The 219,303-nt window shown below is 39.2% G+C and overlaps 15 protein-coding genes across 20 annotated transcripts; 8 read left to right on the forward strand and 7 right to left on the reverse strand.

The window, feature by feature from the left end:
• Positions 1 to 487: 487 nt before the first annotated feature.
• On the reverse strand, positions 488 to 10,407 carry toe1 (target of EGR1, exonuclease). The gene is made up of 8 exons (XM_041802287.1): positions 10,062 to 10,407; positions 7,281 to 7,321; positions 7,011 to 7,107; positions 6,434 to 6,592; positions 4,829 to 4,942; positions 2,477 to 2,625; positions 2,154 to 2,316; positions 488 to 1,493 (listed from the first exon to the last, which is right to left on the reverse strand). Exons 1-8 carry the CDS (start codon positions 10,176 to 10,178, stop codon positions 774 to 776), a joined length of 1,560 nt encoding a protein of 519 aa, XP_041658221.1. The 5' UTR covers positions 10,179 to 10,407; the 3' UTR covers positions 488 to 773.
• A 284-nt stretch (positions 10,408 to 10,691) lies between these two features.
• Positions 10,692 to 21,907, forward strand: si:ch73-382f3.1 (uncharacterized protein LOC100151273 homolog). 2 transcript variants are annotated; one of them, XM_041804035.1, is made up of 4 exons: positions 10,692 to 11,082; positions 13,940 to 14,099; positions 15,360 to 15,523; positions 15,833 to 21,907. In XM_041804035.1, the coding sequence occupies exons 1-4, from the start codon at positions 10,933 to 10,935 to the stop codon at positions 16,214 to 16,216; spliced, it is 858 nt and encodes a 285-aa protein (XP_041659969.1). In that variant the 5' UTR covers positions 10,692 to 10,932; the 3' UTR covers positions 16,217 to 21,907. The 2 variants fall into 2 exon arrangements, with proteins under 2 accessions (XP_041659969.1, XP_041659970.1); XM_041804036.1 differs by having other exon boundaries at positions 15,363 to 15,523.
• Positions 21,908 to 23,273: 1,366 nt separating this feature from the next.
• On the forward strand, positions 23,274 to 47,921 carry ap1g2 (adaptor related protein complex 1 subunit gamma 2). The gene is made up of 22 exons (XM_041803938.1): positions 23,274 to 23,397; positions 24,568 to 24,772; positions 25,009 to 25,133; positions 26,584 to 26,725; positions 27,114 to 27,210; positions 27,321 to 27,397; positions 27,508 to 27,603; positions 28,630 to 28,710; positions 28,922 to 29,020; positions 29,126 to 29,181; positions 30,610 to 30,723; positions 32,076 to 32,216; positions 32,621 to 32,675; positions 35,461 to 35,583; positions 38,059 to 38,148; positions 39,661 to 39,788; positions 40,952 to 41,056; positions 41,179 to 41,326; positions 41,842 to 41,995; positions 42,168 to 42,319; positions 44,117 to 44,215; positions 44,797 to 47,921. Exons 2-22 carry the CDS (start codon positions 24,572 to 24,574, stop codon positions 44,902 to 44,904), a joined length of 2,391 nt encoding a protein of 796 aa, XP_041659872.1. The 5' UTR covers positions 23,274 to 23,397; positions 24,568 to 24,571; the 3' UTR covers positions 44,905 to 47,921.
• Positions 47,922 to 48,443: 522 nt separating this feature from the next.
• On the reverse strand, positions 48,444 to 53,008 carry nedd8l (NEDD8 ubiquitin like modifier, like). The gene is made up of 4 exons (XM_041802417.1): positions 52,843 to 53,008; positions 49,113 to 49,160; positions 48,945 to 49,027; positions 48,444 to 48,862 (listed from the first exon to the last, which is right to left on the reverse strand). The coding sequence occupies exons 1-4, from the start codon at positions 52,858 to 52,860 to the stop codon at positions 48,736 to 48,738; spliced, it is 276 nt and encodes a 91-aa protein (XP_041658351.1). The 5' UTR covers positions 52,861 to 53,008; the 3' UTR covers positions 48,444 to 48,735.
• Positions 53,009 to 54,909: 1,901 nt separating this feature from the next.
• zp3f.2 (zona pellucida glycoprotein 3f, tandem duplicate 2) lies at positions 54,910 to 61,353 on the forward strand. Its single transcript, XM_041802534.1, has 10 exons — positions 54,910 to 55,066; positions 55,145 to 55,329; positions 55,518 to 55,621; positions 55,864 to 55,955; positions 57,668 to 57,848; positions 58,982 to 59,087; positions 59,156 to 59,244; positions 60,652 to 60,743; positions 61,023 to 61,103; positions 61,204 to 61,353. The coding sequence occupies exons 1-10, from the start codon at positions 55,000 to 55,002 to the stop codon at positions 61,221 to 61,223; spliced, it is 1,017 nt and encodes a 338-aa protein (XP_041658468.1). The 5' UTR covers positions 54,910 to 54,999; the 3' UTR covers positions 61,224 to 61,353.
• A 1,496-nt stretch (positions 61,354 to 62,849) lies between these two features.
• On the forward strand, positions 62,850 to 65,506 carry LOC121519709 (zona pellucida sperm-binding protein 3-like). The gene is made up of 10 exons (XM_041802535.1): positions 62,850 to 63,009; positions 63,127 to 63,293; positions 63,366 to 63,469; positions 64,103 to 64,191; positions 64,275 to 64,455; positions 64,528 to 64,633; positions 64,742 to 64,827; positions 64,970 to 65,061; positions 65,148 to 65,221; positions 65,381 to 65,506. The coding sequence occupies exons 1-9, from the start codon at positions 62,943 to 62,945 to the stop codon at positions 65,210 to 65,212; spliced, it is 957 nt and encodes a 318-aa protein (XP_041658469.1). The 5' UTR covers positions 62,850 to 62,942; the 3' UTR covers positions 65,213 to 65,221; positions 65,381 to 65,506.
• Positions 65,507 to 66,975: 1,469 nt separating this feature from the next.
• Positions 66,976 to 76,677, forward strand: LOC121520149 (RING finger protein 212B-like). 3 transcript variants are annotated; one of them, XM_041803466.1, is made up of 13 exons: positions 66,976 to 67,077; positions 69,967 to 70,088; positions 70,217 to 70,269; positions 70,341 to 70,415; positions 70,681 to 70,787; positions 70,881 to 70,971; positions 71,070 to 71,104; positions 71,210 to 71,250; positions 72,180 to 72,204; positions 73,625 to 73,691; positions 76,167 to 76,224; positions 76,332 to 76,359; positions 76,458 to 76,677. In XM_041803466.1, exons 2-13 carry the CDS (start codon positions 69,989 to 69,991, stop codon positions 76,510 to 76,512), a joined length of 735 nt encoding a protein of 244 aa, XP_041659400.1. In that variant the 5' UTR covers positions 66,976 to 67,077; positions 69,967 to 69,988; the 3' UTR covers positions 76,513 to 76,677. The 3 variants fall into 3 exon arrangements, with proteins under 3 accessions (XP_041659400.1, XP_041659401.1, XP_041659402.1); XM_041803467.1 differs by having other exon boundaries at positions 71,076 to 71,104; XM_041803468.1 differs by lacking the exons at positions 76,167 to 76,224; positions 76,332 to 76,359; positions 76,458 to 76,677 and having other exon boundaries at positions 73,625 to 76,142.
• A 195-nt stretch (positions 76,678 to 76,872) lies between these two features.
• Positions 76,873 to 81,658, reverse strand: homeza (homeobox and leucine zipper encoding a). Its single transcript, XM_041803465.1, has 3 exons — positions 81,240 to 81,658; positions 80,429 to 80,516; positions 76,873 to 80,068 (listed from the first exon to the last, which is right to left on the reverse strand). Exon 3 carries the CDS (start codon positions 80,039 to 80,041, stop codon positions 78,053 to 78,055), a length of 1,989 nt encoding a protein of 662 aa, XP_041659399.1. The 5' UTR covers positions 80,042 to 80,068; positions 80,429 to 80,516; positions 81,240 to 81,658; the 3' UTR covers positions 76,873 to 78,052.
• Positions 81,659 to 83,246: 1,588 nt separating this feature from the next.
• On the reverse strand, positions 83,247 to 90,969 carry dhrs1 (dehydrogenase/reductase (SDR family) member 1). The gene is made up of 9 exons (XM_041802370.1): positions 90,786 to 90,969; positions 89,849 to 89,997; positions 88,839 to 88,982; positions 87,681 to 87,760; positions 87,261 to 87,393; positions 87,013 to 87,156; positions 86,854 to 86,923; positions 83,981 to 84,061; positions 83,247 to 83,884 (listed from the first exon to the last, which is right to left on the reverse strand). The coding sequence occupies exons 2-9, from the start codon at positions 89,990 to 89,992 to the stop codon at positions 83,748 to 83,750; spliced, it is 933 nt and encodes a 310-aa protein (XP_041658304.1). The 5' UTR covers positions 89,993 to 89,997; positions 90,786 to 90,969; the 3' UTR covers positions 83,247 to 83,747.
• A 2,810-nt stretch (positions 90,970 to 93,779) lies between these two features.
• Positions 93,780 to 97,601, reverse strand: c13h14orf119 (chromosome 13 C14orf119 homolog). Its single transcript, XM_041802464.1, has 2 exons — positions 96,871 to 97,601; positions 93,780 to 95,334 (listed from the first exon to the last, which is right to left on the reverse strand). Exons 1-2 carry the CDS (start codon positions 97,288 to 97,290, stop codon positions 95,161 to 95,163), a joined length of 594 nt encoding a protein of 197 aa, XP_041658398.1. The 5' UTR covers positions 97,291 to 97,601; the 3' UTR covers positions 93,780 to 95,160.
• Positions 97,602 to 102,006: 4,405 nt separating this feature from the next.
• On the forward strand, positions 102,007 to 106,772 carry LOC121519689. 3 transcript variants are annotated; one of them, XM_041802510.1, is made up of 6 exons: positions 102,007 to 102,451; positions 103,030 to 103,244; positions 103,725 to 103,862; positions 103,972 to 104,109; positions 104,194 to 104,361; positions 105,960 to 106,772. In XM_041802510.1, the coding sequence occupies exons 1-6, from the start codon at positions 102,121 to 102,123 to the stop codon at positions 106,635 to 106,637; spliced, it is 1,668 nt and encodes a 555-aa protein (XP_041658444.1). In that variant the 5' UTR covers positions 102,007 to 102,120; the 3' UTR covers positions 106,638 to 106,772. The 3 variants fall into 3 exon arrangements, with proteins under 3 accessions (XP_041658444.1, XP_041658445.1, XP_041658446.1); XM_041802511.1 differs by having other exon boundaries at positions 102,007 to 102,175; XM_041802512.1 differs by lacking the exon at positions 102,007 to 102,451 and adding an exon at positions 102,876 to 102,935.
• A 5,328-nt stretch (positions 106,773 to 112,100) lies between these two features.
• Positions 112,101 to 135,029, forward strand: acin1a (apoptotic chromatin condensation inducer 1a). The gene is made up of 19 exons (XM_041803972.1): positions 112,101 to 112,249; positions 114,373 to 114,438; positions 114,607 to 114,718; positions 114,803 to 114,861; positions 115,914 to 117,322; positions 117,659 to 119,126; positions 120,760 to 120,906; positions 121,130 to 121,215; positions 125,978 to 126,035; positions 128,036 to 128,075; positions 129,653 to 129,795; positions 129,933 to 130,076; positions 130,175 to 130,370; positions 131,111 to 131,256; positions 131,483 to 131,590; positions 131,700 to 131,807; positions 131,901 to 132,189; positions 132,558 to 132,658; positions 133,683 to 135,029. Exons 1-19 carry the CDS (start codon positions 112,112 to 112,114, stop codon positions 134,061 to 134,063), a joined length of 5,199 nt encoding a protein of 1,732 aa, XP_041659906.1. The 5' UTR covers positions 112,101 to 112,111; the 3' UTR covers positions 134,064 to 135,029.
• Positions 135,030 to 146,055: 11,026 nt separating this feature from the next.
• mmp14b (matrix metallopeptidase 14b (membrane-inserted)) lies at positions 146,056 to 167,221 on the reverse strand. Its single transcript, XM_041803967.1, has 10 exons — positions 166,672 to 167,221; positions 154,286 to 154,434; positions 154,043 to 154,165; positions 152,362 to 152,669; positions 151,858 to 152,019; positions 151,585 to 151,745; positions 150,721 to 150,859; positions 150,414 to 150,564; positions 147,552 to 147,667; positions 146,056 to 147,448 (listed from the first exon to the last, which is right to left on the reverse strand). Exons 1-10 carry the CDS (start codon positions 166,768 to 166,770, stop codon positions 146,976 to 146,978), a joined length of 1,881 nt encoding a protein of 626 aa, XP_041659901.1. The 5' UTR covers positions 166,771 to 167,221; the 3' UTR covers positions 146,056 to 146,975.
• A 3,374-nt stretch (positions 167,222 to 170,595) lies between these two features.
• sall2 (spalt-like transcription factor 2) lies at positions 170,596 to 184,215 on the reverse strand. The gene is made up of 4 exons (XM_041803964.1): positions 184,011 to 184,215; positions 182,280 to 182,426; positions 172,966 to 176,819; positions 170,596 to 171,765 (listed from the first exon to the last, which is right to left on the reverse strand). The coding sequence occupies exons 2-4, from the start codon at positions 182,353 to 182,355 to the stop codon at positions 171,454 to 171,456; spliced, it is 4,242 nt and encodes a 1,413-aa protein (XP_041659898.1). The 5' UTR covers positions 182,356 to 182,426; positions 184,011 to 184,215; the 3' UTR covers positions 170,596 to 171,453.
• A 16,765-nt stretch (positions 184,216 to 200,980) lies between these two features.
• trim110 (tripartite motif containing 110) lies at positions 200,981 to 214,698 on the forward strand. Its single transcript, XM_041803618.1, has 7 exons — positions 200,981 to 201,469; positions 201,552 to 201,647; positions 204,209 to 204,442; positions 210,294 to 210,316; positions 210,562 to 210,707; positions 212,928 to 213,199; positions 214,429 to 214,698. The coding sequence occupies exons 1-7, from the start codon at positions 200,981 to 200,983 to the stop codon at positions 214,696 to 214,698; spliced, it is 1,530 nt and encodes a 509-aa protein (XP_041659552.1).
• The last annotated feature ends 4,605 nt before the right edge of the window (positions 214,699 to 219,303 follow it).

Genomic DNA, 219,303 nt, shown 5'->3' on the forward strand with positions numbered 1-219,303 from the left:
AAAGCAAAAAAGCCAAGTAAATAAAAACAAGTGCTTCTGCAATGCAATTTATTTGTTTTTATAGTTACTTTTGCCATTTTGTCTTTTTTGGCAGTTAAATCAATGAATAAGAATAGCATAAACTGATCAAAATAGATAGCATTAATGTGCTGTTTTATCTCCTTGTTGCACCTTGAAATCAAATTGACTATTTTTTTCTGGATTTTCTTCTTAATTTCTTAAAATGTCAACAAAAATCGAATCAGTCACCTAAATGTTTGGATATTTTACACACATATAAAACAAAGCCAGCAGCTCTGGGAGATTGTAAAGAAATGCTCCTCAGTGCCATTAGCACCATCAGAAAGGAGGAAATAACATAGGATGTATGAATCTGTGATTATGAAATGTTTCACTAATTTTATAGTGGAAACACAAATAACTGATTTCCAAACTGAATCTCGATGGTTGCTGGGCAGAAATGCAATTATCACAAAGACTAGTTAGGTTGAGGTAAGGCCATATGTTTTAACATTTTAATTATTAACCAAGATAAAAGACAAAAAAATGTTTAGTCAAAATAGTTCACCAGACATTACAGCAGCTTAGTATCAGAAAAACCAGGAAATCATCTTATTTCTAATAATCTTCTGGGAACATGAATGTCTTAAAACTATTTCAAAATTCTGTTTGTTGAAATAAACTTTACTAAACAAGGAGCTCTTGTCATAAAAAAATAAAACATGAACCGCCATATGATAAAAGTAAAATCTGCTGTTTGTGCAGAGTCCCCTCTAAGCTTTGTGTCCCCACACCATTTCCATCTTCTGCACATGAGCCTTAGATGATTTAGAGAAGGTGCTTTTGACCACATTGAGAGGAGCTGCCTTTCCACTCAGGTAGACCTTATTGACACAGGAGGGAAGCCACGCCTGCTCCTTCACCTGCTGCTTCTCCTCCACAGATCCCAGTCCACCCTTCCTGAACTGAATACATGAATAGGCGAAGATGTAGCCGGTCATGAAGGCATCGAACCCTGCACGGTGCGTTCCTGTGTCCGTCTTCTTATTATGAACTGATGGAGGCGCACTCAACTTTTCTTTCTCTTCATTTTCTGTTTTGGTTTCTTCTCCGTCGTTCTCATTTGTGTCATCATTAGTGGCTGTTGTTGCACACACTCCATTCCCCTCACCTTCTATTTTCATGTTTTCTCCTTCATTCTGTTCACAGTCTCCATCATCGTCCACTAGAGGCACACTGTCTATGCATTGTTCCTCTTCTTTCTGATCATCTGCTGTTTCTGCAGGTTCCACCTCCATGTGAGGAATTTTGTTTTCAGGGGCACCATCAAAAATAGAAGACGAATCCAGAGTGCTTCCTCGACCTTTCTTCTTCTCTCTATGTCTCTTCCTCTTTTTCCTCTTTTCCCCTGAGCTCTTCTCATCCTGGAGGATGATCTGGTCAGTGTCGTGGGATAATGGACACTCTGAGCCATTTGGGCACCAACCAAACGCCTGTTTGAAAAGAAAATAATGTTAATGAAGATTTCACATAGCATTACTAATGGCTGGTGATTTGACATGTCAGTTCTCTGTTATGGGTTTAATTTACAAGTTCCATCATGATATTATACATGGATTATTGAACAAAAAAGGATATCAGCCAATGGAGCAAAGTCTGTTTTTACAATTTCAGTTAATTTAAGTTATATTTAAGTTACTTTAAGTCAGGGCCTGAACAGAGGAGTTGACAGTTTCATGACCCAGTTGGTTTTAGTTTTATCAGAATAATAATTTCTCTAAAAAGTGTTCCATAGGGGCAGATAATTTATCAGTGCAGGTATATATTGGACATCCCTAGTTTTTTCTATCTCACTTAAAGGTCACATGTTAATATGTGCCCCTGGCCTGTCCACAGTCCCCTCAAGAACCCCCCCAGCTCATTAACATTTAAAGCCACAGGCACAGAAACAGCTCTTTCTGAGGAAGGCTTAAACAAAGGGTATTTGGACATGCAAAAATCCAACAGTGGAGGGTTTTTTCAGAAACAAACTTCACAGGCATGTTTTGGGGACCTCTCAGACCAATATAAACTTGTCTTAAAAGGGTAAAAAATGTGACCTTTAAACTTCTAGAGATTCCTCTGGGTTACAAATAAAAGAGGTTGAAACTCACAGAGAAGCGCTCGCAGATGTTAGCCTGTCCCTCAAAAGGAGCTACAGCGGGGCACGGCCTGAAGTCCACGTAGCTGGACATTTTACCCCCGTACTGACAGAACTCTACATGAACATTAGGCCCGGCACCTCCAGAGGTCACATTGCGACTGTTGTCCAGCTTACTGCAAGAGATGATATGAGGGGAATATTATGACTCACTTACACTCTGATAAATCCAAAACACTGGAGCAGTGCTCAGAGGTGTCCTGGCACAGAAATTAATGAGCACATCACTAGTAAATTTTTCAGCTCTGCTCTTTAAATCTATAATAAAACACTGACCATTTCTTGTAGGCGTACTCCAAATACGAGGCAGTTAGTCGGAGCTCAAACTCGGTGACATATTTAGTGTCATAGATGCCAGCAGGAAACATCTCTGATAGGTCAGCTGTGAAGGTAGCCAAGTGCTCAGGAAGATGAGCATAAAAACTCTGGGAGAAAGACACAAAGACAAAAGCATTTTGATTGATTGAAGATACAGAATGCTGTTAGAAAGGTATGAGGGAGTATTTAAATGAAAAACAACATAAAGATGGCATTCACTCCAATCAAACTACACACATAAAACTGCTGCGACTTCTAGGCATTTTCAGATCAAAAAAGTGTGTTTTTAACTTTCAGGACTCAACAAACAAGACGTTTTTAATTAAATTCACCTCAAGGTGACGAAACAGAAAAACAGAGCTGGCCTGAAGCATTTAAAATTCAGGAAACTTTGATGTCTGTTCTAACAGTGACAATTGCTGATTTTCCCCATTAGCTTTAATGAATTAAAATGCTTTCAGGAATTTTCAAAAGGGGAAAAATAAATCAGTATAGAGTAAATTTACTCCAATCTTTTGTAGTTCATGTTATCTCCGTTTTTATGTCATCATGTAATGACAAGGTGTTTGTGGAGGGAGACTTTGGGAGACAAGCTGATCAGCTTTAAAGACTAATGTACTGTGTCGTGGGGAGGACATGACATGACAGGCCAGTGTTTTTTTCATCATATTACGGAAGCCTTCATTCTTAATGCTAAGACGGCGCAGGTCCTTATAAATAAAACTAAGTATTGACTGTGTGATTATGGTTGCACAAGTGATCCTGAGGATGTAGAAAATCCTCCTCAGAACACCGGAAAGGGAACACCAGGACATGACAACCTGTTTAGAGTCAGTCTTTATGATGGCATCCTCCATGTTTGCCAGGCTTCTGCCAGGCACCTGAGGACAGAGCTGGCAGTGGATGAAAGGATGGTGGGACTAACGCAAAATCTGGCATTACACAATATATGAAGGACAAGCCAACTAAATGGGGGATCAAAATTTTTGTATTGATCGATTCGAGCAGTGGCTGGTTCAGCATTTACACTGGCAAGACTGTAACTGCAAGTGGGCATGGGCTGTCTTATGACGCAGTCATGAACCTTATTCAGCCATCCTGTTTTGGCACTGGGTACCATATTTACATGGACAATTTTTACAACAGTCCCAAACTGTTCAGGGAGCTGGCCAGCATGGTGTTTGGAGCATGTGGCACCTATAGGGAGAGCAGAATAGGTGTCTGTGTGCTCCACCATCCGTCCTGCATTTTCAGGTGAGACAGTAAAGAGAAGGGTGAAGGATGGAGATGGATGCTGGGCTGGGAGAGGAACACCTTGTCCCAAACCAATCAAGGCCTACAACAAGAATGTGGGTAGGGTTGACCTGTCAGACCAGCTCATTCAACTCTACTCCACCCACAGAAAAACAGCTTGCTGGTACAGGACCGTGTGGACATTGTGACAACAAATACCTTCATCTTGCACCGTGAGATGACCAGTGCCAAGCAGGCGCAGCCCATGGCACTCAAAGACTTCACGGTGGAGCTGGTGTGTCAGCAGACTGGAGACAGACTGAAGTGTAAACGTCGCCTCCAAGTGGAGAAAAAGACGAGTGACACCCTAGAAGTGCCAGGCTGCGATGTGCCCCTCTGTCTTGTGATAGACAGGACCTGTTTTTTTTTGGAGTGGCATAAATAATTTGTGTGGCATCTTATTGTGACACCTGATGGTTCTGTAAATAGCAGTTAAGTTTTGTAAGGAATGCCTGAGACATTGCCCACATTTTGGTCTAAGGAGTGTTATATAACTTTGTTGCTTGCTAAATTTGTAAACAAGTTTTTTTTGTAATTTGCAATTTTTATATGCATTCTAAGTTATAAAAATGCTTAATTAAACATTTTATTGGTTTGCACAGTAAAAAAAAACAAACTTTTTCCTGCTCTAGTTTTATGTTTTGTGTGATTTTAAGTCCAATGTGATGATATAGTATGTCAAAATGCAACTGTAAAGTCACATGTGAGGTTGTGCTAAAAACAAAGACACTAAACAAGGCAAGACAAACAGTTTTTAAGGTGTAATATAAATGTATAATCAAAGGTAGTCAAAAACATTCAACTGGATCCTTGACCCCAGAGTGTTAGAGGAAATTTGTTGTGGCAGAGGTTTCACTGGCTTATTTTGGGCTGGCTAGATCAGCTGTTGAGTTTTGGGCTGGTTTTATCCCACAAACCTTGCAACCTGGCAGGAAATGCTTGAGAAAAGCCCTACAAAATAATTTTTAAGAAGTTAAAGATTGAAACTGAGCAGTAAACATTAGAGCTTGCCATTACCTGGTAAAGAAAGGCTATGTCAATGAGACCGTTGTGGAGCACCAGAGGTTTCCTGGCTCGCAGCAGTTCAGTGAACAAGGCTCTGATGTGGACGCCCTTGTCATCTGATCCGGCCTAAAAAAGAAGACAGAGAGAGTAAAGACGGCTAGAGTTCAAATACCCTCATAAGTGAAAGCCAAAAGTTCTTGCAGTTTCCTGTTCAGTGTTTCCTACATATAGATGATACTAAGGTGGGCCACCCAAATATATTGAAAGCCACCCAAGTATATTTGCTGACCATTTATAAAGATCCATCTAAAATTACCATCCATGCATGAGAGAGGTTTTCATTCATACATAGATGCTCTATTTAAGGAGTGATGTTTCATATTAAAATTTCAGCTTCTTACATTGTCATTTTAACATAAAAAGTGGGGAACCATTATCCTGCGTAATGTATAATCCTTATGGCTTTATAATCTAATTGCAATTTTTTTCCCAATATTGTGATTGGGATTTAATATGCGATTACTATTAGATTACTCAACTTATGCATTTTTCAACAAATTTAAGCAATAAATCGATTCATATTATAACCTACATTCAGTCAGGAACACTCATCATACATTTTACCATTTCATTGGAAAAGTGATATAGCCTACAGTTTTATTTAGCAGAGAAGGCTCTGCTCTAAAGATGCTCCCTGGGTTAGTCAAGCAGCATGCTTTGACTCTCCAGGGAGCACATGGCTGAAACCCCCATATGGATGGACACATAAATAACAGTGTGTACTGAAAAAAATGAAACTATTTCAGAAGCAATTATTCCATAGTAGCATGAATCGGAATATGAGGATGCAAAAAGCTTTAAGCTATAAAGGAGGTGGCTGGGGTGGGGGAGGTAAAGCTTGTAAAGCTGCTGCAAAAAATAAAATTTAGTAAACTACTATTTTGACATATTTCAAGTTTAAGAAATATTGCAACTTTTTGGCCATATTACAATTTAATCTAATTTGTGATTAATTGCCCAGCCCTAGAAGGTTGCATACGCATGCATTTCCCCCAGACTTCTGCACAATGTAATAGATAAGGTAATCCAAAGCTGCTGGAAGAGAAGCAACAGAGGTCCAGTCAAATTCACAGCTGAAAATACTGAAAATTTTCAAGTAGTATTATGATCTCATGAAAATGCAAAAGATATTATTTATGTGTCTTACGAACAAAAATAGAGCAGAGGAGATAACAGCAGAGGAGACACTGTCCAAATTGCATACTAGACAATGCATAAGTGTTAGATTGCAATTTCTCATCATTAAAATAAAAATGAACTAAATAATAAAAACAAAATAAATGGAGTTCATGGGTATAGTAAATATATATAGTAAATATGCAGCAGTGTAGGAATGATTGTCTTCTTTTTTAACTTACATCACTTTTTACAGTATGAAGTCAAGGTGGCTTATGCTACAAACCATCTTGTACGGATGACTCAGAATTACAAAAGTTGAGTAAAGCTATGGTACAAAGGAGGTAACAGAGCAAAGCAGCACTGACTTAAAAGTACCACACAGAAAAGGTTGGATAAGTACACACAGCACAACACAAAGCAGCATGGGAGAATCAGTACCTTATTGTTGCCTTTGCAGTAAGGGATTCCATGTGCGTACTGCTTGTTGAAGTCAAATCCGTGCTGCACCAGGAACTGCACCGACTGAGGCTCTATGATGTACTCCTCTGAACACAGCAGGGTGAGATTATACACCTGGACCAGGTATGTGTCAGCAGCCTTGTGAGAAGATACAGACATAACAATTGTGATATCAAGCAGAGAAAAATCATGGTCCTTCACATGTAGGCAGCACAACAAACAACGGAGGATATCACACTTCCTTATGTAGCAGTGTCTGACTTAACTTCATTAGCAGCTTATTGTACATCTAATATAGTTTATTTTCATATTATCTTTTTCACAATAGCTCTGTCATAGAAGTCACTGTGACAAAAAAAACCACACTGTTACAACAATTAATACGTTTTATGAATCTGAAAACAGTTGGAAATATTTGAGGTAATGGTAGTACCCAAATCAAACTAAACAAGTTAGGACTGGTCATTCTAAACTAATGTATATATTTCAGAGCAAAATTTCCACATACTGTACTTTAAAAGCTGGACAAAGTTAACGAGGGCAAATTAAGTTGTACCTTGTTTTCCAGTTTCTTGTAGCAGCTGATTCCCAGAGAAAGGATGGAGCGAGAGCGAGCAGCGTGACAGATCGCTTTATATCGGTCCTCTATAGATCTGAAACATGGCAGGTTGAAATAAGCAAACTGCAAACACAAATATGCAGTAAGTGATGACATGACAGTGACTTAAAAACATGCATATTTTGCCTGACAACCCATTAATAGTGTATGAGGTGTGTGGTGTAGAGTGAGTGTGTTATGCAGACTATCATTGATGTTTTTACTCACTGAGCCAGCAGCGATTTTCTGTTTCCAAGACCACTCAGCTCCTAAAACGAGACAGAGATCAAATTCTGTTTTTAAAATTTAATTTGTGAATTATGTGACAGAACAAAAAGCAAAATGAAAGGTTATTCAAAGAAGCAAAAGAGACAATAATACAGAATGAACAGTAACAAAAAAGCAGTTAAGATGAAAAAGCAAGTTGAGGGTTGAAAAAAGGTTACATGTGTTTAAAAGTATTGTCAAAGACAGCAATGCAGAGTTAATTTTGGCAGCTAGTTTGAATTTAGTCTTTAGATTAGAATACCTTTTAGTTTTACTCATATCAGAATCATTTTTCATTTAGGAAAGTTTTTGTCTCGTTTAAGTCGACAAAAACTCTAAAACATTTGGTAGAAAGATTATAAAGTCCTTATGTTTTAGTATTTAATCTTAATCAAAACAACTATTTTCTTCAGACTAATTTTATTAGCCAAATTGTAAAATTAATTCAAAAGTAAAACAATCATATTAATGTATTATCATACTTTAAATACTGCCCTCTACCCAGTTTCTCATGTTTTACCCATTAGAGCTACAGTGGAGAAATAGCATGGATTTTGACTGCCAACAGACCAGCAATCAAACTTTAGTCTCCGTGATGAAAACTAAACTTAAACTAAACACAACTTTTAGCTAGTCTTCCTCTTTGAAAAAGCTTGTCGATTTATGTGTTCGTCATAGTGTAACCAAACATTTTACCATTTCATGAAAAACATCAGCTCATTTTGAATTTGATGGCAGCAATACATTTCAAAAAAGTAGGGACAGGGCCATGTTTACCATTGAGTTGCATCCCCTCCTCTTTAAACATAGTGGAAGTCAGGAGACCAGTTACTGGACCCTAAGCAGAGGAATGTTGTACCGTTCTTGCCTGATGTAGCACTCGAGCTTCTCAACGTTCCTTGGACTTTTTTTTTCCAGATGTTCCATTTTATAATGTACAAAATATTGTTAAAAGTTCTGGACTGGCAGGCTAGTTCAGCGCCTGGACTCTTCTACTGTGAAGCCATGCTGTTGTGATGGATGTGGTTTAGTACTGTCTTGCTGAAATATGCAAGACATTTCCTGAAAGAGGCATTGTCTAGATGAGAGTATCTGCTGCTCTAAAACCTCTATCTTCTTTTCAGCATTGATAGAGCCTTTCCAGATGTGAAAGCTGCTCACGCCACGGGCACTGATGCAAGCCAATACCACCCGAGATGCAGGCTTTTGAACTGTGAGCAGATAACAAGCTGGACAGTCTCTCTCCTCTTTAGTCCACCAAACAAAGCATCCATTGTTTTCAAAGAGAGAAAAAAATTTCACATTAAATTAAGGCTAATCTGACCACAGAACAGTTTTCCATCTACCCTCGGTCCATTATAAATGAGCTTGGCCCAGACAAGAAGGAGGCGTTTCTGGATTGTGTTCACATATGGCCTCTTCAGGATACAGCTTTAACTTGCATTTGGCAAACTGTGTTGACAGGCAATGATTTCTGGAAGTGTTCCTGAGCCCATGCAGGGATTTCCAGCACAGAATCATGCCTCTTTTACATGCAGTAATCACAAACATTCAAAATTGACCTATGGCCTTGTCCTTTGGTTACAAAGATATCTCCAGATTCTCTGAATCTTTTGATGATATTGTTAGAATTTTGCGCTGCTCTCTTATTGGCAGAAGGACAAAGAGAGCATTAGTTCGGCTTAAATGGTCATTGACCCAAAGTTTATTAAGGATTACATATAAAGTTTACAAAATGTCACAAATATTACCCATCTGTGTGTCCCAGTGAGCTCTCAGATCAGAGAGCTCCTGACCCTCGGTAAGTGTGTCTTTTTATCTTCAGGGGAGGATTCTCCCACACTTCCTAGTGAGGAGGAGTCCTGTGAATTACGACACTTCCCTGTAACAAAGAGTGGTCTCACTAGCTTTAACCTTAGCTGTTATCATCACTGTAGACAAAAGGAGCCACTCACTCTAATCTTAGCAAAGAAAAAGATTAACTATATCTAAAAGTACAATGTGTCATCTTGAAATATCTCACAATATTATGAACTTTAGACGGTGGGATATTCAAAGTCATTTTTCAGATATGGGTCCACAATTTTTAGATGCAGAGGTGAACCTCTGCCCATCTTGACTTCTGAAAGACTTTGCCTCTCTAGAATGCTCCTTTTATACTCATGTTACTGACCTGTTGGGATTAACCAAATTAGTGCAAAATGCTCCCCAAGCTAGTACCTACTACTTTTCATGCCTTTAGTTGCCGTGTCCCTAATTTTTTAGGTGTTGCTTCCATCAAATTAAAATAAGTTCGTTTTTTTCATGAAATACTAAACTTTCTCTGTTTTATCACCTGGTATGTTGTCTATTTATGAGATTTGCAACTAATTACATCGTTTTATTTACATTTTACACAGGAATTGTGGTTGTATTTATTCAGATGAACCAGCTTGTAGTTGGCAAGATATAAAGCATCTTAAAACGCAGGGGAAAAAGCGTCAGTGTTCGTTGATATGGATAAAAAATGCAAGTTTGTCATGAACTCGGATGGTCCATTCTGCAGCTCTTGAAGTGTATAAATGTGCAAGCAGAAAGGCAGCAATGCCAACTTTCTTTTGTAGGGCAGTATTACGAGATCTTCAATAGACACGATTAAGTTGGGGCTGAAGCCCAGTATTTTAGAAGTAAATGTGCCCATAAACTGGGTGGTTTGGGTCCATTAAGGAAACCAGACATCAAGAAACAAACAACTTCACTTACCGTGTCCAGTGCAACGAATGATGCCGTTTTGATAGCTATTACCATAGCAGGCCAAAGCTCTTTGAGGTTATCATTCTGGACATCAATCACTGGAACAACCAGTGCAGAAGATGCCATGATTACTCTCAATTATAACGAAAGGAAAGCTAACCGCTGGAGAGAAGTTTTCAGCAGTTATGGAGGGCTTCTTGTGGCTAATTAAGCTATAGGAAAAAAAGGCCAGGACTTTTCAAAACGCCAGCCCATTTGTTTATCTCGGTTGATTTGTCTATTCTATCAGAAGTAAAATTTTACTAGCCTTAAATACATTACACAGCATGCACCTCTACACCGTAAACACTTCAACGTGCTCGAATGGGTCCTCTGGTAAAACCCGTTAGTAGTTTAAGCGTTGCCTGAGCGCAAATACAAACTCGATGGCGACTAAAAGAAGGTTAAAAATATACCAGATATATGAGCCACAACTGTTCCCCTGAAAATGACACAGATGTAATTTACTTCTCATCATCTTTGAAGTTTGCTTTCAAGTAATTGTTTTTTTAAATCCGGCTTATTTCTAGACACATATAAACAATACGTCATTTTACTTAACCGTTAGGATGAAGTCCGCCATTTTGGCTCAAACAAAGTCAGAAACATTTTATCTCTGTGAAGTATTTAATATTTTATCAGTAACTGGGAAGTGAAAGTTGGCAGAATATCATTTGTGTTTCCACGACGTGTTGTCTCTCCTAGCTGTGACTTTTTCAGATTTTAATTCCTCCTCATTAGTTTGCTAAAAGTGGTGATAGATATTTCCAGCCGAGCCTCAGTCAGCCAGGCTATCTTGACGTCTTCTAAATTTAGCTCTGCTGTGTTTTTAAAAGCCATAATGGGTGGCTGCTCTGCTCCAAACTGCTCCAATTCAACCAGCATAGGTAAACAGCTTTTTAGATTCCCTAAAGACCCCATCAGGAAGAAGAAATGGTTGGTGAACTGTAAGCGTGACTTTGAACCAACTCCTCACTCCAGGCTCTGTCAGGTAAGTTTACACAGGTACTGATATTTTAACACTGGTGATTTTGATGTGGATAGTTCACAACTCAGAGATAGAGTATGTATCTCAAGGAAAATAAAGACAAAGTTGAAAATGAAGGGAATGTTTTCAGTGTCAGCGTAAATGAGTGTTTTTATTATTATTTTACTGGTAAACATCTCGTAGGTTACGTTTAATAAGCACTTAATAACTCACCTGAAGTTTGATGTCTTGCGTGCTTGTTAGTAATGCATACACTCAATGCAGCCTATGATAATTATCATGGTACTATTTCATGATACATAGTTTCTTTTTTAAACCTTACTAAAGGTTTTACATTGTGTAAACTGAAAGATAATCTCCAGTTTTGACTTGATTTTACACGCTTTGAGTATTACAAAGTTAAATTTACATCTGTGCAGCAGTGATTTGTGCCATGGCTCAACAAAAAGGCCAGCTCCAAAGAGGGGTAGTAATTTCTTCTTCATCTGCAGTGCAGTCCTTGTTCCCGGCATTAGAGATAAAACAATTTTTAAAGTACAGTACGTAAAATCAAAACCACAAAAAAAATGAAGAGACCAGTGCTGCTCAGCTGTACAATCACTATTTCTTACTTCTTGTTTTGAAGGGGACATATTTTACCTTTTAAGACAAGTTTATATCGGTTTAAGAGGTCCCTCAAACATGCCTGTGATGTTTGTTTATGAAAAACACTCCAATATTGGATTTTTATATGTCTAAAAACCTCTCTGTTTCAGCCCTGCTCAGAAAGAGCTGTTTCTGAGTCTGTGGCTTTAAATGTTAAAGAGCTGTCTGACTCCACCCCTGATCACACCCCTCTCAGGAAATGGATGTGGCACTCCTGATGTCACAATGTTGCAAAAGGTTTTATCCAAAGTTAAGGACCTGACTAGGATTTAAACCAACAATCTCCCAGACAAGTCAGCAGGGTAACCCACTGAGCTATCCAGCATCTCAGCTGGCAGCTGAGATGAAGATCAGGAGACGAGGGCAAAACTTTCTTCCAAGTGGGGAGGGCCGGGGGGGCGGGGCTAACTCCCCACATGAGGTCATGAGGGGAAAATCTGAGAACTTGTTTCAGCACACATTTTCTGAAAGGTTGAGAAAGAGAGGGGGAAGGGACTGGATTTTTCTGGTACTTGAGGGGATTTTAGACTGGCCAAGGGCACATATTTTTGTTAGAAAAGCCTGAAAAAGTATCTTTTGCATTCAGTGTCCCCTTTAAACAAGAAACTTTAAAAAAAAACATTACTATACAGTTTATTTACTAGACAGTAAATAAGTGATGCATAATTTGGTAATGTATGAAATACACTGGAAAATATTGTGATTTTCAATTACAATATAATACATAATTGGTATCATGAGTCTACTTGCTTCCTTAGCAAACCTGAGATTTTTAAAGTAATGCTTTCTAAAGTTAGTATTTTCCACAAAAGTTTTGCTTTTTTGGAAAATAAAGGTAGTTATTTAAAGTGCAGTAGAGGCACTGCTTTACTATGTGCCTTTTCCAAGAGTATTTTTGTAAACCTTTAATAGTACTACTTCTTTGTTACCACAATAAATGCAGCCTTTCATGTGATCATGTAATTGCACAGCCTTGCAATATTATTGCAATAAGATTTATTGTGCATCACTATAGGAAACAAACTTTTTGCTTTCATTGATGAAATGATTAATCTTATAAGGGAGAAAAGCAGTTTTTAGAGCCCTTACTGGCTCCTACTTCAAGCTAATTACAAAGCATTCCTTATTGTTTGCAGCAAGCAATTTTAACAGCTTTTCTCCGTCCTTATAAGAAATCTATTTAACCAACATATAGGAGTATATAGTAAATATATATTTTATGGAGTTCAAAAGCAAAACAAGAAGTAAACAGAGGTCGGTACGCTAAGCAGTGGGCCTGGTTCCTACTCAACCTGAATGCCTCATTGGTCCGCTGAGTCGGAGGGGTGCAGCGTTACAGGATTGGGCTTGGGTGATTAAAATCACATTTTATGGCAGATTATAGCTAGATCAATCACAAGTGAGTAGAACGGCAGCAGTCTTAACACGTCTCCACGGCATACAAGTTTTGTCACTACGGCTCTGTCATGACATTCAACTAAACATACACGTCCTGTTACAGTTATAAATAAGAATTTCTCTGGCTTTGAAAATTGCTGGAAATATTTGAGGTAATGTAAGAACCCAACTAAAAACAACGTGTATAACACAGAAATAGTAAAAATTTTCACCAATAAGGGAAAATTCTCAACGTTGTGTCGCTGGGGCTTCTGTTTAAGAAAATGCTGGGACTCCAAAACTAAATCTAAGGTTTTTAATTAGAAGCGGCGTGCGCATCTTTTTAACACCAGTGCATTTTGTGACCCCTTTATCTCGTTCACTTGTTTGGATGAGCATGGTTTTTAAATCCTCTATGTTATTAATATGTTTCATTGAAAATAGCTGACTGACATGAGACAGCATGTCTACCAATGTGTAGCTGTGAAGCTCAAGGCACAACAGACTTTTGCAATATAGGCAGGCTGATTTTTTTTCCCAGTCTGTTTTCTGCTAACCTCACATCTGCACTCCCACTTTGACACAAGATACATCCTGCCATGTATCTTTCCTTCGTAACGTCTTTGCAGCTCTCTTTTTCAGTGATTGACATTGCACAGGAGAGCCTACAGAAGGATAACAAGGACATTACATTTATTTTTTCTTTTTAAATTAAATTGTACATATTTGTGTCTATTTTAACTTTATCTTAAGATATCATGATCCCTTATCTCTTGTGTTTGAGTGACTGATTAGTTGAATAGATTGTCAGTATTTTCCTTCCTTGTTTTTTGATCAGGATCATTTTGAGCAGAACCAGTTTGAGGAGGTAGCGAGGTCTCCAGCTGGAGGGAGGAAGCTGAAGCCAAATGCCATCCCCACTCTGTTCAGCAGTGCAGATCCTCCTTATCCTGCAGCCAGTACTCAATACATCCTTCTGCCCATGAAACCTGAACCAGGTACCTGTATGCACTAGGGATGAGGGCGATTAAGCTGCTAGATGGTTGAAGTTAGATCCCTTGTAGACAGCGCCAGAATTACTTGTTGGTTAAAGTAATACTTCATATCATTTTTTTTATTATTTCAGGATCACAATCCTGCTCAAGTGCTGTCTAAACTGTAACACAGCTGCCAAACGCTAATTGCCCCTATAGCTGTGCTTAAAGGGGACATATTTTAACCCTTAAATCCCTTAAAGACAAGTTTATATTGGTCTCAGAGGTTCCCAAAACATGCCTGTGAAGTTTGTTGCTGAAAAAACACTCCTGTATTGGATTTCTGCATGTGTAAAACCCCTCTGTTTCAGCCCTGCTCAGAATGAGCTGTTTCTGTGCCTGTGGTTTTAAGTGTTAATGAGCTATCTGGCTCCACCCCTGACTACACCCCTCTTAGGAAATGGATGTGGCTTAATGGATGTAGCTCTCCTGAAGAATTAACTCTAGTGTTTAACCAAATAAAAATCATGTTATTATACAATGGCTGCTTTATTCCATCAAATATATGGACAACATTTTTCTGGTATTTTCCAGATAAAACCAGCTATTTTAATCAGACATCACAGGGACTATTTTTAGATCTTTAAAACATAACCCATTTTATAGGGCATAAAGGGCCTGTCACCTTGATGTTATTTAACCGTATGGTTAATTTGATGAAATCTAAGGTCTTACTTTTCCTTTAAGTTAAATGGGAGAAGAGTGGAGTGGAGCTTAGCTTATATTCATCACTAACTGAAAGCTTGTTGTTGCTACTATAATAGCCCAGCTTTATCTAATGGCTTGATTAACGTAGCGTTACATCTCCAAACATTTCTATACATATTTTATCAGCTGAGGACAATCAGCTGATCACAGTGGAGATCTTCAGGGTGTAGTTATTCAAAATTGGGCAATTTTCCACTGAAATAAAAGCAGTTAAGTGCTTATTCCCCACTGATTTCTGTCAGCAGAGCAAACTCTCTGCCACTCAGTGGCTGGTACTGCAGAGACTTGTGCTGCTTGTGATGTTACTTGTATGCCCTCTACAATGCCTTTGGTCTTTCCTTTAACAGAGCTGCTACGTACAGCAGTGTCCTTTGTCCTTCCTCAGCATATTTTATGTCATACATGGCATGTTTGTTCAAATGATGAACTGTTTTGTGCAAGCCTGATTGTATGGACACTGGCTATAAATCAGGATGTGTACTTATGTGGCTGCTTGAAAACACTCTGTGTCTGTAGTAGAAAAGGAGCTGAATTTTGGGGATCATGGCTACGCTAGACGCACTCCTCTGCCTGGCATGGAGGATGAGGAGGCAGAGGAGCATCAGCCCTGCACACGCTGTCAGCTCCTGAAGAAACAACTGGAGCAGGAAATGCAGCACACTGCAAGACTACAGAGAGAGGTAGGATTGTTGTTTTTGTCTTTATAAAGCAAATACTTACTTCTTTCTTTATTTTGCATATTTTTGTTGCCATTTTTTTCTTTTTAAGAGGCACATATAAAATAACATTTTTGTGTCTATGTAGCTGAAACCCTGCACATCAGATCAATGTTAACTTAAATTCCCCAGTAATTTAACTTGTGGCTTTACTAGTCTCTTACTTTTAGTGACTTGGCATGGGCAGCTACCTTCTAATATAATTTATATCTCATTGTAGCCAAAGCAGGGATGTTCACTCCCTAAACATATGTCTTCTTTAATGACTGTCAGGCAGAGGAGATGAAGAAGCGTCTCTATCGTCTTGACCGCATCGAGAAAGGTCTTCAGAACTTTCTGTATGAGGACCAGATTCGAGCTTTGTCCCTCAGCAAACGCTCCCGCCGTGCTGTCTGGTCACCAGAAACCATCCTGAAGGCCCGAAAGATCCGCTGTGCTGTCGGCACTAAAGGCTACGAGTACTTGAGGGAGCTTGGGTACCCTTTGCCCTCCTACAGGACTCTGTGTAACCGTCTGGAGACAAAGATCATGGTGACAACTGACATGAGCTGTGAGGAGCTGGCAGAGCTCAGCCTCGGGCTCATGGCCACCTGTGACAGCCCAACTGGAGGAGTCGGGGACAATGATGAGGAGGAGCTGATCGGAGTATTGTCCTGATTTTAGAAGTTTTTTATAAAGGGAAGACTGGAAAAGATATTGTGGTAAACCTTTTTGGGTGTGGCTCACAATGGCCCAGAAGTTTCTCCCACGTCTTTAAAGACGAAAGCTTCAGTAAAATTGTGTGCTTTTTCTTGGCAGAAACTGTACGTTTAGATGTATGAATTGTCACATGCTTGTGCTCTACAGCTGCTGAGATTTGCACAGTTGCATCTTAAAAAATTTGAATATCATGAAAAGGTTAATCTTTTTTTACTGTGATTGAATTCGTCTTTACAAAGCAAAATATTTCCTGACTTTTTTTAAATGTTGAGCTTTCAGGTCACAGAAATCTAAAATCTACTATCCCAATATATCACAAAACATCAGTCCAAAAAAAGAGGTTTATAATCCGAAACGCTGGCCTTCAGGAAAATTATGCCCATTTATGCATTCAGTAATTGGTTGGAGCTCCTTTAACACAAATTACTGCAGCACGGCTGGGGTTTTATGAAGCCCAGGTTGCTCTGATAGCAGCCTTCAGCTCGGCTGTATTGTTTAGTCTGTTGTCGCTCATCTTCCTCTTGACATTTCCTCATAGATTCCCTATGGGGTTCAGGTCAGACCAGTTAGCTGGCCAATCAAACACAGTAATACCATTGTCAGTAAAATAGTTTCTGCTAGTTTTGGCTTCACTGTAGGCAGGTGCCAAGTCCTGCTGGAAAAGCAAATCAATACCTCCATAAAGCTTCTCAGCAGATGGAAACATGAAGTGCTCTAAAATCTCCTGGTAGATGGCTGACAGTGTTGACTCCAGACTTGATAAATCACAATGGACCAACCACAGCAGAAGACATGGCACCCCAAACCATCACTGACTGTGGACACTTCACACTGGATCCCAAGCACATTGGATTCTGTGCCTCTCAGATTTTCCTTTAGACTCAGGGACCTTGATTTCCAAATGAAAATCAAATTGTCTGAAAACAGGACTTTGGACCACTGAGCAATGGTCTAGTTCTTTTTCTCCTTAGCCCAGATGAAAAGCTTATGCAATCTGAGGTTCAGGAGTGGCTTGACACTAGGAATACAACACTTTTAGCCCTTTTCCTGGACCTGTCTGTGTGTGGTGGCTCTTCTACTGTAATGGAGTCCTGTCTGAAGTACCCAGCAAAACCCTGGACAGGCTCCAGTATGTCCAAAACTCTACTGTGAGAGTTCACACCCACACTAGACCCTGGCAACACATCACTCCGACCCTCATCCACCTTCACTGGCTCCCGATCAAGTCCTGCATCAGCTACAAAGTCCTCCTCCTCACATACAAATCTCTCCATGCCCTGGCTCCTCAGTACCTTTCTGATCTCTTCCATCCATACACACCATCCCATAACCTTCGGTCTTCAGACACTGGCCTACTTTCCATACCCAAAACCAAAATCCAAACCTTTGGAGACAGAGCCTTCAGCGCTGCAGCCCCTACCCTCTGGAACACTCCTCCTGCAGACATCCGTTGCGCTCCATCTCTGGACATTAGTCTTGACTAAACCAGCCCTTATACTCATCCTACCCCTCACTTAGTTTGTCCATGTCTTATGTGTTCTTGTAAAGCATCCATGGGTTTCTTGAAAGGCGCTATATAAATTCCAGATACTATTATTATTATTATTATTAATTCACTGACTGCAGCCTCATTCCACTCTCTGTGAAGCTCCCCTACGTTCTTGAATCTGCTTTGTTTGACAATCCTCTGAAGGCCAAGGTCATACCTGTTGCTTGTTTACCTTTTCTTATCACACTTTCCCTTCCAGTCAACTTTCCATGAATATGCTTTGATACAGCCTCTGAAGACAGCCTGCTCTTTCAGCAGTGACCTTCTGTGGCTTACCCTCCATGTGAAGGGTGTCCTCTGGACAATAGTCAAGTCAGCAGTCTTCCCCATGATTGTGGTTGTTTGTACTGAACGAAAGAGGGAAGGAAGACTCAAGAAACCTTTGCAAATTGGACATTTCCACAATATTCTAATATTTTGAGATAGTGGATTTTTGATTTTCATGAGCTGTAAGCCATAATAATCAAGATTGGAAAAAAAAGTCTAGAAATGTTTTGCTTTGCACCTAGAATCGATGGAATTTTAACTTTTTGAAGTAAATCATGTGGGGGGAAATGAACGTTAATGTTTTTCAAATTTTTTGAGATGCACCTGTAGTTTGGATGTGGTGTTTCCACCGTGATATACTTGTATGCTGCCTTATGAGGGGAGATGAATGATGTAGTCAGATTTAAAGGGACTGGGGTTGTTCTGAAAGTGTAGAAATATTTGTAAAAGGCCTGTTGAATTGGCAGCCTGTTTAATGTCCAGTGTCTCTAACCAGTGAGGTTAGAGGTGCAGTGAAACTTTTTAAGAGTTCTGAGTAGAGTCAGCACAGATGAAATTTTCTCAGATTATATGATACACTGTTAAGAGGGAGAAATACAACTCGTAAAAAATACAGTGGCTGATACAGAGCCCCCTTTTAGGGTATGTTGGGATTTTTTGCCAATATTTGATAAAATGGCTCAACAGACCAAAAAAATAGAAAATGCTTGAGTTGAGGATGACATGCACTAAAAGGTGACAGGACCGGTGCTTATACAACATGTTCCTTGGGTACATTATGGGTGTCTGGTTTCACTGACTGTGTCAGGTTAGATTACATGAAGCAGGTTACCAAATCATCGAGTAGATTCAAGGTTTCAGTTTCATAAAAGGGGCAGGGTTGTCTTCACTACAATCGTAAAAGAAACTGCCGTCAACACGTTGATACAACAAATTTGTCAAAAATATAGTCATTAACATGCAGAGGTTCAAAAACATAAGCTACTGCAGATAAAATCAGCACAGCTACAGTCCCAACATATGTGACTGATAAGTCCACTTTCCCCCTTTAATTACCTTGCTGCTGTAATATTTTTCTTGTATGGCAGTTCTAGAAATAATATATCAGCTGCATCCCCAGTGGTCTCAAAGAAAACTTATGAAACCAATATAAATGTAATGCGAAGCAAGAAATATGCTTTACTTTTCATCTGATGAACTCAATTCAGTCTCTTTAGAATGATAATATAAGATGATTACGGGTAATACTAAGTGTTTTGTCAGTCTCTCTCCCTTCTTTCCTCTCAATCAGTTCTCAGTGTTCAGGAGAGCTGATTGGTCAGTAGGTGGTGTCTTACAGGATGATCTGTAACTGCTGTTTCCTACTGGGTGCGTAGCGGCCTCATAACGGCTGTGTCACAGCTTGATTTTCATTTTGGCATTCAATGTCAGAGCTGTCAGACTGCCTGATTGAGCAGCACATCTCACACACAGAATAGGCTCTTCTCTTTTTGTAGCAAGCTCTGCACTTCTCTCAGCCAAAGTAGACAGAAATGATGAATAAGAGAGTTATATTTACTTTGCTTTGGTAGATGTGAATGTTCACTAGGGCTGAACAATTTGCAAAAATAATCTAATTGCAATTTTTTCCCTTAGTGCTGTGATTTGATATGTGATTATTATTAGGTACTTGTCTATTTTTCAACAAATTCAAGCAATAAATCATTCTATATTACAACCTACATTTAGTTAAGCAGCATGCTTTGACTTTCCATGTAGTCCATAGCTACACCACCGTATGGAAAATGCATTTATGACAATGTATTGAAAACAATGAAATTATTCAAAAGCAATTAATTCATAGTAGCAGAATCTAAATGGGAGGGAGCAACAAGCTTCATGCTATAAAGGAGGAGGCTGGGGTGGAGGAGGTGAAGCTTTTCCAGCAGCAGTATAATGCAAGCAGGGATAAGTGAGCAGTACGTCATCTTTAAATGGACTGCTGTGCTGAGAGATAGAGCTGTGATTGGCTGTGGGAGCTGGCTATCAGCCAATCACAGCTAGGGGTATGACTTAGGTGAACTAACGCTAAGCTTCATCAATGTAAGATAGAATTAACTAGGGCAGAACAACTACAAAAATATGTATTTGCTATTATTTTTGCTCATATTGCAAATTTGATATCAATTGCTAAATGTGCATGAAATCTCTGCTGCAAAAAAAATGAATGTATTACACTGGTATTTTGACAAATTTCGAGTTAAAGCAATATTGCAATGTCTGCATTTTGTAAACTGCAGCATGCCACATTGCGATTTAATCTCATTTGTGATTCATTACCCTGCCTGAATGTCCACATTAGTAGAATAAGTGGCAGGCAAGATAAACTCAGTTTGGCTACAGCTCCAGTTTGTGCTTTTACTTTGGAGAAAATCAATCTTGTTTGCACAGAGGGCTTTTATTCTAAAATGTCTTGGTTTGGTTATGCTAAACAGTGAATCGAGTCACTTTAGGGAGATTTACTGAAAGTAAACTTGTAAAGAAAGTCAGAGCTGTGACGGCAGGAAGACACAGCCAACACAGCACACTGCCTTGTATCAAAGGCTTGATGTTTTGAGTCCAGTAATGTGCCGTAGCTATCACTCAGTAAACACACAACCCAGTCTGAAACAGCCGTTATCCCAAACATACCCCTGTAAGAGGTGAACCCCATTCAAAGTATTTAGAACCCAAAGTTAAAGCTGAAGTTACCTCGCTAAGTCCTGCTTCATAGTGCAGGCCCTATAGGAGCTGACCTTGCATCCAGTGAGATGTAATGTACTACTAAACGACTGAAAATCAACTTTTCCTGTATAAAATGTGCATGGACTTTGCACCAGTATGAATATGTCACTATATCTAGAAGTCTGCCTACTCAATAAAATAACTGAATCTAAAGGATTTGTCATACTATGGGACAGATTCTACTGTAGATCAGTGTTGACTCAACAGGATGATCTATATGTGCTGCAGACTGTGATGTGAATATTGTGGACAGTAACACCAGTACACACTATTAAACAAACTCCATGACACCATTTCACTAGCATTTTTTTATGTTTATATGCTCTTTATGTTAATTCTTCACATCAGTGCTACAAATATCTGAGGGAATAGAAGCCACACTCAGAGTGGTCTTTGGCTGACTCAGTTTAAGCATTTGCTCAAGGGGGCACCACAAGAGCCCTGAACATTTTCAATGACATTTTAATTGTGAAACTACCACCACACTTTCAACACCCTGCTCTTACTAAGCAGGGATTGAAGCAGAGGTTTGGGTGCATCTCTGAAGATGGCAGGTTGCTTGTAGCCTCTGCAGGTCATCCTATGTTCAGGATGACCTACAATCCCACTTAATAACTACATTTGTTGTTTTTTTTACTCAGGTTATCTTTGTCTTACAATAAATTTTGTTTATGATCTGAAACATTTTGGTTGACAAATTTGCAGAAAAATAAGAAATCAGGAAGAGGGCAAATACTTCTTCACCACACTGAATGTTTTAAGGTGATTTTCAGTTTTCACTGAACATAATGCATGTTAAGATTTCACTCAGGATAAAATAAACTACAAACTCAAATAGCCAGTCTTCTTTAACTTTATTTAGATAAAATGTCTGATCTGTGCCAAAAATCTCTAGTCAGTGGTCTCTGTAGAACACTATTTATTTATTTATTTATTCAAAATCACATCTAAGTTAATTACGGTAAATTCTTGTTGCTTTTCTTGATGTTTTTCCTCCTACCCACTTACCTCTATTCCTCATTGTGCAGTAAAGTATTGTTCAGGAAGTACTGCAGTACTATCGGCATTGTGCTGCCTGCTGCACCTCTTCATCAATGTTTCATCCACCTGCTGGAACACCTGACGTAGGAGGGGCGGAGTCCACGCTCACTGAGTGATCACTTTACGGAAGTCACGGGCAGCTTTGACAAGCCTCGGTGGGTTAAGATGTCATGCTTCCGTGAATGACTCAAGAAACCGGTTATTTACGCCTTCAAAATAAGAGCCTGAAAAAAAAAAAAACGCAAAGCTGGTTAAATTAAAACATCGAGATGTATTGATAAAGCAATATCTTCCACTTCATGCAGCACAGATCATGCACAGGTTCTAAGTATGATGAGCAGTTACGGACACAACTCAGCTAAAGTGTAAAATCCGCCTTAGCTAACCCTGTCCTTAATGACGATGTACAAAAATGGTTAAAATTTCTATTTGAAAAAATTCAAGTCCTTGAATCAAGATTATTTTTTGTCATTACATTGCATTAAAACATACAGTAGTTTCATTGTAAATTTAAAAACTGTCTCAAAAAGCACCATATCAAATCTGTGGCTGGTTTGACATTCAGGTAAAAGTGGGGACTTGTCCCGGGGCTTCATGTTCCAGGGGGCTTTAAGATATAATTATTATAAAGTAGGTACACATGAAAAAACTATGTATAGGTCTAAAAATACAAAAAAAAAAAAAAAAAGCAAAAACTGAATAAAATAGTATTAAAATAGGTTTTAGTTGACTGATCATGTTATTAGGAGGGCCATAACCCAAACAGTGAAGTTTTCAAGTTTCTGTCTCCTCTGCCTCCCTTTTGTATTTTTGTTTTTTGTGGATAAACTTTTGACCTATTGCTCCTGAGTCAGTCTTTTGTTTTTTGGATCCTAGTTAACCAAAAACTTGAGACCAAAATGTCTTCATATAACGCTTTTAATGTTTAGGCAGACCCCTTAATGATATACTAAAACAAATAATAAGTGGATTACTATACTGTAAAGCAGCATGCAAATGTGTATTTTGTGACAGAAGAACAGATAATATAGCATAAGAAATAACAATGGGATGAGTTTAAGTTATGTTGCTCTTATAAACCAGTGCCCATTAAGATGCCAAATTTGGGTCTGTCCTGTCATTCTCTCTTTTTTCTATGATTCTTTCCTCTATATTATATTCTCTTAATTTGCTTTAAATTAACCTCTAATTTTGGTGTTTATTCTGTTTATTTTCTTTCATTTAGTCTTTATTCGCTGTTTTTATCTTGGGCTTTTAATACAATAAAAAAACGTATATTTTTTTGATGTTGAGTTTTGCAATAGCTGTGCACTTTACATGCAGAGATTCCCGTTTTTCGAATGAGTTTTATTTTGAAAGTCTTAACCGGCCGTTGTGTGGTTATTTCCGTGTACTCGACGGTTACATGGGTTCACAGTATTTGGGTTTCCAGCCAACTGTCTGCTGCCGAGTGTTGGTGGGGGCTCGGCTGAACCGGTTCACATTTTAAAACCTTGGGGGCTGTCTGAACGGCGTAGAGGTATGTTAATGTTTTATAGTTTAAACCGTTTACATAGACAGGTTTGGATGCTAACTCGGCTAGCTTTTTAGCTCCACAGTCTCACAGAGCAGGCTTGACAGCATCTGCAAGGTTAGCTCTGCTCTGCTTGGACAGTTTGCTAGCCCCCGACTCATTTCACCAACCTTTAACATCGACTGGAGGAGTGTTGAACTAATTTATCTGTTAACTTGTGAACAGAAATGTATTATTTCAAAGTTATTTAGTGTTACAGACGCTAATATTTGACAGTAACTTTCTATTAGAGCTGCCTAAGGAGTTAAAACGCAGCAGCAGTCTGTCAGTAGAAACAGAGGTCAGTTAACAAGACTTGTGTGACATTTTAAGTTTTTGAGTATTTTATTTAAATATATAAACAGCGAATGTTTTCTTATACTACAGAACATGTCTTATACATGTTTTATATTGTAGTATCAGCTGTGCCTGTACATATGGGGGCGTTATAAATACAGGAAGTTAAATAGAGCATAGTAGGGTTGTGTAGTTTTGTAGATATTTGATATCCTGTTATCTTACAAAATCAACAGTATCGAAATATACTGAAGCTTTAAAAAAGACTTCTTTGTTATATTTCAACCCACTGCTGCTGCAAGGAAAAGAAAGAGAGCACTGTCCTTAGAGAACAAAATGCACTGACATTTTGGTGCTGAGATGTTGGCAGACAGATTTTTGATTTTTATGATTCTTGCAGAAATCAAATTATGTTGACACCTGATTTAACATAACAGCAACAAAGATGTAAGTCTAAGGCACCAAATGTTAGGTTATTTCTTCTTTATTACAGAAGAGTTTCAGGCAAATTCCTCCACACTATCTAATATTTTGTTTGAGTGTATCATTTAAAAGTCATAGTATTAATAAGGTGACATAGTATTGCATTTTTTGACAACCTCACACAGTGAACAGAACTCCACATGCAGTTTTTGTAATATACTGACCAGTAATTACCCAATATTAAGGACTTTTATGCTTGTTGCATTGGCATCGAAACCAATTTCTATTCATTGTTTGCAACTTTTGTCATTTCTGGAAATCCTTGATCACCAGTCTTCTCACTGAAATGCTTTCTTCTCTTTTACTCTTTATTTCAACACCACATCCATACACATCTATCCACCCACCCACACACAGAGCCATGTCTCCATCAGTCCCCCTCCAGGAGATGATACGGGCCATTAGGTCTGCCAGGACGCAGTGCGAGGAGCGCGGCGTCATCCAGAGGGAGTGTGCCGCCATCCGGGCTCAGTTCAGACAATCGGACAACGGTAGTCGATCACACAACCTGGCCAAGCTGCTCTACGTGCACATGCTGGGCTACCCCGCTCACTTTGGTCAGGTGAGGGGATTTCACTAATGCCTGTCATGGGTTTGCTTGTATTAAGAGTTCACTGTCGTTGCAACACTGTGAGCTGTGGTTGATTCCCTCAAGCAAAGTCTCCAGCATGGCTAACCCACGTCTGAAAAAACTGGGCCACTGAATCCCACTTGAAGCTGCAAAGAGGGAGAAATTTCCCTCTTGGCATTGGTAGTGTTAGTGTTTCCAGTATAAGGAGTTGCTTTTCTTCCTGTTAGATGGAGTGTGTTCGGATGATAGCCAGCCCTCGCTACAGTGAGAAGCGTGTGGGGTACCTGGGAGCCATGATGCTGCTGGATGAGAAGCAGGATGCCAGTTTGCTCATCACCAACTCCATCAAGAAGTAAAGGCTGTCATTTTGACTTGAGATCTATGGCTTTTATTCTCTTTGATGAAGCATTTATATGATAGAAAGAAAGATGAACAAAGGAGATAATAGACCATCTATTTTGATCTTTTCTTAAACTTTTCCTCATAGTTCTGAAATATAAGAATCTAACCCCACTTATTTAATAAAACAGATAATGAATGGCCTATAATGCATTATTAAAGAGTTGTAATGAACAATAAAGAACTTTCCAGTCACTGATTTATATAACTGAATGAGAAGTGATAACTTCCACTTGATAATGATATTCTCTAAGTTTTTCATTTTTTTTTAAACCATGACCCTTTTAAATACTACATTTAAAAAGATAGATTCTGTCATTTTAATCATTGATAATATCAAAATGCCTAAAAAGAGCTACAGATCGTCAGTCACATTTTTATTGTCAGCTTTGCTGTTTTAAGAGTTTGCCTGCACTTTTTTCTCATTAAAACCAAGAACTTACCAAAGTGACACCATCCAGTTGGTTAGTCAGTTAGTTGGGTGATGAAATCTTCAGCCATAGGACTCTCAACAGGTTTTAACATTATCCTTAAAGGTGCAGTGTGTAATATTTAGCCTATTAGCATTTAGCAAAACGAGCTTGGTTAAAATGAAACATAACATTTCTAAGCAGATTGATCTCAATTAGTGTTGTCATCTGATAACAGATTTTTTAAATTTATGTTTTAAATTTACTCAGAATAAGCCTTTTATTCATACATACATAACTTCACTAAATTTCAAGCAGAGCTGAAGGATAAGTTATTATCTAACTGAGTGTATTTATTATTAGTGTAACAGTTCACAAAGTTAAACTAATGATTTTGAACATTTGAAATATATGTAACTCTGCTTAGAATGAGGTATTAGTCCGTAAGATCATACTGGAAATGTAAACCATTAATATTGTTTATTCCAGTAGTAAATGTTCAATCCTAACAGTAGAAACTTACATAATGTGTGTTTAAGTTGAGAAATTGTATGATGATTTGATCAGTTAAATCAGTGTATATTTTTTCCTCTAAAATAATGACTAAAAATGTTCGTCTGCTACCATTTTTTCCTCAAGAAAGACTAGACTAGGAGTAGCTTAAAACATCTTTGGTGATAAAAATAAACTATACAGGTTTAAAATGACTGAAATATGACTAGAACTAAAAGTAATTTAAGTTTAAGACTAGATTGAAAACAGCTGCCAAAACTAGTTTACACATTTGTGACAATGTCATAGTTAAAAGATAAGTGTGATAACGGACAAAAGTACACTGTCAGAAAAGAGTTTCCACAAAAGAGAAAAATTGGGAGAATCATTAGAAAGTCAAAGAAGTTCACAGAATTATTGTATCTGTCAGATGATTTAAAAATCATAACATTTTTTGCTGTGTTACAGACTGATAAACCCCATTATTTGTGTGTTTTCCAGTGACCTCTCTCACAGTAATCAGTACGTGCAGTCTCTGGCTCTGTGCACACTGGCCTGCATGGGTTCAGCTGAGATGTGCAGAGATCTGGCGCCAGAGATCGACCGTCTGCTCCGAGCCTCCAACTCCTACATCAAAAAGAAGGTGAGAGGGGGGTACAGGGTTATTGTTTTTCTCTTTCTCAGAGCAGCTGTTCAGTCAAATTTAGACCACTTTCTCTGCAGTGACTATTGATTTTTTCTAAACTGTTTACAATTACAAGGTTATTTATATAATTACCCGTGTGAGATACATGTACTGCATTAGTCTTGTTTGTCTTCCAAAAGAAGAGGAATTTTGTACACATGGTTTTATATGCACTGTAGCACAAAATTTTAGGGTTGAGTTTTGCCTTTTAATCTGATGTGATATTACTCATAGTCTGTGTTTTCTGTAAAGCCAGCTGTAAACAGATTTAATTCCTAGTCCTTACAGGAAACTTTAAACATATTAAAGTGCAGTGTTGATGTGTTTATGTTGTTTGTTCCTCCAGGCTGCTCTCTGTGCGGTTCATATTGTGAGGAAAGTCAACGAGCTCGGGGAGCTCTTCGCCCCAGCAGCTCGATCCCTCCTCTCAGAGAAAAACCACGGTCTGATCCCCCTCTTTGACACACCTAACTTTGCTACATGTTGTTAACTTGACACACCAATACCCATATATCCCATGATCCCTCATGGATTTGTCTGTGTTTACTGGTAGGTGTGTTACATGGTGCTGTGGTGCTCATCACTGAGCTGTGTGAGAGGAATCCAGAGACTCTGGAGCGCTTCAGAAAGGTATGGGAGTTACAAACATAAACACTTCTCTACATCTGATAAGTCCTAAAGCTCTAAACTCTCTTTCTTAATCCTTTTGTTGCAAACATGTTGTACTTTGTGTGTCTCAGACAGTACCAGATCTGGTTCAGATCATGAAGGGTTTGGTCATCTCGGGTTATTCTCCAGAGCATGACGTTGCAGGAATCAGTGATCCCTTCCTACAGGTCAGTCTGGACTCTACTACAGCCAAACCCACCCTCATGCTCCATCGTATCCATGTGTTATAGATTAATAAAAGTTACAAGAAAGTAAAACAAAACTTTAAGGGTTTTTGTGTAAGAACCGTCTTGTGCCAATATGAAGTAGATGCAGCTATCTGGGGACAACATAAAAAGACAGTTTTTGAGATATTTTTATCATATTTTCAGCTGTTTATCTTATGAAAAGAAAAGGTAAAGACTGGTGTTGACTCAGGAAAATGTAGCTCAAACTCAAAGTGTCAAATACAACTTTCTATTTTCATCTTTTTCCACATTTAATGCATTGAGTTTTTTAAATCACGTTGTAGCGGGGCAGCAGATAGATGCTACTCACCTTAGCATTCTCCTGCTCCCACAGAGATGGTAGACCACTTAAGAAATTGCAGGTAGCTCATATTTTAATTAATTAATTAATACATTTGAGCTCAAAGTATCAATATTTTTTGGTGCTTTAACAGCAAGACGTGTGACTTCCTCTCAAAGCTACAATATGTAGAATTACAATGACTTTAATTTAAAATTACTATTCCCTTTTTATATTTATCTTTTAGTTGAGTTGAGCCACAGTGGCCTGTGGCTCATTTAAAGTATCATAACCAAGATTTGAGCCATAAAATACATCTGAAATGTGCCCCCCTTGAGTTGGGTATCCCTTCACATCTGAATAAAAGCGGTTGCTAAAAGACAGATAACAAGGACTACAGCGTTTGTCAGGAAGATTATATATAATCACGATGATCTTGTTTTCATGATCGTGGGAAGAAGAAATCGTGACTCAATTTATTGCCCAAGATATGTATTAAGATATTTCCCTGATTTAGTTTCAGTTGGCAGAGATTGATATCCCCTTTTAAGTGTGCCTTTTTTGGTGTCTTTCGCTCTCGCCATCATTGATAAATTTATACTCTCGTATTTCCTCTTTTGTGGCTGATTTATTGCATACAAATAACTTCCTGTCTTGTGTTCTCTCTCTGCGGCCTCGACCTTCAGGTTCGCATCTTGAGGTTGCTGAGGATTCTGGGCCGCAACAATGAACCAGCCAGTGATGCCATGAATGACCTACTAGCTCAGGTACAAGACTCAATTTCACAAAGCTAACAAAAAAAACTTGAAATAAAGCTTTTGTTAATTGTAGTTTACTTTGCAAAACAACTGACTGTCATCTAATTGACATAGCCCCTTTATTTCTTTCTTCAAAATGTATTTCAGGTCTGTGTTACCTTACAGATAAATGGATGGATGTTATTTTACAGTTTTGTATTAACATGTTTGACTTCTACAGGTGGCAACTAATACAGACAGCACAAAGACTGTTGGTAATGCTGTGCTGTACGAGACAGTTCTCACTGTGTTAGACATCAAGTCAGAGAGCGGCCTCAGGGTGAGTCCTTGGCAACACTTCCTGAAAAGGTTTTCATTCATTCAAAAATTACAACAAGTTACCACTGAATAGCTCACGGTTATTTTTTCTAAACTTGTGCCACAGGTTTTGGCTGTGAACATTCTGGGAAGATTTCTCCTGAACAATGACAGAAACATTCGGTGAGGTTTTGTTTTCATTCATTTTTTTCCTCTTTGGATTCCTGTTTACAGTGTAGGACAGTGTAGGAGTATTAGCAAACTGCTCTTAAACCACCAATGAAGAAGAGGAGGAAGAAGAAACGTGGGCTTTTTTCACTTTTTCCCCCCATATGTTGATCTTTTGACACTTTAATTTCTTTAAAATTTGTTAAAACCCTCTGACAGATATTAGGGGTGACCAGTAGCACTGATTTATGAAAAAAAAATAAGGAAAATTTGAGATATGAGGTTTTGGCCTGATGGCAGTGGTATAATACGAAACACTAGGTATGATACAAAAGATAAAAGAATGAATGCTTTTTTCTGCACTTTAGTCCTAACTCAAGGAAAAAGAAGGAAAATGTCAAGAGAATGTCGGGCATTGTGGCTTTTAGTTCTTCGAGGAATGATGATGATATATGATTGATATAATGAGTTAGATGAGACATTAGAAACCATGGAAGAGATACAATATGATAATTCAGGTACACCATTAATACATAAGATGTGCGATACATTCAGTACTATATGGAAATTTGTATATGATGATGTAAGATAAAATTAATTTGGAAATATGTCTTCAGTGTTGCAAATTTAGCTTCCTCCACTGTTCATCCAATAAGTCAAGAGAACAAAAAAACATTCATCTTCAAACAAACAAAATACTGCATGTTTCACAGGATCTGCACTGAAGTACAACAAAATAAAGAAAGGAAATAAATAAGAACACCATCACAATATTCAATTCACATTCACAAACTCTCCTTCCTTTACTTCTCTCCTATCTTCCCCTTTATCCTCTCTTATCTCTCTGGGTCATTTTACTGTTTCCATTCCACACGGCCAAATGGCAAACTCAGTGCAGCCACAGAGAGAAACCTCCCTGAGCTCACCAACTCTCCTGGAGCCTCAGCAGCAGCAGCTCTGTGTCAGCCTGAGGGGCTGATCTCTTCATTTTTGGCTCTGTCATTTTTTTGGATCAGGCAGTTTGGAGTTCCTTCAGGGTTTTGTTATGTTACTTGTTTTTGAGTTTGCCTCCATGGTGGCTGTGTGGTCAGGCAGGCCTGTCTGGTTCTACATGCAGCGCTCTGAACCTCTCTGCAGCTGAGCAACAGTAATAGGACTGGTTTATTCCTCTGAGTACTGTGCAGCTGGATAACATCTCCCCCTGTAATCTTATAAATACTTCATGAGTTCATGAGACATTTCAAGTGGAAGGATTAATTATTTACCATGCATAGTTCACAAAGTTAAGTTGTACTTTAGTGTCTGTATGTCTAAACTGGGATTTGAAGGTTAATAATCTTTTTAGACTAAGAGAGTAAAGGTTTTTTTTTTTTTATCAAGATGCAGGATAAAGATGTAAAAAAATGTTATCTTCGTTTTTGTGTGTTCTCTATGCACATTTAGGTACATTGCCATGATCTCTCTTCAGAAGATTGTTGGGACAGACCACAATGCAGTGCAGCGCCACAGGGGGACTATCGTGGACTGCCTGAAGGACCAGGATGCATCCGTCAAACGGTAAATTTCACGTTGTCATTGCTCTTTAGAGACAGCTGGATTTTAACAGATGTTTGTTTGGTGGGTTTGTTAGGCACATGTTTACAACTGCTTGCTTGCACTATAGTAACTCACTGTATATTGGTACTGATCAGTCCTTGCTTCGTCATCTGCAGCTGGTCCAAAATGCAGCTGCACGTCTTCAGGGAAGAGTGATGTGATCATATCACAAGAATTTTAGCGTCCCTCCATTAGCTTTTTGTCAGCTTCAGGATCCAGTTTAAGATTCTTTTACTGGTTATTAAAACATTGCACAGGATAGCCCCATAATACTTGTCGGAGTTGTTGCACCGTTATACTCCAGTCAGAGCACTGTAGTTAGCATATCAAATGCCTTTTAGATGATCTGATTTTTCACTTGAACTAGATGCAGCAGGAACAGAACTTTAAATTATGTTTTAATCCATATTTCACTTGTCTTAGTCCTGGATGATCAAGACAAGCGGGCTGTGACTGTCTCTCTCCAGGCAGAAACTGTTTAATCCCTCGTGTCTTTTAGCATTTTAAGGCTAAAGTTCAGGAAAGTATCTGTTGATAGACATGTTCATTTCCCTCCTATTCTGTCATCATTGAAGACTTTTATTTTGAAGAGCAACATCAGGATATTGAGTGTTTTCTCGGGAGAGAGACTTAACTTCACATTTATCAGAAAATGAGTTATAAGGAATACCTGAAGAGTTCAATACAGGATGAGGAAATGAAACTGAGACATTTTAGCTCTAATCTGTCAAACAAAAAAAAAAGCAATTTTTAAATTTGAGAGGATTTATTTCTTGTGAGTGGGTTTGGCTTCAGATCATTCAACCAACATGCCCACACCATCCTGCATCACTGCCTCATGTTTTTTGACCGAAATTTGACCTGGTGGTTCATAACATAAAGCCCTGTCATACAACAAAAATGAAATACTGATTTTTTTAATCACTTTACAGGGACTTTAATGATCAACATCTGTTGCACAGTCCTACACAAAGCTTCAGGTTTAATCTCAGTAAAACATGCTTACTCCCATAATTAAAAATGTTAAGTGCATTATCAGTCAGGTCATGCTGACCATGAGAGCATCAGAAAGAGTTGGAACATTTTAGGAACAATCATAGCCTTTTAATGTCTGTAATGCAACATCTCATATCAGCAGTAATTTTGTTTGATCAGGTACTCAAACAAGTTTAAGCAGAGTGGTTTCTGATCATAAACATCTTTGGTCAAATGAAGAATTTTAATGGGTGCAGTAGGACTGAACATGGATTTCACCCACTATATTGAATCTATATGGAATAACCAACAATAATCCTATCTGTTAAACCCTTCAGTCGTGCGTTGGATCTCTCCTTGGCGTTGGTGTCAGCCTCCAACATCCGCTCCATGATGAAGGAGCTGCTACTCTTCCTCTCCTCCTGTCCTCCTGAGCTCCGCTCTCAGGCTGCCAGCGGTATATTCAATGCTGCAGAGAGGTGAGGGACCCACTTCACTTCTTTATCTATGCATGCACACACACACACACACACACACTTATGTGCATGTGAGGAGTTTAATGTGCTCCGTTGTCTCCAGCTGTGATAATATAATGTGAGCATTAATGTGATGCAGCTGTTTAAGTGTTATGGCTGTTACAAATGGAGTCTGTGCTTAAGTTTACTGTGTCTACATGTTTCACTCTGTTTGTCTCCACTCTCAGTGACACCCCCGTCTCTTTTAGACATGATGAATAGCACTCTCTGTTTCTATTTTATATCACTCTGGCTCTTAATGCTTTCTGCTTTAGTGGGATGTACATGTAGGGGGGATACAGATGTACCAGTGAGTGTGTGAGACTCCCACTTCAACACCACTGAGTGTGTGTCTCTGTCTCTGTCAGGTATGCTCCCTCCCAGCGCTGGCACATTGACACCATCCTGCATGTCCTCACCACGGTAAATACAGACTGAGCTGCTCACTCTGCTGCACTCTGCTTTAGACCCTGTTTACATCTGGTGCTTACATGAATCCTGGTGATTCACTCAGCTGTTAACAACCTTGAAATGCACCTTTACATGGGTTTTGAATCAAAAGTTATCAAATTTAGAAAGCTTTTCTACAGATGATATATTTAAGAGAACCCAAGTATGTTAAAAGTATGTTCTGTGTTTTGATAAAACCTGGGAATCAATTACATTTAAGCTTATCCATACTCTTATTGAGTCTCACAGAGGTCTGTGATGTGAATTTTATCTCATCACTGGTGCAAAAACAAACATAAGGTCTTGCAGGAACCATTAGGCCAAAGCACATCAGCATTGTGCATCAAATTAAATCAAAATGTGGTACCATCAAATGTCCCCTTGAAGAAACAAAGACTCCGGCTGCTCTGGGAGTCGCATCTAATCAAAACACTGGCTTCAGTTGCTACATCTGCTCAGATCAGCTCTCACAAGTGCTCCAAAACTTTGTTGCAAGTCCTGTTAGTTAAAAACTGGTGAAATAACCAGAATAAAACCTCATTAGCAGATATACCAAGCGGATTGCCAGGTATTATGATGCGTCAAGGTCACTTTAGTAAAAATGACAATGAGCCAAATTTAAGTGAAGCTCAGTTCAGACCAAAGATTTTCGACAGGACAAGATCATTGTAGAAATTTACTGCCAATAGTTGCATCTGTCTGAACCGAGCCATTGCAACTCATATCTATTTCATTAGATAAGATTATGCTGTGAATTTTGAAAATGATCACGTCTTTTTTTCTTTAACTTTTCCCATGGAAACGTCAGCCTGTAAGCACTCCTGTTCCCTCTATCAGCTGTGCACATAAACAGGATATATGGCGCTTTATGAGATAGTGCATGGGAAATTCAAGGCTGTAGGAGCATTATTTTTCCGTGGATAATTAATTATTCTCAGCAGATATCTTATTTATGACAAGACCGAGCTAGAAAAGTATTTTTGCGTTTGTATTTGCGGTGAAATTTAGCTGTCATGCTGCAATGTTGATGACAGTGAGTTAGTGATGAGCAGGAATCTAACAGCCTGATATTATGCATTACCAAGTTGATAAAGATGCAGGAGAAACAAACAGTTAATGTGCAATTCTGCCCCCTTGAAGAGGCAGATTTATTGTTCAGTAACTTCAGAAATAGACTTCTTTAAATTGAGTGTCTGTCATTACTAGGGAAATGATGCATTGTATCCTTTAGTCATAGCAGTTTAAACTGAAAGGTGTTTAGACTGTTTTAGGCCCGTCACAAGCAGTTGAGAGTTTCAGGGCGCCTCATTGCACATCTTTGATCTGAACTGAACTGAGCTTGAGACACCCTCTCTCTAGAAATTTACTCACCAAACGTATGGATGGGGTTGCGCGGTGGGGTAAGGGGTTTATTGGGATTGAGACTTTGTGTAGTACATGTAAGGGCTGTTTAAAGCAGTTTATCACATTCTTCAACTACAAAATGAACATCTGCTCTGAATGTTTTATTCTGAAGTGGATGTTTGGTGGTGCTAGCACTGCTTACTATATTTGACATTGTGTACACAGTGTTAAATATAGTTGCAGAATGTGGCTAACGTGAGCATCCCTGGCACCACCGGCATCCACATGCCTTTTCTGAATTCAGTTATGTACAGCTTACAGGTGGTCATATGCACTGTATGATACCATCTGTCTACTGTACTGATTTATTAGCAGGCAGAAGAGCAAGGAGAGCAGGCCCTACAACTGGAGCTACAGCCTCAGCTAGTGGTCGAAGGTTGTGTTACAGCTTGGACACAACATTTTACAGGCATTTTGGGCATATACATATAAACATTTTGTTAAAAGGGGTAAGAAATTACTAAATCTGGTGCTGACAGACATAGAAACTAGCGTTAAACAGACTGATTTGCTTTATTGAAAATGTTTATTTTTCCATCAACTGCATCTATATTAACTGTGATAAACAGCCACTGAGTTTTAATTCATACCTGGATTCAGAACTCATCCTTCTATATTTTATATCCCTCTATAACATGGTTCCATATTGAATAAATATATATGTCACAAATTTTCATGATCACCCACTCCAGTGCTTAGGGTTTTAACATGCTTTAAATTACATGAAAACATTACAGTTTTATAGCAAATAGTGAAAAATTTTGAATTTAGCCAAAAAATGATGCATAATTTCAATTTAAGTGTAATCAGTACCAGACAGTATATTCTGGAACAAGGCTTTCAGTTATTTTGGTAAATCTGATTTTAACCAGGAAGAGGTCTTAAATTTAAGAAAACACTCAGACTAAGACATGTCTTTATCTAATATATGTTTTCTACCCAATCTTGTATGATTGTAATCATCTTCCTTTACAACTGTGGCATAAATATTCTCCATAATTCAGTTTTGAATTTTCTGATGGAGGACCTACAGACCTGTCTCTTATTTTATCTGATTCACTGTGATTTAATCAACTTAAGCCTTTCATTTTGCACATGGTTGCATCTTTTCTCCTCATTTGTGCTCTGGTAAGGAAGGAGTTAAGAGAGCAGCAGTGGAAATGTCTTGTTAATTAAACTGAATCCATATCTGTAAATGGCCTTTATAATGAGAATGAACTGTGATGGAAATGTGAGCTCACCATGCCTGGGAGGATGTAGGATGACCCAAATACTGCAGTCAGCAGTGTAATCTAATGGAGTTAAGTGATTGTTTTTGTGATCTAATGTGTGACTGTGGTCTCTGCTCTGTCAGGCAGGGGGCGACGTGAGGGACGAGACAGTCCCAAACTTGATCCAGCTCATCACCAACGCCTCAGAGCTGCACTGTTACACCGTCCATAAACTGTACAGAGCTCTACTGACTGACATCTCCCAGGTGAGAGCATGTCTCTGCATTTCCTGTTCCCCACCAGGTACTTAATAAATGTTAGTCATCCCTCTACCTCTGGCATAATTTATGCTGGACCTTCATTGGCCAATAAATACATCAGAGTGATTAAACTTTGCATTTACATCCCCAATTTCAAAAAGTCGGGGCCCTATGTACAACATAAATAAAAAAAGAATGCAATGATTTGAAAATCTCAAAATCTGTATTTGATTAACAGTGGAGCAACAAACGTATCAGATGTTGAAACAGAGACATTTTACCATTTCAGTAAAAATGTTGGCTCATTTTGAATTTGATCGCAGTACAGTATATAATATCATCCAAAGGTTGTGGAGTAGCCTCAACAAAGTCCAAGTTTAAATCCATTGAGATGCTGTTGCATGACCTTAAACAGGCCATTCATGCTTGAAAATGTGGCTGAATTAAAATAATTCTACAGAAGAGTGGGAAAAAATTCCTCCACAGCGATGTGAAAGACTCATTGCTAGTTATCACAAACTCTTGATTGCAGTTGTTGCCGTCAAGGGGGGCACAACCAGTTATTGAGTTTAGGGAATAATTACATAGAACCAGGTAGGTTAGAATTACTTTATCCCTTAAAAAAATTAAAAAATAATCATTTTAAAACTGCATTTTGATTTTACTTAGGTTAGCTTTGTCTAATATTAGAATTAGTTTGATGATCTGAAACATTTTAGAGTGAAAAATATGCAATAAAAAGAAACTAGTAAGAGGGCTAATACTTTTCACAGCACAGATGTCAGCTATCCAACAGCAAAAAGATAATCTTTAGGTTTTCTACAATCACGTGATCCCAAATGTCTGTTAAGGGTCAGAAAGTTGGGACAGCCATTAGGAATGAATGGTAACAGAGGATAGTTAGCACTTTACAGTTCTAAATGGACCTGTACGCTGCAATCATCAGAAAGTTTCTACATACGCTGAAGATAATCCGACAGGTTACAAAAAAGTGATTTTTACTACAGTTTAACTGATTTACATGGTGTTGAGGCATTTAATATCACAATCTACTCAGTCCTGCAGGCCTCTGTCTGCCAGATGAAGGGAGACAAGAGTCTAGGGGAGTCTTGTGCTGAGCTAAGAGGCTAGCTGAGCCCTTTAACAAAAAAAACATCTACCTTTTGTAACAAAAATTCTTAAAACAGTGGTATACTATCAACTGAACAAACCTTGTGGGGCAAGTGATCGAGTGATGACATGCAATTCAAGGACAAGCCTGTTCTATGAAATGGCTCTTTGGTGTGAGCCACAGTCGCTTGCTCCTGTTTAAGTGCCAGTTTTCTTTCCTCCATCCTTTGTTGTTTATTTAATCCACATTTAAAAAGCCAAACTGATACCAAATAAATTTACTATTTGGGAACCAAACAACCAGCTCTACTGAGAGCTGAGCCATGTGATCTAGATCTCTGAAAAGAGACAGATTTCACAACAAGTGAGACTTCGCGGACATAAGCTGAGGAAATACAGGTAAGATCAGCATTAAACGAGCTAAACTTTGACAAAACTGCAGTGAACCTCACCAGTCCACTATGTGGAAACAGACCATACATGAGTGTTGCGTGGCACCACTCGTCCAGGCTTAAGATAGAGGCTTTTTTAATATATACCTTCTGCCATTTCTCTGTAAGTTTTTAAACATTTTTTTCTCCTGAATTTTCTACTATTCTGGGGAACAAAAGTAGCTTAAAAATTAAGAATGTTTTTATTTTCACACTTAGAATGCTTGGAATAGTCATAAACAGTTCAGAACATTGCCTTTTTGGTAGCATTTCTCACTTTTTGCATCCCAAGGGGAATCTCTGCTGCTGCGTGACGTCATCTGCAAAGGACCTATATAAAGCTCCACTGTTACAGCTTTGCACAAACAAATAATAGACCACCTCTTTATTTATCTCAGTTATTATAATGATGAAGTTTTAAAAATTGTTGGACAGAAATCCTGTTTATTCATGTTTTTAATGTCAAACCAGAGAGAAAAATCCTGTTACTTCAGCTTAAGATCATTTTATAATCACAAAAACATGTAATCACAGACAGAGAGAGAGATTTTCAGTCATCCATTTTTGTCTAAATCTGACACACTCTGTTTTTGTGTCAGACAGAGCTGCTGTGGTTCTGTTGCAGTGGGAATTGCAAGGCTTTCTGTTTAAAACGGGCTGATGTAACCAGGTTTATTTTTGGAACCACATCGGATGAGCAGCAGACGTGCACTCATCTGCAGAGTGCAGCACTTTTCCCATCATCCACCACTTTAACCTCAAGTAAATTGTGGGAAACCTTTTCTTTCAGGCTGAATAAAAGAACATGAAGTACTGTCCATATAGTGCTCTTTTACTGTATGATTACTTATGTACAGCTCTTTCTACTCTTCTATTTTAATCTGTTCTATATGATTGCTTTGTGTACATTGTTGTGAGAGTGTAATATCTGTCTGTGCAGCAATCCCTGGTGCAGGTGGCGTGTTGGTGTATAGGAGAGTACGGAGACCTGCTGCTAAGAGGAGAGTGTCAGGAGACTGAACCCGTTCAGGTACACTAACCAAATGCTTTTTATTCTCTCAATTTTTAAAATCAGATCTGTGCCAAAACAGGAAGTCAGTTACCTTTAATTAAAGACTGTACAAGAATACAAAATGAAAAAAATTAGTTTTAAATGCAAAAAGTAGAATTTCAAATTGTGACAAAAAGGTGCAATTAATCACAATTAACTACATAAGTTTGAAGATTTATCACAGTATGTCATACATATGTCATGTCAAAAGTCCATTATTGTCCAAAGAGTCACAAGACGATTTTACTCAAAGTTTTAATCCTCTGCGACAAAGTCTGCAAATTTCTTTCCTTTTCTTTGCAGAAACGTCTCCTTTTAGTCAAAGAGAAAGTTATTTTCTATTGCATGAGTTGTCTGTTTATTTAGTTCACTGAGTTCTGAACGTCCATGTTTATACCACATCCTAAAAAGTGGACAGTATTTTACACAGATACCACTCTTTTTATTTACCTCTCCCTGAATGAACCAAATGGACTTTTATACCATGATGGATTGCATAACCTATTTATCAGAGATTAAATGTATTCACCAAGAATATTAACATTTTTGGACATGTCCAAAAAAAGCACAGGAGTGATTGGTGTCCAAATGTCGTCACTGTTTCCACCTCTGCTGACTGACATGGCTGATTTTGAATATGAGGTGCCAAAAAAAAAATTCCAGCTAAATTTTTCCTGTTTGTTATAATACCTGTTGTATTTTTCACCTGCTCAGATTTAATAAAAGAAAATTAATGAGGGGCGTCAAACTGAGAAATATCTATTTGGTGATACAGCATCTCTAGTGATCCATTGCTAAAGCACAGCAAACAGAACTACTTAGAATTTAATCATCTTCTCAGAAATCTGGGATCTGTGCCTTAAACATACAGTTAATCTAATGGATCATCAGCTAGTGGAGCTTTTCCACCATGACTTTTGGCCATGCAAGGCTATGTCAAGCCTTATCCTGAGTGGTCCTTCTCTGGAGCAGGGCCAAAGTGCGGCAACCCTACCTCCAAGCATGCTGCAGTGATGTCGCATCGGTGTGTCACCATTTGCAGGTGTGTTTAAGTCGCAACTGCTTTGAATTACCTCAGGACAACAGCATGGGCATGATTTGAGTGGAAAGCTAAACCAAAGAGTGCTTCTTCTTCTGGCAGAACAAAACAATGTTTACTAAAGCACTGCTATTTAACGTCACTGAGTCAAAATGTCAGCTCTAGATGCGGCCTCAAAGGGGTAGCGTGGTTTTGGTGGAAAAGCAAATCCCCGGTCATGTCAGGCTGTTGGGCTGAGTCAAACCAAGTAGAGTCAAGCCGCTTATTGTAATGGGAAAGCCTCACAAGTAAATAACAGAAGCTAAAATTGACTTTAAATATAAGGTGTTGAAAAAAGAACAAATTCTTTCCATTTCTTCAAGCAATTGGTTGAATATTGTGTGCCCCACATTCAGTAAAATTACATTTTGATGGTAGCTTTTGGATTCTGAATCATTACACTTTTTCATCAGGTCACTGAAGATGATGTCTTGGACGCCTTGGAAACCGTCCTGCAGTCCCACATGTCGTCCCCGACAACCAGAGGCTTCGCTCTTACGGCCACCATGAAACTGAGCACACGCATCACTGATAATGTGGAGTAAGACACATTTCACACTCAGAGCAAACACAGATTTATGCAGTCAATAGAGAAAAGAGAGAGCAGCGGTGGTGAATTCTAATTCCCAGATCAGTTTGAATAGATGATGGGGGATATTTGATATAAACTACTTAAAAAAAAAAGTCTGTTCCCTTTATTCATTTACAACTGAAGACAATGACAAAAATGCACAAATATATAGGCAGTGTTTCAGTATATAACAGTGCACACATATTTGTGCATTTAGACAGCAGGCATGAGTTTGCTTGCAATTCTTGATTTTTAAAAACAATAAATGACCAAATATTAGGTGCCTTGGACTTCTTTTTTTGTTGTCATTGTATCAAATTGGGTGTCAGTACTGTTTGTTTTTTACTAATTTTATATTTAAAGTTCTGCTGTTATGACAGTCCTAAATTTGACATTCATTCATCTTAATTTGTCTTGTAACTCAAAGGGGACAGAGGCATGCCTTGCAGTATTTTTTATGGATCAGCACAGCACAATTTGAGAGCATGCATGCTATTTATATGGAGCTTTTTTTAATCAGGGATAATCTTAAGTCATTGTTTTCCAAAATGTCTCCCTGCTCAAGAAAAAACCTGCTCGTGACTTGGGCTGTTTATCATCCCTGGAATAAAATATTCATGTTATACCAGCAAGCACAAGTCCTCTGTGCATGATGTCCCCGTGGCTTTAGCCTAACACTAACCCTAACCCAACATTTACAGCCTGACTCTATGAGAGCCTGCACACCTTCTCTCAAAGTCTAGCCTAGCTTGTCCCATTAACTGTATACATGGGCTTCAGCCTGATTTTAATCTACTTACTTTTAGTAAGTTTTCTTTCATAATAAAGTTTAGAATTCTATTCAGTTGTTTCAATGACAGGAGTCTGTTCATATAAGACCTCAATGAGCACAACCCAGAAGCATGTCTCACAGACAAGCTACTCTGCTTATGAGAAACAGAGTAGGGAGGGATAAGAGTGGATGCAAGGAGAACTGAAAGCTTGGAGCCTTTTGGAGAGCATCACTCTGTTAACAGATGGCGACAGCCTTGGTTTATATAATGATATATAATATAATATTATATATGTATATATATACAATATCATTTTTCTCTAACTGCTGTGTTTGCTCCTCGCCTCCACCCTCCCACCAGCCGGATCAGAAGCATCGTCAGCATCTACGGCAGCTGTATAGACGTGGAGCTCCAGCAGAGGGCAGTTGAATACAATGCTCTGTTCAAGAAATATGACCACATGAGGTATGAATCTAATAAGTAAGAGTAGAGCCCTGTATTAAACCGTGTAGTATACTCTGTTGGCTCCATAACAATCAAAGCTGTGTTTACAGCATTTACATCAGAGATGTGTCCTCTGTCTGCAGGGCAGCCGTGCTAGAGAGGATGCCTGTGATTGAGAAAAACTCTCCTGGTCACACTAACGGAGAGTCAGCGGGGGAGAACGTCAAGGAAACTCAATTAGCTAAATTCAAACAGGGAGAAACACTGCTGCCTCCTCAACCTGCAAACCAGGTATATCATATTTATTCTCCAAGCTGTGGAGTCTTCAGAAAACCCGGTTCCACTGGGGAAATGTGTTGGATGTTGAGTTCACATTTTGTGCTTTTGTAATAATTTTACAATGAAGACAATCTAACTGGTTTAGCAACATTTTTTCTCTGGTGAAATAATAGTTATCTATAAATCTATAAATATTATTTATAAATACGATCCGTTCAAAAGCAGTGAGTCTTTAAACTGGAAGCACTCAGTAAATTTACATGTATGGTAGTATAGCTGGACTACTGTCCTTGTCCCAGTATGCATAAAGCAGGAGAATGTATTTTTGACAGGATTTGTTGGCATCTTCACCATTTAAGAAAGTAGATAACCTGTTGTATGTAAAGCGATGAAAACATGGAAAAAATGTGCATTTTGTTCAACTCTGCAAATACTTTCTGGCACCAGTGAGATGAACTCTTTTGTATTTCCTTCATGTCGATGTTCAAACAGGCTATTTCTGTCTTTGTGTTCGTCCTCTTCCCCAGGTGTGTGATCTGTTAGACCTGCTCGGAAGCTCTGAGGAAACTCTACAGCCTAGCCCAGCAGTGAGTGGTCCAGTACCCGGCCTTCCTGCTAATACTGCTGGAGGAGACCTACTGGATCTGCTGGGGGGGTTAGAGCCTGCACCAGTCGCACCAGGTCTGACCCACAGACACACAAAATATTAAAAAGGTTAAAGGGAGTGAAAGAAATCAGTGACTGAGAATGATCTGGACATGAAACTAGGGAAAGCAAATCTAAAGGGACTGATACTGTGCTAACCACTCTAACAGTGTCTGGTGTTGACCTAGGTTTTTTCTTCTCTCCACAGCTCCCACAGTGTCAGTGTACGATAAAGACGGTGTGACTCTGACACTCAGTTGTGAGAAACAGTCAGATTCTGGCCTGACAGTCACACTAACAGCCTCCAACTCCACAGACTCAGACATTAGCAGCTTCACCCTGCAGGCTGCCGTACCCAAGGTTTGTCTCACTATAACATGTCCGTCCTGTTTAACTGGCATTATTAATAGCAGGTGATGATTTCTGGCTGCCAAGGTGTGTTACAAATTCTGAGGCCTACTATGTTATGTACACTACCGCTCAAAATTTTAGGATCACTTAGAATTTTTCTCTTTTTCCATGGAAAAACTTGTGAAATTAGTCTGAATAGGAAATACAGCAAATGAACTGGACATGCTGACATTACCAGAGTTAGAAATAAGGATTTTAATGGAAATGATGCATGAGTTTTTCAAACTTTGCCTTCATATAAAAAAACACCCTTCGAAGCAATTACAGCTGTGCAGACCATAGGCATTCTAACTGTCAATTTTTCCATGTAATCTGATGAGATTTCCCCCCATGCTTCTTGGAGAATCTCCCACAAGATGGGTTGGCTTGATGGAGCCTTCCTTTGTACTGTACGGTTAAGCTGCTCCCACAACAGCTCAGTAGGGTTCAGATCCAAAGACTGTGCTGGCCACCCCATTAGGAGGAAATTGGCCACAAGCAAGTGCTGTCCACAGGGTATGGCAAGGCATTGCAAAATCTTGTGATAGCTTTCCTTCCCCAACGTCCCTCCTACTTTTTACAAATCTCCTATTCCTCCAACTCCAAAGCCCCCCAGACCATCATCACACCACCATGCCTCCACCTCGCTTGACTGATGGTTTTGAGCACTGTTCTTGCATCTTTTCATTTGTTCTGCGTCTCACAAATGCTCTTCTGTTTGATCCAAAGACCTCAAACTTGGACTCATCTGTGTACAACACCTTCTTCCAGTATTCCAGTGTCCAGTCTTTTCGCCCCCTTATTAGTAAAATGTTTTTTTAGCTGTGCAACAAGATTAACTTAGATTAGCAGCCATACTAAGAGACTGATGCAGAGGACTGACAGTTGCTGATAAATGTTTGTGAACTGCATGAAAATGTTTTTCTTTGGATAACAAACAAATTTGCCAATGATCTGAAACTTTTGAGCAGTAGTGTATAGTTTTTAGACTTTCATTTTTCACCCACTGGTATCTTGTACACTAGAGATAGTTCAGTTCTTAAGATAATATTGAACTGTTTGGTAGATCATCCACAGTTCAGTACACGCTGGTAAATTTTGCTATGTCACCACACCGACATAACCCCCACCAGGCCAAATGAAAGGCATGAATTACAGTATGGAATTTCTGCAGTATGTGCACCAGCTTTATTTCAGCAGAGCATGAACATCTTTGAATACTGCTGTCCAGATCAATGTCTATATATCCATTTCTCTCTGAAATAAAAGATGTATTTAGTTAGTTAGTTATTATAGTTAGTTTGGCTTGGGCTTTGGCATGATTGTCAGTAGCAAATAGCAGGAGAACTACTTCAGTAAAGCTTAACCCGTGTAACTGTACTTTTACCTAAGTACAATAGCCTTGCACTCTTTTAACTCTGCACATACATTTAATACTGATTGTTCTCCTTAGTCCATCGCTGCTGTGGTGAATTTCACCTAAAATGCTTAAGAATTGAAATCAAACAAAATACACAGCCTGAGCCATTAGAACATTACCGAATGAAAAATCATGACCACAAGAACTGAGTTGCATACTGAACCGTGGTATTGCTGCATCTCTGCTACTGTTTTTCTGTCTTTTTGAATCTGATAGCTCAGCTTTGTTTGCAGGGTTGTCGACACTGTCATGTGCACACGGCCTGCACAAGGCTCATTTCATGGAGCTGTACAATATGCAAATGTCGTTCCGCTAAACACTTACAGTTTCCATTTGCTGTCCTACAGAGTGTCCAGTTACACATGAAGGCCCCGAGTGGAGACTCTCTTCCTGCTCGAGGTGCAGCTAAAGTGACACAGATGGTCATGCTGAACAACCCTAACAAGGTGGGTTTAATTTAGGACTTTTTCCATCATGATAAGGTCACTGTTGTGGGCAGGAACCTTGTACCCTTGGTAAAACTCACAGTGTTTTCTCTTATTCCTCATGAAATGTTTTCTTTTTGAAAAGGAACACACAAAAACAATTTCTGCATTAAAAACAGCCTAAATGTCTGGCTTTCACCTCAAACATGAACTTTAACACCAGTGTCACTATTGTCAGCCATGCTTTGCTGTGTTAGCTGCTGCTATGGAAAAGAGACGAGGAAATGTTTGGGAGCACAAATACATTAAGCTATCAAATCGGTGCATTTTCCAGCGGGCATACTGGTACCAGATTGTGAATTGGAGGCATCCCCATACTGGTGTTGGTGTTAGAAAGCTAATCACACCTTTCTCTTGAACTTTATCAGCACAGATGAAAATTACCTGTTTGAATCAAAGGTTGAGTTTGATATAATAACAGCAGAATTAATTTTTTAACCTTAACTCCCACAATTCATACAAGCCTGTGGAGGTATTTTGTAAGAACGTCTTTGTAACCCTTAATTGAACTCATCCTCACTTCATGAATCTTCCTCCATCAGGTGAGCCTGAAGATGAGGATCCGCATATCTTACACCAGACAGGGCTCAGCCTTTCAGGACACGGTTCAGATTGACTCCTTCCCCGGACTAGGTGCTGCGGGACACTGACAGCAGCCTGTCAGTCTAACCGGACTATGATGGCGGTCAGTGGATGAGTCAGCAGACACCATCAAGTCTTTGTTTGGCTCTGACACACCAACACTACAGTCCACGCTGCTGTTTCTTTCTCAAATTCACGATTTTATTCTCGTTTCTCGACTGGAGAACACTCGTCTTTCAACGGAAATCATCACAGCCTCACGCAGTTTGCTCCTCTTGATTCCAGGTGTTGATGGGAGCAATGATGGCGTTGTTTTAAACATGGCAAAGCTTGAAGAAATGCTGGTCTAAGATGTAAAATGTGATACATATCTGGTATTTTTGCAATGAAATCTGTCAGGAGAAAGTTTTACACCCAGGGATTTTTAACAGCTGCTTTTTTAACTTTTCACTCCATTCATATTTACCATCAGGGTTCCTGACACTCAGATTGAGCCACTAGATCATTTTTTTCCTTATATTTTTTACATCCAGTGAAACAGTCTCTTTAATGAAATACAGTTAGATCTGTATTTGGACAGTAACACTTTTTTTTTTATCATTTTGCATCTTTTTACTTTACTACTTGCTTCTAAACTATCAACATGTGACTGAACTGTAGACTTTCAGCTTTGATTTAAGGGGTTTTATCCAAGTAAAAGCATTTAAAAAGCCATTTTATTCAAAGCTTTGTTATTAGGAGCTTGAAAATATTCTGAGTTTGCTCCCTAGAGATCCTTTTCCAACCTTTACTGTAGCTGCTTCCACTTTCTGCATGTTTATGAGTCTTTCTGCCCTCAGTTTTGTCTTCAGGAACTGAAAATCATGCTCTCTTGGGTTAAGCCATTGCAGAATAGACCATGTCTTTGCCTTCAGAAGCTCTTGGGTTGCTGTTTCAGTATGTTTTGAGTCATAATCGATCTTCACTACAAAGCACGGGTAATTAACTGGTGGGTCGGTACCCAGAAGTGGAGCTGTTTCCAGTGGTCACGGCCTGGTGCCTGGAAAAAGAATTATGGGAAAGTATTAAGGCATTTGTTTTACTCTGATTTGCTGGAGAAGGGAGAGATTCTTGTCGTTTTCTAAAGATCTTGACTTTTTCATCCTGTTATCGAAGGGGGCTTTCACACCTGTGTTGTTTGATCTGGACTTTCAGATTTCTCAGTCCAGTCTGGATAAATGATAGGTATGAAACCAGTGTCTTGACATAAGGAGGGAAGCAACCACGCCTGGTCATGAAACGGCTCCTTAGATTGTTTTCCAAATACTTCTGAGCCTTTTTTAATGGAGGCACTTTAAATGAAATGGTTGTAATTCCTTAATTTTAAAAGCCATATTTTTGTGAAACCCCTTCAATGAAAGCTGAAAATCATCATTTCAGACACATATTGTTTCATTTCAAATCCATTGTGGCAGTAAAAAGGAGCAAACTCAAGGAAAATGGTGTCTCTGTCCTAATACTTACAGAACTAACCTATTTTTCCTTCATTATGTCACTTAAATATTTTGCTAAACACTCACAAATGAGCTGCTACTCCTTTTTTTAGTTTTATCGTCGTTATTTTAAGGGAAAACACTACCACTGCAGCATGTAGGATTTCAACTTTAAGTTAAAATCTCAGATACTTTGATATTTTGTAATAGTTTCCTTAAGTCACAGATCAATGCTATCAATAGATATAAAAACTGTGTTTGATAAAGCAGGTATGCAGAAGAAGCATTGGCCCTTCTTAAATTGCAAAGAAACTACTTCATACAGTCAGATTTGCACAAAACATTGTCAAAAAGCTGCTGATGTTTTTGTGTAATTTAGACCAGTGGTTCTCAGTTGGTGGGCCAGGACCCAAAAGTGGGACACGAACTGGTTTCAGAAAAAAAAGGCAAAAAGGCAAAATATCTCTGATATTGAAGTGCTAGGCAAACATCTATCCATATGCTTCATTTTGCAGGAAAATTAGTAAATTTTGACTGTTTTCTTGAGATTTTCACTTATTTATCCTGTTATCTTGGATGGAAATATTTTGAAGTAAGTTAGTTTTTATATGATAATTTGTAAATGTCTTGTCACCTTTCAAAAATCAACCATAATGTGTTATAATGGTAAAACATAGTGAAATAAAATGTTTGCATGCATGTCCTTCTAAAGTTCCGTCCAAGGTCCAAATTTCAGCATTTTTTGTTTAATTAATTTAATAAAAATCTGAATTTTGGGGCCCTACTTCACATTACAGTAGGTAGTGGGTCCCATGACTGGACCAGTTGAGAACCACTGATTTAGACAGTGTGTTGGAGTTCAAAAAACAAAAAGAAATTGCACAGTTTCAGGTGATTAACACCTCCATTTTGTTTCAGTTATAGAAAAAAAATGCATCAGTTTAGTTTTAGTTCTACTCTAGTAATATCAAAGTTTAAATTCCAGTATCAGGACAACCCTCCAATCTTGTGTGTTGCATTCACTTGTCTTCAGTCGTCCCTGTTTTTCATTCCTCATTCAGCTGAACCTCCTTAGTAATTCCCCTGTGCCTTTCATCCTTTGAAGATTTGCGGGTTTATGGAAAAAATGCAATTCTATATAGTTTTCAAGGCAGAGAAATGGTTTTAAATGTAAGTGATGTTGTTTTAAAGTGTTTCTATCACTCCCATTGATCAGGTTCACCTTGCCTGCTGTTTACAGAGGCTTCTGACTTATTTTATTTTATGAAGACTGTATAAAATAAGAGAAATGGACATGGTGGTGTCTGAAGTTGTATATTTTACCTGATAAGCACAATAAGAAGAGATCTCTTATACAACCCTTTGTTGTAGAAGGATGATAAAATGAGCTGTAAAAAGTGTCAGCTTTATTGTTGATTCATCTCTTAACCATGGAGCTCTTTAAAAAAAAAACTCTGGATAATGTTAGCAATGGTGCTCCATATGGACTCAGTGTAAGTTCAGACTGTTTCAGATCACTACATGAACTAAAAAGTCAAGAATATTATGTCAGGTGTCTTTAAATCTGCAGTTTCATGTCATTTTCTAATAAAAATCAGTTTTCAGGATCCTCAGCTCTGACTGATATTGTCTGTTCTTATAACACTGACTGCATCTTAATATGAAAAACTCTTATCTTCTTTTGATTTATTGGATGAAGCCAAAATATCCCTACAACAGGTGCTGACTTGATGCAATGGTGGCATGATCTGGAGCCAAGACAGAAACAGAACCTTTTTGAAAACGCCTTCCAGAGTAAAGATTTTCAGAAATTCCTCTTACAACGTTTGTATATGGATGGGAAAATGAAGATTTGGGCTTCTAACGTCAAACTGCACAAGTTTCTCTCCAGTTTGATGTCATTAGTGAGCAATGTTATCTATTTCACTTCAACGGTAATGTCAGACATTAAACTATGAACTGGGATGCCTGACTGGACTGCTGAAGTCACTGCTGCTCAGGGGTGGAAAGTAACTAATCAAATTTACTCATGTTCTAAATATTTCGGCTTCACTCCCAGATAGCCGTTGCTCCGTCCAGCTTAATATGCCATTTTTAATTTGTGAGTGTATGTATATCAAAGGACAACGCTTCAGTCAACTTCAGCATTTATTCACAAGCAAAAAAGACCACAGTGTTCTCAAAGTGTCTTCTGTTCTTCAAGGTGCCTGTATCAACTGCTCAAACTCAGAAAGCCAATGTGGGATTACAAAAAAAACATCTATTAAGGAATTAGAACGTCCTCTTATCTTTGTTGTTGGTAGATTTGTGGGGTTTTTTACGCCGGTCCCGGAGCGTGGGGATGTCAGATCTCTGTGCTGTAACATGGTTAGACTGTGACAGACACCTAAAGCATTGGCACTCAGCTGGCCCCTCCACAACGGCAAATCAGGACGAAGAGGAGGAGAGGAGTGTGAAGGGCCGATAGAGCGAAAAGCCACCTCTTAGCGCCAACACAAGATGGAGCACCGAGCCACCCTGGATCTTGTAGTCTGCGGCTGTCTTCTCATCGTTCCTGAGGGGGAAAAGAAACCAGGAGTGAGTATGAGATGAATGAGGAGAAATAAACTCATACTGCAGAGAAAATTCTTACTTACATCTGTTTACCACTGTAGATGAGTCTCTGTTGTTGTGGAGGGATCCCTTCCTTCTCTTCCACCCTTTCTTTAATTCGTTCCACCTTCAGTTTTAAACAACATTAAAGCTTTTATGTGGCTTCTTCAGAGTCAATCTTTCTGTATCTCTGCGTGAAAATTATCACTCACCTTATCTGTGGGCTCAATGTCGATCTCGATTTCTTTTCCAGTGAGAGTCTGAAACAAAATGTCATCACCATCACATTAATGAAGTATTCAGTGACACAGAAAATAAAACACTTACTTAGGCTGAAGAGTTCACAATTTTGGTTCAATGAACATGCAAGGCATTAGAGGGCATCTGAAGATCTCCCACAGGAAATTTTGGGCATTCATCCAGTACTAATTACCCTAAAATCTGAGGACTATCTAAGCAATAATTCAGACCCAAAGGCCTATATTAGCATGAATAAACATAAGAAGTATATGCTAGACAGCAACAAAAGGATAAAACAAATCATTTAGCATGTATACCTAATAAAGTGATGAGTGAGTGCATTAGGAGTGGGCAGTATCCATTTTTAATACCGTTAAACCTCCCCAAAATTTACCAGTGGCGACGGTGGCATATGATTTTACAGACAGGGTGTTAAAAACCACATAATACAAGAAGAAGGTCAGACCAAGCACAGCGAGCGGGGCACCGCCACTAAAGACGTTTCATTCAATCATTTTGCAAAATGCTTCGAGTACAACACAAAAAAGGAACAATGAGGATGAACCGGAAGGGATTTATAGTTGCAGCAAGGGCTGAGGATTGCCACTGACTGCCTGAATCGATTCAATTCCAATTCACAAGGTGCCAATTCAACATCGATTCATGTAGGGATATTCTAGTTACAAAATGTATCTTGCTTTAACAGTTAGGAGATTCCCAGAGAACTTAAGTTGGGAATAGCATAACGAATTTTCCAACCAGGCACTTTATTAAAAATGTCAGGGTTTTCATTAAAAATGACCCTAAACTAGTGGTATTTAAATTACTGTTTTACCTCCATGTGGCTCGTCCTGCCTCTGTCTTTCAAAAAATGCAGTCTCATATCCTCTTTTAAGTCTGGGGGTTCCTTCTGTAGAGCAGAGCTGTCAGGCTCCACCTTGTTTGTTTTAACAGAGATGAGTCACTTCCTGCAAAGTTAAATTGAAACTCTTGTTCTTGGATAAATGAAAAATAAAAATTAGGAAATTTGATAAATAATCTTTACCTAGTTTGAGTAAGTTCATGATGTATAATTACACTGCAGCTTATGTTTACAGTGTGGTAGTTACAGTCACAAAAATAGATTCTCACTACACATTTTCAGATATAGTGCATGCAGTGTGGTGCTCTAATGATTATCTGCCCCTACACCATACACCTCTGTCTGTCTGTGACCTGTGCGCTACAGACAGACACCTATGCTCTTTTGTTAAAAGACAGAAACCACAGCGCTACACCGGCAGAGTTTTACATGTGATGAAGAGATATCCAGCTTGATAGATATCCAAAATAAGATGATTGGGCATAAGATTCAAACCTTGAATCTGAGTCTAAAGGCTTTTAGAGGCGAGTGCAGCTCGAGTTTCAAGCTTCATGAGTGACGCAAGTCTGAGATTGGTAGCATATCAAAAGATTGATCTTTGGATTGTATCAATCAGTATTGTAATTTTCTAATAAAAGACTTGATCGGAATCGGGAAATCGTTTTCTTTTTCTGTTTTTACAGAGTCCTAGTTGCAGCATTGTTTTCACACCCCCCAGATTAACTGGTTACATCAGGACAGAGGATTACATGAAATTGCGTCTCTTTTTTCCTGTCTCTCTGCTTGTACCTAAGTGCTCTCTTTTCCTTCCTTGTTAAGATATGACAAATAATAATCCACAACTACTATCAGACAGGATCTATGAATGTAAAGTAATGTAAAATGCTTTTAAACAGATGAAGATAAGCGGTAATTCATTTTCCCATTGTGCACAATGGCATACTCTGTCTAGACCTCAGTCCACTGGACAGAAAGTTTACAAAAAGTTGCAGACTACTTAAGAAGTTTCAGGGTGGACCAACAGACCTACATGAGCTGATATCTTATTCTTTATCCATCAGCATTCCTACACTTTAAAGTGTGTTTTACAGACTGGAATTTGTTAAATTGTTTGACTGCAGTTTTAGGTATTAAATAAATTTAAATATCAATATAGGATAAAATTTATTTGTAAATATCAGAATACTGGATATGGCAAAAATCTGATATGTGCATCCTTACTGACATTATTAGCAGGAGTTCTGCTAACCCAGTTATAGCATCTTCACACAGAGTCAGTGCTGCTAGAAACAGACACACTTACCAGGGTCCCTACACACTTTAAAAAATACATTTAAAACATTTTAGGACCTTTTTGAGACCCGAACTGAGAACATGATATCACCTTTTGTGCAGCAGTGCTAACAATCAAAATGGAAAGTATGTGTTTTCTTTGCACACCAGACAGGACTGAGTTTTCAGATCTAATGCACTGTTTTGAAACATCAAATGGTATAGGGCAAAGATATTTTTTGGTTATAAATACCAAAATCTGAGGATGTCTGACACATTTATGCCTCTACTCTACCAATATACCACAGAGGCTAGTGATCATAACATGTTTTGAGGTGTGCTAACCTGGTACAAAAGGGTTTCGTAATCAAAAGGAAATATTGTACTAGGGAGGACCCATCAAAATAAGAGGGGGCTGTTCATATTTTTAGAGGCAACTTGAGGGGCCTAAAAAAACTAAAACATGGGCGAACATGAATCCAAAAGAATGGTTAAAATCAAAAATTGTTGGCCAGAAAACAATGATTTTATAAAGACATAACAAAGGAAAAGTGCCATTTAAAAAAAATGTAAGACCTCACACAACTAAAAAAAAAAATACTTTTTAGGACTTCTTATGGCTTTAAATTTCAAAATACCAATTAAAGACTTTTTCGAAATCTACAGGAACCCTGCAATTACAGCATTTATTACAAATATGTGCCCATTACACAGCAGTTTCCATGACAGTAATAACAACAATACCATGGTTATTATTAAATACCCTGGGATAAAGTTTAACTGTGTGACAGCCTGTTCCTTTAGTGCATGTCACACTGTTTTCCTGTCAGTCTGCATCGATGTTAATACAGTATTAAAAAAATTCCTTGTGAAACAATTAAAAAGCTATAACAGTGAAGGACAATTCAGACCAACAAGACTAAAACTGCAACATCTTTTTTGTTTACAAGAACTAAAGAAGAATAACTATATTGTAAGTATATAGCCATATATAAGCTGACTCCAATCTCAACCTTGTAAACAATCTAAAATCGTGATAAATTTATATCATGGTATCAGTATCGTATCATGAGTTCAGTGTTCCTAAAAATCCTGAACATGACATGACTCCAGCCCTAATTCACTTCAGAATAACTAATTTTTCAAGCTCTAATAATAACTAAGATTGTGGTCATAAAGGGACAGTTGTTGTATTTGATGTATCCTATATGATCACACTCCCTTATAGGCAGCATTTACTGAAGTATTGTTATTGATTATCCTGCTGTGGTGATTGTGTTGAAGCTATCAGGCTATCACATAACACTGCTCCTCCATACTGCCGACACAAATAGCAACATGCTATTAGCCCGCCGGCAGCTCTGCTTAATATTGAGCCAAAAACCCAGAAATCAGACACGTTTCAGCTACAGAATAAATACCCCATAGATTTATTAGGATAAAATGAGTCACTGCCGCCCGGCCCAGAAATAAATCAGCGAACCGGTCAGTGGTGTTAGCATGCTTGCTAACATTAGCAACTAGGAGGAGGCGGGGAAGTAAAGTCTCAAATAAAACTGTGGTCTTACCTTTACTTTGATCAGCATGTTGAACTGGTGTGAAATAAGATTCTTTACTGGACTTTGAATGGGCCAAAACACTTTTTAAAGCAGCGAATTACAGCCTGCCAGTCTGGATGACTTGGATTTACTTCCTGTGTGCACTGCTAAACGCTCCGGACTAACGAGACGGCGCGACACTACACGGAAATGAGGTTCCGGTCTGGTAAGTAACAACAGCTTTACTCAAATATTTTAATCTGGAATAAAGTCCACAAATGTCCTGTTACCTGAGGGTAAATCTCCGAAAATTACAGACGATTATACGAAAGTGTAAGAGAGAAGACAAAACCATATCAAGTGTGGAGTAGTCTGCCATTTAAGTTTTGTTTTAAATGACGCAGTTGTATGTTAATATTTAAATGCTAGCTGTTTAAGACGAGGCTTAGGTTTTGATCTTTAGTCTCACTTAAAAAGATTTTTTTTTTTTACTTAAATCAGTCTAGTGCATACACTTTACACGTGACTAAAATTGTTGTTAAACGGGAATCTGGTGGTTTCATAAGGTAAGCATGTTCTGCAAGTACGTCAATAATATGAATCTGTAAAGTAAATGGGAAATGGATTTGAGCTAATATGAAGCTCTTCTAGTCATCTCACTACTCAAAGTGCCGTAGGCCTCTCCTACCCATCAACATCTTTTCACGCCACAGTCATACACTGATTGCAGAGGTTGCTGTGGAGAGTCCACTACTAGCTTATCCCATTTCCCTGCAGCTATACCCATTTACACGCCACTGACGAAGCAGTGGGGCCAAACTTTGGCTTTCTTGTGGCATCGACTTGTGACTGCAGAGGCTGGGGATCAAACCCACAACCTTCCAATTGCAGGACGACCAACTCCACTGAGGCACAGTCTGGATTGATGAATTAGCTTCCAGAGAAATGTAGTTGCGCAAAAACACAATAGTAGAGTGAAATCTCACTGTTAAGAGTTGATTTTATCTCCAAAAGTGTAATTTAAATTCTTTTATGAGTGAAACGGTCTTTGGTGTTGGAGTCTGTGTTGAGCCACCAGTGTTCACATCGTTCAAATCTAAAGAGTCATTTTATCAAAGCTCAACTCAGTGTAATTTTAAGTCTGTGAGCATGTGTGGGCAGAGTTTCCCATCATGCCCTTGGGCATAGTGTTTAGCTTTGTTTGGATGTTGCCTGTTGTACAGTGATCCCTGCTGGGGTTCCAATGCTCATTTTTTTCTGGTTTATTGTTGTATTTGATATAAGCCACCTTTGCACCATGCGTGAAGTTATCTCCTGAGTTAGCATGTGACTTTAGGTGCTAAGAAAGGACTCATAGTGGGTGTTCTTCATCAATATGCATTGCCTTACTATGATGTTGACTCTGGTCTGTTCTTCCAAGAGAAAGAAAGGGCGGAGTCAGACAGCTCAGTTTCATTCAAAGCCACAGACACAGAAACAGCTCGTTCTGAGCAGGGCTGAAAGGGATTTTTAGACATGCAAAAATCCAATACTGGAGTGTTTTTTCAGCAACACACTTCACAGGCATGTTGTGGGAACCTCTGAGACCAATATAAACTTGTCTTAAAAAGGTAAAATAAGTGACCTTTAAATGTAAAAAAACTTCTGATGCCCAATACCTAAAAGTGCTGGAGCTTAAAGATACTGTATCTATTCCATATGGCAGGTACTTATGAGCCGTTAGAGTCCATCCAAATTGGCAGACCCTGCACTCTGTCTTAAGTGCACAAATGCATTGGTGAGGTTTTGTTGCCAGTGTGTTTGTGCATTTTATACAGCATGCAGGAAATTGTGATTAGCAGGACTTCTATTTTTGTTTCCTAGTTATTATAGTAATAATTTCATTTTAGTACAATATCAAAGTCTAAAATTTTGGTTTCAATGGTAAAGCCCACAAAATTTAGAAAATGGATGCACAAGTTAACAATTCTACCTCAAACAGAACCTGACTAAATTGTCTTGTTGTGTTTCTGCTTTGCACTTTGATGCGGTCATAATAAACACCATAAAACACTGAAAACGGAAAGAGAGGTGTGATAAGAGAGGGGCTCCTGCTGTCCTGCTCTCACACACATGTTGATCATTCAGCTAATTTGGCAGGAAGTCTACAAATTGTGTCAGTAGCAGTGTGGTCTGGATTCTTCAGTCATGGTGACTCATTTCTATCTAGGTGTGATATTCGTGGCTGTCTTTGCAACAACAGTTGCCAATGCAGGTAGAAGTTTAAACCTCATGTTTGTCTTTGTAAGCGTCTGATTTACAGAAACGGAGATCATAATGAGTTTGTTTGCAGATATCAGTGTAATCTGTGCAAAAGACTCTGTGAGAATCACATGGAGGATCAGTGCGGAGCTGGTGCCACATGCAGCTCGTCTCTTCCTGGGAAGCTGTATGGCATCTCGCTTCAGAGTTCTTCCCACTGGAGAGGGGGAAGCTCAATTTAACTACAAGCTTAATGACTGCAAATTTAAAAAACGGGTAATCTTATTCCTTTAGTTTACTAAGACAGCTGTCAGTTTCTTCTTGTGTACTTGTATCTTTTTATATATATATATATATATATATATATATATATATATATATATATATATATATATATATATATATATATATATATATATATATATATATATATATATTTATTTATTTATTTATTTATTTAACAGATGAAAGGGAAGCGTCTGCTCTTTCAAAATGAACTGACTTACAGGCCGCAACCCAAGTCCAAAGGTGCAGCATTTGTCTATCCAGTGGAATGTGCTTATCCAAGGTACCTTTAGTTCTGTATTTAGCTTTGACTGTGCAAAGAATGCATTTCTATAGCTGCTTTTATTTTTTAATTTCACTCCTGGGTTATTGGTGCACAGTGTTCCTCTCTGTATTTTTTTTGCTGCTTTAAACACAGAAAATTTCCCCATGTGGGATCAGTCAAGCTGCATCATATCTTTAGTGGATTTTTTTGGACAGTTGAAGCTGAAACTATATCTGAGAAACATTATTTTCATATCCCAGGCCTGAGGGCTGGGTCCCGCCTTTCCTGAATCCTGGATCAGGAGTTTCTGAAGGTCGAGGCGGGCTGGTTTTCCACATGGCACTCCTCAACGGTGAGTTCTTACCAAAGATGGTTTGAGTAATATAGAGGCTCCAGAGAAGACAAGCTAAAAGTAGTCCTAGTGAGTAAAGAAATTATTTTGAAGCCTCTTGTTGTGATAACAAAGCTGGAGAACTACAGTACATGGTCAAATCTGAAATATGAATACGAAAAACATGCATGCTTCTTTTGGTCCAATATCTATTCTTCTGCCTCAAAAATTGAATTTTAATTGTTTTGCATCCCATTTTACCAAACAGTTGCCCATTAATCAGTTGTCAGCAAGTGATTGGCCACTCTGAAATCCCCAACACTGACTGGCAATTAGTCTTGTCAGCCATTAATGGAAAGCTATGATGTAGGTTTTACTTTCTTTAAGTATTTTCAGTTCCTTTATATTTCTTAACCTACATTTTTACTGACTTTAATGGGTTCTTGGCCGATTCTGTCATGCAGCAGTGAGGAAGCGGTCATTTCTGCATAGGCCAGAAATTGAACAGTCTTTATTCTTGAGCTACTTTTGTGTCCAGAAAGTATTTAAATATTCAGGCAAAATTTTAAGTTTTAAAAACTCACAGTAAAACAGAAGCAGGCAGGAATTAAAAGACTGCCTCTAAATCCTGGATGAATGGTGTCACACACCGCTCATGTATGGTCAGTCTTCACAAAGCGGTCCAGTTTGGGTCAGTACTGTTTTTCATGGTTTAGCTCAAACTCTCATCTTAGTTGTGTTTCCTCAGCTGATGTCTGTCTAGTCTCACTCGTTGTGATGAGAAATCTCTTTTCAGAGATCCAGATAATTTGGTTCAGCTCAGTAGAGATGGTTGTTTGGCTCCCAAATGGCTCTTCCTTCGGTATCGGCTTGTCTCTTTAAATGTGGATTAAATATCAACAAAGGATGGAGGGCAGGAAACTGGCACTCACATGGGAGCAGGCTACTGTGGCTCACATTAAAAAGCAGTTTTGTAGCATTGTCTGGTGGGTGAACAGTACATCCTATTCAGTCACTTACCCACAAGGTTTATTTTGATAGTACGTCATTGATTCAATTAAAAGCATGCTTGTGACAAAACAAGGATTTTTTTTGTTAAAGGGCTCAGCTAGCCTCTTGGCTCAGTACAAGACTTATCAGGACTTGTCTCCTGTCATCTAGCCAGATGAAACTAGACACAAGGAGGTCTGCAGGACTGAGTAATTTGTTATATTGCTTAAACTGTGGGCAAAAATCACTTTTTTCTGCATTTCCCAACAGCTGTCCCCCGCTTCCTGACCTTCAGACATTCAGGATCACGTGATTATAAAAAACCTAAACAAAATACATCAAAGTGACCCAGTCATCCTTAGTGTTCATAATGTGACTCTGGTCTGTAGGGTTCTACCTCACTTATTATTCATTTAATATGAAGACACTTTAGGGCTTTTTGAGGGGGCTTTGTTCTCCGATGGGGCAAGAGCTCCTCCCCTGGGACTTTATTTTTTGGATGGATTATTTTGATGCCATATTTTTCCCCACTGGGCCCTTCTGTACATTGAAAATCTTATAATTGAAATGGGAAAAAAAGTTAGATGTATTACCACATATTTGTTGCACACCTGCATTGACTATCTCGAGGCCCCAGGCCTCCTCTAAAACCACCTAAGGTTCTCACACTACCGAACATATTATGATGGATAAAAGATAAGGAAGGATAACACATTATAAGCCTTTTTCACTTTTCTCAACAGAGCAGTTAACGGGCATGGCGAAGTCTAACGTCATCCCGCTTGGTTCCTTTATACCGATATGGGCAGCTGTGGAGCAAAAGTCCCATCAACCCTTGCTGCTGCTCATGGAGGAATGCGTGGCCACGACAACACCAGCGCTGCAGCCTGGCAGTCAAGTTTACCCCATTATCACCAACAAGGGGTAGGCTGAAGAGTATCTTCAATGTTTATGTGATGTGATTTTTGTAAATGCCTTTTTAAAATGTTATTTACAGCTTATCGTTCCAGTCCTGCCTCTGTTTTCCTGTTCTCACCATTCTGTATTGCTTTATTTTCTTTTTACAAGGCTATCAGAATAATTGCATTCATCTTGATTAATTAAGGTCCACAAAAAGCGCACTAATTTTTTCATCATAATTGAAGAAATGGTTTATAGTCCCTGTTAATACTTTGGTTGAGTCCCTGCGGGATCTCCCTGCAGCCACAGTAACCTAAAAGAAGTGGATCACTGCTCCTTAATCTCATTTCACTTTGAAATATCAGCTCACTGGACAAGTCATCTACACTGAGCTGTCAAACATTTACATTTTTACGAGTTTCTTTTCAAATCCATAACAAATTCCTTTTTTATGCTTGATTTAATGTTAAAACCTTCACTCTACCTTTAAAGCAGGACTGTATTCAAACAGGAAGTCAATAACCCTCAGTTTTAGATTGTAGGAAATTTCAAATTGACAGTTTTGGCAGCAGAATAATCGCATTTTGAAATGCAATATTAAAAGGATGAAATTAATCACAGGTCATTAGAGAAAATCTGATTATTGTGTTTAGAAAAATTAGTCTTCTGCCCTCCTTCTCTTTTATCATTCATATTTTTCTTTTATTTCCTGTCATCTCTTTGTATTATAATTTTTCTAAATTTTAGATTGCTCTTTATATTAATTACTCTTGATGGCTTTCATGACCTGCCAAGTTTATCCTCTTTTCCTTTTTAATGTTATTCTAAAGGATCCTTCACATTTGTGCTATCTGGCCTTTCTTTGAGTTTTCTAGATCCATAGTTCTTGAGTAAAGGGTCATGATAAGTGGGGTGTGGAGCCTTTTTCAGTTGGTTTGGGATGCATGCTTGGCAATAAAGGCAGTAATAGTGGGGTGGTAGATGGCTGGTTGCCATCCATAAGTTTAATTTTGTGCTGGCCAGTTGAACCACTGCTCTAATCTCTGCTTGGCCTGGTTTCCTATTGTCCTGACATCATGCCTTTCCATTAGAGCATTTTAAGAACATCAGTTCTTAAAGATGCTGTAGAACATAGATGTGTATGCTTTTTTCTTCAGGTGTCTGACAGAAAGCACAAGGGGGAACTCTATGTTCCTCCCTCGGTACCACTCGTCAGCCATGGTCCTCTATCTGCAGTCCTTTAAAGTTGGACCTGGAGAGGAGGTGAGAGCAGAAACAGTCTGTGATATTCAAGATGTTTTGTTACACGTTATGACTGTTGTGCTCCTCAGGTGTACATTCACTGTAAACTGGTAGCATGGGATCCTCAGGCTTTTGATGAAACTAAAAAGGCCTGCCAATATGACAAGCAAAACATGATGTGAGTATAAAACAAGTTCACTGACAATGATGTACTGCTGTGTTGCTGCCATGCATGTCATAGTCTAGTCCAGTCTTGCCCAAACTTCAGGCTGTGGCAGCCCAGTTTAAGACCTGAAAATCTGCTTGGGCCCACCAAACAAATCCTTGTACAGCTATAACAAGATCCAGATATTTACCCTTTTGTTGTATTTTTGTTCCATAAAAAGGGAATTTCAATTCAAATGCTTTCTGATACGTTAACATTACTTGGCAAGTTTTTTGGAGGTCAAAGTACAACTAATGAGCCACTTCAATTTATTTTGTTTAAAGCAGGCCTTTGCAAAGTCACTTGAATTTTCTTGCTGAATAAAAGTCTCTGTAAATGTACTTTGTCAAAGAATTTTTCATATCTTCTGAGAAATTAATGCTACTTGGGAAGGGATTGTGGGGCCATAGTGTCACATGTTAATCCAGCACCAGTTAAACTGTGACACCAATTGTACACGTCACACGAGATAAATGCAGAAGATGGCAGAAGAAAATAACACAGTTGGATGTTTTTACTCATGTGACTGAAAATGACATGTAGTCAAGTGTTAGACACCAGTGGGCCCATCTACAGAACCTCTGGGGCCCACTGGTGTCAGCCATTTACAAAACTAAAAATCAAAGAAATTCAGAAACCCATAAACATGTTTTAAAATGATCATAGAAATACTTGATTACATGCTGTTATAACTCACATCATCTCTTTAGCACTTACTTTGTGTGATGTATAATATTGGTGTCATGGTTTAACTGGTGTTGGATTAACATATGGCACTCTGGCTGTTCCCAAGTTGCATTAATGTCTCAGAAGACATGAGTTAATTCTTTAAGTTTAACAGTGTCATGAATTAATCCAACACCATCTAAACCATGACACTATCTTTATAAATCACACAGTATAGTAGATGCTAAAAAGATGACATGAGTTAAAATTTCTGGCTTTTTTTAAGACTAAAACTAACATGTAATCAAGTATTTTTTGATAATGTAAAACATAATTTTTTGGGAATTTTTACATTTCTATGACTTTTAGTTTTGTAATTGACCTCTCGTGGCCCAACTACTGTGCCTCTGGTGCCCACCAGTGGGCCTCGACCCACACTTTGGGAAGCACTGGTCTAGTCTTTCAAATGTTTTACCTGTATGAAGACTGACTGCAAATGTAAGTTAGCTTTAAGCTATCTCTGGCACAATGCATCAAATGCTGGCATTTATTTTAAATATTGCACATGGTCCCTTTACAAGTGCAATTACATTTCTACATAAGTTAGACAAGCTTATCTCATCACTCATATTTATTAAGCTAATTCTGCTCTGTCTCGTCGGCTTGATGGAGAAACCGTTTTATTTTGGCATAATTTCCTGCATGTTTCCTCAGATGGGAACTCCTGGACGACCCCTCTCAGAGCTCCATCTGTAGCTGCTGTGATTCCACCTGCAGACCTCGTCACAAAAGAGGACTTTATTCAGGTACCATTTTCTCACAAATATGAATCCTTGGAGGCAGAGGCTTGGCAAATTTTTGTTAAATTCAGTGAGGACCTGGAGCTAAAAGTTGGTCTACATCAGACATGTAAAAGATAAGACAAGACAAGAAGATATGTCATATTTAACCCTCCTCTTCACCTGTATAGCCCATTTCTACCTACAATATGTGTGAAGTAAATGTGATAGACCCACAAAAAAACGTAAAAAAAAAAACTGTTAAAACATTTCCCACCTCTCTAAATGTCTGCTTCCCTCTCCTAGCCTCCAATGGCTTTAGTTACAACTCCGTGTTGGGACCCCTGATCATTATGGATCCGTCTGACTCCAAGGCCAACACATCAGGTCTGTCCCAGCAGATGAAATAAAGAGTAATGATGAGACATGATTTTTATATTTATAAGTCATTATATTCAATGTCAAACTAAAGTTCCCTCTTTAACAGGAGTGTCCAGTCTGAGCTGACAGAGGCTCGTATGAAAGGAGGACTCAGGAGAAGACGACCTTGGCATCATGACCTCTACATCAAAATGTTGTGATGTCCCTATGATCTAATAAAACCTGATTAGACAGAAAATCTGTCTAATTCCCTGAATTGTTTTTGTTTTGTCTTGTTGCTGCTATTTCCCCTGATCATTTCACAAACCATGTTTCATTATACAGCTTTTTCTCTACTTTACAAGTTCTGAAGGAAGAAAATCAAACTCAGCCTTGGCAGTAAAATACAAAGATGAGACTTGTGCGCCACTTGAAAGGTTTTGTCTAATCTGTAACCAGGAAAGTGAAATGTACTGTTTATTCTGTTTTTGGACAAAAATCAAAGTGCTCTACATAGTCATGATGTAAGGCATACACACATGAATAGAAGGGAACTTAGATGTGATTCCAGATATAGTGCAGTAAAAGTAGAATCTCATGACTGTCTTGATGGTGTTTTTAACTGATTTTTGAAAGCTTCTACAGATGGAGACGGACTGTAGTGATTCTTTGAGTGGGAGAATTTGTTCCTCAATGAAAAATGCTGCCAATAGAAGAATCCTGATACAGGAGACGGTTTAGTACTCTGGCTTTAGCGTTCTGCACTGTTGGAGGCAACTGAGACAATACAAGAAAAAAAAGGATTAGAGAGCAGAACTGTTGCCTGGTCTCTAATATTTTGCAGTTCCTAAAACCCTGGTTTCTCATTCTCATTTATTGCTTACATGACACTTTTGGGTCATTTCAAAGAGTCTCAACTCAATTTTTTTGTTTTAGAGTCAGCAAGCCAGTCTGAAATCATTATGACTTTTAATCTCAAATTTTTGACTTTTTATCTCATCAAGACTATCTTGTATTTTTGGCTTTTAATCTCCAAAATTTGACTTTTTGTCATAATTTCAATTTTGACTTCTCATTATTTTGACCATCTCATAATTTCAACTTTTATCTAATAATTATGACTTTTATCGATTACAATTCTTTACCTCATTAATTTGACTTTTTATCACTTAATTTTATCTAATTTCATCTTTTATGTAATAATTATGATTTTTTTTATTTCATAAATATGGCTTTTTATCATAATTTGATTTTCTATCTCAATATTGATTCTTTATCTCATAATTTGACATTTTATATCATAATTTGACTTTTTATCTTGTAATTCTGAATAAGGATTCTTTTTTTAATGGACACACATTCACATTTTTCTTGAAGTGGCAGAAATAAGCTGCCATATTTTACCCTTCCCGTGCCTGTTGTAATCACGCTGGAGCATCCTGATTCCCTGGAGTTCGTTTTCAGTGCTCCATATCTGACTAGAGAGTTAGGAAAGTTCCCACCCAGCCCTGATCTCTGGCCTCCACACTGACCAGAGATGAGCTCAGACAGTCTCATTCTCATTTAGAATATGATACTTAAAAACGCTTGATGGATCCTGAGTCAGTATGACCACAAAGTTAATGGATCTGCTGCACTGACAGGTGTTTTCTCAGCTCTTGTGTTGATGAACTTTATGAACTACCAATCAGGTTTGGGGAGGCCACAAGGGTAGCCAATAAGATTTCAGGAGTGGCGCTGGCCATTACTGGCCACCACTGGCCACCCCCCAAAATCGCTGGCTGCACCTGAAAAAGGTTTTCTTGATTGACTTCAGCCTGTTAGAAGGAACAAAGCCAACTACGGTGGCAGAAACACTGCTCAGTCATGATGGCTTCCTTATGCCACAGTGTTCTGCTGCTGATGCTGGCAGCTGCTATGTCAGTATATGCAGGTAGTACTGCAGCTAAAGTCAAGTTTTTCAGTTAGCTCATAGAAAACTAAGGTAAAAACCTGAAACGGGAATGTGCAAAACTAAACACATGAAATATTGTTTTTGGTCCCAATACAGACATGAGCCTGGACTGTAGGCCTGATTTTGTGACTGTGGTGTGGACAGAGAGCAGATCTCAGGTTGATCCATCCCTCTTTCGTCTGGGGAACTGTTTCCCCACCAGCCTCTCTGCCAGGGAGGCCGTTTTCAGCGTGGACTTCAACGATTGTAACTTCAGGAGACTGGTGAGCATCGACTCTTACCTGCAAACTCTTACTGAACTACACTTCCTACAGCTGTGTGTTTCTCTGCTGTAGGTTACTGGGGATAAGCTGATTTACTCCAATGATCTGACCTACATTTCATCTCCTGATTCGCACGTTGTTCCCTTCAATCACCCGGTCGTCTGTATGTATGAGAGGTAGGTGCTTAATCCAACAGTAGCCTATGTTGTTGACATATAAAGCCAGTGCAGAAGTGCAAAAAACTTGGAACAGCCAGTGTCATTCTGAGGCTGACCCCATTAACCCTGCAAGTCCCATTAAAATTGATATTAAGATGCCCATTTTTACAGCAGAGATGTGACAACACAGTAAAAACTGTATGGGAGCATATGCTGGCTCAGCACTTCACCGTGTCAACCTTGTCGCTGTACTGCTCTATGCCCAGTCTCTCCAGGTATCCTCCCAGCTGCCCCCTCCACGATGCATGTGGTCACTCTGTCTGGACTGGTCCTGGGTGCCCAGTAAGCAGTGAGCTGAATCGTTCCAAGAAAGCGGAAAGCGTTCCAAGTCCACATCAAAGCGCAGCTGGCATTCCTGTATTAGGCAGTTGACCTTTTCCATCCTTGCTCACCTGAGCACGTCAGCATTAGATGCACATTCTTGCCAATAATACCCAAAGATACGCCAAAGAGAAGTTGTCACAAAGGCATCTCTGGCCATCAGGCCTCACAAGAGTACAGCAAGACCAGAAGGACCAGGGACCAAAAGACTGACTTTCATCCACACTGTCTAGGTGTTTGTCTTTAATTGTGTTGCTTTATTTCGTGCAGGCCCAGTGACTGGTACCCTCTGATCTATGACCCAGAGTTTAGCACATATGGGGAAGGAGATCTGGTCTTCCACATTGAACTCATGAATGGTGGGTGTAACGCTTAACTTCAATTCACTTGCATTGGTGTGCAACCGAAACTTGGGAATTTTCCGTTGTATTTTCTTCTCCAGGTAACTTTTCAAGTGCTGCTGAATCCACTAGCTTCCCTCTAGGATCGCTTATCCCCATCAAGGCCAGTGTGTCGCAGAAAACCCATCAGCCTCTGCTGCTGCTTCTGGAGGAATGTGTTGCTTCAACAACACCAGAGCTGCAGTCTGACAGCAGCATTTACCCAATCATCACTAATAAGGGGTATGTTTGTAAGTAGTGACTGATTTTATTATCTGTATGGGAAGCAAAACTAAGATGTGTTCTTTAAAACAGATGTTTGGTGGACAGTAAGATATCCAGATCCAAATTTGAACCAAGGCAAAAATCTTCAGAGATCCACCTATCCCTTCAAGCCTTCAGATTCGCTCTTGAAAAGGAGGTAAACATGCATTTTGACAGTTACTTTTTAAACAGTCAGCGTTATTCATCGGAATATTACGAACAATAGAAACTAATATTCAAATTTTCTCCTATCTTCACCCAACAGGTGTTTATCCACTGCCAACTCTTAGCTTGGGATCCCACTCTTCTGGACAACTCTAAAAAAGCCTGCCACTATGACAAGGATTATGGGTAAAATGTCTTGCATGGTGTCCAGCAAGGCTAGCCAGATATGTTGCACTAACAAAAAGCACTCTGTACCAAATATTCAGTGTTGCATGTTGAATTGCATCACAAGATCTAATACCGCCTCCTAAAATTTCCTTGAACTCAGTTGGGGGCTGCTGGATAATCCTGCAAATAACAATCTTTGTGATTGCTGCGAATCCAGCTGCAACTCAAGGAGGACAAGGAGTATAATATCAGGTATTTTTGCTACTCCTTGCTGGTCTAAATTTGTCTGAGTGGGCTATATCATGCTGAAACTGCATATTTAAACTAAAATTAAACAGGGAAACATGGAGTAGGACGAAGAGCAGTTCTTGGGCCACTTACCATCACTGATGTGAAGTCCTGAAGTATCAAGGTAAAGTTGCAATGCACTCATTTAACGGTAAAAGTGTCTGTTTATATCTGGATTTATCCTCATGGTCAAACAAAAAAATTAAACAAGAGATGCTCTTGTACAGAGTGTTTTGTTTATACTTTTATCCTCTTTAATTTTAACTTTGTTTTACTCCAACAGGAATGGATCCACCCTGAGGACTGGTTAATATGAACTGTTTTTTTATTCTTGATTGAGCTTCTCAAAGCTTCATTCCTGTCTGCTTGTGCATTTTGGATTGTATATAAAGATTCTCCAAACACCAAACTCCCTTTAATGCTTTTGAAAATGGGTTGTGTTCAGGTAAAGTTCAAATGCAGTAATATAAACCTTACTAGGAACCAAGGTTTAATGGTTTGGGATTTTTCATTAGTTTTTATTTAGTTTTCACTTTCTGTGTGTAATTTCAGTTGAGTTTTTACTGCTGGTTTGTTAGTTTTAGTTTTTATTAGTTTCAATGTTCAAGTTTTTCTTTGATACATGTCAGAGCTGAGCGAGCATCATACATTTAAAAAACATTCAGACAGGCTGCTCTTCACTTATCACTCGATTTATTCAAAGATTATGTGTGAATACAACTCCAGACATAAAACTACCACTGTTTTAAGTCTTAACCAATCAAATCAGGCCATTTTACACACCCTAGGGTGGATGTAGGTGCCAGTCAGTATGGCTGTGTCAAAGACTAAAACTAAGGATATTTTGTCACTATTTTTAGTTAGTTTTATAAGTGCACTTTAAGTTAGTTTTTCAGTTTTTGGCAAAGCTTAGTTTTTTTTTTTTAGCTGTAGTTAACCAAAATGATTTTCAAATTTTAGTTTAGAAGTCTAGCAACTTCAAAAATATGTGTTTTGACTGGCACATATGAGGGTCAATATCAAATCAATATTTCTTTCACAAAGATACTAGACCATACTAGTAAGTTATGATTATAATTCTTCAATGTATTATTGTATTCTATTGTATGGGTAGCAATTCTGCCTGTAAGCTGTGGAAAGCAGGGATCCCAGGTTTAGCAGGGTACACAGAACACACTAGCATGATTTGGTACCAGATTCAGGCAAGAGAATAAATGTTCAGACTTACAGACTAGAATGTAAGGAGTTATAAGGATTAAAACTATAAAGGGTGGAAATGACTAAAATCTGACCAAAACTAAACAGCATTTAATCCAAATACTAAAATTAAAAATAGCTTTCAAAAATTACACTGCTACAAGGACCTTTTTCCAAAAAAAAAGTTTTTCAGATTTAAATAGTTTAGAAATGAAAAGAGCTTGCCATAATTGATCATAAGAATTTTAATGTATTAGTGAACTCATTAAAATCATTTTATTCTCATTATTTATGAGTAAGGTTTGCTTTGCCATTGTCACTTTCTGTACTTTCTCTCTCCTTCAGCTCATTTAACCCTTTATCTGCTCTGCTCGCCTCAACCTCAGACAAATATAAGCTGCTGTTTGTCTAAAAGAAACAAGTCAAGATCTGAATGTATTTTGACAGATTTACACACAGTTGTGAAACATCACGGATTTTGAATGTCCCATGAAAACTAAATCCCATTTTAGTCTAGTTTTAGTCATCTTGACAAAAGCTAAAGTTGATTTTAGTCATCAAAGATATATTTTTGGCTAGTCTTCGGCAATTGTTCTACGAGGCTAACGGTACACTGGAGCAGTCCGCACCGCTGCCTGCAGGTCACCTGACTGACCGGAACGGGAACGCGCGAGGGTGCAGTGAACATCAGAAGCTGCGCGCGGAGCTCGCTGGCCGTTTAAGCCAACAGAAATAACGAGCGTCAGGACTAAACGTCGACTGGTGCCACTGAGGGGAACGAGGGTAAGTTACTGTTAACGACTAAAATATATAAAAAAAATAGGGTAGAAAATTCTTTTCAGACAAAATATGAACTTTTCAGGTTGCTTGTCGCCCTCTGTTCTTCAGCGTTTGGCTTAACAGCAAATAAATTTAACAGTCTTAAGCTAGCTAGCAAGCAAACAGCAATGTTTATTGTGTTAGCGTTGTGTAAATATACCTTGATTGGCTTCTATTATGATACATTTTATTTTTAAATGGCTGTGGCCTGTGTCCTAATGTTGTGTGTGTTCATGCTCAGAGTTGGCACTGAACTTAAACCTCAGATTTATGTAATGTTTCTCAATAAAAAAAGCAAAAACAAAAAGGTTAAAAATGTGGTAAACAATTGAGCTACTGAAATATTCACAATTTAGGTGCGCACAACTCTTAGAATTCGATTTTTGTCACGAAAAAAAAAAAAAGAAAAATTAAGGAAGTTAGATAATGATTTGAAAAAATCTTGAATCAATAAAATGAGAAAGTAAGTTGTAATTGTGAGGAAAAAAGTAGAAATTATTTGATTATAAAGTCAATTATGAGATAAGAAGTCAAGATTGTGAAATTAAAAAGTCATAAATCAAGATTTTGGGATAAGTGGAAAGAAGATAATGGTCATAACTATGACCGTAAGATAAGTACTTATGAGATGAAATACAAAATGAGATAAAAAGTCAACTGTAAGATAAGTCATAATTATGAGATGAAAGTATGAGAAAAAGTCAGAATTGTTAGATATGAGTTGGATATTATAAGATAAAGTCATGATTATGACATTTAACAATGATAAGATAGTCAAGAATATGAGATAAAAAGTGATAAATGAGATAAAGTCATTGTGACATAAAGATTCAGAATTATGAGATATATCATTATTATGAAATGGAGTCAAAATTTTGAGATATAAAAATCGATATTTTGGCAAAACTCAAGATTATGAGATAAGTTTTAATTTCGAGATGAAAGCCAAAATTATGCTTTAAAAGGCAAAATTAGCAGATAAGAAATCTACATGAGATCAAATACCAGTAATATGAGACAGAAACTAAAATGATGAGATATTAATTCATAATTCTGAGATAAAAAGTAGAAATTGTGATAAGAAGTTGAAATTACAATATAATGATATTTTATTATTTGCATAAGACAAAATTATGTTTTGTCCCATTCACTTATTGGGGGTCCATCATCAAATCATGGTCCATTAGTTAAGTTAAGCTGTGACATCCATATTTCATATTTAACCTGAAAAAAAATCACCAATCTTATAAAGGAAAAAATATATAATTTTTAAAAATAATTTGTGTAGTAAATAGCCTTCTTAAAAATGTAGATCCCTTTTGTCAAAAAAAAAAAATTAAAATGGGTTAAAAATTGCTAAGATGGTTAAATAATGGCATAAAGTGATGGAAAATTTGGTTAAACTTGTTATAAAAGTCACAGAAATGGGTTAGTAGTGGCAAAAAGAGATAAAAATGGCAAAAAGTGGATTAAGTGGCAAAAATGGACATACATAGTGGTAAAAAATGAGTTAAACAGTGGCTGACATGGCTTTAACCCCTTAAAGTCTGTTGTATCATACCTCTGATACCTCTATCTAATCAATATGATCATAAATTACTAAAAAAAACCCTTCTGAATACAATCTGATAAATGATAAAAATACCTTTAAGTGGATTATCAGTTAACAAAAACACCTAATGTATCAAATGAGATACAAAATATGTTAAATTTTATGGAAATCTAGATTTTCTGGATTTCAGTAGAAAGAGTAATAAACTTTTCAGTTCCAAAAAAATGGAATTTTCTGGCTATAATTTGTGTTTTCAGGCTTTAAGGGGTTAAACTGGCAAAAATGTGTGGACATTTGTTGAAAATGGATGAAGAATTGATATAAACTAGCAAGAAAGGGTTAACTGAGAAAGAAAAAACAGAGAGATACTGGCAAAAATGGGCCCAACAAATAGTGAAATTTGGTTAAAATAGGAAAAATTGGGAATAAAAGGGGGTTAATAGTGGCAATAATGGCTCAACAGAGGCAACCTTTAGCTTACGTGGCAAGACTTGTTTTAAAAGTGGCAAAAACAAGCAGGAATAAGTGGTGTTAAATTGTGAAAAATATGTAAAAATTTGGGGCTTAAAATTTGGCAAAGTTGGTGTAATGTGGCAAAAGTGTCATTTGAAAATTAAGCTTTGAATTTTTGGGGGGCATCTGGAGACCCCCTCTCAGTGTCTCATGACCCCCATGGGGGTCTCGACCCCAAGGTTGAGCACCACTGGCCTAAAGGACTAAGTGATGCCCATATCTGTGACAGACAGATTGTTTATCTTGTCAGCCTCTGTGTTTATTCTTAAGGTTCTGCCATGGCATGTTGTTTAGATGGATGGTGAAATAGAAATGGATATGTAAAACAGTCTGGCTCATCATTTTACATGGAACCACCCCACAATCATGATGTTTAATTAACAGACTTGAATTTAATTTGATACCCTAAGCTCCATAAAAAGGGATCTTTTTAGTCCTCTTCAGAGCCACCTGTGTGTCAGTGGGTTGTTATAGTACCGACTGTAGTGCTCCAAAAAGGCAGATGAGCTTTCTTAACTGTTTAAAATACACTTTTGCATAAATAATGCTCTTGTGAAACAAAGAAATTCTGTTTCAATGGCTGATTTTCTCTATTTTTCTATATTTATTTGTTAGTTATGGTAGCATCAAATGTTGTATGCCTTGCTTTATATTTCTTCGCTGAGCTGGGGTTGATGATAGGACCAACAGGTCATTTCTAAAGGCAGCTTGGTCTTCCTTTAAATAAGAAAAATGTGTGCATGTTGCATATTAACATCTGTATTTTGATATTTTGTGATTGCTTGCAGGAAAATAAGCTGAGAGCAAGAAATGGACTGGTTCCACTGCAATCAGTGCTTCACCAAGAAGGGGTCAAAGTTTGCCGTGTCCAGCTGTGGTCACATCTTCTGTGAGGCATGCATCAAAGCCAGTAAGACAAAAATACACCACCTGCTCCATACAACCCGTTAATTTTCTTTTGATTAAAACAATGTTTTTTTTCAATCTCAAAATAAGCAGTCTCAGCCAAATTATGCTGCTCTTGTCTTTTTCCCACAGAGCAGTGCAGTGTGTGTGGAGCAGGCTGCAGTTATTTACCCATCACAGATAAGGTTGTTGAAGCTACTGCTCAATGTGAACGACCGCGCCACCTTATTATAAACTCACAAATATTATATTTCAGATGAAGGAACAGGAAAAGATGTTTTTCATGGACCCCATGAAGCTCATCCAGTCACGGTTCGAGAACGTTCTGAAGGTCTGTCCCTCTGTGCTGCGCTCCCTGTAGCTTTTTTTAAATTGCTGCAGTAGCATGGTAAATGTCATAGCGGTCAGTCACTTTATGAGTCATTCAACAAGAGGCAGCTTGAGTCAGCAACATTAGGCAACACTGGAAGCATCCTTAAGACTGATATAAAAACTATTAGGGTGAAAGTAGAAGAATGAAGAGAGTTGTAATACAGACACTTACATTGTTTTCAAGTATTCCAAAGAATTTTTGATGAGGTCTTTTTGTTCTCCAGATTTCAAAATTTCAGCAATCTCAGATGGAGCGAGTCATGATGTACTTCAAGCGCAAGGGTGTTGAACTGGAAAGACATCTGAAGGAGATCACAGAGCAGAGTTACAGGTGATTTCAGTACGATTTGTTGTTTAACTGTGGCTGTAAAAATAAACCATCCACAGAGTGTAACCCTACTTTTTCTACATCTGTTATCACAAGGTTGAAAAAAGAGAATGCTGAATTAAAAAAGCAGCTTTCAGAGCTGAGAGGAGAGGTTGCTGAATTGAAAAAGCCGCTCTCTCAGAGGAGGGTAAATGTTTTTTTAAAAAATACCAAATAAATAACAATCTTTATACCCTAAATAGTTCAGGTTGTGTATTTATTACACTGTATCATACTTTCTGTAAGTCACAGGTTTCTCCAGGACAGTTTAAAATGGAGGGGTAAATATGATTTATATTTTAAGACTATTTTTAACTACAACTCTCCAGTAGTTTCTTTAAAGTCTCTTTTACACAATTGAGTGATAACCTGACTCTCTTTTTTAGTTCTCAAAGGATGTCGCTCCCTGTAGCGGTCACCTCTCCAGGTAAATCCTGTGATTTAAGTAGAATTACAGTGCTGTGAAAAAGTATTTGCCCCTTTCTCATTTCTGAGTTTTTTGCATATTTATCATGCTTAAATGTTACAAATCATCAAACCAATTTTAGACAACCAAAGTAAATACAAAATGCAGTTTCTAAATGATGATTATTTATTAAGGGGAAAAAATCCAAACCTATCTGGCCCTATGTGGAAAAAGTAATTGCCCCCTGAACCTAATAACTGGTTGTTCCACCCTTGGCAGCAATAACTGAAATCAAGCGTTTGCGATAACTGGTGATGAGTCTTTCACATCACTGTGAAGGAATTTTGGCCCACTCTTCTTTACTGAATTGTTTTTACTCAGCCATATTGGAGGGTTTTTGAGCATGAATTGCCCGTTTAAGGTCACACCACAGCATCTCAATTGGATTTAAGTCCGGGCTTTGACTTGGCCAATACAAAACCTTAATTTTTTTTTTTTTTTTTTTTTTTTTTGAGCCACTCAGAGGTGGACTTGCTGGTATGTTTCAGGTCGTTGTCCTGCTGCATAACCCAGGGGGGCTTGAGCTTTAGGGCATGAACTGATGGCCGGACGTTCTCCTTCAGGATTTTCTGGTAGACAGCAGAATTCATTGTTCCATCAGTTACAACAAGTGGTCCAGGTCCAAGGGGGGCAATTACTTTTTCACATAGGGCCAGGTAGGTTTGGATTTTTTTTTTCCTTAATGAATAAAATCATCTTTTAGAAACTGTATTTTGTGGGTTGGGTTGTCTTTGTGAGATATTAAAATTAGTTTGATGATCTGAAATATTTAAGCATGATAAATATGTAAAACCATGAACAGTTCAGCTGTTCATGTATGCTTAATAGACTTATTGTATATATGATTTAACTCAGTGAATTTTTATGTTTTTTTTTTTTTTTTTGACTAGTTACCCCTCGCTCAAGATCTGTGAGGTATGTATTATGGAAATCATCCTACTTTGACTAATTCAAGGATAGATCCTGATGCGTTTGTCAAAACACATTAACTGTAAATTTATAGTTGCATTGTGTGGTGCAGTGCAGAAATAAAAACACTCACTCATGCTCAGGCTTATAGCTCCATTAGGCAGTTTAACTGGACTACTGTCCCAGGGTATATGCAAGGTAGTCACAGTTCAATTTGTACCTCAGTTTCAAGGTCATGGTTCAATACTGGTTCAGTTCATCTGGAAAAAGCAGCATAAATTGTGAGATTTATTATGCTGGGTTTATTTTTGACAGAAATGTAGCTAAAAGTTTGTTCCTTCTAGTGTTTTGTAGATCAACCTGTGATTGTAGTTACAGCCCACAGTGTGTTAAACATGTTCCAAAAAAAGGAGACCAAAACAAACAAAAATAGATGCAAATTTCAAAGCAACACAAAAATGAAAAACAAAAACTCATATCTACTGGTATAAATGATGTAATAAATAAAACAGAAAAAAACGAAAATTGACTTCTTTAAACATATGATGAGCCTTTTTTTCTACATCTCTGTGCATTTGCACAAATGCCTTCTTTTCTCTCTCTTGCCAAGTAAATTTGAATTACTGTCTGTTGGTTCATTGGCAGAAACACATTGTTATGCAGCTGTCTGATACGATGATCAGACATCTTTAGCTACTGTAATCATTTTAAAAACCTTCAAAACAGCTTGATGGGTGTGCAACAATAGTTCACAAACTCTGAAAATAAGTTTTATAAGCAGCTTTTAGACTACTTTAGCACCCAAAATAGTCAACATGCGTTGATTAACTTTATCTGCCTTACCCACATAGAGGTGATTTAAAGCATTTGAACTCATCATTGCCATAGATTTCATTATAAGCAGTGCATGTTACAGTTTCACTTCATGGATGGCCATAGTGTGATGCAATCATGTGATGCACAAATTCCAGCATATAACTACTGACTCAATTTTTCCACAGCTTCTTTATTTAACAAATTAGGCCTTCATTACTGAACACCTTCAAACACAAGCAGTGGAGCTACTGCTGAAAACAGTTTAAAATTTTAAGGCATAATACACACATGCACATCATACAGCAGGTTATTTTATGAATTAAAGGAGTGCTATGGCTGTTTTTAAATACCCCTGGATGTGGTATCACCATATCACCACCCAATCCTACACTAAATTCTTTTTAAAGGAATACCTATATGAAGAATCTCTTGTAGGGTTTAGACAGTATTAATTCCAAAGAGCATTTCAACTGTTCTGACAGCACATATTAGCCCAAAACCTTCTAAAGACACACTTCTGGTAAGGTTGTTGTCATTTTTCTGTGTTGTCACTTGATAGCAGAAATAAGAAAATATTTTGGAGTCAAACATGTGGTCTCATTTGTCTTAGTCACCTAGGGTCAGCAGAGATGCAGGGGTGGGCCAGAGATCGAGGTCCCAGCATGTCTTCCTTCACAGTAAGTCTTCATGCCTTTAGACCCGCTGTTCATTAATGTTATCAATGTCAAAAACAACTGAACATTAAAAAATGAACAACTACTCCTGAAATAGTTGACATTTTACAGACCTCAGCTGGCAATTATAGTTTGTTTGACAACGCGAACTCTTAGAACTTTAGGTCAACCTAAGAGCTTACACTGCAGCTTTACAGGAGGTATAACACCACTGTCTGTATCAACAGCCATATTTCAAAGATTGGATGTACATTATAGTTCTATCTGGGGCTGTCATGATAGAAAATCTTTTAAATATTATACAAAAATCAGTGTCAGTACCCATTTTGATATCATGACAACAAAACCAGACTGCATCCAAAATCAGTTAGTTTTATGTTTTAAATGTTAAAGAATTGCAAGTAACTTCAATCACACTGACTATATTCACAATTACACTGTCAGCAAAACATTAGTAATGTATTTGTGCAATTAATGCCATTGGTTTGGAATGCCCTTGCAATATTTGATGGACTCTTTCCTCTCCCAGGTATATGTCTTATGAAAACCTGAATTATTTTCACAAATTTGCATTTTTTTAATTATACATCAATACAATTATGGAGATTGTATCACTTAAACACCAAGTACAGGAAAGTATCAAGACCTATATAAACAGAGTTTACTTAACAGGAAACCTCCATAAAAACACAAACCTAACATTTAATTTATGGAGAGTTACAGCATGTTTGAAGGAACTGATAAATCTGTCTCTGCAGTGACTAAAGTGCATCAAAACATCAACTAATTTGGTAACACTGGATGAAAGATCAATTTTAAACAGCATACATCCTCCTGAAAACTTACTGCTGTTGCTGAATTTTTTAATGGATATTGCTTTTGTGCACAGCATCTCTCGTAGCCTGTGTGTCCAGAAAATAGGTTTATTGTGGAGGTGTCACAATGGCAGAATTTTAACTTTTATATGATTCTAGTAAATATCAAACAATATCAATGTGTTTTCAAACACAGCAACAGAAGTCTTACAAACCCAACGCTGGGTGGTTTCTGTTTTTCTTAGTTACCAAAAGTTACTGGCAAACTCCAATACACTGTCTATACTGCACAACAAGAGGCGACATTTCTGTAGATTTTTGAGGGACTTTTGTGTGTCTCTGTCTTATGGTAGTTTATAAAGAGTTTTTCTGTGATTCTTTTGATCAGTAAAATTGCAAAGATTGTAGTGTTTTAAAATGTATTAATTGAAAAATATTGAAAAGTGTAAAGTATGGCTTAAGAATAGCTTTTTACACCAAACTCTATTTATGAGCGTAATCCATTATCTGTCTTGTATATAAATACTAAAAACCAGTTTTTCTTTAATTCAATCAATGAAATTCACCAAAAGTAAACTTTGTTTCCCCTTTCCAAGAGGTTATGCTGATGCGGCTATATGAGGCAAACAATACCATTGAAAGATTATTGATTACTTTTAGTATTTGTCATTAGGGCTGGGCAGTTAATTGCAAAGTGGATTAAATTGCAATATGGCCTGCTGCAATTTACAAATCGCAAAAGTTGCAATATTTCTATAACTTGAAATGTGTCAAAATACCAGTTTGATATTTTTTCCAGCAGATTTTATACACATAATGCAAAAATCACACTTTTTTAAAATAAAAATTCCTGCTTTACTAATATGTGTTTTTGTTTTTAAAATGAGATTGACAAAAAAATGATTATCCTCTTCAATTTAGCAATTGATATCAAATTTGTAATATGAGCCAAAATAATTGCAGATATGTTTTACATTTTTTTCCCTTAGTATATTATATCTAATATTATGTACATTAAAATTTAGAATGATTTATTGCTTGTATTTATTGAAAAATATGTAAGATGAGGAACCTTAAAATTATCGCATATTAAATCGCAATCGCGATATTGGGGAAAAAAATCACGATCACATTATGTTTGCATATCGTTCAGCCCTATTTGTCATCTTTGCCACTGGATCAGTGTCAGACGGAAGTTAGACTCAATTGGGCTAAAAGTGCATTTAGTAATTTCTCAGGAAACGACTCAGAGTGAGTAATATGACTGGTTATTACAGTGAACAGTGAATTTTCCTTTTGGTATAATAGCTGTGAAGTTAAAGAGAAAATCTAGATTTTCATTTGTCAAAAACTTTGATTTTCCAAACATATGATTTATCAGTAAAAGCAATTTATCACCCAGCACAACTAAAAGCATTTGGGTGACCTTTATTTCACCTCAACTACTAAATGTCTCTAAAACCTCTTGGAGGAGCTACTAAGTTGAGCTGAGGTTCAAATATTCTTGTCAAACTACAAGAATCAATTTTAGTGCGTTAGAGACAAATACACATTCACTGAGCAGGTTCATATAACATTTAAACAGTATTTAAAACAGAAATTTCTGTTGATTTGTACTTTTTCTTTGCATAATTTCTTTTAAAACTTGAACTCTTTTTTTCAGACTCCTGGATCAACTACCTCCATTTCCAGCCACAGTTCTCTCCATGAACATGTACACAGTAAGTGTGGGTCTAGCTTTAATTTGATGAAATTGAGACACTGTGCTTATGGCTTTTAAAAGGATGTGTCTCTAAAAACAGTCCTTTCACCCCTCTGCTTTAAAAAGGAACACCTACATCCTACAATGCTTCGAGGTAAGAAATGCTTGAAAGGAAAACTTTTTACAAAACATTTAATCATATCAAACGTTTCTGGTGTACTGGTTTAGTAAATCTTTCGTTCCCATCCTCAGAAGTCAGCACCAGCCTCCTGATGTTTTCCAGTTCCAGTTTATGAGTGGATTATAAAGTCAGGCATCCATGATGCATTTAAAGGTTGTGTAAGGGGTAGTTAACTGAATATGTTCATCACAGCTGTCCCATTTCTGTTAGGATAGATTTTAAAAATAAAATACTGATGCATTTAGCTTTTCTTACCACCTTGTTCCTCCAGCTAAGGCATTTACCTGGGACTCTAGTTTATGGATTTACTCATTGTTTTGCATGATTCCTAACAATGCAGCAGTTCAATTAAACAAACTTTATGCACATACACTGAACAGAAAGCTGAATTTTGCTTAAGCATGGTCTTAATATTGATCATAGTTAAAAGAAGAAAAAAACATGGCTTGCACACTTAATTATAAATGCAAATCTTTTTACTGGTTTCCAGTGACACAATTGTGCAAATGAGAACAGGACAAATATATTAAAAACACCTGCTGAGGAAGACACTGAAATGAACTCTGTGACTCCATTCCAACTCCACTACACCCCCTGTAGGTCTACAAAGAAGTACTACAAAGAAGTTTTCCTGAACTCATAACCTTAACATGTATCGTCTGTGTTACACTTCATAATACGAGTGATGGATGATAATTCTTTGGATTTAAATCCTTATTTGTGGAGAACACAGACCCCAGAATTTATCTAAAGTATCTACATCATAATTCAACCAACTCACATCCTACACTCAGAAACAAGAGGTGTAGCCTAAAATACTGACTGAATTATCAAGTGGATGTCCAATTGTGCATTTCTAACAGATGTATATCTATGCATTTGCAGATTTCCCTCTACTGTGGGACTGTTTAAAGATGCACAGAAAGGCAAATGACAAGCAACATATAGTTTTTTCAAAAATTAAACGGTGTCTGAAAAAGAAACATAAATGTGGTTTTGTAATTTCACAGTATTGGGTGGGCTATACTGTTTTTAAAATGGTATAAGTCTCAGTTTAAGGGATTAAGAATGACACCGTTAAGTCAAAAAATTTGACCTTTGTGAAAGAAATGGATTTAATGGAAATGGCATCAAGCTTTTAAACCAAGTGCAATATGTCAATTTAAAGTGTACATGTCCAGTGTGCTTTTGATGATGAGGAATTGTTTGTTTAGGAATGATTACACACAGTGATCAGTCAACAAAATTATCAACACAGACATTTTCTGGAGGAGTTAGACATGATATCTGCTATAGTGAGGTACCAAAGGTACAACCAGTTTAAATTATACTGCTACAATAGCATAATAAAATATCTGTAGCTGTAATATCTAAACAGAAGTAATGCGCTCAAACATGTAGCAAACCAGTGTAAAGATACTGTCCTTTTACAGCAACACAGGCAGCACAATTATAATTGAAGTCCAAATATATTAGGATAAGCAGGAAATGCAGCATACATAAAAAACACCAAGCTCACTTTGGGCTTGGACTGGGAAGACTGGATGTTACAAACCTGCTTTAATTAAAGCAATTTAAACCCAACTAATACCTATGCTTGTTGGTGCAAGGATGTGAGGACAACTCCATCAATTTTAATAAAAGTACCCAAGTCTTTTCCAGTGTGTCAATCAGTCACATCTACTTGTTCAGTCTCTTCAACATCCTGAGCAGCAAACCAGTCGCGCACCTGCTGGTAGCTCATTCTTGATTTCTTGCATAGAGCATCAAGGTCTTTTTCCTGAAGTGGTCCCGTTGAAAGGTAATATGTTAATAATGGCTGGATATCAGGAGAATCAGCACATGTTCCGTTTCCTTGAGATTTTCGTTTGCGACTACTTCCTGATGTCCCACGGCCACCTCCATTAGTCAAACCAGTGCCACTTTGCTGGGCTGCCAGGTCAGCCAAGAACTGGTCACGGACATCTTTCACCCAGCGCAGCTGGCCATTTTTAACCGCATAACGTGTGTCACCAAACCACTGAATAACGTCAGCACGGGGTAAACCTGTGAGCTTTACAAGCTCAGTGTAATCTTCACTCTTGGGCCACTGGCAGCGTAGGAAGTACTGCTTTAAAAGATCCAACTGCTCCTTAGTTTTTCTTGGTCGCCCAGCAGCAGTGAGGGCAGGGGACGTGGATGCTGATGAAGAAGTCCCTGTGATGCGAACAGGCGTTTGTGAGGGACTAGCTTTGGCTGAGTGGATTGACTTTTTAGATGTGCTCTTTGAAAGAGGTTTACTGGGTGATGTAGACAGTGGTGGGCTACCAGAGGGGGAGGAGCAGGGAGAGGAGTTCGATATCAGCAGTGGTTCCTGGGGAACATCTGGCTCAATCTTGCACGTCTTGGTCAGTTGTAAGGGCTGTTCCTCACTTTGTTCTTGACCATTACTGTCCACATCACTAGAAAGCTCCTCCATAACAACATAGTTGTCTGACTCAAGAACTCTTTCTCCAAATGCTTCAAGGCTGTTTGACAAAAAAGTCTGAAAGAAATGTGAATTTCGTATCCCATTGCCACGGGCTCCGTCATGTCCCTTCACACCATTCAGTGGACGAGTCTTTTGAGAAATAAGAGAAAGAGGTTCACTTTGTTGATCTTGTTTATCCCCAACTGTTGTCTGTTGTGAGTAACCTTGGGCTGCCGCCAGGCTCCCTCGGCCAACCCTAAGCTGATACCGGCTGTCACTGAACCATTTACGAATGTCGTTGCGGCTCAGCCCAGTTTCTTCCTGCAAACGTCTAAGCTCTGTCTCGGCTGGCCAGTTCTCTCTAAGAAAGCTTTTTCGAAGGGCAGCAAGCTGAACTTTAGTCTTCTTATAGCGCCCATGGCGGTTTTGATGTGACGGTGACAATGAAAGGTCAAGGGAGACATCAGCAGCTGTACTTGCTGGGCTGTCTGCTGGTGGGTGGTAGAAATAAGAATCCCCAGGAGGAGGGAGGGTAGAACTGAAACATGGGACAGTGGATTTGGCTGGTTTATAGGAATCTGGTGACTCACACTTTGGTTTCTTTTTTTGAGGAGTGAAGCTGGGAGGAACAACCTCCACTTCGTCACTTTCATCATCCTCTATTACCACTTCTTCACAACCATTGCTGCTACTCTTCGATGTGGTTTCCTCATTGGCCTCAGTAGAGTCATCATGAAGCTCAGGCACTGCCAGCTTTCGCCGCGTCTCCTCTATCTCCTCCGACGACCAGCTGATACCATATTTAATCCTCTGCACCATAAACCACACCTTCACTTTGTCCAGTGGCAAGGCACATACCCGGGCCAGGGTGCTTGTCTCACGGGATGATGGATATGGAAATAAGTTAAAGGCATGGACTAGCTCTGGGATTGTGTCAAGTTCACGGGTTTGATCTGACTGCGTCCAAACCAATTTCAGTCCCTCAGACACAAGAGGCAGGCACACAACATTGTTGTGGTTAGTGGTGAAACTGGGCACACCACTTGTGTTGCTTTCATTTGAGCTGGCAGAGTGGTGCGAATCCTTGGGGGAGCGTTTAGCTTCAAGCTTTTCTTCACATTCTGCCTTGGCTGCTTTTGCTTCAAACGGCTTCTTCGTGCTCATAAGAAGTCCATTTCTGCCATTGTGCTCACTGTAGGTTGCCATCTGGGATATCAAAAGAAGCAGTCTCAACTGGAAAAGGATCACATATGCCAATGTTAGTATCAAGGTTTTTACTTATTATGACACTGTTTGCACTTCACATGTAAAAGGCAATTCTGAGCCAAGACATCATCAAGAGTAGACTGATGTTTTAACAACTTTTTGTAAAGTCAATGATCTGACAGCTGTTTCCCTTCCCCCTCTACTTTGCACTCCTAGTTCTGAACTCCCCCTGAAACTAGTCGTAGCCCGTACCCTGTCCAGACTGGGTTCCCCTCCCCCAAAGAGTGGGGTCTGACTTTTGTTTTGTATGAGTGTAGGGGGGTCGCAAAGGGTGGGAGCGTGGGGAATGGGGCTCTACGAGAAATCCATCATGGTCTACTTTCTCACCCTTTTCCAGCCGGGCTTTGTTCCTCTCTCGAGTTATCGGTCCCGAAAGATAAGTAACCTCTTCACAAGGACAGATACCACGACAAACCTGTGGACAGAGGAAATTGGTTCCATCAGCCATAGCCAAGTCAAAGTCCATCCAATGTACACACATTAAACAGCAGCAAACACAGATAGTTAAATATAAAAAGTTAATACAACTGTGAAATTTCTGAAGCAACAGGTGCTAAACAAGTTGAAATATCACAACTGAAATGTAAGTTTACTGGTAAGAAAGCCAAATACAGGGGACTTTTATTCATATTTTATCATTTACATGTATTTTGTTGGCATTCCTGATCATTACAAGAGTTTGAAACAACAAACTGAACAGTCTTTTACAAGCATCTGTCCCCAAGTGATTTAGTAGGAAGAGACATTTGTGATATCTGGAGAAGTACTGCGTATTTAGTACGATTACGCCATGGCAGAAGATTTAGGTCGCTTTAGCCACGAAGGGAATGGTCAAGTGTACCAAAAACATTGGCAAACAATCATGAAATCATCGTATTAGTCATACGTGACACATCTCAACCCCCGGGTATGAGGTCACACGGTGGCCTCGTTAGTTTTTGGTGTTTAACTTTCACACATTGAGGCAGTTTCAACGTGTTATCTTTGTTTTAGTGGAATTGAAAGCTGTAGAAGTTGTGCCAGGGGTAGTAGCACTCCAGCGACTACCCCTTTATGGCGTACTAAGTAAAACGCTTCACACTGCACAGGCGCACTTCAACGACAGACACGCTTCACTGGAACATAAAAATAAACTTACCGAAAATCCGCCAAACAACGCTTTCTTCCTGAGATCCGCTTCAGCGCAACGAAAGCGAAAGAAACCCAGAATCCCTCCTCAACCACTTCGCTTTTAATGGCCGAAGTTTAGAGGAAGAGAAGGGAAACAATACCGTCTGTCTGCCTGTTTGACCCTTGTCTTATTTATCAAGCACCTCGACGGATTACTGTCGGGACACAAAGATGCGAGGCGACCAAGTTTGTCGCCTTTCGTAGGAGTTAGATCCCCGAATAAGTCCCGTCGAAGAGGGTACAGATATCTCAATCCGTGTGGTTTATGTCTGAAGAGTCGTCGTTACTTCGTCCCCCTCCGTCCATCAGTCGTTGCTTTTGTTCTTTTAACTGAGAAGTGTTTTCCCCTGTCCGGCCAGATCGAGGCGAGGCGGAGCTGAGGACCAGGAAGCCCACAAGGCCCAACTCTCCCACAGTGACGGCGGGGTGGGTGTGCCAGTCTGGAAGAGCTGGCCATGGATTGGAGGGAGGAGGCGCCTGTATAATAAATCCGTGGCAGTAGGCTAAACATTTTCACGTCAACCACCCACTGGTCACCCCCAGATCAGACAAACTAACATGTGATATAATGGTCAGTTAAAACCACCATCCTCTCATTTTGATATGGAATTCATAACTCTTAACATCCTTTCTCATATCAATGATGGTAAATGATTAATAATTACATCACAAAATCTCGTTAATAGTCCCCCAAATCCCTCTGAAAGCATTTGAACCAACTATACAAAGCTCCTAGAGCCTAATCTTCACTGATATTTGTCTGTATTTATCCAGTTAAACAGACAAGTCACTTTTTTGGCAGCATAAAGAAGTCTTTTAAAACAGTGGTTCTCAACTGGTGGGTTGAGTCCCAAAAGTGGGTCATGGAGCTTCTTTAAATAGGTCGTGAATGTGCAGGGGGGAGACTGGCACAAGCCTAAGCTGTACTGGGCCCTAGGCGGATATTTGCATCCATATATTTCACTTTAGTCTGTTTCTTAATGGTCATGAGTAAATTTTCTCAAGATCTTGATTTATTTATCTAATTTTCTTGAGATTATAAGGCTGGATTTAACATCATAACATGTTAATTCCCCCCCCCCATGTCAAAGAGAAAACAGATTCCCACAATGTAATTGTAGGAGCGCTTTAATTTGGATGGATCAGCCGCTATAGTAATGTCAATTAAACAAAAATATATGGCATAAAATAGGAAATAGGTGACTGCTTAAATATTTACCCCCTTCCAGTCAGATTAAAGTAGATGCGTCATTGGCTACAATCACAGTGCTGAGTCTGTGTGGATAGGTCTCGATCAGGCTTGCACATCTGGACACAAAGGTTAAACTCTGTTCTTCTTTGCAAAACTGCTCAAGCTCTGTTGGGTTGCATGGGAATTAGATGTGAGCAGCTCTTTTCAAATACAGCCACTATGTGAAATTGCCCAGTTTTTTGGCTTATGGACAAATAGAGAATGATTAACTACAAGCCATATGCTCTTGATTTGGCATTGCACAAAAGGAAAGGCCATGGCCGCTCCTTACTTGTGTTATTTTCATGGACAGGATCTCAAGGCACAGTCAGGGAGGAGGGTTTGAGGGTCAGGGATCTCAGAATCTCACCTCTGCTATTTGCAGATGATGTGGTTCTGTTGGCTTCCTTAGCTCAGGACTTCCAGCAGGCATTGGGGCAGTTTGCTCCCTCCAGTTGGGGAGTGAGTCTTTGCCCCAAGCTTTTGATTTAGTAGTCAGTCTATGTTCCAGCCCTTGCCTATGGTCATGAACTTTGGGTAAAGACCAAAAAAATGAGATTGTGGAGACCAGCGGGTGAAATGAGATTCCTCAGGAATGAGGGTGAGGAGCTTGGACATCCAGAGGGATCTCGAAGTGGAGTTGCTGCTTCTTTTTTGGATTTTTATCTGCCTGCAAGAGTTTCCATATACATTTTTATCAGTTTGGGCATGCTATGGCTCTGAATAAAAAAATAAGAGACAAAGTTGAACAACGTAATAGTTTTTTATTTAAACTGAAATGATGACTTAGGTTGGGTAATACATACAATACAAACAAAACCTCATTTGAAATTAAGCAGTAGTGTTGTGAGTATATTTCCTTTTACAGAGATGTTACAAATACATGCAAATATGTGCAAAAATATGTAAAAAAGTATGAGTTTCTGAAATCTTTCATTGACTTCATGTTAAGCTAATATGTGCCATGTAGTGATATTAAATTCCATTTCACATTATGCGGCTTCACCAACCGTTAACATTTATAAAGTTGTATACAGAAAATATAGTTGAGAGTCCTTCATATAAACTTTTCTCCCTAAAACTTCATCAAGTACTTCATATAGTACTTAAGTAAGAAAGACATTTATTAAAAGTTAGTTACACAAGCTCCCTCAAAAACTGTAGCCAGTCTGTTACTGCCATGCGGTAGTCATCCATGCACTTGAAGCACAGAAACTGCCTCTGCAGCACTGAAACAGGAAATGTTTAGAAGCGGCTATGAACCATTGAAAGTATGAAGCGTGGGACGCGTATGAAAGAAGGGACAACAACTGACAGCCAGGAGAAATAAGGGGCCTGGGACAGGATGCTTTTTACAGAAGTGTAATCAGCAACACTCCGCCCTGGGAATAAAAAGATGAAACAAATGTCAGAACTACTGCATTAAGCCTCATGTTTTAAAAGTCTATTAAAGACTTTTTATTATAATGCAAACTTACCATCAATATCTCGCAGTCCATAGCGCCTTGCCAGGTCACAGGTCATGAGTACTTTCCCAGTCAGTGACATCAGGTTTTTATCTATTAATATAAAAAAACATGGTATGATTTGCATAAAATCAAACACTGATTTCATGTACAGATCAAACGTGTACTCAGAATAACTTCTCTGTCTCATTTAACATTCTGATTTTGATGTGAATAATCTCACTCTCTAAAGTTCAATGCCAACGTTTGTGACAAATTTCACTGTTAAACCAGAAAAATTAACTTTGTAGTGACTCGAGTGATGTCACTCGCTAGAAAATGCAGGTGTTGATATTAGGCTACCAAAGCTTTTAATCAAAAATTACAACCCAAATTCTAAAGAAGTTGGGACGCTGTGTAAAATGTGGATAAAAACAGAATACAGAGATTTGTGATCATACTTCATTCACAATAGAATATAAACAGCATATCAGATGTTGAAACTGAGACATTTTACCACTTCATGAAAAATATGACCTCATTTTGAATTAGATGGCAGCAACAGAACTCAAAAAAGTAGGGGCAAGGTTTTGTTTATCATTGTGTAGCATCCCCTCTTCTTTTAACAACAGTCTGTCAATATCTGGGAGGTGAGAAGACTGGTTGCTGGAGTTTTGGGAGAGGAATGTTGTCCCAGTCTTGTTTGATGTAGGAATCTTGTTGTCAACAGTCCATTGATGTTTTTTTTTTCATTTTATGATGCTCCAAATGTATCTATTGGTGAACAGTCAGCCATACTGTTGTGTTGGATGTGGTTTAGCATTGTCTTGCTGAAATATGCAAAGCCTTCACAAGTATAGATGTCTGGATGGAGCATATGTTGCTCTGAAACCTCTATATACCTTTCAGCATTGATAGCTTCTTTCCAGATGTGTAAGCTGCTCCTGCCATAGGCACTAATGCAACCTTATACCATCAGAGATGCAGGTTTTAGAACTGAGTGCTGATAACAACCTGGATTGTTTCTCTCCTCATTAGTTGTCCATGGTTTCTAAAAAGAAATTCAAATTTTGATTCGCCTGACCACAGAACAGTTTTCCATTTTGCCTCAGTTTGGTAGCATTTCTGGATTGTGTTCACATGTGGCTTCTTCTTCTTTGCATGATGAAGCTTATCTTGCATTTGTGGATGGCACAGTGAACTGTGTTAACAGAAAACGTTCCTGGAAATGTTCCTGAGCCCATGTGGTGATATCCAGAACAGAAGATTATCTGAATCTTTTAATGATATTATGTATTGTAGATGGTTGGATTTTGAAAGTCTTTGCAATTTTACATTGAAGAATATTTTTCAAAAATTGTCCCACAGTTTTTTTGTAGATTGGTCAACCTCTGCCCATTGTTACTTCTGAGAGATGCTGCCTCTCTAAAATGCTCATTTTATACTCAGTCATATTATGTAACCTGTTGTCAATAAACCTAATTAGTTCATCCCTACTTTTTTTAGATGTGTTGCTACTTAAAAATTCAAAATGAGCTAATATTTTTCATGAAATGGTAAAATGTCTCAGCTTCAACATCTGATATGTTTTAGTGTGAATGAAGTATGAATTTATGAGATTTTCAAATCATTGCATTGTTTCATTTACATTTTACAAAGTGCCCCAACTTTTTTTTGGAAACGGGGTTTTACGTTGCAGGTGTCGAAGGAGCAAGAAAAGTAACTGAAAAAAAAAGCATAACAGTTAGCTTACTGAACACAAATGACTGTCAAATAAAGTGAGCCACCTTGAAGGTGCTCACAAACAGAAAAACTTGAAGAATGAAAGAGGCAGCAGTCATGCATACAGGCAGTGATTTTGAAGCATATAAAAGCCTTGATGCATATGAAGCTGTCCTTGTGAATACCTTCTTTGTTTAGTCTTTCATTTAAATGTCAAAAATGCTCATCAGATTTTTATGTAGTTGAAAACTAAACAAGGCATTTAAGAGTTCCCCTTCTATTATCAACATCTCATTTGGTTGAAAGTTTCATGTCAACTGTCAAACTGCACTTGGTTTTAAAATCAAAAAGTGTTTTGAGGATTGAAACTTCATAGGAAGAAGATCAATGCAGCCATATGATATCACGATTGTACCTTTAGAGAGCAATCCTTGAAACCTTGTTACATTTAAACCCAAGGAAGAAATTACAAAGTAAAAAGATAATGGGATTTAAGTCAGGGCTTTGCACAGGCCAGTCAATTGTGTTCACTTTGGTCTTCTTGCAGCAGTTCTTCACCAGGAGCTGCACATTTTAGGTCGTTGTTGGAGGACAAAGCGACAACCCAGATCCAGTTTTGGTGCTGGCTGCTTGAGGTTTTCTTTAAGAATCTTCACATATCCGTCTTTCTTCATGATTCCTTCCACCTTTCAGAGATTCCCAGTTCCAGACGCACTGAAGCATTCCCATATAGTATTCCCACCACCATGTTTCACTGTGGGGACATTGTTCTTTGGGTGACTCGCCTCTCCCTTCTTTCTCCAAACACAGCAACGTCTCTATGGCTGAAGAGCTCTAGTTTGGTCTCTTCCGACCAAAGGGCATGCTTCTTTCTCCAGATTGTCTTTAGCATACATCAGTCTGACTTGAAGGTGTCTCTTCTGCAGAAGTTAAGTTTTTCTTGGTCTCCAACCTATCAGTCTGTTCCTGTGCAGGGCTCTAGTGATGGTCTTCTTCCAGACTACAGTTCCTGACTTGGCTAAGTCATTCACTAGTGTCTAGTGTAATTTCGCCCTCATCTGTACCGCCATTTATGTATATCACTTGCAGTGCTAGATAAATTCAGCGTTTGCATTTCCCACCTGTAGTTTGATGTCAGAGGAAATGGCAGTTGTGTAAATGTGTTGAATATAGTAATGTCTTACCTTTCGCCAGGTTGACGATGCACTTCCCACTCATTTCTGTGGTTTCTCCATTGACAAACACATCTTTAAACTAAGGAAAAGGAAACCTAAGCAATTAGTTAAAGAAAAACACAGAAGCAGCTACAGCAGTTAATGAATGTTTGTTAGGTAGGCGCCTACCTTAGGATTTATCCCCTGTGGTGCTTCTTTCTCAATTACCAACTCTGACACCAACTCTGTCTGTACCGCTCCCGGCCACAGGCTGACAGAAACCACTCCCCGACTTCTCAGCTCATGAGCCATGTCTGCTGCCAGCCTGTCACACTGGAAACAAACCACGAAACAAAACAGGTTTTTTATCACACTGATCTAAAAACACAGAACATCTATCTAGGTTAAACATGATCAAATAAATGTAGTGAACTTACAGCTGCTTTGCCAACACCATATGCCACATTGAAGAGATACCGAAGCCCCCCAAATGAGGAAATGGTGACTATCAAACCCTGACCTTGGGCAACCATCAGTCGGGATGCATACACTGAGAAGACGTAGTGTCCCCTGTCAGATAAATGAAACTGCATGTTAGTCATCCTTTTCTGTTTGGTTTTAAACAATCAATACAAGTGAATCCAGCATGACTTACAGTTAACATTGTCATCATTGTGGTATTTATTTATGTGTTTTCAAAACATTTCCACAGAAGCACAAAATTCTTGACTCACAGCTAAAATATGCTGAGTAACAGCATGTAACAAGAAATGTGTTACCAGACATCAGAAATGATTCAGCTGTTTGTTGACAATGACTCAGGAGACATATCAGACATGACGTAGCACAAAGCATACCTGAGGCCTGTGTTGTTGATCCAATCCCAAATGTTAGGGTCGGTTTCCCAGAACTTTTTCCCCATGCTGTCAAAGATGGCCTGGAATAGCAAGTCATGATAAGAGTTAGAAGAGGTGCAAAAGAGGCAGAGTGCACTAGAAAGGCAGAGTCAAGATGGTTGGATTTCTATGTTTTCACTTGTGGACTTTGCAGGAACCTCAACAAATTGTACAAACCCTTAAAGTCTAACTTAAGAGGCCCCAAGTGGACAGTTTGCAGACTTTGAAAGGGGTGTGGACTTAGGGCCTGTGTCCATTAACTACTTTTTTGCACTGGCAGTACTCAACCTCAATCTCAGAGTGCGTCTCATTGGTGGTTAGTGTTGCTTGGTAAGGAAAGTTGGCTTCATTATTTGACTTTATTGTCTGTAGGGCTGAACGTTTTGGGAAAATAATCTTATTGTGATTTTTCTCCCCAATATTGTGATTTGAAATGCAATTATTTCTAAAGTTCCTCATCTTATGTATTTTTTAACAAACACATGCAATTAATCATTCTATATTATAACCAAGACAATATTAGATCAAACAAGGGCTTAGTAGTTTTAACCTAATTTTATATCTAATTGTGATGATTTTGACTTGTATTGTAAATCGGACATGAATTCTTGTATTGAAGGGGGGATAAATTTGATGTCATTTTCATATTCAGTAAGAAAAACCTACAAAAATGAAGAAAGGATTTTTTTGTAGACTATTCTTTAAAAATGGCACTTGAATGATTGCATGGCATGGTTGAACTGCAAAGTTTGCTTCCTCTCTTGGAGAGACATGACAAGACTTGACTTTTTAAATTTCATTGATCTGCATTATGATGTTATTTTAGCAATGTCAATGCACATTTTACAGTCTACTGTGAAACTAAGACTAAATCAGATGAATCACTTCAGACAAAATAAAATTAACAGCCTTTACACTGTAAAATTAAATGCCACACAGAAAAATAAATCTTGCCTTTGAGTCATGTAACACTAAGCTCTGGCTTCACTAGAGCTAAAGAAAAAAAATCCCTGAGATATAAAGTGTCTATCAGACCGTGATAAACAATGAGTGCCAATGGGCTTTGGGACTGCTTTGCTTTATACCTTTAACTGTTTCATGACAGTGCAGCACACCTACCTGTACCCCAGCGTAGGCATTGTTGACCAAGATGTCTAGTCGGCCATTCTGTTCTTCTTTGATCCGCTCAAACAGATTTTCAATGTCTTTATCTTTTGTAGAGTCACAGATAACTGGCACACAGTTTCCACCCCTCTCTGTAACCTGTTTAGAGAACAAACAGAGCTGTGAACCATGACAACAAATACTAGCTGAAACTCTTACAGGACAAGAATACATCATTTTCAAGTCATGCACCAGTTAAACACTAAGGAGAGAGAGGGAGGGATTTTGTATTTTCATGAATTACAACTTTAAGCATCAACACTGGTAAATTTACATTAGATACAGGGCTGCACAATACTCGCAAAAATGATTTCAAAGATACAGAGAATCCAATCAAAAATGAAAATAAGCAAAAATTTAAGCATGTGTATTTGCTAAAACTCAGTTTTTATGTCTGTCTGCTGTTTCTTTTGTTTTACACAATACTTTTCTTATCTATCATACCACTCATAGCCAAAACCAGCATTACTATTTAGTGGGAAATCATGCTCATGTTACAATAACATTGCCATTAGGGGTGCACAATACTATTGGCATTATATTGGTTTTGGCAGACATTAGCTTAACAAGTCTGTAGATAAGAAAAAAAAACATTTCTTCCAATATTTACACCCAATATTTTGACTGAAAAATCTGTCTGGATCAGCTGTAAATATTGTATGAACAAATAAGTTTATGTAGATTTCGGCTGAACCAACAGACCCCTGTCAGCTGAAGTCTTTTTCTTTATTCAGCAACATTTTTTACACCTTAAAGTGTGTTTTCAGGACTGAAATATGTTACTTTCTTCATCCTCAAACTTATAATTTTTTGTAAATTTGTGTGTTTTCAGGAGTAGGGTTAAGGTCTGAAGTACAATTAAATATCAGTATTATATCGGCATTCAGACATCAGCAAATTGTGCAGCCCCAATTAGATAACGATTTGATATCACCCTGACTCGGCACAAAAGCTCAAAAAGTCACCTCTGCAGCCGTCTTTTTCAGGGTGCTCTCCTGTCGTCCTGTGATGTAGACTGTGGCTCCTGCCTCAGACAGCTGGAGAGCTATTCCCTTGCCAATACCTCTGGAGGCACCTGTTACTACACACACCCAACCAGACAAGGCCATGTTCTCTGGGGAGAAAAAAAACACCTGCAATAAGCAGTGCTATCAGATATACCACATGTATCATTAAACAGATGTGGGTTACGATGACCAAAGGTGAACAGCGTAAGGAAATAATTATTTTCCAGCATGGTTGCATAGCAGGAAAAAGACTGTCTCCACCTACTGTCCATGGTTCAGTTGAAACTAGAGAAGCTGACTTATCTTGCACAATAATTTCGATGTATCGTTGACTTTAGATATTGATTACGTCATAAGGACAGTATCAGCGTGTGATTATTGTCCTAAATCAAGGCTGTACACTTATATTATTTTCAAAGCAAGCTAAAGTGAAAGAAGAGAAAAGAGAAATACAACACAAAACTATTACAAAAAAAATCGATAGACAGCTGTTTAGTCTCTAGGGTTCTTATGTAACTAGTTTCTTTTATTTATTTAATAAATTTTCTTATTCTACTGGCTAGTCTATCTCGTCATTTTTGGTCTATGAACTAAAAATTTTTATGGCTTAATCTATAAAAACATGTGATACTTTCTCCCTGAAACAGTAGTCTTGCTGATGTTATAAACTTCTCGTTAAAAATTAGTTTGGCATGACGGCAAGAAGATTTCATAACGAGAAAGATTCAGAGTAAGCCAAAAGTCTGTCCAGAGAGATGGCGATTCGTTTTAAGATTCCAATAAAATATAATGTAAGTAAAGCATGTGTATTTTGAAATAATTAACACAACAGATATGCTTAAATTATATATTAAAAAGTACACACTTGGTTCATTTGCATAAAAAACATCGTCACCTTATTCTTCAGAAAGCGCTGGATCCTGTTTGCCGAGTCCCGATTCTAGTTTGCTAAACCCTGACGAGGAAGAGTCCCAGCAGAAATGTCACGGCTGGTGTGTGCAGCAGTTATTATATCTGACAGCCGTGGATCGAGCTCCAACAATGTGAACTATGTTACAGTTACACGGCTATCAAATCAACCTTTCAATCGTATTCTCGCGAGAACATGATAAATCACACAGAGAGCGTGGTTTCCAAGAGACGCTGAGGGTTCACTGCGGCTAACTTCGTCTTTCGCTTGTATTCCTTTAGGAAAGCCTGGAAAAACACCGTAGTTATTTATTTTAAAGTTTGTACCCACACATCTTTAATTTAGGCTTATAAATGCTGCCACTGCCGTTTTCTGCGCACAAAATATTTTTAAAAGGTGAAATATTGGTGTTACGTTTCAATAATACGCCCTAATGAGCTTACTTACAAGTAGCATCCCCATCCAAACGCAACTGGTGGTTTTGCGTTTTGTTGTACACAGATTACAAAAAGGGATATCTGTAGGTGTAAATTATAATGAATACTCCAGATACAGTGAACTATCTTTACTGGGACTGTTGAAGGCGATCTTTGGTTTAGACGCATGATGGCGCCATAGTCCACCAAAATATGAAAGTGGCGCTCATGAAGTAGATGATGATTCAAGAAATGGTTAGTTAAAATAATTCAAGTAAGATCAACGCTGTTATTAAATAAATATAAATGCTGTTATTCATCTTTCTAGTTGTGAAGGAATTTAAGATGTATGAAACAGGAATGCTTACTCTTCTTCTCTTTGATGAAACTTAAATGAGTCTTTTTTCCCCCTACCCCATTGTACTAACCACAGTTCTAATGAAGTTGAGTTAAATATGAACAAAAAAGTGATTTGCAAATCTATTTGCACCCCATATCCAATTGAATACAGTATAAAGCATAGATATTAAATGTTCAGAATGGTAGGCTTCTTTATTTTTTAAAAAATCCATACACATTCTGGATTTGACCCCTGTATCACGTTCCATAAATGTTGGGACGGGACAAGAAAAGACTGGAAAAGTTGTGGAATGTTACAAAACAAACAAAAAAACAAACAAAAAAACACTGAGAACATCCAAAGGTAAGTAGATTGGTTTCTAATGATAGTACCATGACTAAATATAAAAAAACTCATGAAAGACTCAGCTGTTTACAATCAACAATGGTGCAAGGTTCTCCAATTTGTGAAAGACTATATGGGCGAATAAATAGGGAGGCTCAATATTAATAGCATGATATCAGTTAAAAAAAAAAAAAAAAAGTAGATTATTGGTTTTGGCTGGCAGGAACATTCATGCTAATATTTACAATCAATATTTTTGCTATAAAAATCTGTAAATATTGCAAAACAAATAAGTAAGTGAAGTTTTAGGCTGCATCAACAGACCTACATCAGCTGGGGTCTTATTTGTTATTCATCATTCCTTACACTTTAAAGTCTATTTTAAGAACTTAATTGTTATCATTAGTTCAACCTCAAACCTTGATTTGTGTGTTTTAAGGACTGAAGTTTTAGGTCTGAACTATGTTTAAATAACGGTATCTGCTAAAACTACTTTGTGAATATCAGCATATTGGATATGGTGCATCCCTAAAAAAGTCTAATAGTTTATGAACAATGTTCCTCAAGAATTTTGTCATGAGCAATTCATAATATCAACATAAGGTTCAGAGAATCTGGAGTATTCTCTGCCCAAAGAATGCCAAAAGCGAATGGCTGTGACCTTCAGTCCTTCAGGGTCACTGCAGTGGCAGGCATTCTGTGATGGATGTGGACCCAGGAACACTCGGGAAAACTCTTAACGTCACTACATCTACAGTTCTAAGTTGAGAATCCCGTACAAAGTGAAAGCCATACACCAACATCCAGAGGCGCCCTTAAATTATGCAGGCCAGAGTTCATCTGAGATGGACTGACCTGAAAGGGGAAAGTGTGCTGTGGTCTGATGAGTCCAAATAAAAGTCTTTTGAGCTAAAAAGGAATAGAAGTGTCCAGGTTGTAATCAGTGCAAAGTTAGAGTGTTTGGGCAGAAGAAACAACAATACAGAGTTACAGTGTCTGTGAAGTCAGACGGTGTGACGCAGTATCACAAGATAGCAAGGGTTACGTAAACAATCAGTGAGCTTGTTGTTTAAGGCGCCTCCAGCTGTCAGCATTTCTTAAGAAAGAGATAAGGTGTACTCCTTACACCAAAGAACTTCTTACTGACTGAGAACTTAGTTATTTGATGAGAAAGCGCCTGATTAAACAAAAGTAGCCAGTCTGCACCGACCACATCTAGGGATAGCCACCGACCAGGGCTCTGGGCTTGACTGGCTTCTTTGATGTTACTAGGAGGTTTTCTTACCACCATGGGTGAATTTTCTAAAAAAAATAATCAGATGGTTACTGGAATAAACTTGGACAAACTGGGTCAATTCAGAGCAGTGGATTGGTTTCCTGTTTCTCTTGCACTACCTCACACACTGGGTGGAATACAGCGAGAGAAAGATCTCATCTTAAGATGCTGGAGGCAGATCTCTTATGTATTCATTTGGGAGTCAAAAGTTTACAGACAAGAGCTATCCATTCTTATGTTTTTGTGAGGAGGGTGTTGAACTTAAGGGCTCAGTAGTGTTACTTACTCCTAGATGACCTGACTGGGTTGTAAAGAGAAAAGTGCACATGTTTTTTGTAAGTGTGAAATCTTTGCCATGTATTACTCTAAAAATCTTTTGGTTATAGAGTAATTCTCTTAAATGCCTCTGAATGTTACAAACATTACAAAAAACAAAAATGTAAAATTGTTTTAAGTGCTAGAACAATAATTTTATCCTCTTCTCCAAGTAATGTCAGTGATTTTAATTAATAAGGAAAATAATTTAAACACCCAAAAGGAAAAACATGTTAAATCTGTCCCAGTAGCACAGCTTTATTCATAATAAAAATTATTAAGCAAAAAATGATTTAACTTTATTTAAAAAGTGGAATAGTGAAAGACATAGCCATTGAGAGGCCAGTGAAGAAAACAGAATAAAAACAGCTTATATGAGCACACGCCTCCGTTCTCACAACAAAATTATTAAACTCCAACATTTCCCTTAGACCATTTTCACACGACAACTATTTTTCAACTGACACAGTCGGGTCAGGGGCTGAGATGCTGCAACATGAAGTCAATGCAAAACTACAAACAATGCATTTTTTGTGTGTGTCCACTTGCTTTAGATGCCCTATTAAAACCTATATAAAAAGGCCATCTTTGGGGCACAGATGGCTTTGCGGTTAGGTCGCACCCCATGTATAAGGGCAGCCAGGGTTCAAGTTCAGCCAGTGGCTCCTTTCCCACATGTCTCTCCCCCACTCTCTCATCCCCATTTCCAACTCTATCTACAGTCCTCCTGAATAAAGGCATAAAAAGCCCAAAAATGTATCTTAAAAAAAATCTAATGACCATCTTCACAGCAGAAATAAACATGATTAAAGCCAGGGGGAAAGTAAAATGGTCAGTTTTTCTTTTGTAAACACTCTGCAGGATGATTTTTTTTTTATTAACTGATCTTATTTGGTAGTAATAAGACTAAGACTTAGTATGACTATGGCAGTGCTGATCTGACTGACAGATGGGCACCTTGTAGATGCTTGCCAGGCGACTTAAGGCATTAACGCCACCTCTTTGACTGCAGAAAGAATTTGTAACATGCTGACGGTCGTAATTAAGCTTCCAAACTCTGCCTCAGTATCTAAACTACTGCAGTTTTCAAACAAACAAATCGTTCTTATATCCCCACATTTAGAGTAATCACCAACTGAGAAACAATAAAGAGTTAAAATCCGATGGGACGCTCAGTATAACAAAAGGAACTTTAAACTCATTGTCCACATTAATATACAGACATATGCTTTAGTAACAGCCTGACTGTTTGATTTGACAGGAAGGGAATTACATCTGATAGCCTCTGAGCTAGCTCAGAGGTGGTTGAATGCCAACATTTTCTCTTGTCTATAGTAGTTAATATGTTTTGAAATGTATTGACTTTACTTGAAATACAGCCCATACCCCAGCTGACTTACAGTACATTGGTTTTTCAGTCACTGATCTGTAAGCAGTAGAAGACTTGAAACCTGGCACACAGTAGTTGGTCATCAGAGAAGCAATGGACCGTCCAACTTTGACTGTATCGTCAGGAACATGGCTGCCATGTGAATATGGTCCATCAGTAACACAAACATTTCTCTGGAGAGAACTATCTCAAACTTAACACACCTTATCCACAACTTATATCCTCTTCAACACATTTTGTTTTATTTTCTTGAATTTCTACCATGGGGTAAACTATGCTCAGTCTCTCCCTGCTGTTCCAGCTACACATCTGTAAAAATGGGCGACAAAAACTGGGTCCCATTCCTCCAGCATGTGCAGAAAATGGTTCCTCTCCTCCTCTCCCCAAGACTCGAACCACTGGGTCCACAGGCGCAGCTGGCATTCAAAGATGTTTGGTAGTCTGTCTTTAACCTTGTCAGGGTAGAAAGAGAGAAAGCCAGTTAAACATAGGGAGAAAAAAACGACATAAATCACAGAAACTTTTTCCTTTTTTAAAATAAATAAGAATCTACTGTCTAACCAAATAATGGGTAAGAAAATATTTTTTATATCAGTATAGTTTATGTAGGGTTAAAATAAGATTATACAATTATACTGACTTTATCTGGCCAATGTTAAGTGCAATGTTTAATAGTCTGTATTTAAAAAGCTAACATTAATACAACTACTGGCCACAAGAAATCTATTTAAATGTTCAGTCTAAGTGGGGATTTAACATGTTTTTTTTTTTAGTTTAATTGATATAGAACCATATATAACATTAGGAAAGTTTAAATCATATTTATACCTGTTTGATACCACGGCAATACAGCACCCTTTACTGGGTAATTCATTGTCTTTAATATGAAAATTTGCCAGCAAACTCCTGTCTAAACCTTGTCTACACTGCACAAATGCATTGGCAACATTTAGAAAAGTGAGTCAAAATGGCAAGACACGGTCATATGCCGGTTTGACACATCAACTTAGGTCCTGTACTGCTCTGGTCTCCTGATGACCATCACCTAGGCCTCTGCCAGGCCCATGCACCATTTCTCATGGTACCTTCCCAGCTGACCCCTCCATGATGCACACGGCCAGCCCTGAGGGTGGTCTAGTCCACCGGGGCCTGGGCATCCAGTCTAAGTGAGCTGGGTCAGGCGTGTGCGCCAGGGGCCTTCAGAAGTGCAGCTGCTGCTCTGGTATCCAGCAGACTATCCCTAGCTATCCCTGTGTTTTTCCAACAATATCCCAAAAATGCAGCAAGAGAAGGCATCACAAAAGAATCTAGCCAGCACCTCTGGCCATCAGTCAACTTTAGTCCACATGTTCAGATGCCACGAGTGCCACAATGCCTTAGTCAGTGAACCCATTGCCCCATGCACACCCATTCTACACTCTTTTCAAAACGTTGCAAAAATATCCGTGCAATTTAGATAGTACTCTCTCTCTCTATTGATTGAATATATGACTGAAGATCTTGTATACCTTTTACAAACATGAAACATAGTTTTTCTATTTGAAACATACAATATATTTAAGCAATTATACTATGAGGCTAACAATATGACAGTTAATCATTCTGATAACCATTTATTTGCATATCTACATTTATCAAAAGCCCTATTCACATTTGCACAAAATCAGGTAAATTCCCTGAATTGACCTGGGTGAGCTGCATGTGTGAATGCAAACTGCATGGTTTTTCATCCTGACTTTATCTTGAAATTTCCCTGCTGGCCCATCTCCTCCACCGCCCCACTGACTGGCAGAATACCAGCATGTCCTGTTGTAAAAGATAAGTGTGTACAGGACATTTTCCAGGTAGGTTATCCTGACATTTTCCTGAAATGTTCAGGGTTGCATGAACCAGCAGTGCTGTGCATTGTCATTCAGCTAAAAAAAAAAAAAAAAAAAAAAAAAGGCTATAATTTTTGGTCTGTGTTGCCCAGCACCAGGAAGACTTACCTGAAGAGTACTGAGAGAATCTAGGAGGGTACAGACTTTCCCCGGCACAGCTTTCCCCAGAAGATCCTGCAGGAATCGCTCCCTCTGGGTGGCGGTCCAGCCCTTGAACCAGCTCAGGACGCACCTCTGCTCCTGGAGGCTTACATAGGAGATTGGCACCGGTTCTCCCATATGACCTGTACTAGGTGAAGAGCAAGACAGTTTCTCAAGGCTTGGAGGGCTGACTACTCCCTGTGGAGCCGAAGGGAAGTCCTCCGGGCTGGGGGTGCCGTGGAAGCCGGTCCAGTGTTGTGTAGCCATGGAGGGTGATACCTCCGTCGGACCTCTGAACCCGGAGTTATGGTTGAGTCTGAAGCCGTCAGTGGGCTGCGGTGGTTGCTGCGGAATTGAGGCTTGGTCGACATGACTGAACCACGACATGGTTTGGAAAGATTGGTGTCTTTCGGTCCAGTAATCCAGTTATCCGTCTGCTTTGAGTTAATCAGCAATACCAGCTGCCGACAGAGACTCTTCCAGTCTTTGGTAGCGTTAACATGAAGCTAAGCTATCGGTAACACCAACGTTCGAGTCAGAATTTAAAACTACGTTTTCAGATAGGTGTTTTAGCATAAAAGGATATTAATTCCCAGCCTTTTCCGAAGTATGTCACCTTAATTTTAGCATATTTGAAAAGCTAGGTTGAACGGGGCAAACGTTAATCTTTCCATCAACCTATACAGGAAGAGACTATGATGTTGCGAACGCGGACGAGTCGGCTTTAAGAACTGACTCCTTTTATTGACGGGATCCGGTGTTTCGGTTAAAACAGCGACCATGGTAACTGGTACCTGTTAGATGTTGAAAACTGGACAGACCTTGTTCATGTCTCTTGAATCAGTTAGGAAACACGTAGCACGGTGGAGCAAAATGCAGGTTAAATTTTAACCCTATTATTGAAAAAATTCATGAAATTTTAATTCATGAGCATGAATTCACTAAATTTTGGTTGTTTCCTTGAGTCCATTGCTTGTTTGTCTTGTTATCTTGGACAAACAACCAAAATGGACTTGTTATCTAGACAAAATGGGTTAAAATAAAAAAGTATGCATGGCCTCCTATAGGGCTCTTAAAATAAAGCATGTTTTAGACTTGTCTATTTTGCATTGTCTCTTTCTTCTGTCATATTTTCTCACAGCTAAGGCTCAACATTTTAAATCAAACATTTTAGTAGTTTAAAATGTCAGCAAAGTCGGCTCAGAACTAGAACCACTGACTCTGAGGACTCCTGGGCCACCTTGTGGTTATCAAAGGTTACAACACGTATCAAAACACATTTTTCTCAATCTCTAAAGTCTGAAAAACCTCTGCCTTGTATGTTGATTGCTGTTATTTCACACTGGGCATGGTCAAGGTATGGACAAAAGAAAGCTAAGATGTTCAGGCCTCTTTGTAATCTATGAAGGGTTAAAAAGTCTAATTAATGTTAATACTAACTACTAAAGTTAGAATTGTCTTGCACAAGTCCTGATAATACTCAGTGACCACACTGTTGAATTAGCAAAGATGCAGAAGCTAATGACAGCATAAACCCTGGGGCCATATTGAGACAAAAGCACTAAGTATAGTGACCAAAACTGGGGGACTTTTGACAAGAAGTACAAGGAATTTCAGTCACTGAAGGCTACTGAGACATTTCGTGCTGTAAACACTCAGACAGCCCGTGCAAGAGCAGGTTTTTGGCACCACCAGTCATCAAAAGCGAGTACCAGGCAAGGCTGAAGGTGAGGATGATCTGCTGTCATGCAATCCTGCAACAACCGCATGGACGCAAACTCATAGTTCCCACTAAATTCGAGACAAGAGCATAAAAATCATTTAGTATTGGCAATAAATTTATCACTGAAACTCAATAACTGATTGCCTGGGAAAAACTTATGTTTAAATGCACATGCAGACTTAAGTATCAAAAATACAAAGATGTTAAAATAAAATGCTTAAAAACGAAACAAATGTTTGAAAATATTCTCAAAATTATGTTTTTTATTAGGGTGGGGGTCCATGGAATAAATTATTTTCTCTTGGGGGCGGCTCACTTTACCACACTTTGAAAAACCCCTACTCTACGACATTTAAAACCTCGTTCACCTCCCCCTTTCAGGACCTGCCTATATTTCCTGGTTTTTGTCAGAGGGGTAGAGCTTCACTGTTAGCACATACAGGGCGATCCAGTCAGAGATGTGGGCTCCCTTTAACAGGCTGTGGAAAGCAATGATGGCCGCAGCAAAGGATCACAGAGGAGCCAGCTGGAGATACAAAGATGGGAAAAGGAAACAACAAACAGTGATGTTTGGCTGAGAGAGAAAGCAGAATAACGTTTAGAATAACACAAAAATAAGTTTTTGTGTAGCGTATGTAATAATGGACTGGCTTTGGGAGGGAGGGTAGATGTGAAAACAAGCAGAGACTTCTCTCCGTGATCTCTCTGTTTGTCTCCACTTCCAACATGATTTTTCTGCAGCAAATTCAGACCAGTCTCCCTTGCAGCTTACAAATCAATCCTTGCTGGTGATTCAGGGTCTACGGAAGAGTATTAGGGCCACTGAGACGAAATTTTTTTATTCACCTGTGAGAAAAAAGTCAGAATTCTGAGATTAAAGTCAGAATTCTGAGATTAAAGTCAGAATTCTGAGATTAAAGTCAGAATTCTGAGAAAAAAAGTCAGAATTCTGAGATTAAAGTCAGAATACTCTTCCGTAAAGGGTCAAACCTGGGCGGATCTAAAAAATTATCCGCCTTTAATTTTACGCTGCTTTCTGCCGGGCACCCGACATATCGACGAACGGTGGACGTAATCCACGAAAGACCGAACATTTTGGCAGTTAAATGGCATAAAATTGCTCAAAAAAGGCTCCGCAGTTTGAAAACTTGCACGCAAAAACACCTGTTGCGTTTCCTGCTGAGGCCTTTTATAGTATTTCAACATCCTAGCGCAACTACGTTATAAGGAATAGAACGTGATGTCACACGGCCCCACCCTTAGTAACATAAACAAAGATGGCGGCTATAGTTTCAATACGGTTTCCGTGATATCGGCGTTACACTTGAATACATCTCAATGGTACAGTTCGCTGATGTTATAATCGATGAGCCTCAGCAATGGCAACACTCAGCGCTATAAAAATGTAAAGACACTCGAACCCCTCACAAACAGAGCCCACTATCAGCTTGAATTTCCGAGTAGAAAACCGTAAATACTAATTAGGCATACTGAGGGAGTAGGTCTGTATGAATGAAGCGGTAAAAATAAGGCTTATTCGCCCATTTTCTGGTCTTCACATCGTTATGGTTGGAAATGAAGAATCTGAGATGAGTAAAACAACAAAGAAGTCTCAACAAACCGAGTGTTTCATGCCATCACTTCGCGGCCTTTTAAAGACGTAAGTTGACGCACCGTTGCTAGGCAACGAGCATGGCGTCTCTACGCAGGCTTCTAAAGTTAAATCCTTGAGTTGAACTCGTATGTAAAACTACTTTTTCATACCTGTTTAAACGCTGTTGTTGACATCTGATAAACCAGTTTTATCTGCCAATGTGAGGCTCTTACTTGTACTCTTACATGTCTTCCTCCTGTACGTTTCTTATTGTTATTCTACATTTCATATCTTTCTTGCTCAGTTACCTCCCCTAAGGAGGTTATGTGATCGGCATATTTGTTAGTTTGTTTGCTAGCGACATAACTCAAAAAGTTATGGACGGATTTTGATGAAATTTTCGGGAAATGTCAGAAATGGCATACAGAAGAACCGATTAGATTTTGGGAGTGATCCGGATTACCGTCTGGATCCAGGATTTTTTTAAAGGATTTTGTACTATTGGGAGATAGGGCTAATGGCGGAGGTCAGCGCTCTCCGAGTGCTTTTCTAGTTTAAATTGTAACGCAGGAAAAAATAGATAATAGGACGATAGACAATAGACAAATAGAGAATAGGACAAATACTGTCAGATGTTACAGAATTTATCATGTTTTGTTTTGAATATTATTTAGTGTGTACTTTCTAACCAAAGGTGAAAAGATCCCCATATTAATTCATTAAAACAAATTAATGAACGTGAGTATGAAAGAAAAATGTAAACATGCTGGACTTAGCAATACTGCTCATTTACATCTTTACCTCACTATCTTAAGAGACATTATTTTAGAGCTATAGAAGAAGGAGGTTTGAGGTATTGCATTTCACTGTTTTGAAAGCCTCTTTTAAAATTAAATGGATTGAAGTTTTTTTTTTAGGAGAACCCTTTTATCCCTTGGAATGCTTTCTAGTATATTAAAAAATAATATTGATTTTTTTTTTTTTAAATCCCAATAAATCTGCTAGAAATATTGGGATTTTTCCCAAACCCATTTTGACCTGGACATTAGAATATGAACACGATTTCAGTCCTCATAATTCACTTTTAGGACACAGTAATCTTGTGGAAGGAAACATCTTTGCAGTTAAGCACATTTTTAGAGGAGATATTGATGTTAGAAAAAAAAAGCTATGCAGTAATCGACTTCTTAGGAATCCTCTGGATTTTATTACATCCTCCGCAGCAAAATTTATTTGGACTTCCAACATGGGATATCTACAGCAGAAAAAGGCATGCTGCTCTTTCACTCAATATCGGTTTAGCTTTTACAACAAATAACAGTCAGTGGCACACAGTAAGAGGAAGCCCACATTTCATCCCAAAACAGCTGTCGCTTTTTACTTTAGGTTAAGTCGCACCTTATATTAAAATACCTGTTTGGAGATCCATATTCTCTTGTTGTTTTTGCAAATTAGAATTTCCCCTGGGGATCAGTAAAGTATTATCTTATCTTAATTAAGCTTCTTAGACTCAGTGCTTTGAGTTAACTTCAAAAGACTTTTTTCATTTCCTTGAGTAGATTTATATACCAGTACTTTTAATTCTATTTGAGTACATGTTAACCGAAGTAACTGTACTTGTACTTGTACGTGAGTAGAGTAATCTGGTACTTCTCCCACCTCTCATTATATAATATGAAGTCTATCAAACCTCGTTGATGCAAATAAAGTTTCTTTAAAAAAAAAAAAAAGACGGAGTACTTCCGTTCTCATTGTATTTTTACTTCCGGTTGCAACCATACCGATGGACGCTAGGCGCTGTGTAAGCCTGCACCTATCTTGTCTTTGTACAGAACTTTTTGTGAAACCAGCCCTAAGTTGTTTTTTATTTGAATCAAGTTTTCTAAAACGTTTATTAATTATGTCAAGTATTAATTGTTCGGTGAGAGGATGTCACAACAACTGGAGGAAAAGACGTGAGTTTCTGGAGCAGGAATGTTTCGAACACCGACCCCAACTTAGGTGGCAGTGCTGCGGAGCCCCGTATGATCTTCACTCGCCCCCAAAAGATGAAGAGGATCGGAGAATGTGGCTGAAGGCCCTCAATCTGAAGAACCCACCAAAAGTCCCGTTTGTGTGTTCTTTTCATTTTGTTGATAAAAAACCTACCAGGGAGCACCCTTACCCAGAGAAGTGGCTAGGTTATGATGCTCCTCTGAAGACTCCAAGGCAGAAGTTTGCCAGACATTTAAGTAAGGCTACAGTCTATCAAACTGCTCTGATAACAAACTTTTTATATATCCCATTTGTACACATTTTTTGTGATTTTAAGAATAATGATCGTCTGAAGCAGAGTGTAAACTCTGCTGAAAATACATGTAGAGTTTAGGCCTGAAATAGTAGCATATTAAAGAATAAAACCACTAAGAGTTAATGCACACCAATTATACACATATTGGAAACATCATACATACTTGTCTGAAAGGCCAGCACAAGCCAATATGTGTATATTTGTTTAAAAAAATGTTTTTTTGGCTACATGGCATATTATCCAGATACTACTATTTTGTTTTTCCTTAATATAAGATGTCATAAGTTTTGTTGAGTCGAGCCAAATGATCCGGTTCACTGAAAAGAGCCTGAACTTCCCATCACTTGCATGCTGCTGTGTTGTGAGGGCTAAACAGTTTGCGCAAATGTTACGCAGATTGTTGTCTTACTAAAATGGCAATGAAGGTGCATAGCATATCACAGACACATGTTAAGCAATGAATGGGCGTCAGACTTTTTATACTGACACAACTTTTTCTCTGTTTGATATCTGATGAAGAGGAAGACCCATCAGCTTTGACGCCCGTTGGAGGAAGGCATTGCTCGACGCTGTTATCAGGAGTAGAGGCACGGAAAATGGCGGATTACGAAGATGTTAGAGCAGACGGAAACCCTCTCCTTTCCATTCGTATTACCGAGGTTAGAAGTGTCAGAGAGGAAATGGGGCTGCAAAAGACCGGGGAGAAGATTCCTCTCGTTCAAACGCCTGAGGAGGTGAGTTCTTAGGGGAAGTAACTAACTGTGATTCTGGCTGATGTCCGTTCGTTACTACCGAGCAATATTAGGTGATTTACAATCACCTCTACTCTGACAACGCGTTTCTTAGCCTCACATTTGCTAATCAATGTCTCAAGGGTGCACCAATCTAACTTTTAGTGTCGGACATCATAAACTAGTACGTTTATTTGAACGTTTCCGAAGTCGAATCAATTGCTCCTGATTTTCTAAGGCTCAAATAATCTAACATTTACGGTAATAGCTGTAAATCATGGAAGCCCATTTCCGCCACTTAAAAAGAAAAATGTGGAAGTTAGGCAACTAAGAAAAAAAAAATCCTATATCATAATCATGAGACAAAAAGTCAAAATTATGAGATATACCCAGCTATTGGAGTTGGTATAGGGGCTTAAAAAGTTGCATTGGTGCACTCCCTTATAATAAATGGTTAATATAGAGTGTGTGTATTATTTTCAGGAGGATGATGACGTTTTGGAGGTGCCATTGACGCAACCAGCTCATCTCATTCAACCTACATATGAGGCTAAACCATCAGAAGACGCTGGTGTGATGCTGCTGAAGACTCCTGTAGTCTGGTCACCTCATACAGTTAAGGTTGGTTTTACTGTGTAAACTTCACTCTCACTTATTCCTAAACATGGGATTGTAGCCTGATGGATTATTTAAGTTATTATCAATATGATTTCATTTTTTTCTTCCTCAGGCAGCTGTAAGCAGATTATCAGCAGTGCAGCCTGCACAGTCAAAGACTAGCCCGCCTGTGCCTTCGGAAACAACACAAGAAAACAATTCTGACACACTGCCAAAAGCTACAGTAACATGGTCTCCTGTTGCCGTGAAGGTTCGACATCTTGTTAGATATTAATGTAGCTCTAAGTAATGTCTGGCAGCATTGACACTCCTCTTCACTGTCTCACCCGGACAGGCTGCTGTGAATAGAATATCAGAGAAGCACCAGACTCAGCCCACCCAGCCTGCACTGCCCAGTCCACTTGCAGCAGATAAACTTCCAGCAGATGATGCTCTAAAGTCAACAATGCCGACTGAACAAAGCAGTGAAGAACTGCGAGAAGAGAGGAGAAGAGAGATAAAGGTAATTATATCAGTCACTCAAAGATCTTGTGTTTTTCTAGACAGAAGGCCATCAAATGCCTGCGAATGCATTTTTTAAAGTCATGGAGTGTGTGCCAATGATCAAGTAAAGCTGTGTATATAGCTTAAGCAAGCTGTTTGTCTTGTGACACCACTTCAATGTTTCAGATAAATAAAAACAAGCTGTGGAATGCTCATCTTGCACTGTTTATGCACACTATCAGGCTGTCTATGTGTGCAGAGTTTTCACGTTATCCTTTACCCCTTTCTACACATTATTTCTGAGTTCTGCAACAGTATAAGAAGTTTTATGAGGGATTACTTGTTACTGTGTTACTGTCTTTCTTACAGTCATCGTTAGCAAAAGTAAATTTTGACTGAGTCACAAAATGTACTTTTGCTATCTGTTCCCAAAGTCTGTTTTAAGATAGGTGAATGGAGTTTCAGGTATGCTGCTCCTGCAGCCTGGAATCTGCTACAGGAGACCTTATGTCTTGTCGATCTTGCAAAGCTTTAAGCTGAAACCCATGTTCCTACTCTGAGAAAGAATAAACAATTTCAGAGAAGGAAGTGGTAGCTAAGGGTGTGGTTTAATTTCACTTTGAGTCGTTAAACAATTGCATAAAGAGACTAGCTCAGATGAAGCTCAATTGACCAACTGGCTCCACTAGTGATGCAGTGTTCATTTTGGCAGCTATTTTTAATTTTGGTCTTAGTCTTTAGATGAAATGTCTTTAAGTTTTACCCTCATTATAGTCATTTTGAACCCTTTATAGCTTTGCTCTAGTTTTAGTCAACAAGAACTTAAAAGATTTTAGTCTAGTTTTAGTCCATAAAAGACCTCACATTTTAGTCTACTTTTAGTCCAAGCATTTATTCTCTTGCCTGAATCTGGTATCAAGTCATGGTGTGTTCTATGCACTCTGCCAAACCTGGGATCCCTGCTTTCTACATCTGAGAGGCAGAATAACTACAGCTGCATTGTTTCTTGATGGATTTACCCACTGTTGAGAAATATCAACTACATTACATTTTAGTCTAGTTTTCATCATCAACTTGACGAAAATCATCAAATTCTTCTAAACTAAGAGAAGATTTGGCACATTTTTCATAGGCGCAACCCACATTCTCAGCTCTGCTGCTCATCCCACACATGCATGATCCTTACAAATGTGGCATCATTTAAAAGGGTAATAAGCAGGCTTTCCAACAGTATAAGATTTATTACCAAGAAGCATTGTTACAACAAAGAAATAATGTACCAAACACAAATTGCCTTACTTTTTGTTTTATGTTGAGTTTAAATCAACTTTTAAAGGGAGCCACTTAGCCCATCTCTGAACTGTTTGTTTTAATGACTTCATAATGAACAATTTCTCACCCTTCACTTCAGAAATGGCAGCCTTGTTGACCTAAATACCCAAAAAATAAATCCAGTTATCCACATAGCTAAATGTTCACAAACGGCAATTAAAAGTTGTAGCTGATTTAATCCTGACACCATAACTTTCTTGAGGGATTGTTTTATCCAAAGCTGAAGTCAAACTTGTTTATTGTTCATTAAGATGTGTTAATGCCAACATTTCCATTGTTTTAAAGATTATACAGAATGGACGTTACCGTAAGAGCAGAGTACTCAGCGGCCCGTGGAGACAAGTTGGTGGTCTCCTTTTACGAGGAAGGTTTCAACGTCTCCCCAAAGCGTTGATGCAAGTTCCTGGATTTAGGGACCACATTGTAGCCGAAGTGCTCAAAGAACTGGACAAAGAATGTGAGACTCTCACCAGTGCAGCATTCAACTCAGCACTTCGAGAGAACGACCCCGCAGCTCTGAAAGACTTCAGCTGGGACAGGGTGATCAGAGAGTGGAAGACAACAGCACCCACTTTTCTCAAGTTCCTCCGACGTGCAAGCAAAGTCTATGAAAACCAGTCGCTAACACCTAAAGACAAGTCATTACCTATGGCCATGGGCGGAGCATTATTATTAAGAGCACGGTCTCCCTGCATGTGTGCTCCGCAATACATCAACTCTATGATCCTAAGACAGGGAGGGACAAAAAAGAGGTGTGTTTCACGGTTAAACAGACTTGGCCTCTGTATGTCTAACCGCAGGAGCCTGTTGAGACTGAAAGATGCTAAAAAATCCCAGGCTCCCACGAAGCAAAAACCTGAAGAGACAGATACTGAAATGCCTGCTATCAGTGAAGAAAACAGATATTCAAACAAAGAAGAAGAGGACAGCGATGTTCCTGAGATAACATACATTGTGTCTTAATGCATAACAAGACTAAACATTTAGTTTGAGAGCAGAAACACCTTAGACAGCATGTAGCTACAGTGCATCAGACATGCTAGATAATGATGTGACATGATTCAGCTTCACACGATTTAAATAAAAATGCTGACAAGAGATGTTGTTATTGACATTATTAATACAATAATGTTCAGAAAATGAATGCCACTGTTTTTTTGTTGGTACATATCTTAACTGTGGTACCTTGCTGCTACAATAGCTATTGATAGCATCAACCAAGCTGTGCCCTTTTCCCATGAAATGAAAGAAATATCCACAAGTGCTGGCTGTAATGGTAGAAACTAAGAACAAGTCACTGCTGAACAACTGCCATTAAAAATCTACTGATAGATACAGCACAGATTTACCTACATTTTTGTATGTAGCAATTTTGAAATCTAGCAAAGCAGATGGATTGGCCAGATCCATCTTGCTATGCTCCAATCTGAAACGACTGTGCCAGCTCTAAAAACAGACCTGACCCAAGAGAAAGAGGTGGAAGCTACAGGCAGGTTTTAGTAGCACTTGAAGCCGATAGCAATGGCTGCCACTGGTGTCGTGTTTAGCTCTGATGGATCTATAGTATCAGAGCAAATTGATCAGAATTGGACCACCTTTCTTTATTAAAATGAGCAAAGAGCCACACTGAAAGCTTCTCTTGGCAGAGAAGATTGTTTGGCGCTTTCTCCTCCGGCCTTGGCATAAGTTTACACACATCCAGTGTCAGGTTGAAGCTGTAGAAAGCGATTTATTTTTAGTGTCATATGTCCTCAAAAACAACAGAACCCGTCAGGGTCTTGTTATCGAAGCCATCTAACAGAATAACACACTTCTGCAACGCCTCCGCGCTGCACTCTCTCTTAAGGAAAACCAGCAAGGGATGATGCTCCAGCCAATGAGGAGGCTAGTACTCGCAGCTAATCAAGGCTCAGGTCAGAGGGAGCGTTCCTATCGGCTGCTGTAGTAGGTGAGCTTGTGCCTCTCAGCTCAGTGAGAAGTTGATGCAATTGCGGAGTTACCGGTGGTGTTCGGTCCTCTGTAGAATTTGTTCATGCTGAGACAAAGTGTTTTCTTACCTGTGATTCGGCCATTGATTTCAGTGGAAAAGCAGAGCAAAATCACTCCACGAGAGCTTTGCCACTGTCAGTATTGGATTCAGCGGACATGCATAGGAGGAGGTATGAGAGAAGAGGGATGGACTTAGTGCAAATTTTCACTCTGCCTAGAGCAGTTAACATTTCAATAAAGGGCAAGTGTGATGTTTGCAGTGGAAATATATTTAGGGAATAAACAATGACGTCTCTGGATTAACCTGCTTAAGCAAGAATAGCGGGCTGTTGCTATAATCCTCAAAGAGCACATACTGTAGGTCGGGGTCCATCAACTAAATTTCTACAAGAGTCAGCTTTTTCCTGTACAGGCACTGTCAGGGCAGAACTTTCAAATAAACTAAAGAAATCTTGAAAATAGTCTAAGTGACATATTTTTGTTTAAATATTTTTTTTTCCAATGTCAGTAATTTTTAGGCTGTAACAGTGAGATCAGTCCTATTATAGCAGCCAGCCACATGGGGGGTGTTTGAGATATTTTAGCTGAATATTTGTGACTGACGTACCTTGACCATCACTGGGTTTGACGGTACGTTCTGTGTAGTGATGTGTGAAAATCCCAAGCAGGAAAACTGTACTCTGAAAATGCCAAAAGTCGAAAGTTGACATACAAAAAGTCTGTTTCTTTTATGATGAATGGAAGGGTAAATGCGTGTTTAATGCAACATATTTGCTAATAATGGCTGATGGTAGATTTCTGAAAAATGGATGAAACAGTCATTCATGATGAAGCTGTTACAATCTCATTTGTTTTTGGAGTTGTTTTAATAGCTCCAGTTTATATAAAAAAAATACCCCCCCCCCCCCCCCCCCAAAATACCACATTTTGTTTTCCTCTGCACATGTGCTGAATTTGATGATGTTCTGGGGACTGGATGTGACCCCCGGACCACCAGTTGATGATTAAGAAAAAGGTAGTAGAAGAATTTCTTTTTCTGTGAATAAAATCTTACTTTGCTTTGTTCATCTTTTCACTGGCTTTAAATGTCTAAGATAAGATTTGGACAACAATGAAACAGTATTGTGACTGTCTTCTGCAGTGTTTTTTTTTTTTCACCACCTACTGCTCGACTTCTTAAAACTTGCGTAACAGTAAAAATCTGTTTACATTTGGTGATACATTTGAACTAAAACCCCACCATTGTGCTGAATGTTTAAAAAATGCATGAAGGAATTTTTGTCAGAGTTGGCACACTTGCCTTGAGGGTAAACTGACTACATTTTGGTTAAGAGTCATGTCTTTATGCATCACTTTGACCCTGATACATGTTACTGGCATTGAAATTCAATGTTTGTGCCAAACATGCACCTACAACAAATCTACCGGTCATCACTTCAAACCACCAAGGCCTTCCTCTTTACCCACCACTGCACTTTCACTGATAAGAATGTATTGCAGAGTCATATAGTTCTCGTTTTTATTAATTTAACCATCTCTACTCTGCACTGTTGCCACATGTTCTTGTTATCTCAAGACAAGTTCATTATGATGTCTGAAAAAAAAACATGAAAACATTAAGCTTTGATATAAAAGGAAAATCCAAAAAATAGTTTGAATAACTTCATAAATTGTGGGAGCGTTCTGATCCTAAAATGAGTGTAAAACTAAGATAAGGTTTTAGGACAAAGAAGCTAAATCAGCTCTCCTCACATATTTACAGGCAGATTTGAAAGAATCTGTTTAAACAGAGTTAGTTAGCCATTATAAACATTCACATTATTCACAGTTGAAGCTGCACCTTCAACATGTCCTCACATAATGACAACAAGAATAGACTAAGATAAATCAAAGATGCTAAAAAAAGATGAAAAGAAATCCAAAACGAGCCTGCAGCTTTGAAACATGACAGCGATGGGCTACATGATCCTGTTGCTGAAGAGGAGAAAAAACTATGATGAAGCATGAAAAAATAGGACACAAGCCATGGCAGGCTTCCTTTCACTGTGGTGTGAATTTCAGAGATCAAATCTCTAAAGAGTCCTTCAACACAAAGACAACCAAGGACCATGAGGACTCTATGCTGATGGCAGGTTTTGTTTTCACATATTCAGTCAGAGGGAACCTTTCTGGATCCATCAGTTGGATGCATTCATGCACTTCTCAGCTAGAGGATTGGGTCCCCAAGGTGAGTCAGATGCTTTTGTGCTCCATTCCCCTAGTTAAACAGTAATTAGTCAAAAAATAAAATGTGTAGCCTACATACAGAATATACACAGATTTAATTACTAATTTAACATAGCTGTTTACACAGCTATGTTCCATACCTTCACACAACTTACATATAGAAATGATTGCTCAAATAGCATAAAAAATACAATGTGGAAGATAATTTTTGTTTAGTTAAGGTATAGGCTGATGACCACAAAATAAAGGGAAAATATTTGTTTTTGTATTTAGTGAAAGTATCTATCTTTTATTTACAGATGTATCATTTAATATCACCTAATCATTGTTATATTTCTACACATTTTGGTGAGGCTACACAGTCTTTCTTTTGGTACATTTGTCAAATTGGCTTATTCAGTCTTTTCAACTCTGTTCAAACCCCAACTTTGTTTTCTTAAACACAGTACATATAAAAGTGTTCAGCCCTTTTATTGATTTTATAAATTAATGATGGTCAGTATAATGCAGCTTTTTTTAAAGTCAAAGTGAAAACAGATTTTTACAAAGTAATGCTGATTAAATAAGAACATGCAATGTGTAAGTGACCCCTTATCTACCCCCTTCAAGTCAGGATTGGATTGAGGTCCAGGGCCACTCCAGAACAATCACCTTGTTGTCTTTAAATCATTTCTGTGTAGCTTTCGTTGTATACGTCGTGTCATTGTCTTGCTGGAAAATAAATTGTCCAAGCCGACTGAATACGATTGTCCTCCAGGATTCAGCTATGTTTTGACAAATGTATTTTACCCTCTTCCTTTACAAGCCTCCAGGGTCAGCTGCTGAGAAGCATCCCCACAGCATGATGCTACCACTACTGTGCTTCACAGTGGTCTTGCATCTTGTCTGATGGTCAGAAAGCACCATTTTGGTCTCATCAGACCAAAGAACTGTCTCCCACTTCACCATGGAGTCTCCCACATGCCTTTTAGTGAACTCTAGTCGAGATTGTTCGACAACAGTGACTTTCTCTTTGCCACTCTCCCATAAAGCTTTGACTGGTGATGAAGTCAGGCAACAGTTGTTGTATGCAGAGTCTCTCCCATCTCAGCAGCTGAAGCTTGTACCTTTGTCGAAGAAGTCATGGGTGTCTTGGTGGCCTCTCTCTCTGGTCTCCTCAAACTGGGATGAGAGCTGGGGAGATGCATGCGGGAAAGTGCCACAGTGGATTCGAACCTGTGCTGCCCGCATAAATGTGCCGCACCTAAAACCACTAGGCAACCTGCTCCCCGTTGCTGTAAAAATTAACTGGGTGACTTGGTTCTAATGCTGCGCTCCATGTACCTTGGACGTCAGAGTTGGGGATGACAAAGCAGCCAAGCTGAATGCATTCTAGTTGCTACAGGCTGGTATCTTGAGGTACTAAAGTTGCTCTGAGTTGGAATTCTGAGTTCTGGTCACATTTGTGATGATCTATCCGACTGGCAACCCAGGTACAGAGTTAGATGGAATGCATTAAGTGGCTATGTCAGAAGGCACCAGTTTAGCCGATAGAAAAAAAATCAGCTGCAGTAGCCTAGTTTTAACCTGTAGATGGCAGTAACTGCAAATTTCTTTGACACAGTGTAAGATTTAAAACTTTGTGCTCCTAACTTACTCATCAAACAACAGGAGAAAATTTCAGTCATTGTTTTCAGCTAAAAATGGGTCTTAGGATTTAGTTCAACTTTAACATGGCCGCTCATTAAACTTTGTACCAGTTTCTTTCAGCCCAACAAGCCTGCTGGGTTGAATGAAGCTATATGTGGCAAATTAAATTAACATGAAGTCCAAGCTAATCAGTCTTAACATAAATATCATTAAATCCTTACCACCTTTAAAGTAACGCATTTTAGTTTGGTATAAATAAGGGAGGAAAAGGCAAAAGTTGCCTCTTTATGTAAAAAAAAAAAATACAGGAAGAGTGAATGTGGCCGAAAACTTTGTTCTCTCGGGCGTCAAGTTTGCGCAGAATTTGCGCAGAACAAATTAAAAATATTTAAACCGTAAAACCGACGTAATATGTTTAAGGCTAATACATGTTATGCTGATGTTTATTGCAAACTGTTTAATTTATTTAAAGTGTAATACAAGAAACGCTTTGTTTTCTGTTATTTGAAGAGGGGGAAGTCGTCGTCGATGACGCTGGCTGGAGGAAGGCGTTGCTCGTCGCTCTCGCTGGGAACTGACTAGAGGAACGGAAAATGGCGGATCTCGAAGACGTTACCCTGGACGGGAGACCGCTCCAGTCCCTTCGAGTTGCGGACTTAAAGGCTGCCCTTGAGGAAAGAGGACTGTCAAAAAGCGGGCAGAAGAATGCTCTTATTAAAAGGCTCAAAGGGGTGAGTTCTGCTTTGCACTACCGGAGTTCGGTTTCTGTGAGCTAACGTTAACGGTTAGACGGGCTGATGCTCTCTCGAGGGCCGACAACTGAGTATCGTTACTGCCGAGCAGCGTAGTGGAGTTATCGAGGTTACCGAGCACTCATCAACTTAAAATGCGTTTCGTTGCAAAACTGTGTGTCTGAGCAGTGTTTTCGACGTGCAGAAATGCATAATTTGCTGCTACGCCGGGACTTTAATAAACTTAGTGGCTATTCTCAAAGTGAGTGTCGGCTGATGTTGTCCTGTTAGCTCGTTAGCTCCTCGGGCTAACGCGGTGACTTGAGCGGTGGCCTGGGCTGCTACTGTGTTTGTTACGGTGAGCGGTGTGCACTGTTTGTGTGCGCGAGTTTAGCCGGGAACTTAAATGTTACGACGGTTATTTTAAATTCACACGCACAGGACCATTCCTGCATTACATTTATTTTAAAGACAGGAGATTAAGATGGCAAACGTGATAAATAACCATGCTTTATAAGTCAACAAGGATCAAAACAAACACGGGCACAGTGTTGCCTAAAGTAGTACTTTGTGCAAGTTTGTGTGGACTGAGTTAGGGTCATTATCATCACATTTTATCTGGTAATACATCAAATCATAACGCCAGAAATAAAGCTCCTCAAAACGGCATGTAAAGGGTATCTGTCATGTCATGCACTTGTTGATAGCCATAGCTTAGGGAGGTTATAGATGCACTGTAATGCCACCTGAGGCTCCTTTTGCATTTTAGCTTTTCTACAACTGCACCATAAGTGTGCTATTAGAAACACAGTTAAGTAACCTCCCAAGCTTGTATAAAGTTTGCAACATTTGTCATCACACTGCTCATCCCTGATGCTGTGAACAAAATGTCCTACTTTGTTTTCCAAATTAATACTCCTCATTAGTGAAAGGGAACGCATGATATTTAGTTTATACAATCAAGACAGGACTGCTCAAGAGTTCTATTTGTGCTCATTCTGCACAGTTCAGGATATACTGAGCAGTTTCTGTTACCAAGCACTTAAAGAAGATAAGGCAGTTAACTCATCACAGTACATCTAAATGGTCCACAAAAATATTTGCATAATACCCTGTTTTTTATTTGTCTGAAGCGATCATCAGTTACAGATTTATCAGAGCAGGTGCCACTCAAGCCACAATAGTCATTAAAAATGAAGCAGCTTTGGTTGCATTCAGTGAGCGTTCAAAAAATGAAGGCTATATTTCGTAGCAGTTTTCTAAAACCTAATGGATAGTCAGTGTTCTGGGACGCAGGGGATCATTGTTCAACCTCCTGAAGGTGTCTTGGGTCTAACTGAATGAAATACCAGTAAAAGGATATTCCAACTTGACAACCCCGACAAAAAATTGACTTCTTGCCATCCGCTGATCAGCAAAGTTAACTTGTGGAGACGAAGAGTAAGGATTAAACTCTATTCAGGGACGTCCTCACTGAGCACTTATACTTTCTGTAAAGCAAAGGTTTATTGTGTTTTCTTAGAAATGTACAGCTGGGAAGTCTGGATAACTTCCCTTTTCTCCAAATTGCTCCATGCTCCATTGCTCCAACTGTTTACATTTGTATGAGTGTTTATTATCTGTAGATATGGCATAATGTGTTACCCCTTTGTCACATATCATATGTCATATATCAGGCACAGTCATTTTGCTTTTTGATGCCACTTAACATGCTACATTTGTGTCACCATTTGTTGTATGACTTATTGCATGTTAATGCTCAAGTTGGGAATTATGGTACCATTAAACAAAATTCAAAGTGCAGTGTGTTATGTTGATATATGCAACACTATTCAATTCTCTTGAAAGAGTCGCTCTAGCCTGTATGTTTAATGTAAGGCACTATTACCGAACCTGACAATGTTGGCTGTGGCTGTGATGCTGAATGTTACTTTCTCATTCATATAAATGACATAAAGTTACACAAAGATACGGCATAGTAGCATTGGAAAACGTGAAAAAATATGAATTTACTGTCACCTTGTTAATTGTTTTCTAAATTACCAATAGCAGCTTTGCCATCTCTGAAAGAATCCCTGCCTGTTTTTACCTTGAGTGATCACGCTCTCCTGTTTCAATAACAGGCTCTCATGCTGGAGAACCTGCAGAGGACCTCCACCGCTCACATTGGGCTGCAGCCAAATTCACAGGTAAGTGTCTCAAAGAAGCTGAAATTTAAATACCTAAATCTTTTTGTATTTCTTAACCACTTTATTATAGATATAAGAACCGTTGCACAACTCACAAAAATCTCTTTAAGTGTTTGTGGATGGCCTTGAAGGCTTCATTTCTATTTTAAATGGGTTTTCTGTATTTAGATTGGTGAGGAAATGAGCCAGAACAGCTTCATCAAGCAGTATCTGGCTAAACAACAGGAGCTCCTGAGGCAGCGTCTGGAGAGAGAGGCTCGTGAAGCGTATGAAACAAATGGTAAGAATTAAAGAAAGTGAGTTCTTTACATCTTCCAATAATTTTCGATGCTTTGGGAATTTATTCACTTCTCTTTTAAAACAGACCAAGACGAGGACCACACAGAAGTCAACAACAGTATGATGTGCCCATCTCAAGCCCAGGTCTTACATCATTCCTTTTCTTACCTTTTGTAACCATTTACATGTTTTGCCTCTTTGCTGATTGTTCTTTGTGTGAGCAGAGTTTATGTTTGGTATTTACCTGGAGGATTGAAGATAGCTTAGAAACACAAACATGAAGCAGCAGCTGTGAGCCTAACTTCAGCTGCAATAAGACCCATCGACTAGAGCAGTGGTTTTCAAACCCTTTTCCCCCAAGGCACACCATATTCATTTTTATACAAGATAGCCTCTTTGAAACATGTTACAGTAATTTAAGTTGCAGTAATATCATATGATTGTAGAAATTCTCACTGTAAACCAAGTCCCGCTTGCCTTGCCACTCCATTTGAGAGCCTCTTGACAAGGGGATGGCACCGAACTGCCCACAGTAGATTTCTCACTCTTCTACTACAAATAAACCATACGGTTGGAATTTGTAGATTTAATTGAACAGCAGCTGCAGTTGAGTTCACCAGCTTATGAGAAACTGGATGGCAAAACTCCAGTTTTATTTGAAATGTTGAGTTTTAATGTGTTGTCTACTGCTGGTTAGCTACATTGGTTTGTTGGTGTTTTCTCTGGAGGTAGGTCTGGGCAATATGGCCTTAAAATTCATATAGCAATCTATTTTTGCTATAGCGTGGTACACTACATATAGATATATCCCAATATTTAGAAATCTCCTCTAAGTAGTTGTATAATATTTAATTCAGCCCTATGAAACATGAAATGACACCAGTATGATGATTAAAAAAAAGACCAATCTATTTGATTTTTTTTAACATTTGTATGCAGAAAGGATAAAAATCATTATCAAGTCAAATTTAGCACCCTCACCAATCCTAAGATGCAGCCGATGGCCAAAACACTGCAGTCTAGTCCACCCATTCAGGCTCACAGGGATCTTGCCTCAAATCAGGCTTAAAATCCTGTAGTGTGTGGCCAGCCTTAGTGAAGAGTCAGTTGCAAAGAAGTTGGTTGCTGGATCAATAAACTGGATAAAGAAGTCCTTGAAAGAAAATTAGTCTCATCTCTGTTTCTGTCCTCATCAGGGCGTTACACCAGCACTGGGTGAGCAGCATAAGCCCCCTGGCCCTTCTGGCGGAGAGGGAATGTTCGGTGCAAATGCGGGACAACTTCACAGGAACCAGGATAGTGAAATGTCTGCTTCTGGTTCAATGCGTGTTCCTGGTGGTGCGCAGCGACTAGAGAGGGGCTCTGCATCCAATGAAGTTGATGACGACAGCGATGAGGAGGATAGCGAGGATGCTGAAGATGACGGTGATGACGATGACGATTGGGACAGCGGTGCTCGGAGGAGAAACACCAGAGAGCCAGCCAGAGTGCCAACAACAAGAGAGAGGTCTGGTGCTTCCTGTCAGCCCCAGCAGCAGCAACAGCACATGCCTTCCCTTTTGTCCCCACAACTCCGCCAGCCTACACCTCCTCCCTCCCCACCTCCAGAGCTGTCGTTTCCCTTACCTGATACCCCTAAGCAGAGCCCCCCTAGTCCAGATGTAGCCCAACCTCAGCGTTCACCAAGTTCCTCTAGCTCTGGTTCCTCCAGCAGTGGCAGCCGCAGTAGCAGCCCAGAGCCACAGAGGAGTGGACACGCCGAGCGCAAGCCTGGCCCACTGACCCTTCTGGCCAGAAAGATGGCATCAGAAGGGGCTTTCTCAGGAGCAGGTTGGCACAGTGGCGCTGGGGGAGGCGATGGGCAGGACAGCACTTCACCTTTGGCCACATCGTTTCCTGTTAGAGGGTCTCTGGAGGGTTCGGTATCAGCCATCAGTCACACAACCAACACTGCAGGCCATGCGCCACCATTTCCCATGATTCCAGGCACCAACCAGGGTGTCTCAGGAGCACATCCAACCCACGTTCAAGTATCTGTGAGTGCACTAAAAGCCTCTGCTACAGAAGAGAGGGACAGAGAGAGGGACTCTGAGATAGAGAGAGAAAAAGCTCTTGAGCTCGAGAGGCAGAGAAAACTTGAACAAGAACGAGCAATGGAGGAAGAGCGCCAAAGAGCTCTTGCTCGGGAAAGAGAGGAGAGAGAGAGGGCTTTGGAGAAAGAGAGAATTGAACGCCAGCAGGCCTTAGAGAGAGAGGAACGAGAGAGGGCTTTGCAGCGGGAGAGGGAGCTCGCTCTAGAACGAGAGAGGCAGGAAAGAGAACGAGCTTTGGCTAAAGAGAGGGAAGAGCGTGAGCGAACCCTGGAGCTTGAGAGGCAGAAGGAGCTCGAAAGACAGAGGGCTCTGGAGCTTGAGAGGCAGAAAGAGCTTGAAAGACAGAGGGCCTTGGAGCTTGAGAAACAGAAAGAACTAGAACGGCAAAGAGCTCTGGAGCTTGAGAGACAGAAGGAGCTGGAAAGACAGAGGGCCTTAGAACAGGAGCGTCTGCAGAGAGAAAAAGAGGAGCAGGAGAAAGTGATGGAGCAGGAAAGGAAAGAGCGAGAGAGGTTAGAGAGAGAACGAGCTCTGGAGGCAGAGAGGGAGAAAGCTTTAGAGCTAGAGAGAATCGAGAGAGAGAAAGCCTTGGAACAAGAACGACTGGAGCGAGAGAGAATTGAGAGGGAGAAAGTCTTAGAGCAAGAGAGGATAGAGAGGGAGAAAGCTTTAGAGCAAGAGAGAATTGAGAGGGAGAGAGCCTTGGAACGAGAGAGGATTGAGAGGGAGAAGGCCTTGGAACAGGAGAGGATAGAAAGAGAAAAGGCTCTTGAGCAAGAACGACTGGAAAAGGAGAGAGCTCTAGAGCGAGAGAGAATCGAGAGGGAGAAAGCATTGGAGCAAGAAAGAATTGAGAAAGAGAAAGCCTTGGAACGAGAGAGGATAGAAAGAGAAAAGGCTCTTGAGAAGGAAAGATTGGAGAGGGAGAGAGCCCTGGAACAAGAGAGGTTAGAGCTTGAGAGGAAGGAGAAGGAGAGAATAGAAAGAGAGAAAGCACTTGAGCAAGAGAGGATAGAGCGGGAGAAAGCCTTGGAAAGAGAGAGGTTGGAGAGGGAGGCAGCTCTGGAAAAGGAGAGGAAGGAGAGGGAAGCAGCTTTGGAAAAGGAGAAGAAGGAGAGGGAGGCAGCTCTGGAAAAGGAGAGGCTGGAGAGGGAGGCTGCTCTGGAAAAGGAGAGACTGGCGAAGGAGGCTGCTCTGGAAAAGGAGAAAGCTGAGAAGGAGAGGCTGGAGAGGGAGAAAGCTGAGAAGGAGAGGCTGGAGAGGGAGAAAGCCGAGAAGGAGAGGCTGGAGAGGGAGAAAGCTGAGAAGGAGAGGCTGGAGAGGGAGAAAGCCGAGAAGGAGAGAAAAGAGAAGCTGGAGAGGGAAAAAACCTTAGAACAAGAGAAACTTGAAAGGGAGAGAGCCTTGGAGAAAGAGAGGAAGGAGAAGGAGCTAGAGAAAGAGAAAGCCCTTGAACAGGAAAGAATAGAGAGAGAAAAAGCCATGCAGAAAGAAAAGGAGGAACAGGAGAGAGCTCTGGAGAAGGAGAAAGAGCGATCTAGGATGGCTGAAAAGGAGAGGGAGAGTCACCTCCCTCCATTCAAACGTGGCCGGGAGATTGGTCTCACATCCACTGCTCCCCCCCTCTCCACAGGACCAGGTAGAAATGCATCCACAGAGGCAGCAGAACAGGAAGATGTCAGCGCTCCTGTGTCCAGGAGTGAAGCAGCAGAATCTGGTGCAGCCATGTCAGCAACTCCTCTGTCACCTCAGTCCTCGTTCAAGAAGTTCCGGTTCTTTAGAGACTCCCCAATTCAGCCCCAAACTTCTTCCATTTTCATTAAGCGGCCTAGAAACTTCTCTGATACTCCCCAGCCTTGGGCCTCACCTGTCCCTGCTAATGTTGCGGAGCAAGGACACAAACCCTCCACTGAACAGGAGGAACCCCAGATGCAGACAAAACCAGAGAAATCTATGGAGACCCAGCCTGAAAAGGAGACCACAGTGGGTACCAAACCTGTCCAAAGTCCAAAAAAAGAAGAGACAGCAAACCTCTTACCAAAGGACAGCCACAAAGCGAATTCAGAAAAAACTCAACACACTGATATGGAATCCACTCAAAAAGAAAAAGAGGTTGATGAAAGGAGTCCTGCAGGCCCAGTAGACGATTCACAGCGCAGGGGCAGAGATGCAAAGAAAGAGGATAAAAAACAAAGAAAACGTTCATCATCGAATGATTCGTCTTCCTCAGACTCAGATTCTGGGTCATCATCCTCTCGATCCTCTAGCTCATCATCATCATCTCAAGAGAAAACTCCCTCCTCAAGAGATAGAAGGGTAAGTGGTGCAGAAGGAATCTTTATCTTTGTCCAGGACATGCAGTACTCCAAGGCAGGGTATGAGCATATTCATATAACCAGCACAATCTAAGCATGACATGGTTTACAGTTACATTTACTCGTTTGTGACAAGTGAATTCATCTTAGTTTTAATATCTGTAAGAGTTGGAGTGATGATCATTATTAGTTTAAACTCCTGCCCATCAGATGGCACTGGCATGGGGGGAACCTGTTGCATTCAATGGAAAACTCTAATGTTGGGGAATAATAGCTTTGTTACATTAGCCAGAACTTATTACCAAAATCCAACAATACTAATACATGTTACTTCATCATGGCAACAAAAATATAAGCCACAGATGCTCAATATTATGTGGTTGCTTCTAAATCTCCTCAGAGATCAAGAAAATTCACGGTCAAAACTGCAAAAATGCAAGCATTGCCAATGCATTTATGCTGCATCTCTGCTCTTTAGTTTTAAAGGCCATCGTCTTACTTTGCCATTTTCATGAGAAGCAACTGCATTAAAATTAGGACCAACCCCAGTTGTATCATTTAAAGCCCCTCCCTTTAAATACTATCAATCATTAATTGATCAATAATATAATTTAAAACAAGTGTTATTGAGAAGTAGAAAACATTTTTACAACTTCAGGGGACAATAGGTCTGCAATTTAAGAGGAAAATCAGTGACATGCAAGACTATTGATTCCATAATGACAAAAGAGCTTACAAAGAATAAGCAAATATTAATGACTGGACGATAGCACAAACTTCCTTTGGCTATGTGGCTTTAGCATGCTTTACACACTGCCTGTGTTTGTAACGTATTGTCTAACATGAATTCAAAATGTTAGGGATTTTGTTTTGTTCACAGCTTTTTTTTTGCAGCCAGATTGTCTGTTCCCGTCACCCCTTCCACAGCCGTTATGTTGGCTCACCTTCCTGCCAAAATGTTACCTATTAATCTTAGAGAAGCTGACTGCTAGCTGTGGCCTTGTCTCACTTGCTGTCACATTAAACTCCCTCATTATCCTACTTGAGTGTCTTTTTTTTTTTTTACCTTGCCACCAACATTTGACATTTATCCTTGTCTGTCATGCAAAAATAGTGTCCATCCTGCACATATTCAGCCATGTAACATGTAGTATCTTTCCAGCCAGGCTGCTAAAAGTACTGTTAGCCGTTTCGGTCATGGCATGCTGTTCTTTGCATTCAACTTGTCATTAACAGGTTGTTACAATATTGCTGCTCAAGTTTGTGGTCATGTTTTTAAGATTTAAAACCTCCTTTTAGTTTGTCATTAAAGCATTGTATTGTGGATGTTGTTTAATGATATATATTCTGAAGCTGATGCAGTTCAAAAACTGCTGAGATTTAACTCATAAAAACTATTTTGAAAATTAAAGAATGAAAACAGAAAAAAAGAGATTTTGACCTTTTGCTTTTCAAAAGGTAGGCATTAATCTCTTGTTTACATGTGTACCTTTAGTACCTTTAAAAACACATCAATCAGATAGTAATGCATGGGTGAAGGGATTCTATTAACAGCTACACAATTGAGCAATTTTGTTTCTGTTTTGTATCTAAGCCAGTGCATTTGCTAATGCTTTGTTGTCCGGTTCTTTTAGGAAGGCAAGTCTGAAAGAGAATCCTCACTACAGCAGAGGGTGACACTAGAGGCTCGGGATAAAGATTCAAAGGAAGCTCCAAAAGCATCCCCTCAGAAATCGGTCGAGAAGAGTGACACAACTGCTGATGAAGACAGACAAGCCAAGGTCAGTCGCGAAAGGTTTTTTTCCTTACATCCATGACACAGTGTGTACCTCCATCTTACCTAGTATTCTTAGCTCTAAGAATTTTTTACCTAAAATCAAAGACCTAGAAATCTCCAGTTCACTTTTAACTTGTGTTTATTTTCCTTTTGCTTGTTTCAATGTAAATACTCAAATTGATGTCACAGTTATCATTACTTACTTGACTCTCTTCTCAAATCCCTAGAAAAAGTTCAATGAAGCACTGTCCAGAGAGGAGCTGCAGAGGAACAGGAAGGACAGCAAAGAAGAAGAGGGAAAGGACAAGCACAGGTTTGATTTAAGTTTCTGGTCTTCTAAAACATGCCCTTCACATTGTCCCTATGAATTATACTGTGGTGGTGGATAAATCTGTGTCCTCACAGAACTTGTATGCAGCCTGTAAACACAGAGCCTGGTTACAGTCACTCTATATTTGACACCTGCTGTATCGTCAGTAGTGTCTGCAGCCATTATTTATGGCTGTATTTCTAGGGTTAAACTGTATTGCCACACTACAAAAGTTTTATGAGGCTATTCCTATTTGATGACAGGTTCATGATTTAAAAAGCCTTCCAAACAGTTGTGTGGGCTTTTTGAAGTTCTCTCATTTTACATATTGGTGTGCTCTTAGCTAGTTTGCATCTGATTGGGCAGTGTTCTTGTTGGTGCTTGTTCTTGTTGACACTTTCCTCAAACTCTTTAGAAATGGCATGTGTTAATATATGAGCAATGCTTTACCTTTGTAAGGGAAATATATGCCAACTATGTTTTCCATTTTATATCAAAGAGCTGCTCTTTCTAGCTTAATCATGAAGGGCACTGTGCCATTAATTTGCTCTGTAGTGTTTTGGTTAATGTCTGTTCTGTTTGCTAGTTATGTCAGTTCTGTGACTGACTGCCGACCAGTTCGGGGTGTACCCTGGCTCTGTTCTAATGACAGCCCACACCCAACCCACCGCATTGAGGATTGGGTGTGGGCCGCATCATGAGAATCAATCAGGTGTGAGGAGTCCAGTCATGATAGTGTCCGCATTAAATGACTATGAACCACAGAGAGCGTTGCAGTTACATTTTGTGCTGTGGATGGTTTTCTGCTCTTTCATTGTTTTACCAAGTCATTATCAGCATCCCCACCCAAGGCTTAAAATGCTTGCTTTATCATGCATTTATTTACATGGCATGCTACTTAAAGTGATCTCAGTCAGCAGCTCTCTGTCCAGTGATACTCAACATGTGGCTCTAGAGCCACATGTGGCTCTTTTGTGATTATTTGTGGCTCTTTAATGTATTAATTTTAAATATTATTCCCCCAGAAAACCTTTAAAAAGGGAAACTTTTTGCCATTTTCACCATTTTTGCCACTTCTCACTCATTTAAGCTATCTTTGGCCATTGAACACCCCTTTTTTCCTATTATTTGCAGATTTTTGCAACTTCTTTTTGACATTTCCCCCATTTTTGTCCTTTTTTAGCCTATTTTACCACTTTTTGCCCATTTAAGCTACCTTTTGCCATTACATACCATTTGTTTGCTAATTGTTTTGCCTATTTTTGCCACTCTTGACCGATTTTTGCCCATTTTAGTCACTTTTCACTCAATTCTTTGCCAAGTTTTTGCCACTTTTGGACCATTTTTGCCATTTGTAACTCATTTTTTGTCACTTCTCACCCGTTTTTGTTCCTTTCTGACCATTTTTTCATTTTTTCTCCCAATTTTTACCCCTTCTCACCCATTTTTGCTGCATTTTGACCATTTTTGCCACCCTAAACTTATTTTTATTGCTATGTCAAGCCATTTTTGCCTATTTTTACCACTTAGATTGTGGCTCTTACAAAGATATTTTTCAGTAATTTGTCTCTGGTTGAGCAGGGTTGAATAACACTGTCTCTTGTCTGTCATTCAGTGTGCTGTAAGCAGGTGTGTGACACAATCATAATCAGTCCATGTCCATTAATAAATGTTTTCCTGACCCCTTTATGAATAAAAATTGGGATGATATTGAAATAAAACAAGGTTACTTCTTCATTGCATGACCATGTATCACATAAATTATTTCCATTTTGGAACATGTTTAAATAACATAATTTGGATATTCTTACCAGTCTATAACCAAAGGTAATGTAACCCTGTCATATATTATATAGCATATGGGCAGGCTACTTTTAAAAGCAACAGCTGTATGATATCTGTTAATAGTCCAAATCTTAAAATAAATATTACTGTGTAAAAATGTGCTTGATTGACACTAAAATAGATTTTAAAACACAGAAGAGGGCACGGTTTTAAGTAGCAGTTTGACAGTACTGTGAGCAACAATAGGTGACACATTTTCAGTGTGGGGGATTGGTTGAAAAGTTGAGAAGCTCTGACTTTACTGTATCTCTTAAATGTCCATCAGACCTTACATTACTGTGTTGAACTGTGTCAAATCTCCGATTTGTTTAGTTGCAGTTGATTATGTCGGCGTATGTTACACTCCGCTGTTATGCCATCCGGCAGCTTTTTTCCAGGCAGAACGGTGTTTTAAGGATGTTGTGAGAGATGCTGGGTGTTGAATTTCCCATCAGGCAATTGATGAGGCTGCCTTGAAGCCGGTGTGGCTGAGATGATGTGGGTCCTTTCCATACGCTATCTTTTTTTCCCTCATCGTTACAACATGGCTGAGCTCCGTCGATGGCTGTAGCTGCTGATGCCGGCCTGTGGTTTTCATCCAGCGGTTCAGCTCGACAGCAGGCGGGGGTTTGTGTGACAGCCCGCACGGACATGAAAGCGTTCAGAGAAGAGCAGTCTCTGGTGAGAGGAAGGTAGGAGGAGGGGAGAGAGCTGCCTCGTTGCGTCGCAGTCATTTTATAGCAGCAGCAGCAGATTGTGTGCTGCGTTTTAAGTTAATGCAAGTCGGGATGAGGAGACGTGTTCACATGCGCGCGCATGACAGGAGAACGTGAGGCGCGCGCTAATTTGTCAGGTATTGTGCCGCGATAGGTGAGTGTTTGGCTGGGCTGGAAATGAATAGAAAGGTCTGGATGGACTCAGTCAAGGAGGGCTGCGGTGGCTCTGCATTGCTTGACTTCTCTCCTTGGCTCAGTTTTTCGGAAACCCCTTTAAAATTTAAATGCAATATATTTTTAAATAGACGAAGTTGCTGTTGTCAAAATTTTGTCGAAGTTACTTTAGTATCACCTGTCTGCTGTTTGTGTGTGTTAGTGGAACAGTATGGATTGCTGATATTCATCAGTATGTTTTGTACTGTTGCTCATTAGAAATGATTAAAAAAATCCTTATGCATGATACCTGGTTTTGTGTCAAAATTAACAATTGTTTGAAGAAAAATAGTCATCCTTCTATTTATAAATTGCCCTTTTTATCCGTATATCCAGGATAAACGTGATTGTTTATCTTTTGAATTAAATCAAACCTGAAATCAATGGGTTTTTTTATGTGTTGTTTGACTTACATTTCTTCAGTGTGTCTGCAGGGTCTTGGAGGTATCAAAAGTTGATCAATCAATTTGGCAAAAATTAAGGCATTTTAAAAAGTTAAACAAAGTCTTAAATGCAAGACCATAAGATCTTACATTTTGGTACTGTTTTCAAACTATATTTTTCCAAAGAGGTTGTAGACTAGTTTTTCGGCTTTTGTTTTAACATTTAGTTTCAATCACAAATAAGATTCTTGTGTAACTCCATCAGATCTGACATCAGTCTGCACGCTTGTTTATTTTTTGGCCCTTTGAGCTATCACTCCATCCTTAAATCTCATCTATGTCCCAAGCTACCTAGTTGACCGTGAAACCAAGTGATGTGGGCTAGTTAATGATGGGTAAATGCAAGTTTTCTGAAGTGGTCGGAGGAGCAAGTGTTGGGGCCAAGGCTGGGGCTGATAACTGTTGGCATTTTACAGGACTTTGCAAATTAAAAGCAACTTTACAGTGAAGCTTTTGCCCCGTGTAATACTAATGCAGAGTCCATCTGAAAGAAATATTTATGTACATACTGCAATAACAAATACTATATGCATTTTTTTTTATGATGTTGTCACAGGTTTACCATCAAGTCTGCCCAAAACATGCACGAAACTGTGTCGCTAACGCAACTGGTTAGAAATTGAAGATGCAGTGAGGTCCTAAAATGTATTCGGATGCTCTTGAAAAAGATCTTGAATAGGGTTGGGCAATTATTTCAAAGTTAGAGTAGATGTGGGCTGCAGCAGTCGCAGACAGTGCAATATTACTATAACCTGAAATGTGTCAAAATGCCAGTTTCATACATTTTTTTTTTACAGTAGAAATTTTATGCCCTACACATTAAGCAAACATTTCAGTTTTTCATGGATTTTTTTTCCTACAAAAATCCTACTTTTCTTCTTCCTGTGTGTAACATACGCCAACAACTGCAACTACACAAATCAGAGATTCAAAACAAGAATAACAAAGATATGATCATCCTCTTCAGCATAACAATTGATATCAGGCTTAAACTGTGTGGGCCAAAATTGCAAGTACATTGTTTTTTTTTAAATTATGTATCCCTAGTTTAATTTACCTGATGTTGTGCTGGTTATAATAAAGAATGAATCATTGCTTGTGTTTGTTGAACAACATTAGATGAGGAGAATAATGCATATTAAATCGCAATCGCAATTGGGTGGAAAAAAATTGATCCTTTTTTTTTTTTTTTTACAAAGTGTTCAGCCCTAGCCTTTAAAAGTATTAATTTTGATGTCAGATTTTCTGTATATACCCTAACCATTATCTAAAAGTGGATAGAGTGAGAAATGGGAGTTGAAAGTGCAAGTCAAAATGTTGTTACGGTCCATCTCAAATATGAATCTCATTTAAGGAAGAGACTCTTTACAATAGCATAACCTAACTACTAGGCCTGTTGGTGCTCGATATTATTTTAACTGACATTGCTTTCTCCATCTTTGGTTTTCTAAAGCTGTTGCCTATTTAAATATAGGTAATTCTTTTATTTAGTCATCTGATATAAAAAAAAATCATATCTTCATGGTCATAAAACAGCTATTCTTTTTCTGCTTTGTTTGTTTTACACAGGCAGGAAAAGGAGACTGCCATGGCAGAGCCAGAGAAGCTCCCAGAGACCAGCGAGGAGGTAAGGAGATGGAAGACCCGTGACTCATCTTGGTCCTCAAAGCTTTTGGTAGCTGAGGACAAATATGAAGAGACCCCTTTGAGCATCTATTATGAGAATCCTTTAAATATATGTTTAGTTTTTGTTTAATTTGTTACAATAAATTTTAGATTGATAATGTTTTACTCTTGATGGAAACCTTTTCTTTACATTAAAAATACTTCTGTTTGAAGGTTTAATCCTTTTCCCACAAGTGGTAGAATGTGTCTAAGACGTGTTTTTAATTGGCTTTTTGTAAAACCTTTGTTGGCACTGTCATAGCCAGAAACAGCAAGGGTGTTTTGTCACTGTGGCTGATGTTTAAACCCCAAATGATTGCTTTGTTACAAAGGTGCTCATGCCTCTTCCATTGCCCCTTTTGGTACCTGCATACTACCTCTGCCACTACTACCACTTCTACTACTTCTACTACTACTACTACTACTACCACTACTACTGCTACTACTGCTGCACCTGTTCCACTGTCCCCAAGCATCCAGAGTTGACAAGAGATAAGCCCCCAAGGCTGAACTGCAGAGGGACACCCATGGCAACAATGGCTGCCTCATTTTCATGGACATGGCTTGCAAGAGATACTGATTGGACATGCAGACTTAAAGAGGGGTTTGGCTAGTCAATGTGCCTAACTCTTTATCCACAAATCTGGCCTTGTGCTCTTAAATTCAACGTAAAGGAGAGACAAGGAAGGATCTGAGCCCACATCAAGTCAAATCTGCAATGAGACACTCAAAAAACTGAATTTCTTCCCACTTTGTTTCACTTTTGAGCCATTTTGACTTGCACAGAAATGTGGGGATTCATCACATAACATGGCTGGTGAATATCAACATTCTTGACAAAGGACACTTGGATTTTGCCAGTCTTTTCAAATTGGACTCAGATTTTTACCACCATTGGACACTAAAGGAGAAGCCTTTTTTTTCATCTGGACTCAATGGAATTCAATGTTTTTATTTGAATTAAGGAGTGATTTATCTTTCTGATCCCTTTCGACAACAATCCTTGCCAGTATTTTGCTATAATGTGACTCTTGGTGTGAACATAATGCTCCATGAAGACCACATAAATCAAAAATCAGGATGTACCTGCACCATGACTTAAAACAACATTCAGCGTTTTGCCTCCAGCACGTTGGGCTTGTTTTTTTCTGTTATTATACGAGCCTCCCACATTTTAAAGGACTAATGCCAAAACACCTGAGGATGACGGCTATGGCTCAAAGAAATTTAAAGCACCTGCCCCAATGAACTTTTGAAAGCATCCTACCAGCCAGCAAGCTTTCAGATTTCCATCCAAACATCTCAGCCACCTTTGATTGGACCCTTGTTGCCTAGATACATACATGCAGTCGTGATTGGGCCATTTCCAAACCAGTAAGGATCAGGTGTCAGTGGTACCAGGGAATAAGTAGACATTTACTCAATGTTATTTTTCCTGCAGTGAAATGCTAAAGATATACTCCATTTAATCTTTGTTTGGAGAAGCATCTTTTAAAAATGTTTACTGTGTTTTTGGCTACTGCAGTTTAATCAAAATATTTAATGTTATCAACTATTAACTTAGTTTAATTTCACCTTTACAACAGTATTTAGAGTTATTGTTTCTATTCCAACAGACAGATCGAATACATAAATGGTAGTGCTTAGATTTAAACTGCAGTATTTCCACTAAGGCTTTTTGTATGATAGAGACTGAAACTACCGTTTCTAAGTTAGATTAATCAATCTATAGAAGTAGATGATGAAATAATTATGAATAGTATTAGTTTCATAGCTTGGTGCCATCAAGTAGACTTGAACTCTGAACAGCAGTTTCTATCATTCACTCTCTGTCCCTATTTGCACCCTTTGTTATTGTTCAGCCTTCCCCTCAACCAGTCCTTGACCATTTTCCTCCATCCACTGTGTGTGTTGCTCACCTCTCCCATGTATGTTGGGTTGTTTTATCTTCTTGTGTTTCAGACGCCGAAGGCCTTCTCAGCTCGTAAGATCTCTCTTAGCAGTAAGTGTTTTGTCATTACTTGCTGTCAGCGTTTTAAAGTTATCATGCTGGTTAACCCATATCATTATATTCTTTAATTGCACTGCCTATAATAATAAACCTTTATGATAAATAGACCTCTGCAGGCTGTCATAGGATAGCTTATTGTTTGATCCTGTTATTAGTGATCCAAAATAAAACAAGAATAGGCAACAATTATAGAGCACCATTCATACAAACAGCAGTTCAGAGTGCTAAGAGAGTCAAAAATAAGGCATCTAAAACATGAAAATTATTAAAATCATCAAAATTAATTACAATGGCTAATAAGGGGGATTTGCAAAGTTCGTTAAGATATATCAGTTAAAAGTAGTGCTGGCAATTAATCAAAAATTAGATTAAATCGCAATTTGGCCTGCTGCAGTTTTCAAATCGCCGAAGGTGCAGTATTTCTTTACCCTAAAATTTGTATCAAAATAGCAGTTTTTAACTTTTTATAACTGCAGCAGATATGTTATGCATTACAGATCATGCAGTCATCCACAAGCATTTTTTTAGAATAGCCTACAAAACCCTACTTTTTTGTTTGTTTTTCTTATTAAATATGAGAACGACAAAAATTATAACCCAATTTCCATCCAATTTGCAATATGAGTCAAAATCATCACAATTAGATCAAACATTTTCGGCTCTAGTTTTATCTAAGATTGTGTCGGTTATAATATAGAATGATTAATTGCTTGTGTTTGTTGGTAAAAAACAAAATATAAGGAACTTAAGAAATAATCACATTTCAAATCACAGTTTCAATACTGGGGAAAAAAATCAGTCAGCCCAAGTTAAAAATATATATTAATTGATTCAAAGAGTTGTTTAAACAAAGATAAGAGGAGATTGAACTTATGGTAATGCAGCTGTAAATAAGTGTTTTAAGACCTGTTTTGAAAGAAAGTAATATGTGATTATGCCAAGATTGTACATTTATTTGCACCTGAGAACTAATCCTCCTGTGTCTTCATACCACATTGTTATAAGTTAAGTGCATCATGTATAAACGTAGGGGTTGATGGTGGGAGGACACGGTCTTGCTGTGAAAAATATTGCATAACTAAATTTAGATTAAAGTAACAATAGCAAACACTAAGTTTTTTTCACCTGATAACTTCTAAGTTTCATAGATTTTTTACATACAGAATCATTTGAGGATCTCTGAGAAAACATCACACTTAAAACACACTATCCAGTAAAATGCTTTTAATAACAGCTTATAAAAGCTAAAAAAAATGACATAAAATCTCCAAAACCTAATAGTCTAAAAATCATGTTTCCTATTAATTGTTTAGGATCTTTTTTTGTGATACAGTTTGTGCAATCTGTGCAAGCCTGACTTTGAGCTCCTACATGAATTTTCAGTGGAATTTTAAAGTTTTGACAACAATTTAAATGATGGTTTATAGAGTTTAGTGCATCACAGAATTGTGATTATTTTGTTAGAAATATGCTCCTAAAACCTGTTATCGTGCATGAGTTATTGATATCAATGACATTTATTGTATATGCTCTGAGCTTGAGTATTTTCTGGTTTCTTGCCATAACAGGCAGTAAATCTTCACCAGGTTCTGGAGGAACAGAAGGCGAGCAGGAGTCTGGGGCCGTGGCCGGCCGTAAGAGGAGATGGGGCTCCAGCACAGCAGTCACGGCTAAGAAGCCTTCAATCAGCATCACAACAGATTCACTAAAGGTATTTTCCTCATTACAAGACTGATACAACAGTGTTATCCTTATGTGGACTTGCAGATGCACTGTGATGCATGTGTACTGCTTCAGTCTCCCTTCTTCAGTGGAGCAGGCCATTCATTTCGTGTTCTTTGCTGTCAGTCTCTGATCCCAGACATTAGGCCATGTCTCGGCCAGGAGGCAATTGTGGACCTGCATCCTGAAGAGGCTGTCCTGTCTGGGGCTGAGGATGAGGAGAGGGAGCGCTCTGACCAGGACCTTCAGATTCGACGCACTGTCACACAGGTTTATCTGCCGCCCTTACGTGTTTGACATGAATCCCAGCTTTACCGAGAAGTGTTCAGCAGAAGAATTTGTTGTGTTGATGACTTCTTCTGTTGCAGGTGGTGCACTCGGAGAGCCAGGAGAATGGACAGAAAGAGGCAAAGAGGAGCAGATGTGAGGAGTTTGAGGAGGACGACTTACAGGGCGACAGAGACAAGATGGGGGAGTTTGAGGAGAAGATTGACACCTCATTTTCTGGAGCCATGGAAACGCATTCTCCACTTCATACAAGCCATGATGAAGAAATCAACACTGGTAATGATACTGCAATGATATACATATTACATGTAATTCATTTTTCAAACATGTTGCAGAGTTCTGTCTGTGCACCACTGAGTGTCTGAAGTGTGTGTGTGTGTGTGTGGCGGGGGGGCAGCCTGGTGTGTGTGTGGTTGTGCTGTTATGACCTGGGCATGGAAAAAAGCAATCTGCAGGGTACCTGTGTCTTGCTTGCTGCTGAGGAGCTAGTGACAGCAGGTAGCCCAGTATGTCTCTTCCTTCCTTTCTAACTACAGTCAGGAGACTGAAGAGGGGAAGTGTAGTGCTTGTATTTGCAGCGCTGAGGGTAAAATGCATACAGAGTTTTAGTTTTAGGCTATTGTGGTGGTGCTATTGTTAAGCAGAGGTCATAAGTAAACAGGCTGACTCATTCTTTAGCAACTCAGCTCTGACAAATTTGACCGTGTCTGCACACAACATCAAAAGCATATGCAATGACCTAACCAATAAATGATCAGCTATTAAATTCAATGGCAACTATCTTTGCCATTTGTATTTTATAATCATCACACCCTAAAGTGCACATTATGCACTGCATGTTACATTTGGTCCACTTTTTTTATTACAAGTAACAAGCAGGATTTACAAAGGTGGAATTTGAGTGTCTGCCAACATGATGTGAATAAAAGCTGTTTGAGTTTAGGAATTTAATATTTCTAGAAAAGTTTTACAGTATAATAAAGATGCTATATGACTTAAATCCTTCTTAATTCTAGTGACACCCAGCGACACCCTCATTCGTCGCTCCATCAGCCAGCAGAAAACTGGAGTTTCTATCACGATTGATGACCCTGTGCGCACAGCCCGACAGCCCTCACCACCTCGAGGGAAAGTCTCTTGCATCGTTCATATCAGCAACCTGGTGAGAGTGATCTTTTTTTTTTATCTAATAACAAAAATTGATGCCGTAAACCAAATCGTTTTAAACAAATCCATTCACCCTTGAAACCTGCATATTTTTAATTGAACTCAACATGCTCCTTTGGTATTGTTATGCAGTACTTAATTATTTTACCTTTCATGTCATATAGAGAATATTATTGAACAGATTGGAATTTTCTAATTTTCTGTAATATTAATTTGTGTAGGTGAGGCCGTTCACTCTTGGCCAGCTCAAAGAATTGCTCAGCAGAACTGGCACCCTGGTGGAGGAGGGTTTCTGGATTGACAAAATAAAGTCTCACTGCTACGTCACTGTAAGCTATTTTGAGCAAATATTCACTTTGTCAGAAGGTTTTATATCTCTGAACCAGACTGCTTTTGGCTCTTTGTCTCTCTAAGCCTTGGTCTTTCTCCCGTATTCAGTACTGCAGCTCCGAAGAGGCAGTCGCCACACGGGCAGCTCTTCATGGAGTGAAATGGCCTCAGAGCAACCCTAAAGTCCTCAGTGTAGACTTCTGCCAGCAGGATGAGGTAAGACCTGATTGTTATCCTTCTGTTGTTCTCTCACACCCACAACGCTGAACCATCTGGAGCCTGAGAATATCTCTGCTTTCTGCCTCATAGCTGGACTTCCACAAAGGCTTGGCAGACAGACCAGGAGCAGAAGATTCTGGCCGTAACCGAGCTTCGGGCCTGCCCTCTCTCCTCACAGAGCGAGAACAGTGGGCAGAGCGGGAGCGTGAGATGGAGCGCCGGGAGAGGGCTCGAGCAGAGCGGGAGTGGGACCGGGACAAGGTCAGAGAATTTGGAAAAACCGGAGACGAGAAGGAAGGAGGTGCCAGGAGGTCACGCTCCAGAGAGAGACGACGCAAAGAGAGGGGGAAGAGCAAGGAGAAGAAAACTGAGAAGAAAGGTGATATACATGACCAGAGTTAAGACTTCTTAAGTAATCAGAATATATGCTTCTGGGAAATTTGATTGATAATACGCATCCTGTTTGTCAAATAAAGGCAATTTAAAGAGCAATAAATCGATTAATAATTTCTTCTGTATATTTTCTTATCTAAACGGAATAGTCTTGTTTTTTAATCTACTTTTGTAGATGTTTGGTTTGGTACATGACACTTAGAAAAGTGAATCTAAGCTTGTAGACCTTAAAATAATCTTTCTGGTATTTCAAAACCAAAAATAAATGCAAAATAATTGGCAGAATAACAGATGATAATAAGATATGGATGAAAACCACCACATGCCAAAATTGTCTATTTATATATTTTACAGAGAAAGCAGCTGAAGATCCTCCTGCAAAGCTTCTTGATGATCTATTCCGTAAAACTAAAGCTGCTCCCTGCATATACTGGCTTCCACTGACAGAGGAACAGGTGAGACATAAAAACCAGCTTCTGCTTTATGCTTTTTACTTTGATTTCAAACCTGTTTACAGCGAATTAACAGGGACTCATATCCAGTTTGGGCATTTTGATACCAAGGGATTACCTTTAATGCTTTGTGAGGATGCACCTTAAGGCTTATTGAAAACAGTTTGATATCTTTGATAGCTCAGACTAGACTGCATACAGAGGAGGTCTGGGATGCCTTTATACTGGTTGGTTTAGTGTTGTAGACACCACACATACTGGCATGCACCATAGACCACCCTATCAACTGACATTCTCTGCAGTAATTTGCTAGTAAACAAAACATAACTTTGATGGGAATTGTTCTTTTTAAAGATCCAGATCATTTGGCTCAGCTCAGTAGTAAGGGCTGATCTTTAATCTCCCTAATGGCTCTACATTTAATACCATTTTGACTTTTCTGTGTCTATAAAACAAAAACAGATTGGAATGAAAGGAAACTGTCTGTCAAACAGGAGCTGGCTTCCCCAGCTCACAAAGAGTCAACTCTCAGAACCAACTCATCTTTGAATGACACATAATCACTCCCTTGTAACTTGTCTTCTTGAATTGAGATGTCATTTCAGTACTCTGCAAGACCTCTTTGCTAAATTATGTATCACCATGTACTCTAAAAGCATGTTTCTGTCAGCATGAGTAAGAAAAGCTGTTTTAAAAGGCCCAGCTATCCTCTTAGCTCTTGGCTAATTACCTCTTTTTATTGTCAGCAGCCTCATGCTTGTAGGGGTACCAAGCCACAGTGAGAGAGCCACAGAAATGGTGCATGAGCTGTTGTTTGCATATGAGGGTAAATAGTAAGTTCGAATATCAGGTTCCCACTGAAGATGTGTTGTTAATGTGAAGTATGCGCACAGTATGAAAGTGCAGTCACTTGGTATCTGAATGTGCAAAACACATTGTTAATGCAAAACGTAAATAGGGCCTTTAAATGCACTGATACATAAAGTCTTTACCTTGAGTCTTACTCTGTTTATCCTTTTCTTTCTAGTATGTTCAGCGGGAGGCTGCAAGAGCAGAAAGGATAAAGGAGCGCCAGAAACGGTGGAAGGAGTTGGAAGAGGAGGAAGGGAAAAAAAGGGAAGAGGAGGAGCGCAAGGAGAGGACCAAGCCTGCAGCCGGGACAGCAGGAGAGCGCAGTGAGGGTGAGAAAGACAAGGACAGAGACAGAGACCGAGAGAGGGACAGAGACAGAGACAGAGACCGAGGTAGAGACAGAGACAGAGACAGGGAACGGGAAAGGGAGAGGGAAAGGGAGAGGGAGAGGGAAAACGACAAACGCAGGGATGGCTACCGTAGACCGGGGGGCAGTGCGACAGGTGGGAGCCGACGCTCACGCAGCCGCAGCGACCCACGAGAAAGGCGGCGTTAACAGCCTACCAACAGATGGAACTGTCCTAGAGACTACCCTCTCCCATTTGCCTTTCACTACATGTACTTTGTTACAACTAAGACCCAACAGAGGACCAACTGATGTCGTCACCATCTCTCAGATCATCACCTTTTTTAAAGCACATCTACACCTACACAGTCATGCTTAAAGGGGACCATGATTCTTTGCAGTGTTGCTCCCCAGAGTGCTGTACGTTTTGCTTCTGTCCAGGTTTGATATTTCTTTATACGTTTGCCTCTTTGTTTCTTTTTCTTTGGGTTTGTCCTGACGGCATAGCAGTACGGCACGCTGGGTAATTTTGATAATTTCCCCGTGTTCCCCATTTTCCACAAAGTGTAGGTGCCAATTTTAATTTGCATCACTTGTTGTTGCCTCAGTGTTTTAACGGCTCTCCATTTGGATGAGGAATCCTTCTGTTGCTGCTTGTAGTCCAAGGCTCTTCTTGCCAGTCCTGCCTAAAGAGAAAACTATGCCCTATTTGCAGAGGGGTGCTTCAAAAAAAAATAATGGAAAGGTTTGTTTGGCCTTTTGTACAGACATGTAAGATTACTCGAAATCAAGTCTTTAAATGAGGCAGCTCTGGGGTATTTTTGGACAGATGTGGAATAACTACTAAGGAAATGCAGTGTTTCTCTCTCCCTCTTTTTAATTAAGAGATGAGATAAATCTCTGAGGGGGGAGAATCTTTGTCACACTTGACACAAGCTATGATTATGTCCTAATCATTGATTCTCTTCTTCCTTGCTCATCCTCTTCCTCCTGTTCTCTTACCCTGTAGTATCAGTACAGGCCCAAGGGGGGGAAGTTGTCAAGAGTTTTCTCAACAATGGTTTTAATATTGTTTTTTAATCATTATTTTATCATTTTAGTACGGAGGTTTGTTTTTGTTTTTTAATTTCTTCTTTGAGTACGCCTATCAGTGGTGAATGTACAAATAATAAAAAGATGAAATTTGAGAATTGTGGCATTTCTTTTTCACTCTACCTTTTCATGCGACCTTCAAATGGAACTTATCAAGTTGTGTACAGGAAAGGCTTTGTGTCCGGATGGCAATTGTATGGAAACACTGTGGCTGGAAATGGCAGCTTCTTTCTCCTCTCTAGCTCCATTCTGTGCATAAATGCTATCAGGATGCTACATGATTTCTTCATCTTTATATGCCATATGGATGAACAAGATGACAAAGGTGATTACAAAGATAATATTTGCCATTTTCTTAACATTACATCAAACGGTTTACAACTTACAACATGGTAAAAACACCCTATTGAAGTTCTATTTAAGTAGAAAAAGACATGGAGTACTCATCTGTTTCACAAGTGATTAGTTAAATTCTGATTCCTTTGTGGTCAGCACCAGAATTACAGGTCGGTCAGTCCCACGATCTGGTCTAAACTTTCACACAGCTACCCACTGCTAGACGCCACCGTAGCTGTCCCTCATGGCTTCTACTGTGCTGCCACAATCCTCTTTACTCTGTCATAACATTCAAACTGCTTAACCACACTGTAGCACTCACCTGTGTAATTAGGCATTTTGATCCAGAAAATGCGGGATTAAGTTATCCAGAGGCTATGTCAAGTTAAACTCTCACATAACCAACCCTAGCCAAAATATTCAGCTAAGGAATGTAGACGTTAACCTGTCAGAAGTAGCAGTGCTACCACTGCTACTGTTGGCCACGTTCTGCAAACCAACTTCTTGTTTTATAGTGTGAACTTCAATTACAGAATGTATTTACTTGACTTTCAACTGGTTAGATGATTGAAATTAAAATTTGTTTTTAATCAGATGGGAATTAAATGCTTAGAAAAATCACTACTGTTAACCGTAAAATTTTTACCGTGTGATTGTTTGCAGCTTCCTAATCAGATGCCTGATCTGTAGGGATGGGAATTGATAGGATTTTACACATCGATACGGTTATCAATTCTTTTTATCGATTCAGTTTTTTATCTATCCCTTCCTGTGAAGTTTCTTTTTGGAAAAAGTAGACAATATAGGTTTTAAAAACTCAAATTTGATTCAGTCTCTTTTTCTCTGAACACTGTAAAAGATGTATGCCACCTTCAGTGAGAGTCAGGGACTAGCACACTTTAAATACTGGCGGTAATAACCAGGTTTTATGACTAAAAATATTAAACATCAAGTGTTGGAAAGGAGAACATGCTAAATAGAATATTTTTGTTGGAAATGTCTCAGTTAAAATTAACTGCTCTCTGGATCTTCAATCTCTGAACTTGAATTAGAGTACAATACTACTGCTCATTTTCTGTAAAAGATGAAACCTTAAAATAAAAATAAACGCAGTCTCTGGATCCTTAGATCTCTGGTCGATAAAGATAAATTGAAATCTTAACAGTTCTTGTCCAGAAAGATACATGCTTTGCATGAAATCGCTGTTGCGCTGTTCGCATCCTTTTTTTGAGAAATGAAGCTACTCTTTCGACTGCTTTAGCCTGTTTTTGTGACTGTCATGTTTACTTATTTGACTTCTCTGTTCTTGTGTACTTTGCTGACTGTCTCTTGTGATGCCGTGTTTTTCAACACGGCACGTGGAAGTAAAGCACTGATAAGAACATTTTTAAAATTAGAAATAAATGGTGTCCATGGATTGAACCAGTTCTCAATTCCAATCCCAACTGATCTGGCAGGACATGGATTCTGGACCTCTGACGTGCAACAGCAGATGGTTTAATTCTGTAATCACATGAGTCTTACTTGGTTGTCCAGTACATCTCACAGATATTTGTCAAGATTGAGATCTGGGAAAATTGGAAGCAGAGTCAGTGCCTTGAAGCATTTGTTGTGTTCCTCCAGGCTTCCCTCTAGAACTTCTCTGTCATCCAGTTCTGATGCTCATGTGCCCATTAAAGTCACCTGCAGTGGAGAGCAGGGTCAAATATATGCACAAAAGAAAGCTGTGATGACTCACAGTTTGGTCCCTGTCAAAGCTGTGTACATCCTCATCCTCATACATTTATCCTGCTTTCAATACCTGAGTGCTGCAGATAAAATGTTCGCCTGCTGTCTATATCCTACAGACTAACAGCTGCATTTCATCTGTCAGTGGTCATAATGTTATTGCTGATTAATGTTAACATAATGCATGTATTTGTTTAGAAAAAGCTACATTTGTTTTCTTTAGGCTAAATCTGCAGCTACACTCAGAATCCACAAGGTGTCAGCCACACCATGTTAAAGTCCCAGTCATGATGCTTGACATGACAGGAGAACCACTTAATAGTGAAGTTAAAGTTAAAAATACTAAAGAGAGTCAACTGATTTCTCCATAGCTGTTTATTTATCTGTATATTTAAACAACAATTTGCCTTCCCCTTTATTCCATGTCAAGATGATGACCAATGGCATCTTGAGTTCTGTGTTTATACTTTTCTTTGGCATCCTTTGAGTTGTAACCACCCACCTTCTTGTCACTGACCCTTCCATTTTACTCAGTCTGCTGTAAATCAAGTATTTGCCTTCATCTCTCATCTGTTCTCTTGTTCCATCTCTCCAGTCTTGACGTTTATCCTGCAGAGCTCAGCAGTGCTCCTATGTAATTACAGCCCTATGGTCGCTGAGCATAACATTTTTGTGCCCTGATGCAACTCACTGTGTCTGGACTCTGGGAGGACCAGTGAATCCTTCACCCTGGCACCCAAAGAACAAATTTCTTACCAAAGCAGCTGAGTTGGAACTTGTGCTCTGAAGATTTTGTCTTTCATCTCTAATGACTGTTTATATCTTGCATGCAGGTGGTACTTCAGAGAGGAGGAAAACCTTCGTGTGTCACAGTGTTAATACAGGCAGGTATTTTAAATTTAGTCTTAGACTTTAGATTATGGTGGTCTCTTAAATGCCTTTTAGTTATAGTCACATTTAAGTCTGTTTCACCCTTGAAAGTTTTAATCTTCCTCAACAAAAACTCTGAAACATTTTCACCCAGTTTTAATCAATGAAAGGTCCTTACATTATTCACCAAATTGTAAAACTAATAAAACTCTAAAACACTCATAACAATGCACTATCGATACCTTAATTAATTCAAAAGTATACTAATGAAAATACTGGCAAACCTTGATTGCTCTTTCTGCCTAATTTTTGCTTATATTTTTACTAATTACATGCATGGTGGAAATCTGGAGGTCAGCACATGTTGGCCCACATGTGTCACTCAGCAGCCAAGGTCAAGCTCAATGGTATATCTTTTGTCAGGGTGGTTTTGAGCCCTTGGTCATCCGCAGCATGACCAAGAGCTCATGGCAACCCTCCTGCCCACCTGGATGGTACCCTAGGCTGTGCTTACTCGCCACATTCACCCCTTACTCCGCCCTAAAGATGTGGTTATTTTTTCAACAGGTTTTTTTTTTTTTTCATGCCCCTGGTAACGTGCAAGGACACCCAGATTACAACCTGGGTTGTGTCAATCCTTCTTCACTGGTGCCCTCAGGCAGGCAAACTCGCCATTACACGCATTATGTCATCCACAATTTTTGCCCCTAACATGCCTAAAGGTTCTGCACAGTACTGTAAATATTTAATGCATGCCAACCATATATGGTCATGCATTTTCCATATACATCTAAATGTGTGCACTCACATAAGCAAAGACACATACTTCCAGTTTTGCACTGTTATTTACAAGAAGTAGAATAAAAATAAACAGTAAACGCCCAATGACAGTCTTAACGAATTCTTCATCCCTGCACCTCGTGAAGAAGTAATCTCTGCATCTCTTTTGAAACCGACACTGCTTGAGTTCCACATTCTGACTGTTCCATAGTTTCACTTCACAAACCAATTTTATATTTATATGGTCCCCTTAAATCCTGGATTCTCAAAAATTGATGTCAGATTTTGACTGCAGTGCATCACTTTTTTGTGTTGTTCCTGGGCTTCAACATTTTTTTTTTGCTCAAAGCTCAAAAGGGTTGGTAACCTCTGCCTTAAATCCTAACTTCCTTCTCTTTATATGAACATTTTTTGTGTGTGTGTGTATTTCTGGGTAGTTTAATTTAAAGATGTAATCGGGTATCTCTAACCAGCCCATGTTCTTCTGACCTTTCATTTCTCCAAAAAATCTTCCCACCAGATGACCACCAAAAAACAGGCCTTCTTTACAGCTTAAATTCATCCTGAACCTTGACCAGACCACTTAGGATGTCACAGTTTTTTCATTTTTTTCCCAAAACTCCATAAAATCTTTTAGTGTTTTTCACTTTTTCATCTTTAAGGCCTATTCATCTTTGAGTTGCTTGCTTTCTCCATCCTGCATTTCCCGTCCCTCGTCAGCGGTGCTATCAAAGACGACTGCAGATATGCCTGTGCATCGGTGAACAAATTGGGTATCTTGCCGTGATATCTGTAGCCAGTAGCCGCTGATTAGTGGAGACTTTTTAGTTAAGCTTTAGTTGGGCTTAAGAAGTCCCCTGTTGGACAACCTCTGATTTGTTTTTATAATCAACCACTGAAGATGGCACTGACAGTGACAGAGTCATACCAAGGTTGTTCCAGACATGAGAGAAGGAATTACGAGCAACAAATTGAATGCATCGAATCTCTTTTGAAAAACAGACTCAAAGAATTTAAAAAGATTCTATCAGGGTTGTTCTTTGACCAAACCATTATTTAAGACATAAATATTAGCCCTAATTTTACAGTCAGTGTATGTCTGGCCAAAAAGTAAAGTGACAAGGAGGCACCTTCACGCAAAGTCAATGGAAAGTGGATAATTTTTCCCTCCTTGTGATGTGTGCTGGCCTTAACTGCACTCTCTTTACCATCTCCTCTAAGCAGTAACAACTGATCAGTCTGTCCAACAAAAACCAACCCACCAGAGACCAATGAGTAGAAATTCAACATGAGGAAGTGCTCTGCACTGCAGCTCTAACCCTGAAAAAAGAAGTGTTTTCTCAACCCAGCTCGTGACCAGGAAGAGCAGTCCTGGGCCTTCTCAGCTGTTTTGGTAGAAATCCCTCCCAGCAAATTTAAAGTGAAACAGCTGCGCAGCGCTATGCCAACAGATGAAAAGATGAGTCAAACAATGTTTCTACAGTTGTCGGTCTTTTGTAGAACCACTCGTGACAGCCCGAGGAACCACAACAGACCACCTGTGTCTGGTGCAGAGCTCAGGTCAGTGTTGAAGGCCTCTATGACCAACCAGTCAGCTGTGCTGCGACGCCACTTTTACGCTGATGAGTGGGCAGGAAAGACAATATGTTTCGCTCTGTAAGCAGTCCCCCCCTTCCTCCAGTTCTCCTACCCTCCTGCATGCCCTCCCCTCCTGAGTGTAACCACATAGGTCTTTGTGTCCAGCGCTGTTAGGAACTCAGCATAGAGGCCCACTAAGCTCCTCTTTCAAAGGCAACCTCTGATGTGGCCTTTCTGATCTCGGCATGTCTCACTGACTCTGCTCTTACCCTCTCTGACTTTGAGTTTTTCTTTCCTGGTAAGACTCATATTTCCCCATGGTTTCTCTCTCTCACACACATGCATACTTGCTCCTATAGATTTCTTTTTTGTCTGAAGGGAAGCTGGCCAGAGTCAGAAAAACATATGTGAGAGGAGTTTAAAAAGACGAGAGGCAGCGATATCTTGACAGTGTGTCCTACCACTCCTTGAAGTTAAATCCTCTCTTGATATATAACCACCCTTCCCCCTCATCTTTGTGATGATATGTATGTGCTTATGGGAACCAGATGTGTCTTGTTGCGATGGAAGAGGCAGTGACAGAAGAATCAAAACCGAGCATGGTACTTCATTAACAGACTGCAGGAAGAGACTTTTTGTGCCTCAACGCTTCTCCTTTGTGGTCCGAAGAGGTCATGCAGTTCAGACAATGATGTATATTTAGATGCCAGATCAAATGTGCCCGCTATCCTGTCCAGATCATGAGCAAAGTGGGGGGGGGGTTTCCTCACGGATATGGCTGGGTCAGTGCAAGGGTAGCTGGGTTTTGAGGATCTGAATCAGCACCACGTCTGATGGAGATGTTTTTCTGCAGAGCCTGGGAAACCACGGCATGAGTTGGTTTAAAATAAAAAAAGGCACATTTGAATGTTGATTGTTCAACTTCCTCGCACCTGTATTTTTTATCACCCACACAATGCCCTCCTCAGACATTTAAGAGTCAGCACCAAACCACACCCCTTTCAAAGCACTGACATTTATAGTGGCAAAAGCAGGCACGTAGCTTGAGAGAGATATCTTTATGCAGATTCAGCATTAAGGAGGAGAAATGGGCGAAACTTAAGGAACAGAGACCACTAACCTTAAAGAAGTACTTAATGGAAGAGAGAAAACTAAGACTGAGACAACTGGGGCAAACAAAAAAGATATGTTTGTCTAATGAGGAAACTTATTTTCCATGCATAGCTGCTGGTGAAGCTTAATGGAATAATAAGATGCAGACAGAACGGAAAAAAGTATTAGGTATTGATCCCCCTCTTTCCTTAGCAGTGTGCATAGACCACAAAAAAAATGTGTGATTGCACCAGCTTAGAAACTATTCTTGCACTCTTCGGGAGTCATCCCATCCCCCCTCCCAGTGTGTTGTGGACTATAGCCTCAGTATAATGACACCTGCTATACCCACTGAGCTAAATCAGTGCCTAAAACTGACCCATTTTTACTGAGATTCACTTTTTCATTTTGGGGCTTTTTGCTTTTATTCAGAGAGGACAGGACAGCTGATAGTGTAGTTGATCACAGAGAGAAGGAAATGCAGTGTTCCCCACAGAACGACACTGTACTTGGGTGTTAGGGATGGCCATCCTGCTCTACCTCATTCTGTACGTTGATTTTAGTGTTTCCATTCTTTTGGCAATATTCATCAGCAGTATGTTGCATAAAGATGCTCAGGTAACATCACTCACTTTTTAAAATGTTTTACTAGATAGTCTGTAATTATGGTAGGTGAGCTATATGTGACGGCTTATTATTGATGAGTGAGCGTGTTAAAGCATCCACACTAAAGGGCGTGAGTTTAGGATAAAATCGACAACAATAAACTGATGACAAATGTTAAATTACAAGTGCAGATGGCAATTACAATTGTTTTAAATGGTCAGAAAATATACCTGGGTGGCCCACTTAAGCCTTCTGCATCCCCTTTATTTTCACTTTTTACAGTATGTTTGCCTGAGTATGGTTGTGGTTGCATAGATTTGGGCCACATCTGTCGGGTCACTTTGTCCTGGCAAACAGATTATTAATTGCAGGATATTTACTGTATTTAAAAACAAATAAAAGTACAATAAAGTCCTTAAAATAGATCATCATTATTGCTAACTATGATTACAGCGTTGATCTAAATAATTGTGATCATAATACTGGCCAAAATTGTGCAGCCCTACTGTGACAGGTGATCAGGGTGTCCCTGTCCCAATGGCAGATGGGAGCAGTTCTCACCCCCATGACCACAGACAGGTTAATTGATATAATGATAGATAACAGATGAATACATAGAGACCAGTTGCTGTAATTTTGAAAGTTGAGTACGTTACCATTCTTTCTAAATGTAGGATTTCAGCTGACCAACAGTTCAAGGTCTTCTTTGTCTTATTTAGGCTTCATAAGGTTCTAAACTTTTAAATTGTTCAATAGGCAGGACTGCAGGAATACTATTCCACCAATATTTTCATGCTGCAGAGCCATGCTGTGAAAAGAAGTTGTCTAATTGGCAGCACATTTCTCCAAAACCTGTATATAGTAGTATGTAGTATGCAATATATATATGTAAAATGACAAAACCATCAACAGTATTTGGTTAAGAGCAGTTGATCCTGCACTGTATTTCCTAACAATGACTATGCAAACAAGTTGTTTTGCAGACAGACTGTTTACCCTTTTCATCATCTTGGTTTAGTCAGCAAGCATGCCAGCATTTCTTAATGGGTTTGAATGTCTTTATTTTTGCAAGTGATGATGATAATGGTGCTTAACAAGAAGTTAGGATTGATACAAGTCATCCTTACAGGGACATTAGAACTGGTTTCAAATACAAGACTATTAAAGAATATTGAATTGATGTCAGAGAGATTTTCATCCAGAACCACAAATGTTAAAGTCATGATAGAGCAATCCAGGGGAACACCAGAATCATTAGGTTACATTTAATTGTCTGAGAACAGTTTATGTCTGCACAAATTTCACGCAGCAGTTTTGAAATACTGTTTTCTGGTCATGATGGTTGACTCCCGTCCCAGGGCAGTGTCACTTCTGCGGCTAAAGAGCCCTGCTGGAAAAACACATGTGCTCTGGTGACATCATCAGGGTTATCTCAACCGAGGCGTAAAGATTTTATTAAAGGTCATGTTGCATTTCTTAAGTCTTTACAGAAATGATCTCTGTCACGAGTTTCTCATCTTTAAGAGCCGCACTCGTTACAAGTAAAACCCTGCAAGACGAATTAAAACTTCAGCCTCTTTTGTCTTACAGTTGCTTGCTCCAGTTTCACCAAATCAAGAAGATTTTTTTCAGATGAGCACTAACAAGCAAAGAACATTTATGCCAGTGTTTTCCATTTAATCTGGAAATGTTTTGCTCAGAAGCAAACAAAAAGCACATCAGCTGTTCTTTGTTGGAGGAGCTGGAACTCTACTTTCCATCAGCACATGTGTGTTCAATTGGTTTGGATAGGTAGAACCAGAGACCCCTAAGAGATGAGCCTCCATTCCTATTACTTCTTTTACTTCTTTCTTGCAGGATATGGTAGTGCTTTAACTGATGCAAATGAAAACCATGTGTAACCTATATAGCCTCTCACCCTTTCCCTTCTGAAAAACCCTTTCCATCATCCCACATCCTTGTTACCAGGCAGACTGCAGCCATTCTCTGCTAATCACTCACCCAGTTTAATGAGAAAGTTACTCAGATGAAACTCTGAGGTTGGTGCAGCAATTACAGTATGATGTTCGGATTAGCTATTATGAGACACAATAGCCAAGAGCAGGATTTCCCCTGCTTGAAAGTTTCCATTAATCAGCCTGCAGGCTGCACACATGCCAACTTAACAGGCACAGGAAGTGTCCAGCACAGAGAAGACAGAAAGATAAAAGGGGCTTGTTAATGGTTCTAGTTGAGCAGAGTTCAGTGTAGACGGAGAGATGAGAGATTAGCGGATTTGTTGTGAGGCAGTTGGCATGGAGGAGTTAAGGATTTTAGAAAGTGGGCCATAAATTCAGGACTGGAAATCACCTTTTCATATATCTGGGTTAAATGTGACAGCCTGAGGAGTGGAGGTGGCTGGAGGAGGTCGGCATATTGTGCTGTGGTCTTTTGTTGGGATTTGTGAAAAAAAAAGCGAGTCACTCCGCAGACAGTGAAGAAAGGCTCTCTGGTTACACAGAGAGATGAGAAAAAAAGAGCACTGTGGGGAGGAATTATGCTGAGACGCTTCTTTTCTCCAGTGTGCAGAATCAGCTGGGAAAGATAGAAAACAGCAAGTAGTTACCCACAGTTAAGTGTTTGGCTTGTGTGTGAGGACCTAGAGAGGATTTGTGCAAAGGAAAGCATAATGCACAAACAAAAACACAAACTGAAACCTGCTAAGGGAAGAAATGAAACCCAAAAAAGTATTTTTTTCTGAAGAATCCTTTATTGGGATTTTAAACAGTCAGAAAAAGCAAATTCAACAAATCCAAACCAATTCCCATCCCCCATCCTCTCCTTGCCGTGTCCTGCTGTGTGTCTGGCCTACATGATGCAGTTTGAATTCCAGATGTTGCACATGGAATTCTGCTCCATCTCTGGCCTCCAAATGTGACTTAACCCTCCTTTCTCCTCCTTCATCTCCTCCCTTCTCTTCCCCCCAAAAATGCCTCGTGACTTCTCTCCCCAGCCCCAGCTCTTCAACACACCGCAGCAAAGTGGAGACAAATGGGCGCCCTAAATCTTTTTGGCACAATAGGAAAATACCTCATCATTTTAACTGCATAAAGCCCTGTTGCTGTAATCATAACATATCATGCAGTTGCTCACTTCCAACAGTCTTCCTTTTCTTGCAGTCACTCATCTTTACAGTGAGCCCCTTGGTTGACGGCAGTTGTTCATTAGTGGGATCATTAAGGAGTGGGGAGACGCCTTAGTGTGCTGTTTGGGCTTTTATTGGCTTATGGCGGATGGGAGTGCACACATACAGATTGCATAATGCACAAATAAAATCATTTATAGCTTTGCAAAACATGCACCAGCACAACTTTTCATGGTATTTGTGAGGACCTGCATTGTTTCCTTCATTCCTAAGCCCTTCCCAAAGAAACTAACCTACTTTGTTTATTTAGCCCCAAATCCGATCTGTTCTCCATTAAAAAGATATTTTATGCATGATCTGCCAAATCTCCTCTTCTAGAGGTGCTTTGGAAAGACTAGAACACACTTTATTTCCGTAACTGTATAGCTGAGATATGTTTTCCTGCTGTGCAGCAATGGCTTCACGCACTCGTCCTCATCACTGTTTCTGCTTAGGCTTTGGATCTGCTCATTTTTTTCCGACCCAGTTTCTCGCCTGCCAGTTTCCAGAGCCCCAGTAACGCAGAGTGGTGCAGTCGGGGAGCAAGAAACCTGGAGGTCCAGGATGACTGGGGAAGACCAGACAGCGCAGCGCTGACAGAGATATGAGAGGAAATTGCAGAGTCCAGGTAAAGAGTCTGATTACAGGAAAAGCTGTTAAGCCAGATTTCTATGAGAATGAATAGCTGATGCTCAGCTAAAAGAATGGTTGCATGAAAGGGAACATAAGTAAATGACTTACTGATTGACAAAGCACAGGAAGCCTTTTGAAATTATTTTATTTTGTAAGAAAAGCTTAAAAATATGAGAACACACATGCACATCTTATTGAGAAAACTAATATATTATCATTATCATTGTCACTAGAATCATTATTGTTGTCTAACTTCTTAAAACCCGTGACTGGTAGTGTAGCACCATGATTAGAGAGCTGTAAACAAGTACAATGACAAAAAAGTCATTTTCAGATCTTCAATTTATTTTCATTTTGAGATGGATTCAAGGTAAAAAAAAAAAAACAATCAAGTTTCATCAATACATATTCCCTTTCCCCATTCACTGTCCCCACATATATAAAATTAAGGCCACTTTCAACTGTATGTCACTGTCCAGCAGGACGTTTTAATGACAATGTACAAAAACACATTCTTTACACAGAAGACAACAAAAATAATAGTTATAGTCATAATAATAATGACAACATCATTTATTATAAAAAACAGCTCTAAAGACATTGATATAAAAAGGGAAAAGACAGTTGCATTTATTGCTTTACTCTGATTCGATGATCTCATTCTTCACGAGGCCTTGAGCTAATGTTTTGTTTCCCTTTTATGGTCTATATTGGCTCTGACATATGACTTTACTGGAAGATTAAGAAACACAATGACTATGTCACTGTGGTTTCCAAATGTTTGTGTCAATGCAAGTATGTCTAAGCTAACAAGGGGGAAGAAAAAGCAATCAAACACTGTTTGCTTACTCAAAAGAAACATGCAAGAATGGGCGTCATGAAGATGCAGATTCAAAGCGGAAATTCACAAACACTGACCACTGAACAAAAAAAAACAACTAAAAATAGGGCATTGAAAAAGGCTAAAACAAACAGCAATGAGCTGGCGTCACAACACGAGGAGAGAAGCAGAGACATCAGACGGAGAGAAAAAGAAACATTGAAAGGACGGAGTGGTTTAGAGATAGATCAGAAGGAATCTGGCAGTGGTACAAATTTATTAAAATGCAAGTCTTAGCTCTTCCTTCTATTTCTCCAGTTTTCTCTTTCTCTCCTGCTGTTTTGCTCTTTGTTCAATAAGTCTTTCACTCATTTCTTTTTCTCTCCCTGTATTCCCCTCCTCACTCCTTCCCCACCTCCTCCATCTAAACCTTGTCCAGTAAAGATCGTTGGCAGTAGAGGAGTCGGCGTGGGGTACCGTACCGACGGAAAAACACCAAAGCTGCCAGCGTTGCAATGACACACACTAACAGGAACAGCGGCAGAACCACTGCTGCTGCTCCGCTGCCACCACCTACCCCTTCGTCCTCATCCACCTCAATAATAATCACCTCTGTATCCTCCTCTGGCTCCTTTTCCCTCTCTCTTTCTTTTTCTCTCTCCCTCTCTCTCTCCCTCTCTCTGTCCCTGGTTCTGTCCTTATCCTCACGTTCCTTTTCCTTCTCCCTCTCTTTGTCCTTGTCGTGTCCGCCTCCACCTCTTCCTCCGTCCGTCTTAGGGTCTTCGTTGGGGCAGCCCATCCAGTCTCGAAGGGCTGATTTGGGATATCCAGGCTCCACACGCATCATTTGGTTGTTAAACTTCCAGTACTTGTTGGCTTTGTAGAAGTAGGTGTATGCTAGAAGAGAAAGAGGTTGAGCAGAGACGTGAGAAACAAACCTGAGCTCAGGAAGGGCAACTGCAACAAACATCAGTACACATTTTATACCCTACACCCTTACCTTGATCTTTGCTCATGAAGGCTGACTTGATGTTTTCAGGCACTCCTTGCCATGTGCTGATAGATTTTGGATAGCCGGCATCTACAGATCTAGATTCCTCATTGAAACGGTAATATCTAAACAAAAATGGAAAAAGAAAGGTTAAGGGAAGAAAGTCTGAGATAAGTTCATTGTTACATCTGAGCCCTGAAAGACCTGCATCCTAACTTTCAATGATCATATAGACTTTTAACTTGTCTGGGGCTTGATCTAAAGGGCATGAAACTTGATCAAGCCTTTTTCTGAGAAACTCATATCTTCTGTTTGTCTTGGGCTTGACCTAGTGGACTGCAAACTTGTAGGACCAGACCAAAGTTTTGACTTGGTGTTGCCTAAAATTGATTGGACTAAAGGTTGGTTGGTAGGAGGTCTTTTTTCTCAGGAACTGACCAAAGATGTTCGAGGGATGATTCAACTGTAGATAATTCAAAGAAGAAACTCGAGCACACAAATCACAGGTGTAAAGGACCAAAATAATGATGCACACTGCGTCTTCATCAGAGTCAGACCATCAGTTACGCCAGTTTCTTCTTTGTATTCCCCTACAGTTAGCACTTCATTGAACCAACCCTTAAATCATGAGGCCTGGTTCAGAGTCTTAAAAGACCAGGCTTGTTTTCCAGACTTCAGATTTATAAATTAAGAGGATTGGATAAATGTCATGTTTGCTTTTGAAAAACATATTAATTGATGCAAACCTACCACACTGACCCAAGGTCTAACTCGGACTTGTTCTTATGAACTGAAATTTTGATTTGTCCTACAAACTTACAGCTTGGCTTGGACATAACTTGCCTTGAAACTGAAATGAATCTAGGCATTGCTCAGTCTTACACTTTGAGGACTCAGGTATTTTTCAAACAGACTTGAGCCTTTTTTCCCTTGCAGATAGATAAAGTCCAGTAGTACAAGTCACATTCGTATATTAGTCTATTTGGGGGGGTCCTCCTCCAAGAGCTAAGAAAGGGAACTGTTTTCCAACATGATGATTTCTATTATGTATAGCAAAGTCCACAATGTAGTACTTTTGTGGTACCATCTTATATCTGTATTCCTGCTAACGAACGGCACAGTAGTTGGGAAGAACATACCAACTGCATGCCAGTCTTTGTCCAGTTTGACTGGTCACTTGTCTTTAACTGATGGTTCTTTTCAATACATATGTAATCTACAATCTTTAAATGAATGATTATGGCCTAATGATGGAGAGAAGCTGTAAACCATTAATGTTTACAATCTCTTCAGAGTGCATGCAGTGTGTAACAGTTGTGACTACGTATGACGATGACAGCTCATGTCTTAGCAGTGTAGGATGTAATCCACCTTTGAGATAAAAAATAATACTTATTCAATTGTCTTGGCAATATCAGTTTCGGCAGATATCAAAATTTATGCCAAAAATTCAAAGTGATATTTTGGCTGTGACATTCTGCATATATCAACTGTAAATTTTTGGCATTTCTACTAATAAGTTTGTGAAGTTTTAGGCTGGATCAACAGACCTACATCAGTTGAGGTTTTGTCTGCTCATTCTCAATCTTTAAACTTTAATGTGTGTTTTAACTGCTCAAGTTTGTTTCTTGGTTCATCCTTATACATCAAAATGTCTTTAAAGAACTGAAGTTTTAGGGCCGAAATACATATTCAAATATCAGTATCAATATCAGTATTGGCTAAAATTAATCTGTAAATATCGGCATATCAGATAATGGCAAAAAATCCAATATTATGCATCTCTACTTCAAATTGCTTTTGACAAACTTGAGTCTTGACTTGAACTTTTCTCAAATGTTCTGCCGGACTAGGATGAGCTCTAAAAGCCTTGAGGCTTGTTCAGCCAAAGGTTTTGAGCTTTCTCACAGACTTACCCTTAAACTTAAGTTAAGCCCTTGATTTCTGTCACAGACTGTTAAGATTAAAACTTGAGTGGAAACTCAATTCAATTTTAAACAGAAAGACTTGAGACATCACCAAGACTTGTGCTTTGGTTGGAGACTTATTCTGACAGATTTGTCCCAAATGGCCTGGAAATGGACTCATCCTTATGTAGATTCTAGATCAAGCTTGTCTTAGACTTGCTCTGGGGGATTTGTGACATACCTTGAGAATTTTTGGCACATGTTGTAGACATGGCTTCCCATTCCCTAAAGAAATATCAGGACTTGGCTTGGAGTTGTTTTTAATGTCTTGGGATCTAACCTGAGCTCCATGGAATTCATATTTAACTTTATCTGCAAAAATGTGTTGTCTTTTTCTTGAATAACTTGAGACTTGGTCTTGACCCTGAAAACGTATGATTCAGTCTGTTACAGTTCAACTAAACCACTAGACAGACTACAAAATTAGTGTTGTTTCTGCAGAAATGTGACGGATGGATATGAGATCTCTTTACAAAGAGGCAGACGAGGTCTGAAATGACTAAGATAAGAAATAAACATGTCTGGTCACTGGGCATGTGCAATCTCGGGTATATTTTAAAAGTACAAGTATACACTTGTACAGAGGACTTTGTTTATGTAGGTGGCTGCTTGCACTGTAATTTCTGATTGCCACATTATACCTAGTGTTTTTATAACCATGACTATGGTGTAAATATAAATATGGAGACGCTGAGCAAGATTTGTAGCTCCAAGGTTAGTTTTGTTGTATCCATTAGAGGAAGGTTTGTACTTCAGAATAATTACTGACTAGAAGTGTTTTGACCTTTTAAGGTAAAATCTGGATTTTCTTCAGAATCTTTAGTTTCTAAACATCAGCACAGTTTCTCTTTGGCAGTTTGTACACACATAATCACAAAGACCTAGAAACACAAAGATGACTAACTTGTTTGCTCTGAAGAAAAATGTCTGTCCAGTGGGGGTGTAGTAGAGAGCTGCATCTATCCGATCATTGGGAAGCCCGGTGCCCATTTCCCTTATACTCTTCGGATAACCATGCTCCAGAACTGATTCAGTAAATAGCCAATATCTGTCACCTGGAAAGGAAATGAAAGGCAGTAAGACAGTGGACGGGGGAAACACAGAAACGAAAACAAATGAAGAAACAAATAAGTTGCTAATTTCCCTGCTTTTAAAGGGAACACTTGATTTTTAAAAAACATGTATCCCTTACATACTAAAGCTGAACTCACCTTTAAAGAAGGCAAATTTCCCATCTTCCCTTTCAAAAGCTGCATTGATATGGGTAGGCAACCCCCTCCAAAAGTGACCAATTGGCATGGGGTATCCATCCAGGACGTGGTTGTTACGTACCCTCCAGAACCATTTTTCCTGAGAGACAAAAAATATCAATCACAAACTTGTCAGACAAACCTTAACCTTGCAAAGCAGATGGATTTATCAGATCCCATGTGTGTAATCAGGCTAATCCATCTTGCAAAGCTCCAAGCTGGAACGACTGTGCCAGGTCTGAGAAAGGATCAGACTATTTAAGGAGAATGGGGGGGGTAACTATGGGCAGGGTTTAGACGTAGTGGAAGTGAGTAGCAGTTTTATCAGAAGAAACTGCAGTTTACATTGCACTGTAAGCTGGTAAATACAATGGCTGCTGGTGAAGCGATTAACTTGGATGTAGCTTTAGTAGCAGTTTTTACCAGAATTTGGCAGATTGTCTTTACTGATAGAGAAGCAGAGTACCACACTGAAAGCTTTTCTTAGCATGGAAGATGTGTGCACTTCTCCCAACTAGCCTCAGCACAAGTTTTATCCACTAACAAGCTTCACTGTTTGAAAACTTTGAGCCTACCTGCTGACTTATGTTGCTTACTGAAGCTGTGCATGCCTACTACCTCATTTTGCCTTGTTACTCTCATTGGCCGATAATGAAGAACCTTCGTCCAGTCACCTGCCAAGAATTTTTTTAAAAGTCCGGCCCTTCCCAAACACTTTATGTGAGAGGTCTCCCAGACAAACGTGAAATATATCCCATGCAATGGATGCCAGGTGAAGTCAAATGAACACATCAACAAATTTCCAAAAAGGCTGTGAAGGTTTACCTTGAACACAAACATTTCTCCTCTAAGGATGGCGATGGTGTCAAAATGTCCATCACAGATGTTGGGACCAAATCGAGGCCTGTCCGGTGCATACGTGGGCTGGGGGTCGTGGTGTGGTATACGGGGTGTAACAGGAGGGGGCTTCGGACCTGAGCTAGACCCTGTGGAACCAAGAACATGTAAAAGTTATCTCTTGTTGAATGAACATCCGTGAAGTCAACAGTCTGCATAGCTTGGAAATAGGTCTAAAAATTCTGGATGGCTGATATTCACCATAAAGTTGCTGTATGCCTCTTCGGTCATCATCAGGAAGTTCGAAGCTCTCAGTGTCCATCCACTGATAGAAGGGAGCCATGATGGCTGAAGGGTCATTGGAGTGCTCCAGACCCAGGGCATGGCCCAGTTCATGCACCGCAACCAGGAAGATATCATTACCTGAAACAAAGTTAACACCATTTAAGTCTTTCACCTCCCTAATACATGACACAAAATGAAAAGGGAATAACTGCTGCAGTTTCCCATTTTTTTGTGACTCAAACAAAACTTTAGCACATCAGAAAATCAAAAATAGATCGATGTCATGGGAAGATGTGTCTCTGACTAACACAGCTGCCCTCTTAAAAGAAACACTTCTCCATTTGTGCAGGATCAACATGGCCCAGAGCACTCAGTCTCTGCTAAGTATTGAGACAAGACGGAGCATGTTGTTACTTGTGTTTCCTGTAACAGAGCAAAGAAAAAAAAAATCCCTTATTTATCAAAATGTCAGAGCCTCACCCGACAAATCCCGGTTGCTAGTAGTCCATGGCTCAGCTGCATCGAAGTGGGTGTCCCCTCCAATTCCATTGCCAGGGAAGTAAGCATGGGCCAGGAAGCCCCCCTCACCATCAAATGGGCTGCTGTCACCGTGGAAACCCTCGGCGAAGAAGATCATAATGTCGGCAAAGTTCTCCACCTTGTCCCGTATGTGACTGTAGGGGATTTCTCTAAACCGGAGTGGCGTGACACCCTCCCACACCTTGAAGGCCTTCCTGATTGCCTCGTGGGTCTCATACTCGCCGGCCTTTGGGGTGTAGTTCTGTATACTGAAGAACGTATAATTGCATGCGTGGGAAACAGAATGGAGAGGGTGGAAAAATGTGAGACAATGTTATTGCATCCCTGTTGGAAACTATATCAACTGCTCAATAGGCATTTTATCAAGTTTGTTTCTCACATTGTCTAACGGTGTGAAAACTAGAGTTTAAAATCCATTCTCAGACTCTGAATTGACCCCATTAGAATGCAGGACTGCTTATAAACCTACTGCCAGATGAGCTGGTTTCAGACAAATTATTGATTGACAACAACATACAAAAACCTTGTATGGCTAGAGGGGAGTGAAATGGCCTTTAAAGCAAACAAAATGTCAGCAATCCGTGTTTTCACACCAACATTATGCATGTTACAACCCCAGTTTTCAAAAAGATTGGACTGTGAGTAAAAACACAGATCACAATGATTTGCAAATCTCATAAACCCATGTTTTATTCACAATAGAGCAAAAACACAAGATCAGATGTTGAAACTGGGTCATTTTACCATTTCATGGAAAATATTAGCTCATTTTGAATTATGGCAGTAAGACATCTCTGACCACAGTTTGCCTTGCTCCATTTTAAAAGAGCTTTGGCCCAGGGATTATGTTTATATATATATGGCTTTTCTTTGCATGATACAGCTTTAACTTGCATAGGTGGATGGGATGGCACACTGTGTTGAAAATGATTTCTGGAAGTGTTCCTGAGTCCATGCAGTGATTTCCAGAATCATGCTTGTCATGAATCATGCTGCCTGTGGGCCCAATGATCGCGGGCATTCAGTACTGACCTGTAAATGGTAGAATGTATCCAAGGTCTTTGTATTGAAGAACATTTTTCTGAAATTGTTCCACAATTTTTAGAAGCAGTTTGTCACAGCATGATGAACTTCTTCCCAACTTTACTTCTGAGAGACTCTGCCTCTCTGAAATACTCCTTTTATACCCAGTCATGTTACTGACCTGTTGCCAGTTAATCTAATTAGTTGAAAACATGTTCCTCTAGCTGTTTTTCATTGGTACCACTTACTTTTCAAGCATTTGGTTGCCCTGTCCCTACTTTTTGAGATGTATTCCTGCCTTTCAATTCAAGATGAGCTGATATTTTCATGAGTTTTGACCATTCTCTGTTATGTTGTTTATGATTTTCTGGGAATAAATGTGGGTTTATGAGATTTGCACATCATTGCATACTGTTTCTATGTTTATTGTAGTTGCATGTTAATCATAATAATCTTAGAGGTTGATGTGTTGGTTTAGTATCAGAAAGAAAATGGTATTGGAACACCATAACATTCAGTGTGAGTTAAATATCTTAGGGTGCTGTTCTGTCATATCCCTGAATGTGCTGGACATTCTCTTAGAGTTTTGCAAACTTACGAGAACGTGATTTCGTTCTTATCCCACTTCAGACCCTGAATGGCATATCGCTTCCTCCTCAGATTAGTCTTCAACTCAGCACCAAATTTATCTGGCACACCACAGCGCGGTCGCTTCATAGCCCTGCAGAAGACAAGACAGTTCATTAAAAACAAAGTTAAAAATGATTGTAGTTCTATAATGGCCCTCTTTGGAGTCTGTGCTTCAACTTTATGCAGAATAATTGTTTTTCAAAGTGCTTACGCGATGGTGTTGGCATCGATTGTGCCGGTGATGGTGAGGCCATAGAACCTCTGCATGGCGGTGATAGCTGAGGTGACAGAGTTGGGGGAGCGGAGGGCATGTGTCCTCAAGTCCCCTGGGGGAAGGTAACCATACTGCTGCAGCCATGACTGAAAAGCAAACCAAAAGGGAGAAAACAGTGTGACTCATAAGACATTTTTCAAAATAAAACCAAGGAAACTCCAGTCTTGCCATGCAGAATTTAAGGTTAAATCAGAAACAGACAGAAACCAAAAACACATCAAACCTCACCTGTTTATTTTGCTGTTTTACGAAGCTGAATCAGGGTAAAGGAACTATTTGGTATGGTGTTGATTATAAGTTACTGCAACAAGTGCTGGATGTTTTGATCTGACTGCAGCAATAACACATTCCTCTTGGACTGTGAAAATAAGCTCCTGTATAATATTATCCCATGTTTTTGTATCTGGATTTTTTGACCATCATTATTTCAAGCACCTGGCGTGCCTCCATTGAATGACGACATGTAAAAGCTATTCAACCATCAAGTTTTGGCTCCCAGGGGAGAAACAGTTGACTCTGAGTGAGGTCAACCCAAAAGAATACAAAACAGTTCAGGTTTCAACAAATAACAAATGAGGAAATGCCTCCCAAGGGGTTGAAGATTAACTAGTTTCTGTGTCTCAGTGTCAGTGCAGATTGTGACGATAAAACCTGATGTTGAGAATGTCATTTCAATCATATATTACAGTGGTCACTCTGAGTTTTTAAGCCTCCAGAACCTTGGTTAAGCTTGACCTTACTTTCCCCTGGAAACCCATTTTTCTGCGGTGCTGGTTTGACATCTGGACCTGTGCCAGCGGCTTTGCTCTGCACCTCTCCCACACAGTTTCTCCTGAACTCTTTCCCTCTCTGAAAAATAACACTGAGGCTATTGTAGACGCAGTAAAAACCAAGACTGCTTTGATATTCTTCAGAATACGTTTACCTTGTCAGCTTGTTCTGCACATTTAGGACAGCAGTCCTCTAGTGGTCTGGTCTCAAGACCCACCACCTAATATGGGTTTAAAGAAGCTGAGACTTCTAAAACTTTTCACCCAATCAGATCTATTTACTGCAACATTTCAGACCCCAGACAGTAGAGGGCATGTGGAGAGCATGATAGAAAACAAAACAGACACTTTAAAAGTGCTTTGTAGACTTTTTTCTGCCTGGTTCGTGTTCCTATAGCTCTGTGACTGACTTTTGAGTCCCGGCCCACTAGTTGAGAACCATTTAAGGATGTTTCTTTGGACATGGACTTACTTTTCTGTAGGGAAGAGGTTCGCTTGCATGCCAAGACAAGATGTGACATAACTCAGTGTGATCTGTTAATTGTTTTGAATCGTCTGATTAGAAACTAAAGGTGTAGGTGGTGTTTTTGGAGAGAAGGATATTGAGACAGAGGAGAGAAAAAGAGGGAGTGTCCCAGGGTGAGACTCAGGCCTTGGGCAACCTCAGCCGATGTCTCCAGCCGGGCAGTAGCGTCAGTCAGTAATTTAACTGGGAATTTCTTCCTTGTTGCATCCAAACCTCAAAGTCAAACTCTTCCCCCCACGTCCATGTCTTCCCCTCATCACTCCACCCCTTCTTCTGTCTTCTCCCTCATCCCTGTCTTTTGGAAAACCCAAAGTCCTCAGGGCAAATACTTATGAACCACCACACCCAGATTCGCTCAATTATTGCTCTATATCTGCTGCTAAATGCAATGTTTCAGCATTTTTCCACTTACAATGCACAGCAAACGAGTGCAAGCAGTGCTGACATAGATAATCTGCTCAGGGCTGCGGGTTTGTATTTAGGCATGATTGTGTTTGTGTGAGTTTGGCCTGGAGTGAATGGCAGCGTGACGTTTTGAAGACTTAATCTCTCCCTCGGTGTCCATCCTAAAGAGACATGGAGGTCTCTGTGTTTAGACTTCACCCTTGAATGAGCCCTTTCTGGTTCTGACTCACCCATGGAGCTCCAGCGGACACATAAAGACGCACTGTTCGCTACTGTTACAGCACATCCTGAGCGGGAAACCCAAACTTCAGCATCTCAGAATTGGACTCACTTCAGTGTGAATGCTAGAAAAGAAAGTGTTCATTGCTTGATGACTGTACTTAAGACCCTTAGTCTTGTATTTTACACATTTACTTTGTTTTCTTTTCGACTAAATCCCAACTTAGCTCTCAGCTCTGTCAAAAGACTGCTGTTGAGTGACACTGAGCAGTTGTTCTTTGCTTTAAGGCTCCCACACCTCTTTCATGGCTCCCTTGGTTGACTTGACAAAGTCTTATTCACTGTTGCACTCTGCTATTTTTTGACCACATTTATGGGCTGAGTAACTCCAGCAGTAGCAGGAACAGGAAATGGTCACTATTTACTGTGGCGTGGGAGATGACAGCCCAAGCTCGTACAGACGTTTGATGTAGCTGAAGAAGTGGTTCCAAACCTTTTTGGTCAACCGTGCCACACAACTTGAAAACTGCTTTATTCACGAGCCATAATTTTATTTATTTATCCATTACTTAAAGTCAACCATGTTACAAGTTTATCCTCACTTGGAGCTAACTTCTGAGGTTATTTTTAAAACCAGTATCGCCTCGGTTCAGTCCTTCTATTTAAGCTATTTGTCCATGATTTAAATACTCAAACCACTTAACCATCAATAACAGCTAGGTGAACTGATAGATGCACTGAATCGGCTGATTTTCAGCTCGCATGGCCCTGACTGGTGTCAGGCTCTCTATGTTTTCTGATCCAAATGCATATGAACTGTTTCATACAACTGGAATCAGTTCTTCTCTACATAAAGCTTTTTTAAACCTTTAGCCATTATTTTAAGCAGTTTTGACACTGTACCCGTTATTTTAAACTGTCTTGTTTTAAACATAACTTCAAGCTATTTATTTCACTGTTTCTACATAGTTTTACAGGAACTTTTTAACAGCTGATTTATGGTAGGGCTGTCAAATTTAATCAGGTTAATCATGGTTTACTGAGGTCCACACACTTACTAGTCAATCTAGGATGTTGTTAATCTATGGAAAGTGGATTTTATTCATCAAATTATAGAAATTAAGAGCACAAAGAACTTTGACGTGAGTTCGAATCAATTAGTCGATTAATCAGAATAGTTTTTGTAATGACATTTTTCCCTACTGAGATTAATTAATTGAAATTAATCCAATGTCATTTTGTTTTTTCTTACAAAATTTTAAAAATTAACAGTTCATTACTTAGGTAACTATTTTAACACTTTAGTTTCAACTTCAAGCTATTTTGACAGTTTAAACAGAACTTGCTAGCTAGCTAGCTATTTTGCAGATTTACTGTAGAGGCACCTGGCTGCAGACATCAGACATCCATAAATACACGTGTTTTTCACGGTTGACTTCTGTTGGCACATGTTCCAGCAGAATCACCACCCACGGCTATCAGCCATCGCTCTTAGAGGAGGAGTGACAGCAAGATAGGCCATGCAAACCGTACATTTGAATTAAGTTTTATTTAAAGGGGACGATGCAGTTTAACATATTTTCATTACAGAGCATGACGCTGATGTGCTGCACAGAGACTTTATTGCTAGCTTATTTCTAAATCTTGTTGGGCCTTCAAGTTAACAGTTCATGAAAAGTACAACATAAAAAGGCATAGTAGTTAACAGAATAAGAAAGCAATAAATAAATAACCACAAAAAACTGAATACAATTTTAAAACATGGCAATCTAAAAATGAGAACAGTTCTGGTTTGCTTTCAGCCAGCACTGGACTTTTGATTTGAAAGATTTTAAACATGTGATTAGTTTTATTTTAGTTGGTAATGAAATCAAGAGTTTACAGCCTTTAATGGAGAAGCCAACTGTCCAAATACCGACCCATGTTTTAATATAGGATTTATTCATATATGATAAAGTTAGTTGTTCAGTAATCCAAACAAAAGCTGGGAAAAACCCGTACGTTAGAATATTGTTGAACTTTAAACAATGATTAAAAAATTAACTTCAGATTTAACATTTTATAGGATCAGTTATAGCCACTATTGCTCTGTTTTAAATATTCAAATTGAACACAAACATTGCAGTCGATAATTTTAAATTGAAAATCTGTTAACTTTCAAACTATGTGAAGACAAGGATAAGAAGAAGAGTTTTCATCACTGAGTTCTCTCCATTTACTGATCAAAATCTGAGACTTTAATGTGCATTCACTATGTGAACTACACATGCATGTATGGATTTCTGATGTCTGCAGCAAGGTTCTCAGTCCTGTTTACTTCCCTGAGTACATTTAACAAAGGAAATTCCAATAGTAAAATAAAGAACAATGCATAAACAGATTAGCTATTAGCTATGCATTGGTGTTTCTTTCAGAGCGTGCTTTGCTTTCTACTTTCCCTGCACTCCTTAAATTAGTGCTCACACATTGAAGTTGTTACATTATGAAGACTTAATTTAAGTCATAATTTCCCTTCTCTTTTATTTTTAATCAGCTGAGCTTCTTTAATTGTTCCACATAACCCCAGACAACTTTTTAGCACCACTTAAAGAAGAGTACCCTGTTTAAGAAACTGCTGATTTTGTATAGTCTGCTTAAAACTGCTCCTTTTTATTGCTTGATTTTTCACTGTAGGTACTTATTTTAGGAAGCCATTTCAAGGATTTTGAGGTAAAGGGCACAGCTGGCTTCCATGCCATGATGTGAGTTTATTGTTTAATGGAAGATACACACGAATCAAACAACGGTTGCTATGCATGTGATGGGGCAGGGCGCTCTTTTTACATAGGATGAGAGAGGCAGAGGGAGGGATTGGATTTCAGAGAAGAAAGGGAGTCAGTTGTTCCGTTTGGTGAGCGCCAATGGAAAGAAACTCTGGTCAACAGCGATGGGAGTCCAACTGAAGCATGCTGGGTATACAGCGCATACACAAAGACACCCACAGCTGTTAATTACACATCGACTCACTCTGCCCAGAGCTGCAGTATTATGTCAGATGCCATAAACATATGAAATTATTGCTCCCACTTTGCTTGCAACAGCTTGTTATTGGCTGTTAGCACGTGATTGTGTGTATTTTTGAGTGTGACCGAGATGTGAGCATGTATAATCATGTCGAAAAAATAATTAAATCTTTCTCTGCACAGGAACATTTACCCGCTGCTAATGCTGTTCCTCAAGGAAGGTATTTATAGGTTTGCAGACCCCTCTGGCAAGGACTCATGTAGAAAAAGTCTTAAAATGTTTGAGTGTGTGCATCTGTGTATGTGTGTCGAATTCCACCAGATGCTGTCTATTAAAACAAGATTTCTCCAGCCAACACCAATAAGACTCGGTGACAAAAGAGTGGAAAAAAGCACAGCTCTGCCAGTGTCATGTGAGTATTAAGTCAGCCCAGAGCAAATCTGAAAGACAGGATTCTCTTTGTAAAAAATGAGGGAGAATTAACTCTTAATTGTGCTCATTGCCTCTTTTATGAACAGGAAATGAGGTAATGACTTTGCATTACCTTATATCCTGTGACACCTCCTATCTTTCCTGAGGGCGACTGCCTTCAGGCCACCCACTTGTGATTTTCAGGATGTGGTTTTTGTCTAAAACTACACTCCCTTCCTTTCTGTCTTCCTCTGGACAATTACAAAGAAATCAAGATTTGACATGCATAAAACAAGCAATTAACCCAATATGAATTCCCCCCATAAGTTTGAAAAGAGAGGCATACAGAATGTGACCATAACAGCAATGATATATATCCTGTCCTATTCAGCTGAATAATTGCTTCATTTTCCAACTGTCCTTTTTTCCCCAGATTGCATCACTCCCACACCACAATGGGTCCCTTTCTCGCTACAACAGCCTCCTCACTGTCCTCTTTGCTTTGCTTTAATCATCCCATTTAATGTCCATCTATCTTCCTTTGTAGTCAATGACCTCAGCAGAATGCCATCCCTCTCTGCGTGTTTAAGAGGGAAGACCCGTGCACGTTTGAGAGAGCATGTGTGTGTGTGTCACATGCAGGTGGTTGCTGACGCACCAAGGTGTTTTTAGCTGAAAAACTCCACTGACCACTTCCTTTCTCTGCCAGAGCCCAAAGGAAATGACATCTGCATCCTTACATCCTCCGACTGTTTATCTCACAGATTCAGAGCTGACAAACAAAACCTCTCACTTAGTTAAACCTGTTTTTAATTAGAAACATCCTACTCAGTAGAGGAGCCGTGCACTGAAACTACGGCTGTGATCTGTTGGTTTGTGTAGGCAACATGCAAATATAAAAAACACACTGCCTAGTTAAACCAAGTAAAGACAAAGGAAGCTGAGGTTAGATAGAAAATAAGTCACAAAAACAAAGGAGGTGAATCACTGTTTGATATAAACTCATTGACCAACAGTTTCCAGTGGCCAACCCTGTGCCTACACAGTGATGTAAATTTCAGCTGAAACTTGCTGGTCTGTCTAGAAAGATCTGTCGGTGCTTTTTTTAAACATTAAAATAAGGAAATTGAATTTCTACATTCACATGAGTGAGATTTGGACATATTTATTAATAGCTGTGATAGTTTCATTACTCGTTATTAAAGGGAGATTTTGCAGATTTCATCATATGCAAAAATCTTCTCCAAAAGCAGGTTTTTAGAGACAGTTAAGCCCATTTTTAAAAGAGAGGTCTGGCTGCAGACCGCTGCTCTCAGACTGCCCCTCCTGCAGACCATCTTTCTAAGACACAAACTCCATTGGGATGTGCGCGATGTTAATAGGAGCACTTTTACAAACAGTGGCTAGCTTTAGCTTGGTTAGCTTTTTAGTGTGTTTTCATGCAGGATTAGCTTTTTTCTCTAAGCACAATGTTTATATTATAAAAGTTTAAAATTTTAAGGTCAGGATAGTTACTTTTTTGTTTTAAAGGCTTGAAGCTTATAATAGAAATGATAAGTTTTGTTTTCTTAGTTCAGGTAGATCCTGACCTGCTTTCCATATCCCTAACTCTAACCGGGAGTGTATTAAGATTTTATTTTGAAAGTTTTGGCTTGTATTTCCACCTGGCAATGTGCATGGGATATTTCACATCCATCAGACAAAAAGCCTTAGAGGTTTATTGGACAAAGGTTCTCTCTGCCCCATTTATTACTGGCCAATCAGAGCAAAAAAACAAAAAAACACCACATGACAAAGTAAGCATGTGCCATCTTAGGGAGTAAACTACACAGCATGAGCTGGACAGGATACGGTATAGTTTTTCTCTAAGTGGTGCCGGTTTGCCAATAAACACTTTCAGAATCTTTGCTCTCCTTTTAATCAAAAATTGCGTCGATCAAAAACTGCTGAGATAGCTTTAGCTACACTCACTGGTTCCATCGTTTACCATCACTGCATTCTCCTCAAATGTCGCCAATTGGTCCAGCCATTCTCTGACTGGGAACAAATGTTTCAGATTGCGACTTAGCAAGGTGGATCTGATAACAGACTGGGAATCTGGTTAATCCATCATCTTTTCCAGGTTAGAAAAATGTAGCACGTATAAATTAATGCTACCAGAACAAAATAACTGCATTAATTCACTGCTCACTCCATATGCATCGTCATACTAGCAGACGTAAGTTTCATTGCTGTTATGTAAGATTTTGAAGGGAAGCCTGGCCTGTTTGACTGCTGTCCCCTATGAGATGATGCTCCCAGTACAGAATGACTTTAAAACACCACTACTCGTTGCATTTACACCATTAGCGAGCTAGAAGTCTGTTTTGAAGCTGGATATGAAATACGACCGGGCAATTAATCAAAAATTAGATTAAATCGCAATATGGCCTGCTGCGATTTTCAAATCGCAAAAGGTGCAATATTTCTTTGACATGAAATTTGTGTGAAAATACCAGTTTTAAACTTTTTGCAGCAGAGATGTTATGCATGACATATCAAGCAATACAAAACATCCTACGCTCTTCATTTATGTACTTTTTTCTTATTAAATATAAGAAAGACAAAAACCCTTCAATGCAACAATTCATATCCAATTTGCAAGACAAGTCAGAATCATCAGAATAAGACACTTTTAAAGAAGTTTTAGGAATATTAGAAAGTTAAGGAATAATAACATATCAAATCACAATTGCAATACTGGGGAAAAAAATCGCAATTACATTATTTTCCAAAATCGTTCAGCCCAAATATAAAATCATCTCTATCCATGGTCGTGATCTTGATAGACGAATATATGCTGATCAGTACTTTCCAACATTTCATGCCCATCTTATCTCTTAATAATGCAAAGGCCTGAACAGTGATGGAGTTTTTAAAGGATTAAGCCTGTAAAAATGAACTTAATAGTTATACCAATGTCAGAGTGTCTACCTTTAGTTTATTGTTGATGTTTTTTTCTCTTGCCGTTGGACTCCTTTATCATCAGATTTTTCTTGGAGCTCTTTTTGCTGCTTTAAAATGAGTGGCTTCGCAGCTCTGAGTGGTTCAGACAGGTTGGTTTTGTGGAAAAAGTACATTTTGTTTGTTAAAAGTTGTCTGTTGAAAAGAGGACATGCATCCAAGCCTGTTATAGACCACTTTGCTGTGAGATTTATTTGGAAGTAAACTTATTTAGTTAGGATAGCAAAACTGGTTTTCACTGGATGACAAGTTAATCTCAGGCATTTTCTTGAAATCTAGACAGATTAAGACTTGCATTATCTTAAGCTAACATAGCTATGATAGCTACGTAAGCCAATGTAACGAAATAAGCTTAAGCAAACATAGCCTAAGCTAATGTAGCTACTTAGCTTACATAATTGCCTTGTGAGCTTAGCTTTAGCTACATTAGCTATGTAGCTTGTGCAGCTATGTAAGCTATGTTTCCTGCGTTAGAATGTTTTCATGGAGGACAAGCTTTTTCCTGTAACTAGTATTGCAAATCATTGATTCCGGACATAGATTGATATTTGCAGCAGAGCTGAACTAGTTTCACCATGTGCTCGTGGTCACATTTAATCTTTCATACGTCATCAAATCTTTGAAGGTCTGTTCCTTTACGGGAAATCTTATTCATATAAACTGTGGTGGTTGGCAAATCCCCCCTCTAGCTCTTTGATTTAACTTAAATGAACTGGATTGTGCCTTTAAGTTGACAGTCATATGTAGGTCAGTGGTGTTAACGTTGGTTTCTTCCACTAGCACAGCTGGAATTTTGTGTTCCACAATGATTAGGGAGAAGTGTGGCGCCACAGAATGACCCACCAAAATCATCTAGGAATCTCTGCTCTTAAGCATGCATGTAAGCAAACCCCATCACCCTTTTTCTCTTTTTCCTCACATCACACACCGAGTGTTTACCCATGATAATGATGGAAGCAGGTGTGTCGTAACTGTGTCACTTCCTGCAGTACAGAAATTCCTAGAGCCAATCTGGCTGTGTGGTGGAGGATGATTGCTGCAGCAGACTAAAAGATGAGTGAACAGGAACATTTCAGCTTTGTGTTACAGCTCTACAACACTACTTAGACCTGCTACCTTGGCTCAGCTGGTTCTTGGAAGTCTTTAATGTACTGGGTTCGAGTTCAAACTGTGCTGGGTGTTTTTCCACAACTGACCGTGGCTGAGATGCTGCAGTAGTTCTCAGGCTGTAAAACCCACCTCCCTGCAGTCCGCTGAGTCTAAACTGAGGACAGATGTCAACAATTACATCTCTCCCCATCCCTCTGAATATAACTGTACCCACGACTATCAATCCCCCCCCTCCACTCCCACAAAAATCGCTTCTGTCTCTCTCCAGACCACAATACAAGCTCAAGCATTTCTCTGTGTTTTCATTTTTTTCTCTTGCTCCTCTGTTTTTGCCCTCTCAGCATTTCTCAGTGTTTTCATGTGCGCCATCATCATTATGGGCTGCTTCCTTTAACCTCGGGTCAGAGCCCTTCCCAGATCTCTGGGCCAACAACAGGCAACTGCTGAAATCTTTATCCCTCAGGATGCAACGTTTGAAAAGAAAACCTTCATTGATTCTATCTACTAAACCACAATTTAATCATCTGAAAGGCCCTGGAATTAAGTTCCCATTTAATTCATAATCATAGTTCAATTATTTAGGTCAGAGAAAGATCAAATTCCTAGTCTTCTTCCTTTTTTGGCAGCAAAAACGTTTGTTTTGCTTTGTTCCTTAAATGTACAAAATTCTGCTGCCAGGGGGCTCTCAATCAAATCAACATCTAAGACGATGAGTAGATCTCTGCCCAACTCTGCTGCTCACTTTTTGTTTTGAATTGAGGATTCTGTTTGATAAAAACCTGCACTCCAGAAAGTGTGCATATCAGACCACTTTTTCATATTCATTCATATCCATTTCTTGGATTAGGATTTTTATACAATGAGGGAGAAAAGCTGTTAAAAAGTCTCCTTCCCAGTTCGTGCCATGAGCTGCATGCATTGCATTCTGGGATCTCTTGCATCTCAAATATGGGCAGGTAAAACCACTCTTCATCGATAAAACGAAAGTAGTAAGTTTGCTTTATGGAGGGTTGTTTTTGCTGAAAGAACGCCCCAATTCAGAATAATTTAGCAGCAGAATTGGGCCGACATGAGCAGCACTGAAATGTCTAGTGGGGCCACACTTTTAGAGGAGGAGCTCAGCCAACCGAACATGGCTGATGGCAGCGAATAACCATGGTCCATCACCAGTCAGCAGCACAGACCTGACATTAAATACATCCACAGAACAACAGCGTTCAGTAGCAGTTCACCCTTCCTTACATGCAGCGCTCTTAGATGTGACTTCGCTTTTGAAAGAATCTGTTTGGGGTTATTTATCTTGCCTATTATTCTATTCAACATTGATTATGCCTTTATTGTACTTTCTGCCTTTTTATAAACATATATTTTTGGGCTAGTTATGCCTTTATTCAGAGAGAAGGAGAGAGGATGGCGTTAGAAACAGGAATAAGAGAGTGAGGGAGAAACATGCGGGTAAAGAGCCTCAGGCCATCCGCCCAGATGGAGCACAGTCTAACCACTAGGCCATCTGGTTTAAAGGTTTAATCATTGATATGGGATTTCTTTTTCCAGCTTCATGTCTTGATTCTGGTTTTTAACCTGATTTGATTCTGAATTAATCAGCCTTTATATGCTAGATTTATAAAACTGCATGTGTTACTTGCTTTTGTGATAAGACTTTATCCTGTAATTCTGGGTTTGATTTTCTGTATTTATTACTTAAACCAGGATTTATTTATGGAGATTTGATGTATGAGTCAAGACTCATTCATCAGGCTTTGTCCCTTAATTACGGTCTTATTTATCTGGCTTTGTCCCTCTGGATTTATTTATTTGTCTTGCTTCTGGACTTATTTGTCTGGATTTATGTCATAATTCTGGATTTGTTTATCAGTATTTATGACTTCATCTGGGATTAATTAATCTGGAGTTCCTGTTTTTATAGATCTAGATTGATTCCTTGCTTTAAGATTTATGTTTCTAACTTTATTTATCACTTGGTTCTGTATTTGTTAGGCTGTTATATTAATACTAGACATGTATATCTGGATTCACCACTTCTGTCAGGTTAAATACATCTGGCTTTGGATTTAGTCAGGATTTTATATTAACCAATAGACTCTGGGTTTATTTATCTGTCTCATGTCATTGTTTTGTCAGTAAAACTGCATGAATTTGGGTTTAGGTCTGGCTTAATCCCTCAGTTTAAGTCCTTTCTGGATTTATTGGAGTATAATATGTTGTTCTTCTTTTGTTAAGCTTCACTGGTGGTGGTTTTAGTCATGAAGGCCCCACACAAAGACCAGCACAAAGCCCTTCCCAATTTTGCTAAAAGCCATCATAGCAAGCAAACAAAACATTTTGAAGCATCTTTTTCTTTAGTAAACAAAGAAACAGGACTATAGGACATCCAGAATCTGAATTATAAAAACTGTAAATGCACAAATACCCAACTGTACTGGCTTATCTTCCCTTAGAGGAGAATTAAAACCCACCACATGGAAATAGTTTAGTAAGTCTGTAGGCCAGGTGTAACCCCTAAAAATACATTATCCAGATAACATCTGCTCTTCTTACAAAGATCATAAATGTTTATTTACATGCCCTTCTATCACACTAATCCACCATTTCATTGTCTCAGTGTCTGTGGGGATCTACATAAATATAATCTGCTTGATGTGGGGCTTGGGCATTGCTGGTGGGGCTCTGCATGGACTTTGTTGGAAAATCAAGCTCTACTTGTTGCTTCTTTTTTCTACTTGGCCCCTAATTTACAGTCAAAATACGTTTGATTATTAAAAAACAGACGTGTGCCTCATATTTAGACGCCAGCTGTCTGCCTTTGCATGATGGTTAACCCACTACTGAGCACCCAATCTGTGAATAATCCTCACCTCTGGGTTGACTTGTCGCTCCGTCGCTCCCTGCGCGCTCAGCTCCCACACCACCGCCAGCAGCAGCAGTCGGACAAGCGACTTGAGCTCCGGTGCCATCACCTGCCTCTCCCAAAAGCTCTCAAAACAGACGGATCCTGTTATAACAGCTGACTCGAACTTGACTTCTCTATTTGTCAGAACATTATCTAAGGAGAAACGTATCCAGTGAACGAGTTTTAGGACGAAGCTGACTGCGACTAGACGCGTTTCCAGCTGATTCTCAAACAAAAGGAGCTACTTGTCCAGTCTTTGCATTCTCCTCGCGTTATGTTTTTAATGCAACAGACGTGGGAAGCAGGAAGTACTGCGTGGTCTCTGGAGCTGCAGCCTGTGCGTATTTGTGGTCCAAACTCAGCTCTCGCGTCGCTCCAGATGTTGCAGCCGCCTTTTTGTGTTCATAAAGCTGCCTTTCCTCCACGCTGTCCTTTCTTCTCTATCTTCCACTCGGGTTATTTTGATCCCCTCTCCTCTACCCCTCTCTCCCCTCTGCAGACGTGGTAGTTTGATATCCCCGGAGACCTTCAGCTGGAAAAGTGGAGGATTGTAAACCTCCCACTAAAATCAGCCCGCCCCTCTGAGGGCTGGAATCAACTTAGTGACCTTCACATTAAACTGGGCACGGGTTTCTCTGAGCTGAGATAGTTATTAAATGCTTTGATGCTCCCTGAATGATTGAAGAGGAGTTTATTACAGTGGACACAAACAATATGCTAAAAGAGGCAGGCTCTGTCAACAGTTTAACAGCTATGAACACTTTATGATCACTGTATGAAAGCAGCTGTAAGAACGTGCACATCTGTGTTAGCAGTCTGCCTCCACATATCAATGCAACTGAATCACTTGTTTTTTTTTTTTTCACCAAATACTTTCCTGCTGTTTAACTTTTAATGTTAAGATTACAGAATAATGAATCCATGCAGTTTATAGGCTACTTTCTTTTCTTACTAATGTATTAACTGGTTAATCAATACTGCTGTGGAATAAGTTTGATCGCCTGTTTGCGCAGCACTGATTGGCTGACTGTCAATCAGTGCTGCACAAACAGGCCAAAACTTTTCTGCAGACAATAGGAAGCCCTGCATGAAACCGTGTTTACAAAGGGGAACTGCGCCCCCTAATGCACAGAGAGCCTTTTTAGTTTCTCCCACGTATTTGTCTGATAAATTAATACATCAGCCTTGTCGTTGAACAGAAAATTTCTTGGAAATTTTCCTTTCCGAGACCCAAACAATTAAAAAAAAAAAAAATCAAAAATTTTTCTAAAAATTCTTACATATTTTCAAAGTACCCCATGAAAAGTACCAAAATATTTCTCTAGATAGTCCTCAAATCTTTCAGTGAAACTTCCTCATAGAGCCTTAAAATTCCAATAAAAATTTCCCCAAAAATTCCATGCACATTTATGAAAAATTTCAAGCAAATTCCCCCTTAAATTTCTTGGCAAATTGTAGAAATGTTCAAAAACATTCTCCAAAATTCCATGAAAATGATGGAAACAAATAAATAAATAAATAAATAAATAAATTTAATAAATTTCCCATATTCCCATGGAAATGCAAAAAAAAAAAACAAAACAAAACAAAAAAAAAACTCTAAATTTCCATTAAAAAAACTTGACAACTTCCAAACAAATTCCCTAAAACATTTAAACAGCAAATTATCCCGGCATTTCAAGCAAATCCCTTAAACTTTTCTCATGAATTCTAATACCAAAATGATTACTATTATATAGAGAAGAAAAAATGTAATGTCTGCATATGTGGACGCGGGGTCCTAGGAGGATATAACCACGTAGAAGTGATGCATCAGTCCCTAACAATGTCCTTTGATTTAGTTTGGTCTATCAAATGGTGACATTGATACCTTTCTGATTAATTTGTTGGGCCATAATAAAGTCCTTACTGCTAAATGACAGAAAAAAAATCTTTCCCTGAATGAAAATACCAATACTATTTTTAAAAGATTATGGATACTGCATTCATGCTAAAACAAGAGCTGTAATCAATAATGAACACAGATTACACAGTATGAATGCCAGAATCAGAGCATCTAAATACCCTGACTGGAAAGAATAAAAAAAAAAAAAGATTAAATAAAATTATTATTAAAAAATAAAGGAAAGGACAAAAATAATCCTTAAGAATAAAAATGTCATTTTAATAATGTACTTATACTGTATTATGATGATAAAAAATTATAGGCCTGTTAAACGATTAATTTTCTAAAATTGTGCTTAATCATAGAATTTCTATACTCAACTGCAATCAATACCTCTTTATGATGCATTTTGATATTCCATTATTTTGCATTTAAAGCTGCTCGCTTCATTTTTGATTTTGTGTCACATTTATTTGACTTCCTGTTTAGATACAAACCTGCTTTTATTTTGAAAGAAGACAAGTAACTTTGGGTATTTTGAGGATTACAATTTGTGGCTTTAGAACTCTCCCATGATGCCATTTTTGCCCCGTGTCTTTCTTATGTTTGAGTCATGAACTCTGCCCTTAACTGAGGCCAGTAGGCCTGCAGGTCTTTGGATGTGGTTCTGGGTTCTTTTATGACCTCCTGGATGAGTCGTCGTTGCACTCTTGGAGTCATTTTGGTTGGTCGACCACTCCTGGGAAGGTTACCACTGTTCCCAGTTTTCTCCATTTGTGGATAATGGCTCTGACTGTGGTTCGCTGGAGTCCCAAAGCCTTGGAAATGGCTTTGTAACCTTTTCCAGACTGATCGATTTCAATCACTTTTGTTCTTGAATTTCTTTATATCGTGGCATGATGTGTTTCTGTCTGAGACCTTGTAGCCTACTTCACTTTGTCTGACAGTTTCTATTTAAGTGATTTCTTGATTCAACAAATCTGGCAGTAATCAGGCCCGAGTGTGGCCAGTGAAATTGAACTCAGCTTTCCAAGAACTGTGGTTAATCACGGTTTGGAGTTTTTTTCCTCCTTAATCATTTAGAAACTGTTTTTTGTATTGGGTTTGTATTGTATGGGTTGTCTTTGTGAGATATTAAAATGGGTTTGATGATCCGAAACATTTAAGTGGAATAAATATACAAAAAAATTAGGAGCCAGAAACGGCCATAAATTTGTTTTCAACTATCCAAGATAGCTATGATAGTTGCACAAAGGCTAAACTCATACCATGACAATTGTGCTATTGTCCCACCAACAGTTTAAAACCCCTGCACAGTTTTAAAGTGTTGTTGACCCAGGACTATATGTTTGGCATTTTTGCACCACAATGGACATACAACTAAATAAACAACTGTAAGAAGGGTCACACTTTATTTTCTGTTGATCAGCCTATTGTTTTAGCCACATGCAAACTGTAATGAGCTTATTTGCATTTATATGGTGACATGGTTTTTGTGGTAGTGGCAGCTACAGATTTCACATTACCACAGTTGGAATTATGCCAAACAGCAGCTGAATGGGCGATGCATATATACAAACTTTTCCTACAGCCAACCCCTTGTCCCCAAGCTCAACTGCTTTTCTCTCCATGACTGAGAAACCTCAGCTGCCCTTCTCCCTCGCTTGTCTTGGTTGATTTGACACAAAAAGGGGAGCTTTGATTATCTTGGCAGAGAGCAGGAGTTAGTCATATGTGACTGTAAGGAATCATGGAGGTTTTAGATAAATGTGCCTACAATGGTGCATACAATGGTGCATACACAGTGAGAATGACAAATCAGCAGACGAGTTAAAACATACATTGGTTTTTAATATGGAGATACTGAAAGTACATCTTACAACAAACAGACATAGACTTCTGATATTTATAGAAACTTAAAGTTTTAGTAAACAAAAAGACGTGTTACAGATATAACTTTTGGACCAAACGACAATCATAATATTCACAAAGCTGAATGTCATGTTTCACACTAAAGACCATGTCCTCACTGAGCTCACAAATGCTGCAACTGTGCTTCTGGTTCAACAGGACAATAAGATGAAAAGTAAACCACAGTGACTTTAGTGAGTAGTTTATCTGGACTGCAGAACTGTGGACTAAGAACCTAATATTCCTCACAGAAACACTTTCAACTTGTGTGTTTTTCTTGCTCTGGTGAAGCAAAATAATCTTTAAATCAGAGGAGCAAAGCAGTTTTTAGTTTCCTGTTATCCTCACTTCCCTCTGTAACCTCGGGAAAGATTGTTCTAGATATGACACAGTCATAGGTTGGGATGCAGATGCAAAAAAAAAATAAATCTTTTGGTTTCTTGAGCCTCCTTTGGTGCCAGTTGGATCAAATTTGGTACTTGGCACAAGTTAAGTCCTAAACTTTGAACTTACTGTTTAACTTTTTTCCCAAACTAAAATTGAATTGGATCAAATATGTTAAACCTTTCCCGTCTGCATAAAGTAAGAGAAACAAATAAAGTTACTTGACCCAGATCTGATATGAAACATTAATACAACAGGAATATATTTGTTAGAAAGTGCATCAAACTATTGACGACTTCAGCCAGACAAATGTTATGTCACATCTAATGAAGTCCGGCAAACACTGGACTCCTTTTGTGACGTGAATATTTTCATTTTTACATAGCTGTCTTTTTTAACACAAGATCAAGCTGGTTGACTCACAACTTTCACATACAAACATATTATTCTGACTATCAAACTGACAGGCTACTAAAGTGTGTTAAAGAAGCAGTACTACACAAATGCCCATACAGTAAACACTGATTGAAAACACCAGAATGTAACCAGGCCAGTCACAGAGTCAACTTATGACCCTTCACCAGACTCTTCCCCAGTTTTGTCAGGGATCCTTGGATCTATCTGAGACCCGGCCGGTGATTTTGAAGACTGCTCCGCCTCGTTGTCTTCTTTGCTGCCAGCAGTTTGGTCATCGCTTGGCTCATCACTGGTGTTAAGAAAGGCTTGGTACTGGTTCCAAAAGCCTGCTGAGCTCCTGGTTGCGGGAATGCTTAAGGAAGTTGCAGATGTAGAAGACTGAAGCTGGTCAGAGGAGGAACGGCTGCTCCGGCCTGATGGACGTGTCGTTTTGGTAACCATGCCATGGTGCTTCATGTGCCCCTGGGAACGCAAAAATGGTCAAACAAGGCTTGGTTTAATTATCATTAGCAATACAGTGATGGGTAAAGCCCACAGTAAATTAAGTCACTCATATTATAGGAGCATGCATATCTTTTCTTCATGGTGAAAATATCAGTCCTTTGAAACCTAAAGTTGAGTTTTTTCTCCAAAAAGCTTTATACTAAAGCAGTGATACTCAATGTGTGGCTCGTTTGTGATTATTTGTTAATCTTTTATGTCTTAATTTTCAATATTATTCCCCTAGAAAAACCTTTAAAAAGAGAAACTTTTTTGCCCTGTTCCAACATTTTTTGACACTTTTCACCCATTCAAGCTAACGTTTGAATACCACTTGTTTCATATTTTTTAGCCATTATTGCCACTTCTTTTTGCCGCTTTTATCCCATTTTTGCTACTTTTATCCCATTTTTGCCCATTTTCACAATTTTTTGTCCCTTTTCTGCCATTTAAGCTACCTTTTGTCATTAGATACCACTTGTTTCCTATTTTTTTGCCAATTTTTGTCACTTCTTTATGCCATTTTTTTCTAATTTTTGCTACTTTTATCCCATATTTTGCCCTTTTTTGCATTTTTTTTGCCACTTTTCCTCCAATTTAGCTACCTTTTGCCATTAATTACCAATTGTTTCCTATTTTTTGACCATTTTTGCCTCTTCTTTTTGCCACTGTTTCTCCATTTTTGCCATTTTATCCCATTTTTGCCCATTTTTACCATTTTTTGCCACTTTCCTGCTATTTTCATTACCTTTTACCAATAAATGCCACTTGTTTTCTATATGTTGACCATTTTTGCCACTTCTTCCTGCCCCATTTTTTGCCTTTTTTCACATTTTCTTGTTTTTTTTTTTTTTTTTTTTTTGGTGCTCATTTTTGCCAGTCTGGACTGCTTTTCGCCAATTTTCGTTACTTTTCACTCATTTTTTGCCACTTTTGGACCTTTTTTGCTACCTGTAATGTATTTTTTTGTCACTTCTTACCCTTTTTTGCTACTTTCTGACCCTTTTTCAACATTTTCTCCCCGTTTTCGCTCTGTTTTTTAATCAATTTTTGCTGCTTTTTAATCATTTTTGCCACCATTAACTTATTTTTATAGCTATTTCAAGCAATAACTCTACCAGAATGCCAGTACATGTATTTGATGGGCTTGTTATTTTATACAGAATAGTGTCTTGTGCTTACCTTCAGTCCACTGCGACTCGCATACTCCTTTCCACATTCTGCACAGCAATAGGTCTTCTTCTCAGGACGAGACATTGGAGATGGGAGGGTAGGAGCAAGGCTGATGGGGACTGAATCCTCCATTGCATCATTTGGAGCTGATCCACTAATCTTAACATTTTCCACTGGGTCTTCCCTCCCATATGAACCAAAATGAAAGCTCTGACGTGTCTCCCTTACAAAAGTGGAAGCCCTCTGTGATGCACCTCTTTCCTCAGCACCGTTAGTGCCAGAAGTGTCCAAACTGGGCATCTTTTTTGGGTCCTCATCGGGCACAGTTGCTTGGTCTTGCTTTGGTGTTGCTGGTGGGAGAGATTGGTCTTTGTCTTCTTCCATTGGTTCTGGGGATTGGGGCCTTGGGGAGACTGATTCTGATTGTAAGGTGGCTAATGCGTCGACATTTAGGGCATCTTGACTAAGGATTGGGTTCAAAGTCGTACTAGGGCAGTTGTAAGCAAAGTCAGCATCAAGGCCGGGTGTGCTTTGTGAGTCTTCCAGGTTAGATTTGGAGCCATGGCAGGAGGAGGTAGCTGCTTCATCCTCTCCACAATCCACTTCCATAGAATTTGACAGTGCTGTGGTTTTGGTAGCAGTGGAGGAGACTGGTGAGGATGTGGATTTAGAGAGACTGACATCAGCATTGGCTTCTTCAGCTTGGTTGTCTTTGCCAACAGATGAAGCTTGATCCATTTTCTGAGAGGCTAGTAAAGGAGCACTGACACAAAGGACGGGTGGGTCTGCACTGCCAGGCAGTGAAGTTTGTGTTGTGGTATTCATGAAGGGGTCAGGACTAAGGTCAGAGGGTGGAATAAGGTCTGGGCTGGGGGATCCAGGTTTGCTAAGACTTTTGGTTACCTCTTCTGTTTTTATACTAGCAGAGACAGGGATGGAGCCAACTGCTGGAATTTGAAATTGTGAGCTTGGGGCTGGGCTCTTGGAGTAACCTGCTAGAGGAGGTGTTTTACTAGAGGCAGAATTTGAGTCAGTATTCTTGGACTGAGATTGTGACAAGGGTTTGACATTAGAGTCAGCTGGTAACTCATGTGCAGAATCATCAGTTCCCTCTGTGGGCAACTGTCCACCAAGGTGCATACGGATGTGGTGCTGGAGCACCAGGGCGTTTGTGAACTTGCGCTGGCACAGTGGGCAGGAGTTCTGGACTCGTGCATTTGGTGGCCGAGCATGATGGGTAGCCACATGTGACCGCAGGCTGCCTTTGGTAGAGAAGGATCTGCCACATATCTTACACGGAAAAGGGCGCTCTCCAAGGTGAGTAGCCTGGTGCAGACGAAGTGCTCTAGGACAACTCAGCACTCGAAGGCATACCCCACACTGATTGTGTGCCAAGTTACCAGCTGGTCCTGTGATGTTGAGGGATGGTGTCAAGCCGCCAGTCATGGCACTTTTTCCATTACCACTCATGCCAAGGGCAGCAATCATCTCATGGGTGAAATTTGAAACAGAAGTGGACACTAGAGTTGAAGATGGTGGGGAAGCCATGACATATGTTGTAGAAGTGCTGGCATTTGTGAAACCACTATTGGCTGAACTCGCTAAAGAGGTAGTGGTAACACTAGATAACATCTCTAGCATGGAAGAAGAGGCTGAGGATGAAGTCCATGGAGAGGAGGAGCTTGGAGGCACCTTCTCCAGCTTCTCCACCAGCCTCTGCAACTTTGAGGTTTCGGATGTAGGGATGGAAGTAGCCATGGAAGATTGCAGGGAGGAGGGGGTGGTGGTGGAGGGACCTGGAACTTTAGGAAAGGAGGAGAAGGGGAATGAAAGTTGAGAATGGCTAGAAGAAGCAAGCTGGTGAGAGCCTGGAGTGGAGGGTAGTGGGTTGCGCAGCAAGCCCAGTGCTGGGTGGTTGTAGAGGGAGGCATGTGCAGCAGGGGTAGAGGAAGACGTGGACACAGACGGGAAGAGAAGCTTGGGCAGGTGGGCTAGCTGGGAGTAGGCTGCAGGTGAAAGCATTGGGGAAGGGGGAGTGTTCTCATCAAAGTGCTGTTGCTTGGTGCCCTTGAATAGTCCTGCAATGGTGGACGATGCAGTTAAAGAAGGGTTTGAGAGGAGAGAGGTAGCCAGGGAGGATGTAGAGGCTGAAGAGGAAGATGACTGGGATGGACCAGTAGTAATAGAAGCAGCAGCGGCTACAGCTGCAGCTCTATTAAGCTGTAGGAGAGAGTGGGAAATCAAAGCGAGATCCACACTAGGGGGCAGGGGGAGGGTAGAAGGGGTAGATCCTCCAGAGGCCCCCAGTGAAAATCCAGTGCCAGTACCACTTATCTCCAATTGATCTCCACCTGTTTCATCCTCAGGTCCACTTTTTGGCTTCTTCTGTATCATATTCAAACCACAAGTACTGCTACCACTGCTCATGGCCTGTCCTGCATCTGATCCTCTTGTGGCCCCTAATGCTACCCCAAACAGAGAAGGTGGGAGGAGTGACAATGAGAGCTCTGGATTTTGCTCACGATGGCGTAGAAAGTGAACCTTGAGGTTTCCCCGTGTGGTGAAGCGACTGAGGCACACGGGACACTGGTAGGGTCGTTCTCCTGTGTGGGAGCGGAGATGTATCTGCAGGGAAGAGTCACTGCTGAAAGTTTTACCACAAAAACGGCAGGCATGTTGGAGGCGACTTGCAGAGGTGGAGCTTGATGCAGAAGAGGGCTCTTGGCCTCCAGAGACAGAGTGAAGTGCTTGTTGGGGGTTTGAGACCATTGGGACAGAAGCAGAGTTCAGGAAGGGCATACTGCTGTGACCACTTGATGAAGTGGTATTTGAAGACTTCTCATGAAGATAGCGGTTAGGCAGAGCTAAAGACAGGGCAAGTGGACAGTTGGATGGCGCCATTGGAATGGCGGCAGAGGAGGGGGTAGAGGGAGCTGTTGACCGAGAACTTCCTCTCAGATAACCTTGAGCCCCTGCGGCCCCTCCTGTCCCTTCCATATGGGTCTTGTGGGGCTGCAGAATTTGAGACAAAGAACTGCTTGGCTTTGTTGGTTTATTGGCTGCTTGAGAGGGCAAAAGGGAGGAGAAACAAGCTAGGAGAGGAGCCACTGAGGTTGAAGTCTGAGTTGTAGTTGGCTCATCAGCTGGGCTGGGTGCACGTTTGGTGTTTTCAAGGCAGAGCTGAGGCAAAGAAGGGAGGAGATGTTGGGGGGGTGCATCTATGGAATAGGAAGCTCCACCAAGGCGTAGCACCTGTCTACAGATCTCCTCTGTTATCTGCATCTGGTGGATCTGCCTTTGCTGCAACACCCGCAGCTCCTCCAGGATCAGGGCGATGCTCAATTGGGCTCTAGAGGGCGCAGACGAGGAAGATGCCACTCCTGGGCTGGGAGTTGGAGTAACAGGACTTGGGGGACCCTCAGGGACACGGCTGGGGCTGCCAGGGTGTGGCGGAGGACAAAGGGAAGCAGAGGATGATGAGGAAGAAGAGGAGGTTGTTGTAGTGGCAGACAGACCCAGCTTGGGAGAGGCCATACTTGCACTTCTAGAGGAGTGGATAAGGGCTCTTGAGGATGATGCAGAGTTGCAGTCAGACAGTTGAAGCACAGGTGGATGTTTACTGTTGGAAAGGAGAGTAGAGTAAGGGAATTTGGGGGAAAGGGAGGGCTGTGGGTCTTTAAGGGGCTGGCTGGTTGAGCAGGATAGCAGTGGACCCTCAGAAGATAGAGGGGGGGACTGAGAGCCCTTGAGAGATGAATGAAGTGCAAGGGACAACTGGGATCTTTGAAGAGAGGAGGATGGAGAGCACACAGGAGGATCCTGGGTAAGTGGAGCAGAGTGTGACCTCACTGCCAAGATGTCATCTAGGGAAATTAAAAGGAGAAAATCAAAATCAGTGTTAATTTAGTCAACTTTGACAAAAAAGGTTTGATGACCTTTTTTCCATGAGGAAGACAAGACTGAGACTGGCTAAAAATGGATCTTTGGTGATATAAACTGACAAAAAAAGTGAGTTTAGTTTTCATAATTGAGACTAAAAAATACTGAAGTTTTAGTACTGGACTGTTGGATGTTCAAAGTGTATGATATTTCTCAACTGTGGGTTTAATAAAGTATTGTTAGTTCATTAATATAGGGATTTTACATTTATCTTAAATTTACAGTTTGGCTTATTCACTTAGTTAAACAAAAATAAATTTCTTGACTAAATGTAAGGGTTTTTATTGGCTAAAACTAGACCAAAATATTTAGACTAGACTAGCCATGCAGTCTCCATTTGCAAACATCTTTGACACAAAATGGTCAGTCTGAAGAGCAAGTCTTGGTTTGGCAGATGCTGGGAGAACGTTACATTGTGCCAACTGGGAAGTTTGGTGGGGCAGAGATAAAGGTATGGGGCAGTTTTCAGGATTTGAGCTAGGTCCCTTATCTGAAGGGAAGGCCAATCTTAATGCTTCAGCATACCAAGACATTTCGGACAATGCTATGGTTCCAACTTTGTGGCAACAGTTTAAGGAAGGCCCTCTTCTATCCCTGACTGTGCCCTATAGTGCACAAAGCAAGGACTATAAAGACTTTGCTGTGTAAGAACTTGACTGGTCCACACAGGGGCCTGATCTCAACCTCATGGAGGACCTTTGGGATGAACTAGAATGAAGATTAGGAGCCAGGCCTTCTCATCCTAGATCAGTGCTTGACCTCATAAATGCTCTACAGAGTGATTGGGCACAAATTCCCACAGAGACACTCCAAAGTCTTGTGGAAAGCTCTTCTCTTTCAAGAAGAGTGGAGGCTGTTAGAGATGCAAAAGGGTTGATGCTACTCTGTATGAAAGTAAATGCAGTTAAATGCACTATCCTTACAGTCTCTGTTGGTGTAATAGTCAGGCGTTTGTCCATTAAGTGTAGCTGCTAAAACGACACTGATCAAAATACATTCATGTCAATTTTAACTGAAACACAATATTCAGGATTTAGGAAATACTACAGTCTTTTTGGTGAAATAATTTTGTGGTTTTACACTTAATATTTTAGTCAAACTTTGCATTGGCACTTTGGAACAACTTGTAACAGCAAGCAAGGTTAAATGAAGGGTGTCATTAGTTGGCTACTTGATCTCAAGGAATGGGGACACTCAGTTTACAAAAGGTGACTTTCAACCTCCAAATTCAATTTCCCCCACCTAATCATCCACCACTGTCTTCTTTTCTTCTTTGTCCTGTCCATCCTCATCAACTGCAGCCTCCCCACTTCTGTCGCCACACCCGCACAAACCGGACATGCTATGCATGCAGGCACACATGCCAACACACATCGACACACAGATTCCACTGATCTGCAAGAATACACTGCTCACCCATAGAGGGGACTACCTTGTTTCCAGGGCAACACGCACAAGACAATGGACTTTACCTCACCCCCCACCCCCCCATCCCAATAAAAGAAGCCACATTCACTCACTGAGACACTCTTCCATCCCGGCCTCTGTTTTTTCTTTCTTCTTGCATTCAATCTGTCTTTCTTTCATCTCCTTAAGAGCCCTTCCCCCATCGCCCAACAGGGGTGCTTATAGGTTTAGGTCCTGCCCGGGTACTGGACAGTGTAGAGGGTTCCTGATTGGCTGGCAGACTTGACCTTAAACACCCTGAGGTCAAATTCCTGATATGGTTTAGGACGAGGCAGAGGAAGAGAGGTGTCGTGCAAAGAAAACAAACAGCCTGCAGACAGACATGATGACTCAGAGACCATCAATGTGTTAAATTAGCTCAAAGAAGCGTAGTCGGACGGTGGTCAAAGCTCATACTCACAGAATACCTGTCAATGCACGAAAAAGACATGAAATTAAACTTTTTTATCCACATGGTTACTCTGTCGCGTGACTCATTGCTACTTATTTAAAGCTGCAATTTTCTGACACAAACGTGGGCCTTCTTCCTGTAACTAGAGTGTCCAGGCAAAGATGAATACACACACAAACCCTGTCACACACGCACTTCTTCATGGGTATGCTCATGCTTCAGTGCCCAGCAACAAAGCTGAAAGGGGACAATGGGGTCTAATGCTATTTCACTAAGAACACCTTATACAGTGCCTCACAAAGTTTCCTTATTCTTCATCTTCTCGTGCTTCAGCAGAATCCGCATCTTGCTTTTTCTTGCACATTTTTTAGTTCCCTAAACGTTCATTTCACAGATGTTTCTCTGGTGCTTTGAGCACCTAAGATCTCCCTCTTCTGGGTGGTCCGTGTCTTTGAACCTGGCAGTGAGGAGGAGTGAAGACATTTGGGTTTTACAGGGCAAAGAAAGCAGCTAATGGCTGCCACTACAGAGAATGAATTAAAGACTCTGCAGGCTGGTCATTCCAAGATGTCTTCTTTTTCATAGCAGGCAAGACTGAAATGCACCTAGAAGGTCTACTATAACTATAAAAATGCAAATTAAAGGGATTTAACCAATTATCGGATTAGAAAGTGCATATGAATGTTGACTCAGTAAATAATTATTATCTTAAACAAAACTCTCATATGGGATGGATAAAGTGTTTAAGAGTCAAAAGTTAAAATTTGAAAGCATCTTGACAGGGGGATTTCAGAATCAGAGTGTTGGTGGTCCTGGAGATAATGTGACATGTAGACATCCTTGCAAAGTGCTCTCAGTAAGAGACTGTCTCTGAACAGGTCATACTTATGTATGTGTGCCTTTGTTATTAACAGAAACAATACTTAGTAACATGAGTTTTCCATTACAAAATGCACATCAAATTCCACTTGTCATTATCGTGCCGTTGCAGTCATCTAGAAATTTCATTTTGACCTGCGTCCTAAACTAGATTTGACATAGTACTGATTATCACCACTCTAAATTCAACATAAAACCTTGAAAATTAAAATGAGTACTGAGACCTGTCAGACTAAGTCATTGGTGCTGCTTTATAGAGCTCTAAGATGATAATGAGGGGTTCTGCAGACCCCCCAAAAAAGGTCTAAAAGCACCTATGATCTTGGTTTAGAATAGTGTAGTGTATATGATAAAACTAAAATTATCAGCTATGAACATTATCTCTGTATTTAAAGGATAAATGATCAATGCAACATTCAAATTAACCATCCAACGTGGATCCAAACCTTACTGAAAGACAGGGGTTGAAAGTAACTCATTTTATTTACTTTAATTACAGTAATTGAGTGGCTTTTTTGTCTACTTGTACTGTTTTGAGTAATTTTCACACTAGAACCACCAGGAATGTTTTTATACCTAAAACAGCCAGCAGGTAAAATCTAGCAGTTATAAAAGTACATTTGATTGGAGCAATTATTTCACCCCAGACAACAAAAAGCTCATTAGCCACAAAAAGAGAACTGGATCACTGTCAGATTATCTGTCATTCAAAATGGTATTAGGACTGATCATTCAGCAAACCTAGTGACCTTTCTCAGTAATTAATCTTGTTTTTGCCTGTGCTAACTAATTACTTGGTCTTTACGTGGTAAGTGTATGGTAAGTCATATTGGGTTATTGGGTAACTAACACTGGTAATAAATAGGAAAGAACAGAGAAGGTGCAGCTGTCATACTAGGCATTTAGCTGGTAAAAATATATTAACTTGTAACTGTGATACCAGGTAACTATCCATGATAATTCATAGGTGTATAAAGAGAAACTTCAGCTCAAATTACATATACATTGCTTAACATATTTATTAGACCACCCTAAACCTAACCAAAGTAAGGTTTATGCCACAGCTGCCCTAAATTAACAGCATTGGTAATTACCAAAATCATTGTTCATGTTTCTGCAATGGTTAATACACCAATATGTAGAAGCTCTTTAATCCAAATGATATTTTTAATGCTAAAATATAATTATTATTGTTATCCATGAATTTTCAAATTTACTGATTTACAAAAAAAAAAAAAACTGGAAAACTAGTAAAGCTCATTATTATTTCTTTATTAATATGTCAAATTATAGTTATTTACTTGCATTCCTGAACAGAAAAATGAGTTTTAGTGGTTGAACGTTATGCTTAATTCATTTCTGACTTCTCAGAGAAGCCCAGTGAGCTGGCTCAAATTTGGGTGAATTCAGTTTGAAATCCCTCATTCCTGTTCTAAATGGTAAAACGTGGAGAGCTCACTGAAAATGAAAGAGTCCGCATTAAAGCACTTTATGATGCTGGATGGTCTCTGAGACAAATATGACAGGAGTGGTCCAATAAATTTGTTAAGCACTGTATATACTTGGTAAATATATGGTCACTTATATTGTGTTATTGGGTAACTACCAGTGGTAATAAACAAAAAAAAGGTAAATGATATAGTGTCATTGGGTGATTGCCTCTGTAATAAATAAGTAAATACTGAAAATCTATTGCTCAAATACATGTGGTTAGTTACAATGTTATTGCTAATTACCACTATGATAAAAGTATTACAGCGGTGATTATCTGATAACACAATATAAACAGGTAAATTCCTAATATTTCAGTTGTAGTTTTTCTGTACCTTCTTGTGTTTGAAAAGGGGAAAACTATAATTAACCATATATATTTACCTGATCAATGCCTATAATTTAAGCTGCAGATGTAAATACCCAGTAACACAATCAAATGTACCAGATAATACCTAGTATTTGAGCTGTAGTTTCTCTGTAATTACATATTTATTACCAGAGTTAATTACCCAATAACACTATGTAAATAAGATATATTTACTCGGTAAATAACTGTGATTAGGGAACTGTAAATAAAGGGTTACATAACATCTATTGTTAGTCTGCTGGTGTGAAACAAAACAGAGAAAATCAGTGCTTTCTTATGGTGTCAATTTGACCCGAATGGTGGTTCTAGGTATAAATGGTCTTTTATAATATTTGGAGTTGTGCAAACAGTTGTTAATGACACCAGGACTAACTGACATAATTAAACTGTAGCCTTGAGTACATTTTACCCAACGGTGGTTCTAGTGTTAAAGCCAGCAATGCTGCTTTTACTTAAATGTATCTGGGAAAATATTACACTTCATTACATTTAAAAAGCACCAAATGCTGAGTAAAAAATGAAGCACTAAAAGCCAATACAAGGAGGTCCAAGCTTTCTGCTAACATTAAACCAGACACATTTCATCATATTAAATTCTACTGCTGCTGTACAAGCCCCTTGGGTAGAAAAGGTAGCTATTCATTACTCTGAAAGATCTACTTTTTACTTTTACCTGAGTGGATTTCTAGAGAGATTTTAACCAAAGTAACTGTACTTTTACTTGAGTCTGATATTCTTCCTCCACCTCTGCTGAAAGAACAGTATTCTTTGGATAAATGGTCTCACCATGCTCAAGTATCCGACAGGCACCGAGGGTCAGGCTCATAAGCTGCTGGGGTCGTTTCTGTTTCCGACGGGACATGCTTCTGCAGGATGGGACCGACGGAGGTGCGCATTGGCCAACACACAACTTTTATTCTGTCTCCCTGCACACTGAAAAAAGTAGGTTTCTAGATTACTTGCAGGTAGAGCAAAAAACAAAGAGAAACTACTATTTCCAAAAATGCAACAGCTCCTTGCTGATTGGTCTGAACAAAGCGTGTCCACGTTGGTGGCATTGTGGTGTAGAGAAAGAAAAACAGAGCTAAAGTGCCATGTGACAGTTCTTCTCGACAAGTCTCCCTTTTCTCAAAACTCACCGTTGGCCCTCCTTCCTTACAAACACACACACATGCACACACACAGCTCACTTGTTCATCCACTACTTTGCATTCAAATGGCGAGTGAACACCCCTTCTTTTGAGCCAAGAGTCCACTGGCTCTCTTTAGTAAACCCTCATAAATTGACGCTCAAGTTCATCGCATAAAGGCCCCTGCTTGAGCTTCCGTGCACTCATTATCATCCTATAAATCTAAACCTTTGCTGTGCGTAATGGAGGGGAACTGTGCGCACAGGTGGGCGCAGAAGCCAATGCCAGCTACGTTTAATGATTACATGCACATTTAAACAGAATTTCGTGTCACATGCACGCTCTCATAACAGCCTCTTCGAGGCGTCTGAATCGTGTGTGAGGCTGCAGGATGCCCCCGCCGCCTCTAAAGACAGGCTCCTGTGTGAGCTCAGTAAACAGAGAGGCTGAAATGAGGTGGAATTTGCAACAATGGCGTTGAGGGAGCACAGCTGAGTGAGCATCACCCTCTCAGAGCCTCTCCAGCACATAAGGCCACTGACTGGAGGCACAATGCTCCCTTTTCACCCTCATCCCGACTGCTTACCACGTGGAGAGAGGTAGTGAAAGAAAGACACAGGCAGTGTGAGAGCGAGGAAAATAATTTTTCACCCGGGCCCTGTGACACCCACCTAACCACCTCACCACCACCCTCCTCCTCCTCCTCCTTCACGTCTCTCTGAGGCTTGGATAGAATAATAAAACGTGTCTAATGATTGATACTAAGTCTGATTACAATGGGGAATCGCCGCATAAACTCATGGAATGATTTATGTGTTAATAACTGAAAATATGTTTTCCACTGTTTGACAATGAAAGCCAGAATAACCTAATATTACAGTCACAGGACGTATGGAAAGTCTGCTGTCAGCTTATGGTGACTTTTTTTATTAAAACAGCGGGAAAATTCGACCAATATTGAACGATCATTACGGAATAAAAAACGCCGAAAGCGTGCGTAATTACGCGATCGATCATATTTTGTCAAATAGAAAGCTGAAACAACTCTAGTATACAGAAATATCCCGTCTATTAGCCTATAAAGATCTCTATTTAGTCCACGGTGCGTTCGTATTTTTCGTGCCATCTTGCCATTTTGTTCGCGTACACGACGGCGGGACGTTATTAACGCCAATGTTTGGAAACAAGCGCAAAATACGGCTGTGAGATGCGCGTTCCCGCTACTGTACGGCGACCTGTTGCACGCCACGCGCGCTCCCACATCATAACAAGTTATGATTCATAAAAAAATATGACTTCTTCGAAAATACAGTCCCGGATGTGCATTTCCCCCACGGGCCGCTCGTCGCCGACACAACCACGTAGAAAATATGAGAAAAGAACTTACCATGTTGGAAACGATGATTTTTGGCAGCGGTTTGTGAAATGACAGGAGGGGAAACGGCTCCGGAGCTTATGTTGGGTCAGATCGGCTCCGTCTCTCAGCCGGGACACTGGCGCAGCGTTTCCCTATTCACTCCCAGGGATGCGCAGTCGGACAGCCGCATTTTTTTTTTCAATTATTTATCTCCGTCGCAAATCGCGTTTGTTTCTCTTATGACAAAGGGTTATTATGCCTGAATGTATTTACTCATAGTCCTCTGGCAGCAGCAGGAGCGGGGCGGTGCACGGAGCTGTACTCGCCACAGGGGGAGGATTATTTAGCTGCTGCTCTTCCCTCTCTTTGTATTTGTCGGGCCTGCTCCTGTCAGGCCTGTCTGCGCTCTCTGCGGTACTGTCTGTCTGTCCGTCTGTCTGTGAGCTGGCTAGCTGTCTGTCTGCCTGTCTCTTATAATTAATGGCCCTCGCCGCCAGACGGTCCTCAGGGAAACAGTGACCACGGTTACCTCCACATTGGCTCTCAGTGTGCATCTCACATAGGAGAGCAGGCCCGGCCACAGACACTTCTAAGGCAGGGCTGAGGGAGCCAGACGTTAGTTAAGATTTCAGGACAGCTCAGGTGTGCTCAGCTCCCCTTCCACCATGATTACTGTTCACCCTGTCATAGAAATAATCACCCATAACGACCATATTCTGGACCGTAATGATAGCTGAGATTGAGTTAATATTGATGGATTATTTACTGGTTATTGACTTCTTATTAGAGTCTTTAGGATGTAAATCCTGACTTCCAAAGACATATTTGGTCACTTGATACTTAAAATAAGCAGAAATTACGAAAGCAACATGCTTTTACACAGACTCCATTCAGCTAAAGCTTCATGCTCCATGAGTGTCACATGACTCAAAAGGTTTGTCAGTTATTATTGAGTTACTTTACCCTGGGATATTTCCCCCAATTCTTTGACTTTTTATTGCATTAACACATTTCTTCAGTGATTCCTATTGAAACGGAAAAAACAGCACTGAGTGTTTTATGTCTTCTTCAGTGTAACACAAACACACACACAGGCAGTTTTACTACCAAGGTAGGCCGGTGTTTCCCAACCATTTTTCCTTGGAGCCCCCCCTACATGTACCTAAGAAAAGCAGAGCCCCCCCCAGGACCCTAGAGAGAAGAAAAAGTGACACTGCTGCCAAAAATCAACGTAGATTTTAATTGTTCGCTGATAAAACCCAAAAAAGGCCGATGCATGCTTTTCTTATCAAAAGACCTTTATATAAACTACTTAATAACTGCTTTATCGTGGTTTTTGTCAATATTTGCAAATCTAATTTGGCAGCCTCAGAGCAGACAAAGCCTTGCGCCCTCCCTAAGGCCCCGTCCACATGGAGACGAAAACGATATATTGCCGTTTCGTTTTGAAAAAGTTTTCCGTAAAGACAGAATCATTTCAGGAAATATCCACGGAACCACTGAAAACGCTGTAGTGCATATGCAAAGCCTATGCGTGGCGCTGTATTGCTGCCATGGAAATGCGCCAAACAAGAGAAGAAGGTCACAGAAAACTGACACAAACTTTCTTCTAGCTGTCCTTCTGGTTGTTCTCCGTGTTGGATTTAAAAACATCTGGTGTGTGTGTTTCACAGTGGTGGTAAAGGAGCATCAGATTTTGTTGTAAAATCCATAACAAGCTCAGTAGCTTCTGCAGCACAAACACAACCCTGTAATCCGCCATTGTTGTTTTGGCCGGACCTGCGCAGGCGTCTTAAAAGAGCCACGCTGTGTGTGACGTAATCGTTTCTAGAAAGATGCGGTTGGCCGTCCACACAGAGAGGAAACAGTAGTCATTTGCTGGTTTATGTACTCTGGGAATCGTTTTCAATCCATTTCCATGTGGATGAAACGCTGATATGACAAAAAACTTTTGCATATACTCCTGAATTTGTCTCCGTGTGGAGAAGATCTCTGGCGCCTCCCCAGGGGGTGCCTGACCCCAGGTTGGGAACCAATGATGTAGGCATTTGCCCCTTGCACTCAGAATCTAACCATGATTGGGGTGCATCAGATATAGGGTTTGAGTTTGAAATTACTTTCAGTGGTTGTGACGTGCATTCTGAGTGAAAATAAATGCTAAGAGTGAATAAAATAGCATCAAAGTAGTTTCATTGTCCAAAAACGTCCCCGGGAAGGACCCCTGGTCCTTATATTAAGGCTTAAACCACTTAAAATGTTTTCATACCAAACAAACTACAGTAAGATTAAAGCCCTGTTGAGACTGTATGAACAACTATATTACATGGTGGTAGAAATCAGTAACAAGTTTGATGTGCAGAAGGGTTATTATAGTTAACTAAAACTAACTAAATAACTAAAACTAAAATGTAAAAATCATTTTAGTTAACTGAAACTAAATAAAAACTAACCCTTACAAATAAAACAAAAACAAACTAAAATTGTATGAAATGAAATAGAATTAGGGACAACATCTTCTTAGTTTTAGTCTCTAGCACTAGCACACTGACTGACATGAACATCCAAGCCTGGAGAGAGTAAAATCTCCTGGTTTGATTGGAGACAACTTCACACAATGGTAATTTTAAGTCTTGAGTTATATACCAACATTAAAATTTAATGATTATAGCGAAAAATGAAGAGTTTTGTGTCAGGTATCCCACATTGCTGAAAAACTAACACTAGAACTAATAAGATCTAAACTAAAACGAAGCATTTTTGCAAAATAAAACTCAACTAAACTAAAAAACAGCAGTAAAACTAATTAACACTAGACTGAAAATCAAAACAAAAGGTAAAAACTAAATAAAAATTAATGAAAAATCCAAAATGATTATAACCTTGATGTGCAGCATGGAGGCTATTGCACCATTACTGAGTAGACTTTTTTACTTTAATAAGTTAAACCTGACCTGGAGACGTGTGGTGATGGTGGTGACTCTGAGTTTTAATGCTCCTCCTAGAGCTGATGAATAAGTTCTGTTGTCTTATAGGTACAGCTCCTGAAAATGGAAAAATCCAGTCTCTCCAAATACTAGAATATTATATTAGACTATTCTAATAAAGGATTTATAATGCAGCAGTGTTGACCTTCTGGAAAGTATGTTCATTTATGAACTCAACACTTGCTCAGGGTTCCTTTTGCTCTCATTATTCATCAAAGCAGCCGCCTTCTAGGAGGTCTTAGCACACTTCATGCTTCTGTCTACTGACAAGCTTTATTTAGATCCTGATTTGCCCACAGAGAAGCCAAAACCACTAGTAACTGGTTTACTGACAGCCATGATACAGTGGCATTCCTTCTGAATGTCAAAAGAGCTAGAGCCATTAAAGTCTGACATGAACGGCAGGAGAGTTTGAGATAAAATGTTTAATTAATAAATAGAAAATTACATTGTCACGTGGTAGAAAAACTGTATTCTCATGCCCAGTGCAGCTGTCTCTCACCCTCTCCATCATCATGGCACATAATGTCACTCAGTCTTTTAAAGAGAGCTTGTGCATGATGCATGGATTTTACAAATACACATAAAAATACACACATTTGCCTTTATCCATAAAAGTTCAACACTCAGTAAAAACTATGAACAATAAATTCAAAGGCTTTATAAATTAAAGTTGCTCTCTCATATGATGATACCGTGTTTGACAGCTTAACTAACTCACCTGACCTGAACTTTCTAGAGGAAGATCAGAGACAGCCGAGCCAAAAATACAGACGAGCTGAAGGCCACAATCAAAACAACCCGGGCTTCATAACACGTCAGCAGTGTCACAGAGGACGGTCTCCATGCCACACTACACCGATGTAGTAACAGGAGGAGCTCCGACCATGAAGCAAGCACATGAAGGTTGACATTTCTGATTTAAACATTTGTTCTTTTTCTTTGGTTGTTTTTTAAATTTCAATATTTTGAGATGCTGGATTTATGAGTTTCATGAGCTTCATTTTAATCCCAAATATCAACAGTTTTTATTTAAGATCTTACATTTTTATCTCATCTTTGGACCTTTATTACTCAGTATTTTTAATTTTATCTCATATTTTGACCTTTAAAATTCTTGATTTTGAATTTTTATCTCATATTTTCACTTTTTAATCTCAAGACTTTGACTTTTATCTATATTTTCACTTTTTAAACTCAAGACTTTGACTTTTATCTATATTTTCACTTTTTAAACTCAAGACTTTGACTTTTATCTATATTTTCACTTTTTAAACTCAAGACTTTGACTTTTATCTATACTTTCACTTTTTAAACTCAAGACTTTGACTTTTATCTATATTTTCACTTTTTAAACTCAAGACTTTGACTTTTATCTATATTTTCACTTTTTAAACTCAAGACTTTGACTTTTATCTATACTTTCACTTTTTAAACTCAAGACTTTGACTTTTATTTATATTTTCACTTTTTAAACTCAAGACTTTGACTTTTATCTATATTTTCACTTTTATCTCATATTTTCTCTTTCTAAACTCTTGATTTAGATTTTTTAAACTCAAGGCTTTGAATTTTATCTCATATTTTACAATCTAAACTCTTGATTTGCATTTTTTCTCATATCTTGACGGTTTTGACTCCTAACTATAACTATTGATCCCAAATATTAACTTTCAATTCAAATTTTAATTTTTTCTCATCTTTTGACCTTTTAAACTCCTCATTTTGAATTTTATTTAGTACTTTCACAGTAAAATCATGATTTTAACTTTTGACTTTTTTAAATCTTGTGTTTTTTCCCTTATAATTAGTTATCGATGACGATGCAGTTGACAGTTTACGGGAAATGTTGACCCAGTTAGAACCTCAGGTTAGACCCAGATTCAGAATTCAGCCCCTGCTGTGATTTAGTCTGACATCCCTGATCTAGAACAGTGATTCTCAACTGTTGGGTTGCAAAGCTTTCTGGGTGGCGAATGTATGCCAGGGAATTTTTTTTTGACAAAACTCTATCTACGGAAGCCCTTAATGGACATACAATAATTTCATACATGTATTTTTTAGGTTTTCCTATTATTATGAGTGGAATTCTGTATTTTTTTCAAGATTTCTACCTAATTATCTCCCATTTGTTGGGAAACAAAGCTAGTGTACCCAAGATAACAAAGAAATTCTTTGAGAAATTACCAAACTTCTATGCTATCTCTGGAAAGTGGAGTAAAATAAGATGTTAGCATGCAAATCCTTCAGTAATTATGTGCTTGTTTGCTTTGTCCTGTCTTCTTGTTCAATGCGTTTTTCTATCTAGAATCCAAACATCAACATTTTTTGGAGTGTTCTAATATCTTCATGGTGTAATGGTAGCCAAGAATACTGACTCACCAGTGATGACTTATTAACTAACATTCATGGAAGTAATTGATTTTTTTTTTTTGGGTCGTGATTTCTCTTAAGGAGGACGTGGTGGGTCCTGATGCCTGACCAGGTGAGAACCACTGATCTAGAACATTTGTTCCCAACCTGAGGTCCACTCATCCCTCATGGAGACGTTCGGGATCTCAGGTGGGGCACGGGGAGGCATTTCTGCTCTGACAGTTTCAAAAGTAGATGTACATATATTTTTTTTTATCATGACTAGAAATATGAAGTACAACAGTGTTTTGGGCCACCATAAAAGAGTTTTAAAAATTAAGAGGATCTGTACATTTTTAAGGGAAAAAATCAAATATTTTGAGATAAAGTTGTTTAGTTACAAGAAACCAAACCAGAGTTTCTGATTTAAAAGTTATCAGTTTATAAGGAAAAGCTCAACATGTATTAGTTTTAAAAGTCAGAAATTCTGGCATTATAAATTGAAGAATAAAGTTGTAAATTTTTGACATTGTAAAGTAAAAAAAATTATAAGAAACCAAACTGAAATAGCCCCACTTCACAGAATAATGATGTGACGATACTGTGTTAAAGTCACAGGTATTTCTTTACCTCTGTCCTGTTAAGAAGTATCATTTGATTAAGGACTTGTGCAAGGGAAGCAGCTTTATCTGGCATGATTTCCTTCTGTTCAATTGGCTATTTTTGACTTTATAATCTTACAAATTCTAAGTTTTGGTTTATGTAATTGTACAACTTTTAAAGGAAAAGTCTTTTCCCATAAATTTATAGCTTCTCGAATTTCAAAATATATATTTTTTCAGAAAAAAATCCCAGATATTTAAAAAAAAGAGTAAAAGTAGAGTGGCATTAATAAATAATCATGAATAGTTTATACGTTTAATCTGGATCCCACAGCGCTCCATCCTGTCGCTCAGTTAGCGTGATAGCTCAGCTCAGCTGCACATCTTGGTTTAACATTTCTTTTGGCAAGGCCCTTCACAGGTATGATTACCTGAGTGCAGATTGTTCATCGCTTAACAAGAATAGCATTAATCTCCTGATTTATTTTAGATTGAGGTAATCCTTTAGTAATCCAACAGGAAGGCATTTTTTTACACTGTTAAAGCAGGAAAGCTGAATTTGAAATAAGAAGAAGCATCAGTAAAATCATAACACATAAAAGTGTAAGTAAATTTTAAAACTATCACTAATTATTTAAATCAGTTAGTATCTTTTTTGTTGACTGAAGTCTGATCAGAGATTTTAGCAGCAAAAATTCGCTGCTTTATTAAGAAAGCTCGCTGCTCCTAATGATTGTAATGTTTCTAACTTTAACGCCACATTTATATCTGCTGATATAACCCTCACACTCCCCCACCCCCCTCACACTGTAAGAGGCTAAAACACCATATGTGACACATTATTTTGAGCGGGGTCAGTAGGTCAGGGACAGGATATAATGACTTATCTGCTCCTGACGGTGCTGAAGCATGACATGCATGTGGGTAAACCGTGTTGCTTGGACAGTTTCCTGATTTAACTTTTTATATTTGTTGTTTTATCAACTAACATTAATTTCTCCTGACATGCTTTCAGGATCTGTGGTTTATGTCATACATGTGTTGAGCCACTAGGTGTCTCTCAAAGACAAAATTAGAGGCACATTTTAAAGCTCCTGGACTGGAAACCCATATCAACACTGACCTTTTGACCTTTTGACCATGCTTTTTAAGATTTATGTGCATTATATCAACCACCACATTGTGTTATAAATGACTTTCAGTCCAATTATGAAATACTGACATTAAAAGCCTCTGAAAATTTGACTTGAAATATTAAAAACCCTTATGTGATATCCAGTTTAATGTGTCATTAAGCTTCCCAGAAATTCTAAGTGAAATAAACATTCATGAATTTATCAGGATTGTTTGGGTGTAGCAGCTCATGCTCAGTTTTGGTGATCTCATTGTTCCAAGAAGGGACTTATGAAGCAAAATCAGCAGTTTCTCAGCAAGGTTATGAAATACCTCTGCTCAGAATTTCCTGGATCCACAACAACTTTACTTGTACCGCAGGTTTACTTCTTGAAATAGACAGTCTGAGTTCAAAATCAACCTTTGGTTCCCCTCTCCATGTCGTTCCTCTCTCTCTCAAGCTCTATCCATCCTCTGATTTAAATAAAAGAACATTAGCTTGAAAAATAAACCTCAAAAAGTAAACATCACAGATGGATTATTTTAATATATTAAGTCAAATTCATACGGCTTCAATTTCTTACATACTTTATTATAATGTTGTTAAGATCTATCCACTGATTTCGATAATGACGTTATTGACAGGAGTGGATAAAACACACAAGCTGCACTTTATTTTACTGGGCCTTAAATACCCAGTCATTTTAAATAGTAAGTATATTTTCTTAAGACTATGGTGGTTATTGTGCCATATGCTGGCATTTTACCAAGAAATAACTCAGATTAATGCTACTATTAAGGAGGTATTTATATTTCATTAATGTGTTAATTATCAAGTAATTCACCATTATACTGTGGCAACTCTCCTGTAATTAAGTGGTATTTAACCAAGTAATTTCTTAGAAATAAGATGATGATTTTTTTTTACATAAGATGCTTTGTAATTTCCAGATTTTTTTTTTCATCTCGCTGAATTAAAATGAGTCCCTCCTGAGTAATTTTCAAATAATTTGTAGGTCAAGTGCAGTTAGGTTTAGGTCAGGGGTGACTAAACTTTTTCCACAGAGGGCTGCATACAAATATATATAAGAATGGCAGGGCCTCCTTCACAAACATCACCTCAAGGATATTAAAGTTGGTAAAACCAATTTTATAATGGTTTAGATATGCTTAGTGACTGGGTATGCTTTAATGGCTAGTTAATGGCTGGCAGGCCAAATATGTGATCATTTTAAGGATTTTAGTGGGCCAATCAGATTTCAGGAAGCCATATTCAGCCCTGGCTAATACTGGCTACACCCCTAAAACACCATCAGTACTACTATCAGCCTCTGTTATCTGTCACGGCATTTTAAATCAAGATATAATTGTTTTAGTTGTCAGTATGTTTATCATATACAGTGTTGTCTTCTTTATTAGAAAAAATTCTCAAATCAATAAATTCTTCCTGTCAAAATGTTTGTTTACACACTAGCATGGTAGCACTGCCTTGTTTCTAAACCAAGTACAACACAGTCAGGCACAAGTTTCCTGTTCAAATGTAGGCCATATTTCATTTAATTTTTAGAACTTTCTATGGGCCCATCAAAATGGACTGTGGGCCACATTTGGCCCCAGGGCCATAGTTTGGACACCCCTGGTTTAGGTGATCAGGGTAAGGGTAAAACACCACCTACTTACCAGAGAATTTCCACACTATTACAAAGACCTACGTGATAAGTAATACATTATTACCTGGTAAATTCTGCCTTAATAACAAATATTAACAAATTATTACTAGGTAATTACCTCCTTATTCTTAAGAAATTCCGAGACGATTAGACTTGTTGCCATAAAATTACTAGGTTATTAGGTCCACCAAAATACAGTACTACCAACACGACTTTATTTCAGGCTTTTCTAACAAAAATATGTGCCCCTGGCCTGTCCACAATCCCCTCAAGTATCAGGACCCCCCCCCCCCTTTCAGAAAATGTGTGCTGAAACAAGCTCAGATTGTCCTCTCATGATGTCATGTGGGGAGTTAGCCTCACCACCAGGTTCAGTTGGCCCTCCCCACTTGGAAGAAGTTCTGCCCTCCTCCCCTGATCCTCCTTTCAGCTGACAGGTGAGAGGATGAGCCGCATCCATTTCCTGAGAGGGGTGGAGTCAGACAGCTCATTAACATTTAAAGCCACAGAAACAGCTCATTCTGAGCAGGGCTGAAAAAGAGGGGGTTTTAGACATGCAAAAATCCAATACTGGAGTGTTTTTTCAGCAACAAACTTCACAGGCATGTTTTGGGGACCTCTGAGACCAATATAAACTTGTCTTAATAGGGAGAAATATGGGACCTTTAAGCTGGCGAGTGTAACAGAATTGGAAGAGAATTCCAAAGAGTTGGCACCACAAATTCAAAAGCATGATCAGCTTTAGTTTTTAAACAAACCCCAGGGATAGAAAGAAGACCCTAGTCAGAAAACCTGAGCGATCGCCTGAGGATGTAAAGTTGGACCATACGTGTCTGCATGTTCAAAGCTCTCCAATAAAACACAAAGCTCAACTTTTCTTGCCTTTACTGAAGTGTTCCTTTATATTTTGTTTTTTGTAAAACTGTAAGATCACAAAAAATGAATCAGTACAAAGCTCTGCATATGTGTACAACAAGCAACCGAGTGAAAATACAGCTAATTCAACACAAATCTGCAAGCCAGCCTAAATAGCAGCTACAGTTAGTTAGCTCACTGAGTTAGCATTAGCTAGCAAAGCACATGCAAAACATAAAAATCAAAAACATCCTTAAGCACGAGGGCAGATATACTCAGATGCATGCCTATGCACATGTAGGCCTTTATAGACAAAAACAAGGAACTTAAAATGAACTCTGAAGTTTGAGACCCAGTGTAAGGAATCTAATATGGCGGTGATGTTAGCTGTCCTGCTGGACCCAGCATTTTAAACTAGATAGACGATTAAGGGAGGATTTATGCATGCATGTAAAAAGGGAATTAAAATAATTGAGGCTGGAAGAAATAAAAGCATAATTTATTTTAATTATTTTTATGTGCAGCTGTGATTTGATGCAATGTTACAGGATTTACTTTAGTTCTTTTCTTTCCCCTTGTTTCACACAATTATATGTTTATTAATCCATGCCCTTATTAGTGTGAGGTAGAGATTAGTTGTCACCTTAAGAAACCTGTGCAGGACTCCTCTTACAGTTAGTGTTTGCTCCCTTTTTGTGCGGACCTATTTGTTCATATTTGAGCCTTCAGAATCTGCACCTCTGGTTTGTAATCCACAGATTGTAATTTTAAACCCAGATGATTCAGGCTAAACCACAGAACAAGTTGTGTGAGTTAAAATCCCTTCTTTGAAGCAGTTCCCTTTACAAACCAATTACTTAATCAATTATAGAGCTGTCTCTGTCTGAGAAGACTCCTGAAATCCTTTTAGCCTCACCAGAGCTTTTTTGTAGCACGGAAATGCTTCCACTGTGTCTCTAATTTCCTTCCTGGTGAAGATAAGGGGAAACAAGCCAGTATAAGGGTTAAGATAGACCAGAGTGGGGTCACAACACCAGAAAAATCCCTGGCATTGTCTGTCTGAGCCATTGTCACCATCAGGAGAGTAGTACAGACTCCAAAAAATGGAGAGGGAGAATAACACCAGACCCAGAACTCCCTAAACTCTCCTCCTGGTCTTTGCTTTGTGTCTCATGGCCATGCTCTTGTTGAGGGTTTTCCATTTGGCGACCCGGGACAAACAAGGCAGGGAAGATGGAGAGAAGCAGTAAAGGGAATCTGGTGTGGCTGATGAAGATGCATAAGTTCACTCTGCTCTTTGTGTGATCCAATACAGGAGGAGCCACCCTAACCCCAAACTTCTCCACTGAAATCAGCAGCATGGATCCCGGACTGGAGCGAAGACCCAAGCGATGCAGAGAGGCCTGAGGAATAGGATCTAAAAACCCTGCTCTTATTCAGGGTGAGGATCAGAGCTTTTTTGTCTTCCTTGAGCAGACACAGTAGCAGACCAGGCAGACCTCAGGAAGTCCTACGAGGAATAGTCCCACTAAGATAGCAATATGTGTGTATCTAAACAGGATCTTCACAGAAAAGAGAAGCATGTTTTTGTGACTGAGTCATCAGGCTGCAGCTGAACATCAATTGTCAACCTTCATGCCTCTAAATATGAAAGATCTCACAGAGATGTTTTATTTTTAGAAGTTTCAGTTTATTGATGGTCAGAGATGATGACTAACTCCAGCTGAGAGCTCGATAAAGCTGGATCTTCAGACAGCGTCTCTTCCTGCAAAAACTCGGACACAAAACACACACACTCTAATGAGCTATAAGGGCTAAAACAGGTTTAAAAAGGGCAAAATTAAAAGCCATATAAAAATAATTCAAAACATAATATTTGCTTCCAATATGGAAGCCCTATGGAGATGTAAATGGAAAAAAAAGGAAATGGAACAATTTAATCCAAACACAACATCTCCAATAATGAATGATAAAGGGCAGAAAGAATCTTCTGTAATCTTAACCTTTCAATGCAGATTGACTGGGCAGATTCCATGTCTGTCATCAGGCTGATCCATCTTGCAAAGTGCCAATCTGAAACAATTGTGCCAGGCAAGGTTATTATATTTAACTAAAATGAACTAAAACTAAAATTCAAAAATCATTTTAGTTACCTGAAACTAAATAAAAACTAGACTTTTCCCCCCCAAAAAAGAAAACTAAATAAAACTGTATAGTGATCTTAAAAAACTAACTAAAATACAATTAAACTGAGACAAATATCCTTAGTTTTAGTCTTTGACACAACCATACCAGCTGGCACCTACACGCAAGTCTGGTGGGTGTAAAATTGCCTGAATTGATTGGTTAAGACTTCACACAATGGTAGTTTGATCTCTGGAGTTGTACTCAAATATCATCTTTAAATAGAAAAAATGATAAATGAAGAGTAGCCTGTTAGAATATGTTTTTAAAAAAGTATGATGTTCACTCAGCCCTGACATGTATCTGAAAAAACTAAAACTATCACTAAAATGAATAAGAACTAAACTAAAACAAAGCCTTTTGCAAAATAAAAACTAAACTAAATTACCTAACCGGCAGTAAAAACTGAAATTGAACACAGAAAGTGAAAATGAAATGAAAATATAAACTAATGAAAAATCCCTAACTTTTTTAACCTTGGTGCCAGGTCTGAGAACGGCCTCACCAATCAGCGCCATTCTCTGAGAATGAGGCGGGAGTTACGGATGGTGTTTGGCTGTACTGTGAGCCGGTCGCAATAGTTCAGTAGCAAAAGAAAACCATCTCTTTAACATGAAGGAACCTCGAGCAGAAGCAGACTCATGTTGAGTAGCCATCTGCCAAAGCCGTGCCGTGGTAGGCAGAGTGGGGGAAAAGCAGGAAGAGGGACAAGAGAGGATTTGGTTATATCATCAGAAATGATGGTAGCAATGCATGAAGATTGAAGAGCTGGACCACAGTTCTTTAGTTAAACTCATGCCGGTCCGCTTCAGCTTGAATATGCAAAAGTTACAATCAGGGTTTAGCTGTTTGCAAGTCAGACTGCTGTCGGTGAAGCTGTTAGCTCAGCTTTAGCAATTAGTGATGTGTCAAAGACCTGGCTCTTTATGTGAATGAGATTTGGATCCCATTTGAGAGCTTTTTTAAATTGTGTGTGTACTATTTTATTGATTAGGATATTTTCTTTACAACCCTCTACGACAGGCACACAAAGTATTACAGACTTGTTCTTACAGGTGTAGCATTAATGTTTTCTATCAGGGGTGTCATAAAGCCAAGCCAGTGAGCAGGTTTCATCTGATCTGCCAGGTGTTTTGGAGAGACCGTATATATTTGAAAAAAGAAAAACTGATAAATTGATATGTTATTGATTTTGAATGTTTCTTTATTGAAAGAGGAGGAAAGAAAAACACTGAAAGCTTTGCTTTGCAGAGAAGATATTGCTGTTCATTTTAACTGCCTCATCATGAGGTTTAGCCACCAACTACTGTAACTCCACCATCTGAGCTGTGCATGCCTACTACCTCATTCTTGTCTTATTGCTGATTGGCTTGTTATGAATGTGGCAGACAGTTTTCCTCCAATCACCTTCTAAATTATTTACAAGTCCTGCCCTTTCCAAACACTTTGTGTGGGAGGATATATATGCTCATATGCAAAAAAATCAGGAATCAGAAAGGGGGCAAATACTTTCACAGCACTGTATACCATGCAGTGTATTTATGCAGCAGTCTCTCTGGTGTGTTAAGCTATTATAATCTGACCTTGTTTAACAAGACATTGTTGAACAAAGCAACAAAAGATCTGAGATGAAGTACTCTAGCTGCAAGGACAAACAGCTGCAGTTTTATTATCACAATTTTGCTGTTCACAAGTTTTGTTTGAAAATAATAATAAAGGATTGCCTTGACTAGACCCCATCTCAAGTAAAAGCTGTGTAATTTCATAAACTGAATTTACACGATTCACTTCCAGTTAACACTCTTTTAGGCAAAGTGTTACAGGTATCTACTTGTATGTGTGACAATGAGTCATCCTTTACTCTATATACTTATAAAAGCCTAAAGACTATAACTGAAGCTTGATGGTGTTTAAAATAAAAGTCTAATTATTAATCTGAAATCTCAGTGGAAATCACTTTAGGTTGAAGTTTAATTTCCCCTCCCCTCTAACCTCAGGGACATGTGACGTCCTTGAGTCCTGTGCGGTTCAGGTTCAGGCTGATCTGTGGGGATTAGCTTCACACAGACCAGCGCACTGACCCCACACACAGCCACCGATGGCCACGGTCCGCAGACATCAGGACACCTCCAGGTAAGACACAACCCTTAATTTATCTTCTAAATGAATTAATTTAAAGTTCTCATTAAAATCAGCTGATTGTAAACATATGACAGTTTGTGGTTAGACATGATAAAGCAGAGCACATGTACACTTAATCGGGCCAACAGGCTGTCAAGGATGATCTCTTGATCCTCTATTCTTGAGTTCGAATGAAGTTAACGTTCATTTAGGGTCAGTGTTACACACTTTTACCTCATCTGTGATAAACTAGAGATCAAACTTTATATCACAAATATTAATATTGTCTAAAGAATCAATATCTTTGGTTAAATCTCATCAAATGGCCTTGCTTTACTCTAGATTAGAGGTAAACATATCAAGACTCAGATTTTTTGAGTGTTGTTCCTGTGGTGTTAAAGTTTTTTATAGCTTTTAAGGTGTTTCTGTCTGGTTTTTGGGCCTTCAGAGCATTTCTGATCAACACTGGTAACGTAGGTAAGTGTTCTATATATAGAGCACAGTAGGCGAAAGCCCAGTATATACAGGATTACTGGTCTGAGCACACAGTTGGAGTGAAACAAGGACTTCACACTCGCCACCACCTCACTGTCTCTAAACTCTCCTCTGCATTTGTTCTTCTTAAATGTTGCAGCAGCATATGCCCTGTGCAAATGTTGTCTTTAATTTGGGGCTTCACAGTCCAACACATAATGTCTGGTTAGTTTGCAAATTAATACCAAACAAATGCAGGAAATATAAAAGCCTGTGTGGATGTAATAGTCATGCGAATTATTTACGCAATGCAATACAAACGTACAGAGAAGCCAAAACAACATGAATATTGGTGTTTAAAATACAACATATGAAAAAGCACAGCTTTGTTTTTTAAAAGAGAAGAAACAAACAGAAAAAGCAAGTACAGAAGCCTGAAGAGGACATGCATCTTCTATTTGCTCTGTAATGATGAGAACATTTCAAGAGATCCTGACTAGTTTTTCATGTTTACTCATCATAACAGCGCTGGTTTTCTGTGAGAATAATGTAATTTCAGCTGTTTTCTCAAGATAACAAGAATTTAACTTGTTAAAGAAAAGTCCTTTTTATTGACACAAAAGAAAGAAAAATAATAGAAGATATAGAGTATTCTGTAAGATCAAACAGAAAAAGGTTGTTAAAAATGAGTTGTGTAAATGTAAAATTCTAAAATAACTTTCAGCTTTATTTTTCTAGATAGTAGAATACTTGTTTTAATTTTAAGTAAACAGTACTCAAAACTTTTAAAACTATCTGAAAATCATCCCTTAATCTGCATAGTTTTCCCAGAATACCTTTGGACATTTAACAATTTTGCACCATGTATGAAGTTATCCTCTCAGTTAGAGGAAACCTGCCTTTGGTTAGCATGGTTGGTGTACTGAACTCCATGGAAAAGCCATCAACCCACCCATGTATCCATCCATCCATGCATCCATCCATCCATCCATCCATCCATCAATCCCTCATCCATCCATCTATCCATTCATCCATCCATCAATCCCTCATCCATCCATCCATCCATCCAGCATCCATCCATCCATCCATCCATCCATTCATCCATCCATCCATCCATCAATCCCTCATCCATCCATCCATCCATCCAGCATCCATCCATCCATCCATCCATCCGTCCATCCATCCATCCATCCATCCATCAATCCCTCATCCATCCATCCATCCAGCATCCATCCATCCATCCATCCGTCCATCCATCCATCCATCCATCCATCAATCCCTCATCCATCCATCCATCCAGCATCCATCCATCCATCCATCCATTCATCCATTCATCCATCCATCCATCCAGCATCCATCCATCCATCCGTCCATCGTCCATCCATCCATCCATCCATCCATCCATCCATCCATCGTCCATCCATCCATCCATCCATCCATCCATCCATCCATCCATCGTCCATCCATCGTCCATCCATCCATCCATCCACCCATCCATCGTCCATCCATCGTCCATCCATCCATCCATCCATCTATCCATCCATCCATCGTCCATCCATCGTCCATCCATCCATCCATCCATCCATCCATCCATCCATCATCCATCCATCCATCCATCCATCCATCCATCCACCCATCCATCCATCCATTACTTCAGTCTTTCGTAAAAGCAGATTTATTTTTGCAAGAAAAGGAGATTAATGAGTCAAAGTATTCATAAAAGAATATTACATTTACCCATCATCACAATAAAAATGGAGTAAAATAAACACACATTCGCGACCCACGAAAAATTGCTCTGTGACCCAATTTTGGGTCCCGACCCACCAGTTGAGAACCATTGGTCTAAAGGGTCATTTCTGGGAAAAAAAAGCAAAGAATGAAGCCTTTTTCCTGAGTTAAATAATGCAAAAACCACACTGACAACTTGTTTTTTGTGTAATGTTTTTCACTTATCAGACACCCCCAAAGTCCCATGACTAAAACCTCTGAGCCTTGGGTATAAAACAGTTTGACCCCAGTCTAATAGTCTGAAAGGGGGCACATTTTGGCCCGATGCTGTTTCACCATCACCAAATGTTGATAACCTTGTGGTTTTTCTTCTAAATTTAACACCATAAGTAAACTTTGCAGTGTTCATTTTGACAGCTATTTTCATTTTAGTCTTAGTCTCAGTCTTTTGATTACAGTAGGAGTTTCCAGTGCAAGTCTTAACCCCAAGTCTATGGCAATGATGAACAAGTAGCGTCTGTCATTGTAGCTCCATCATAACAGCAACCTTTACCAGATATTGTTAGTAAAACAAAAATCAAGAATTTTCTGGCTCTGCAAACACATGAGCGATTACTGAAATTTATACAGACATTAAATTTAAACATTTTCATATTGTGCCTTTAAATGTATTTGACAACAAAGAAATCAAAAGTTCCCTTTAAGGCAGACTGATTAATTGATGCTGTCTAGCTATGTTTTCTTAGCTTTCTTGTGCCACTGACAGCAGTCTAAATCATCTGTCGATCTTCATTTGTCTTATGAATATTGGATTTAATGATCTGTTTCTGCTCTCACTCTTGTGTTTAAATCATCTGTGTAGTTTGTAGCCCTGTGTGACAAAAACACAATCATCAGGGAGCCGTCTTCTCACTATGGCATCAGTGGAGGAAGAGCTGACTTGCTCCGTGTGCCGAGACTCCTTCAGCCAAGCCCACCCACTGCCCTGCGGCCACAGCTTCTGCCCCACCTGCATCCGCGAGGCCTGGAGCGCCCAGGAGGAGGAAAAAACTCGCTTCACTTGCCCGCAGTGTCAGGAGGAGCACGGAGAGGTGCTGTGCGACTGCTGCTCTTCTGATGCAGAGGAAGAACAAAAACCATTAGCTATTAAGACCTGCCTGAGGTGTGAAGTGTCGTTCTGTGCCAAACACCTCCAACCCCATCTGGAGAGGGCGGCGTTTAGCAACCACCTGTTGGTGGATCCACTGATGGACCTCTCCCAGAGAAGATGTCAGACACACACTGAAATATTACGCTACTACTGTGCAGATGAGAGGGTGTATGTTTGTGGAGATTGTTTGCTGGACGGAGGCCACGCTCAGCATAAAGTGAAGGCGCTGAGACAGGTGGAGGAGGATCTGAAGGTCAGCTGGAAGACTACACAGACTGTTTGTTTATGTGTTTGTGTGAAAGACGGGCTGGTTTCTCATGTGGCTTTCTCCTCAGGTCATTCTACAAACACTGCTCAGAAAATCAGAAGAGAAGATTAGAGAAGGAGAGCGAATCCTTAAAGAGCATGAGAACGTTGACACCACCATGACAGTGAGTATGACTATGAAACCTGCTGAAAATATAACCACAGTCACAATAACCATCAGCTATCACAGCCAGCTGTGAGCGCATAAAAGTTCTTACAGTGAAAAATATCAGAAATTGGTCTTTAATAAAACTACATAATATGGTGAAATACGGTTTTCCATCACCTTTAGGGCATTTTTTTCAGGTGCTGAGAGCAATGGGAGCTTTCATATATTCTACCGCTCAACCCCAAGTTACTACAGTGGTTATGAAACTTTGTACCGGCCCCCCTTTGGCAGATGAAAATATTTCCAATGCCCAACTCCTACTCCTCATGCACATCAATGACATTTTGCTGCTGTCGGGCCAAAACCTTGCATGTCCAAAATCACCATTTTTCAGGGAATCTAAAAATAACTGCATTTTTGAATGATTTAACACTGAATGATCATATCCAGCATCTCTTTGACACTTTTTATAACTTTGAAATTTGTCTAAATACACTGGTAGATGTAAAGGGTGACCAGTAGCACTGATTTATGAAAAAAGAAAATCATGAAAAATGGAGATACAAGGTTTTGGCCCAACATCAGGTGTATATTGATATGGAGAGATAAACCTATCACAGGCAGGTAGAATATGGCAGAGGGAAGGATTTTGGCTCTTTCTTTAAAGATCACATATTTTACCCCTTAAAGACAAGTTTATATTGGTCTCAGAGGTCCCAAAATATGCCTGTGAAGTTGAAAAAACTCTCCAGTATTAGATTTTTGCATGTCTAAAAACCTCTCTGTTTTGGCCCTGCTCAGAATGAGCTGTTTCTGTGTCTGTGGCTTTAAATTTAACTGAACTGTCTGACTCCGCCCCTCTCAGGAAATAGATGTGGCTCTCCTGATCCCTCCCCACATGACATAATAAGGGAAAAATATGAGAACAGCTTGTTTCAGCACACATTTTCTGAAAGCTGGTGAAGGGGGCTGGGGGGATTCTGGTACTTGGGGGGATTGTGGACAGACCAGGGACACATATTATTTTTTAAAAAGCCTGAAAAAGGGATTTTTGCATAATATGTCCCCTTTAATACCCACCGTGGTGGTGGGATACACCCTGGACTGGTCGGCAGTCAGTAGCTGGACTAACATAGAGAGACAACCAGTCACACTTGCTTACGTGCAGCCCCTGAACTTTGATCCATAACTGCATATTTCCTTGGGGCAAGGATATAAAGAAAGCTTGTCTGTCTATTAACATCCTTATAGATGAGAGAAAGAGCAGGAGTCAGGCCCAGAGTTGGAAACTCAGATTACTGTAATTGAGTAGTTTTTGTGTGCTTGTACTTTTTTGAGTATGTCTTATAATCAGAACTTTTACTTCTTCTTCATTAAGCCTTAACCAGAGTAACTGCTCTTTTACTTGAGTACCATACTCTTGTACTTTTTCCACCACTGTTGACTACACAGTAGCACCTAGAGAGAGTTGCCTATTGTACAGTAATCCCTGCTGGGGTTCTTTTTCTCATGTTTACGGTGAATTGTTGTTTTTGATATGAGACATGTTTGCACCTTATGTGAAGTTATCCACCGAGTTAGAGCTCCTGCCTGTGACTTTAAGTGTCCTGAAAGGACACAGAGCATATTCTTCATGTATTGCCTTGCTCTGAGGTTGGCTCTCTGATTTGTTCTTGCCAGATGAGTTTCTGTAGCTCTATCATGATGTAAATCATTAAACATCTTTTAAGTGTAGTTGAACTAAATGTGGTGTGGCCCAACACAGACACTTCTAAAGTGTTAAATTTAACTCTCCATGAGTTTAGTTAACACTTTCAATTTTGCTGTGTATTTCACTTTATTATAGAAATGTGACTTTACCTGAACAACCTAGTTGGAGATCTGTTCTCTTGTTGTTCTTGCCAATAAAGAAAGTTCAAATTTTACAGTAAAAGTCTTCAGCAGCTACTCAGCACTTAAAGTTACTTGAATAGATTTATTGACCAGGACTATTACTTTTACTGAACACATTTTAGCCATAATACACATGTCCAAAATAAGAATTCTACTCTGATTCTAACATCCTGACTACCTCTACCCTCAATATAAAGTTCATTCTTCGTTAAAGAAGTGGCTAAATAAGTCATAATTCCTGTTCTGTTTTATTACAGAGGCATTTTAGGTATATCACACATCATAAAAATCTTCTACATTCAACCAGGATTTCTAACTATTTCACAATGAATGTATGTCAAATGTGGTGGTGGTACCCCACTACAAACAACAGGTGCCCTTTTATTATTATTGCTCCTCAGACATCCAGAACTCACCACTGATGCTGCAGGGAAAATAACAGTGAGACTTTTAAATGTAGATGGCAGGCTGTAGATGTTAAATCGCTGGGTTATTGTGAGTGGGTTGATCCTGGTACTATGTGACTGAGTTAAATATTTATTAGCCAAAGGTATCCTGTAAATCCTATACTGTTGAAGTTAGGATCATATTTAAATCCTTTCCAAGTACAACCCCAGTCCAGCCTTGATTATCTTTAAATCACTGATGTTGCACCAGCCTACAATCCTTCGCGTCTCTTTTCAGGAGTCTCTGAAGCAGGATGACATACAGGTGGAGCGGCTGGGAACAGACCTGCAGGCCCAGGTGAAGAAGCTGGTGGTCGCTCTGAGGGAGATCACCAAGAGGGAGAGACAGCAGCTGATAGAACGAGTGAACGAGGACTGCCTCAAGGTGAGGGAGGACATGGGCCGAGTGCTGAACATCCAGCATTACTTGTCCTCTCTGCTGGCAGAGCCTGACCCCTTCCTGCTCATCTGGGTAAGAGTCACAGCTGAACAGACACTCTGATATATATCAGCAGATGTGCTGGGAGCCAGATCAGAAACATGCACTCAGTTCTGTACATTGTTGGAGGTGTTTAAAGCCGGGATTTATCCTAGTTTTGGTCATGGAATGCATTGATTTGTGTGATTTTTTGCCACTATTGAAGAGCCTCATTCTGGACAACTGAAAGCATGCAGTGATTTTTTGAGATGATTGAAAAGATGATGGATCGTTAAAGGTCAGATATTATGCAAAACACACTTTTTCAGGCTTTTCTAACAAAAAAATCTGCCCCTGGCCTGTCCACAATCTCCACCTTTCAGAAAATATATGTGCTAAAAAAAAAAGCTGTTCTCAGATTTTCCCCTCATGATGTCATGTGGGGAGGTAGCCCAGCCCCCAAATTCAATTGGCCCTCCCTGCTTGGAAGAGAGTTCCACCCTCCTCTCCTGCTCCTCCTCTCAGAGGAGGAGCAGGAGAGCCACATCCATTAAGCCACATTCATTTCCTGAGAGGGGCAGAGTCAGGGGCGGAGTCAGACTGCTCAATAACATTTAAAGCTACAGACACAGAAACAGTTTTTAGGCATGCAAAAATCCAATACTGGAGTGTATTTTCAGCAACAAACTTCACAGGCATGTTTTGGGGACCTCTGAGACCAATATTAACTTGTCTTAAAGGGGTAAAATATGTCCTCTTTAATGCTGAAGTCGATCGTAAGTCATGAAAAACATCTTCTCTGCCAAGAGTTTTCTGTGTGGCACTTTGCTCATGTAAAAGAAACGAGGTCCACTTCTGGTTAAACAGCTACTCTCCTTCAGCTACATCCAAGCTAATAGCTACCACAGCAGCAGCAAGTGGATGCACAAGCAAACCCATCTGTAACGCCAAAGCAGGCATGGAGAAGAGCAAAAACGTCATTTCTGTCATGAAAATCTTTCAGTGTAGCTCTTTGCACTTGTTTTAATAAAGAAATGTGGTCCAGTTTTGCTACATCTGAGCTAATCACTCCTTCAGCAGCAATTACCCACTCACACTACAACTAACACCTTCCCCTTGTAACTATCACACACATACACCACAGCAGGCCTAGAGATGAGCAAAAACATGTTTTCCCTCATGAAAACCTTTCAGTGTTGTTTTTTGCTCTTTTTGTCATAGAGAAATGTGATCCAGTTTTTTTTTTTTTTTAATGCCGCTGTACTATAGCTAAATCCAAACTAATCAGCAGCCATTGCTATCAGCTCTCAGTACAACTAAACTCCACCTGCAGTTTCTGCCACATTCTCCTCAAAAACTTTGTAGATTGGTGCTTTTCAAGATGGATTTGCCTGATGACAGACATGGAGGCTGGCACATCTATATGCTTTTCAGGGTTACTAAATCTACACATATCCCACTTTCTTTAGTAATGATTAACCTACTGAAACCCTGCATGCACATATAAGGACACTACACTTTGGCTTTCTTACAACATAGTCATAATTCCTGCTTTTTAACTGATTTTTTTAAGATAATTGTCCAGAATGTCCACTGAAGTTTAAGACATTTTTGGTCATTTTTCTGCCATTTTATTGGGATTTTTTTTTATATTTTGGGGAATTTGATGTTGTTTTCAAGAAAATGTTGGGGGATGTTTATATATTAATGAGAATTTCAGTAGATGTGGGAAAATTTAGCTCTGAAATGTATGTCTAGGAATTTGACTTGGATTTCTTTTTTTGTGGGGGTTTTATTTGTTAATTTTTGAGAATTATGGTGCCATTTGGGGTAAAGGGTGTCCTTTGATATTCTTGAGAATTTCAGGGGATTTGTTTGGATATTTTGGGGGAAGTTTCTGTCATTTCCTGGAATTTTGGGGGCATGTGTTTACAACTTTTTGGAGAATTTGATTTTTAAAAAATAGGGGAATTTGCTTCAAACATTTTAAGAAATTTAGATGGATTTTTTGGGGGAAATTTCATAGGAATATTTAAGCTCTATAATCAAGATTGACAGCTCAGGTCTCAGGAGGTTTAGTTGACTGTTTGGTCTTGGGTTTAAAATGAGCTCTAACATTCATACTGGTTTATTTCCCTGGTGTGAATCATTATTACTTTGACAGCTTTGGTCAAGATTGCACTTCTTCAGTTAACAAGACTAGGAAAAATCCAAAGGCAATTATTTGGAAAAAAAAAAAAAAACACAGATTGGCACTCATTAAGTTCTGAAAAAGGTAAAAACGTGTAGAACATTATGAGTGTGCACATGAACATACTGTTTGCTAAGAGGTGCTGACAACTAAGTGACTGCCATCAGTGAAGCTAACAATAAAGCCTGAGCAGAAATTACAGATCCATTCACATTTTATTCATTGATAATTGTTGGTTATTTATGTATGGTTGTTTTTATACAATAAAAACAACCATACATTAATGATTAAAACGTCAAAATTAAAAACTCACTCTAACTGAAGACACCCTAGGTGTGCTTCATTTTGTGCTGCCCAAAGATGTGCAGTAATGTCTAACTGGTCGCCATGCTGCGAAGCCGTGTGTCTGTTAGCTGTGTGACATCAGGTGTTACGTTGGCAGACACTCTCAGCAGCTTGACCCAGGATCCTTTGGGTCAAGTTTCTACTTTGTATGTTTTTTTATGTAGACTGGAGCTTTCAGAACAGAAGTAAAACTTTTCTTCTTCTCTGCCAGATTGCTTTGCTTCTGCTACCAAAATTGCTCCCCGAGATACGCCGACCTCCCTGACCCTGTTGATTGATGTGATACCAGTCTCAGTCAGAGAAATTAAATGTGTTTGCATGTAAAAGACAAATTTGTAATTGCTTCTGACAGGCACCTTATAATATTTAGCTATAGTTAAAAAAAGCCCATTCAGACAGTGGTTGTATTTGAATAGTGACATATTAACTCTTTGCATGTGCACCTCCTGTCACCAGCAGGGGAGTGCTGTGGGACCCTCAGTACCCAACTTCCTGCACCCTCGCCCAGTGTAGTGTGTTATCAAAGAGTGCATGCAAATCTGACATCTCATCTCACCAGCTTCATCTTCACCTTTTTAAGTATTATTGAAAAGCATAATGAAAAAAAACAGTGCAATGATGGCATGTATCAGTGATATAGAGTTGCCGTTTGCCCAGTAATGTGTTCTTGTACCTGTTTCCTGCTTTTTTATCCTATAAAATACTTTTAAAACATTTGAGACATATGCTTAGCACACTGTGAAGCCTCATTGAATGTCATTAAATCTCCACTCTCACTTTTTCTCTTCTTTCTGACTATGTACTGTCCTATCTGAATACAGGCATATAAGCCAGAAAAATTCACCCTTAAAAAGAAATATAATAGTTTTATTAGTTACTCAGTAAATACAGACATCATGCGGTAATGTGTAAACCTTTGTGGCATATCTCACCTCATTAGGTGGTGGGACTGAACAGAAAACGATCAGAAACATTCTTCACATTTCCAAAAACAGAGGAAATAAAAAAATCAAAGCCTCTGAAAGAAACAGTGTTAAATAATAATCAGATCCAAAAAGCTGTTTGTTTGATCCCAAGAGGAAAACTACCAAAACAAACCATTTACTGTCATTGGATCCTGAATTTAATGTTGAAAAAGCACTAAAGGACTGTATGATGTCAGATTTTCTGACTGAGCTTAAATAAAAAGAAGAACAACCAACTTAACAGTGTGGGATCTATCTTTAATGAGACGTAATCACATACAGTTGTTCTCTCTAATAAAATGCCGTGTTACTGTAGGACCTTAATGCAGTCTGAGCGAGGAGAAAGAAGATTTTCAAAGCCTTTTCCAGTGTCCCTCGTGGCATCATTAATTTAACTTTTCTTTTCAAAAACAAGAGGAAAATAGTCAAGAGGATTAAGTTTTTCATCCATCAGGTTTCATTCCTTTGCAGAGTTAATGTTTTGCTGAGGTTTGTGTGCAAACAAGTGAATTAAATTATCTGTTGTGATGTTTATATATTATGAAGTGGTAGAAATAATCTTGTATTCTTGGACAGTTTGCAGATATAATTTGTTTCTTGATTTATTCTTTTTTTGGTCATATCACAAGAACCAAAAAAATCATCAGAAAATCTATTTAACAATTTTTACAGCCAAAAACTTAAATACAAACACAAATCCCTAAAAGTTGGGGAGCTTTGTAAAATGAAAATAAAACAGAATAAAGAGTTTTATGATACCATTTCATTAAAAATTAAAGCTCATTTAAATTTGATGGCAGCAACATAAAACAAAAATTAGAGACAAGGAAGCAAAAGGTTGGAGGAATAAATGGTACTGACAAACAACAGCTGGAGGGGTTTTTGCTAATTTGGTTAATTGGTAGCAGGTCAGTAACATGAGTATAAAAGAAGCATTTTAGAGAGACAGAGTCTCTCAGAGGTGATGATGGGCAGAGGTTCACCACTCTGCAAAAAACTGCATCTTTAAATTGTAAACAATCTCAGCAGAATATTCCCCAATGTGAAATTCTAAAGACTTTGAATATCCCACCATCTCCAGTGCGTAATATTATCACATTTTTAGAGAATCTGGAGAAATCTGCATCAAACACAGGCATGATTCTGCTGGTACAATTGCAAGTTAAAGCTATCATGCAAAGAAGAAGCCATATATGAACACAATCCAGAAATGCTGCTGTCTTCTCTGAGGAAAAGCTCATTTAAAATGGACTGAGGCAAAATAGAAAACTGTTCTGTGATCAAATAAATCAGCGTTTGAAATTCTTTTTTGAATCCATGGATGCCGTGTCCTGTGGACTAAAAAAGGAGAGAGACCATCCAGCTAGTTATACTCACAGTTCTAAAGCCTGCATTTCTGATGGTATGGGGTTGCATTAGTGTCTTTGGCGTGGGCAGATATCACATCTGAAAGGAACTGAGAAGTATATAGAGGCTTTAGAGCAACATATGCTCCCATCCAGACAACACCTCTCTCAGGGAATGCCTTACATATTTCAGCAAGACAATGCTAGACCACATACCACATCCATCACAACTGCATGGCTTCACAGGAGAAGAGTTTATTTGCTGAACCGGCCTGCTCACAGTCCAGACCTTTCATCAATAGAAACATTTAGCATACCATAAATTGTAATAATCCAGCAAAGAAGACCCAGGACTATTGAGCTGCTAGAACCCTACATCAGGAAAGAATGGGACAGCATTCCTCTCCCAAAACTCCAGCAACTGGTCTCCTCACTCCCCAGACATTTACAGACTGTTGGTAAAAGAAGATGCATGTTACACAATGATAGACATGGCCCTGTCCCTAATTTTTTGAGATATGTTGTAGCCATCAATTTCAAAATGAACAAATGTTTTCATGCAAAGGTAAAATGTCTCAGTTTCAACATCTGATGTGTTGTTTTATGTTCTTTTGTGAAAAAATATTGGTTAATGAGATTTACACAGCGCAGCCTTAAGAGTACTTGAACTTTTAAGTTTTATCTGTTTCTAGATTGACAAGGATTAAAAAACACATAAAAACATGTCCAGAAAGCCTAATTTTTAGCTGCTCTTGGGTCACTCACATAGAAATGAAAATAATTCAGATCTGACTTTAGAAAGTATATATTCTGCTCTCGTCTCAGAGCTCCCTGTGTGTTGAATAAGCTTAAACATTGCAGAAGAAAAAAACTGCAAGTTCCAACAAAATAAAACGTCCAGGGCCACAGATGTGTTTGGCCTTATGTGTATGAAGGTTTCACCCCGTGTTTGTTTGCTTTCATATACAACCCTGCAGATTCACCTCTGATAAATGAATAGATCTCTTTATGCTGTGTGTTTTTTTTTTCTCGGCTAACCTTCACTCTTGTCTCCATAGGCATTTCAATCAGATGACACAAAGTAAGTTCAGATCATGTCCATATGTCCTGATGTTATGCTAGAACTCAGGTCTCCTTTTCTGTGCTGTCTGTTTGTGTGATATGCTGTTTTTGTTGGTATGAATGTTGGAGATAGAGATGAATCAGGATGAGAGGAGGTATTTTACAAGATTATATGTATAACCTGCCTTTAATCCATCAATACTCTGCCTTTAAAACAGAACATAAGTCATCATGCTGGTAGTGAGTTGTGCTTTTGTATTGTAGGCTACTAGAAGACCTGAACTGCCCACTCTACGTCCCTGATATCATCAGTCTGGACAGAAAACACATCTTGGAGGACATAGAGAGCAAGTACAGAGAGTTCATCACAGCCACCCTTCGCTGCCTCAGTGACCTCAAACGAGAGCTCTGTGAGTGGGAGATGTGTTTTGTTTCATGTTTGCTTGAATTTATTAAAGAATGAGTGTGACATTGTGGGCATTACATTTTTATTTGATGCCCTTTAGAAGGCAAGCAGTAGAGATTGATACCCTTCTTTTGTTTGTTGTTTAAATCTGAGGTTCTCAACGTTGGGGTCAGGACCCCATTGGGGGTCGTGAAACACTGAGAGGGGGTCTCCAGATGCTTTAAAAAAATGAAGAATATTTTTTAAATTACACTGTTGCCACTTCACACCAATTTTGCCATATTTTAACCCATTTTCATCACTTTTTCCCACCAATTTTTCGAATTTTAACACATTTTTGCTACTTAAAACCAATTTTTTTGTCCATTTTAAACCCTTTCCACACCTTTTTTTTTCTCCCTGTTATTGTCATTAAACCAAATCTTTCCACACTCCACCTACTTTTGGTTCTGTTGACCCATTATTGCCACTATTTGCCCCTCTTTACCACTTTTCACGCCACATTTAATAATTTTATATGCCCACTTTGTCAGTTTAACCCATTTCTCCCTTTTTCTTTCTCAACTGACCCTTTTTGCCAGTTTGTATCAATTTTCATCCCTTTTTAACCAAATTTCCACCAATTTTTGCCACTTTAATGCAATTTCAGCCACTTTTTAATCCCATTTTAGCACTTAATATGCCTGCTACTTTTACTTTTAAAATCCAGTTTCACCACCTTTCCCTCCAAGTTTTGGCATTATTAATCCATTTAAGCTACTTTTAACTTATTTTAATTCTGTTTTTGACTTAAGGATTTACATTTTTACTTACTATGCAAATGAATTAAATAAATACTGTTTCTTTGATAAGAGTGGTTATTTTTCAGGTTAAATACAAAATACCACAGCCTAACTTTACAATGGACCATGATTTTGCTGACCCAGTTTGGCTGGGCCCCAGAAAGCTCTCCTATTTTTTCCCCCTAATGGGTGGCCTTGTCTGAACATGACTGCTGTTGAATGTGCTTGGCTATGTTCAGCCATATTCAGGTACAGTGGGGGTCCCCGGTCTCCGGCACCTTTATTTTGGGGGTCGGAGGCTGAAAAGGTTGAGAACCACTGGTTTAAATAATAAGATGCAGCTAGCAGCTATGAGCTGAGCTCAGCTTAGCTCATTATGAAGATGACAACTGTACATACAACGATCAAAACATAAATATAACCCTCTATTGACCTTTTATATCTGATGTCACAAGTCTGTCCCTTCCCAGTCTAAATACACTTGTCCACTAGTTCTAATCTGTAATCTACAGATAAGCTTGAGCTAAAGCTAACATTGATAACGCTAGCTACAAAATTAGCACAACTACATAAACCAATATAGCCAAGTTAGCTTTAGCAATGCAAGCTTTAGTAAATGAGCTAAATGTAACATTGATACGCTAGCTACTAAATAAATGTTACTACATAAACCAATATAGCTAAGTTAGCTTTAGCAATGTGAGCTTCAGTAAGTGAGCTAAAACTAACATTAATATGCTAGCTACTAAATTAACATTACTACATAAACCAATATATATAGCCAAGTTAGCTTTAGCAATGTGAGCTTCAGTAAGTGAGCTAAAGCTAACATGGCTACATTGATCATGTATCTACATCTATGTTAGCTCTGTTATCTATGTAGCTTCTCCAGCTGCACTTGTTGCATTAGAATGTTTTTATGGAGGATGAGCTTTTTTTCCTTTAAGCAGACTGTAAAGATGGGTTTATTGTACATTTTGTAATCAGGTTTTGCAGGTCAGGTTTTTAACTTTTAATTTCTGGTTTCCTGTTACTTTAAGCCTTACCCTAACCTTAAATAGACAGGGTTAACTGTCTACTGCCAGACTGTGTTTAAAAAAAAAATGGAATATGGTTCAAAATGAGACCCTGTTTACTGGTGACTTTGAACCAAATGGGGTTTTGAAAAAAAGAGAAGATACTTGTGAATATCTCTTCATGTACAGTGATATTAACAGTGTTGTGTTCTTTTTTGTTGTTCTTTTGCCTGTGTTGTAAAAGACCTATAGTGAATATGTGCCTCTGTGAGCGATGTGTATGACACTGAGGGACCCCAGTCATTGAAGCCAGTCCCTCTAATGTTGCACATTATTTAAGTAATCATTGAAATGTTCATGTCCAGTCAGATGGCTTCATTTGAACTGACTCTTGTGTCCCTTTGTTTTTTGGTCCCTGTCAAACAGTAACGAGTCCTCTGACTCTGGACACGAACACGGCTCATCCTCTGCTGAGCATCTCTGACGACTTTCGCTCAGCTAGCCGTGTTAAAAGCCGCCTCCCCTGCGCTGCTCACCCTGAACGTTTTGACCACTGGCCACAGGTCCTCACCGCTCAGACCTTCTCCACTGGGACACACTACTGGGAGCTGGAAGCAGAGGGATTCTGGGATATTGGCATCTGTTATAGAAGTATTGGACGAAAGGGGAAAGAGGGCAATGCCTTTGGGAACAACAAGGTAAAAGTGCAACACACATCTGGATTTGCCTGACTAATATAAACTCCTTATGTTTCCATTTTCTAGCATTTATTTGTTGTTTGTTTTTAAATAAGAGGGGGTCTTTGTTTGCTGCATGCTTTATTCCTTCACTCCCTGAGCATCATTTGGAGTTTGTTTTGTCTATCTTCTAGATCTAGAGGCTGTTTCTCTTTTGAAATTTAATGCCTGCCATACACTGAAAGACTTTATCATATAAGTCTGAAACCCTCTCAAATCATATGAAATTTTACTCTGAAACTATAAGATTTCACAAAGACTGTGTCTCTTGAGTCAGTGTTTTAAAGACTGGAATTAGATTCCTGTAACCATACTTCTCATCCTCATCCTTGTTGAATTTAAAAAGAAGAAAAAACAAGAGTCAAAGCAGAAGCATCATTTTTACACAGCTGCCTTTGTGTGTGCTGGAATTTGTGCTTTCATTCCTTGTCCAAGGCATTACACTATTTGACACTTTTCAGCAGCAGAGAGATCCTTTTTCTTTCCCATATTGCTGAAACCTGTGGCCTGCTTGATAATGTGGAACATGTGGAAAAGTGCATTTTGAGGTTTTTATTTAAAAAAAAATAATAGTTATCATTATGAAGTTTGTTCAAAAACATTTGAACTGTACTCTAACTGCTGATGACTTGAAAAATATTATGACTGTCATTTGCATTGATATTTGGAAAATCAGAGAAAAACGTTGTTTGCATAATAATGTGGAATGCCTAGTAGCTAACTTTTAGTCAAATTAATAACATGCAGGAGGTGAAGCTGAGGCAGCATCTACCTATATGCGTGTAAGTCAGATCAGCCAGGCTTCTAATTGTGTGGAAGTTTGCATAATACTTAATATAATTAAAACAGGTAAATTAAGAGTAACATTAATAATTACCCATGCACAATGTTTACCAATAAATAAATGAGCTATCCAAACCCAAAAGTTTGTTGAACCAGGCCTTAAACATCTTTATTTCATCTGTCAGAATGAGCATTTTAAAACTGGTGTTAATGTAAAAGCTAGGACTTTTGTAGCCAGCCTCTAGTGGCCAATGATGGAAATGCAGTTTTTCCACTCTTCCACATTAGCTTCATTTTTCATTCCAAAGGTTTATGTTTGAATTAGACACTTCTGTTTATATATACAGCAGAGATTATGTGTGATTTCAGATGAAGATTTTAAAAAGTTCTGTTTTTTCATATTTCAGGTATCATGGAGTTTGACTCAACAGCATGACAGGAAGCTGGCTGCGTGGCACAACCGCAAGAAGACCCGGCTCACGTACCAGATGACCGGTAATCGAGTAGCTGTCGCCGTTGACTACGGTACAGGCACCATCACCTTCTCTGAGGTGGGATCTTCCAGCAACCTCACCCACATCCACACCTTCGCCACCACCTTCACTCAGCCGGTGTGTTTGGGCTTCGGACTCTACAAAGCTGAGCTCAACAGCCGCATCACTATCGTCAAAGTCTGACGAGGAAAAACAGGATGGAAAATATTTCTCTGGCTGCTTGACAAAATCATGCAAAGAGGAAGTGGAGTTTATTATTTCTCCAGACAGAAAGGCCCTGATGGGGGAAGTTTCCCAGGAGTCTCTGAGGCTAAAATCATCTTTCTATGTAGAGATACAAAACCACCTTTAAAGGATTACATCCTTGAACCTGTGATCAGGTGATACTGACATGGTTTACCACAGTGATAAACACGGCGGCCAGGAGATGTTAGACAAGTTGCATACTCAAAATGCTTCATTAAATGGGAAAACATATCTGCCTTAACAGCAAAGACCAACACAAATGCTACAGCACAACATGAACACAAGCAGCGACAATGGAAGTCATAATGGGTCAGAACCAGTATTTCCAGTGGACTGGACAAGGGATTCAGAACTTTTGCTATGTGATCATTCAAATGTGCAGCGAGCCTTTTAGATAGGAGTACAGTCTGACAGAAACAATAGGTGGTCCTGTCCAGCTTCAGCTGTGGTTCATTTGTTCATGAATTCATTTATGTCTTTTCCATAGATGCTGTTGTGTTTTCCCTTATACAGAGCATTTTGGATGTGCAATCTGTCTGACACCTCCAGGCCACTGTAAAAAGTGAGAAAGGAGCATGTGATGGGTGACTGAGTGGATAAAAGCAAGACCTGAAATGAAGAGGAGAAACAGCATTAAATGAACTGTTTTGAGCTTTTTAATCCATGATGATTAAATATGTAGATGACTTGATTCATATCTGTTAAAATAATGTAAAAGAAGGTTTAAATGAAGGTTATTATAGACACCAGCTTTAATTTTTTCCTGATGGTTTTGACATTTATGCTTCCCAATTTTTTGAGCATCACTGGTCTACCTCACTTTCTTTGAAAGCTAAAAGTTTTCATACTTTTAAACAATTGCCATCTACTTCATCAGGCTGTTTCAAGTGTACATGTGAACAATGTAAGCAGAAATTTAGTTAATGCACTCTCTGGTAAGGCTGTAAAATGTTGGATGCTTCAATACGTTCAAATCCAACACTTTATACCATAGAATCTATTATTTTAATGATTGATGAAATGGAAACCTAATAAAGCTTAAGAAATACATCTTTTTCAAAAGATCAATGTGTCGCAGAGCAAGAAATCAGTTAAAATCGTTGGCCAACTCCTACACACTGTCTGCGAAGTATGAATACATCGCCAGCTTTCACTTTTGAGTCGTTGCCAACATTTTTGTGCAATTTCAACAGTGTGCAGGAGTTTGCCTACAATTTGTTCACAGTCTGACACTTGACACTTTTGAGACCACGTGTTTTAAAGTGATCTGACCCCTGTTTTCTTAATGATCATCAGCCCTGAAAACTTTTGATGCCAACTACATCAAGACAGAAGTTACAAAGAAGAGGGGATAAAGGAGAAAGCTTTCTTGGGTTCTGCTCAGTTGGGGCCCGTAAAGGTCAGAAAAATGTTGGTCTTTTGTAAAGTTAAGCTGTGATAACCATATTTATTATTTTTAACTCAACAATAACCACTCTTGTCAAAGCAGCATTTAACTATCCTGTTTTAGCCTTCTAAAAATGTTAACCCCTTTGCTTAAAGCAGAATTTAAATGTTTAAAAAGGCACAAATATGTGGAAAAGGGGGTGTGTTGGGATTTTAACAGTAGCAGATATGGATTAAAGTGGACAAATGTGTGTAAAGTGGCAAAAATGTGTCATATGTGGCAAAAACAGTCAGAAAAATGCTAAAAATGGGTTTCAAGTGGCAAAGATGAGATAAACGGTGAAATGCAGTTACAACTGGCTTAAACGTGATGAAAAAGGGTTAATAGTGGCAAGAAAAGAATCGACGTAAGAGAGTTGCAGAAATGGGTCAAGACTGGCAGAAATGGATGGAAAATTAGTTAAAGTGGGATGAAAAGTGGCAAAAAATGGGTTAAAAGATGGTTAGAAATGGGAAAAATGTGTTTGAAGTTGTAAAAATGGATGTCAAAAAAGTGATGAAAATGGGTTAAAATTAAAAAACAAGTGGCACAAATTGACAAAAATTGCAAGATGAAAAGTGCCAAATAATAGTGACTAAAATGGGTTGGAAAAACTGGTGTAAGTTAAAAAGTGGCACAAATAAAAAATTTCAACATCAGAACCCAAAAATAGTTGGACACACTCCTGATCCAACACACATGCATTATTGCTATCTATAAATCACAGCTGGGGAGGGCCCATTCTCTGGATTTGTCAGAGGTCCAGCCTGAGCCAAACCAAGCCATGCTGATTTGCTTTTCCAACACCAGTTTGGCCGAGCCAAGCCAAGCTGAGCCATGCTCAAACGACCCTGCTCTAGAGCAGGGCCAGAGCGAACCAGCCCCATCTCCAAGCACGCCGCACTGACATCGAAGTAGTTCGCAGGTTGCAATTTTCCCCTCAATGATAATTTTTCACCCCACGGGGAAACAGGGAGATGCATTTTGTCCCTGCCTCTGCTCCAGCTGTCTACAACTCTGTTACAGTAGTGGTCTAATGTCAGCATTCACTGTATGACTTAAATTTTTATGACACAAGACCAAAACTTGAGATTTTTGTGCTCATACTACAGTCTGATAGTTGCGCACAGCTTCTCACACTGGCGAGTCTGATAGACAAATTCTAGACTTAAGAAAATAAAGCCCTGGAGATGTTTGAAACATTTAGCCCATGACAGAGTCTGTCTTTAATTTTTAACCTGGAGCTAGTAAAGCATGCCGTTCTCACTGCCCAATCCAAAAATATGATTGTGTTCATTTTCTGCTCTTTAGAGACCCATAAATCAATAATAAGAAGACTGTTCTTTAACTTACGTGCAGGAAAACTCTCTCCTTTTGATGATAAGCATGAATTGATTATGATAGAGAAAGAGAGAGAGAGGGAGAGAGAGAATGTGAAAAGAGCAGAGTTCAGCACTGTCAGTCTATCAGATCAGACAGTGTAGAGAAATCAAGGAGGGCTCAAAACACTGCCTCATCACCTCCAGACGCGCCCTCAAACGGGTAGCTCGGTTGTGGTGGAAAACCAAATCCCCTGCCGTGCTGGTCTGCCGTGCCTAGCCAAACAGAGTCAAGCCACGCCATGTAATGGAAAAGCCCCATGGATGTAACTATCTGAGCTGGTTCTATCGAGGACACCAGGCACAAGTCATTAATCCTCAGATAGATCCTGGACGAGCCCCCAACTGTATCACGGGCAAAGCTTGGGTAAAGAAAACAAACACACATCCACTAGCCCTAGCATTGAGTGTAATAAAGAAAAGAGACAGCCTGTAGAGTAAAAGACTGTTTTCATGACAGAAGAAAAAAGGCTTGGGCTTGACACTCACCATGACACCTTCTCAGGTGAACAAGACAGGAGGCCCAGCTGACAGGCATGCAGGTGAGTTTACCCAGCTTCCATCTCCAGTCATGAAAACCAGTCCTTTCTTTCTACTTTTTTTTCTTTATTATACTTAATGTTAGGGCTAGTAGAGGTGTCTTTTATTTTCCCATTAGCCTGTAACATAACTGGGGGTTCATCCATAATCTATCTGAGGATTAATGACTAATGTCAGCAGTCCTAGATAGAACCAGCTCAGATATTTAGTTACATCCAGGCTTTGTTTTGTGGGAAGAGGTACACGGAGTTGTATTCAGCGCTGGAGAGGCTTTGCATTGCAAGGTTTAGAAATACGGTCACGTGGCTACAGGCAGGCTAGCTGCACGCTGCAAACTCTTCACCTGAGATAGCCCAGAACACTTAGTCTCATACTTCTGTCATCACGACAACCCAAGTAACAGAAAAAGTTGTCAATATTTTTGTTACTTCAACACTTTTGACGCTTTTGGACTCAGCGTGTTCTAAATCAGGGGTGTCAAACTCAATCACAGGAGGGGCCAGATACTGGATTTAGGTCTAACCTAAGAGCCTAACATGGTCCACATTCAACCATAAACTGTCAACCTCCTTTTCAACAGTAATAAAACATAAAGAAAACCACTGATGAAAAAACAACTTAACATTTAAAAAGTCAAAAATATAACTTTAAAGCTCAAGAAAATAATTTTAAAAAGTAAGCTAAGATGTCAAAAAACAAAATTACAGTGGAAAATTTGTGTTTTTAAAAGGCAAATGTATGAGAAAGAAATTCAAATTCATGAGTCTGGAAAATCAAAAAGCAAGGTAAGATTCAAAGTCATGAGTTTAAAGGTCAAAATATGAGATAGAATTTTACATTTTGAGTCCAAAGGGTAAAACATAAGATTACCCAGCCAAAGTTAGGGGTTGAAATGGTCAAAATATGAGGAAAATTTTTTAATAATGAGTTAAAAAGTTGAAGCTGTGAATCTGAAATGTCAAAATATGATATTAAAAGTAAAACTCATGCACTGAAAAGGTCAAAGTATGGAATAAAAAGTCAAAATCCTAAGTTTGAGACAGAATTTTAAGAAACAAGAAATGAAAACACAAATTTTCTTTTCCAGTGTTCCTGGTTTTTTTACCTCTTTATTTTCACTCTTTTTCAGATTTGAATGGCTTTAACAAGGATATTTGAAATCATCAAGGTTAAGTTTACATTTTTATACTGGAGAAA

This window comes from Cheilinus undulatus, linkage group 13 (genome assembly GCF_018320785.1).
Source record: "Cheilinus undulatus linkage group 13, ASM1832078v1, whole genome shotgun sequence".
In the NCBI taxonomy this organism is placed as follows: Eukaryota; Metazoa; Chordata; class Actinopteri; order Labriformes; family Labridae; genus Cheilinus; species Cheilinus undulatus.

Coding starts and splice junctions, on each gene's coding strand:
- c13h14orf119 (XM_041802464.1), bottom strand. CDS start 97,290: ATGTCGTGGTTCAGTCATGTCGACCAAGCCTCAATTCCGCAGCAACCA. Junction 95,335..96,870: donor ATTCTCTCAGTACTCTTCAG/GTAAGTCTTCCT, acceptor TACCCTGACAAG/GTTAAAGACAGACTACCAAA.
- zp3f.2 (XM_041802534.1), top strand. CDS start 55,000: ATGGTGACTCATTTCTATCTAGGTGTGATATTCGTGGCTGTCTTTGCA. Junction 55,956..57,667: donor CCACATGGCACTCCTCAACG/GTGAGTTCTTAC, acceptor TTTTCTCAACAG/AGCAGTTAACGGGCATGGCG. Junction 57,849..58,981: donor CCCATTATCACCAACAAGGG/GTAGGCTGAAGA, acceptor TTTTTTCTTCAG/GTGTCTGACAGAAAGCACAA.
- LOC121519689 (XM_041802510.1), top strand. CDS start 102,121: ATGTCAAGTATTAATTGTTCGGTGAGAGGATGTCACAACAACTGGAGG. Junction 103,245..103,724: donor TCGTTCAAACGCCTGAGGAG/GTGAGTTCTTAG, acceptor TATTATTTTCAG/GAGGATGATGACGTTTTGGA. Junction 104,362..105,959: donor AGAGGAGAAGAGAGATAAAG/GTAATTATATCA, acceptor ATTGTTTTAAAG/ATTATACAGAATGGACGTTA.
- LOC121520149 (XM_041803466.1), top strand. CDS start 69,989: ATGGACTGGTTCCACTGCAATCAGTGCTTCACCAAGAAGGGGTCAAAG. Junction 70,089..70,216: donor TGAGGCATGCATCAAAGCCA/GTAAGACAAAAA, acceptor TTTTTCCCACAG/AGCAGTGCAGTGTGTGTGGA. Junction 70,788..70,880: donor ATCACAGAGCAGAGTTACAG/GTGATTTCAGTA, acceptor TGTTATCACAAG/GTTGAAAAAAGAGAATGCTG.
- trim110 (XM_041803618.1), top strand. CDS start 200,981: ATGGCATCAGTGGAGGAAGAGCTGACTTGCTCCGTGTGCCGAGACTCC. Junction 201,470..201,551: donor AGGTGGAGGAGGATCTGAAG/GTCAGCTGGAAG, acceptor CTTTCTCCTCAG/GTCATTCTACAAACACTGCT. Junction 210,317..210,561: donor TTTCAATCAGATGACACAAA/GTAAGTTCAGAT, acceptor TTTGTATTGTAG/GCTACTAGAAGACCTGAACT.
- LOC121519709 (XM_041802535.1), top strand. CDS start 62,943: ATGATGGCTTCCTTATGCCACAGTGTTCTGCTGCTGATGCTGGCAGCT. Junction 63,470..64,102: donor GTCGTCTGTATGTATGAGAG/GTAGGTGCTTAA, acceptor TATTTCGTGCAG/GCCCAGTGACTGGTACCCTC. Junction 64,828..64,969: donor CACTATGACAAGGATTATGG/GTAAAATGTCTT, acceptor CCTTGAACTCAG/TTGGGGGCTGCTGGATAATC.
- nedd8l (XM_041802417.1), bottom strand. Junction 49,028..49,112: donor ACATTGAGCCCACAGATAAG/GTGAGTGATAAT, acceptor TTAAAACTGAAG/GTGGAACGAATTAAAGAAAG. Junction 48,863..48,944: donor ATCTACAGTGGTAAACAGAT/GTAAGTAAGAAT, acceptor TTTCCCCCTCAG/GAACGATGAGAAGACAGCCG.
- homeza (XM_041803465.1), bottom strand. CDS start 80,041: ATGGCAACCTACAGTGAGCACAATGGCAGAAATGGACTTCTTATGAGC.
- si:ch73-382f3.1 (XM_041804035.1), top strand. CDS start 10,933: ATGGGTGGCTGCTCTGCTCCAAACTGCTCCAATTCAACCAGCATAGGT. Junction 14,100..15,359: donor GCCCATGAAACCTGAACCAG/GTACCTGTATGC, acceptor CTGTGTCTGTAG/TAGAAAAGGAGCTGAATTTT. Junction 15,524..15,832: donor CTGCAAGACTACAGAGAGAG/GTAGGATTGTTG, acceptor AATGACTGTCAG/GCAGAGGAGATGAAGAAGCG.
- acin1a (XM_041803972.1), top strand. CDS start 112,112: ATGGCGGATCTCGAAGACGTTACCCTGGACGGGAGACCGCTCCAGTCC. Junction 117,323..117,658: donor GAAAGGAAAGAGCGAGAGAG/GTTAGAGAGAGA, acceptor GGAGCAAGAAAG/AATTGAGAAAGAGAAAGCCT. Junction 121,216..125,977: donor GAGGGAAAGGACAAGCACAG/GTTTGATTTAAG, acceptor TGTTTTACACAG/GCAGGAAAAGGAGACTGCCA.
- toe1 (XM_041802287.1), bottom strand. CDS start 10,178: ATGGCATCTTCTGCACTGGTTGTTCCAGTGATTGATGTCCAGAATGAT. Junction 7,322..10,061: donor CATTCGTTGCACTGGACACG/GTAAGTGAAGTT, acceptor GTCTCGTTTTAG/GAGCTGAGTGGTCTTGGAAA. Junction 6,593..7,010: donor ACAAGAAACTGGAAAACAAG/GTACAACTTAAT, acceptor TCTTCTCACAAG/GCTGCTGACACATACCTGGT.
- ap1g2 (XM_041803938.1), top strand. CDS start 24,572: ATGTCTCCATCAGTCCCCCTCCAGGAGATGATACGGGCCATTAGGTCT. Junction 29,021..29,125: donor AGTCAGAGAGCGGCCTCAGG/GTGAGTCCTTGG, acceptor CTTGTGCCACAG/GTTTTGGCTGTGAACATTCT. Junction 41,057..41,178: donor AAGAAATATGACCACATGAG/GTATGAATCTAA, acceptor CTCTGTCTGCAG/GGCAGCCGTGCTAGAGAGGA.
- dhrs1 (XM_041802370.1), bottom strand. CDS start 89,992: ATGGCCTTGTCTGGTTGGGTGTGTGTAGTAACAGGTGCCTCCAGAGGT. Junction 84,062..86,853: donor CATCGTCAACCTGGCGAAAG/GTAAGACATTAC, acceptor TTATATTAATAG/ATAAAAACCTGATGTCACTG. Junction 83,885..83,980: donor TGGACTGCGAGATATTGATG/GTAAGTTTGCAT, acceptor TTTTATTCCCAG/GGCGGAGTGTTGCTGATTAC.
- mmp14b (XM_041803967.1), bottom strand. CDS start 166,770: ATGGCACCGGAGCTCAAGTCGCTTGTCCGACTGCTGCTGCTGGCGGTG. Junction 154,435..166,671: donor AGCGACAAGTCAACCCAGAG/GTGAGGATTATT, acceptor TTTGCTTTTCAG/TCATGGCTGCAGCAGTATGG. Junction 154,166..154,285: donor ATCGATGCCAACACCATCGC/GTAAGCACTTTG, acceptor TGTCTTCTGCAG/GGCTATGAAGCGACCGCGCT.
- sall2 (XM_041803964.1), bottom strand. CDS start 182,355: ATGTCCCGTCGGAAACAGAAACGACCCCAGCAGCTTATGAGCCTGACC. Junction 176,820..182,279: donor CTGTCGGATACTTGAGCATG/GTGAGACCATTT, acceptor TAATTTCCCTAG/ATGACATCTTGGCAGTGAGG. Junction 171,766..172,965: donor CGAGTCGCAGTGGACTGAAG/GTAAGCACAAGA, acceptor TTGCGTTCCCAG/GGGCACATGAAGCACCATGG.